This window comes from Lepidochelys kempii, chromosome 10, assembly GCF_965140265.1.
Source record: "Lepidochelys kempii isolate rLepKem1 chromosome 10, rLepKem1.hap2, whole genome shotgun sequence".
Lineage (NCBI taxonomy): Eukaryota > Metazoa > Chordata > Testudines > Cheloniidae > Lepidochelys > Lepidochelys kempii.
This window is the reverse complement of record NC_133265.1, coordinates 30,063,780-30,311,830: the sequence shown is the minus strand read 5'-3', so window position 1 is coordinate 30,311,830 and position 248,051 is coordinate 30,063,780. Positions and strand designations below refer to the sequence as shown.

At 46.7% G+C, this 248,051-nt stretch overlaps 3 protein-coding genes across 13 annotated transcripts; 2 read left to right on the top strand and 1 right to left on the bottom strand.

Moving 5' to 3' along the window:
• Positions 1-28,460: 28,460 nt before the first annotated feature.
• Positions 28,461-151,856, top strand: LOC140918363 (syntaxin-binding protein 4-like). 7 transcript variants are annotated; one of them, XM_073362556.1, is made up of 23 exons: positions 28,869-28,954; positions 34,144-34,292; positions 69,481-69,554; positions 89,405-89,500; positions 90,149-90,218; positions 91,742-91,816; positions 105,876-105,961; positions 106,669-106,795; positions 111,014-111,155; positions 111,381-111,487; positions 111,974-112,127; positions 114,117-114,189; positions 118,958-119,055; positions 124,377-124,473; positions 125,296-125,423; positions 126,242-126,334; positions 127,047-127,112; positions 131,186-131,374; positions 132,343-132,459; positions 142,661-142,710; positions 146,115-146,251; positions 146,895-146,952; positions 148,299-151,856. In XM_073362556.1, exons 3-23 carry the CDS (start codon positions 69,488-69,490, stop codon positions 148,402-148,404), a joined length of 2,136 nt encoding a protein of 711 aa, XP_073218657.1. In that variant the 5' UTR covers positions 28,869-28,954; positions 34,144-34,292; positions 69,481-69,487; the 3' UTR covers positions 148,405-151,856. The 7 variants fall into 7 exon arrangements, with proteins under 7 accessions (XP_073218660.1, XP_073218654.1, XP_073218659.1 ...); XM_073362555.1 differs by lacking the exon at positions 34,144-34,292 and adding an exon at positions 29,735-29,900 and having other exon boundaries at positions 28,884-28,954; XM_073362553.1 differs by lacking the exon at positions 34,144-34,292 and having other exon boundaries at positions 28,466-28,954.
• A 3,903-nt stretch (positions 151,857-155,759) lies between these two features.
• On the top strand, positions 155,760-214,543 carry SEC14L5 (SEC14 like lipid binding 5). Of its 3 annotated transcripts, XM_073362546.1 has the most exons (17): positions 155,760-155,851; positions 165,092-165,168; positions 184,036-184,185; positions 184,321-184,452; positions 187,055-187,183; positions 188,342-188,561; positions 191,456-191,568; positions 193,979-194,008; positions 199,023-199,212; positions 199,930-200,018; positions 201,339-201,409; positions 202,159-202,330; positions 203,091-203,225; positions 204,546-204,683; positions 206,519-206,764; positions 208,158-208,336; positions 209,651-214,543. In XM_073362546.1, exons 2-17 carry the CDS (start codon positions 165,106-165,108, stop codon positions 209,754-209,756), a joined length of 2,163 nt encoding a protein of 720 aa, XP_073218647.1. In that variant the 5' UTR covers positions 155,760-155,851; positions 165,092-165,105; the 3' UTR covers positions 209,757-214,543. The 3 variants fall into 3 exon arrangements, with proteins under 3 accessions (XP_073218647.1, XP_073218648.1, XP_073218649.1); XM_073362547.1 differs by lacking the exon at positions 193,979-194,008; XM_073362548.1 differs by lacking the exons at positions 155,760-155,851; positions 165,092-165,168 and adding an exon at positions 165,751-165,789.
• On the bottom strand, positions 204,450-235,244 carry NAGPA (N-acetylglucosamine-1-phosphodiester alpha-N-acetylglucosaminidase). 3 transcript variants are annotated; one of them, XM_073362549.1, is made up of 11 exons: positions 235,083-235,244; positions 230,919-231,404; positions 228,381-228,520; positions 227,003-227,111; positions 223,742-223,870; positions 222,022-222,230; positions 221,080-221,127; positions 219,509-219,637; positions 218,442-218,573; positions 218,134-218,197; positions 204,450-216,540 (listed from the first exon to the last, which is right to left on the bottom strand). In XM_073362549.1, exons 1-11 carry the CDS (start codon positions 235,226-235,228, stop codon positions 216,306-216,308), a joined length of 1,827 nt encoding a protein of 608 aa, XP_073218650.1. In that variant the 5' UTR covers positions 235,229-235,244; the 3' UTR covers positions 204,450-216,305. The 3 variants fall into 3 exon arrangements, with proteins under 3 accessions (XP_073218650.1, XP_073218651.1, XP_073218652.1); XM_073362550.1 differs by lacking the exon at positions 218,134-218,197 and having other exon boundaries at positions 216,405-216,540; XM_073362551.1 differs by lacking the exons at positions 204,450-216,540; positions 218,134-218,197 and having other exon boundaries at positions 219,487-219,637.
• Between the last annotated feature and the right edge of the window lie 12,807 nt (positions 235,245-248,051).

The following is a 248,051-nucleotide window of genomic DNA, read 5'->3' as shown; positions in this document are numbered from 1 at the left end:
AAGGCTGCTGCATCTTCTTCTCCACAAAGAGGCCTACGGACAGCCAGTATGGCACTGTGCTGGGGTGGCTGCCCCACTCCTATGAGAGATAGGGCTAGAGTAGGCCAGAGTGGCTGCGCAGAAGAGGAACCAATCAGGAAAAGGCCTACTGGGAGCCAATCAGGGCCAGTATTACAGCCAGCCAATCAGGGCTAGGCTAGGCCCTATATAAAGGCTGCCCAGGAAGCAAGCAGGTGGTCTGCCCCAGATCTTCATTGGGGAAGGTCTGTCTCCTGAGTAGGAGACAGACACCTTGGACAGAGCAGAGCAGAGCAGAGCAGGGCAGGGCAGGGCAGGGCAGGGCAGGGCAGGCTCACAGGAGCATAGAAGGGCTCTGGCCCAATACATTCCAGACTGCAGGCCCTGATAGAAAGGGCCTAGAGGGTGTGAAGGGGAAGTGGCTCAGGGACAGTTAGACACAGGGAGAGAAGGAGGGCAGGGAGGCTGCCACCAGAGTAGTGGGTGGGCCTGGGTCCCCTCCTCTCCCCCCCCCCCTGTACAGCACCTGGCTGTGGAATGGTGTCCGTGACACCCTGCAACTGGCCCTTGAACAGAGGGGCTAGACTTGAGGGGTTGTGGTTGGCCACTGCGGCAGAAGCAAACTGGGAAGACTGCTGTTAACCCCCCATGCCCCCTGGAAGGTGCGAGTGTGGACCTGGGGGCACTGCTGAAGGACAGTGTCTTGAAGAGAACACTGGGAGCAACACAGGTCGAGACACCAATCGAGGGTGAGAGATGGGTGGGACACCACCAGCAGAGGGCGCTCCACATGAACTGAGCTAATTCCCAGAGTGATCCGCAGGAGGCACTGCGGTGGTGAGTCCCAACCCTGGTCACAGGCACCAAGAGCATGTGGCACTGGTCGAGGACAGTGACCAATAGCGGGCAGACTCAGTGCTTCCTCACAGCAGAGCTGCTGGCAGAACATAAAGCTCTCTAATCCCAACGGGATCGCTGAGGAAGGGCAGCGGAGCGCGAACCTCCAGCCCCAGACTCTCTCTCGCAGAGCAGGGTCCCCTTCTCTCTCTTACGACCCCCTGGTGAGCAGCGGCCCTTCCTGGCCTGGGAATCTGCATCTCCCTGGCTCAGCAAGCGTGAATCTGAGCCTTTAAGTGTGTTGGCACAAAAGGATCAAGAGTTAATCCTGTGTGTGTTGGGAATGCACGCGTAGGCACAGTGCCCTGTGCAAGCACAGAGATAATGAACACATGCGCTGGGACTGGAATTGGTTGAAATTTTGCCTTCAAAATACGTTTGATGAAAAATGGCCCTTTTTTTTTTTTTTCCAAAATGGAAACTTTGTTGGGAAATGCCAAAATTTGGATTGGGGGGAGGGGTGGCGGGATCCCAACAACTGAAAAATGTTGGCTGAAAACCAAAAAATGTTCAGCTTCCCCCCACCCCCAATGAAAACTCTTTATGGGAACCAAAACCATTTCCCATCCCACTCTAGTAGGACCAACAAAATGGGCCAGGACCTTACTGAAGCCAAACACCCCTTGAGTTATGACCTTAGGAATGATTTGTGCATTTGGCCCCAGGGTTAGTACAAAAGGAATCCTAGGGAAAAATCTGTACTGCCCTAGCATCATGCAAAAGGTGAGGAAATAAGGCCTGAAAACAATCAACCTGTGTGTTGGGGGTGGGGGTCTGGCTGGCCAACTGGCCCCTTTTAGGGAAGTCGGGCTACCATAAAACTTCTTTAAGGGTAGACAGCTCATTTTGGCTCACCTGGAAGGAACTAACTGCCCAGGTGGCTAATTGGCTAACTAGCATCTGGACCTGATAAAAGGCCATGGGCCTCACAGTGAGAAGGCAGCTCCTGAGGAGAATGTTCCTAGGGAAAGGTCTCCTGGATAGCTGTAGCCAAGCCTCCAAGGAGCATATGCCTGAGGGGATTCTGCATCAGGCCTAGATTGGTAGGAAGTGGAATCAGGAGCCAGATCCTCTGGGGAGAAGGTACTGGGAGGAGCTCCTCTGCCAAGGGAGCCTGGAGGCAGATGAAGGTAGGTGGTGGCTCAGGAGACCAGTAGTGAGTCTGAAGACCCAGACCTTCTCTGCTTAACAGAGGGTCCCTGCTCTGGAACCTAGAGTAGAGGGTGACCCTGGGTTCCCTAGCTGACCCCAAAGAAAGGAGATGTAGTTCTCTGCTGGGGCAAGAATTATAGAGCCTGGGCTGGAGCCGAAGACCTGGCATAAGGCCATTGGCCTGTTTGTTCTTTGGATTCTTTATTATCCTGCAAGGGATAGGGCTATAAGTGGCCTGGCCAGAGTGCTGAGGGGGGGCCTTGATGGGGTGCTAGCATCAGAGAAACTGTTGTATTATGCCTGGCCATGAGGGGGTGTGCTGAGTGACACCTCTCCTCCCTACAGAGACTCTTGCTTGAGAAGAGAAACATGACCCAACCCTGATTTACAGAAGAACTTCTGCACAAGTCTGTCCTATGATCAAATGTATGATAGGACATTAACAGCTGGTGGTGAATTGGCTTCCAGGGGGAATGAGAATTTATCTCCTGTAATAATAATTAGTTAGCTGTTAGTGCTTCTCTTCCAAGGATCTCAAAGCACTTTACAAGGGAAGGTTAAAATCCTCATTCCATTTACTGCCTTTTGTGAAGAGCCTTGAGAGCTACAGACAGCAGGTCAGTGGCAAAAGCCATCCTAGACCTCAGCTGCCTTACCTGCCATTCCAGTGTCCTGGCCTCTGGTTATACTGCTGCCCATCATACCTAGCTTGAGATCACCAGCTGTGTGGAGTGGTCGTCTGGTTCTGTAGTGTGCTTTGGTGGCTCTCTGGTGTCGGTTCCCATCTGACTATATGCCGTATAGGAATGTTTCCATCTAATGTGATATCCTGTGTCTGCTAGTGCCAGATGCTTCCGGAGGAGCACTAAAGCCTTGGAATAGATGATTGGGCAATAACATGCCCATAAGGGAAACGTCTGCCTTGCCTCTGGCAGCTAGCACTTTGTACCCCCAAAGTAAGGGGAGCTTATACCCATAATCTGTCCAATGTAACACTGCCCATTTATTCACTGTAAAATGCAGAGTCCTCTTTTAAAATCCTACTGCTATCTTATGGCAATGAGCTCCACAGACTGGCTTCTGCATTGTGTGACAAGGTATTTCCTTTATCAGTCTTAAATCTGTTGCCGTTTAACTTTGTCAGGTGTCCCTTTGTTCTTAAATGATCAGAAAGGCTTGGTAAGAATAACACAGTGATCACCTCTACCATGTGCCTGTAGGTTTTGTTTTCCTTTACTTCCTTCTGTTTCTGTTCCACTCATGGATTGCCTGACCTCTATCTAATCTTTAGAGTGTCTCCCTCCATGGCAATCACTTAACCCCTTCTGTTTCTGCCATGGTGTGTTCTTAGTTTTTTTTGGCACCTGAGTTTTTGATAAGTTGCTTGTGACTGTTGGAATTTCTAACTGCTTGAAATTTATCTGAGGGAAGGAGTGTTTATATAACCTGCCCAGGTATTTTGCATTGTGCTTGCCTTGGATCAAACATGCTGTATAAATAAAATTTAGTGCTCCTTGTAAGAATTTTTAATCCCATCCTGACTCTTTAGAATCTGTAACTCATGCTCACGTTGGTCTTAGCTGGGGCACTTGCAGTTGGTCACATCTGAACTTGTGACTGCTTCAGTCTCCTGAGAGGTGAGGGATGTGTGCTCTGTTGTCCAGGTTGATTCATCCTCCAGGGATAGATAAAGGACTATGGTGCTTGTGCTGTGAAAGGAGCCAGACTAAGGGCTTGTTAACGTGGCACGTTACTATGTGGCAATGGCAAGACAGGTGGATGTATAGCAGACCAGCTTGCTGCATAGTAACATCCCATGTGGACGTGGCTACAGTGCACTGAAACTCCCAGAGTGCAGATTGGCTTATGCTGCAGGATTTTCCATGCATTACAGCAGTGTCCACATGGGCTGCTACTGCACAGCAAGCTGGTCAGCTGTAGTTGCATACTCTGGCTGTCTATGCAGCAACTTACCATGTAGACAAGCCCTTATTTACGTACACTGTTGCATGGATTCAGGTAGCTTGTGGGTGAGCCAGGTGAACTTGCAGGTGCTTATACAAACTGGACCTCTCAATGTTTTAAAGTTTGCTAATCATTAGAACACCATGCTCTTTGTTCAGGGGACGCTCTGGGTGAACTGATGCCCCACGTGAAGAATTTTTATTGGTGCTACTCCTTCCCCATCTCCGCTTCTTAAATATCAACAAAATATGGCAGGTCCCTCACCCGACTTTGCCTACCTATTCTTTGGGTCACCTTTCTTCCTAGCCTCCTCATTTCTTGCCATCTCCCCTGGGTGACTTGTTTCTGATGAGCTCCTTTGACTTGCACTTTGGGACTAGCTGTTGAAACGCAGGTGTCTTCTGGCCAGATGGCTTCTTCCTGCAGGGGAACATCCCTTTCTTCCCCATGCAATATGGTTCTGTAGGCAGCCATCCCTCCATGCTGTCTAGGGCCACCCCTTTGTTTGTGTTTCAGGGAGAGTTATGTTCTGATGCTCTGACTACTGCTTCTTGATGGGCTGGATTTAAAAACTCCTCAAGTTACTATACAAGTGAATATTTTGATGGTGACAGCGATGTTGATCTAACCTGGGTAAGGAGCACTTGTGCCATTGCTGTTGAAGGGAAGGAGCAGGGAGGGAACGGACATTTTATGCAATGAAATTGTTTTCTTGGCAACTTCTCTATGTATCCCACACCCTGCATAGCCTGTCTGCTCCACCCTGAATTCTATCCTTTCAGAGTGGTCTGTAAATACCATCTCTGCTGGCCACTTCTCAATGCGTGAGATGGAATTCTTTGCTGAGAATTGGCACTGGGCATGTTTGAGACCCCATGCCAAGAGACATTCCAACACGCAGTGATTTCATATCACACATACCAGTTGCCTCTAAAGACACTTTTCAGAGTAGCAGCCGTGTTAGTCTGTATTTGCAAAAAGAAAAGACATTGTTTCCTTTTTCTTAGCACTACATCACATACCCCATCCCCAGTAAAACTGAGGCTGTGGATTCACAGCAGAGTCCTGGCTTGCAGTGATTGATGTGAGCTGGCTAGTTTGGGAAGCAGTACCAAATTTGGTTTTTTCACCTGTTTTTTCCAGCATTTATCTAGGGAGGCGACAAGCAAATTGTTTAAATATAGATAGATTACTCTGGAGTTGAGAGGATCCTAGTTTTCTCTTTCCTCCAGGCTGAGTATTCAAGAAACCTGTGTATAAATCTTATTAGCGATGCACCCATTGGTTCAAAGCCTGCCTGCCTTCCCTACACACATACACAAACTTTTAGGGGCCATTCAGAGTCAGAGCAGAACTTTGTGCTTCAAGCCTCTCAAAGGAGCTGAACTGGAACACCAAATCCAAATCAACGTGAGCACTGGAGGCATTTGAATTTGTATTGCCATCTAGATTCAAACTTCTCAGCTTAGGCCCATCTGACTAGTAGATCTAAATTAAGGGCCAGATTCTAATGCCTTTGAATTGTTGAGCAGGTTGTCCTTTAGTAGTCCCACTGTGTTCACTGAGAATACTCAGTGTGGCAGAGTACAGTACTATTCAATGTAAAAGTAAGGATCTCAATCTAGCCCCATACAGTGAATGATCTGGAGAGATATTCCAAATGTAGAGCACTGGGGTAGAGGTTTGGAAAAAATGGTTTGGTATCATTTTGGTTTTTTCCCCCCCTTCATGGGAAATATTTGACTCTCTGGGGGGCGGTTGTCAAAAGATTTTGATCAAAACCTGAAATATTTTGAATTGGAAATGCTGCTGTGGTGCTTTAAGGGAGTTGTCGGTCAGGTGCCTCATATTCCCATTCTCTTCTATAAGCTTGGCCATACTACATCTCCCATGACGCATCCCAGTCTCCCTCTTCATGAGGTAGTTGAATCACGCATCTTAGGCTGTGGTGCATCATGGGAGATGTGGCCTGGCCGGGAAATCCGACACACGGAGGAGAATGGCACCATGAGGCAACCAAACTGCACTTCTCAGGAGGCAATGCAGTGGCATATCCCAAATGAGACACTTCAGTTTTTGGCTGAAATTCTTCGGGCTTTTTAGGTGGAAAACCACTTCTTCAGGTTTTGGGCACTTTGTCTTTCAATAAAATTGAAACTTTCTGCAGAAAGCAGATGCTTCTTATTGCCATTTTTGTTTAGTCAAACTAATCTTCCAGCAGAACTGGTTTGGCAGAATACTGTCAACCCACCCTCCTAACGGGGCTTTAGCTGAGCAGTCAGTCTGCAGTCATGGGTCATTCAAGCTGGAGTCTGTCTGTTTTTTGAATCTTATGTTTTGCAGGAAGATCCAATTCCTGGTCAGCAGCATCTGAACATAGTATATGAAAACAGGAGCCCTGAAATGCCTCTGGGGCTGCATCCTCCACTTTAGTTTCCCAAACTTGCAGGAACGTGGCCATTCTTGTTCCAAACCAGTTCTTCATGTGGAAGCCGAGTTCTATTCAAGGCTTTTTCTCAGGGGCGGGGGTGGGGAAATAGCTGGCTGACCATCAAGGGAATGTAGGCAAACATGTCAATGGAGAAAGCAAAGTTGTGCAGTACAGGGACCAAACACCTTCATGGGGGACCTGGGGCCTGATCCCACAACCTTTGCATGAGTAAGAACTAGTCTCATGAGTAAATGAAATCTCCATGAATGGACCGGGTGGGCTGGATCAGACTCCAGCAGCACTTAATCTGTGCCATGGCTGAGCCCTGGCACCTCTAGGTTTGGCAGTTCATGGCCCCAGCACCCCTGGGCTTCCTGCATCAGTTATGAATGTAAAAAGTTGCTTGAGCCTCAGCACCTCTTTCGTTACAAATGAAACACTGGGCTCCAGGATTTCTCGGGGCTCCTGCATAAACACAATTCCTTCAGTTTAGCTGAGATAAATAAGTGGCAGCTATTTTTACCGTCAGATTGTACACGTTAATGACAACTGTCCATACATCCGTAAATGGGTGACACTACCATTCCCCTTCCAGCAATGGGGCTAAATATTAAACACTAATCAAAAGCAAATGCTCATTCGAGCAAAACAAACCAAAGCTGGTTTGCCTGAGTCAGTGAGGCCAGCGGTGTGAGTCATTTGGCATGAGAGCGCATCGTGGAATACATGATCTTCTCTCCTCTGTCCACAGCCAAGGTGCTTTACACAGGAAAGGAAATCTGACCTATTGTTATAGTTGGCACTTGGAGAGCAGTGCATGTCAGTGTCTTTAGTCATCTGCTTCCCCCATGAGGGATTAGGAAGTGTGTGTGTGGGGGGGGAGCCAAAGGAGGAGATGTGGGCCTGGCCAATGGGGGAAGAGCAGCATGCAAGCTGGAAATGTGGCCTCTGTTTATACACAACTGAGGGAGGATTGTCTAGTCCTTGCACAAGTTGTTACATGGGTGGGTGTCGGTCTGCCCATCCTCACCACTGCCTCAGCACCACTTGTGCTGCAATCCTCAACCCTGCCTTTGTTTGTTTCCCCTTGACTATGGTCTCCCCTGGCTTGCAGCCTCCAGCACTCAGACTGTTGCTGCTCCTCGGTGCATTTCATTATCAGAGGGCAACCAAAAGCCTGTCCTCGGACCACTCCACTGAGCTCCTGGCTGTTTCTGAAACCAGTTCCAGATACCCTTCTCCCTCACACACCATGGACTTGGTTCAGCTAACCTCATCAGTCTAGTCTCTTTCCCCCACCTTGATATTACTCCTGGTCATCTAGTCCCTTGGTCTCCTCTGTCCATTCACACACCATCATCTCTGTTTGGTGCAACAGTCCTCTCTGCAGCTCCTGCTGTCTGCTGCAGACCACCTTTGTCCCCGTCCCTTGTACAGTCCCTCAATCTTAATGTGCTTTGAAATCTCAACTCTTCTCCCTCTGCTACTAGTTATCATCTGGGGGCCAGAGTCTGATTTCAGTTGCACTAGTGTAAATTCAGAATAAATCTATTGGCTCCCATGTAACTAGCGTAGCAGTAACTATCTTGTGTCACTTTGCAAAGCATTTTGGAATTGTGTGCGTGGAAGATGCTATGCAAAATAAACTTTTCTCTGCGTATGGCCTGAAGGCTGCCCTCAGGATGGAAATAGCTTGCATGCTGACGGGGCCTGTGGTGATGGGAAGCAATCAATAAATCATGTGCCATTTCTGGTTACACTGCAAGTCATTTTGTTACATATCAGGGTTCAGTCTGATTTCCCACCCCAATTCCTTTCCACCTGTTCAAAATCAAGTTGGCAATCATTGTTCTCAGCTGTGAAAGAATCAAATGTCAGCTTTTTCCCCCGAAGGAAAGAAATGGAATGAGAGGGTCAGCACAAAACTCCTCTTGCCACTACCTCCTATGTCAGGTTTCAGAGTAACAGCCGTCTTAGTCTGTATTCGCAAAAAGAAAAGGAGTACTTGTGGCACCTTAGAGACTAACCAATTTATTTGAGCATAAGCTTTCGTGAGCTCTGTAGCCACTTGATTACTAGCTGACTGAAGTGAAAGTCTTAGACATCTTTTACGTGTTCTGAACATAACGGCCACACTGGGTCAGATCTAGCCCAGTACCCTGTCTTCTGACAGTGGTCAGTGCCAGGTGTTTCAGAAGGAATGAACAGAACAGGATAACTATCAAGTGATCATCCCCTGTTGTGTAGTCCCAGATTTTGGCAGTCAGAGGTTTAAGGACACCTGGAGCATGGGTTTGTACCCTGACCATCTTGGCTAATAGCCATCGATGGCCTATCCTCCATTAACGTCTCTCTGTGGGTGGGTTGGTGTGTGTTTTTTTTTTTTTTTTTTTTTTTTAAACCACTGTTAGTCTTGGCCTTCGCAACATTCCCTGGCAAGGAGTTCCACAGGTTGACTGTGTGAACTACTTTTTGTTTTTTAAACCTGCTGCCTATAAATTTCATTGGGTGCCCCTGGCTCTTCTGTTATGTAAGGAGGTAAATAACATTCCTCTAGTCGCTGTCTCCAAACCATTCATAATTTTATACACCTCTAACCTATTTTCCCCCCCCCCCCCTTAGAAAAGTGATGACTAAGATGATCAGCCCCAGTTTTTTAATCGCTTCTTGCGTGGAAGCTGTTCCATACCCCTAATCGCTTCTGTTGCCCTTCCCTTCTCTGTAATCTTTCCAATTCTAATATCTTTCTTGAGGTGCTTGCATACCATTTCTGTAGACAAAATATAAATGCCACTATCCCTTTCCTAATGGTTCCTAACATTCTGTTAACCACTTTGAGCAGGAGTTTTCAGAGATCTATCCACAATGACACAAAGATCTTTCTTGAGTGGTAACAGCTAATTTAGACCCCATCATTTTATAGGTATAGCTGAGATTGTTTTCCAGTGTGCTCTACTTTGCATTTATCAACACTGAATATAATCAACATTGAGTTGGTGTCAGGCATGTCCAGGCCCTTTTTTAAAAGAACAGATTTCCCATTCCTCTGATTTTTATTATGAGGATTAGGCAGACATGGCCTAACTTATAAAGAAAGCAGTAGGTGAGAAGGTTCTTGAGCCCTTCTGAGAAGGAGGTGTTGCCCCTCAAAGCTTCACTTCAGGTGCAGAGAGGCAAAATTGCTCTTGCAACACCAGTATTTCTAAACCGACTTAGATGCTAGGCTGCCCATTCCAACAAGGGATGGGGTTGTATCCTACGACTATTTGAGACAATAGGCCAAAAATCCCCTTCAAGTCCATGGCAAAAGTCTTGCTGAGGGTATGTCTGCACAGCAATGAGTCTTGGTGCCTGGGTTGACAGCTGTGGGCTCACACTATGGCATGAAACATAACTGTGTTTAGACATGGGGCCTCTGATGCCTCTGGAGAGAGGATGGGCTTCACAGCCTGAGCTCCAGCCTGAGCCACAACAGTTACTTTTACAGCCATAGCACAAGCCAGAGTCTGTCATCCCAGGCACGGATACTCCTTGCTGGGAGCTGTCACTCACTGCGTGGACATACACAGAATTTCAGAAGAGCAGCATCGGGCCTCTATTATACACTACTGCAGTTGTGGAAAATAAGATTCCTCCACTAGTTGGAAGAAATCCAGCAGGGCTATCCAGCTATCGCAAAGGCTGTTGGCTTGTTTTGCCCTTCTAGTGGGTGACTTTTTTTCTGTTTATCTCCCATCACTGCTCTGAGTCGAACTCCATCAGTGCGTGAGAATTGGCCGTGAGAACGCTACCGGGAGCAAATGCTCCTCTCCATTATGCCCATGCATCCCTATAGGCCTGAGGAGGAGTTGCATCGATGTGTGTGAAAAGAGACTTTGGCCTCTAGGGCTTGAACCAAAGCCGACTGGGGTTAGGAAGGACTGTCTGGACATGTGTTGAATTATTTCTTTGCAAAATGGTTGAGGGGTGCTGCCATATCAAAATTCCATTTCCCCCCCAGTTGATCTCCTGCCCCTTTGGAGCCTTGGCCCCTCTCTGAAGGAAGCTAAGCCCTCTCTGAAGCTCGCAGGCTTCCATCCCTCTCCCACGTAAACTCTCAAGCTGAACGCTTTTAACTTGATTTTTGGGATCAAGTTAAAAGCATTGCCAGAAGAAAAATCCATGATAAGACGACTCCTTCCTCCCAGCACACCCTCCCCAGGGAGAGGGGCTTGGGGGCAGCCCCTTGTGAGAACACTGACTGCTCCTCCCAGCATGGCTGGCACTCATTCCTGCCCAGCCTGATGTGGAGGTAAGTTGTTTGCCCAGCAGGCTGCAGCTTGCTGTGACCATTGGTAGGCTGCTGTTTGCAGTAGGTATTTGGTGCACCTGTTTGCAGGTGGAGTGGGGAGTGAAGGATTTGCTGCCTGTTTGCAATCTACCTGTTTGTCAGGTGCAGCCTGGGCCCCCGGCATTGATTCCCACAATGCAGTAGTGGGAATGGGGTGACGTGCTGCCTTGAGGGAACCACATTCGTCCTGGGGCTCTCAGGGGCGTGGGGGGGAATCGCCCTGGGGAGGGTGCAATATGTGCTGGAGTACTTGGGCATGGCACAGCCAGCAGGATTTGCTCCTCTGAAGGAGAAACCGGCTGAACGTGCTCCTGTGACACACAGTCACGTTCCCCCTTGACGCTGACAATCTCAATAGCCTTGGATGCAAATGGAAAGCTTGTGCCCACATAACTGTGGTGCCTGAAGCCTGACTCATTCCACAGGGCTGTCAATCAAGTGGTGGGTGAAGAGGAATGCACACACCTGTCCCTAAAACAAGCAGCACCCTCCGGGTAAGGGGACACACCCTGCCCTGCTAGGCGACTGGCCTTGCATCCAGCCCCTGCACAACATAACATGTGACAAGAGGGGTCCTCTCCAGTAACTGTAAGAGCCAAGAGGAGAGCTAGGCAAATTCCTCATTGGAGAAATATGTTCTTAATCAACTTGTCATGGAATTTCAGAGGGAGTTGCCTTCCTTCAGCCAGTACTAGCTCTCACGAAGGAATTTCACTAGGCCTGGCTGTATCTTTGCTCGAGCAGATTTTGGCTTAATGATTATACACCTGAGGGGGTGTGTGTAACCCAAGGTGAAATCTCCCCACATTAGCAAGGGCTCAGCTCTAGGTCTTGTCTGAATAGAGTAAATAAAAGATTCATAGATACTAAGGTCAGAAGGGACCATTATGATCATCTAGTCTGACCTCCTGCACAACGCAGGCCACAGAATCTCACCCACCCCCTCCAGCTCAAGATGCTCCGGCTCAATGCTGATACTCAGAAAATGCAATGTTCATTTTCCAGTTGGCATGAACATTCCTTGAAGACCTGGACTTCCCAGATGATGTCACTCTCCTATCACATACCCAACACCATATCAAGAAAAAAACAACTCAATGCATTCAGCCAGCAAATTGGACTGAAAATCAACCGCAATAAGACAGATATCGTGACCTTTAATATTGCCTCACCAGTACAGATTGAGGATTATGTTCTCACCAATGTAGAAACGTTCATATACTTGGGCAGCACCATCAGCTAGGAGGGTGGAACAAGCCAGGACATCCGGAACAAAATCAGTAAAGCCGGGAACACCTTCAGGAGCTTAAATACAGTCTGGAAATCCTCAAAATACACCACCAAAACCAAACTCAAGATTTATCAGAGCTGCGTACTTTCAACACTACTTTATAGTGCAGAATGCTGGGGGATGAGAAAGTAGGACATGTCCAAACTGTCTTCATTCCATACAGCCTGCCTCAGAAAAATCCTCTGTATCTTTTGGCCCAGAACAATCTCAAACCAAGACCTATTGACACAGTGCAGCCAAGAGGATCTGAGCACCATCATTGCCAGGAGGCATTGGAGATGGATCAGTCATGTACTTTGGATGGAAACTGATTCCATCACCAGAGTAGCAAGAAGATGGACACCTGAAGGCAAGCGAAAACTACATGAAGAGCTGTGGAAGCCAAGCTGAAAAACCTGGGGCACAGCTGGAGAACCATTGCAAGACCTGCCAGAAACAGACAGGAATGGAGGAACTTTGTCACTGTCTAAACACTAAAGGCGTAATAGGAATGTGATGATGAGCAATGAGGTGCTTAACACTACAGACCCTAAGGCCAGAAGGGGACCAGTGGGATCCTCTAGTCCTGACCTCCTGCCTAACACAGGCCAGAGAATTCTACCCCGTGATTCCTGCCAGGGTGAGAATTGTTCTTCCCCATTGTGTAAATGATGTTATTGAGCCCAATAACTTGTTGAATTAGAGACAGACTCCTGATTTACAGCAGCTGGATCGCCATTGGAATCCATGGAGCTATGCTGATTTACATCAGCTGAGGATGGGACCCAAAGACTCCAAGCAACATTGAAATTCCTATGCCTGCAGCAATCATGAAATCTCAGTCTCTGCAGCTACCCCTACAAATCCACACACGGCATCCAACCTAGAAAACTAATATAGATGTGTTGCTTCTTGTCCTTCTGCAGCAATGTATTGCAGGGAACCATCTGCTGCTGCATTTTTAAGTGTAAAATAGAGCCACGAGCTCTTGCCTTATTAAAACAAAGAGTTTCCCCGCATTTTGAAGATGAGGAAACTGAGGCACAAGGGTGAAAGAGTCAACAAGGTCACCCAGGCCTCCTGAGTCCCTGGTCAGTGCCCTATTCACTTCACTACACAGTGTCCCACCTTCAGTTTCATGCATTGTGACATCCTGATGCTGCACCACAATGCTAGGCTGCCAGTCCTACCATATCCTGCTCATTGGGTGGTGTCTCCTCCCCCTCTCCCAGAGAACATAGTTTGAACATTGGCACCCTGGACACCCAGCATGGGCGCACACCCCATTGTGCTGCTACGTATGCTAGCCTTTTTTAAAGTCTGAGCTTAAAATTTGTATTCATGCTATCCATAAATATGAAATATCCTTGTGTCCGATACTGATGGGCATAGAGGCCAGATCCTCAGCTGATCTAAACAGATGTAGTCCAGTGAGAAGCTGATGGCGTTACACCTCTTGGGGATCTAGGTTAGACAGTTACATTACTGAACTGTAGCTTAAAAACAAATGAACACCGTTGCATGGGGGGGACAACAAAGTGGCCTGTTTCTTCACTAACTCTCTCCAGTCTAAATTTGAGAGCAGGTCAGAAAGTGTTGCCAACGTTTCCCATTAAATGAAATTCTAAAAAAACATGGATTTGGAACTAATGAAACATTCTGTTCTGATGTCAGAGTTCCTTTTGATAAGTTATAAATGTCAAAACACTCTTGTGACTCTAATGTAGGTGTATAAATATAGTATTAAAATCCTGTTAGTACAATATGTCAAAATAAAATGAATTGCAATTAAAAAGTTGAAAGACTTTTACCTCTATTGAAATGTTTTGACAACACTGAACTGAGTCAATGAATCATGTAAGGAAAAGGGGAATCAAGCCCAGTGTATTTGATAGGTGTTCTTAGCTGAAAACCAGTTTGTATCAAATACTTCCATTACATTTGGCACTAATTGGGCCCCTTAGCTGGCAATATCAGGAAAAGAGATGACTAAGAGGGGAATATGATATAGGTCTAGTAAAATCATGACTAGTGTGGAGAACTTAAGTGTGCGTTACCCCTTCTCATAATTGCATTGTGTGACCCCTAGTTCTTGTGTTAATAGGCAGCAGATTTAAAACAAAAGGAAATATTTTTTTCACACAACACACAGTCAACCTGTGGAACTCCTTCCCAGAGGATGATGTGAAGGCCAAGACTATAACAGGGTCCAAAAAAGAACTAGATAAGTTAATGGAGGATAGGTCCATCAATGGCTATTAGCCAGGATGGACAGGGATGGTGTCCCTAGCCTCTGTTAGCCAGAAGCTGGGAATGGATGACAAGGAATGGATCACTTGATGATTACCTGTTCTGTTCATTCCCTCTGGGGCACCTGGCATGGGCCACGGTCGGAAGACAGGATACTGGACTAGGTGAACGTTTGGTCTGACCCAGTATGGTGGTTCTTACGAATCCAAGACCTGAATGGGCTCTGGAGACTGGGCTGGGCTTTCCAAGTCAGTGTTGAAATACTTTGCAGGGGAAGCCTACCCAGCTACTGCACATATTGTAGTTGTTTTGGGGTATACGGGTAACCAGCCCTGGAGATTGAAGTGATCAGGGACCTTTCACCAGTACTAAATCCCCATGGAGTAGGGGAAATGAGATGTGATCCATGGGCATGCAGGGATTCATCCATGTAGTCAGCTGCAGGATCAGGGCCCTATGTAAGACTAGCAGAATCCGGCTCCCTCTAGCTCTGTTACTGCAGTACATGAATTTTCAGCTTCCTTACTTTTGTAACTGGGGAATATGAACACAGTGAGAGTGATGAAAAGGTCTGTCTGATGGAAACCTTTGAAAGCAAATCTCAGCCTTCCTTGCTTGTATTTCTACTTACTGGCTGTGTGTGAAGAATCATTTGCTTAAAGAATTAGAGGGGAAAAACTCCAATAGGAAGGAGCAGAGTTGATAGGAGTTAACTTCTTGCTTGCTAACAGCACCCTGTGTGCGAAGCTGAGCTGCAAGGCTGCACATGAAACTGCCCTCCGCTGCAGTGGGTGAGTGCTCAGACATCAGATTTCTCATCCTTGGCTCTTGTCAGGGCCACTCCCCTGATGAACAATATGCTGGTTTCCAGGAACCAGTTCTGCCTGCTTTCTGTTGTCAAACCTCCCTCATTCCACCTCTATAAGGAAAGCAAAAGGTTACACCCTCTGCAGGGGCAGATTTTGCTGCCAGCACCCATCCTGGAAATGAGGCTCTAACTGGTGCAGGCCAAAGCAGGGGGCTGGGCCTTACTTACAAAGATGTATGCACACACCTCTGCATATAGAAAAAGGCACAGTCCCTTCCACAGAGAACCCTGATCCTGAACTCCCTCACACTGGGGTAAGAGCACTGAAGCCAGTGCCTGATTGCGATCTCACTAAGCAACTGGTATTTGCAGCCAGGAGAGATGGGAACGTAACTAAGTGAATGTGTACAGAGAAATGGGCCATGTCCTGCCGCTGCTGTGAAAGGACAGAACGTAGACAGCATGTCCTAGGCAGAGCCTGCTCCCTAGTTTAGCTGACTCCAGTGGCAGCTAAGGGCATTGAGCACCTGCAGGAGAGGCGCTGTAACTAGCAATGAAGTGAGAGCGGCAGAAATGTTCTAGCTGGCTTTGTAATTTTCCATTCTCCCTCAGGTGCCCCTCACCTCCCTGTTTACTTTAAGCTTGTGGATCTAAAACAAAGGACAAAGTTGGGACAGATTTTGTTCCTGCCTATGCAATTAATGACTAAATAGTTAATGACCTAGAAAGCGAACTGCACGGCTGAAAAACTCCACAAACTGGGAGAAAAGTGGGAGAGCCTTTAGTTTTTACTGCAGCAGTAGCTGCCTCACCCAACCCTCAGCAGCCTGCAGGACCAGCAAAGAGCCAGACAGCCCTTTCTGCAGAGAGTCATTGTGGGCTAGGGCTTGAGCAGTTTCGGCAAACCCTGGTTCCTTTAACCCTTCCTCTGCTGACCGTGAAAACCAGCTTGTACTGACCACACCCCAGAACCCTGCCTGGTAACATTTTTGCAACACAGCAGCAAGAGAGGGAAAGAACTTCCTACAGCCGCTCACAGTATGTAGTGTGACATAATGGCCCATCCCAGACCTGCACAAAGAGGGGTGTGGGCTGGGCCAGAGAGAGAGACCGAAGGGAACAGCTCTGCGTGTGGGGGCTATGACTCAAGGCACCTTTCTGTCTAGCGACTATGCCCTTCCCTTTTTGCCTCCTACCAGTTGCACTCTGAGTGTGACTCTAGGATGGCAGGTGCCAAGGAGATCAAGTGATCCAAATGTCTCACTCCTTCCCTCGGACAAGACACCATGTCTTTATTGTAACACACTATGTCCCAAATTATGGCACAGCTCCACGGGAGTTGACTGAACTGAGCTAGCTTACACTAGCAGAGGGGCTGGGCCTTTTTTTTGCACATGCAATGGGACATCAGGTGTTTCAAGGCCTGTCAAAATAGGTGGTGGCATTGGGTATTCCAGGCCATAGGGAAGTGTGTGATGGGAGAAGGATCCTTCTGCCTCAGTGGGAGGAGGGACTCTAGAGTCCCAAGCTGCTTTTAGTAACAAATTATCTTCCTCACGCATAATTGGATGCCAGTGGAACAATCATCCCACATAAGAGTGTCAGCCTCTGACACCATGCATGATGGTCCCCTACTTGGGAAGAAGGGATCTGAGATCTTGGGGTGTGAGTGTGCCAGTCATTAGGAGGGACTATATTGCACTCACCAATGAGCCCATGAGGTGAGAAACCCAGTTGTTCCACTGCAAAGCCTTTCAGCACACTGCCTGCCTACACACACTGTCTCCAGGTCCCTAAGTGAACCCTGAGGGCTAGGGCTTGTCTAGGTAGGGAAACTGACCACAATAGCAATCGTTGAATAAACTCTTCTGGACTCACTATTCTGGCATGACTCCCCATTTTGGTTCTCTTATTCTGGAATAGCGACAGTGCTTTGAATTCACACCCCACCTCATTCCAAAGGAACTTCCCTGCATGGCCAAGCACCTACCCAGTAACATCCCTGTCTGCCCAGGGTGGGGGCAGTTCCTCCCTCGCTCTGGGTGCGGGAAGGAGTTCTTTCCTGCCTGGGACTGGGAACCTGGCCAGCATCTATGGCTGTTGCATAGGTGGAGTGGAGCTGGGGCTCCAGCTTCGGGGAGGGATAGCTCAGTGGTTTGAGCATTGGCCTGCTAAACCCAGGGTTGTGAGTTCAATCCTTGAGGGGGCCATTTAGGGGTCTGGGGCAAAAATTGGGGACTGGTTCTGCTTTGAGCAGGGGGTTGGACTAGATGACCTCCTGAGGTCCCTTCCAACTCTGATATTCTATGTTCCCTACCCACTTTGCCTGCTTGCTGGCAGTGAGGCATCTCGGCTGAGCAGGACTCTAGATCGTTAAACTACACCATCCAGGTGACTGTCTCATGGCAATGGCTCTCCCTTGAGATAACCCTGCTTCTGAGTGCTTCGTGCTTCTCCCTCCCTCTGTTTGTTTACAATGGGGGGAGGGGCAGTGGGAGGAAAGATGGGATAAACACCTGCTGGTGTCAGGAGGCGGTGCAAGCATTCAGGCTCTGGCCCAAGGATATTCGCATGACAAGATCTCATTACTGATTTAACCAGAGGTGTAGACAAAGAGGATCTCTGTTCCTTATGCGCTTGTTTGCTGCCTAGGCCTGACCACCACAAATGATGAGGCCAGATCCCAGTTGATGTAAATCAGCACAGCTCCACTGCCTTCTGACCCATAATCCCCTGTGATGATTAAACTGTTTGGGGTGGAGACGGTTGGCGTCACAAACAGGATTATGCCTGAGCATGACCAATATGTAACGGCAGCAGGTGCCCCTATGCAGCAAAGACCTGGTTCCTTTGCATAAAGGAAGCTGAGAAATGATCTACTGCAGAAAGATGAATCCATCAGCCTTCAGTGAGTGCTACCAGTTAGGGGAGGAAAGATGATGGTGTTTTTTTTTTTTTTTTTTATCTGATCAAGCCAGTGGAATAACTCCCTAATTCACTGCGTTTTTTCCATGCAGCCTTCACTTCGTAATTGGCCCAGAAATCTGTTCCCCACAGTGTCCCAGCACTTCCCTTGTAAATTAAATCTGCAGTGTCCTGCTCTTCTCTGTTCCTTGATTTACATCATGCTCTTGGGGTAAACCCCGTCTGTCTGTCTTGCATGCTCAAGAGTCAAGTTTATTTTCCTCCCACCTGTTGTTCTTCCCGCTTTCCACAAGGGGGCGCATAGGTCACATTTGCTGGAGTGTCTCAGCTTGTCTAGTCTGTACAGGAAGGAGGTTGAGTTAAAGCAGCAGTTGCAGGTAAGCAGGGCCCAAAGCATTTCTGTAGCCGCTAAAATACTATTGCCTGGGGTGAGTTGTTCTTTTCTTACACTTCAGTGGCAGGAACTGTAATAATACATGAGACAGGGCTTGTGCGAGGCAAGGAGCTGTAGAGGTTGGAGGAGAAGCTCTCCTGAATTCTAATCCTGCCTTTGACGCTAATTTGTGTGGCTTCAGGCAAAGCTCACCTCTGACCCACCTGAAATGTAGACAGTCCTACATGCCCGTGTGCCTGTGCAGTACATACGGCGATGTTACTATTTACCCCTTTGCTGATCCATCAAGTCACTTCCCTCTCTTCCTCGAAGCCTTGTCCAAATGCCACCTCTTTCTACCAGAGTGCTTTTCAGCAGTAGATCACAATCTCTTAACACCCCTGAGGTAGGGAAGCATTAATTTATTATCCTCATTTGCCAACAGGGAACTGAGGCACAGAGACTAACTGATTTGCCCAAGGTGTGGGTCACAGGAAGTCCATGGTGGAGAAGGGAATGGAACCCAGGTCTCCCACAGCCTAAGGCTGTGCTCTAACCACTGGACAATCCTTTCCCATCAGTGATGGGACTCTTGCCACAGTAGCAGAAACATCCGAGTCACCTGGGTTAAAAAAACTTGACAGGCAAATCTAAAATCCTCCAGCATTTTCCTGCATGCAGTTTGGCCTGTGTGAGCAGGGGAGACAGAAAATGAATCCCTTTAACCCATCTCGTCACAATGCTGCTCCCATCCACCGTTGCTCTGGGGCTTGCTCTGAATTTTGCACAACTAGAAGCTTTCAAATCTTAAAAAAATAAAAATAAATAAAGTGTCAACCTGAAGGCAACTTCTACTTTTATGGACACCAACAGCAATGCTGGGCTTACCTTTGTCCAAAATTCAGGCTCCTAAAACCTGGCTTTCAGATGAAGGTTGGCTTCCGTGGTGCACAATTCAGTTTGCTAATTCATCTCCATCTACACTCAACAGTTTGCCCACCTTAGCAGCCAGCTCTGTGTCATCACGTGTTAGGAGTGGGTTTGGAATGAACACCCTTGGTGGCTCCAGTTTCTCAAGGACTTAGAAATGTCAGTGCTTAGTGCAGACATCTGTCTGCCACGCCTCAGAGCCTTTGCTGCAGCCAGGCATATTCTCTGCTTTGTGTCTCTCCAAGCTGGCCTTTGTGGTTGGGAAGTAGTGTGGTGGTTCTTTCCAAATTAAGCTATGGACAAACCTAGCTGATCTCTGAATGAATTCACCATGGGTTGGATCTTCAGTGGAACTACAACAGTTGACACCAGCTGAGAATGCTTTGGCCTAGTGGGTGGGTCTCTTTTCTCCCCTCGCCTTCTCCGTAGCTCCTGATTGAGTTACTTGCGCTTCTTAGTGGGGTTTGTTGGTGTAGTGTAAAAATTGGGTAATATCCTTTGAATGTTCAGAAGCCGTCTCATAGGCCTCCTTGTCATCTCTTGCAGAAGCCATCAGAACCCTGCTGCAGCAGCAGTGTCCATAGGTAGCTGAGTCTGGTATAGTTAATAAACGTGGTTATTTGGAATCCATCTTTGGCAGTGTGGCTTCCCCGTATTCTTAATGCTGGGTAGACAGCAGCCACACAACAGTTGGGAATGAAGAATCAAGCAGACAGCACAGCATGTCTTCCAAGCTTTGACTACAAGAACATTGATCTTAACTAAAAGATGGCGGTGTGGGGGGGAAACCTTTGCTCAGTTGGCTCACTTGAGCCATCTGCTGCAAGGTGCTCCTCAAGCAGGCTTGGCCACAGGCTGTGCTGACAGCGCCTGACTCAAGTGGAGTTAGAGTTCCTTCCTCTAAGCCCAGGACACATGCCATATTGATCACCCTTCCACAAGGCGCTCGTCCGTGCTGAGCCATGAAGCTTTGGATTGACTCACAGCCAGTGCTCCATCTGCTGCAGGAACCAGCCCCATGGTCACTGCTTTCTGGTTAACAGCCTGCTGCCTGAATTCAGAAACAGCCTCCCCTCTTCAGTGCCCATTTCTCTGTCATCCTCCCCCGCCCCTGCCTTTGAATGTTTCCTGTTTCTTCTTTAAGCCAAATCACTTATGTCCTGACTCCATCTCTGCTTCTTTCCCAAGTGCTTGCTTCCTCTTGCCTGCTTCCCTTTATGGTGGCGAAAAGTTACAGTTTCATTGTGCAGCTCTCCTCTTCGCAAGGAAGGAGGCTCTGCGAGGTAGGAAGCCTGGTCTAATAGACTGGTCACGCTACTGAGACCTGCATTCAGCTCCTGGCTTGGTTTCAGACCTGCTGTGTGACCTTGTCCAAGTCACTTAATCTACCATGTCTCCATTCCCTGTCAGGAGCATGAGGGTTATACTGACTGTGACAGTTCTCAGGGTACTCAGGACTGGGAGTTACCTCATTATCCCTGGCCTCAGCATGAGGGAGTCTTGCTTGTGCTAAGTGGGGAGTTGGCTCCCTAACATCTCCAGAGTGTTAGTCACTTGAACACTATCCTCTGGGCTATACCAGCAACCTTTGCCTTGCAGGATAGCAGTTGGTGCTCCAGTCTGAATCCCTTTTGAGAAATTCCCCAGTCCCTATCCAGCTCCAACCTTGGCTACTCATGGCACTGCCAGGCCTGCTGGTCCCAAAGCAACAGAACACATTAGCTTGTAAGATTCTGCTCAGGATCAGCACTCTTGCTTAAAACACAGCGCTTAACTATATCCAGAGTGGAAACAAGAATAAGTTGATCAAGTGATAGTAAGAATACTGGAAACAGCTGGTTACATGTAAAACAAGATCATAACTACCTTCTAGAGGCTAAACTTAGCTCTCAGGTTAATTTTCCTGTCTAAAGAAACTTCTCACCTGGAGTTCTCTACAGCATTCTTAACCAAGGTTAGCTGAGATCCCAGTTTCACAAATGGGGACATGCTGTCTGTTTTGCTTCCTAGGTGCAGGATGAAGGGATGCTGTCTTTGCCTTCTAGAAACAGCCCCTAAATTCATGGGCTTTACTCAGACAGGATAAGTTGCCTCCAAGCTTCTGTCCTGTGCTCCTTTCCTGTTGATTTTGTGTCTCTTGGTTGATATTTGACTTCATATGTAAATGGACATCCACTGTGCTAGCTTCCATCCGAACAGATATACAGTTTTTTACCTCCTGCCTGGAGGAGAACCTGTTCTTTCACCTATGCTGGTGACTAATACCTTGATACATACATTAAGAAAATTGTGTGTGTACACACACACTTCTTGCGTAGTAGCTGTGCACATACTGGTCGTCAGTGTCATTGTGAGATGTGACACCATCTTTCATTTAAGACCTTTTTGGGAAACTAGAATGTACACACCAGATTCATGAGCTTTCTGTAATCTCACTCTTCCCTCCTTGTCAGCTGACAGTAAGATTCTTGAGTGACACTGACCTACTTTGCAGGGGTGTAGTGAGAATTCAAATCCATTGATGATGGAGTGCCATACAATACTCAGCTACAGTTCAATTATCCTTTCTGGTCTCCTCACCCCCAATCAGGCAGCTCCTGCACCCTCCTTTCCACCTTCAGAAAAAGAGAGGTGATCAAAGGACCAGGGAAGGACAGAGGCTGGGAGATCTTCAATCTGGAGGGTTTTCCCCAGATCCAGCAGCATCAGTGGCAGAGGAATCTCTCTGCTGCACCACCACTCTCTGTTGCCAGCGTGTGTCATGAGAGGCACTGTGCGGCTAGTGCCAGTGGCTGTTGGAGGGGAAAGAAGGATCTGGTGAGCTACCTTACACTGCAGCTCCCCATCCCCTGGTAGATCTCTGTGCTGGAAGCCCCTGTGCTAGGACACCCTTCCTGTTCAGGTATACATGCCATTAAAGAGGGCGGAGCTTTTCTGGAGCTTTATACAACTAATACCACTGGAGCTTGCCATGGACTCCAGCAAGAGGAGCTTGCCAAAGGGTAACACCTCCCTGCTTACCCGCCTACACTGACACCGATTATCCACATAGACCTACACTCTCTGGCAATGACACCAGTCATCCATGATCTGCCACCCACTTGCAGTGCCTCTGGAGCCTTGTAAATATTCCCAGGTATCCAGGCGAGCACTGGAGTCCACAGCCATCCTAAAACACAGCTGGGAGCTGCTTCGCCACCTGCAGAAGTGCACTCTTAGGTCCCCTGTTCCATTAAAGCAGGTTGTCAAATTGCATAGTCATTGAGCGTGTATATACCACTGTTGGACATGGACACTGACATGAGCTGCTTTGTGGTTGGTGCCTCCCTTCTGGGTTAAACTCTGCAGTAATGCTGGTATGCTGTGGAAGTCAGCAGTGTTTTCTCCAGGAATTGAAATGGGGGTGTGTGTCTGAATTTACGGGGGGGAGAGGTCAGGGCTGATGAGGAGTGAGACAGTGAGGGCGAAGACGGGCTTTATGGCACCATAGTAAAAACCTGAGAAATGTTTCATGACCATTTTATTAGATTTAACTCCTGTTTTAAAATCATACAAATTAATGTTGGCTACCCAAGCCGTCTGTGAAACACTACATCTACATTCTTCTTGGTTTCTTGTTATAATTTTGAACAACTCTGTTAATGAACTTCTTCAATGCAGTGCGTTCATCTTCAGTGGCATCTTGTGTGTCCAGTACTTCCATTCCTTCAATTGATAAGCTCATTAGTTCATTCACGTGATCAGGCAGAAGGCGACTTCTTTCAGAATACAAAATTGTATTCAATGACTAAAAAGAAAGCTCAGCTGTAGCTGTTGTAACTGGGACTAGAAAGATGAATTCCTACTACTTTCACCCCAGGAAACATAGCACAAAGATCGGGTTGAGCCAGTAGTGATGATAAAAAAGAAGTTGAAGTCAAATATTCATTCATTCATTCATTCATTCATTCATTCATTCATTCATTCATTCATTCATCGTATGATATTCCACTCTGTGTTCAAATGCTCTATTCTGTCCTGATCACATGGTAGCCCCATTGCAGGTAGTGCCTCATTCCACTCAACTGTCGGCGTTTTTTAAGACCGGGATCTGTAAAAGCTATGTAGAGGTTGAGTAGAATCCAGAAGTCACTGTTGTAGAGATGTAAGAATCAAGTCTGTGTACTTTTTCAGCTGGCTTAACAAATACTTCTTGTCCCCTTCACTTAAGGAGTCAATATAAGTATCTAAGGTGCCACAAGTACTCCTTTTCTTTTTGCGAATATAAGTACCTTCACTAGTCAACTTCTGGACTGAAGTCTTTGCTTCTTCCAGTACTTTTTCAATGGATATCTCTCTGATCCAAATGTAGCTTCTCTTGCTGGACAGAGATCTACTACTGTTGTAGCAGATGCCTGGATGACATTATTAAATGACCCAAGTGGTTTCAACAGTTGACTTACGAGAGAGCATGGCGATGAGTCTTCTCTGAACTTAGTAATAAAAGTAGTCCATCTCAGCAGATACTTTCCAAAGCCAGTAATAATGGTTGTAGTAATTTTAAGACAACAGCCAAGGATCGCTCGTGATAAAGCCAGCAGGTTTTCCCAGGTTGGACTAATTTGAACTTCAGTCCCAGTGTATCTTTTATTTTTTCCCAAGATGTTCAGACTTTCTGGACTCTTGTTGAAAAAAGAATATAATGAAGATATTACATGTATGGCTTTTTAATGCCTTTCTGAAGATTCTGCAGTTTGTACTAGTGCTAGTTGGAGTAGATGGCCTCTGCAGTGTGTACAGGAGAGATTAGGGTTACACTTTTCTCTGAGCAAAGCTTGTGCTCCACCATGTCTTCCAGAGAAGTTTGCAACTCCATCAAATGCACAAGCAGCCATCTGTTTGGGGTTCAATTTACAAGCATTTAACCCTTCTAAGAAGTGGGTTGTCACAGATGTAACCATTGTGTCTTCTATAACCTGAACATCTAGAAATTCATCTACTGGCCTACAAGTGACATCAAGATAATGTATGCAGTGACGTAATACTTGATGCCCATTTGCATCGGTGCATTCATCAGCCATGTATGCACATTTTCTGAATGTGGTGAGAGAGTTCGTCACTTTCTCAGCTGCTGAGTCTTTCACTGTTGCACTGCATGCTTCTAGCCAGTCAGTTGAGTTTCCTGCACAAAGATAGTGAGCATTTGTTGGTCTTGGTCAGAACAAGAGTCCAACTTCAGGATTAACAAATGATGCACTTAATATTGGCCTACTGTTTGTAGTGTGTGATATCTCTTGCTTAAAGAGAAAGTATGACGTGACAGCCATGTATGTTTGAATAAACTGTGTCTCCAGCATTTTTAATAGTCTTGTTAAGTACTTCTAAAATTGGCTTTGACCGTGACTGGCTTATAAGGCTTTCTGCATGTCGATGCAGTCTAGAGCAGTGCTTCTCAAGCTATCTGGTGTGGGGGACTGGCAATTTTATTTTCCAACGTGCACACAGACCGGCAGCTGATGGCATGCGGACCGGCACCGGTCCGCGGACCACCACTTTGAGTAGCACTGGTCTAGAGGATTGGTGTTTTGCAGCCTTTTCACATTGGCTTTGCTGATCGGTCTGGCAAACCAAGCTCCTCCACTTTTATTATATAAATCCATGGTATGATCACATCTTGAATACTGCCTGCAGTTCTGGTCCTGGATACCTAGCTAGAGTAGGTGAGCTCATGTAAATACAGTCTGGTCCTGAAGCCTTCCCCCCCCCTCCCCTGGCTCATTACTAGCTGTCTCGGGAGAGCTCATTCAGACCTTGCTTACAAATCATAATTTGTATGATTTGTAAGGGGGAGGGGTGTTTGAGGAAATTGGGGGGGGAAATTGGGGTCCACTGCGGGGCGGGGGGTTGTTTGTGAGGATATCCCCGGTACTCAGTCCCATTTTATAGACCTGTTCAGAGCTGTTTTTAGAAATGTAGTGGAAATGTACAAACATCCCTATCCGTACAGGACACCAGGAGCACTCACTTTGCATGGTCCTTGCACGTGCAACCTCCTTTAAGAGGTGCTACTATTGCCTTTCTGGTGCATTTCTTAGATTGGATATGTATCCATATGCTCTGTCGTGCGCAGCACTCATGGTCTCGAAACACACACAAGCTCATTCTTGCACGATTTGGGCCTGATGTGACAGTCCTTAATTGGACTAAAATGCCACTGAAGTCCAGGGTGATTCTAGCCTGTGCAAGGGCTGGGGAGGTCAACTACAGCTTGGCAGTGGTTTCTGTTCAGGGCTGCACAACTCCATGGGAAGCCGCAGATGCAGGATTTCTTCCAGAGCACCCAAGTGCATAAGGGGACATATTTCTCCTTGTGAGATTCTCCCAGTTTGCAGACCAGTGCTGAGGGGTGTGCTGTAGAGCTATGGGTCAGGGCACCTTCAGGAACACAGGAAGTCCCTCTCTTTCCCCAAGTGTGGGCATTGCGTTTGGAGCCAGCCCTTGTGTCTTCCCCCCTGCACCCCCACCTGCCTAAAGGTCAACCAGGATCTGGCTGGGTAAGACCTGCAGGTTGGGCCCTTGCTAATTTTCCTTCAGAAGATTCATTTCACTTTAATTTCCTCCCCACTAGATCATAGACCCTCAGGCTAGGGATTGACTTTCATTTACTTGCAAAGCACCAAAAATGTTTAGGGCTCTGGATAAACAGCAAAGTAAGTGTGTGTGTGTGAGAGAGAAAAAACTCTCCAAGGATGTGCCTAGTTAGTTCACCAGCAGTGAGAAAATGGCTAACTAAACACATAGTTGCCAACTTACCAAATATTGTGAGACTTGTGAGTGTGTGGGTTCCCCCTCCGCCCCATAGTCTTCATGTAATTGAAGAGCATCTCAGTGCCAGAGGGCAAGGGGCTCCTTGATATCTGATGGAAAATTTTCAGGTGGTCTGGTCAGTTCAGTGTATCTGATATGTATCATGTAAGGTGTTTACTGGACAACTAAGAACACACAGATCACGAACATTCTTGTGGGGCTGGCATGTGTAGTAAATGCCCAAGGGACCAACCCTAGGTGAGGGAAATGTGGCACTAAAATGTGTTTACCAGGCTGTGGAGAAGGTAAATATGTTTCTCCCAGACAAAGGACTGATGACCTACGCTTGCAAGTCAATTCTGACACCTGGTAGGAGACAAGTGCTCCCTTCTTTTGCATCGAAGGGGCAGAAACAGATCAATTTGTGTAACAGAAAACACCAGTGGAGGAAGAAACTAGTACAAACCTTTCACCACCAGACTCCATGTCGCCTTTCTCACAGGTTCAGTGAACGCTACTTTGGGGTAAGCCAACATTCTGAAAAATCCCTTTCAATATTCACTGGACTACAAAAGTGGGGCAAAGAACCCTCCCCCCTGTTACCTTTTCACCTAACAGGACAAAGAAACGGAGCACTTTGTCTTTGGAGAGAGATCCTGACCAGAGAGGTGGTCTGCCATCTTGCTGGAAGAAGTGTCTGCCAAGTTTTACCTGATACCTAGACCATAGTTTGTTAAAGTCTTACAAGTGAAAAATGCTTTCTAATGCTATTTGTTCATAACCATTTCAACCTTTACTGCATATATGGGGTCTTAAAACCTTTGTAATCTTGTTTTAATCTGAACCATCCAATGAACAGTCCCTTCAATTCAGTGATAAGCTGTGCCTTTCCTCTTTTTTTTAGAGGAGCAAACATCTTTGTGGAAAGGGCTGGATACTAGAGCACGTGGTTTTGGGGACAGTCCAGGACGGGACGGTGTGGAGGTCATCTTGCCACTACTAATGCTGGTGGAAACTAGGGAGTGACTGTGTTGCTGCAGGAGGCAAACTGCTGTCCCATTATGGGATGAGGGTCGCACAGCATACAAACAGAGTGCATCCCTGTTGCTGACTGAGCAGCCCCAGGCAGGGAGCTGCAGAACCAGAGGACTTGGGCTTACATGGCAAGTAATGAAATAACCCCTCACTGGTCTGGATGGCACCCAGCTCCCAAAATCCTAAAATTAACTGGGAATCTCAGATTGACTTTACAAAATTAAAAGTAAGTTTCTCGCCTCTGGGCTTGTGGAGAAAAGCTTGAAAAGTGACCGAACTGTGACCAGAATGCAAATAAAATCAACCCAAACCATCTTTCTATGATGGTATCGCTACATAAATCTCATAACTTTTGAAGACTTGGGGTTGGCAGTATCATAAACAAGTTCCCCTTTTCTGAGGCTTTAGGCCAGGAGCAGTGAGCACAGTTACTGTATAGATTGTATGTTTGTTTTTCTGACTCTCGGTTAAGATGTCAGCTGCTCATCTCACTAAAGCAGTGTTGTGTCTAAAGCAGGGGCTCTCAAAGTGGGGGTCACGAGCTGTCAGCCCCTATCTCAAAACCTGCTTTGCCCTCAGCATTTATAATGCTCTGTGAAAGGGGTCACCAATACAAAAGTTTGAGAAACCCTGGTCCAAAGGACTGAATGGCCATCAAATGGTACTGGCCCCTCTAATACTCAGTCACTGTGCTTTTTATTCCTAGATTACCGCTTTTAATGCCACTAGCCCAATTACACCCTCCATAATAATAAATCCTGCTCTTTCTCCAGCTGCTGTAGAGCCAGCCAGCCTGGTCCATGTTAATGACTATTGCCCTGTAGTGCTTGCTACAGGGCGGAGCCATCTCCACTCCTGTGTACATGGGATTTCCCTTCTGAGGCCTCTGTGAAGCAGCCCCAGATTATTCGAAGCAGCAGCAGCCTGGGTCATACACACCCGCCCCATTCGTGCAATGAGCTGGGTCGGGCTCTGGGCAGCCAGTGATTTCCAACCAATGACTAAATTGGCACCACTGTAACTAGTTGACCATGGGGGGGAGGGGTGTTGAGGAAATTCAGGGGGTGGGATTACATCCCCACTGGGGGGTGGAGGGGGGCGTTGTAAGGATATCCCTGGTACTCAGCCCCCTTTTCTAGACCTGTTCAGAGCTGTTTTTAGAGCTGCAGTGGAAATGTACAAACACCCCTCTCCGTACAGGACCCCAGGAGCACTCCCTTTGCATGGACCTCGCACGTGCGACCCCCTTGAAGAGGTGCTACCATTGCCTTTCTGGCGCATCCAGGGAGAGGCGGCGCGAGGCAGCGCCCAGCTGGCCCCTGCTTGCCCGGCGCCGGCGCTCCAGCCTTGGCAGCCCTCGAGCCGGAGCCTGCCCTTGCCGGCGGCTCTGCCATTCAGGATTAAGCCGCGAGCCGCGCCAGCTGTCGCTAGCCCTGCCAGCGGCGGGGATCGCTGGAGCCCCGCCGCGCCTGCGGGGCCGGAGCCCGTCACATGGCCCGGCCGGCTGGGATTAGGCGCGTCGCGCTGCAGTGAAAAGCCGCGGTGGCCATCCGGGGGCGGCGGCGGCAGCAGCAGGACGCGGAGAGGCAGAGCGAGCGCGGCCGGAGGGAGCCCCTCGCTGCAGCCACATGGCCGCGGGGCGCTGCAGCGGGCGCCGCGCCCCGGGCCGGGCGCTGGCCGGGAGCTGTGCCCAGGCCGAGTGACTGCGGGCCGCGGAGAATGTCCTATCTGCGGCCTCCGGGCAGGGACCTGGAGCGCTTCGACGGGCTCTCTCTCATCTACTGGTAAGCGGGCTGCTGGCCCGGCCGGGAGGGGGCGCCGCGGAGCGGAGCGCTGGCCCAGGGGAAAGGGCCGGGTGTTTCTGCCGCCTGCGGCGGCGCACAGCCCAGCGGGAATGGACCCATCGCGGGGGGGTCCCGAGGAGATCGCGTTGACTTGTGATCGGGGAAGGGCGCTGCTTGGAGTCGCTTTGCAGGTCCCCTGAAAGGAGAGCAGGTGCATTCCTCTAACTTCCTTCTTCCAGCCACCCTTTACAAGGCTCGACTATTTAAGGCCACTAGGCTTCAGCCCCCTTCCTCTGTGAGATGGGTCACTGGGGTTGTCTTTCTGGTTGGGGGAACTGAAGTAGAGCGAGGTGAAAAGCTTTGCCAAGGGTCCCACAGGGGTGGGAATATCTCCCCAAAGCTCTTGGCTCCCAGCCCCTCGTTTTGTGACCTCTCTCTAAGCCAGTAGCGTTTGTTTGGGATCGTAAGTGTGCACAAAACATTTCGAAAGGGACATTGCAGCCTTTTCCCCAGCGGCGCCAATCAAGTTGCACCAGTAGAAAAGGCAGCAGAATTGAATTGGTTCCCTGCTCCGAGACTCTTACACTAGAAGAGACTGAGTTTAAAAGATACATTTGCCAGCCAGCTTCCAGGTGTGATACCCTAGAAATGCTAAACTGGCACCTGGGGTATGCTAACCCCCTAGCTTGGGATCATAGAAACAAGAGCTCCTAGGACTAGGACAACTCCATGAGATTCTAGGAACCTGCACCAAGACTCTCGCCAATTACTTCCTCTCAGGTTGATAACTGGAGAACCACCCCATGGAAGGACAAATGCAACTAAAAATGACTTAAAATAAACCAGTAGCCTGTGGCAAGGAAAGGAAGAGGGTTTGATAGACTTTGGAGCTGAGCTGCTACTTTTTGAACAGTCCTTGTTCCAGGACACTAACAAGCAGAAATGGGTAAGGCTCCGAGGGTCTCTTCAGCTTGCAGAGTCATTTGTCCTTCTGCTCCCATTCAGATCTGGTAGCATTTCCCATCCATTTTGTCTAGGTTTAAATAGTGGAATGTGGCCTAGACAAAGGGGATCAGGCCCCTGGAGCCTGCTGCACAAGTCCAGTCTGAGACCGCAAATGAAATGAGTGGTGGTATCTGGTCAAAGGCAGATGCACACCCCACATCCATACGCAACTAGCAGTGCCTTGCTATGGGTCTGATCTGAGGCCTAATGAAGTGAATGGAAGGCTGTTTTGGATTGGGCACTAGGAGGAGGACCAGGTAGCTTGGATGCTCAATTCTCTCTAAATTCCACTTGAGGTTGAGTAAACTAGTTAATTTCCCAAATGGGGCAGTTGGAAGGAAGCCTGCCTGGTACAGTGTATGACTCCTGCATTCCATATGCAAATACTGTCGCCATCATAAATGGGGAATGTGCTGGAAAATTAGTGCTTAACATCGTCTGTCCAGCTGGTGTCATTCCAAGTAGGTCCATTGTCCTCAAAGAAGTTATGCCAATTTACCACCAGCTTAAATCTGCACCAATATCTAATTTAATTCTCCCAGGCTGGTAAGTAGTAGTAACCCAACTGCAGAGGAGCAGATAGGTTAAGGGACCTGGCCACAGCCCCAGAATCAGTGTCAGAACCAGATTTGGACCCAGGAATTCTTGATTAGCACCCTGATGCTCATACCATGCACAAAATGACACATGCAGTTTTGGTTCTGACAGGACATTTGATACTGTAAGTGCTTGCTTGGTTAGAAGAGTAATTATCTGATTAAACTGGCAGTAAATATACAACTGTGTTTAAAACCTCAGAAAGGGAGAGCATGGTGTTACTGAAACCAATCAGAAATAAATGACAAGGGCCTGATTCATCCCTCAACTGTTGTGTGAATTGAGCATCCAAGCTACCTGGTCCCCCTCCCAGTGCCCAATCCAAAACAGCTTTCCATTCACTTCCTTGGGCTTCATCTGACTTTCTAAGGTACATGCTTCCATGAAGCAGAAAATCTGGGCAGAGGAAAGACGGCTAATATCTAATTGTAAATATGGTACATAGACTTATATGTGGGACCCGCTCCAGTGTACATTGAAGCCAATGGGAGTGTTCCCATTGACTCGAATGGACCCAAGCTGGGCCCATAGTGCGACTGACTTCATTGGCTGATGAATTATGGATTCAGTGGGCTAGGACCTCAGCTGGTGTGACCTACTGTAGATCTGTTAACTTCAGTGGCCCTACGCTGGTTTTCCTCCAGTTGAGGATCTGGTCCTGTATTTCTAGTGACATGTGAGACACGTTCAGGGGGTTTTGCCTTTAAAAGCAATCCTGAGCTTTCTGAAAAGGGCTTTCTCTTGCCTTTGCTAGAAATAATTCACTTCTTATGTCCCCATAATCCCATAAAGGTTTCATTATGCCTTATAAGGAAGAACCTAGTAAGGGGAGACTAAGCTCTTTAAATTTGTTTTCTTTGATGGTTTAACACTTGAATGTTGAACTAAACGTAACAGAGATTTGTGTAGCTTCCACTGGAATTCATTAGCAAATTCCTTCCAGGAGGGATGGAGAATGTTATAAGCAAAGAATATTTTTGGATTGCTCAGTTGCTTTTTCAGCTGCAGGAAAAATTTTTACTCCTCTAACAACTTAAAACCCGAGAGATGCTTCCACAAGGAGGGTGAAGTCTGGACTTAAATCCAGATCTCCAGTTTCCAGCACGTCACCGCCTGTATTGAACACATGCAAAAGGTGCATCTCAGCCCTGTAGGATGCGCTATAATAATAAGCAATCAATTGTTTTCAGGCACACAGAAATGTGTGAGGTGCCTCCAGGAATAAGCAGAGACATTGTGCTTTCCCAAAGACGTTAGACGTTCCTTTTTAAAGCATGTGCAGTGTCATCATCTGCTCCTGAATTTGGCTCCCTCATGATTCCACCCGAACCACCTAATACTCTTAGTGACACTTGAGTGTATTCAGTGTTGACTGTGCTGACTTTAGGGCTGGAACTCTGAGTTTACACCTGTGTGGTGGAGAGCGGGATTTGGCCCAGCGTCTCCAACTTGGTGGAAGTGGAAATACTTGTGAGCATAGGGAGGTCTCTAGATTACCGCGTGGTAGGTAAAAAGGTGTGGGGGATGACTTCCAGTCCCTACATCCTCCTCTTAGGCCTTGTCTACAAGAGCAAGCTTTTGTAGCAGCAATTGGCCATAAGCAGAACTTTGGAACAATGGTGGAAGCAAGAGGCGCCCCAGCCTCCAGATTTGCGCTTGGCTTGTATTGAGCATGCTCAGTAATATCTGCTGAAGCCACTGCCCTCACTCTGCCCCTCCCCCCCCACTATTGGCAGGTATGAGTTGTCTCTGGTGGAAGCTGCAGTGCAAACAGGACTCAAGTGTTTTTTATCAGCATGTTCTCATGGAAGAAAGGATGACCTAGTGGATGGGACGCTAAGCTGGGCCCCAGGAGACCTAGGTTCAGTTCCTGGCTTAGTTGCAGATTCCCTGTGTGAACTTGGGCAAAGCCTGTAATTTATCAGTGCCTTTGTTCCCTGTGTGCAAAATGGGGGCTTACACTTTCCTGCCTCATATGGGTATAGTGAAGGTACAATCCACTCACAATTTTGAGGCGCTCAGCCTCTATGACAGTTAAAGAAGAAGGATGGTCCAGTGGTTAGGGTGCTAGCTGGAGAGGTGGGTTCAACTTCCTGCTCTGCCACAGCCTTCCTGTGGGACCCTGGGCAAGTCACGTAGCCTCTCTGGGCCTCAATTCTCCAGCTGTAAAATGGGCATAATGGCACCCCCCCCCCAGGGTGTTGTGAGGATGAATCATAGAATATTAGGGTTGGAAGAGACCTCAGGAGGTCATCTAGCCAATCTCCTGCTCAGGACCAATACCAACTAAATCATCCCAGCCAGGGCTTTGGCAGGCTGGGCCTTAAAAACCTCAAAGAATGGAGATTCCACCACCTCTCTAGGTAACCCATTCTAGTGCTTCACCACCCTCCTAGTGAAATAGTATTTTCTAATATCCAACCTAGACCTCCCCCACTGCAGCTTGAGACCATTGCTTCCTGTTCTGTCATCTGCCAACCCTGAGAACAGCCTAGCTCCATCCTCTTCGGAACCCCCCTTCACGTAGTTGAATGCTGCTATCAAATCCCCCTTCACTCTTCTCTTCTGCAGACTAAATAACCCCAGTTCCCTTCGCCTCTCCTTGTAAGTCATGTGCCCCAGACCCCTGATAATTTTCGTTGCCCTCCGCTGGACTCTCTCCATTTTGTCCACATCCCTTCTATAGTGGGAGGACCAAAATTGGACGCAGTACTCCAGGTGTGGCCTCACCAGTGCCGAATGGAGAGGAATAATCACATCCCTCGATCTGCTGGCAATGCTCCTACTAATATAGCCCAATATACCGTTGGCTTTTTGGCAACAAGGGCACACTGCTGACTCATAGCCAGCTTCTCGTCCACTGAAATCCCCAGGTCCTTTTCTGCAGAACTACTGCTTAGCCTGTAGCAGTGCCATATGGGATTCTTCCATCCTAAGTGGAGGACTCTGCACTTGTCCTTGTTGAACTTCATCAGATTTCCTTTGGTACAATCCTCCAATTTGCCTCGGTCACTCTGGACCCTATCCCTACACTCCAGCATATCTACCTCTTCCCCCAGCTTAGTGTTGTGACGTTGCACCCCATAATGCTTTATAGAAATATGCTTATGAGTAAATATGACATAACTGGAATATGTTTTATGCTAGATATGCCATGTAACATATCTTTGCAAAGGTTATGTTCTACTGAATGTATTCATCCTATTTGTATGCATGTATCATTTTTATATCTGAAGTTAGGAATGTTGGCTCTATGCTTGTATTTAAAGTATTTGCTGTAGAAAGCACTTACTGCAGATTTGATCAACATGGTGTGAAGGGGTTATTCAAGTAAATGGAAATACTTGGCTAACAATGGACCTTGATAGACACCAATCCACATCTGAGCTTTCTTGGGAACGTTCGGGCTAACATGTGGGCAATGGCTTGGCCTGTAGAGAACTGAGTCATGCATGGACATGTGACTTGCCCATGTGACTTCAAAAGTCCATCTTGTAGCTGTGATTCTACACAGGGAGGAAGAGGGGTTTCCACCCACAAGAGAGAGACTATATAAGCCCCTGGAAATCCCTCCATTCTGTCTTCAGATGGCTCAAGAGATAGCCTTTCCACCCCAAAGAGATGCCTGAAAGAAACTGGAACAAAGGACAGTAACTACAGGGGTGTGAGCGATTGCTGGACCCAGACTAGGAGGAAGTCCAGTCTGTAAAAGAAGCTTATTGGAACATCTCTGAGGGTGAGATTTACCAGCATTTAGGTTGTTACTGTATTAGGCTTAGACGTGCGTGTTTTATTTTATTTTGCTTGGTAATTCACTTTGTTCTGTCTGTTGTTACTTGGAACCACTTAAATTCTACATTTTATATTTAATAAAATCACTTTTTTACTTATTAATTAACCCAGAGCAAGTACTAATTCCTGGGGGAGCAAACAGCTGTGCATAGCTCTCTATCAGTGTTATAGAGGGCGAACAATTTATGAGTTTACCCTGTATAAGCTTTATACAGAGTAAAGCGGATTTATTCGGGGTTTGGATCCCATTGGGAACTGGGTATCTGAGGCTGGAAACAGGAGCACTTCTTAAGCTGTTTTCAGTTAAGATTGCAGCTTTTGGGGGATGTAGTTCAGACCTGGGTCTGTATCTGTAGCAGGCTAGCGTGTCTGGCACAACCAGGCAAGGTACTGAAGTCCCAAGCTGCCAGGGAAAACGGGCTCAGATGTAGTCCCAGCACATCAGGTGGTAGTTCCCAAGGGGGTTTCTGTGACCCAACCTGTCACAAGTGTCATCTGCAAATTTGCTGAGGGTGCAATTAATCCCATCATCCAGATCATTAATAAACACATTAAGGATTGTGAGATGCTCAGGTACTATGGTCATGGGGGCCATCTGAGCACCTAAGGTAAACAGAGGGTGTCATAAATATAAAGGGAAGGGTAACCACCTTTCTGTATACAGTGCTGTAAAATCCCTCCTGGCCAGAGGCAACATCCTGTTACCTGTAAAGGGTTAAGAAGCTCAGCTAACCTGGCTGGCACCTGACCCAAAGGACCAAGAAGGGGGAAGGCTTTTGTTTGTGCTCTTTGTTTCATGGTGGTTCTCTCTTGGGACTGAGAGAGGCCCGGCAGAAATCCATCTTCTCCAATCCATCCTAATCCAAGTCTCCAATCTTGCAACCAGTATAGGTAAGCCAGGCAAGGCGGATTAGTTTATCTTTTGATTTATGTGAATTTTCCCTGTGTTAAGAAGGAGGTTTATTCCTGTTTTTTGTAATTTAAGGTTTTGCCTAGAGGGATTCTCTGTGTTTTGAATCTGATTACCCTGTAAGGTATTTACCATCCTGATTTTACAGAGGTGATTCTTTTACCTTTTCTTTAATTAAAATTCTTCTTTTAAGAACCTGATTGCTTTTTCATTGTTCTTAAGATCCAAGGGGTTGGGTCTGTGTTCACTTATACAAATTGGTGAGGATTATTACCAAGCCTTCCCCAGGAAAGGGGGTGTAGGACTTGGGGGATATTTTGGGGGGAAGACATCTCCAAGTGGTCTCTTTCCCTGTTCTTTGTTTAAAATGCTTGGTGGTGGCAGCATACTGTTCAAGGGCAAGGCAAAGTTTGTGCCTTGGGGAAGATTTTAACCTAAGCTGGTAAGAATAAGCTTGGAGGGTCTTTCATGCAAGTACCCACATCTGTACCCTAGAGTTCAGAATGTGGAAGGAACCTTAACATGGTGGCAGAGCAGTGGGATCATTTTGAACCAGAGATCATTTTGAACCAAAAGCTCAGACCTGAAGAGCTTTTTTTTTAAAGGTGAGAGCAGCTAGAGGGTTTTCTGTCTATTTGCCTGGAGACAGAGGTGTTAGAAAAATCCCTTTGTAAAAAAACTTTTTTGAGCTGGAGTTTTTTTCTACCTAAAGGCAGGGTAGTTAACCTCCTGCAGGGAAATTCACAAGTCTCCCCCCCCACCCACCCCCCGCTCCCCTCTCGGGTATACCTAGAGTTAAGCACAAGAAAGCAGGAAAATGACTACCAGTGAAGCAGCTAATAAACTAGAGTTGGCCAGATTTGAAGCTGAAGAGAAACAAAAAGAGCATGATAGACAGATGGCCTTAAGGCACTTGGAGGTGGAGGCAGAAAAAGCCAGGGTGGAGGCAGAGGAAGCTGCGCAGAAGAGAGCTATGGAGGAGGAGAAGGAAAAAGAGAGGAAGCTTGCACTGGAGATGGAGAAGGCAAGGGCTCAGCAGAATATACCAACCAACCCTAGCAATCCTTCTCCAGGTACCGCTTCCCATCCCAGAAAGTTCCCCACCTACAAGGCAGGCGATGATACCGAGGCCTTCTTAGAAAACTTCGAAAGGGCCTGCCTTGGGTACAGCATCTCTACAGACCAGTACATGGTAGAGCTGAGGCCGCAGCTCAGTGGACCCTTAGCAGAGGTGGTGGCTGAAATGCCTAAGGAACACATGAACAGTTATGAACTTTTTAAAACCCAGGCGAGAGTCAGAATGGGGCTAACACCTGAGCATTCCCGTCGGCGTTTCAGAGCCCTAAGGTGGAAACCAGACGTGTCATTTACCCGACATGCCAACCACATTGCGAAACATTGGGATGCCTGGATATCAGGAGCAAGTGTTAAATCTCCAGAAGAGTTGCCCTTCCTAATGCAAATAGAGCAGTTCTTAGAGGGTGTTCCTGAGGAAATAGAAAGGTACATCCTAAATGGGAAGCCCCAAACTGTAATTGAGGTGGGAGAGATTGGAGCCAAATGGGTGGAGGTGGCAGAAAAGAAAAAACTAGTAGCAGTTGGAGCGAATATCAGAAGGGGCAACCCGAAATAAAACCCTATCACCGGGGGCAACCCAAGGCCCCCCCTACATCCCACGGAAAACCCCAGACACCTTATCGTCCCACCACACCATTCTCTAGCAACTCACCTTGCCCCAGTGACCAGTCAACTGGGCGATGTTTTAAATGTAATGAGCTGGGGCATGTGAAGGCCAACTGCCCCAAGAACCCAAACAGATTACAGTTCATTGCACCGGGGTCACACCAAAGGTCCTCAGGCCCAGATGCCCCCCAGATACCCTTAGAGCGAAGGGAAACTGTGAGTGTGGGTGGGAAGAAGTTTACAGCGTGGAGGGACACTGGAGCGCAGGTGTCAGCTATCCACCAATCCTTAGTGGACCCCAACTTAATCAACCCAGAGGCCCAAGTGACAATTCAACCCTTCAAGTCCAACTCTTTCGATTTGCCTATGGCCAAGTTGCCTGTCCAGTACAAGGGCTGGTCAGGACTGTGGACTTTTGCAATCTATGATGATTATCTCATTCCCATGCTGTTGGGGGAAGACTTGGCCAACCAGGTAAAGCTGGCCAAGAGGGTGGGAATGGTCACCCGCAGCCAGACTAAGCAAGCTTCCACACCTATTCCTGTTTCTGAGCCTTCCACCAGGGCCCCGTCTGGGTTACCAGAGACCCAGATGGAGGTGGTGGAACCGGATCCTCTGCCAACGACTGCAACGGCCGTAGTGGATCCAGTCCCAGAGACCCAGCCAAAGCCAGTCCCTGAACCGAAACTGCCGAAGCAACCAGCACCAGAACCACTGCCAGCACTGAGTCCAGCGCTTGCAACTCCGTCTACAGCTCCAACACCAGAGGGTACCACGAGCCTGCACTGGCAGCAGCAGCAGATGACCCTACACAAGAGGCTCAGCCGGAGTCTGAAATACCCCATAGTGCACCAGCGGAGAGCGGTTCATCGTTAATGGAAACAGCCCCGTCACCTGCATCACTTCCAGAGGGACCAAGCCTAGGTCCACAATCCAAATGAGGAACTGATGTCTCCAGCATCAAGGGAACAGTTCCAGGCCGAACAGGAAGCAGATGAAAGCCTCCAGAGAGCTTGGATGGAGGCACGGAGCAACCCACCGCCTCTCAACTCTTCAAATCGATCCTGGTTTGTTGTAGAAAGAGGACTTTTATACAAGGAAACTCTTTCTAGTAGGCACCAGGAAAACTGGCATCCTCAGAGACAGTTGGTAGTTCCAACTAAGTACCGGGGAAAGCTCTTGAGCTTAGCCCACAATCATCCTAGTGGCAATGCTGGGGTGAACAGGACCAAAGACTATTTGGGGAGGTCATTCCATTGGGAGGGAATGTGTAAGGATGTTTCTGCCTATGTCCGATCTTGTGAGGTATGCCAAAGAATGGGAAAACCCCAAGACCAGGTCAAAGCCCCTCTCAAGCCACTCTCCATCATTGAGGTTCCATATCAGCGAGTAGCTGTGGATATTCTGGGTCCTTTTCTGAAAAAGACACCCAGAGGAAAGCAGTACATACTGACTTTCGTGGATTTTGCCACCCGATGGCCGGAAGCAGTAGTTCTATGCAACACCAGGGCTAAAAGTGTGTGCCAGGCACTAATAGACATTTTTGCCAGGGTAGATTGGCCCTCCGACATCCTTACAGATGCAGGAACTAATTTCCTGGCAGGAACTATGGAAAGCCTTTGGGAAGGTCCTGGGGTAAATCACTTGGTTGCCACGCCTTACCACCATCAAACAAATGGCATGGTGGAGAAGTTTAATGAAACTTTGGGGGCCATGATACGTAAATTCATAAATGAGCACTCCAGTGATTGGGACCTAGTTTTGCAACAGTTGCTCTTTGCCTACAGAGCTGTACCACATCCCAGTTTAGGGTTTTCATCATTTGAACTTGTGTATGGCCGTGAGGTTAAGGGGCCGTTACAGTTGGTGAAGCAGCAATGGGAGGAGTTTACACCTTCTCCTGGAACTAACATTCTGGACTTTGTAACCAACCTACAAACCACCCTTTGAACCTCTTTAGCTCTTGCTAAAGAAAACCTAAAAGATGCTCAAAAAGAGCAAAAAGCCTGGTATGATAAACATGCCAGAGAGCGTTCCTTCAAAGTAGGGGACCACGTCATGGTCTTAAAGGTGCTCCAGGCACATAAAATGGAAGTGTCGTGGGAAGGGCCATTCATGGTCCAAGAGTGCCTGGGAGCTGTTAATTATCTCATAGCATTCCTAACCTCAAACCGAAAGCCTAAGGTGTACCATATTAATTCTCTAAAGCCCTTTTATTTCAGAGAATTCAAGGTTTGCCAGTTTACAGCCCAGTGAGGAGATAAAGGTGAGTAGCCTGAAGGTGTCTACTACGAAGGGAAAAGTGATGGTGGCGTGGAAGAGGTGAACCTCTCCATGACCCTTGGGCATATGTAACGACAGCAGATCAAGCAGCTGTGCACTAGTTACGCTCCAACATTCTCAGCCACCCCAGAACTGACTGAACGGGCATACCATTCCATTGACACAGGTAATGCTCACCCAATTAGAGCCCAACCTTACCGGGTGTCTCCTCAAGCTAAAACTGCTATAGAACGGGAGATCCAGGATATGCTACAGATGGGTGTAATCCGCCCCTCTGGCACTGCATGGGCATCTCCAGTGGTTCTAGTTCCCAAACCAGTTGAGGAGATACGTTTTTACATGGACTGCTGTAAGCTAAATGCAGTAACTCGCCCAGACAACTATCCAATGCCACGCACAGATGAACTATTGGAGAAACTGGGATGGGCCCAATTCATCTCTACCTTGGACTTAACTGAGGGGTACTGGCAGGTGCCGCAAGATGAATCTGCCAAGGAAAAGTCACCCTTCATCACACATGTCGGGCTGTGTGAATTTAATGTGCTCCCTTTCGGACTGTGGTATGCACCCACCACCTTCCAAAGACTTGTAGATGGTCTCCTAGCGGGATTGGGAGAATATGCAGTCACCTACGTTGACGATGTGGCCATATTTTCGGATTCCTGGGCAGAACACCTGGAACATCTATAAAAAGTCTTTGAGCGCATAAGGGAGGCAGGACTAACTGTTAAGGCTAAGAAGTGTCAAATAGGCCTAAACAGTGTGACTTACCTTGGAAGGTGGGTCAAGGAACTATCAACCCCCTACAGGCCAAAGTGGGTGCTGTCCAAAAGTGGCCTGTCCCAAATTCAAAGAAACAGGTCCAATCCTTCTTAGGCTTGGCTGGTTATTACAGATGATTTGTACTGCAATACAGCCAAATTGCCGCCCCACTAAAAGACGTAACCAAAAAGAAACAGCCAAATGCCGTTCAGTGGACCGAAGAGTGTCAGAAGGCCTTTAACCAGCTTAAAGCGACACTCATGTCTGACCCTGTACTAAGGGCCCCAGACTTTGACAAACTGTTCTTAGTAACGACAGATGCGTCCGAGTGTGGTGTGGGAGCAGTCTTAATGCAGGAAGGACCGAATCAAGAGTTCCATCCTGTCATGTTTCTCAGCAAGAAGCTATCTGAGAGGGAAAGCCACTGGTCAATCAGTGAAAAGAAATGTTACGCCATTGCCTACGCTTTGGAAAAGCTACGCCCATATGTTTGGGGATGGCGTTTCCATCTGCAAACCGACCATGTTGCGCTACAGTGGCTTCATGCCGCCAAGGGAAATAACAAAAAACTTATTTGGTGGACTTTAGCTCTCCAAGATTTTGATTTCGACATACAACACATTTCAGGAGTTTCTAACAAAGTGGCTGATGCACTTTCCTGTGAAAGTTTCCTGGAATCAACTGGTCCAAATCGTCCTTAAGATGTGGAAAATATTGTTAGTCTTTATACAGTTAGTAGTATATTTAGAGATCCATGTGTCTTATTAACTCTGTTTTTTCCTAAAGCTCCAGGAAGAAATCATAGCCAGTGTTTTCACCCTATCTGTGATTTGGGGGGCGTGCCATAAATATAAAGGGAAGGGTAACCACCTTTCTGTATACAGTGCTGTAAAATCCCTCCTGGCCAGAAGCAACATCCTGTTACCTGTAAAGGGTTAAGAAGCTCATCTAACCTGGCTGGCACCTGACCCAAAGGACCAAGAAGGGGGAAGGCTTTTGTTTGTGCTCTTTGTTTCATGGTGGTTCTCTCTTGGGACTGAGAGAGGCCCGGCAGAAATCCATCTTCTCCAATCCATCCTAATCCAAGTCTCCAATCTTGCAACCAGTATAGGTAAGCCAGGCAAGGCGGATTAGTTTATCTTTTGATTTATGTGAATTTTCCCTGTGTTAAGAAGGAGGTTTATTCCTGTTTTTTGTAATTTAAGGTTTTGCCTAGAGGGATTCTCTGTGTTTTGAATCTGATTACCCTGTAAGGTATTTACCATCCTGATTTTACAGAGGTGATTCTTTTACCTTTTCTTTAATTAAAATTCTTCTTTTAAGAACCTGATTGCTTTTTCATTGTTCTTAAGATCCAAGGGGTTGGGTCTGTGTTCACTTATACAAATTGGTGAGGATTATTACCAAGCCTTCCCCAGGAAAGGGGGTGTAGGACTTGGGGGATATTTTGGGGGGAAGACATCTCCAAGTGGTCTCTTTCCCTGTTCTTTGTTTAAAACGCTTGGTGGTGGTAGCGTACTGTTCAAGGAGAAGGCAACGTTTGTACCTTGGGGAAGTTTTTAACCTAAGCTGGTAAGAATAAGCTTAGGGGGTCTTTCATGCAGGTTCCCCCCATCTGTACCCTAGAGTTCAGAGTGGGGAAGGAACCTTGACAGAGGGCTATACAAGTTCCTATACAGACACACTGTTAAACAACGACAATCTGCCTAAATGCTTTAAAAAACACCCTCAGCAAAACCCAACCCGTTAGTGTATCTTCACAATTTGTGGGCATGGCGCCAAAGTCCCTCAGACCTCACCTGACTTCATTTTCATGGGATTGCAAATCAGGTGGGTGAAAAGCTTCCTCTCCCCAAAAGTTTGCTCTCCTCTCCAGTACACAATTTCAGACCCAACCCTGTATCCGGAGAAAAGCTCTGCTGGATTTAGCTGCCTGAAGAGTTTGTGCAGCAATCTGCCTAGCAGAAGCTGCTCCGTTTCTGCTACAGTATGTGTCTGATTAGTCCTGTTGATTGTCGGCTTAGGGGAAAGCCAAGCTCCCTCCAGGATCCCCAGTGTGTGAAAAGTGCCAGATGGGCTGGGTGGTGTTCTGCTGGCCTTATACTTTGCTTAGTATTTTGTCCAGAAAGCGAGCTCTTCAGGGCAGCAAACAGATGGCAAGTGAGATAACGCTGCCCCATCACTTTGATAAATGTGGCCCAACTCTGCTACTGATTAAAAGATTAATTTGTTATAGTGTCTGGAATGAATGAATGAACAGATTAACTAAACTGACCCATACCCTGGTACTTTTTGTGCAGTCACACCTGCTGGGAAGTTACACTTGGGCAACCTTTCCCCTGCACAGATGAGTGAACAGAGCAAGTTCTAAAATCTGTGTCCTAGGCAGTGATTAGTGGCCGGGGACTGGAAGCCAGTGCCCTTAGGTTCAGTTTCTGGCTATGTTGCTGTGATCTTGGGCATTTAATTTTGTGTCTCCATGACTCAGTTTTCCCATCCGTAAAATGGGCGCAATACTGCTGGCCTACCTGCGGGCACTGGGCCTGATTGAAAGCCTACTGAAGTCAGTTGATGGGATTTGGATCAGGCTCAACTATGAGGCTTAATTCATTAATGCTTATAAAGCACTTTGAGATCCTCCAGTGGAAGTGAAGTCAGCTTTGCAAAATTGTCATGAAATGTACAGCTTAGATACAAATATCATCCTCTCCAACAGTGAGGATAAAACAAATGAGAAATTATCTGCCCATCAAAAGTGATGACTTGCCTTGGCTGGATAGATTTTTTTGCAAGTCTGTGCCTTGCCATGTTATTTGTATTGGTGCTAGCATTGTGCTGGGTGCTGTACTAACATGGAACAGAAACACAGTTCCTGCCCCAGTAGCTCACAATCTAAGTATAAGACAAGATTCAGTATAAGGTGGATTCAGACAGATGTGGGGTGCACAAAGAAACAATGAAATGATACTGCTCAGCATGACCAGGCAGTGATCTCAGCACACCAGCTGTCTGACCACTGTGGAGTTTGTCCCAGCAAAGGAGGGATTTGAAGGGGGCCAGTGAAGCTGCTTTATAGATGTAGATCTCCCTCGCTGAAATACAGCCAGGAGCACAATGAGCAGTAAGATGGTGCAACTGGGCTGGAGAAAGGAATCAAAGAAGCCGAAGGAGTCGAGCCGTGCTGCTGACATAGGCAGGGGTGGGGAAAGGGCTGTGACAGGTGAGAACAAGACTTACTAAAAAGAGAAAGGAGAGGAGAAACGGGACGAAGGAAAGAGGAGGGAAAGAGCACTTCTAATGCAGGGGAGATTGAGAAAAATCAGATTACTGTTCAGTAGCAACTGGAATGTTACTGAGATCCTTGCCAGGAGTGGGGTTGTGAGGAGGGAGAGATGAAACCCGCTCAGCCACTGTGGGGTGGGGCAGCTCCTAGACAGGTCATGAGAGCTATTGTATTATTTACGCTGCAAGCTCTGTTGGGTAGAGACTGATCACCGCTCTGTGATGGCCCACAGAAATGTGACTGAGTGATAATGGATGAAGGGATCTGGTATGGCGTTTTCCTTCTCCGGCCAATGAAGGAAGTGTTGGAATAACCCATTGGCTTCGGTGGCAGAAGGTGGCGTCAGCAGCCGACAGGCTATCTTTCAAAAGCAGACACCGGGAGGGAGGAGGCCTTGGTGGGCATAAGGAGAAATGGGGCAGCTTCCGTGTGGGCTCGTAAAGGAAAACACACATGGTGCTGCCTGGGACTGGCTCCTGCTGTCAGGTGTGCCTAGGTAGCTCCATTGACTTGAGTGGAATTATTACTGATTTGGCCCCAATCCTACAAGTTACAATGCTTGGACAAGCCCCTTCATGCTTCTTCCCATGGTACCCGAGGCCTCACAGGCCCTTTGGTTTCCTCAGGGCTTAGCATAGAGGCCCACCCATTGCCGAATCAGGGCCTTATGCCAGTCTGTCAGGCAGATTCGATCCCTTTCAGCCTGAGAACATGAGGCCTCTTTCTCAGAAGGCATTGGGTGTTATGCTGTTTGGTCTCCACGGGGGCAGGGTTCCATCAACCGCTAGAACAAGCGCTGGTCTCAGTTTTCCTGATTTTTGTTTTTTGATTCCTACTTTGATCAAAAGGCCTATTTTGACCAAAAAGAAAAGGGAGAGAACTTTCCCACTTACCTCTTTTTTCCAAGCAGCTCAAGGGCTATTAGAAGTTTTTCTTACGTCAAAAGTTCAACAGAAAAGGTTGGTGAAACGTGCAATTTTTTGCCACGGGGGAACCCAAGAAACTATTTCCACAAAATGTTCTTCATGATTTTTCTTTTCATATTTCCACTCTGCAGTTAGATCTCATTGGAGCCAGAGGGTAAGATCCTTGTCCTAAGGAAATCTATGGGGTTTGTCCAACTAAATCAAATGGGACTAGGATTTGGCCCTGAGGACTTTATTTTAACATCCCTGTTCCTTTCCTTAGGCAGCTGCTTCTCTTCCCCTGCTGCTTTTCTTCCATGTACAGTGAATTTTTCAGTGGGCTTTGGAATCATTGGGACTTATCTCCCTTTGGTTTCCTGCTGTCGGCCTCTTATTTTCCCCAATTAATTTGCTGCCCATCAGGGGACCCAGACAGCTTAACCCAGAGGGCAGAAAGTATTTGCAGGCTGGCAGATGGAGTCTAGACTGGATGCCTGGGGAGAGAAGGGATCTTAGCTTTCAGTTCTTCCAGTCTGGAAGGAACAACCTGCTTTTGTTAATAAGTTTATAACCAGTGAAATCCTGCAGCTGAGGGGATTCGGAAACCTAGGGGACTTAGTAATCCTGTTAACCCTTAATACATCTGATTTGCTGACTGACTAAGAGCTGATTGATTTTAGCTGGAGTATTTTATTTTTCTTAATATTGTTTGTTTGTGTGCGTGCGTATCAACTTGTTTACTTGAATGAATACAATATTTTTTAGATACAGCTGAGTTTCTACTGCATTTAAAATAGGTTTCCTTATAATTCAGGGCAAGAAAGAACGTGTGTGTGTGTATGTAAATCTCTGTGTTTGTGTACACACACACACACACACACACACACACACACACACACACACACACGTCCACTGGATTGGAGTCAAAATTAGATCTATAGTTCTTGATTCTCTACTCTCTCACTTCAGTGGGGTTACACCAGTGTAACTCCAGAGTTGTAACAATGAATTGGGCACGTTGTGTTTATTTCACTCTTTGCACAATATGTGTTCTAGGGAACTCAGTGCGACAAGACTGAGACAAATGGCTTAATAACAGTAAAAGAAAAGATTTATGAAGAGTAATAATAGAAGAAACCTTGCAAAGGCTATTAGTCCTCACACTTCAATGTATAAACTAATCATGAACTAGTGTCATGAAAATTTCCCAACCTATTGGTATGTTATTGTGCTGTTAGATGCGCTATAGGGATTTTACTGTCCTTTGATGCATTTGGCTTTGGCCTTTGTCAGACAGGACAGTAGGCTAGATGGACCCTTGGTGTAATTTAGATTGGCAGTTTGTACCCCTCTGTGCAATCCTAGCAAAAATGCTACATTAATGTCTTGGCAGAACTGTGGTGCAGGAGATCCAAGTGGAGCTGTCTGCTCACTGAAGGTCAGATAAATAGTAGCATGAATTCTGAGGTCCACCCGTACTCCGTTGGAGTACTCCCTTACTCCCCGAGTAGTCTCACTGGGGGCCGTGGGAGCATTTGTGGATGTGTTACTATGCAGCCATGACTGGGTGTATGAGACTCTTGCCCAATGGCAGTGATGGGTTTTAGAGGAAGGTGAGAGAAGAAGAGAAAATGCTAAATGTGGGGGACGCTCTGCATCATGTCTGCAGTGACCTCTGATCATGGCTGGGATGTGGTATGGGTGAAACCTTGGAAGGGGGACTTCAAAGGGCAGCAGTGCATGTTTCCCTCTTTGGAAAAGCATGAGATAAATTGACGTTACTGTCCCCCAGACCTTGAAGGGCAATAGGGGTGCTGGGAAGGGCAAGCTGTAAGGAGCTCTCGAGAGCTGAGGGCAGATTTGGGCGAGTAGGATGGAGGAAGCATGGCTGTAAAATTAAACCATCAAATCAACCTCAGAAACTGTTCCAGGAAGGAAGCTAGAGCCTTTTGTTTGTCCACAATAGCCACTTAAACTAAGCAGATCTGTTTCTAAACGGCTGAGAGATTAGACTTCAGTTGTAGAAAGACAGAGTTTCTGACTCTTCCCCAAATTACAGCAAGCTAGAAAAGCAGATTAACCTTTTGCTTTGTGAGAGAAGGTTGGGAGCAGAAGAGCAAGGATTGCAAATGCGGGGGCAATCCCAGTCAAACTGAACTTGCAGGGGGGCGCTATCGAGGAACATGCCGCAATAACTTGAGTGGTTTTGAAAGAAAAAAGAGCTTGTTAAAGCTTCCAAAAATGAGATATTTACATTCCGTTAATCTTGATCTCAAGTCAACACATCTGGCGATTTGGACTGAAACAGATGTTGGTACATACGGTACTTATAGAATGTTTGTCTCACTTGGATACATAGGTACTACACAAACAACCTCATCACAGAGCCGCTGATAGCTTGTTTACCCTCTCTTCAAACTTTGTAAGAGAAATGCTTGTCTTCCTGAAATTTCTTATTTCACTTTGCCTGTTGCCAAGGGATGTTGTGAAGCGCAAGAGTGTAACTGGGTTAAAAAAAGAATTAGATAAGTTGATTGAGGAGAGGTCCATCGATGACTATGAGCCACGATGTCCAGGCTCTGACTACCAGATGTTGGTACTAGACAACAGAGGATGGATCACTGGATAATTGCTCGGTTCTGTTTATTCCCTCTGGAGTACCTGGCATTGGCCACTGTCGGAGGACAGGGTACTGGGCTAGATGAGCCATTGGTCTGACCTGGTATGGCCGTTCCTATATTCTTAGATGATATTTGGGGTGAGGAGAGAGGGAAGGGAAATTAACCAGATGAGGTATTTTTTGTACGTGGAAATATTGAACTTTGAAGGGGCATGTGAAGCTGTGTATTTTACTTAAGGGGAAAGTCTAACCATTTTGAAAACCATCTCTCAAATCTGCTTTGGTCTATAAACCCACATTTGTTTGAGGTTCTTCAGTCCTCAAAAAGAAGGATTGCACAGAATTTTCTTTATGAAGTTGGGCTGACTACTTTTGATTTCCTCCTTCTGAAAACTACACATACTATCTTAATAGTCAGTGACATTTGAAAACTGTGTTGGGATAATGGCTGCATGAGAGAGTGTGACTTTTTTTTTAACTTCTTCAAATAATCTACACAATCTAAATATAGACAAAAATATTATTGAGGAGCCAGATCCTGAAATTTTTGCTCATTCAATCACTTGTTGGGTTTAGTGGGATGTTGTCTGAGTTGTGACTGAATAAAAACAGAACAAAAACTGAGTTAAGATGGGTAGACTTGGGGGTCAAGGTAGATAATCAGCTGAACATGAGGAGCTCCCAGTGCAGTGATGTGGCCAAATGGGCTAATTGGATCCTTGGATGTATAAAGAGGGAATATCAAGTGGGAATAGAGAGAATATATCGCCTCTGTGTTTGGTATTGGTGTGACCACTACTGGAACACTGTGAACAGGTTTGACATCAACAATTCAAGAAGAATGTTGAAAAAATCGGAGAGGGTTCAAAGACGATGCACAAGAATGATTAAAGGGTTGGGAGACCTGTCTGACAGTGGAAGACTCCAGGAGCTCAATCTATTTATCTTTCCAAGAGACAGTTAAGAAGTGACTTGATCACGTTCTATAAGTACCTAAATGAGGAAGAGGAATTTGAAGAGCCCTTTCTTGTCAATCTAGCAGAAAAAGGGTTTAACAAGTTCCAAGGCTGGAAGTTGAAACCAGATCGATTCAGGTTAGAAGTAAGGTGCAGACTTTTCACAGGGAAGGTAATTAAGTTTACCAAGGGCTGTGGTGGATTCTCCACCACTGGAAACTTTAAAATCGAGACTGGATTTTTCTTTTTAAAAACCATTCTCTAGTTGAAGCAGGAAGTCTTCTGGCCCGTGTCAGGCAGGATGTCAGACTGCAAGACCAGAAGGGACCATGATGATCACTTAATCTCTGAACCTATGAATTTATTTTTAGGATAGTGTTTTGTGTGCAGCACAGTGTGTCGTAGTTCTGATTGAGCTGCAGCAGTTATAAGCCTAGTTTTTTCACAAGTTCCCCCCACATCCCTGTAGAGGCAGGGGTGGGAAGCAAGCATCCTTGGGGCCACTTCCAAGAGAACTACTGTAAATGAACAACCACACCAGAGGAAATGGTCAGGGGCACAGGCAGCAGCTAGGCTAAAGCTAACGTCACACCTGCTGCAACCATTTGGTGTTCATTGCTCGTTCCCACATCGCTCCTGGCCTGGTGGGACTGCCGTCTCATAGGTGACGGTTGCCATCTTGGCCAGCACAGCGGGGATTGATGTGGGAACCCCCAGAGCTAAAAGCATGAGCTGCTACAGCCCCTGGAGCACTTAAACTGGAACTATAACAGACTCCTGTCTTCTGTGAAGCAGGCACAGGGAGACCTAGTTTTAGCAGGCGTTAAGCTGTCTGAGGGGGAACCTAGGATATACGTCAAGCAGCTAACTTGCATTAAGACAATGGCCCTGTCTTCTCTAGGATTTGACTGTGTTAATATTCACCCTTTCCCCAAGGTTAGGCATGGCCCTCCTTTCACCAGCATTCACCTTCACCCCTTAAGGAAAAGGGGACAAAGTGAAAGGCCCCTTGAGATCAGTGATGAGGGGAGGATGCCTCAGGGTGGGAGGAAAAGAGGCTCCATGGGTGTATGATGCTCATGGGAGAGGGATGCAGAATTCTAAGGCGGGGGAATCTCTGTGCATGCCCATTTCCTGATGCTCACTGTAACAAAATGGTACATTCCCACAAGCAGGAAACCAGCAGGAGTCTGCTACTTGCTGCTTTACTACATGGTACTGTGTGCATCTGGGCTAGGTTAGGGCTGCTTTGCTGCTGGCTCCTCTGTGTATATTGGGAATGCTGGGGGTCAGCTAACTTCGTGGTCCTACGTGTACCGTCTTGGGCAATGCTGCGGGCTGGTTCACTGTCTGCCCCGAATGGCGTGTTCTAAATGTTCCCTCCTCATAGTCCTAAGTAGGGCAAGAGAGAGATCGATTATTTATTTATTTATCTTTGAGTCCCAAGTGACCAGGGGAAATGTGTGAGAAGGCAAAGTACTGTATATATCCTAAAGGCTGGTTTCAGAGTAGCAGCCGTGTTAGTCTGTATTCGCAAAAAGAAAAGGAGTACTTGTGGCACCTTAGAGACTAACCAATTTATTTGAGCATGAGCTTTCGTGAGCTACAGCTCACTTCATCGGATGCATGCCGTGGAAACTGCAGCAGACTTTATATATACACAGAGAATATGAAACAATACCTCCTCCCACCCCACTGTCCAGCTGGTAATAGCTTATCTAAAGTGATCATCAGGCTGTGAATCCAGAATTCAAAACCATGCTGGGTTAGTTTTGTCCTTAGAAAGTTTTGCAAGAACCCACCCACAGCCGACTTGCCCTGTCAGTAACTGAAAACCGCACTTCGAATACATTCCTTTCATTGCTGATATGCAGGGACCCACCTGGGACAGAGAGATGTGTTTCCAGATTGGCTGAGTCTGGCTTCCGTAGAGCCGCTCTCCAAATAGCTGTGAATGTTTCCCCTCTGGGGCTTTATCCTGCAGTCCTGCCTGTCGACAGGAGCCCTGCCTGTGTTAAGGACTGGACGATCAGGCCCTGAGCTGGCCCTCTGTTGAAGCAGAAGTTGGCTTTGGCAGTCATGTCACTGACAAAGCTGTAATATGACAATACTTCAGCTGTTCTCCGTCTGGTTGTGCTGCTGGCCATCAGGAGAGGGAGGATGCAGGAATGTTGCTAGAGAAATCAGGGCAGGCCAATCAAAGTCATGATTTCTGGTCTCTCTAGAGAATGTAGGGTTATTTATCCTCTGTAGCCTATAAATCCTGGATTTCCCTGCACAGCTTCGCCAGGGAACTGCAGTTGCCTGGCTAGGTCCTGGTAAAAAGCCATTGAGAGTGCTGCTACTCCCAACCTGAGTGAGACTGCTAGACTGTTCTCAGTGACACAAACTATTAGTTATAGTACTTGGATTTCTCGTACAGTCACTCCTCACTTAATGTTGTAGTTATGTTCCTGAAAAATGCTACTTTAAGCGAAACAATGTTAAGTGAATCCAATTTCCCCATAAGAATTAATGTAAATAGAGGGGTTAGGTTCCGGGGAAATTTTTTTTGCCAGACAAAAGACATTATATACATATACAGTATAAGTTTTAAATAATTTTAAACAAACAATTTCATACTGTACCCCCCAATGATGATTGTGAAGCTTGGTTGAGTTAGGGGCGTAGCGGGGTCGGGGTGCAGGGGCTTGCCCCGCTCTACCCACCCGGCATTCCAGCGGGGGAGTGGGGTCGGGGTGTGGGGGCTTGCCCCATTCCACCCGCCCGGCACTTCAGCTGGGGAGCGGGGTCTGGGGCTTGCCCGCTCCCCGGCTGGAATGCTGGGTGAGCCAAACAACCTTATAATGGAACATAGCGTGACTTTAAACGAGTACGTTCTCGAATAGATCAGCAACCTAATAACAAAACAACTTTGAGGAGTTAATATACATACACATGCCACCTGGTCCTTGGAGTTAATTTGACACTTTGTATATAGGCCTGATTCGCATTTACACTAAGGCCTTTTTACACCACTTGGGCAGTGTAAAGGGGCCTTAAAGATTACATGTACCTTAGGGTAAATGAGAATCAAACCCCTGGGGAACATACTCCTCCTCGCCTTTGTGAGCAGCTTCAGCAGCAAGGTTAAGATGGTGTGAGGATCTGAGGCATTTCTGTTGTCTCTAGCACTCCTGGTGAGCGCTGGAGGGGAGAGCCGAGGAACAGGGGGAAGGGGAAGCGGGCACTGCTGTGAAGTATTTGTATAAACCCATGTCAGATCTCCAGCCGTATGGGTGCTTCCTTATGACCGGCAGTTTTAAGCCATGAGTAATCGAATTAACCCCTTCGCTACCACTGCAGGAAATGGCGCGTGCCTTGCAGCAGTTTCCTTGGGAGATGAACCAATGAACCAAATGTTGCCGGTTACAGGTGTGCTGGGCAGCACGGTGTTTTTCAGACGTATCTGCCTTCTCAGTCCGCACTGGAAGGGTTAACATGTAAACCGCTGGTCAGCACACATATATGCGCGCCCCCCAACCCACTGTCCTGCTGCATTGAAACATGATTGTCAAGGTTCCTCCCCCACTCTGAACTCTAGGGTACAGATGTGGGGACCTGCATGAAAAACCTCCTAAGCTTATCTTTACCAGCTTAGGTCAAAACTTCCCCAAGGTACAAAATACTACACCCTTTGTTCTTGGATTGGCCGCTACCACCACCAAACTAATACTGGTTACTGGGGAAGAGCTGTTTGGACACGTCTTTCCCCCCAAAATACTTCCCAAAACCTTGCACCCCACTTCCTGGACAAGGTTTGGTAAAAAGCCTCACCAATTTGCCTAGGTGACTACAGACCCAGACCCTTGGATCTTAAGAACAATGAACAATCCTCCCAACACTTGCACCCCCCCTTTCCTGGGAAATGTTGGATAAAAAGCCTCACCAATTTGCATAGGTGACCACAGACCCAAACCCTTGGATCTGAGAACAATGAAAAAGCATTCAGTTTTCTTACAAGAAGACTTTTAATAAAAATAGAAGTAAATAGAAATAAAGAAATCCCCCCTGTAAAATCAGGATGGTAGATATCTTACAGGGTAATTAGATTCAAAACGTAGAGAACCCCTCTAGGCAAAACCTTAAGTTACAAAAAAGATACATAGACAGAAATAGTTATTCTATTCAGCACAGTTCTTTTCTCAGCCATTTAAAGAAATCATAATCTAACACGGTACCTAGCTAGATTACTTACTAAAAGTTCTAAGACTCCATTCCTGGTCTATCCCTGGCAAAGACAGAATATAGACAGGTTTCAGAGTAACAGCCGTGTTAGTCTGTATTCGCAAAAAGAAAAGGAGTACTTGTGGCACCTTAGAGACTAACCAATTTATTTGAGCATAAGCTTTCGTGAGCTACAGCTCACTTCATCAGATGCATATTGTGGAAACTGCAGCAGACTTTATATATACACAGAGAATATGAAACAATACCTCCTCCCACCCCACTGTCCTGCTGGTAATAGCTTATCTTGGTAATATAAGCTAGAATATAGACAGACACACAGACCCTTTGTTTCTCTCCCTCCTCCCAGCTTTTGAAAGTATCTTGTCTCCTCATTGGTCATTTTGGTCAGGTGCCAGCGAGGTTACCTTTAGCTTCTTAACCCTTTACAGGTGAGAGGAGCTTTCCCCTGGCCAGGAGGGATTTCAAAGGGGTTTACCCTTCCCTTTATATTTATGACAATGATGTTTCTGAAAGCATCTGAATGCAAGGCTGAGTTCCTCCATGCTGTAACTCCCTTGACTTCAGTGGATTTACACCACAGAGGAATTTGGCCCATGCTAGACACAGCCTTCCCACTAAATAAGCTTGGTCTTTGTCTCACGGTTTTGAACAGAGTAACCGGGACTAACTTCAGTGGTGTCTCTCCTTATTTACACCGCTAAGGAGAATTTGCCCCACAGCCTCTCTCCTGGGTGAGAAGGGGGAGGCAGGAGCCAATCCTAATAGAAGATTAAAGCTGCAAACATGCAAACTGCGGCAGAGAATAGCTGAGATGAATAAAATGCTGCCTCTGCAAAGGTCGTGTGAGTTTCCTTCCAGTGGTTAATGTGGGAATGCTGGGGCCCTGACCCACCATGCCATCCTGTACTGCTGACTGTGCCACCTAATCTGATAACAGATTGGGTGATTAGCGAGCTGGATGATGCAAATAGCCGTAGTTATGGCAACAGGGAGAGAGGCCACAGCCCTTATGGGAGGCATGTTTATGGCAGCAGCCCTGCTGGAGCTTTAGGATTGAGATCTCTGGATAACAGGTGTTCTGTAGATGCATGAAATTAATAACTGGCAATAATAATTAGTCATTATTTTATTCCATTAGAATACGTTGCTGCTCTCCAGCCTGCTGTGTTGCAGTATTCCTAGCACTGCAGCCTCCTGTCACACATGCTGATGCTTTATTGAGAAGTTGCTGTTTTAATTCTGATCAGCTAAATTCTTCAGCTGTTCTTCGTTAATAGCACATTTCCAGGTGGCTTTGCAAGTTAAAAGAAGGACTCTGTTACTTTGTAATGAGCTGATGTTTGTCTTTCTGTCTCTTGGAATTGCTCAGCTGGCTGTCAGAAGCCCTATACTGCTGTCAGTTACTGGAGATTCTCCATTGGCTAAAGTTGTAGGGACCTATTCTTTTGGCATTTTAACTCTGCTGTCCCTGTGAAGTTTCTAATGACCCTGCTGTGTTAGTGACACTAGAGAAATCATGGGTAGCTAAAGGTTGTTACCCTGATTAAAATGTGAGTTTCACTTTGAACAATTTAATCAATATAATTAGCTCATTTTTTATTAATTTATCTGAAATTGTTCAGTGAATAATATTTATGAAAATATTTCAGCCGATGGATAGCTTGCAATATCTTTTCACCCACTGACCAGTGGAGAGTGTGTGTAGGTGTAATTTGTTACTGAAACTTTGACTGATCACCTGCGTCAGATGGGTTATTTTTTGTTTCTTGCTTGACTGCATAATCTTTGTTCAGACTACTTTTGCTTCAGCCCTAATTTAATTCTGTTTTATCACAAAACAAATTTAGGACCTGCATTAAAAGAAACCTGTGTAAATTCATAAAATCTCTTAACCAATGTTAATGGGACAAGGTAGAAAAGAGAGAAAAAACAAACGAACCTGAATGAGTTTAAACAAGAAGGCCTCCTGATACAACTCAAGGACTGTGTGAAGATCATGCCCGGTGAACAAGAACAGTGTGTAACCAAAAATCAGTAAACCAAAACAGGTGTGTCAAAAACTAAGCCTAGTTGGTGGACAAAATCATGAGGGAATGGGCTGTTCTCTCCAATAGGCTGTTCCATCCATTGCTCCCTTTGAGTCCTTAAAGAAACACTTTGGGGAGAAAAATAACTACTGGAGGGAGCTTCTCCATCATGCCTGCCACCCCCACCATCTCCTGCGACTTTTTCATCCTGATCCTGAGAGATGCCCTGACCAGACCAGAGAGGGACTCAGATGATCCTGTGCTCCAGCTGAATCTCCGACACCATCTAGGATGAAATGGGATTGGACTTTACTGACAAGAACAGCTCCAGCTCATCTCAACTAACTTCCCCAAAACTAATGTCCCCAAAAAGACATTTACCACCATCTAAGGAACTGAGAAACAAAGTGATTTCTCCTGCCCCCGCTTCTTAAAAATTCTCTCCAGCTCAAGGGAAAGGGAGCAAGGAACATTGTTAAAATGAAAGCCTTATTAAAACTTTACATTTCAAATGCTTTAACTGTTTCTCCTTTTCTTTATCTTTAATAAAAGGTTAAAGGATTTTTGATAGTGTTTGACATGGCACTAAGCAAACTAAAGCTTCTGTAGGCCAACCCTGGTTTAACATTAAACAGTGACTGGGTTATGTTAACATCTTTTGGTCCATTTATTCCATCTAGATTAATACAACATTTCTGACACCCAGTGGGGGGCCTGGAGGGTTAATACATACTTAGAAGCTAACACCTTGGCAAACAAACAATTGTTTTCAAAGTTAGTGTTAAACCAAAAAAATTGTTTTTAAACCCTTAAAGAGGCTGGGCTTGTTTGAAAAAAGCATGCAAAGCAAACTGTTTTATTGTTTTTGCTTGTTTAACCATTGTTTTAAAGCTAACTTTAACGTTTTCAAATGATAAAGTATTTTTAAGAAAAAGCAATAGTAGTAAAAATTAAGTTGCTAAATCAGACTTTTAAAGTTGGCTTGGCTCTCTTGTTAACAAAATGCTAGCTTATACCAGGGCTGCTGCTGCATTAACTGTAAATTAAACTTCAAACCACCAAAAGGAAGAGTTGTTGCAACACCAAACATTTTGTAATCGTTTTGTTTTTAAAATGTTGCGCAATGTTTTTGTTTGCATTTTTTTTGCAATGTTTTTTTCCTGTTTTGTTGTTTGTTTTGTGCCTGTGAGACAGAAGAATGTTAGTGGGGCAGGTTAGCTTTCCTGTAAGGGGCTAAGTTGCCATGATGGCCATTTGTCCTCTCAAATGTTGGTGGTAAAGCTGGTGGGCAAGGTCTGTTAGACCAAAAATGCCTGCAAATCTTGACTGCCTTTGCGTGTTGCAAATGGCTCATAAATGCAAGTGTAGTTCCAAAAGAACTTTCTTTAAAAAAAACAAAAAAACCAAAGCACCACACTTAAAGAAAAATGCCATCCGGGCTAAAATGTTTCTCCAACAAATTAAGATTGCTTACTTGGTGCATACAATTTTCATGGTTTGTGTAACTTGTACAGCTTTAACTGTGTAAGCAGCAAAAAAGGGGAAAATTTCTCCCCCACCCCCATCTTGAGTGTACAGCAAAAGACATAAGATCTAGGTTGTACTTAAACATGTTGCAAACATATAACAGCAGCAGGTTTAAGTTTTGTTTTAGCTACAAATATAGTGAAATGTAAGTTTACACTTTTTAGATGTTAATGAAACTTACCTATAAATTTTCTAATACTTAATCAAGTAAAACTTATAAACCCAATTTTAAAATATATGTACAACCCTTAAAATATAACCAAGTACCTTTTACCTTTCCTCTAAATGACTAATTTTTTTTTCTTTGTAACTGTAATTTTATGAAAAAATGACCAATCCTAGGTGGAATTGGCTAATGGGAGCAATTATGTTGTAATAATTTGGCCTATAAATTTTCTTTAATTGTAAATGCAACCATAAAAACTGATTGTAGCTTCATAAAATGTCTCAATAACCCAAAACGACAAATGTTAAAGGTTAAGGATACAAAAGGGAGACCAAAAAACCCCTGAATTCATTCAAGCAAAAAGGCTTGCTAATCTAACTCAAGGAATGTGTTAAAATCATGTTAAGAAACAAAGAATAAAGTATAAACAAAATAGTATATCAAAAACTAAGCCTAAATAGTAAGCAAAATAGTAAATGGATGGGCTTGTAGCAGATCGCTGCCTCACCAGCATGGCGCCTCCTGCTGGCTGTTCTGGGAATTAGCTCTCTCTGCCCTGGAGTGCCCTCTATAGGCTGGTGCCTCACTCTGTTACCTACTCCTCTGCAGTCCCTTTATCTCCACCACACATAGGCCCCACGTCCCTCCCAGACCCCGGTGCCCCTGACCTTGGGGTGCTACCCCTCACCCAGGGAACCCCAATCCCCTGAGCCCACCTCGCCTCAGTGACCCACTGCCAGTCTTCAACTAGTCCCAGCCCTCAGGGGCAAACTGCAGTCTGAAGTGGCCACTTGTCATTGGCTAGGGTGTTGGACCTACTGCCTTTCCCTGCAGCCCCAGTACCTCCTTACGCCTTCCTGTCAGGCCTCAGCCTGGGAGGTTGCCAGGCCTGAGCTGCCCAGCTTAGCCTACCCCTACCACTTCTCCAGTCCTGCTCTGTTTAAGGTACCCTGTGCTCCCAGGCAGCCAGATCCTTCCCACCCCAAGGCTGGAGTGAGATTCCCTGTCACCTAGCTCATAGCCCTTTTTATACCAGCCCAGATTGGCTGCTACCTGCCTTCTCCTGATTGGCTCCTTGGGGCAGAGCTGGTTTTAACCCCTTTCTCTCCGGAGCGGGGTGCTCACCCCGCTGCAGGGGTATTCCCCCTCCCTTCTCTTTGTAAGTCATTATTATTATTATTATTATTTAAGTCTTTAACTACTAAAACAAGCTTCACCCTCATGGCTGCCACCCATACTGTCTGCTAAAACCCCGGGCCTTCGTCATCCTGATCCTAAAAATGTCCTAACCAAACTGGGCCAAAGAAGAAAGACCCAGATGATATTTCTAGCTCCAGCTACATTCCATACGCCATCTAAAATAAAATCCTACTTAAACAATAGTGGCATCAGCTCATCTCAACTAACTTCTTTTCTTCCCCTCCCCCAAAAGACAGTAATTGCCAATCTTTAATATCAGCTAAAAATGGTCAGTTAAGAATATTTTTCCTTCTTAAAAACTCTCTTCAGCTCCAAAAAAGGGCAAATTGTTTTTGCCCCCAAAGCCTTATTTTATACTTTACATTGCAAACGCGTTAATTAATTTTCCTTTATCTTTATTTAAATTGTTGTAATTTATTATTGACATTAGCCATAATATTAAACCTATATCTAAAACCTCTATATGCCAAACCTTGTTTAATATTAATCTGTATCTAAATTTATATTAACACCTTTAGCTTATTTATTCCAGCTATACTAATAGAACAAGCCCCATGGCACATGCTGTTAAAGTATATTACAGAGCACGGTGACAGATCTGGAGGATCAGAGGAGGGAGGGGGCAGGTCAGCCAGTGAACTGGCTGCACAGTGCAGCAGACCAGGCTACGAGGTCATGCAATGAGTGAGCAAGCAAGATGTCTGGCTCTGAAGCAACTGTCTGCTGGGTGGGAGGTGGGGCCAGTCAAGTCTGAACCTCAGACTAAGTAAAAAGAAAAGGAGTACTTGTGGCACCTTAGAGACTAACCAATTTATTTGAGCATAAGCTTTCGTGAGCTACAGCTCACTTCATCGGATGCATATTGTGGAAAATACAGAAGATGTTTTTATACACACAGACCATGAAAAAATGGGTGTTTATCACTGCAAAAGGTTTCAGGAGAGTGGGGTGGGAGGAGAGAAAACCTTTTGCAGTGATAAACATCCATTTTTTCATGGTCTGTGTATATAAAAGCATCTTCTGTATTTTCCACAATATGCATCCGATGAAGTGAGCTGTAGCTCACGAAAGCTTATGCTCAAATAAATTGGTTAGTCTCTAAGGTGCCACAAGTACTCCTTTTCTTTTTGCGAATACAGACTAACAGGGCTGGTACTCTGAAACCTGTCAGACTAAGTAGTCACCTCAGGGCAAGGCATGTCAGGCCACTGACTGGCTGAAGCCCTCTGTTGGTTGCTGGCAGGGTTTCTCCAGCATTGGCTTCTCTTTATCACTTCCCTTCTCCCTAGGTCTGACTGTCATACGTATCCTGTGTCGTTTCCTTGGGCAGGTCTCTCTCCTTGTGCCCTTCTTGTGCTCATCTCTGCCCCTGTTCTTGTTGCTGTGTTTGAGTGTTTTCTTCTGTTCCCCTCTGAGTCTGTCACATGCTCCCACATCCTGCAACCAGTCAGCACTGAGAGCAGGATGTAGTCACTTGCCAGGGAACAAGGAGACCAAATGCACCCATTCCGAAGCTAGGTAAGTATAACCAAGCAATTCAGCCTTTTTTTGCCGCCCCATGCTGTGGGCCCTGAGCCAGTGCCCCGCTTGATGTGCCTTTTTCCTCTTCCTGCTGCTCACTCCTTAGAAGCAGGGAAGAAAGGAAGAGGGAAGTGCAGAAGAGAGTCTCACTCACCCCCAGCCTCAAGACTGTGGGGCATGCAGAAGCTTCCTTTGAGACATGGCAGTATCCTCCTTTCTTCAATTCTTTTTGTGTTCTCTTGCACGCCATCAGTGTACAAGCACCCAAAGAGGGACCACTGACCTGGCTCCCGAGCTCCTGGAAGAGGCTATTTTATTATCATGAAGGAGGTGGGAGTAGCACGTACAGGTGAGGTTCTGATTTTAACAGGGCACCCTCCCCTTTTATGAGAAGTGGTGTGCCCCAGTGACTAGGGCATTGGACTGGGACACCAGAGGACTTGGGGTCTAGTCCCAGCTCTGTTACTAGTCTGCTGTGTGACTGTGGGCATTTGTGTGCCTCAGTTTCTCCATCTAAAATCCATGGATAATGATACTTTCCTCCTTTGTAAAGTCCATGGAGAGCTGAAGATGAAAAGAGTTGTTGATTGTTATGGTAAAGCCATAACTTCTGTGCACAAGGTAAGCTTTTGGGTACCCTAGAGCTTTCTTTTCTGATTGGACTTCCAGGATGCCCACTTACTGCATATGGGGGAGTCCTTCTATCTGTGCATTTTCCTTAGAGAAAGGTACTGCAATTTCTAGGTTCTTCCCTTAGGATTAACTCCAGGATCTAGACCAGGGGTCTCAAACTCAAATGACCACAAGGGCCACATGAGGACTAGTACATTGGCCCAAGGGCCGCATCACTAACCACCCCCCGCCCTGACCCCATCCCCACTCCACCCCTTCCATGAAGCCCCACCCCTGCCCCACCTCTTCCCACCCCTTACCTGCCCCCATTCTAACCCCTTTCCTAAATCAGGGCCTTAATTTAGTAAACTTGAGTCATCCATCCTATTTGTTTAACTTTTTAAAAACATTCTGACTTCATTTACCTACACCAAAGAAAAAATCAGGTGTGTGTAAAAGAAATCAACCCCCCTTAGTTACCAAAAAGAAAAAGTTACAGTTGCAAAGTGATGACAGTGTGGTTCTGTATAGTGTTGTTTACAGAAGTCAAGCACTTAAAAGCAAGGAAATGACTGCTGACACAGTAAACCATGTTATTCTTAGCAGGTGTAAAGAAGCACATGTTTCATCAGACCACAAGGAACTTAATTAACTATGATGTCAGATGTTTCAGCTGGTTATCTGATAACTGAAACTTCTTGGGGGAGGGGAAGAAGGTATTAAACATCCAAATTATATATGTATACCTCAATGCCACATAGCAATCAGCTGAAACACCAATCCACTTGCATAATTATTTGTGAATTAATGTATTTCGAGTGGATAGAGCACTGGACAGGAACTCATGAGACCTGGGTTCTTGTTCCAGCTCTTGCCAGTGGTCTGCTGGGTGACCGCTCTGTGCCTCAGTTTCCCCACTGCAAAATGAGGATTATGATACTGACTTCCTTTGTAAAGCATTTGTGATCTACTGATGAAAAGTGCTAGAAAAGAGATAGGAATTATGATAATTATTGTTACACTTTTCCCTATTTTAAACTATACACGTTATTCTCAAGGAACAGCAATTACTTTACCAATAAATATTACCGTCAATGACTACATATATTTTCTGTCATCGATAACGCTTACCACTCATAGGGCTTTTCACCAATTGATCTCAAAGCACTTTACAAATGTGGGTAAGCGTGATCATTCTCCCTTTAGTCTCACATGCGGAGTCAGTGCACAGCTGAGACTAGAACCCTGGACTACTGACTCCTAGCTTGCTCACCGGATCATGGGGCATGTTTAACAGTATCTACCTTTTAAAAAAACTAGAAACTGAAATAAGGATAAAAAGACTAATAGAAAAATAATTGAAAAAAAAAATCCCTAGGTTAGATTTCAGGTTGATGGTGTGTGATGAAATAGGCCTTTCTTTAGATGCGAATATTTTGCTTGTATGTTAAGCCGGTTAAGGATGTCCTTTACTTCTCATTTCATTGGTCTTTTAAATGTTTTCGGGAGGAGGGGCTGGAAGTGGTGTGATAACATTATCATTACTTAGTGACTTTGACTTTCATTTTTTTAACCAAGTTTTTTTGTGTTAGGATTTGGATTTCTTTTTCACTGCTTCTGGCAGCTCTACTGGGGATGAAATATTAGGAGATCCGCTCTCATGGTGTTACAGTAAATGAACAGTGGAAGTATTTTAAGACAACCAGATCTGGAACTGGCATGCTGAGATGCCCCCCACTTCCCCCAAACAATTTGGTGAGAGAAAAATTTGGTTTCAAAGGCTCCTGGACTTTTGGTACCTCAATCAAGCTAGGTAGGAATTTTGGGGTTTGGATCCATCTCTTTAAAAGAACAAAACAAAAAAACCTCAACCACATCTCATAAAATCATAGGCCTGGAAGGGACCTCAAGAGGTCATCTAGTCTAGTCCCGTGCACTGATGGCAGGGCTAAGTATTATCTAGACCATCTCTGACAGGTGTTTGTCCAACCTGCTCTTAGAATCTCTCCCGCCTCCAACCCAAATACCATGCTGTGTATGGGTTTCAATGGAAGCTGAAAGCATTCCTTCTCTGCAGTGCTAAGGCATGTTAACCATGCAAAGGATAGAACAGAAATTCTGCTTTAACTGTATTTATTTTCAGGCATTCTTTTAGGGCCTGATTCTGGAAAGCATTTAAGCATTTAAGTCCCCTTCTTCAACAGAAATGCTAGCTAAGAGCAGGGCCTTAGACCTGAATAAATACAATAGTACCATTTTGTAACTCTCCAAAATGTTACATTTGGGTTATAAAGTGTTGATGAATTTGATACCTTCCTCAAAATATTTGAAAAAAAAAATTGTTGAAAGCTATTTTGATGTAATTTGGAGCCTGATTCTTCTCTGGCTTGCACAGTTGTAAATCTGGAGTAACTCTATCCAATTCATTTATCTGGGAGGAGAATCAGAATGCCGTCTGATAAATTACTACACCAGGTCCACTCAGTAGATGACTGCAGTTTGTATTGTTTTTATTAACTCCTTCAGCCTCTAGAAGGCAAATCAGAATATTTTGCTGTGTGGCATGTGCCCTCTGAATTTTAGCCCATTGGAAATGGGAGTGCTATTTTGAATTCAATCAGTACTAGAGATAGACAAAGAAAAATTTCCAACTAAACAGTTTTCTGTTGGAAAATGCCCTTTCTGTAAAATGGACATTTTTGTGTGTGAAACTGTGTTGATTTTGAGACTTTCCCATGGGGGATCAAAATTGAAACTAAAATTTTAATTTTGGATTTTTTTAAAAAAAAATTCAAATTTCATTTCAAATTTATTTTATTTTGTTTCACTTTGACTCATTGGCATTACTTCACCACATGTTAATAGCAGTACACATGTCACATTATGTGCTACGACTCCTGACATGTTGTCATAGATACTAATTAGAGGAGCAGCTGTTTTCAGTATGCTACAAAAATGATTCCAGGTTATCCCAAGGCTAGTGAAAACTGCTGCTGCTTTAATTGGTACATAGAGTGCTTGTCTTATTGTGTTGAAAATGTTACATTACAGTATAATCAGGAGACATTTTCAACAAGACAATAAGATAAGGATGTTTCAATCTGTACTAAGTAGCAGCTGCCCTTAATTTTAAAAATAAAATAGAATAAAAAATAAAAAAATATTTTGACTGCTATAGTGAGATGTCAGTTATAGGACATACTATGACTTATCATGAGATTTTGACATGGTTGGACAGGTTTTGATGTCATAGTTTGCCCTGCTACTGATATGTTACAACGTTTAAAAAATAATATAAAAAAACCTAAAATAAAATTAATTTTGAAACAACAATTTTTGTTTGGAAACACTGGTTTTCTAAATGTAATTTTCTTTTTCTATATGAAATTTTGGGGAATTTATATTTCAGGGGAAAATGTGAAAAATATTTGTTTTTGTTCCAATCAGAACAAAAACAGATATACAAAGTTCCTGGGAAATGGAAATTGAGACAGTTTCAGTCACCCTAGCAACCCGAACTTCAACCGTGCTAGCAACTCCAGGGCTGGTGGGACCATGCTCAGGTTACTCTTTGGCAGGCTTATCACTGTGGGCTGGATCCTGTGATGTGCTTGGCACTGAGACCCTGGTCCACGTAAAGCACTTAAACATATGCTTACCTTAAACATGCGGGTAGTTCCATTGACTTCCGTGACTCTCATGTTTAGGTTAAGCACATGCTTAAGTACTTTGCTGCATCAGGGCTAGAATGCTCAGTTTCTTACAGGATCAAGACCATAGTGAATTGCATGTGTATACATTTTTGTTTGTTTTCGTGTGTATGGTGTCTGGTTTTACCTGGGCTAAACACTCTGGGCCAGGTTGGCATAATTCCATTGCCTCCAAAAGTAGTACATACCCACTGACTTCAACAGAACTTTGCCAAAATATTCCAGCTGAGAGTCTGGCCTATGAACCACAAAAGGTTAATTTTGTGACTCATTTTATTAGCAATGTTTCAGAGGGTTGCCTGGCCTTGTATAAAACACGTCATTTAATGAGTCTTAGAGGCAGGATAGAAATACTCTATTATTGTGGTTTTGGAAGATTATTCATGCATTAGTGGATTTGGAATATGATTGTTACAATAACCAATAGGAGCATAAAAGGTTTGAGGCTGTTTAAAATATCCATTTACAAATGAGTTGTTGCAGGAGGCCTGCCTGAACTAGCCTCCACTATCCACGTGTTTTGCTGTCTGGTGGGGGAGAGCATTTTTGGAAGAGTTGGACAAGAACTGCAGAAAAACAGAGGTCCAGCGGTTAGGATGCTTGTCCAGTACTTTGGGGATCGGGGTTCAAATCTCTGCTCTGCCACAAAACCTCCTGTATCACTTAGTCTCTCTGTGTTTGTTCCACATCTATAAAATGGGGACAATAGCACGGCCTTACCTCCCAGAGGTGTTGTGATGATAAATATACTGATGATTGGGAAGTGCTCATCCTTTAATAATGGGGACCATGTAAATACCTAGGACATTTAGATAGCTAGAAACATTATTCAAATAACCATCCCTCACTCCCAGATTCACTTTAACCACTCAAGCAAATCTGTATTCACTACAGCCAGTCAACATTTTGAATTTTCATCTTTTTGACAAAAAATTTTATACATTTATTTTAATGAATAAATTCACATTTTTGGAGGATGGTTTCAACCAGCTAAAGAGCTGGTTGGAGCTTTTAATTTTAAAATATTCATCACATTAAAAAAACTTTTTTTTCTTTTGAAATTGCAGTAAAATTTGTTGAAAAAATCCACATTTGTTACTTTTTTTTTTTTTTGACCCGGGGTAGTATTCACACCAGAAGTGTTTACTGGCCCTCTTGAAACCTCTTTGTGGATATAGGAATCATCCTGTCAACGAGAAGTAATAGCATCATGTGACTTTGGGTGACGAATCACCAGCTCAGGTAATGAACACTGAATAGAATGTACTCCAAGCAATACTTATGATGAGATGAGTACATATAAACCATTTGTTGAACAATTCCCAATTTGCTCTTGGCTATCAGAGCAAAGTTCTGGAGAACCAGAACCAGGAAAAGAAGGTACCTGACAAATGAACCCTTAAATACACATTTGTCTCTCTAGGAGTTAATACCCACTTCAAACACTGCCCAGCAGCAATTCATTCCTGCACCGAGATCCATTTTCCCATTGAGTTTAAAGCAAAATTCCCATTGATTTTAACACAAGCCAAGTCAGATCCTGCGGGTGGTATAGTGGAAAGGAATGTGGTCTAATGGTTAAAACAAAGCATTTGGCATCAGTTCAACTATTTCAGGCTCTGCTACTAACTCATTATATGACCTTGAGCTAGTCACCACAACCTTTGTGCCTCAGTTTCCTCATCTGTAAATTGGGGATCATAATGCCCTAACTTTGCAGACTGCTTTGAGAGCCTTAGATGAAAGAGACTATTTAAAGGCAAATTATTCCTGTAAACTCTCAGCAGATATTAGCACAGCCAAAGTTGATTTACTTGGTATTAACTGGGCAATGCTACAGCCCAAATAAGATATTAAAGAGGGAAAAACTGTAAACAGTGCAGAATGTTATTACTTTCAAAGCTTTGCTGCAGATTTAAAGCCTTCAGGGACATTAGCGACATGTCCTGGCTTCAGCGCTGAAGGGCAATGTTCATGTGTTGGTTATTTAGGGGATATTCCAAAAGGTAAACAATAAAAGACATCAAATAAATACACCACTGCTCTAATTATGTATGAGCAGCACTGCTTTGAGGAGGGGGTGGGGAGAGGCTGAGTGCGTATATATAGATGTCTTTGTTGTTTGTTCAGGAAGGCACTTGCAATAGGCCATACTGGTTTTGTTTGGATTGCATAAGCTTTAATCTAAAGTTAGAGATGTTTTTAGTTGATCTGTGTTAATGTTGGGTGGGAATTAACATGCATAAGAGAAGGTCATGTGACCTCTCCCCCTTTTCCATTGCTTTATCGGATTCCTGCCAAAGCAGAGTGGCTAGAGGCTGGCTGGGCTGGGCTGGAATCACACAACCCAGCGAGATGCCAGCGATCTCAGTCCTTTACAGAGGTGCCGTCATTATTAGCAGGTAGTATCTCTGAGCAGCGAAACTGATGAAAAATGTGTGGCCAGTCAGGAGAAGGAAAGGAGATTGCGTGGTTGGGCTGGGGTGTTTAAGAGCCTCCTTGGGGAAATACAAAATTCCTGTCTGTGCTACAGATATTTAATGTCTAATCTCATCTCAACTGGGCAAGAGGAAGGGAGAATTCCTTTGGTTTCCACAGAAAAGTGATTTAGTAAGGGAGGGAGGGGGGATTGTGTGTCTGCTTCAGAAAGGGCTGAGGCAGTGATGCAGGCTGAGAAAATCAGAAGTGCCTCCCTTAGGATAAGGGGGAAGACTTGCCTTGTCCTATCCTGGAATATCTCCTGGCCCTTGGTACCTTTCCAGGACTTTGGTTCTTTCTCTCCGAGCTAAACGAGGGGAGGGAGCACAAGTGACTGTGTGATCAGGATGGAGTAAGGTATAATGGGGTGATAAGTGGAAGGGCTAAGGGTTATTAAATTGGAATGAGTGTAAAAACCTTCAGTGAAATGATGTTCTGAATAATGAGCTCTTTTGTTTGACTGCCTGCTCTCATGGGGAAGGTTTCCTTCCTATTCCTGAAGTCCCAGCATTGCATAGGAAGTGATTAAGAACAGAGGACTTTTTGGAAGTCCTACACACCTAGTATGACACTGCCTTGTGCTCAGGGTAATTTGCTCCGAAATCAGCCCTCTCTGCTCCTTTGCGATGCATTTTGTATGATCAGAAAACTTGTTCCTGCTAACGTTAATGCTGTGTGAGTTTGGGTTTTTGTTAATTTATTCCATTGTTTGGGGGGATCATATTTAGGAAACATTTTTGGAGTAATCAGCTAGTCACCTGTTTTATGAAACCCCTATCCTGACATTATGTTTGAGTTGGGTTAAAACTCAGTTTCCTGTTTGTTAATAACACGTTTTCTTCAGGCATGTATCCAAGTAACTCTGCATTGTAACTTCAATATGCTTAATTAGGGCCACATAGTCTGCTAAAGTAAATTGGTGTAGTTCTATTGAAGTCAGTGGAGCTATTCTGATTTACACTAGCTGAGAAACTGGCCCTAGATGTTCATCTAATGCCTCGAATATGTAAAATACTATATAAATATTAAGTATGATTAATATGAAACTGAAGTAGGAGGGATGAAGATTTTTTGATTGGAAAGTAAAATTTGATCAGAGACTTAGTCTTGGATATTATGGTCTCTGAGGGGTAGTTTTGAGCTGCGTGAAGGTACTTAGTTAGGATTTAAATCTTGATGTCCCTACAGGCTCTTCTGGAAAAATGAAGGGTTACTCCTCCCATCACCTGTTGGGTTTAGATCTGGTTAACAGGCTCTGCTGTATCCACTTCCATGTTATTGCTGAGACCAACCCATGTCAAATCTCATGCTGAATCACGAAACACGCATTTTTCCTCCAAGGTGAACTATGGGAACAGGAGAGTATGTGGCAAGAGGCTGAATTAGAGAGGACTCGGTACTGGGTTGTTGTCTAGAATATTTGGGCACTTTTGGCTTGTTAGGTTAAAGTCCTATGTAACACAGCTGTCATGAAAGTATCTCAGGGCCAGGAGAAGAAAAAGGACTATACCTGAATTCTAAACAGGGCTTTAGTGATCCAAATAAAATAAAAACCTGTATTTCTGAGGCAAGTTGAGTCTAATACTGAGGCACTCTGCAGCCTTGAGTCATTTTTAAATAAATAATTAAAGGGCAGAAATTTAAAGGTCTTCAGCATTGGCCTAACTCTGTTCCCATTGAAGTCTGTCCTGCCTCAAATGTCTCTCAAAAGCCTTCATGGTGGGAACTTGAGCTAGGTGGTGCCTCAGGATGGGAATTTGTCTATCCTAATCTCTTGTAGTGCAATATATTGGTGTAGCACTGTCGATGTCAGGGGTCTGGATGATAGTGTGTTAATGTGACCTTATTTATATCTGTGCTGAAATGTCAGAAAGGCTGGATCTCTACCTATGTGCCTGGGAGGAAGTCAGAGTTACTAGGGAACATACACAGCCTCTTGATTCTTCCCAAGTGTTTTGAAGTTACCTTGTTAATATGTTTTCTGTTTTTACTTAATATTGGGACTCATGTATTTGCTTGGGTGTCAGAGAGTGGGAGTCCCAGATTCTGGAGGTCTAGAGCATCTGTTTTTTGACTAGAAAGGTCGGAACGTTTTCGCTAAAATGAAATGTCAGCAAAACATGCCATTTCATCCGAGCCAAAACATTTTGCTGAGAGATATTGGTTTCCATGAAATCATAGAATCATAGAACTGGAAGGGACCTCTAGAGGTCATCTAGTCTAGTCCCTTGCACTCAAAGCAGGACTAAGTATTATCTAGACCATCCCTGACAGGTGTTTATCCAACTTGCTCTTAAAAATCCTCAACGATGGAGATTCCACAACCTCCCTAGGCAATTTATTCCAGTGCTTAACCACTCTGACATTTAGGAAGTTTTTCCTAATAATGTCCAACCTAAACCGCCTTTGCTGCAATTTAAGCCCATTGCTTCTTGTCCTATCCTCAGAGGTTAAGAAGAACAATTTTTCTCCCTCCTCCTTGTAACAACCTTTTATGTACTTAAAACTGTTATCATGTTCCCTCTCAGTCTTCTCTTCTCCAGACTAAACAAACCCAATTTTTTCAATCTTCTCTCATAGGTCATATTTTTCTAGACCTTTAATCATTTTTGTTGCTCTTCTCTGGACTTTCTTCAATTTGTCCACATCCTTCCTGAAATGTGGCACCCAGAACTGGACACAGTACTCCAGTTGAGGCCTAATCGGTGCAGAGTAGAGTGGAAAAATTACTTCTCGTGTCTTGCCTACAATACTCCTGCTAATACATTGCAGAATGATGTTTGCTTTTTTTGCAACAGCATTACACTGTTGACTCATATTCAGCTTGTGATCCATTATGACCCCCAGATCCCTTTCTGCAGTACTTCATCCTAGGCAGACATTTCCCATTTTGTATCTGTGCAACTGATTGTTCCTTCCTAAGTGGAGTACTTTGTATTTGTCCTTATTGAATTTCATCCTATTTACTTCAAACCATTTCTCCAGTTTGTCCAGATCATTTTGAATTTTAATCCTATCCTCCAAAGCATTTGCAACCTCTCCCAGCTTGGTATTGTCCACAACTTTATAAGTGTATTCTCTATGCCATTATCTAAATCGTGGATGAAGATATTGAACAGAACCAGACCCAGAACCGATCCCTGCAGGACCCCTAGCGTTCAGAGTGGGGAAGGAACCTTGACACTGTGAACCACTGATAACTACTCTCTGGGAATGATTTTCCAACCAGTTATATACCTACCTTATAGTAGTTCCATCTAGGTTATACTTCCCTAGTTTGTTTACAAGAAGGACATGCGAGACAGTATCAAAAGCCTTATTAAAGTCAAGATATAGATAATGTTTGGGAAGGTTTGGGGGTGAGAGAAAGGCTCATAGACTTTACGGTCAGAAGGGACCATCATGATCATCTAGTCTGACCTCCTGCACACTGAGGTAGTGAACTTCCTCACTTTGACTGGAGGAGGGGGGAAACACATGAGACACTCTAGCTCGGTGGGTAGGGCACTGGCCTGGGATGTGAGAGACTAGGTTCAATTCCTTACTCTGCCTGATTTGGGGTGCTATGGGATGAAAGTCTTGCTCTAGAACAGGAAGCTGAGTTTGGATCTCTCAAGCCAGGGCCCTACCCACCTCACTATAGAGTGTGACGTGATGCAAAAGCATTTGAACAAAAACATTGAAAGTTGCCACAAAATGGAGTTGTCCTCCAGTCAGCTCCAATTTGGTCAGTGCTCCTCTGTGTTAATCAGGTGTGTGCTTTAAAACCTTGGAGCTGAAATCTCCTCCGCCTCTCACCAAATTCCTTCATTACAGAATGAGTTGGTTTAAACTGTTTTTGACAGTAGACTTGTTGGACTATTGGTCCAAATTCAGATCTAATTTGTGTACCAATGTATATCTGGAATAAATCCATGAGCCAGAGTGGTGGTGTTCCACATGGATGCTGGTCTTATTGAGAACACAAACACATATATTTTGTGTGTATGTGTGTGCCTGTCTTTTCCATCCATGTGTGGGTATGTATACATTTGCTTATGTCTGTGTAACTTTGCGAGGTTTTATTTTTGCCCTCTACCAGCATGCACCAGTTTGTGTCTTTTGAAACGGTGGGTTTTTTTGGTATGGTTTTATGGGCAGAGATTGTCGGGGTGGGGTGGGGGTTTCTCTGTGTGTGTGTGTGTGTGTGTGTGTGTGTGTGTGTGTGTGTGAGAGTCACTATTTTCGCCTCTTCAAACTGTATCTGGTCTCTTTTCCAGGACACTCATGGGACCATATGGAATGGATCGAACAGTGCACTGCATTGATTTCTATGACTGTGCAAATGGGCTGGGTGAGTACTTAGTTGATGTGCAAGTATCACCTTGGGGTATTGGAGAAAATGCACCATCAAATTGAGCTTCCAACATCTTGAGTGGCAACCTCCTCATGCAGGTACAAGGCTGTGTCTTCTTTTAAATAGCTTCTGGAGTATGTAAGGGAGCTATACCCTTAAGAAAGTGCTGGTCTTCTGGTTAATACACAAGAGTGGGTGATGAGACCTGGATTCTATTCCCAGTTCTGCCACAACCTTCCCAGGTCACCTTGGACAAATCACTGAGGCCCAGATTTTCCAGAATGTCCAGTGATTGTTTTGTGTACCTCCATTTTTGAGTGGCCAGCTGGAGACACCTTGATTGGGGCACCCAAACTAATATTTGTTAAATGTCAGTCCTTGTCTCTCTGAGTCTCAGTTTCTCCACTTGTATAATGGGGACATACATATTTCTCCACTGTTGTAAAATATGCTGAGATCTCTGGGAGAAAATAATTGTGTAGGTGTATTATTTTTATTATATTGTAATGTTCAATGACGGGAAATTGAAGCTGACTCCAGCATCCTCCTCACATGCCCCCAGCCCCCTGCCCTGACTCCTGCACCCCCACACATACCCAGCCCCCTCACATCCCATGCCCTGACTCTTGCACCCCCCACATTCCCACCCCCACCCTGAGCACCAAACGGGAGGTCCTGCATCCCCGACACATTCCCACCTGCACCTCTCGCTCCAGATGGGAGCTGCCGAGGTAAGCACTCCACACCCAAACCTCCTGCCCCAACCCTGAGCCCCCTCCCTCATTCTAGCTCCTGGCCAGACCCTACACCCCACCCCAGCCTGCTCCTTCACCCCCAGCCCTGTGCTCAGTGCACTCCCACCCTCAGCTCAGTGCAGAGAGAGAGGAAGAGAATGGGCTAGAACCAGGGAGAAGGTAGATACCCACTCTGCGTGGGCAGAGCCGGGATCCCAGACCAGCAGCATGCTGAGCGGGGCTGGCAGCTGGGACCCTGGCTGGCAGGAGCCAGCGGATGGAATCCCAGACTAGCAGCGGGCTGAGTGGCAATGGGCTGAGCCGCTCAGCCCACTCCTGTTCTGGGGTCCCAGCTGCCGGCCCCGCTCAGCCTGCTGCCGGTCTGGGGTTCTGGCTGCCTGCCCCTTGCCAGCCGGGGTCCCGGCTGCAGGCCCTGCTCAGCCTGCTGCTGGCCTAGGTGAACAGAACTTCAGGCTGGCAGCAGGCTGAGAGGGCTGGTGGCATAAGGTCAGCATTTTAATTTAATTTTAAATGAAGCTTCTGAAACATTTTGAAAACTTGTTTCCTTTTCATACGACAATAGTTTAGTTATAGAAGATACAGACTTACAGAGGGAGACCTTTAAAAAAACATTAAAATGTATTACTGGCACACAAAATGTTAAATTAAAGTGAATAAATGAAGACTCGGCTCACCACTTCTGAAAGGTTGCCGACCCCTGGATTAGATGGTCATAATGGTCTCTTCTAGACTTGACATCTCTGGATATTCACTTTCTGAAAACAGCCAGGATTTGGCATTGGGTGAATCAAAACGTGGGTTTGAGACCTTCCTAAGAATGACTGTGTTTCACAGAGGCAGTGAGGAGCAAATGAGCCTCTTCTTCCCCGCAAGCCCTTTAAGACCAATGAAAACACAAAGCAGTCCTGAAAACACAACCGTTGCTCAGACAGATGCTTGTCTTGACTTCAGTGGGAGCAGGGAGGCCAGCACTGAGCGCTTTTGAAAACCTCACTCTCTCTGAACACCTGTCTGGCAATGGGGCTGTCACCATGCTATAGCCCACCCAGACATGCCCCGTCTTTGGCAGCTAGCTGGCCCCCCTTTTCCACTCGGTGATGTCTGCAGCTAGACTATGGCTGCCTACTGCTTGTGCTGGCAGGAAGTACGTGCCATGCATGCTCTGCTCCTTGGGCACCCATGCAGTGCCAGCCACAACTTGACGTGTTCTCCCTGTTCGTTAGATTGAACTCCGCCCTTCATGAGGTGTGGATTGGAGGGTCTGTTTCTGGTGCCTGGCCAGCTGCAGATTGTCCATCTCCCAGTGAGAGCTGCCATGAGATAGGTAGTTAAAGTAACCTCATGCTTCCCTCTCTTGCCATAAGCGGAGTCTGCAGTGCTGCACAGGAGTAGAGAACCACTGCTCTAGCACTCTGCGCAGACGTTACCTTAGCAGCATACATTTCATGACTTGGAAGTGCTTTGTAATACCTACACTTTGAAAGGTAGGACAGAAACCCAAATTCTATTCTAGTCTGCTCATTATTTCCTGAGATTGAAGGAATAGTTCACCTGCATCCTGGAATGCTACCTTCAATTTAGGAGAATCACCTCAATTGTTACAAGTGGGGTGTGTATGTGTATAATGTATGCAGCATAAAAGCTTAATATCATATAGACAGATCCTCAGCTGGTGTGAAGTAGCAGAGCTTGGAGCTAGCTGTAAAATCTTTTTTCTGCCCCCCCCTCCAAATTATTAAATGATTTTTGGGGGGTCACATGTCCATGGAAAATTTTGCAGTTTTTTGGCCAAGAAAAAAAAATCAGCCATAAAGTGAAATATTTTGATTCTGAAATGGTGCTGTGGTGAATCATGGAAGTTGTAGTTCTGGTGCTTCATGCTCCCATTCTTCTCAGTGGGCTGCGCTTCATGGTCAAACCATGTCTCCCATGATGCACCATGCACCTCTTGGTGAGAGGAGGCAGTGCATTGTGGCCGTGGTACAACCTGACAGATGAAATCTGGCTGAGGAGCCTGGCCTGTGGAAAGAGAATGGGAGCATGAGTCACTGGAACTGTAATTCCCATCAGGCACCACTATGGCATTTCAGAATCAAAATATTTTGGCTTTTGGCCAGTTTTCAGTTCTGTGTTTCAACAACTAAAAAATCCCCCAAAATAGAAATTGGCTCTTTTTAATGAAAATTTTTAGTCAAAAATCCAATTTCCTGTTGCAAAACAGCTCCTATGGAAAACTTTCAGCCAGCCCTTTGAGTCAATTTATGGTAGTTTGCACCAGCTGAGGATCTGACCCATATTTTAGTTTTTAAAAGCATGAAGTTTTTGGCTAGGTTTGTGTGCAGTGTTACCAGCACAGCACAGAAGATGCGGCCGAAGGAGTCGGGTGGAGGCCAAAGTTGGCCACTAACATAAAGTAGAACTACTTTACAGCCCAGAGCAGCTGCAAATCCTTATCATGGAAGGTGAGAGCCAGAGTAACACATTATGTTCCGTAGAGTGCATACTTAAAAAAAAAAAAAAAAAAAAAAGAAATGACAAATCCATCTGAATTCATGATGGGGAGCAATCAGCGAGACTCTTCAACAATCATAGCCAAAGAGAAAGAGGTGCTAAGAATTTCAGCTCTGCAGATGAACTAGTAAGTGGAATTTCAGCTCTCCTGAGAAACTAGTGCACGGTTGTTTGGTAGCTGTCTATTTTCAGCCGTCGGAATGAGTTGGTTGACAGTTGTGATGTCATGTCCACTGAAGGAATAGCTCTGCCTCTATGGAGCTTCCACTCTGGTGATGGGCTAACCTGTGCAATGACTGGGAGCTCAAAGCGTTTCCATTATCCAGTGGCTCGGAAATTTCAGCTCCATAGATGAACAAACTTGGTTCAGTTGCTGGGATTGCAGCTCTGGGAATGCACTAGCTAGGTCAGTGTCTAGAAGCTCAGTAGATTGTCTAGCATGCATTAGCCTTTCACATGTCCTTAAATGGTATACTCCATCCATATGTTGCTATATCAGGTTCTAAAACTGTATCTCTCCACCAGACTCTACCCAAGAAGGGGCGAGAGGCCTTTGTAAAGTGTTGCAATATGATGCAGCTGGTGGTACTGAAGTCTGGTGATTGTTTCCAGTGCAGTCCTTCAGCTTTTCTTCCTGTTCTGTTGTGGGATGAGCAGCATTTCTCAGAAAAGCTGAGGTCCAGTCATCCTCACCTCATCATCTTAGAACTGAGCTGAGTGTGGTTCACCTGCCACCTGTCCCTGACCCCAGACTGAAAAGAAGCCAGAAACTGCAAGTGTAACAGAGGGAGTAAGAGAAACATAACTGAATGTTGTCAGCTTAGGCGTGGAACAGGAGTCTGCTCCACGGTGTCTAAGAACAGGGATAAAGGTCACAAATCCTGAGGTTTGGTACCTGGGATGGAAAGCCAAGGAATGCATGAACAGGTGGAAAGCACTCAACTTTGAGCAGCAGATCACAACCTGGGCAATAATAATAGTTAGCCCTTACATAGTACAGTTCATCTACAAAGCTGGGTACCCGTGACCACCTCTGTTTTACAAACTGGGGAACTGGAGCACAATGACTGACTTTGCCCAAGGTCACATAGCAAATGTGGCAAGGCAGGGGCTTGAAAGCAAGTCTGTTGTTTGTTTTGTGCCTGATCCAATAGACCTGAGTGTCTATTTGGCACCTAGTTGTTGAGCGTCACTGAAAGCCACCAGGGATCATGACCGCTAGACTAAACGAACAGCTTATCCAGGGACCCCTTGACCTGTAGTGGAGATGGAGATCCAGGGGCACTATGAGATTACAGGCCTGAGGATTTTCTCAAATGGCACAGGAGGGAGCAGGGTTTGGTGCAAAAGAGCAACCCCAGGGTCTGAATTTTGAAATATACCCTAAAGAACCTCACACAAACGCTGTCTGGGTCATTCTAAGCTCTACCCTGACCTGGCATTTCCGCCATAAACCTTTACTCTGTGAAAGAGAAACCATTGATGATACCCGTACCAAGTCCAGGACCTTTGCCAGAAAAGAAAGATTAAAGAGATCCAAAATAGGCTAGATTATCAGGCCCTAAGAATGACTTAATAAGCACTATACTGGGACACTGATGCCATCACAATTAAAGGGGCACTGTCAATTTAATTTTGGTCCCAAATATGAGTTGGGTTAAAATAAGTCAGCTCAGACAAGGGCTTAAGCTAGTGGACGGCCCCTTGTTCAGCAGAGAGGAAGTCTTGGAAGCTGGGGTGGGACAGAGGAGAGATGAGAAGGGACTTAGTCTCCGTCTCTGTTTAGAGCCTTTGGGATGAGTACTCCCTCCTTAGGGTTCAGGGTAATGTGTAGTCTCCTCCCCACCCACTTCTCTGTAGCCTGGCCTTGTCCCCCTCCTCATGTCTATCTGGGTTATGTCCTGCTCCCATTTCTGGTCGTTGGGGCCTGCTCCCTCTGAAATCAGTGGCACTCTCTTGCTGTTCCTCAGCTGATTTCTGTGGCAAAGCCCTTTGTTCCCGTCTTTGCCATTGTAATAATAATAATAATAAATAGGAGTTTTGCCAGTGATTTCAGTGGGGCAAGTTCAGGACCACAGTCCTTCATCTTTGTGGCTATCTTCCCCTCGCTGCATATATAACTATCCAGCTCAGCCAATCACCCAAGACATTTCCCTCTTCTCCAGAAGCTCCTCCATACTACTTCTTACTATCCTCAGCAACTCAGATGGTTTCTTGCTTGTCCATCTTTGGTGTCAGGTTTCCCACCTGCCTGTTTTGTCCTTGGCCACATTCAGCCCCATAATTTCCATTCCATTATGCGTGCCACATCCTTTGCTCCTGCTCCCACAAATAGGGCACTAGTGCAGAAGAGCAGTTGAACAGCCTGAATATTAAGCCACACAAATGCAAAAGGATCCTATGGTTGTAAAATGCTTATCCAAAAATAGAAATAGGGCTTGAGCTGTGTCACAATTTAGCCCTTTAGGTTGGTTTCTGTATGTAACAGGAGACTCTTCCCCAGGGGTGTTCTGAGTCTGCAGCTGATGCAATTTCTGCTGCATTAGAAGTAGCTGCATATCGCTGTGGAAAAATCTGAAGTCTCTTAGTACCCAAATTAGGGGCAGCGTGCAGGGACTAGACCTTTCAAGTGTGAGAAACAGACACGGCCCTTTGCACTGCTTTGGTTCTGATTCTTAAGTGTATGTGTGTGGAGGGGGAACGCACGTGGGAGTGGGTGGCTTTGGGGGAAGTCAGGGGAGGAGGCTGTTTTGTTTGCCAATATTGGAGTTAAAGTCAGTGTTTTCCCCTATCAAAGTTTCAATGTGTCTGAGACTAATACTGTGAGTAATCACTGACTTTAATAAATAGATCGGATTTTCTGATGACATTTTTGGGGATAAAGGAGGATTTGTAGATACTCTGGCTATATTAAACCATTATTACAATTGATTCATGGACACTAAGGAGAAATGAGTGATTACAGGTTTTTTCTTTCAGTACCTAAACAGAGGAACAGCTAGACTCTGCAGTCTTCAAAATACACCTGTGTGTGTTACACTAGAGTTGTAATTCTCAGCAAATATATAATTTTACATTATTTCTGTCCCATATTTTGTATAATTTCTCCCTGTTTTTTTTCTAGCTGATACAGTGTAGAAAGATGCATGGGTGATTGTTGGAGTCCTCATCAGTAAAAGTCTAAGTGCACACAATGAGACCTTAAAGCTCTAGATACTCAGAGGAGACAGAATGGTCCTGTCAGAGCCTATTAATCACAGCACTTGGTCTTGGTAGAAAATAAATTGTGTCTCCTTAGATGTTCAGGAGAAACATCTGCAAATCCTGGAGAAGGCTACCTGAGGCTGTCAACATAATATAACCGTTTTTCTGCTAGGCAAGAGGGGGAATGCAACAGCAGAATACAGGTGTATGTATGGGGGGACTTGGCAGTTTGTAGCCCCTATACACAGAAGAGGTGGGCTATGCGCACATACCAGCATAGAAGAGGGTTTTGGGACAGAGCGGTGGCATGTGGCGTCAAGTGGTGACCAAGTGCCTTGTAGAGGGTCTATAATGGGTAGGGGCACTATTCTAGCCACCTGGCTACTCCGACAGCCAGAGAGGGACTCTGGAACTGTATCCCATCTACCACAGAGTTTGCTGCAGTAAGCCCACTCACTCAGGCTTTGTGCAGTGTGGGGAGGAAGTGAATTTCAGGCTGAGGTTTATCTGGTGTTCTGTGTGGTGTATTGCCAACCCCAAGTGTTGAACAATCCCGAGCCATGCCCACAATCATGCTACTGACTTAAAAATAATGAGATTATCAAAAATAATTTTTATTCACTTTTTTTTTTGTTTTTGAACCTTTTGGGTTCATCTTTTAAGCTTTTCTACACAAATTGAGAAGGCTAGAAACTTTTGTTTAAAAGCTGAGGTTCTCAGGTAATAATTTGACTCTGGAAGATGGGCTCTTATGAAAAACTGCTATTATGGAGAGGGACACAATACAATGGCTAGTTAACAATACTGCTGTTGTAGACAGTTAAAATTGGTGTACTTTTAAAGAGCAAATGTTCCCAGATTATTAAAATGGAAAGAATTTCCAATATTCAATTCATATTTCTTGCTGCTTGTTTTTAGTTTTTGCACTTTGCTCACTTTGGATAGCTTGAACACACTAGTCAATTTCACCTCAGTTTCTAGTCAATTTCACTTTCAGGCTCCCCTGCATTAGCCCAGGTGCAATGCTGCAATGTTGAGGTTACAAAAAAAATCCACTGGCATTTTTAAAATAATAGAAATATTTGCACTGGTCTTCGGTTTTGTAAGAATAGGCTTTACAAAAAACATACCGTTGGACCAAATGACCAGACAGTGTCCCTTTAACAGGTACACTATATGTGACCAGACTGTGGTTAGGGTTAAGACAGGTGCCAGGCTGAGCTCTTTAATGGAGGCTGTGAAATGCAAATAAGAAAAAGGAATTTGAAGCTTTTCTCTCTGTTGTGCCTTCTTCCGTGCTACTCTTTATGCCTAAAAGCCCTTCCTATCCCAGTGCTAATGCACTATTAATTCAGATGTCTTCTGGAAACTCCTGTCTTCTATGAATCCTGCTGATACCAACCCAGACCAGAGGGAAAAAACACATATTAAAAAAATGTCCCTGGCACTCTCCCATTGCTGTGTCTCCCATAGTGCTCAACATGCTGTTAATGCTTAACAAAAAATAATCAAAGGAATTGAGGTCTTCCAGTTTTCTTACTAATTAGAAACAGAAAGAGACCAGCACCCCCTTTCCTCAGCAAAGAGGTTTGTCAGCATTTCTAACCATGCTCTCTAAGTGCCCCTGACTGTGAGAAATGTGTGCAAGGACAAGAGGATCACATCCTTCATAGACATTTAATGAGAAATTGAAGTGGGGCGCACACACACACACACACACACCTGTGTACTTTTGCCCTCAGGTGGCTTCATTATGCGTGGGCAGTGCTCAGAGGCCCGAATACTGCTTGGGATGCATGTCTGTGGCCCCTGTGGGAGTCAGTGTGAAGTGCGGGTCGACCTAAGGGCAAAATGACCCAGCAGAGTGAAGGGTCTCTTGATCTCCTCCCCTTCTACAGGGTGCATGTTGTGCAGACCTGCATTCCATTCATCTTCCATTAGATCCCCATTGCTAGTGTGGGAGAGGAATTAATTCACTGCATTTATTTAATCCTGAGCTTCCTAAACGCTGCTCTATCCTCGAGGTCCCTGCCCTGAAGGTGCTTCCTTCCTCTGAATCCAGTCTTGGGCTGTCTTCAGCCCTGACCCATGTGAGTTTCTGCAGGCACAACCCAATCTGTGGGCCCCCTGGCAGTGCAAAGTCCACCAAGTGGTGGAGTGAGTGCTTAATTTGTGTCAGGGCTGAGCCCCGGCATCTCTAGCCTTGCCAGTTCATAGCCCTGGCAAGGCTTGCTGCGTCAGTTATGAAAGTAAAAAAATTGCTTGAGCCCCGGCACCTCTTTCATTACAAATGAAGCACTGGGTGAAGCCAGTACTGTAGGGCACCCTCCGCATCACAGGGGGCCCACAGCTGGCAATTGTCTCTCCAAGAGTAGGCAGCGGTGGCCTCTGAGGAGGAGATGTGCGGACTCAGCACATTTTTAGGCATCTTCCAATGGTAGGACTCCTCTGGAGCCCCATCTGCTCTCTCTTGGCTGGGCGTCTTGGGGATGATGGTGGACCAGTCGCCTCCTGCCATCCCTCAGGGCATAGGTGCTGACTCCATGGGTGCTCCAGGGCTCCATGGGTGCTCCAGGGAAAAATTAGTGGGTTTCTGCACCCACTGGCAGCCAAGCTCCCCTCCCCCTCCTCTGTGTGCGCCGCGTCCCCGCTCCTCCGCCTACCTCCCAGCGCTTCCCGCCCGGCCGCTGCCAAACAGCTGTTTGGCAGCGTTAGCACGCTCCGGGAAGTGGGGGAGGAGTGGGAACTTGGCACGCTCAGGGGAGGAGGCGGGGAAGAGGTGGGGCCAGGGTGGGGATTTGGGGAAGGAGTTGGAATAGGGGCAGGGAGGGGGTGGAGTTGGGGCAGAGACTTTGGGGAAGGGGTTGTAATGGGGGTGGGAAGAGGCAGGGTGGGAGTGGGGCCTCATGGAAGGGGTGCAGTGGGGGTGGAGCCAGGGGTAGAGGCGGGGGTCGAGCACCCAGGGGAAAGAGGGGAAGTCGGCATCTATGCCTCAGGGCACGTTTCCCCCGGAGCACAGCTGTACCCAGCTGCGCACAAGGGTGTGTGCTCACTGCACCCAGTGGGCCAGTGCAGGGAGTCAAGCCCATGGTATTCATCCAGCCCTGGCGCTCCCCACTTTGCTGCCATGGTTCTGTCTCCACAGCGATACGGCTCAGGCTGATGCACACATCCTTCATGGTAGCTTTCTAAATCTAGTGATTTTTTCTTGGAACTTTGAAAATACTCTTGGCCATCTCACCAGGCAAAGCAAAGGAGATAAGCGATTTAAAATAATCTCTGGGTTAGGGCAGATAATCTCCAATTAATTAATTAGAAGTGTTATTTACAAGTGCCTACTTCAGAAAGACGCTAAGGCAGCTAGGTCATAATTTACGCTGTTTTTGTTTTGCTGATGGTTCAAGATAGCTCTGCTATCACCAGTCTAAAACCATGATGATTCTTTTCCAGATGGGCCAGATATGTAACATTATATCTCTGCCACTGGACTGGAGATTAGATTGGTTTATGGTGCTCTAGTGTGCTAGGGCTTGTGATATACACAAAGATGCAATCCCTGCCTTAAGGAAGTTTACAAACTGTCAGACGTGATGTAAGGAACAAAGGGTAATAGGATGCTAGGGATGAGCGCACTGGAGGAAAGACAGGGTAATGGTAGAGTTGGGTTGAAATTTTTAGATTGTCAATTAAATTTTCACCATTTTTTTTCTTGTTTTTATGAGAACTGGTCAGTATTTTAAACTTCCACATTTAAAAAGTGGGGGGCAATTAAAGCATTTCAAGAAAGTTTTTTCTCTTGTTCTGGTGTCTCTAAGTAACATCAATAGAATGACAACGTCACTCAGTGGGGCCACTGGGTAGCGTGATGAAGCATGGAGTTCATTGGTTAGCTATAAAGAAATGTTTTAGCTGGCTAACTTCATGTAGCTGGCATGGCAGGAAGTGGGTGGTCCAGGAAGGTGGTTGCCTTGCATCTCTGGAGAGAAGGATGATCCATGCACAAACAGCTGATAAAATGGGACCTGAATCTGGACCATCCTTGCTGCTGAGTTTGGTTTTGTAAAATTGAACCGTAACTGATGAGTTTTTACAAAACCCAGATCCATCTCTCTTGGCCCATCAGAAAACAGGGAAGTCTAACAGGATGTCAGGCATCTTCCTGCTGTTGTGGGAACCCTGGCGTATTGTATATATCAATGTACTGGGGCAAATGAAATCCATGGAACGATGACAATTTACACCTGCCGAGGATCTGTCCCTTAGAGCCTTTCCTTGGCTTCTTTTGTGCACAAGGGGAGTTTCAGGGGAGGGAGGAGGAATAGGACAAAGAGGCACTTACACACACTCAGGGAGCAGCCAGCATCTCACAATTTAATGGTTTCTGAGTTCAGCGGGGGAGAACCGGAGGTCCACAAGCAGCACTACACAACCCTAAGGGATCAGACCAAGGGCATGATCCCGGAATGACTCACCATGCCCTATGCTCTCTGTTTGTAAAATGGGTCATGAATCCCTCCCGCCCTTCATAAAGCACTGATAACAGTCAGCCTGCAGGCATATATTATTATCATCTTCCCATCTGCACTGGCTGGCAGCGCACACTGCACACTTCTGGAGTGTGTAGTAGTTGCTGCTCCTGTGTGTGGTCCCTCAGCCCCCAGCTCCAGTCCCTCTCCCCAAAACACGCATGCAGCTGCAGCGGCCATCAATAGTTCCCGTGGCCGCTTTGGAATCAACCGGCTTTGTTCATTTCTGGCTGAGTGTTCTCAGAAGGTGTTGGGCAATGGCTCCCCATCCCTCAGGGCCCTCCCTTGGGGCATGCGTCCAGTGGGTTTCATTTTGCCACTGCTCTTGTTTGTGAGGCCATTTGGAGGCTGGGGAGGGAACCTGGGCTGCGGTGTCTTCAATACACTGCTGTCTCAGTTCTAGGTCTCCAGTTCCTCCACCCCAGCCAAGGTGACCAGTGCCATTGCTCAGAGTCGGGGTGAGATGGATTAAGGTCTGAGGTTCTGTGACTCTAAGAACCTCTCGGTGCCAACTGGCCAAGGGGTCACTGCTTTGTAACATAACTCCTAACAGGCCTGAAAAACTCTCTACACCTAGCACCCCACTTTCATGGTATCTATCCATAAATGATGTCATGGAAGATTTTCAGTGAAAGCCAGGATCATGCTGATCATTAATATTGTTGTGTCTAGTCAGATACTATGTAAAAAGTTATATATGTACAGTGAAAATACATTCCTAAAGCCTGGCTCAAGGCAGGTTTGGCAAACTGGTTTCGGCCAGACAAAGGATGTGTATTCCCTTGTCCACCTCGGTTCACATGAAGCCTTGTGAGCCAACCCAGTGGAAGCCCTGTTAGCATATTAAGTCAACATGAGGATGTGAAGTCAGCCCACCAGGGAATTAACTTTAGGTGTCATCCTGATGCTGGGGACCAATTGTGAGTTTTGGGGGATATAAGGAGAAGGCAAAAGGACACCTCTTCATCCTGCACCTGAGGAAGTGACTGGGCAGAGAGATTACATTCGTGAAAATGGGATCCCCAGCTGCACTGGGTGGAAGTACTGTAAAGGGCATGTAGGTGAGATAAGATAGCTTTTAGACTGATGTTTAGTGTGATGGGTGCCACCTGGAACCGGGGTACTACTGAGCCCCCTGACACACCAGCCTGGGCTCCCTCTCACACTGTACTGCTGTGACAAGCTGCAAAGCCCCCCAGCCGGCACTTTCACCAGCATTCACACAGGTAGGGACACACCCAGCTGCAGTTACACGCAGGCTTTCTAACCACCAGCTGCCCAGCCTGGGACCCCAGAGCAGTACTGTCCTTCGCTGTGTATGGGTTTAATACCCAGTCTGCCTCTCCCTCAATGTGGGGAGAACAATGCACACTTGTGGTAACCAAGCAGAGATTTTCCCCAAGCACTCCAGTCAAAACTCACTGATTTTGACTAAAACAAAAACAAAATCTGTCTTTTGTAGTTAATAAATTTAAGTGATTATAAGGGCCAGTAAACAGATCAAAGCAGATTACCTAGCAAATAAACAAAAAACACAAACTAAGCTTAACATACTAGATAGATAGTTAGGATAGAATTAGGAGAGTCTCACCCTGAGAAATGATACAAGCAGGTTGCAGATTCTTAAGGGACAAGCTGCACTTGCTTTACAGCTTGGACTCTCCAGGTGTTTCATACACAGACTAGAAATCCCTTTAGCCTGGGTCCAGCACTTCCCCCAGTTCAGTCTTTGTTCCTCAGGTCTTCTTGTGTGGGGAGTGAAGAACCACAGATGATGTCACTCCCCACCTTATATAGCTTTTGCATAGTGTGGGAACCCTTTGTTCCAAAGCTTGATTCCCAGACCAGTCTGTGGAAAAATACTGACATCCCAAGATGGAGGCCAGCATCATGTGGCCTTGTCACATGTCCTTATAGAGTCATAGCAGCCATCACTCACAGGCTGCGTGTAGTGTTCTCAGGAAGGCTCACCAGGTGGGAGATAAGCTTCTCCTATTGTTCTCCCTAATGGCTCATTGACCTGAATAGGCCCTTCACAACCAGCTGTCTAGACTGAAAGCATTTTGTCTAGTGGGCATTACCCAGGTGTAACTACAATTGAAATACAGATACATAGTCAATATTCATAACTTTAGATACAAAAATGATACATGCATACAAATAGGATAATCATATTCAGCAAATCATGACTTTTCCAATGACCTCTCACATGACTTATCTTGCATAAAATGCATCATAATTATGCTATAACCATATCATACTCATATCACTATGAAGAATATGGGGTGCAGTGTCACAGTTAGCATGTTGAAGTTGTTTGTCTCTAGAAACCATGTATGGATTTTGTTTTGTGCCAGGAGCTGGATATCACAGGGGAACACTTCAAAGGGGCGCTGGGACTGGGGTGCACTTATTGATAAACTACAAAGTCAAGTGAGGGCTGAGGAGATTGTTTGGGTGGGTAGCAGGCTGCTGTTGTCAGGGAGCTGGCACCCAGGTAAGCACCAGCAAGGTCTGTCTTGCTGGAGGTAGGGGGGTAGCCAGGTGACTCTCAATCCTGGGTAACCTGAGAAAGCATCACAAGTTCCATTGAAACTAGACCCACCAATGGAGGCGGGGTTTGCTCAGGTTCCCAATGCAGGGGGCTGGTTGGACTGCCTAGAAGATCAGGGAGAGGTCAGCTGCCTAAGTTTTACATATGGCCAGAGGGCTGTGACCATTTTCTGTGCATAAGGATCTTGTGACACATCCATGCCTTTGTTGTCTCAAGACTGCAATGCGCTCTGTGAGGAGTTGCACCTTGAAAGACATTCAGAACCGGAAAAGGCAGCCTGCTTGTTGACCAGGTATCTCACTGTGGGCACGTCACCTGGCGTCCCAGGAGTCCTGCTGCCTGCCGGTGGGTTTCTGGATGAAGTGTAAGGCGCTGGTTGGAAAATGCAAGTTATTTTCCATGGGAGACTTTTAGAAAAAAATCATTTCAAAAGAAATGACGGTGAATGTGCTTCATTTTCTTGATGGGAAGAATTGACCGCAGGGAAAAGGGTTGGTTTCCAAAAATTTTCCAGTTAAAAGAAAATGTTGATTTTTGAGAACTTAAATAGGTTCCTAAAAGGTTTCTGGTTTTTTGAGGAAAACTTCAACCAAAATGGACATTTTTGCAAAGATTTTTGTTCTGGTCAAACAAATATAGCAATATGGAAAAAATTCTCACTGGCTCTAGTTCTAAACTATGAAGCCAGAGTTTTAAACTGTGATCACCTGCCTGCTTCGGAAGCCACAGCCAAGACCAGCGGAGGAGCTCAGACTGTAAACAAGAAGAAACTATTAGCAGGGCCTTCTCTGTGAGAACCCCTTGACTTTGGAACTCCCTCTGCCCTAGGTCCAGAATGGCCCCCATCCAGTGGCCATCAGTTCATCTCATCACGTGATCATCTGGAAAAGGGTGAGAATCCTAAGGGTGATTAATGGATGGAGGAGGAGAATTGTTTCTACATTTAGTGTGCCTGGCTTGCTGGCTGCAGGTCTCCTGGGATGGGTGGAATGGCTGCAGTTTAGCTCTAGTGAGGGGAATTTGATGTCAAGGGCATCCGGAATGAATGGGCAGGTGTGCTCAGAAATCTAAACAAGGTCACGGTATGTTGAGATATTCATTGCTGACCAGGGAATTCAGCTGCACGACTCCCATTAATTGTAATGAAAGGAAGTTGTGTTGCTAAATCCCTTAGTTGGCTTTGCAAACCTCCATCTAGATCCCTTAGCATGGCATTAAGGTCACAGATCTCCCCCAGAGGCTGCTCAGTAAAAATAGCTATTGATTTCTAAAAGCTGTCCTGTTGATTAGGATTTTTCAGAGCTGTTCGACGAGGAAGCCACTGGGCATAAAGGACCTGGGTTGGTTGCTTTTCCAGTGGTGCTACAGCGTCCCATGTTGGGGGTGTGGGACTGAGCATTCTTTGGCATGTATTCTGCCTTCTGAAGAGCCCCATTCCTGCCTTGGATTCAGTGCAGTCAAATGTCTGATCAGCAGTGGATCTCTGGGAAGATTTGTTAATTAAAGCCAGCACTCTTAATCCCACTGTCCACAGTCCAGAGCCCTAGAATTGGGATTTAATGAGCCCATGACAAATCAGTCTCTTCTGCCTTTTCCTGCCAAGCAGCTTATGTAGTTCGGCATTGCCATGTGTAAGCACCATAAAAACCCCTGCATTAAAATAACATCAGCTATGCCGCATTCAGAGGCAGAAATGGGTTGTGGTACTCCCTTAGCAAAGAAGCCTCAAAGCAGGGGATGCTCTTACTCTGCTCTTCATACACAGAAATCTCTTGAATGCTATGTAGGAATATTTGGTCCCAATTCTGGACTATGGTCTTGCTCCTGTGTACGACTCCAGAGGAATAAAGGGGCTGGAAGCCAAGTGGATCCCTTCCCCACCAAGAAATTCCCATAGTGGTCTGGAGGAACTTACTGAGGAAGTTCATGCCACTGAAAGCTCAGCTGGCACCAAGAGGGCATGACTTGCTTTCAGTCATGTGATCTTAGCTGGCATACACAGGTTGGTGCAATGAGAAAAGAAACGTGCTGGATGGAATTATTAGGGTGCTGCTGTATGGAACCCCCCTGCCTTGGAGTTCTCCATGGCACTGCCAGGACACCAGCTTTAATCAGTTAATATTGCTAGAGTCCTAAATGCGAGGTGGCCATCTTTTCAAAATGAAAATCTAGGATTCTTCTGTGGCACTGTTGTTCAGGGTGGTGAAATGCTCATGGGCTAAGCATGCGCTATCTCTGATCTGCTCTGCCCAAGTCACAAAGGCTTCCTCTAAAAGCTGGAGCCTCTACTGCTTCTGCCAAAAGGTTTTATCTCTGGAGGCAGTGGTAGCTTCCTAACCCTCTGTGACTCAGCCATTAGAGGGTACCATGCAACATGTGCCGAACAGCGTATATTAGCAGTGACATTTCTGTTCCCTGTGTTAAGTCTAGTGCTTGATTGGACACTTAAGTTGTGGGAAGAGCTGAAGATCTCTCTCTCTCTCAGGGGCTGGAGATGCGGCTGTTCACAATAATGGTCCCATGATGCAGCCCTCGTAGTCTGGTCAGACATTGGAGCTGGGTGTTAGGGATTTATCCATCAGCAGAATTTGATTTGGTTGAATTTGTCTCGTTGAAATGATTTGGTGGGGAGGTCTCTGGAGTCATTCTTGAGCGACAGGTCCCTTGGATACTCTACTCCGTGGCGACTGATTTGCGTGTGTACTATTTATTGGTTGTGGTTCGTGCTGTGCCATTGGGCACCCAGGTCACATACTATTGTTTCTGCTCCCCACTGCATGACTCCCAAACCCAGTCACTTTACAAGATGGGCCCACCAACCTTTCAGCTGTGCAGGCGACATGGCTGCAAGGCATTCTTTGTAACATCCCTTAATGTATTTAAAGACTGTTATCAGGTCCCCACTCAGCCCGTCCTTTCTCAAGACTAAACATGCCCAGTTTTTTTAACCTTTCCTCTGAGGGCAGGTTTTCTAAACCTGTTATCATTATTTTTTGCTCTCCTCTGGACTCTCTCCAATTTATCCACATCTTTCCTAATGTCTAGCACCCAGAATTGGACACAGTACTGCAGCTGAGGCCTCATCAGTGCCTAACTGGAGTGGGACAGCTACCTCTTCTATCTTGCATTCGACACTCCTGTTAATACAACTCAGAATGATCTCAGCTTCTTTTTGCAACTGCACTACATTGTCAACTCATATTCAATTTGTGATCCACTGTAACCCCCAGATCCTCTTCAGCAGTACTACCACCTAGGCAGTTCTTCCCCATGTTGTAGTTGTGTGTTTCCTTATTGAACTTCATCTTGTTGATTTCAGACCAATTCTTTAATGTGTCAAGGTTGCTTTGAATGTTAATTCTGCCCTCCAAAATGCTTGCAACCCCTTCCAGCTTGATGTCATTACTCTCCACTCCATTATCCAAGTCATCAATGAAAATTTTGAAGAGTAGCAGACCCAGGACAGATCCCTGGGGGACCCATTTGATACACCCTCCCAGTTTGACAGTAAAGCATGGATAACTACTTCTTGAGTTTCACAGTACCAGCCGTGTTAGTCTGTATTCGCAAAAAGAAAAGGAGTACTTGTGGCACCTTAGAGACTAACAAATTTATTTGAGCATAAGTTTTCGTGAGCTACAGCTGAATGCATCTGATGAAGTGAGCTGTAGCTCACGAAAGCTTATGCTCAAGTAAATTTGTTAGTCTCTAAGGTGCCACAAGTACTCCTTTTCTTTTTACTTTTTGAGTATGGTCTTTCAACCAGTTGTGCACCCACCTTATAGTAACTTCAGCTAGACCACATTTCCCTCGTTTGCTTATGAGAATGTCATGTGGGACTGTGTCAAAAGCCTTACTTACATCAACATAAATCGCATCTACTGCAACCCCCCATCCACTAGGCCGATAACCCGGTTAAAGAAGGAAATTAAGTTGGTTTGGCATGATTTGTTCTTGATAAATCTGTGCTGGCTATTCCTTATACCTCTATTATCCTCTAGGTGCTTACAAACTGATTGTTTAATAATCTGTTACAGAATCTTTCCAGGTGTCAAGGCTAGGCTGACTGGTCTATAATTCCGCAGGCCTCTTTGTTTCCCCTTTTAGAGATAGGTGTTATGTTTGCCCTTCCCCAGTTCTCTGGGACCTCATCCATTCTCTGAGTTCTTGAGGATAATTGCTAGTTCATCAGGCTCTGCTGTCTTGAATACATCTAACTTATCTCATATTCTTTAACCTGTTCTTTCCCTAGTTTGGCTTGCATTCCTTTTCCCGTGTTAAGATTCATTCTGTTGAGTATCTGGTCACCATTAAAATAGGCATTAAACTCTCAGCCTCCTTGACACCATCAGTTATTAGCTCTCTTTCCCCAGTAAGAAGAAGACCTATGCTTCCCTTTGTCTTTCTCTTGCTCCTAATGAATTTAAAGAACCTCTTCTTATTGCCTTTTATGTTCCTTGCTAGGTGTAAGTCATTTTGTGCCTTGGCCTTTCTGGTTTTGTCCCTATATGCTTGCGCTATTCTTTTGTACTCTTCCTTAGCAATTTTTCTACGTTTCCACTTTTTGTAGGATTCCTTTTTGATTTTCAAGTGACAGCCATATTGGCCTATTACTATTCTTCTTAACTTTCCTTCACATCTGGATAGTTTGTAGGTTTGTCTTTAATAATGCCTTATTGAGAAACTGCGAGCTCTCCTGAACTCCTTTGTCCCATAGAATTTCTTCCCATGGGACCTTACCTACCAGTTCTCTGAGTCTCTTAAAGTCTGCTTTTTTGAAGTCCATTTTCCTTATTCTGCTACTCTGGTGTCTTCCCATCCTAAAAATCATGACATTTATCATTTCATGGTCACTTTCACCCAAATTGCATCCCAGCGTCAGATTTGTAACCAATTCCTAACTGTTGGCCAGAATCAAGTCTAAAATGGCTGTCCCTCTAGTTACTTCCTCCACTTTGTAAAACAAGTAGTTATTCCCAATAAGAACTGACTGGAATTTTGTGTTTTGCCATATTACTTCTCCAACGGATGTCGGGGTAGCTAAAGTCCCCCATTATTACCAGATCTTGTTTTGGATATTTCTGTGTTTGTTCTGGAAGTCCTTCATCCATCTCCTCTTTCTGATTTGGTGATCTATAGTAGACGACTACCATGAAGTGGTCTACCTCTATTTTTGTCCCTTTTATCTTTACCCAAAGACTTTTAACTGGTCTGCCTCTCACCTTCTGGTCCTCAGAACAAGTGTGTGTGTATATATATATATACTTATTCTAATGCAACATTTCCTTCCTTTTCCCCCCACCTGTCCTTCCTGAACAAGCTATACACCTCTATTCCAATATTATTTCAGTTATGAAATTTATCCTGCCAAGTCTCTGTGATACCAATTAAGTAATAATTTAGTTTATATACTAATACTTCTAGTTCTTCCTGTTTGTTCGGTGTACTCTTTGCATTTGTGTATAGACATCTAAGCAGATTCCTCCATTGATTCCCCTCTTGTTGCTCCTATGACTTTATTGTAATTTTCCATTTCTTCCCCCCACCATCCCTCCCAACATTTAGCCCTCTGTTAAAGTTGCCATTTTTTATGCTTACCTGTGGGTAGCTCTTCCCCTTCTTGGTCAGGAGACCAAGGACCCTATCTCTTCCCCCCTCTTAGTGGCCTTGAGCTTCCCAGCCTTGGGAACAAGTATTTCCTCCTCCTCAGCCACTGAGGTCCGCTCCTCATCTTCTGTTGCCAGTTCAGCACACTGGTTCTTGACCACCTTGGACAGGGGACCTGCGAGGGGGAGCACTGTCTACAGCCCAAGATGGCCAACAGCCACTCTCCTCCCTGCAGAGCAGCCAGTTCCTCCTCCTCCTCTGGTGTTGCCATAGTAATCTGTAGTTGGCTTGCATCCTCCACCCCAGATATTTCCACATGTATCCTGTTGATGAAGCCATCTAAGTGAATTTGCTGTTTATACTTGAGCGAATGTTTGCTGTATTTGTGCAGTATTTTCCCTACATTGACCGGTGTTATTCAAACCCTGGGGAAGTAACATCATCCCAAGTATTAGTTCCTCTTATGTGGGTTTGTGTTGGATTTGCCTTGTGTATAAATCAGTCTTCATCCCCCTGGTGAAATCTGTGGAATCAAGCTGGGGGTGAAGGGGAGATTGTATTCATGACATGGGGTGATGTTGGTTGGCTGTGTTTGGAGCTGTCACTCTCCATGACCCCTATGGTAGTGCTCTCCTGTGGAAGTTATGCCTGGTGCTAGCTGCTGTGTAATTGAGTGACTTTTCTTCCTAGGAATTAAGGTAATCGGTGGCATCAAAGAGTTGACAAGAGAAGAATATGGAGTTTATGTAAAGAGGATCCTACCAGGGGGTGTTGCTTATGCTGATGGTGAGTTAGAAGCCATGGGAAATTGAGTAGTGATATTATATTGGCTCACATCAAGTACTTATACTGATCCTGTTTCTGATGCTTCTTCCTAAACCTGCTTCTAGATCTTCTGGCAAACTATTTTCATGTCTAAGGTCAAACCTGCTCTCTTGTTTCTAAGGTGTTTAGGTGATCACTCCACCCCCTGCACGGAAACATATCCATGCTACACAGCAGATTCTCTCCATTTTAGGATTCTGTTTTTAAAATCAGATCTCATTAGTTGTGTCTTGCCTCCAGTCCACAAAGACCTCCTGAGACACTTGCTCGATTTTGCTCACTCTTCGCTCAGGCAAACCTCCAGTGAGTTTCTCCTGAGTAAGGAGGTAGTGGGAACTGGCCAGAATTCTCAAGATTTGGCCCCTTTGAACCCAAACCATCATTGTTTTTTCCAAACAGAATTGTGTCTCTTGATCAGTTAACCAATGGTCTAACAATCCAAACTAATCTAAGACATATAATCATTAGCATCTCCAGATACAGGAACAATTCTAGACATCCCCAAAACCTTCTGCATTTTGTGATTTGCCTTTATGCCTTCCAGGGAATTAAAGCATAGTACAGGATGGATTAACCATCCATTCAATGTCTCCCGGTTTCTTTGTTTAGGACGCCTGCAGCCAGGAGACCAGATCTTGGAGGTCAATGGAGATTCTTTGATTGGAGTCACGAGTGAGAGGTACCATATCCAAATGCATTCATTTCAGTTCCATGAAGTCCTGTAACGTGTGTTGGGGAACAGTTGGCGTGAAGAACGTTGCAGTGTTGCTGCTGTCCATGTTCTGTACATAAACAATGGGCTTCTGGTTCCAGTGCTATCCATCCAACGCTCCTTTCCTAGGCAAGCCTCCCTATAAAGTTCTTCTTCTATAAAGAAAAGCTTCCTTGTAATAGCGCAAAGAATCCCAAACTGTATTGGAAGTATCCAGAATGAAAACTCAACCTGAACCCACCCACCCTCTGAGGTCAGAGGAAGTGGAGATAACTTCATTGCCCCAGTATTTGTTACTTTGACGCTCTGTGCAATAACAGTGCACCCGACACTATGCAAACACAACAAAAGACGAAAGTCTGATTCTGGGCTGCACCTCTTATGTAGAAAGGTAAAGGCTCTTTATACCAGCTTTGAGCTTCCAGGTTCTGAGCTGTTCCAGGAGTCATAGTGGCCCGGGGCATAAGTCAGCGTAGCCCAGAGGGCTGCTTTACCGTATGGTAGCCTTACACGCCTCTCTATGAGCATCCCAGAATTGTTATAGTGCTGAGTGCCCTGGAAATCCCCCCTCCTGCCTATGATAGGCCCCTACCCTCAAACCCCATTTCCCAGCATGGTCCTCTGCTGGCAGCCGGGCAGGAGAACAGCCAAAGTAGCACTGTGTTCATGGGCCCAATACAGTTCCTGCACTGGGGGAATCCCCTGGAGGGCCGCATTCTGACCCATGTCTCTGCGCTCCAAGGAGGTTGCAGTGTAAACCAAGACACCAACAATGCATGAATGAGAAAATTCAAATGTCTAAGAGGAAAGATTGACGATTTAAACTTTGAGGTGCCGGTTGTTCTTTCAATAGTGTAGCAAATGTGTGGCTTCCTCAGAGTTTTTCATCGTCACTATGCTGCCCAAAACAGCCACATGGAGACTTGGAAAATAGCAGGCATAGGACCCTAATCTTCCTGCTCCAAAAGCACTGGTCCCTTTTGCTTTAGGTGACAGAAAATCCCCATTAGATTTTAGTAGCATAGGGCCTACGGCACACAGATAAGTCTCTCTTTATGTCCTACCAGTAGAGAGCAGACACACTCTGTTGGCTTGATTCATGGCTGTGCTAGGGCTCTGTACGTGTGGTGCTCTGAATCTGGCTGTGCATAAGGGAAGGAAGGCTTGCAATGTAGACGGTAGTGAGGAAATACTTGCTAATGGGTTAGCCTTATTATCTGAGGGTCTCCAGCTAGTGCAGCAGTGAGGAAACTCAGGCGGTGATTTACCTTCCCTCCAGTTCTGCTGGCAGACAAGGTAATTGGGGGCCAAGGAGATGTTCTGTCTGCCAATGGCCCTTGCCAAAAAGAAGTTGTTAAAGTTTTCCCAATACATGGCTCGCTGTTGAGTTTGACATGCTGATGTGTGAGCCCCACTGACACATAACTGTGGCCCAGTATTGCTCTCTTGTCCTCTTTTTGCACCTGACAGTCATTCTTGTCTTCCCACAGAGCTGTGGATATTCTCAGGACAGCCTCCGCCACCAACCACATGCGCCTTCTAATAGCTCGAGATGATGATGCCAGGTAAAGTTTCATTGTATTCCACCAGGGGTAGGGGCCAGGGGAATTTGTTTGCACTATATATATATATATATAAATAAAAAAATGTGATCTTTGTGTGTGATATAAAATAAATAGGAAAGTGGTCAGGGTTGTTGGGTTCTTGGTAGTTGTACTTGTACTGCAGCTCTAAAAGACCCTTTGTTAGTCTCTCAGCGGTGCTGCCTGCATAGTGAGGGTCTAAGGAGAACAACTGTTGGTCTTTTTTTTTCTTCTCCCAGTTAAAACTTGGCGCAGGAACAATCAGCTTTACACTACACAACAATAAAATCGAAAGTCCTAAGGAAAATGGCCAAAGTCATGTTAACCCTAAAAGTGCTTTGTTTTAAAGCTGTAACTGAAAGGGAAGCAAAGCCACCTTCTCTCAGGTCCAAATCCTGTCCCCAGCCCCGGGGAAATGGGATGTGCGCTAGGTCTGTGGAGGAAGCGCTGCTCCACCCCTTGTGCCATTGGGCTCTTCCTCAGTCACTACTATCACTGCAGTAGCTTTCATGGCCATTACCTGGTCTTGGCCTCTCCCCGGGGAGAGTAGGCTGTGGAACTGTGTGGTAGCAAACTCGCTTCTAAGTCCTCCCCCTTTAGTATGGCGTATGGGAAGCCCCTCCAGATCTGTGTTGCATGGTGTACTGATGCCTAAATGGATTCCTCAAATCCTTCCCCGTCTGAGCTGTGGAACAGCTCTGGTTCTGTCACATCATAGGCCCTCTGAGCCCATGGAGAGGACAGCAGGATTCGCCCTTCAACTTCGAAATGCATGTGCAGAACTGATGTAGGCGTCCGCAGTCCAACTGCGGCGGGAGGGTCTGAGAATCAGTCAGCTAGGGGGGAGGTTAGCTTCTTCCCAGATCCCCTCTGCCAGATGCTTCCCCTGAAGATCTTGCTTTTTGTGGGCGTGGCGGGAGGGATGGTTAGGAGTTGGCCCATTTAGATTGAGGCTGATGGTGAAACATCCAAAATGAGGTGTGAGGAGAAACAGGCTGAGAGGTGGGTTGTATTTAAGGAGACAAGTCAGGAGTGGACAGGTTGATTTGTGAGTGATTGGCTTAAAGATGGTAGCTAAAGCCACAGGGGTGGCTACAGTCACCTAGAGAGAACATGCAGAGGGCAAAGAGGAGTGGGCCAAGGACAGAGCCCTTCAGAATAGTTCATATTTCTCATCTATATTTTCCTGTCCTCTGAGATTTTAATTTTCTCCTCTGGGTCTTGGCCACTTGTTGATAAGCTCTAAGACTATTTGTTTTGTCCCAAATGATCGCTTCTGAAAGCCTCTCAAGTCCCAAATCTCATCAGACCAAGAGGGAAACAGCGCTACTAAGTGTCCTGGAGAGGTGCTGGAGCTGCCATACGTAGGGAGCCAGGAGATATATATAAAACATAGTCATTTATACATACGGCTGCCAGGTGGACAGGGCAGCCCAAGTAAACTGGAATATCTCAATTGCATGTGCTTGTTGCAAACAGGAGACACGGCTGGCTGCATAAGAGCTTTGGACTGTTGCTTTGAATGGGATGTTCACCTGAACACTGGCAATAAGCCATCGGGACACATCTCTAATACCCTTCAGGGATGGCTGAAGCCTGTCTGGTTGTACTTTAATGAGTGTGACAGCTATGCTATCTCTTTTTTTAGAGAAGCAAAACAACAACAACAACAAAAAGTAGTACTTTGTCACCCGGCCAGGAGCCAAAAACCGGGATGACTGCATATCTGCTTAGTTGCTGATACTATAATCTCTTATTGGATCTTAATAAATGAAATCTGTACAAATAGGCATGCTGTGTAAATGTTGGTTTTGAGAAATGAAGCAGGCCTGTGTATTCTGAGCCCTGGTTTTGGTTTGTTGCTGTTTCCAAGCCAGAGCTGCACATCTTGGTTAATTTCAGCATCGCGCCAAGGTGCTTAGGCCACGGAAGAAAGCTTGACTGTGTTGTTCCCAAGGAATTAATGTGCACCGGGGCTGTAAACAGAAAGTCTGTCGTGAAAGTGTAAGAAAGGCCTGATCCTGCACTACGGAGATCAGTGGGGCTTTGTCCTAGGGTGAAATCCTGACCCCACCAATTGACTTTTATGGATGCATGATCTGATCCTAAATGAGGTTGGAAGGTGAGAAGATGATAGGTGCTTGAGACTAAGCCTTCATCTTGGGAACATCAGGAACTGGAGAGGAGTGGTAGGGAGCTGATACAAGTCTGAAAACTCAGTCAGCAGCTAATACAAAGTTGAGAACGTCCCTGAGGGAAGCACCAGGCATGGACCTGAGCCATGATGTTCAAAACCTGATAAAAGCTTTCCAGTTAGAGGTGTTTGCAACCGGGTTTTCTGCTTGGGCCTGTATCTACTTTGGCTCGGTCTTCATGAGAGAGATAATGCTGCATTATGATGCAAGACAACCTCTGCTCAAATGAAAAGACTTCTCAAATTGTTTTGAACATACATCCGTCACTGAAGAGGAGAATTCGTGTCTCTGATAAGGCCTCCCTGCTGTAGTGGAGAAGGGGTCCCAGAAAGGCCCCACCAAAATGTGGGAAAATGATCTGACAGTAACGGCTGGGGAGTTAGTCATCTGGATCCTTTGGCTTTATTTGGTCACTACCCTTGGATTCAAGGCTACAAAAAAAGGTTAAGCCACAAAATCCTAGACCGATAAACATCATATAATTTTACCAGTGCCATGCTGCTCAAGGAGCCTGACTGCAAGCCCATGGAGGTCAAGGAGAGTCTTTCCACTGATTGGACCAGGTCTTCATTTTGTAAAGTGAGTTAGTGTTTAAAACTGTCATTTCATTAATTAGGGTATGTCAACATTACGAAATTAGGTCGAATTTATAGAAGTCGGTTTTGTAGAAAGCGTTTTTATTCAGTTGATTGTGTGTGTCCCCACACAAATACTCTAACTGTATGTAGTCGGCGCAGTGTGTCCACAGTACCGAGGCAACCATCGACTTCCGGAGCGTTGCACTGTGGGTGGCTATCCCACAGTTCCCACAGTCTCCGTCGCCCATTTGAATTCTGGGTAGAAATCCCAGTGCCTGATGGGGCTAAAACACTGTCGCGGGTGGTTCTGGGTACATATCGTCAGGCCCCTGTTCCCTCCCTCCCTCCATGAAAACAAGGGCAGACAATCATTTTGCGCCTTTTTTCTTGAGTTACCTGTGCAGATGCCATACCACGGCAAGTAATTAGGAGCACATTAAGCACCACACGCATTATCCAGCAGTATATGCAGCACCAGAACCTGGCAAAGCGATACTGGGCGAGTAGGCGATGTCAGCGTGGTGACGCGAGTGATGAGGACATGGACACAGACTTCTCTCAAAGCACGGGCCCTGGCAATGTGGGCATCATGGTGCTAATGGGGCAGGTTCATGCGGTGGAACGCCGACTCTGGGCTCGGGAAACAAGCACAGACTGGTGGGACCGCATAGTGTTGCAGGTCTAGGATGATTCCCAGTGGCTGCGAAACTTTCGCATGCGTAAGGGCACTTTCATGGAACTTTGTGACTTGCTTTTCCCTGCCCTGAGGCGCAAGAATACCAAGATGAGAGCAGCCCTCACAGTTGAGAAGCGAGTGGCAATAGCCCTGTGGAAGCTTGCAACGCCAGACAGCTACCGGTCAGTAGGGAATCAATTTGGAGTGGGCAAATCTACTGTGGGGACTGCTGTGATGCAAGTAGCCAACGCAATCAAAGATCTGCTGATATCAAGGGTAGTGACCCTGGGAAATGTGCAGGTCTTAGTGGATGGCTTTGCTGCAATGGGATTCCCTAACTGTGGTGGGGCCATCGATGGAACCCATATCCCTATCTTGGCACGGGAGCACCAAGCCACCGAGTACATAAACCGCAAGGGGTACTTTTCAATAGTGCTGCAAGCCCTGGTGGATCACAAGGGACGTTTCACCAACATCAACGTGGGATGGCCGGGAAAGGTACATGACGCTCGCATCTTCAGGAACTCTGGTCTGTTTCAAAAGCTGCAGGAAGGGACTTTATTCCCAGACCAGAAAATAACCTTTGGGGATGTTGAAATGCCTATAGTTATCCTTGGGGACCCAGCCTACCCCTTAATGCCATGGCTCATGAAGCCGTACACAGGCAGCCTGGACAGTAGTCAGGAGCTGTTCAACTATAGGCTGAGCAAGTGCAGAATGGTGGTAGAATGTGCATTTGGATGTGTAAAAGCGCGCTGGCGCAGTTTACCGACTCGGTTAGACCTCAGCGAAACCAATATTCCCACTGTTATTACTGCTTGCTGTGCGCTCCACAATATCTGTGAGAGTAAGGGGGAGACGTTTATGGCGGGGTGGGAGGCTGAGGCAAATCGCCTAGCTGCTGGTTACGCGCAGCCAGACACCAGGTCGGTTAGAAGAGCACAGGAGGGTGCGGTGCACATCAGAGAAGCTTTGAAAACCAGTTTCATGACTGACCAGGCTACGGTGTGAAAGTTCTGTTTGTTTCTCCTTGATGAAACCCCTCGCCCCTTGGTTCACTCTACTTCCCTGTAAGCTAACCACCCTCCCCACCTCCCTTCAATCACCGCTTGCACAGGCAGTAAAGTCATTGTTGCTTCACATTCATGCATTCTTTATTCATTCATCACACAAATAGGGGGATAACTGCCAAGGTAGCCCAGGAGGGGTGGTGGAGGAGAGAAGCACCGGGAGGGGTGGTGGAGGAGGGAAGGACAAGGCTACACAGCACTTTAAAAGTTTAAAACTTTAAAACTTATTGAATGCCAGCCTTCTGTTGCTTGGACAATCCTCTGGGGTGGAGTGGCTGGGTGGCCGGAGGCCCCCCCACCACGTTCTTGGGCGTCTGGGTGAGGAGGCTATGGAACTTGGGGAGGAGGGCGGTTGGTTACACAGGGGCTGTAGCGGCGGTCTGTGCTCCAGCTGCCTTTGCTGCAGCTCAACCATACGCTGGAGCATATTGGTTTGATCCTCCTGCAGCCTCAGCATTGAATCCTGCCTCCTCTCATTATGCTGCTGCCACCTTTCAGCTTCAGCCCTCTCTTCAGCCCGCCACCTCTCCTCCTGGTCATTTTGTGCTTTCCTGCACTCTGACATTGTCTGCCTCCACGCATTCCTATGTGCTCTGTCAGTGTGGGAGGACAGCATGAGCTCAGAGAACATTTCATCACAAGTGCATTTTTTTCGCCTTCTAATCTTGGCTAGCCTCTGGAAGGAGAAGATCCTGTGATCCTTGAAACACATGCAGCTGGTGGAGAAAAAAAAGGGACAGTGGTATTTAAAAAGACATATTTTATAGAACAATGGGTACACTCTTTCACGGTAAGCCTTGCTGTTAATATTACATACATAGCACATGTGCTTTCGTTACAAGGTCGCATTTTGCCTCCCCCCACCGCGTGGCTAGCCCCTCCACCCACCCCCCTTCCCGTGGCTAACAGCGGGGAACATTTCTGTTCAGCCACAGGCAAACAGCCCAGCAGGAACGGGCATCTCTGAGTGTCCCCTTAAGAAAAGCACCCTATTTCAACCAGGTGACCATGAATAATATCACTCTCCTGAGGATAACACAGAAAGATAAAGAATGGATGTTGTTTGAACACCAGCAAACATACACTGCAATGCTTTGTTCTACAATGATTCCCAAGTACGTGCTACTGGCCTGGAGTGGTAAAGTGTCCTACCATGGTGGATGGAATAAGGCTGCCCTCCCCAGAAACCTTTTGCAAAGGCTTTGGGAGTACATCCAGGAGAGCCGCAAATGCCAGGGCAAATTAATCATTAAACATGCTTGCTTTTAAACCATGTGTACTATTTTAAAAGGTACACTCACCAGAGGTTCCTTCTCTGCCTGGCGGGTCTGGGAGGCAGCCTTGGGTGGGTTCAGGGGGTACTGGCTCCAGGTCCAGGGTGAGAAACGGTTCCTGGCTGTCGGGAAAAATGGTTTCTCTGCTTGCTTGCTGTGAGCTATCTACAACCTCCTCCTCATCATCTTCCTCGTCCCCAAAACCTGCTTCCATGTTATCTCCATCTCCATTGAAGGAGTCAAACAACACGGCTGGGGTAGTGGTGGTTGAACCCCCTAAAATGGCATGCAGCTCATCATAGAAGCGGCATTTTTGGGGCTCAGACCCGGAGCGGCTGTTCGCCTCTCTGGTTTTCTGGTAGGCTTGCCTCAGCTCCTTAAGTTTCACATGGCACTGCTTCAGGTCCCTGTTATGGCCTCTGTCCTTCATGCCCTGGGAGATTTTGACAAATGTTTTGGCATTTCGAAAACTGGAACAGGGTTCTGATAGCATGGATTCCTCTCCCCATACAGTGATCAGATCCTGTACCCCCCGTTCGGTCCATGCTGGAGCTCTTTTGCGATTCTGGGACTCCATCATGGTCACCTCTGCTGATGAGCTCTGCATGGTCACCTGCAGCTTGCCACGCTGGCCAAACAGGAAATTGAAATTCAAAAGTTCGGGGGCCTTTTCCTGTCTACCTGGCCAGTGCATCTGAGTTGAGAGTCCTGTCCAGAGCAGTCACAATGGAGCACTCTGGGTTAGCTCCCAGAGGCCAATACCGCCCACAGTGTCCCAAATTTGACCCAGCAAGGCTGATTTCAGCGCTAATCCCCTTGTCGAGGGGTGGAGTAAGGAAATCGATTTTAAGAGCCCTTTAAGTCGAAAAAAAGGGCTTCGTCATGTGGACAGGTGCAGGGTTAAATCGATTTAACACTGCTAAATTTGACCTCAACTCCTAGTGTAGACCAGGGCTTAACCATAAATTGATTTTGGGATTTTGGGTAGATTAGGCCCAGAGAACCCCTACTGGAGGCCTCAGGGTTCTGCCACACCCTGTCCCAGAGAGGAGCAGAAGAGAAGCCTTCCAGGCAGCCTGGAGTAATTGTGAGGAAGCAGCTAATCAGGGTCCAGCAGAATCACATAAAAGGAGCTGCAGGGCTAGAGACACTCAGTTGCTGCCTGCTGCTGGAGGAGAAAAGACTGTTCCTGGCTGGGGAAAAGAGGAGCTGGACCATGGACAGTGCAGTACTGGGAGGGACCAGGGGAGCAAGGGAAGCTCCTGGCTAGCTGCTGGGACTGCCTAAGAACTGAGCCCAGAGAAAACACCCACAGCTTAGTGGAATTGACAAAGAAATTCAGCAGCAGTGTGTGCAGATGATGTTCATCTTCCAGAAATGTTTCCCTCTTTGCCACTAGTGAAGCAGCAGGGGAAAGTTGGCTTGGTTTTGGATTGCCAAGGAGGCGGCCTTGCCAAAGTATTTTATTTCTGGATTGCCGCATCTGTCATTGTTTTAATGGAGGTGGCTCTGGGAGACTTGGACTAAGCGTCTTTTTTTCCCAAGTTCGTATCCTGGCTGAGGCTGGACACCTGTACATGTCCCTTATGCAGAGACAAAGTCAGAAGCTAGCTCTAGACAATTAGCCATACTTGGGAACTGGCAAAAAAGAGAACATCTACATTGCATAGTGGAAACACCTGGACAGGCCCCAGTGGGCTTCTCACACTGTGTGCTCTATGTAATGAAAACCATAGCCAGACACAGCAGGGGATAACCCGGCTGGGCTCCTCTGGGCAAGTTAGAAGAAGGTGTTCGTCATAGTTATTGTGACAATCAGTTTGTTTCTAAGCCAATGCCCCTGGGGGCAAGTAATCTGCCATTACCCTTGTTCGTCTGCTTCAAGCTGCTCAGGCATGTTACTAATATCTTAAATTGCAGCAGATGTTTCTAAATATATACATACATGTGAGTGTGGGCATGGCTTTGTCTGAGGCTACGGCTCCTTCGTGCATCTGTCAACAGTGCCTCCAACCACCCCAAGAAATAGATTGCTGTAAACTGATAGGACGCAGATGTCCTTGGCAACCAAACTTGAAGCAATTTATTTGGTCTTCATTTGCTCTTGGTTATCTGCTAAATCTGCCAAAGGTTATCCAGAGAGAGAGTTGGGCAGTAATCAGTTTAATTTTTTTTTAAAGATTTGCAGAGATTTTGCTTACATAATCGCCTCACAAAATGTTTAATACATGAATACATATCTCCAAGATTAAAAGGGATGCAGGAGGGTGAAGGCTTTTTATGTGTGCTTATTTATTTATTTATTTTATCCCACATTATCTTTTAGCGATGTCTTTGAGTTCTGAGGAGTAATCATCCTTCTATCCACTTTGCTGTCAGGAGCGGTCACTGACACAGATTCAGCCACGGCCGGTGACCCGCTCGGCCCTTTTCACATCAGCTGTTGGGCTCGAAGAATGACTCAGCCAATCTCTGGGGAACACAGGGAGCCTGATTCTGGTGTCCACGAGGGCTCCCTTCCGCCGCTCTGGAAGAGTACAGGGGCATTAGAGAAAATGAGAATCAAGCCCAGAGTTCGTATAACATTAATACAACATTATTATTAATAGCATCATCTAGGTTACATGCTATTGTTTCTGCTACCTGACTGGATGACTGAAGCATTTTAAAACTGGTGAATAATGAATGTGAGGATTAGCTAGAAACTCACTTTTTCAAAAATGAAATTCTTGTGATTCCAGGAGCTGGTGCTCTAAGAATAACACTGAATATCATAGGACTCACAGTAAAATCACAACAGTTGGCGACGTGGGGTAGCTGAAAATCAGCGTATGTGCCAATTGCTGCTTTAAGCATGCATTGGGCTTTCAGTGCTCTGAATGTCTATTTCCTGGTGTCTCATAGGCTGTATTTATAGAGACAAGCTATTAATTCTAGGGTTTTATTTAGAGTCCCAATCTCTTTTTTCCCATCTGTGGAGCAGAGGGTGAAGTTTCTAGCCATTGTGCTCTCACGTAACCTTTGACGTAGGACTCACCCTTTGTTCTCCCCAGAACACAAGGGCATCACAAAAAAGGTATTATGGGATAAAACAACAATATTCTGCAGAAAGATTGGCCTCCTGCTGCTTAATCTGTAGCAAAGTCGGCCTGCAGCTGGCTGCTGCTGTGCATCCCCTCTGATCTGACTCCACTCCAGGGGTCTGTACAAGTTTCAGGGCTCTGTAACAAGGACACTTCTGTTATCCTAGATTTCAGTATCCTTAGTAAAAAAAAAAAAAGGGTGGAGGGGGAGGAGTTGGGCTGGGAGTGTCTTATTAAAGGGAAAGTCCCCCAATTTCAGCCCTCTGTTAGTTAAATTAGGCTGGACATTTAACTTCCACAAGGACCTGATAAGATTAAGTATTTTCCTACTACAGCTGGTCAAACAGTAAATAAAACTAAAAAAAGATTTATATATGTATTTTAAACTATTTGTGCCTGAAGGCACTGAGCAAGGTTGGCTTGGATTCGTGGAGTCAGATTATTCCTTAGTCAGTATGCGGACAATATCTGTGCACTTGCAGATCTCCCAAGCTTCATGAAGTTTAGCACAAAATGATCTGTCTGGAGAGTCATACCAGAAAATGCATTACTTGCTGTTCATTATTTACCTCAATGGGATTTTAAGCATGTATTTAAATGCTTTGCTGAATTGAGGCCTGCAATATCTGGTCTCTGAGCAAGGAGCCCAAACAATACCATGTGACTAAGGTGTTCGGTCATATCACGCCAATAATAACAGGTTGGAGTGGATGGTTTGCAAACAGTTTACAGGCTGAAAATTATTCATCCAAACTATTGGGCACATAATGGCTTATCTTCACAGAGCTCGGGATTTGTTAATTGGAAAAAGGGCTAAAATCAAAAATAGGATTATATGTCACGAATAGTTTGCCAGCTCTGTATTCAGCACGTAAACTTGTTTGTGGGCTAGGGCTAAAATAACGAGATCTGCTCATGTGGTTGGATTCCACTGATTGAACTACTGTGGAAATGGTATTATTTTTTCCAATAAATGGATTCCTGAGGCTCTAAATACAGTTGAGGGGAATATGTAAATACAGATGAGCCCAATGAACCAGCTTCTTATAGCTAAATAATCACTGGAAATTAACTTGCATTACAACACTGATCAAAATTCAGCGCACTGGATCCTACACCCATGATTGGTAACTCCGAAAGTAAGGGAGGCTGAGGTGGTGGTGCTCACTAGATCTCACCCGGCAGCCTGAAAAAACCAGCTCAGTTCTGCAAATAGTCACGCGTGTGAGTAAATGTAATTGAAAACGAGAGCTACTACACTGAGGAAGTTACTCATGCATAGTTTTTTGCAGAATCCAGTCCTGTACCTGCAGATGTCCAGTGAATCATGATCCATTCAGTCAATAACTCCAGTATTAGAGACTTCCGAGCAAATGGCTTGTTGAGTTGGTTGCTAGAACTATGACCAGTCCTCCTCGGTTGTGAGAATTAGGGTGGTGCAAAACTGACTTAAATATTTTGGGGGGTGCGGACGGGGGAAGAATCTGTCATTGTTTCATTTTGAGAGATTTTAGAGGCTTTGCAGCATTTCCTGCATGGGATTTTTGCACTGCAACAAATACAATTTTGAGAGCTCACATGTTTCACTTTCTCTTCTTCTCTCTTGAACTCTTCTTCATCGGAATAATATTTTGCATTTTGAAGTTTCAAAGCTGGAAACTTAAAAAAAAACAAAAAACAAAACCCCAAACAAAAAAAAATAGCTCATTTGCCACTTTTCACTGAAAGATGGTCTCTTTTTAATTAAAATTCACGTGATTTCAGGGATTTTTTGTAAAGTTCCAACCATTTGTTCGCAGTTGCAGTGATTTCCCCAAATCTAATGGGGAATTGCATTGAGCCAGCCTTAGCGTCAATGCTCCTGACTTGGCGAATTCCAAATGGGTAACTATGTTCATGTACAAGGCCACTGTGACCTGGCAGGATGTCTCCCCAGCTTCACAAGCACTCACTGCCATCCTCAGTGGACAAAAGGTTTATTTGTTCAAACATAAGCAGCTAATAGACAAAATCTGCTCCTTAGCTCACCCTTTGTCCAAGGGTTTCCCAGCCTCCTCTTCCAGGGGTCTCTGGTAATCCTGCTTCTTGCAGCTTCCCCATTCCTGCCGGCTCTGCTCCCCTTCTGGGACCCCAGCCTGAGGGCTATCTCCCCGAGCAGCTGGCCCCTTGTTCCAGGGACCCACTTTGCATTAGCTCCACTCCTCTGTGGTTCCTCTCCCAAGACATGGTCTACCCTCTGACAAGCCTTTTTAGCCCTACCTCTTTTAATTGGCTTGGTTGGGCCTACCTGCTCTGATACAGGGGAGCTGGGCCTGGTCTACTCACTGGACCAGCTCCCCTGTGACAGCCATGTTACTGCTGAGGTTGAGAGAGTTCAGAATGGGAGTGTTTTAAATGCAACAACCCAAAATCACAGGAAACCTGTGGCTCTAGGTGCACTAGGCTGTGGAGTTAGGCATGGGATGGGAGAGATGACGGGTACATCTACACAGCAAACCAAGGTCTGGCTGTAGCTTGGGAGGCATACCCACGCTAGCTTTAACCTGACCAGCGTGGGGACAAGAGCAGTGAAGACGCAGTAATATGGGCTTCAGCATAAGCTAGCTGCCTGTGTACAAGCCTGTTGGGGACCTGGGTATGTCCTGGGGCTGCTAGTCCATGCAGTAAAGGAGCGAGCTAAAGGAGGAGTGAAGAGTCCCGCCCAGGAAAAGGAGGAGATAGCGAATGGAAGGCTCACAGGGTCAGCTGCAGCCTGGCTTTCGTCGCAGCATAACTCAGCAGTGATACGGGATTATGAGCGAGCCACGGGAAGATGAAGGGTTTTACTGGAAATGATACGAAAGTGAGATTTGCATCAACAGAGTTGATGGAAATTGTTGCTCACTCTGATAGCTGCTGTGTTGTAAGGAGCCGCCACCTGAGAAAACACTGTTCTCTCGTCAGCTGCCATGTATCTTTCCCATTAACCTGCCTTGGTGTGTGCGCGTGTCACCTCACTGGGGTTGGCCCCATGGCCTCATGGAGACCTCTGCTCTCCTTGGCTTGGTATCTCAGTTCCCAGGCCAGTACTTACCAGGAGTATAGCCTGAGCTTCCAATTGCTCCGTAACGACTGCTCTAGACAATGACAGGTGCCATGGATGGACTCAAAAGGGACTAGCCTCTGGTCCTCCTTGGGCAGCATCCTGGTGCCTCTAATATGAAAGTGGGGAGTGGAATGCCACCATACTTGATGGCAAGTATCGGTGCTGTCACACCTCAGCAGCAACATAAGTACCAGATGCTCACCAACAGACTCCTGTCTGAGCTGTGTAGGCCAAAGGGACACCATTGGTGGAGAAAGGGGCAAGGAGAGGAAAGGAGAATAACGGGCCCGCTCCCTTTTTTCCACCACTGTCTGGATTTATTTTCTTTAGAAGTGGTACAAACCACAAGGTGGGATCCAGATCTGAGCTAGAACTACCCTAAAGTCGAGATATTTGGGTCCAGGTCACCTCTGATTTTCTTCACCTTTCTCCTTCTGTTGTGTCTCACTTCACCTCCTCCCCTGGTCTCTGATCCTCTCATTTTAAAAAAAACTATGTCAGTCTTAGTGCCATTTGTGGAATAGGTTCTGGTTTCCCCCTATTGCATTGGCCTTTCTGGCTAGTGATCAAAAAGAGGAGCTTTGGGCAGCAAAATAGGGTGAGGTAGCAGACCAACTGCACTAGGAGAATTTTAAAAATAATGAATATTTTTCTGATGCTTGATGAGCAATGCAGCATTTTGAAGACTGTGTTGGACTTGTAAGCGTTCCTTTTAAGGCGGGGAGGGGTATTCCTGGTCCTGCTTTTAGGCCGTGAGGCGCTGTCGGGAAACAGTCAGTCTAGAATAAGGTGAGGTGAGTTGGGCCTCTCTGTTTCAGGGAGCAGCCTGCTTTGTCTCTCTCTGCTTTTGGGTTATCGTTCTGAATTCTAAAAAATAAAGTAGTTAAACTGCAACCTTCTGTCAAGAGTATCTTATGTTGTTTATTTCACTTCTTTGTTTGTATGCCATGAGCATAGCAAATATGATTCACTACATTTATTACCATAGGCAGGTAAACAACTGGGGGCCCGAAGCTGAATGGAAGAGTCCCACCCCATAGCATTTTGGCCCCCACATTCTAATGCCCTGTCTGTAATCCCTAACTGTTACCCACCATCTGTATCATGCTCACAACTTGTTCTTTTAAGTTAAATTGTTGGCTTTAAGCTTCCTTCTCTCCATATATGAATTATAGCAGCGTAGTCAAGGGTGGTGGTTTGAAAACATGTAATATACCCACAATTCCAAGGATGATAATTTCACAACATGAGCTGGTACGTTTGACAGTTATTTGCATTTCCTTCACTATTATGAAAAGACCCACAAATGGCCAATGTGTATTAATTTTTTTTTTTTTTTGCTTAGTTACAACTCCCCTTAATAGTCTGTGTTCAACTTTTATGTCACATTAGGCTCATGGCTGGAGATGAAATTATCCTGGACTAATCCACAAGAGGCATTCTGACCCAGTGGTTAAAGCCCAGGGCTGGGTGCCAGGACTCCTGGGTTCTATCCTCATCCCTCACAATGGACAAATTACGCAACTACTTTGCGCTTCAATTTAGCAGTCTGTGTTACTGCGTGAGTAATATCTGAGAAGGATGTCAGGAAGTTTAATTAATGTTCATGAAGTGCTTGAAGCCTGTGGGATGAAAAGGGGCATAGAAGTGTGGCACAAAGGGGCCATAATTCAGCTGCAAATGCCAAGCAGAGAATTCCCCCTGTGTAGGGAATTTGCTGCTGATGCATCTGCACTGCAGCCAGCCTCTGCCTCCAACCCCACAACACACAGGATGGCGCATGCAAAAGTTATGCTTTAGCACAAGAATCTTCTACTGGTGTGAGGTTGATTATGGACTCTAAATCAGCGGCACAAGCTTGAGTTGCTTGGAAACAGCTCTGATTTACATTGGGACAACTTGTGAGCTGTATCTGGTTCCCTAATGCCTCATCCTGCACCAAACTGAGCTCCAGCACACGAGGGAATTAAGCCCACAAACTGGTTAGTATGGAATAAACATTATAGGCTTTGTTTGCATTGTAAATCCATGCAGAAGTGTACTGAGAGACTAAGTGAATCTGCTGGGCCTTGTCTTTTAGGAGAGAGTTCTCAGAGCTGCTGGAAAAGTTTGGATCTCATAGCAACACAGAATCGGCACGGAGTTCTCCTGTTCACCAAGGCGGCAGTGAGTATTGACCCTCTGGGTGCTGAATACTTAACTGCATCTTGGCTGCTTGAGGGGCACAGTGCAGAAAATGTCAGCCCAATCGTGGATACTAAAAGGGAGAGGGAGACAACTTTCTTGTGGTGAAACAAGAGAGGATTAGTTGGTATCTAACACTTGTCCAGCTCCTTTAACTCCACCTTCAATCTACAACAACTCAGGAAAATATTGTGCTAGTAACTTATAATAATGTCTAGTTCTTGTAAAGCAATTTTCAACAGTGGACCTCAGAGAGTTTTAGAAAGAGGGTGAGTACCACTATCCCCATTTTACATCTGGTGAAACTGAGGCAAGAGCAGTGAACTGGCTTCTTCAATCCAATGACCAACACAACGAGTTGGTGGCAGAGGTAGGACTAGAACCCAAATCTCCTGGCTATTAGTTCTGTGTCTGCTTGCTGCTTTTTGGGAAGAAGTATGTGACACTGTAACACAGTGGTATTTGTTATTTACCACAATCACAGATTGGAATTTGTGGTGAGAAGGTAAAAGTCTGTTAATTAGTTTAGAAATGTACTGGTATCATTAACATCAATGGTAGGTATTTCTGCCTCCAGGTAAAGAACCATGAAAGCTGTTTTAATTCTTGACTGTGTAGCAGGGACAGCTGGAAAGGAGTAAGGGGGGAAAATGCTTTCATTATCTGGACTGTCTTATTTTGTCCTTTAGGTAGATATTTGGAAAGTACGTCCTCGGGGTCTTCATCACGTTCCCAGAGTCCCCTGCTGCTGAGCCCTGCAAATTCTCATGGCCCACTCATTGGAAACTCGGCACATTCTCCACACTCAAGCTCGCAGTACGTACCATATTACTCACACTAGAGCTCCTTAGGAATTTTTCAATGACATTTTTTTCATTGAAAAATGCTGATTTGTTGACAGCAAAACCAATATATCTCCCAGTTCGGAAAACCATGCGGGGACACTCTGAAATTGTCAAAATGTTTTGTCTGGCCACTTTCTAAATGAAAAATTCTGGTTCCTGGTTCAAAATGACTTTTCATTGTGAAATGTAAGCAATTTAGATTTTAAAAGTTTTTTAAAAAGAAAAAAGGTAGAAATCAAATGGAAGAATTTTGAAATTACATGTTTCAGTTGACCCAAACCAAAACCTTTTGATTCATGACATCTTTTGAAATTTTGACTTTTTGTCCCAATTTTGAATGGTAAGAAATTTAAAACTCTCAAAAATATTAATGGGACAGGGAAACCAGCTCTAAGTTACACAGGCATCAACTCATAAAGTCTGCAGGCTTGTCTGTCTGTTTCTAGAACATTATTTGTATTGCCGTAGTGCTTATAAACCCTTAAAAGCCCCCATTGCCAAAAAAGTGTCAAAGATGTCTATGCAGTGTCGTTGTAGCCATGTTGGTCCCAGGATATTAGAGAGACAAGGTGGGTGAGGTAATAGCTTTTATTGGACCAAGTTCTGTTGATGAGCGAGACAAGCTTTTGAGCTACACAGACCTGAAGAAGAGCTCTGTGGGGCTCGAAAGCTTCTCTCTCTTACCAACAGAAGTTGGCCCAATAAAAGATATGGCCTCACCCACCTGGTCTCTCAAAAGTGTCTAGTGATTTGGGGGGCACAACCTGAGACACCTGAAAGGGCCTGATTTTCAGAAAGTGCTGAGCTCCTGCCGTCTGAAAATCAGGCTTTTTAAAGAGGTCTCAACTTGAGCTCCTCAAAATTGAAGAACCCCAGATCGATAGTCGCTTTCTCTCTCTCCCTCTTTCTCATTAAAACTATCCTCTAATATCCAGGGCTTGTCTACGCTTAGAACGCTCCAGCAGCACAGCTGCCCACTGCGGCGTTTCAGCGTAGATGCGACCTACCGGGATGGGAGGGTTCTCCATTGGCGTAGGTAATTCACCTCCCCCAGAGGCAGTAGCTGGGTTGACAGAAGAATTCTTCTGTTGACCTAGTGTTGTGTACATGGGGACTTAGGACAATTTAAGTACACTGCTCAGGGGCATGGATTTTTCACACCGCTGACCAACATAGTTAAGCCGACTTAATTTTCTAGTGCAGATCAGACCCCAGTGTTTGTCTTCGGATACATTGACTGTATCTGCTCCTGTACTGGAGGATGGATAAGCAGTTGCTCAGTGTCTTTCATACTGTTGCACTCTGTGTTGTTTTTAATATTCTTATTTATCACTTGTATTATGGTAGCACCTAGGAACCCCAGTCATGGACCAGGACCCCATTGTACAATCACAGAGCACAGCCACCGCCCCAGAGAACTTAGCCTACTGTGCTATAGGCCATCAGGATCTACAGAATGCACGTACACCATTTCCATCCCTTGAAAGGTGAGGGAGAGCCCAAGGCTCACAGATGTCTGAGGGGCCAGCATGGTACGTCTTTTACAAACATGTCCTTGATGGAGAGGTCCTGCAAGGCTGTTTTCAAACTGCAGATCATGGCCTCGTGATCCATTGCCCCACCCTCGGGCAGTCATTTCCACCAGTGCAAAGTCAATGGCAGTGCTACCCTTCTGATCTGGCAGCATTTCACACCTGCTCTGTGCCGTGAGAAAATGACGGCACAAGGGGCTAGGGAATGGAGAACCAGGCTTTTTATTTCTGTGAAGAGTGGCACCTTCGTGTTGTGTCTATATGTTTTAATTCCAAGCTTCCTATTTTGTAAAGTACAAAAGCCAGACTCTGCTATGTGCAGGGAGGGCTCTGCTGCCGGCTTCACCTACAGGAGTGCCTGGCACTGTTAAGGTTTGCATTAACATTGGTACTTAGAGCGTGGCATCTCAGATTAGGGCCTGCTGCTTTTCTTCCTTGCACTAGTGTAAATCCGGGGTAATTCCCAGGAAGTCAATGGAGTGGCCACCCACCCCCATGAGAGGAAAACCAGCCCCTTCGTTCAGACACAGAAATTCCACGTGGAAGGTGAACTCCACAATGTGTCCAATATCAGCTCTTTATTAGGGATTTGCAGAGGATAAATATTTGGCACAAAAGGCTTTAAGCCACTTGGATCAATGGACTCATGCCTGGAGACATCCATACAGAGGAGAGAACTGCTCATCTATCTGGCAGCCTTCTAGACCGCCTGGCTTCACAATTAACCCTGTTTACTGCATAGCATAGGCAGGAGGTGACCTGGCTTGGCACTCACGTATGTGCGTGATGGAGGTGGCTGGTAAAACAGTGTTCAGCTACCAATAAAGCAAAAGTTCTGCTAGTCTCCACCCTAGGGTGACCAGATGTCCTAATTTTATGGGGACAGTCCCCATATATGCAGCTTTGTCTTATATAGACGCCTATTATCCCCCGTCCCGATTTTTCACACTTGCTATCTGGTCACCCCATCTCCACCTGGGGGATGTAGAAGAGGGTAGGCAGGCATGAAATAGCCACCTTCTAGAAGAAACACCAGCATTCAAACCACTTGAAATTTCAGATCTTGGAGACTATGAGCCTGTGTGCAACTATGGTATAATCTAGACTCTTACAAAGTAGTGACTCCTTCTATTCTGTACAGGCTCTTATGCTGCACTCATCACCCCAGCAGCTGGACATCTTCCACTAAGCAAGAGGACTAACATCTGCAACGTATGGTTTATTCTCTTCCTCACCTCTTCCCAGATAGTGCAACAGATGTGCTTTTTTTTTTAACCACTATGTTCGATGGCATCTTATTTCCTAAAAAGATTTCTTTAAGAAGTTTCCTTTGCAGGGCCGGCTCCAGGCACTAACTTTCCAAGCCAGTGCTTGGGGCAGCATTCAGAACGGGGTGGCAGTAGTCCGTGTCCCGCAGTGGCCATTCGGCGGCACCCCTGCCGCTTTGGCGGCGGTGGCAATTCAGCGGCGACTGCTTGGGGCGGCAAAATTGGTGGAGCCGCCCCTGTTCCTTTGTTGTAAAAATATGACGCCCACGCTCTTCGCAATATTCTTTGTTCCCCAGGTTGTATGACAGCCACGAGTTTAAAGGGATGGGACTGTTTAGAAGTATGGAGAAGTTATCTCTTGTGGTGATTGCATAGTTCAACAGATCACATAGCTCAAAATACAACACGATGACTATCAGGAAATGAAAAGATAATTCAAGTGACAGGTTGCGTACAGGTGCAGATTATTACATGGATGTGGTTAGAAGACTTTATCTTAGAAGAGAGAGAACCAGTTAGTTACCGCCTTTATTTACTAAGGATGAGTGGCCTTATCAAGTGGTTGAGGCCCACTCTTGCTCTTCCAGTAATGGCAGCCTTGCCCGCTGCTCCAGCACCACCACGCTTTGTCCCATACTGCTCCCCACGCAGGGAGAAAACTCCCTAGCAATATTTATCAACCCACCCACAGTATCCACTTCTAAATCCCTCCCTAAAACTTGCCGCTGTTGTGGTGCCTACAAATCATTCCCACCTGGCATTGATTAGGAAAATAACTGGCTATGACTTCGGCTTTTCTGCTGAACTCTGTTTTATTGTTACCCCCCTCCCATCTCACTGCCACCCCACTGATCTGTTTGGTCCACCCGTTGTGCGCTGTCTACCATGAAGATTGTAAGCTGTTTGGGATAGGTAATCTCTTCTTCATTACTTGTCCAGGCAGTGCTGACACAATGGGCCCTGGTCCTCAGTTAGGATTCTTAAGAACTCCATAATACAAATAAACAACAATAACGGTAATAACATTTATCCCCATAAAGGTAGTGGATTTCCCCCCCCACACACACACCTATAAGCACCTGAAGCTTTGCCCGTTTCTAGTCCTAAACTCAAATCAAAAATATTCTTGAAGTTCAGAATGGTTTTGATACGTGTTTTCTTCACTCCCATTTTTAGGAGGAGTGGGGGGAGAAAGGAGGCAGAGGGAGAAGAGGTTGAGAAGGATAGGGAGATTGCAGACTCAGGAACAAAACCAAATGCAGAACTTTTCATTCAGCAGTGGTGGTGACTTGCTAGAACACTACTGTGTAATTACAGATGTACTCGATGGCTCTATAGAATAAAACAGACCACTGTTGTGTCTTCTGCTAACTCTTCTGTTCCTTGCAGCTACTCCCTTGAATCAGGGATTCAGTGCATCTCCATAGCAAAATCCTCTGGGTTGGGGTTGACGATCAGTGGCGGATCTAACAGGCCAGAGGGTCCCATGATTTATGTTCAAGAGCTTATGCCAGAAGGGGACTGTTACAGAGTAAGTCAACAGCATGGAGGGCTTCTGTGACCTGTGAAACAGGAGTTTTTCCTGAAAGCTTCTGCTGTTTGGAAGGAGCTCTCACTGGGATGGGTGAATAATCTATGGCGTGGGAGAATAAGGATGTGTATTGCAGGAGAATACTTTGAGCAGTGTCACTCTTTTTTGGATGCACTAATCCTTGTGGCTAAAGCTTGATGCTACACAGATGTCTCCCTCGTTTAGGATGGGCGGCTCCGGCCTGGTGATCAGTTAATTGCCATCAATAAAGACTCTTTGGTGGGCAGCACATATGAAGAGGCCAGAAAAATACTTGCAAAAACCAAATGCAGGTAGGCGTGCACCAGCAGCCCAGGCGAATAAGTTCCTTGGGTACAAAAAGCATTTCCTATTATTGCCAATAAAGGCCATATCTTGAGATAGCTGCTGAGTGTTAGGTAGGAGACCTGCACATTGTTCTAAGCTTAAGTGCAAGAAGAACGTCCTATATTGGAGACCTTCATACCTCAGGAGGTCTTGAGTACATGGAGCTTCTCACATCATAATCAGGAATGGCAGGATACCTTCCCAACCTGTCAGTCTTTGTATGGCTTTGCAATGAGCATGTTCCATCACACAGACCTTCCCAAAGTTCTGCAACAGAATGTGGGCTCTCATAAGAATCCTGTCTGATGAAGACAGCTCTAATATTGTTGCGTGTTACACAGGCAATTAACAAGCTTAGCTCAGAGGAAAGACCACAGAGCTATTCCCGTGAAAGTTCTGAAACCTTAAGCATGTGTAGTTTTTAAGCACTAACAAAACTTGGTTATTTTCAGACATGAGGGAAACACAGAAGTGGCCTTTATTCCTGGAAGGGGAAGGTTACATCCCGGACTCTCGGTTCATAATAGCATCCAGTCGCCGCCTCCTAAGGCCATGGGGAATGGTGTTAGCTCTTGCAGGTTGAAAGTCCACGTGAGGTCACCTGAGGTACGTTGAAGTTCAGTATAAGACCACAAAGACCCCATGATTTCCATCTCCAATCGGATTACTGTTTTTAGGGACTCTGTGATAATCCTTCCAGATTAGCTGTTTGGAAAGTCAGCAGTGTGGACCCGTATGGCTCTGTTTGCTCCCGTACGGAGTTGGGTATTTTACATCTGAGATTTGTTTCTTCTGGTTTGGGGTGAAAGAGGATCAGTCAATTGAAGTGATGTGTTTGAAAGTCGCTGAGACATGTTTTCATGTCCAGAGTCCTGGTTCAAACCTATTTTCAGAAGTCACAAGTGAAAAAAGCAACTGATGACAGTAACTCAGTGAGTACCTGCCCACATTCAACAGCCATCAAATTCAGAACTGTCAGCACTCTTTCCTCATGAGGCGCAGCACTATACGGTATTTCCTGAAGCTAGAGGTGACTAGGAGATTTGGCCATGCAGCTCCCATCCAAATCAATGAGTCATGTGGCTAAGAATGTAGTGTGGCAGGTTATAGTGAGGGGTAGCTCTAGTGTTATAGAAGGAGCTTGTAAACTGTCATCACTGTGCATTACACCTGTTGTGCATGGGGCACAGATTCATTGCCAGTATCTGGGCTGTAACCTCCTAGCTTTGGTTGTGTTGTATTTCAGCAGTTCTCACCCTTTTCCATACCATAGACCAGAGGTGGGCAAACTATGGCCCGTAGGCCACATCCGGCCCGTGGGACCATCCTACCTGGCCCTTGAGCTCCTGGCCGAGGAGGCTAGCCCCTGGCCCCTCCCCTGCTGTCCTCTCTCCCCCGTAGTGACGCTGCCGTGCGGGCTGCTAGCTTCGGCCGCGTGGCGGGGCTGCGAGCTCCTGCTGCTCGGAGTGGCATGGTAAGGGGGCGGGGTTGGATAAGGGGCAGGGAGTTCTGGGGGGGCAGTTAGGGGACAGGGAGCAGGGGGCTGTTGGATAGGGGGCGGTGTCCTGGGGGTCGGTTAGGGGCGGGGGATCCTGGGAGGGGGCGGTTAGGGGTCAAGGAGAAGGGGGGGTTGGATGGGTCAGGAGTTCTGAAGGGGGCAGTCAGGGGGCAGGAAGTGGGAGGGGGTAGATAGGGGGTGGGGCCAGACTGTTTGGGGAGGCACAGCCTTCCCTACCTGGCCCTCCATACAGTTTTGCACCCCGATGTGGCCCTTGGGCCAAAAAATTGCCCACCCTGCCATAGACCCAACTGGAGCCCCTCTCCCATTTAGTATTATGATTGTAGCTCTCTGATCTCAGACTGAGAGTCCCCGCTGCATATGATTCCAGCATGTCCTTGTAGATACACCTCTACCCCGATATAATGCGACCCGATATAACACGGTAAAGCAGCGCTTCCGGGGGGCAGGGCTGTGCGCTCTGGTGGATCAAAGCAAGTTCGATATAACGCGGTTTCACCTATAATGTGGTAAGATTTTTTGGCTCCCGAGGACAGTGTTATATCGGGGTAGAGGTGTAGCTCTGCTTTCTGTCCATTGGGTAATACTAGAGGTGCCCTTGAGATGATCCAAACTCCCTAAGAATTCATGGGTGTCTTGGATATGTAGGGTTTTAAACAAACCCTGGTGGCTACAACACACTGGGTCATCCATGGTGTGATTCCACTGCTCTCAGTAAAGTTACTTCAGTTTAGCCCCTGTGTATGCAATCATCCAGGAGATTCTTAGCTTCCACAGTAATGAACATGGGAGTGAGGCGCACAAACCTTTTGAGGATCTGGGCCTCTGGGACTATTACTGAGACAACCCCTTTTACTCCAAACCCAGGACTCTTGTTTGGTTCATCATCATTGTTCACACTCTCTCTCTCTAGCACAGTAGGTTCATATGGTGCTTCACACAAGAGATGGTTCAGTCTGATTCCTTAGGGAGCAGCTGGGACCTATTGAGCTCTTCCCCCTACCTTTGCTTTTCACTTACACTGGCAAACTGGGTTTAGCATTTTGTCCTCTGTGCTATTTTGTTTTGTTTTTTAGACCAGACAAGAAAATCTCTTTCCTGTGCCTTCTCCATCACCAGACATTTGCCCCCCAGAGCTCACGATATCTGGTAAGAGGCATGCTTTCTTGCGATCTCCTCTGTTTGTGCAGGGGGCGAAGGTATCTAGTCCACAACTCCTCAGTATCAGAAGTAATGAAATGAAGCTTTAAATACCTACAGCAGTGTAGGTGGAGTTTAATAATGTAATGACAGAGTCCAGTCCATTAGGACTGATTAAATGCAATGGTGCAATTAATGTAGGGCTCTATTCAGTAGGCATTAGATACACCCATGTCAGCTTGTCTATAGGAGCAGAGGTCTTTGCAGGGGTGACTGAGTGTCTCAAGGGATTAGCAATGGGATACAGAGCCTTTCATCTCTAGGTCACTGTTTCTGTATCGGGTTGGTAGTGATGGAGTGTCACTGCTATTATCTAAAGACCGTGTGAAATGTGGTTTTGGGATCAGTCCAGTGGCCAGATATCCTTACTGCAGTCAGCACTAATTGGCAGCCTTGCTGGTGGGACTGAATGGCCCTTGGAAGCTGAATTGCTGTTAAAAAATAGATAAATCAGTGTTGCTTCCAAAGCACAGCATGGCCCCAAACAGGAACATGATTCCACGATCATTGAGCCAAATCAGTTGACTCCAATTATCCATGAAGAGGTAGTTGTAAAGCGTGGGATAGAACAACCATTTAGGGGGCTTTGTCTCAGCATCCGAGGCTCACATGTAAGAAGATATTTGTCTTTCAAATGTTGTTTTCCTCTGTGCTCACAGACCACTACATACCTCTTGCTTTCACATGGTTTTTTTTTTTTTTTTTTTTTTTTGCTTTGGTTTGAACAGAAGACTCCCTCCTTGCAGGTTTCTCTTCTGGCTGATGCTTGAGACTTACCATTTAAGATAAGAGTTGGTTAGAAACATTTCCAATTTTGAAAAATTTCAGTGGACAATTTTTTTCCATACACACATCAAACACATTTTTCAAGCACGAACATGAACACACATTTCTTCCACTTAAGATCCCACTTTGTATAGTTCTGAATCCTAAAGTGGCTTGATCTGTTTGCACATTAAACACTTGAGGGCAATTTTCAAGCAAGCGCAAAAATCAGCAAGCCCAGCTTAAGCACACTAATAATCCAAGGCACGTATGAAGGTTGCAGTTTGCAAATGGGCATGTGCCAGCCCCAGGCAGTGTGATATCTGCGTGCTTGTTTCAGGTACGTGTATGCTAAAATGTACATGCTCTGTTTTCTCCAGCCGAGATTGTGCATTAGTTGAAGATGTAGAACGTTTTGAGGAAAAAGAAACTGAGCCCTCTGACTGATCCTGAGGCATTTGTGGCTTAAATAACACATTCCCAGCTCAATAAACTTTTTCTCCTTCAGGCATTTTGAGCCCTTCCACTATACTCTCAGAGATGTTTGTGTTTGATTAATAAGAAAAAGAAAATGAATAATATCTACAGAAGCCCATCTGATCTGTTGGGCTCATGGTTCTGCTCCCCCAAGGAGTAAATGCTTTATCTGCCATGCTGCCTGTCCTTGTCCATTTCTACGTCAGCACAGTAGAGCTAATGCTGTCAGACTGCTTTGCAATACACAAAGGTATTTTGAGACAGACATTCATATGGAGTAATGTTCCTTGGGAACTGAGCTCCTAATTACCATGATACTTTGAATTGATGATATAGCGAAATAGTTTTAATGAGTGTAAACGTCTCTCTTCTCCTGCCATTTGGGCAGTTCATAAAAAGAATTACTGCACTCAGTGATGGCAGGTAAAGTCGCACTGGGATGAATTCTGGACTCACATAAGTCTTCACTATTCTTATTGGAGCCCTTGGAAATTACAGTTTAGTGACCCAATAGATAATCTTCAGCATGATGCCGTAAAAGTTATTCTGACACTGTGGGTGCACCCCACCGGGGATAAAGGTGTGGAGTTTACCCCATGCTAGCTAACACATGGTAACTAATATGTGGTAAAACATCCTAGTGTGGGCAAGGCAGTATGCACATGTGATCAGGTATAGGGTGAACCTACAGGTTACCTCAACCAACTACTGTGTGAAAGCTACACCTGCCTTAGCCACACTAGGTTTCGCTATGTGATTGTCACCACCCTTTAGCTACCACCTGGTGAAACCCCACCTTTTGCCTAGTGCAGACAAGGCTAACGACAGACTGTCTTCTACCCCCCAAAGCATTTTGCATTGGCGTTTGAGAAGAGATCCCTTGGTTGAAACAAGAGAGAGCTGCAGGCAGGGAGCTCTCTGTTAAGGACCCTCCACTCTGAAATATGCTTCCCCACACTGGTAAGGCCCCCAGGCCTGCTTTGTTAACCACAGGACATGCTGTCAAGAACATATTTCCTCTGGAAGGTGGGGGTCTGAAGGGATGGTCCAAGGCCAGCCAATGGGGGGCAGTTGTTTGTTAGTCTATCTACATTGCAGACCTGTGAAGCAGTGTAGTCTGGTGGACAGGGCCCTAGGCTGTGAGTCAAGCAACCCCTGGGTTCTATTCCCAGCTTTGCTATGTGACCCTTGGCAAGTCACTTCTCCCTTGTGTCCCTCTCCCATCTTTTAGGCTGTAAATTCTTTGGGACAGGAACTATCTCCTGCTCTTTTTCTGTACAACGCCTCGCACACTGGGACACTGATCTCAGTCAGGCTGCTAGTCATGCAAATAGTATAATCTAGGCTGAGAATCATCTCAGGCAGTCTATTACAGATGTCTGCTTTTAATAGCTGGTGTTATGAGTGCTGTGAAGGGCACAGAGTTGTGAACAGGCCCCATTATACATTGGAATAAACAAATAGTCTTGGGGTGAACAGGAGCTTAGTCTGAAATCTGAACGAGTCACTGGGGCCTGTTGGCTGATCACCAGTGCCTGGTGGCCTTCAGGATTGCCTAGGATGTTTGTGTTAAGAGTTTATGAGCAAAGCCGCATGGAGCTAATCCCGATTAGCAAGGAGTTGAAGGGGAATGATCAGCCCTTGAACCTACACAGCACGGGGCTGGGTGACCAATCCAGTGAACCCGTTTATTACCTCAGGCCCTGCTTCCCAGATGCTGGCATTAGCGGGACAGATAAATATCAGGATTAGGAGGATTATGCTTGTGACAGCACCTCTGCTGCTTTTCCCCTGTGTTTCCATAAAATCTTCTCTTCATTTGAGAGTCACAGTGAATGGCATTTTTTCAAAAGTGCCTCAGTGAGTTAGGAGCATGTGTCCCACAAATTTTTTTCAACAGGACTTGTGCTCCTAAATCCCTTGTTCTTTGGAAAATCCCACCCACTGATTTAAAACAGCTGGAGGTCTTTAAGGTGATCTGGGTATCAGTTTCTTTGTTAACCTGTGCCCCAGTTCCCAGGCAGTGCAAAGATGAAAGAAAATGGCTCTCCGACGCTCTTCTATGTTACATGATCCTGTATCACTGAAGTCCATGGGAATTTTGTCACTGACTCTGGTGTGAACAGGGTCAGGTTTTATAAGCCCCTTTTGTTATCAGATTCAAAGAGCATCATTAGCAGGGTCTTAAAAGCAGCGGTGGCATTACCCATTTTTAGAGTCTATCTGGGCCTCCCCCTAAATGAGCAGCAGTTTCTGCAGCCCTTTTCTGAATAGGTCTGTTGGGGGCTGCAGGAATAAACTGAATTGTGGGATTTTCCTATGCACAGGTCCCACTGAAGTCAATGGGACTTGTGTTCCTGAGTCATTTGGGCACTTTTGAAAATGCGCCCTGGAATGAAGAGCAGGCTGTCAGTGGCTGGGTCTCTCTCCCAATGCCTCAGTCGTCCTCTCTGACGGAGACACTCTACTGTTTCCCTTTTTGCAACACAATTTCTATTGTTGTGGACACAAGCGCTCTCCAGCCTCACCTTAACCGTACACCCTGCACATACTATGTAGCCTGCTCAGCCTGAGTGAAAGGGAGCTGGTGCTCTTCATAACAGTAACGCAGGGAGAAATCCGGCAACACGTTTTCTTAGGGTGACCAGGTGTCCCGATTTTATCGGAACAGTCCCGATATTTGCGGCTTTTTCTTATATAGATGCCTATTACCCCCCACCCTTTGTCCTGATTTTTCACACTTTCTGTCTGGTCACCCTATGTTTTTTGGTGGTGTTTTTAACCTGTGAATTCTCTCTTTAATGAGAGTTCAGAACACTTCTCTGAGACCACACTCAGTCCAGCACTTACATAAACGTTACTTTGAATCTGGGTTAAAACTCTTGGGCTAAGGGGCCAGTGGTGGATTTTTATAAAACCTCACTGATTGGGTTTTGGTTCTGTAAAACTGAAGCATAAATTGGGGTGGTCGGAATCCAGGTTGAATTTTATTCAAATCACCAAAGTTCAGAGTCCCAGGCCTCATATATAAACTTCAGGCCAAGGTTTTCAGAAGTGACTTGTAATTTTTGGTTGCCTTCATTTGTGATGCCCAAGTGGAGACTTTAAAGATTCCTGCTTTTCAGAGAGTGCTGAGCACCCATCCTCTGAAAATTCTGGCCTCTGATGTTAGCTCATCTGTACTTGCAACATATTTCATGCAATGCCAAAGCCTAGTTTGGGATGTTCCTTGTCAACATATCTCTTCCCCCCACTATAGAATCTCAGGGTTGGAAGGGAGCCTCAGGATGTCATCTAGTCTAACCCCCTGCTCAAAGCAGGACCAATCCCCAGTTTTTGCTCCAGATCCCTAAATGGCCCCCTCAAGGATTGAACTCACAACCCTGGGTTTAGCAGGTCAGTGCTCAAACCACTGAGCTATCCCTCCCCCGCCCTTTCCATGCTCTTCTACTAATGATTGCTTAATGTTATTTAGCACCTGCTTCACCTTCTGGTCAGAGGGCAGCTTCAGGCAGCAAACCAAAAGTAGCGCTGGATCCCCATATTCGACTCAAGGATGGGAAACTCGAACTGGTAAGTTGAAAGGCTTCCTGCCTTGAAATTGAGATTTTGTGCTCAGTAGGGGGCTCCCAGACTGCATCTGATTACATGGTGCCGGCTCCTCCTCCTCCTTTCCAGCTGCTGAATCGCATTAAAAGAAGCTAAAACTACATAAACATTTCCCTCATATTGCTTTTCCATGAAGAAAATTGCTGTGGTGGCAAATGAGAGCAGAGGTGGGGCCAGATGGTGGTAGACGGGAGGGGAAGTCAGGTTGGATATTAAGATGTGATCCATGCCATGAAAGTCTGAGAACCCCACTATGTTAAGTTACCCTGGCAGTCCCAGGTCAAGCAAGATCAGGAATTGAAACAGGTCCTTCTTGCTCAGAAAGGGCTTTACTCATGGGTCTCTGCCTCAGAGATCATTTTGTGGGCCTCTGTCCAATTCAGCATTCCGTGTTAATAGAGCAGTATCAATGTCCTGCTTGGAGACAGCTGCTTCACTGGAGGGATAGGTGAGGTGCCTTTGGAGATAATGGGCCAAAAAATGTTGAAGGCCAGAGGAAAACATAAACACAAAATAGAACAGCAAAAGAAAGAACACTTTCTGCATCTTCAGATCTTATGAGCAGCAAACCAGGGTGCAGGGGCAGACTCAGTCTTGGTCTGAAGGCTAGAGATGGTTGAAATTTTTCAAAGAGAAAGTTTGTCATTCAAAAATAGCCCTTTTTGGATGTTTTTAGAAATATTTCAGTTTTTCATCAAAATCAGAAATGAAAAAAAATGATCATATTTGGTTTTCTCTTGCTTGCTTGCTAACATAAATGGCTGAAATCCTGTTTTGTTTTCCTATCATTTAAAAAAAAATGGAAATCAGGATAAAAAAAACCCGCAAAAAAAATTACAAATGAAAAATTGGTCAAGTTTGAACCCAAAATGGAAAAATATTCTGATGAGTTTATTTTTTTTTGCAAACCTGTTTTTTCCTCTTTTCTTCTGGCTTCAATAAGGAGGACAATTGTATTGTATTGTCTTAGTGGGAGTGTCATCCTGGTATGCCACATCTCAGCTGGGGCTATTGTCTTTACCATAATATTGCTGGGTTAAGATTACCTTCCAGATAAATGACTGGTTAAAATGATGCTGATCATTTTATTGCACGCAAGATGCTAGTAAGTTCTCTTGCTGTACGTTTTTATAGCAAGGAGCAAGGTCATTATTTGCAACTCCACAGCCTCCTGACCTTTGCCTTGGTGATCCCCACTGTGGGGGTGTCTCCCCTGTTTGCTGGATCACCAGATGTGAGTGGGTACCTCTTGAAGATGGGATGGGGGATTTTGGCTCCCTCACCTATGGGAGTGCTGCGTTTAGAAGTGGAGGTTGCGGTTCACGGAACAGATTGAACAGATTATCATGAGTGGGTGCTGTGGCAGGTAGTGTGAGCACATCTAGGTGCTGGGTGAGCAGCTGACTGACTCAGCGAAAGAAGTCTATGCTCTTACAGACTTCCAGAGCCTTTGCTGCGGGGAATGAAGGGAGATACTGCACTGGTAAATATGGAGTCCAGAACCAGGGAAATGGAACACATAGGTGCAAATGGGAGGAGCATAACCCAGCTGCTACACGGGTCACATTAACATGAGCTTACTTTCATCTTCACGTTGTCTTGATATGTCTTGTTCATGGAATCAAGAGCACGCTGCTGTTTGGTGCATGAGTGTCCATCTCAGCCTGGCCCATAGGGGCTGCCGTACCTACAGTTTCCACTTGGGACTTACTCCTGTAGCTCAAGCTGAGGAGGCTCATGTTTTTAGCTCTGGAGGGCACACAGTAAATCCATGATTGATGGTCACTACACAAGCACTCTTGGCAGCTGCAGGGCAGATGAAGGATCAGGACTGAGAGTGCCAGGTGAGAGGATCTTGATCTTGAAGAATGATGGAAATGTTGGAGAATGATTGATTGCAATAAGGCTTTGTCCAAACCTGGGCATTGCCTTACTTACTTAGTTTTGTAATTTTCTGTCTTTGCTCAAGCCATCTAGAGGTATTTGGTGGAAAAAATGGGTTTTTTTAGGCTGTTAATCTTTGGCAATATGCCATTTATTTTAAATGTGGTCGTATATTCTCAAATCAGTGCACAGACTATACCTTGGTGTCTATGCACTGAAAGCCCATGGAAGCACATGTGGTGCTACGGGTATATCTAGGTTTCTCAGCTTGAATCTTTCCCAGTTCTGTTGCACAAACATTATGTTCGGGCTCATGCTGACGGTGTCAATGAAAGGCATTGGAGTTAGTATGTTGCTTGCTTTCAGGAGAGATTAAAATACCACAAACCTAGTCTGAGAGAATCTGGTGCCTTTCTGTTTGCATAGAATAAATCTATAGCACTGGGTCACGTGACCTAATCTGCACCTACATCATCTAGTGCTGGATTCAGTCTGCTCCACCTGATTTCCCTTTATTCTAATCCAGAGCCTGACCTGGGTGTATAGGACTATTAGTATACATGTGAGTCATAGTTCAGGTAACGTGAGATACAGACACAGTGCTCAAAACATTGATTACATTATTTAGGATCACAGAGCTCATCCAGTACAATTAGGTTCAAGTCCTAATTTGATTAATGAGATAGGGGGATAATAGGCTTCTACCAAAGTATCAGAACAGGACTCATGAAAAAAATGACACTGTTGCACCATATCTGAGTTCAGTTTGCGGGTCAAGAAGGATGTGCACCATTCCTCCAAAATTCGGAGATGTAGAGGTTGCCAGACCTGAAACGGGGAAGACACAGCGTGGCGGCATCACGTGGATTAGAACCTATGGGCATTTGAATTCTCCTGGCTTGGCTTTGTGTCCAGAGAGCCCCTAAAATCTGCCATGTCTTCCTATAGTAAGGTTATTGTTGGCGTTAGTGTTATACATCTATAGAGAGCTTTTGATTCAGAAGGACCCCCCTTCTGCTATCTATGGGTCCAGTCCTGCTCTCATTGAAGTCAAGCACTTTTTGCCATGATGGCCTAAATTCTTATTACACTAACCTACACCCATTTCACGGCCCCTTCATACTGCTAGAACCATGTAAGTGGGCATTAGTGTAAAGCAGGGATCTCAAACTCAAATCACCAGGAGGGTCACATGAGGACTAGTACAGTGGCCCGAGGGCCGCATCACTGACATCCCCCCCCCCCCGGCCCTCTGCCCCTGGCCCTGCCCCCACTCCACCCCTTCCATGTGGCCCCGCCCCTTCTCAGCCTCTTTCCACCCCCATTCCAACCCCTTCCCCAAAGTCCCCACCCCAACTCCACCCCCTCCTTACCCCTATTCCAACCCCTTCCCCAAATCCCTCCCCCAGCCCCGCCTCTTCTCCGCCACCTCCCCTGAGCGCCTGGCTCCCCACTCCTCCCCGCTCTTTCCTGGAAAGCGCTAAACGCCGCCAAACAACTGTTTGGCAGCAGAAAGCGCCTGGAGGTAGGCAGAAAAGCAGACACGGCGCGCTGGGGGGAGAGGAGGAGGGAGGGGAGCTTGGCAGCCCTCAGGAAATAACTCCGGGGGGGAGGGGCAGGGCCTGGCGGTCCGCAGGAAATAACCCCGCAGGCTGCATGTTTGAGACCCCTGGTGTAAAGGCACATCTACACTGAAACCGCTACAGCTGCAGCTGTGCTTCTGTAACCCTACAGCGTAGACACTACCTAAGCTGATGGGAGGGGGTTCACCTGTTAGGGTAAGTAATCTACCTTACTACAAAGAGGCAGGAGCTAAATTTACGGAAGAATTCTTCCATCATCCTAGTGTTGTCTGTACCAGGGGTTGAATCGGCACACCTACGTCTCTCAGGGGTATGAATGTAGATGTAGCTATGCCAGTGTAAGTTCCCAGTGTAGACCAGCCCTAAGCAAGAATCAGGCCCAATATCACAATGTATCAAGTTGTGCTTGAAGTGCTGAGGATCTAAAGGATGTTGTGGGTTTTTTCCTAGTTAAAGTGTTTTGATAAACAAAACATTCCAATCCTCTTCAAAGGACGGGGACTGGAACTTACTGGTGACTAAATGGTGAGGCCTAATTAACTTGAGAGTGTCCCTTGGGTTCTTTATTCTCAACCATTTTATATCAAATATGAGCACCCTGCCCACCCATACTGTATTTTCTTGTAATGTGATGGATACAGTCTAGAAATATACCACTCATCCCAAGGTTATCTCCCCACACAGGCTTTTGGATAGGTATAGCGACTGTCATGAGTATCTGGTTCTATTGTTCCTGTTGGAGCTGATACAGCTTGCTAGGCAAGACACAACTGTTCCAGGCATAGAGGCTAGAGTTTGCTGCCACCTCATGGTGGACGAAGCAGTTGCCTTTTCAGGTTGGAATCCCAGGAAAATGAGGAATGTAGCATGTGGGCACAAAGTTTCCCGCTAGAAATGCACGATGCTTCTCCATTAGAATTCAGGATTGAATTTTCTCATTGGTCTCTACTTATTCTGGCTTTAACACAAAGTTGCTTCATGTATAAAGAGCATAGCACACTTTACCTTGCACTTTAAAAGCTGTATTTCTGAATGCCATTTTATTTCCCACAAAAGGGATTCTCCAAGCTTGAGAAAATCCGGGATTTCCCATGTGTCTAGCCGTTAGAGAAGGGGACAATACATGGCTACAAATCTAGGCTCTGTCACTGACTCGATGCAGAATGGGACCGTGCATTAGTCACCTAGTCTCTGTGTCCCTCAGTCTTGTCATGTGTAAAATAGAAATAACATGGGTATATTTGTCTGTGTTGCTGCAGTGAGGTTTGATTAATTAATGTTTGTGTCTGCTACACAAACTAAAGAAACAATAAATAATAACAACGTAGCTCTTTAGCTGGAAGGCCCTATGGAAGTGTAAAATATTATGACAATGCCTTCTGCTGAAAAAAGCAGTGAGACTTGTCTTGTTTGCACGCTCTAACCACACCGAAGACTCATTCTGGGGAATGAGAGAGCGAGCATAAATGGGAACCTGAAAGGAAGTTGAACTTTTAGCAGCACAGCCTCAGCTGGTGGAAATTGTCCATTGGTTTCACTGGAGCGATGACAGTTTGTATTAGCTGAGGATCTTCCTATACTCTATAGGACGTGCTCATGGGAAGAGATCAGAAGAGATGCAACATGGTTCCAGATCTAGGTGAGGAGGTGACTTGGAGACCTAGGCCAGACCTGCTCCATGAAAAGTCATGTTTATGGCGTGAATGATGATGAACTTGATGATAAATCCAGCTCAAACTGCCCCCGCCCCCCAACTCCTTCCAGAAAACTTGCATTCCTGTGGGGATTATTCTGTGGACTTGTTGCTCCTGTTTAAAGGTGCTGCAATATCTGGGTCTGGATGTGACCGAGGAGAAGAGGAAGCAATTACAGCAGAGTCTGATCACAGATTCGCAGGGAACAGTGGCCTATGGAGGTGAGCAGGGTGCTGCGATGTGCAATATGAGACCGAGGGTGCATTTCATCCCTGGTATAATGCCATTGACTGCTCTGGGACATGAGACATGCCACCTGTGAGGTGACAGCTAGAATAAAGACACAGACCCATCAAATCCTGTATCTTGGCAGGGAGTTAGACTAGATGACCCTTGCGGTCCCTTCTAACCCTATGGTTCGGTGCCCAGACAGGTTTTAGTTCAGATGCAATTTATTCAGTAACTAATCACACAAGGAAAAAGCCTCTAACTGGTCCACATGTAAAATGGGAGTAACAGAGAGGGAGTGCACAGGCCCCTTCTCCTCAAACCTTCAGCCTGCTCACCAGCAATGGCAAAAGGAAGCTGCAAAAACAGAATGACAAACCTGCTTTCTGTGGGCTGGCAGGAAATTGCTGCCCCCTAAGGTTTGGTCACGTAACTACTTTGTCTCTGCACTGAAGTTCAGCATTGCTTCCAAGAAGTTTCTCTGATGAAAATGCTAGGTGGTTGAGTTTCGTTTGTTTGTTTTTAATCCTAAGCAATGCTTTCTAGAAAATTGGCACAGAGGTCTCTAAACCATGGCTAGCAAAAGCATACTGCATATTGACCCTGCATTCAACGTACAGAGATTTGGGATGGGATAGAGAGAACCTTCTCTCTGCTGGAGGTGGTTGGGTTTGCTATAATGTTTGTAGTGATGGAAATGAAATGTATTACCTTCTTCTGGATAATCTGTGGCTTCTGTGAAAGTTGGCTGTGTAAACTCAGTTCCAGGTTCTCTCTTCATACTGTGACTACTCTCGCTCTTCCCCCCCCCATAGATTTTCTTCAAGCTCTCAGGGATCTGCTGCAAGATGAGCGGGAGGAGGCTGGCCTTGACGCCAGTTCTGTGCTCTTCACTCAGCATGAAGTGGCCAGTTTATTGGATACATCTGCTTTTCACTCTCTGGTCAGCCTTAGCCAAATACTGTTTCTTGCTTCTCTTCCTAGCCTACTGCACCCTGCCTTGGTTCCAAAGCTCCTTTCACATCAAAGACCTTCTGGGTCTTACTGTGAGCTGGTGTAAGAGAAAGGGATATACTATAATATGATTTGGGACCAAGTAGCTGTGTCCTGGATTCTTGGTCTGGATGATAGCTGTAAACTGTGGAAAAAAATAGCGACAGTGCTATCTTTCTCCAAAAGGCAGAGCAGGCAAAGACTAACGGGCTATCTTTCACTTATACTTTAGTTATAGAAAAGAGAGGCTAGAATTTCATCCCTTAATCATAAAGCTTAAAGGAAATCCCATAAAAGACCTGACTTCACATGCTTGATGACTAAAAAAAAAAAACCTATATAATGGTTTGAAGGAAGCTGCTGATGTCAATTTTCTAGCCATACAAAAGAAAAAAATTACCATAATAAAGCCATTCAAGCTATTTCATTGCCTAAAGGTGCTATCTTATGTCACTTTGATGGTGATACAGAAGGAAAATTAGCCATGGTGAATCCATTCCAGCTATTGTCACTTCAGTAACACAGTGAGAATTAACCACTGGTCCAGCTGTCTCATGGCGTGGAGCCTGAATTCCTATGGAATACAAAACCACAATTAGATTATTTATTGTGACACTTGTGTCGTTTTGTAAAAACACAAACTGTCTTTGAAAATTATTTGGAATAATCATTGGTAGGGGTATGTCAAAAGTATGCATGCGTTGTAACCACATGCTCGTGGTGGAAGAAAAGCCGAACTCACTCACCGTGTGCACCAATGTCTTCCAGACTTTTGACTCCGTCAGCTGTACCGATGGCGAGGAACTGGAACAGCTTCAACTGGAAATGACAGATCTGCGGCAGGAAGTCCAAAGGCTGAAGGTGAGGGTTATCTTTCAAGCATGTTTTTCTGTCCTGGGCGTTTTGTACTCAGTGTTTCAATATTCAAATATAGTGGATGTAACAGTGTGACAATTGGGCAGGTCTTCTATGTGTATCACACCTTTACATTTCTAGGCATTTGTTGGAGGCAGCCATCATTCTGCATTCAGTTCAATGTGGGTTGTTACAGAGAAGACATGTGTACGGTGCTTCCTCTCATCGAGACTTCATTTTTGTTCTTTCTTTGTTTTTTTCCTTAAAACAAAAGTTTAATGTGCCAAAAGGGTATGGTTACTCCTTTTTTACTGGAAAACCATAGAAGAAAATAAATATTTTTAAAATATCCAAAACATAACACAAATAATTCACATCTCATATTAAACCTAAATACACCCCCCACCCTCCCGATCTAACCTAATATTGGCAGCTCCGCTGTTAAAAGCATGATGGTGAGAAGGTGCATTTTTCAGATACATACAAGGTGTAGCCAATGAAAGGCAGTTGCAGAGTAAGAGTGCATCTAAAAATATGGCTGTTATAGAGGAGAGCTGCAAGTCCGTAGTTGCTTCTAGTGAATTAATTCAAGAAAGTCCTATTTCCTGCATTATTCAGGAGATAGCCTAGGTGATCACAGTGGTCCCTTGTTGCCTTTTCATCTGCGTGAATGTGCTGTCAAACATGATGCCTGACCAACTGAAAATCTTCCTCCTAGTCTCTTCTGAAGGAGGTGGAAAGCAGCAAGAAGTCAATGGAATATGAACTTCAGAGACTGAACCAGGTTAGTTTAGAGGTTTCTTGTGAATTGTCCAGTGGCGGTATTAGCCGGGCTCCATGGATGCAATTGCACCCACAGAAATCAGGCCCAGATGTGCCCTTCTACAGGCAGGGTTGCTTGGGGTAGAGGGTGAGGGTAGGGGCAAAATCACACTTCTCAAGTGTGCTGCACCTGTTGTTTCCATTACTTTAGCCAAAGTGCAAAAGGCAGGCTCTGTTTTAATGTTCTCTGGGGTATGTCTACGCTGCAGTAAAGAACCCATGACACCGAGTCTCAGAGCCTGGGTCAATTGACAGGCTCTTGGGGCTCGGGCTGAAGGCCTGAAAATTCACAGTGTAGACATTTGGGCTGGAGCCTGGGCTCTGAGAACCATCCCCCTCGCAGGGTTTCAGAGCCAGGCTCCTGCCCGAATCTGAACATACAAAAGAACGGCCATTCAGGGTCAGACCAAAGGTCCATCTAGATCAGTATCCTGTCTTCTAACAGTGGCCAATGCCAGGTGCTTCAGAAGGAATGAACAGAACAGGTAATCATCAAGTGATCCACTCCTGTCCTCCATTCCCAGCTTCTGGCAAACAGAGGCTAGGGACACCATCCCTGCCCATCCTGGCTAATATCCATTGATGGACCTATCCTCCATGAACTTATCTAGTTCTTTTTTGAACCCTGTTATAGCCTTGGCCTTCACAACATCCTCTGGCAAGGAGTTCCACAGGTTGACTGTGCGTTGTATGAAAAAAATACTTCCTTTTGTTTGTTTTAAACCTGCTACCTAGTAATTTCATTTGATGATCCCTAGTTATTGTGTTATGAGAAGGAGTAAATAACAATTCCTTATTTACTTTCTCCACACCAGTCATGATTTCTGTAGACCTGTGTTATCCCCCCTTAGTCGTCTCTTTTCCAAGCTGAAAAGTCCCAGTTTTATTAATCTGTCCTCATATGGCAGCCGTTCCATACACCGAATCACTTTTGTTGTCCTTTTCTGAACCTTTTCCAATTCCAATATATCTTTTTGAGATGCCCACATCTGCACGCAGTAGTCAAGATGTGGGCATACCATGGATTTATATAGAGGCAATATGATATTTTCTGTCTTCTTATCTGTCCCTTTCTTAATGATTCCCAACATTCTGTTAGCTTTTTTGACTGCCGCTGCACATTGAGTGGATGTTTTCAGAGAACTATCCACAATGACGCCAAGATTTCTTTCTTGAGTGGTAACAGCTAATTTAGACCCCATAATTTTATATGTATAGTTGGGATTATGTTTTCCAATGTGCATTACTTTGCATTTATTAACATAGAATTTCATTTGCCATTTTGTTGCCCAGTTACCCAGTTTTGAGAGATCCTTTTGTAGCACTTCACAGTCTGCTTGGGAGTTAACTATCTTGAGTAGTTTTGTATCATCTGCAAATTTTGCCACCTCACTATTTATCCCTTTTTCCACATCATTTATGAATAAGTTAAATAGGACTAGTCTCAGTACAGACCCCTGGGGGACACCACTATTTACCCCTCTCCATTCTGAAAACTGACCATTTAATCCTACATTTTGTTTCCTATCTTTTAACCAGTTATCAATCCATGAGAGGACCTTCCCTCTTATCCCATGACAGCTTACTTTGCTTAAGAGCCTTTGGTGAGGGATTTTGTAAAAGGATTTTGAAAATCTAAGTACACTGTATCCACTGGATCCCCCTTGTCCATATGCTTGTTGACCCCCTCAAAGAATTCTAGTAGATTGGTGGGGCGTGATTTCCCTTTACAAAAACCATCTTTGACTTTTCCCCACAAATTATGTTTATCTGTGTGACTGACAATTTTATTCTTTGCTGTAGTTTCAACTATTTTGCCCAGTACTGAAGTCAGGCTTACTGGCCTGTAATTGCCGGGATCACCTCTGGAGCCCCTTTTAAAAATTGGCATCACATTAGCTATCCTCCAGTTATTTGGTACAGAAGCTGATTTAAATGATAGGTTACAAACCACAGTTAGTAGTTCTGCAGTTTCACATTTGAGTTCCTTCAGAACTCTTGGGTGAATACCATATGGTCCTGGTGACTTACTACTGTTTAGTTTATCAGTTTGTTCCAAAACCTCCTCTAATGACACCTCAATCTGGGACAGTTCCTCAGATTTGTCACCTAAAAAGAATGGCTTGGGTTTGGGAACCTCCCTCACATCCTCAGCCATGAAGACTGATGCAAGGAATTAATTTAGTTTCTCCACAGTGGCCTTATTGTCCTTGAGTTCTCCTTTAGCATCTCGATCATCCAGTGGCCCCCTGGTTGTTTAGCAGGCTTCCTGCTTCTGATGTATTTAAACCAAAATTTTGCTATTATTTTTTGAGTCTTTGGCTAGTTGTTCTTCAAATTCTTTTTTGACCTTTCTAATTATATTTTTACACTTCATTTGCCAGAGTTTATGCTCCTTTCTATTTTCCTCACTAGGATTTAACTTCCACTTTTTAAAGGATGCCTTTTTGTCTCTCACCTTTTCTTTTACTTTGTTTAGCCACAGTGGCACTTTTTTGGTTCTCTTACTATGTTTTTTTTTAAACTTTGGGGTATACATTTAAGTTGAGCCTCTATTTTGGTGTCTTTAAAAAGTTTCCATGCATCTTGCAGGGATTTCACTTTTGGCACTGTACCTTTTAATTTCTGTTTCACTAACTTCCTCATTTTTGTGTAGTTCACCTTTTTGAAATTAAATGCTACAGTGTTGGGGCACTGTGGTGTTTTCCCCGCCACAGGGATGTTAAATTTAATTATATTATGGTCACTATTACCAAGTGGTCCAGCTATATTCACCTCTTGGACCAGATCCTGTGCTCCACTTAGGACTAAATCAAGAATTCCCCCTCCTCTTGTGGATTCTAGGACTAGCTGCCCCAAGAAGCAGTCATTTAAGGTATCAAGAAACTTGATCTCTGCATCCTGTCCTGAGATGACATGTACCCAGTCAATAGGGGGATAGTTGAAATCCCCCATTATTATTGAATTTTTAATTTTTATAACCTCTCTAATCTCCCTGAGCATTTCACAGTCACTATCACCATCCTGGTCAGGTGGTCGGTAATCTATCCCTACTGCTGTGTTCTTATTATTATAGCATGGAATTACTGTCCATAGAGATTCTGTGGTACAGTTTGGTTCATTTAAGATTTTTACTTCATTTGATTCTATGCTTTCTTTCACATATAGTGCCACTCCCCATCTTACCCATCTTATTATTTAGACTTCTAGCATTTGTGTATAAGCACTTTAAAAACTTGTCATTTTTTAGCTGTCTGCTATTATATGATGTAATTGAATGGGACTCTTTTTCATTTGACATTTTCTCATCAGATCCTACCCATATTTTATCATTTTCCATTCTCTCCTCCTTACTAGTACATAGAGAATCTCCATTAATAGATCCTCCCCTAAGGGATGTCTCTCTCCGAACCACATTCTCCTCCACGCCTGTCGGCTTTCCCCCAGCCCTTAGTTTAAAAACTGCTCTACGACCTTTTTAATATTCAGTGCCAGCAATCTGGTTCCATTTTGGTTTAGGTGGAGCCCATCCTTCCTGTATAGGCTCCCCCTTTCCCAAAAGATTCCCCAGTTCCTAATATATCGAAACCCCTCCTCCCTACACCATCGTCTCATCCACGCATTGAGACCCTACAATCTGCCTACCTTGTGGAACTGGAAGCATTTCAGAGAATGCTACCAGGGAGGTCCTGGACTTTTTTGACTCAACATCTACATTGCAATTTTAAGCCCTGCAGTCCAAGCCCCAGAGACTGATCTGGGTGACCTGGGCCAGCTGCAGTCATGCTGCAACTCTTTTATTGCACTGTAGACATACCCTGGAAGGTGCATACATGTGTGGGTTCCAGCCCTTTGCCAAATGACATGGAAGTTGCAAAGAAAAAATATTTATAATAGATGAAGGTTTTTTGCATGGTACCATGGGAAGAACAGCAGCAGCTTTATTGTGAGCAGCTCCAGGAACGCTGATGAGTTGATATGATATCGGTGGCTGGTGGGGATGCTGTGTTAACAAACTCTCCCTGCCGATTCCAGAAGGCGCTGGACTTCCTGTCCGAGAACCGCACCCTGCACAGCAAGCTTCAGGTGGCTGAGGTGGTTCAGCAGCAAGCCCACAGTGCAGAGCAGGACTATGAGGAAGTGATTCACCTGCTCGAGGCTGAAATCACTGAGCTGAAAACTCAGCTGGTAGGGAAGAAAACAAAGCATGTCTCTGAAGCAGAGGTAATGTACCCCGAGGGCTCAGGAGGGGATGGCTGGGGACTCAATGGACCAGTCGGAAAAGCCTCTGGCTCTTGCTTTTGTAATAACATTTTATTGATAGATGGATCGTAATTTGTAAAACAGAGGCTAGCAGATTTCCAAGGCTCATGCTGATATTTAATATGATTTCCAGTGACCAGATCCAAAGAAAAGGCATCCTCCACAACAATTAACACCCAGGCTAGCTCCTCTGCTAATCACCATTGCTCCACGGACGCTGCATGTGCACTAGCTGAGAATCTCACCCCACCCTCCATTCCTAAGCTCCAAACTCAGGCAAAAACCTCAGAAGAGAGATGTGTCTTGTACCAGGCCCTGAAGGTCAATGACTGGGTTAGTGGGCTAGCATGGGGAGCAGATTCCAGAATGGGGGGCCTTTCATTAAGAGTGCCCAGCCCCCAGGTGGTTCAATCTAGGGACTGCTACCCAACTGATCATAACTATCATGAGTAACGGAGAGAGCCACATGGGAGCCAGGTCTCAGACTGAGACCACACTAAGGCAGATTAAGGTACAGACCGGTAGACATGAGATGTGTCTTTGCCAGCTGCTCCTAATTAGGAAGGGCAGTCCCATATTTTAGCTCAGTACTTTATTTCTACCTGCTCTGCCCCTGCAGAAAGTCTCTCTTCTGGTTCAATGGAATTTAAAGTTACATCATCCCTGTCTGTCCTGTAATTGGGCCCATTTGTCGCAGCTGTGGGAGCCCATGGTCTGTTCATGCCCCTGTCTTTTTTCCAAGCAGCCTGAGAACAGTGCTGGTATGAATGTAGCCCCACTGCCACTCTGTGGGAAGTTCTGTCATCACTGAGGACTTTGCTGTCCGTGTGCTTCTGTTTTCAAGCCTGTCATTAAATTGGTGCCTCCAAGAGCCTAAAGTGGGCTGACGCTATCTCCCTTCTCTTCCCACCTCCTTCTTTCCACCTCAGGGAGGCATTCTGGAGCTGAAAAGACGGCTGTCCCTGGCAGATGGCCAGTTGCGGAAATCTGAAGTCATGCGGAAGCGCTTGGAAATCTGCAACAGGAAGCTGCTCCTGTTTGTGCAGGTGAAGTATTGAAATGTGGCCACTGTCTATAGGAGCTGCCCTTAGCTGGTTTACTCTGCCTTCTGTTACCATGACAGTCAAAATCACTTCCTGTTCTAGATGTTAGATCGTTTATTCTTCCATTGGATCCTGGAAAGATGCCCTCTGTTAGTGTCAGGAGAACCTATTGAGTACAAACCTCCCTAGAACTTACACATGTGGGAGCTCTGTATACCCAAGGGACTAAAATCTTCCCTCTTTTACTCGTATGCAACCCCCAAGAAGCCCAAGGACTAGGCCCAGAATTCTGATGGTCCCTATTGTATTCCACTGAGGGGTTAGCATGTGTACCATGTGCCCCGAGTTGGAGAATTTGAAGGTAGTGTCTATTGGTCTGGGCATGCGCCCAGGCTCGCCTCGTGGTTTCATCCGAGGTGATAAAGGGTGGGGACCACATCTCCAGTTCCTTCTCACCACTGCTGAAAGTTCTGTGTCTTCATCTCTTATGCACCTTTAAATACATTGTTGTATTATCCTAGTTTTAGTGAGCAACGTAGACAGATTAGGGGTTTGTTTCTCTACCCCCTCCTCCCCATCCTGTGTTCCCATGAGCAGGTACTGGACTATGCCGAGAACAATGGGCTTCAAATTCTGTGTCTCCTGCCCGTGTTCCCTCTTGGTTAACAAACACCGACGCCACCTCTACTGCTTGGGGGAAGCTCACGCTGCATCCAGGTGTAGTATCTGCCAGTCCTTCCCCAGCCGTACCCGAGAAGGCTGGGCTTCCCGCCTCTGGAAATACCTCATGGAAGTCACCATGAGGCCTCACTCGGACCTAGGCCAGGAGACTGACTTTCCGCCCCGCCCCCCGGACATTGGCCTGAAACCTCAGGGAGTGTGCCTCCTGCTACCAAGTCCAAATCTGGCACCCGCAGTACCACCACCATGGAGCCCATGCTGGGGCCCAGTCGGGAGGTAACGAAGCCATATCTATAAGCATTGGAATAAGTCTTCCTCAAAAACGAAGGAAGTGGATGGTCCTTCGATGAGTTCAAGCCAGGGAGACAGAGGGCGCTCTAAACCACATAGACACGACAAGAAGTCCCACAAGCAAGGTGATCCAGCAGTCCTGGGCACTGGACCACAGGGACTGTCAACATCAGTACTCCCAAAGATGCAGGATCTGCCTGCTCCGGGGAAATCTGCAGCGCCACAACCAGTTCCGAATAAAGAAAGGGTACCTCTAACACCAGGGAGATCAAGAACAGTGTTTGAGCCCAGGGTCTTCGCACTACTTTTAAGGAGACTGTTTCCCCCCCTCATGCTATGCCACAACTGCGAGACCCCTTACCTCCCGCTCCGACAGTCTACATAGTTTCACCGGCTCTGACTGTATCGCCAATGGAACTGGAGTCCACCTTCTCATCCTGTGATAAGTTAGACGCTGGAGAGGGACCATCGATGTTGTACCAACCGTACATGTACTCGGGAAGGCTATCCCAATCTTGGCAACACCCTCCGCTCCAACCCAAGGGGACCGCCTCAACACCCTCTGGATCCAGCCTTCTGGCCTTATTGGGGCCCTGGCCCCAAAACCCCCACTCAGAACCTTCCCAATCCACAATGGAGCAATCACCTGCCTCCCCATTGAAGGCCCCTTCTAGCAGGCGCTTGGATCTGTTCCTGGAGGAGGAACCCCTCAGCCTGGCTCTGTGGGTGCTGCCATAAACAGCGAGATTCCCTTCCTCTTCCCCAGAGAAGGCAATGACTACAGTGTCCCCTTCACCTCCACACGACTTTAGGCAGTTGCTAGAGCTACAGTGCAGAGTCATGGGGGAACTCCACATTCCCCTAGAGGAAATTCAGGATACCCAGCACCAACTAGAGTCACATTGCCTATTAATGATGCCATACTTGAACTGGCCAGGACAGTATGGCACACACCAGCCACGTGCCCGCCTACCCCCAAAGGGGCAGAAAAAGCCTACTATGTTCTGGCTAAGGAGTCTGAGTTTCTTTTCTCACATCCAACCGTCCTCCCCCCACCCCCCGAACTCCCTGGTGGTCCAAGCAATGACTGAATGAACCAGACAACCCCACCCATGCTCCACACCATCCGACAAGGAAGGCAAGTGTTTGGACCTTTTTGAGCATAAGGTCTTTTCCTCAACCAGACTCCAGTTCAGGATTTTGAACTATCAGGCATTACTAGCCAAATACGACTTCCTGAATTACAGCAACCTGGAGGAATTTGCTGATGGACTCCCACAACAGGACCGGACTTGTTTCCAGGCAATCTGAGGAAGGGAAGCTGGTGGCCAGAACAGCGCTCCAATCGGTGGTGGATGCGGCAGATATTTCTTCAAGGGCAGTGGCTACGTACAAAGATATGTGTAAGGAATCTTGGTTCCACTCTTCCGGTTTTCCTCAGGAGGTGCAAAACACTGTTGCAGACCTCCCCTTCGATGAATCCCATCTTCTTAATTAAAAGATGGATGATTCCGTACATACTCTCAAGGACTCCAGGACCACCCTTTGCTCGCTGGGCATTTACTCGCCTCCCCCAAAGTGTAAGTTCCACTGCCCGCCACCCACACATCGCTACAGATCCCACCGGTTTTACTATCAGAGATCTTATGAGCCACCAAGGAAGCGACAGAAACCCCAGAGATCCCACCCTCTGGGACCCACATCACAGGCTTCTACCTCACAGCTTCCACCCCTAGGCTAAAAGGTATTTCTGAGTCAACCTTCAGAGCTGTCAACCACTTTTCCTACCACCTTATGATCACCCTACCCTCTTTGAGGGTCATGTAGCTCTCATCTTCCAAGCTCAGAGTGCAATAACAATGGACAAATGGGTGATGAATGTCTTTCACCATGGCTGTATGATCGAATTCGTCATGCTACCTCCTCTAAACCCCCTCTCTTGATGTTTCCTCAGGGACCACTCTCACAACAGCATCCTCACCCAAGAGGTGAACTCCTTACTACAATGGGGAGCAGTAGAATGCATTCCCCCAGAATCTCAAGGGATGGGATGCTAGTCAACTTACTTCCTGATACCCAAGAAGAAAGGTGGATGGAGACCAATCCTGGACCTCCAACATCTCAACTGCTTGATTCACAAGCCCATTTCAAATGGTCTTGCTGGCAGCGATCATCCCATCCCTAGAAAGAGGCAGGTGTTATATGACTCTCGATATGCAAGACGCTTATTTTAACATCAATATCCATCCAGCTCATGGGTGCTTCCTGAGATTGACACTTGGCAACCACCATTTCCAATATAGGGTGCTCCCCTTCAGAATAACTTCCACCATTCCCAGAGTCTTTCACCAAGGTTTTTTCTGTCATAGCAGCCTATATCAGATGATTCTGGGTCTTGGTATTTCCATATCTCAACGACTGGCTCTTAGCCACATAGTCCAGGCACGAAGCCCAAGTTTCAACTTCAACGTTGCTTGGCCTTCTTTTGTCCCTCGAGTCAGTATCAACATCGAGAAATTGATCTTTGGCCCCATACAATCTCTGGACTTTATAGGGACCACCATCAGCTCAGTCACAGCACAGGCCTAGCTACCAAGAGACAGGTTCCAGACGCTGTGAGAACTCGGAACTCTCATTGTCAACAATGAGGACTTGCCTGACACTCCTTGGCCACATGGCTTTGTGCACATACGTCACGGCCTTTGCTTGTCTTCATTCAGTGCCTCCAGTTTACTCTCCCAACTGTCATGCCATGGACCTCATGCTGGCAGTTCCCCACAGGGTACTCTCACCTTTCCAGTGGTGGACAGACCCACGTCATGTCTGCGTAGGGGTTCCCTTCCTCCCCAGACTAGATGATTATCACTGACATATCCCTCATAGGCTGGGGAGCGCACATGGATGATCACATGACACAGGGAATGTGGACTCCTTGGGAATCCAGGATGCACATCAACATCCTGGAACTCCGAGCTGTAAAGAAAGCATGTTAAGCCTTTCTCCTATTCGTCCATTCCTATCAGGTTCTTATCATGTCAGACAACACCATCACTTTTTTCTACATCAACAAACGAGGGCATCAGATCAACCATTTTATGCACAGAAGCAGTCCATCTCTGGAGTTGGTGCATCACCCACCAGATCCTCTTTTCCGCAGCCTGTCTCCCAGGGACACCGAAAGTGATTGCGAACTTGCTCAGCATGCATTTTTCAATTGACCACAAGTGGGAACTCCATGGCTCAGTAGTTCACATCTTCAGCAGCTGATGGGGCGTGCCAACCAGAGACCTTTTCACCTCCCACATAAACAGCAAATGCAACAAGTACTGCTCCAGGGGATGTCTCAGCCACCACTCTTGGGTGATGCTCTCATACTCTCTGGGTCAGACCAAATTAACTACAGTATGCCTTCCCTCCTCTACTGCTCCTACCTTGAGTACTCCACAAGATCAGGCGAGACAGAGCAACTGTCATTCTGATCGCCCCCTACTGGCCCAGACAATTCTGGTTTCCCAACCTCCTTCGTCTGTCAACCCGTCCACCAATTCCCATCCCCACCTTCTCCAGTCTGCTGACACAGTACAACAGTGAGATCAGACATCCCAATTCACAGGTGCTCCACCTCATAGCTTGGTATTTGGATGGGCATCTGCTCTAGAACTGACTTCTTCCTCAGCTGTGCAAGACATCCTCTCCAGCAGCAGGAAAGAATTCGGTATTTATTGTTACTGAGCCAAGTGGAAACTCTTTGCCTCCTGGGACCAATAAAAGGGAATTTCACCAGTATCAGCGGGGATCCCCCTCCTCCTGGACTACCTCCTGTCTTTGAGGGCATCATGTCTTACCCTCAACTCTGAAAGTCCACCTAGTGGCGATTTAGTTCATTCCACCATCCCCCCGAGAAAGGGCACTCTATCTTTACTTACCTACTAGCTGTGAGGTTTTGGAATGGTCTCATCAGAACCTTCCCACCTGTCCAACCCATTGCTCCCCAATGGGACCTGAACCTAGTTCTATCTGTACTAATGAAAGTACCCTTTGAAGCATTGGCATCATGCTCCATGTCAAGAGTGGACAAACTACAGCCTGCGGGCCGCATCCGGCCTGTCAGATGTTTTAATCCAGCCCTCGAGCTACCACCAGTGAGCGGTGTCGGGGGCTTGCCCCACTCCACGCATACCATGACTCCGCACGGCTCCTAGAAGCAGCGACATGTCCCCCCTCCGGCTCCTACGCATAGGGGCAGCCAGGGGCTCTGCACACGCCCCCCACCCCAAGCATTGCCTTGGCAGCTCCCATTGGCCAGGAACCACGTCCAGTGGGAGCTGCAGGGGCAGCGTCTGCGGACGGGACATCACACAGAGCTGCCTGGCCATGCCTCCGCATAGGAGCCGGAGCAGGGACATGACGGTGCTTCCAGGAGCTGCAGGGGTGGCGCCTGTGGATGGGGCAGTGCGCAGAGCTCCCTGGCTGCACCTCTGCTGGAGGAAGGACATGTTACTGCTTCCGAGAACTGCTTGAGGTAAGTGCTGCCCGGAGCCTGCACCCATGACCTCTTCCTGCATCCCAACCCCCTGCTCCAGCCCTGATCCCCCTTTGAACCCCTCAGTCCTAGAGCACCCTCCTGCACCCCAGACCCCTCATCCCCAGCCCCACCCCAGAGTCTGCACCCCCAGCTGGAGCCCTCACCCCCTTCCACACCCCAACCCCCAATTAAGTGAGCATTCGTGGCCCGCCATACAATTTCCATCCCCAGATGTGGCCCTCAGACCAAAAAGTTTGCACACCCCTGCTCTATGTTCCTCTCCATGATAGTTGCCTTCCTTGATGCCATCACTTCTGCGAGAAGGGTTGGTGAACTCGGAGCCATGATGGCAGACCCCCTTTCCCAATTTTCCATAAAGATAGAGTGTCCCTATGCCTGCATCCGAAATTCTTGCCAGAGGTAATCTCCCACTTTCACATCAATCCATTTACTTAGGCTTTGTCTACACTACAGACCTTACAGCAGCACAGCTGTACCACTGCATCTGTGCTGCTGTAAGGTCTCCCATGTAGCCGCTCTGTGTCTGCTCTCCCGCTGGCATAATTAAACCACCCCCAATTGAGTGGCAGTAGCTATGTCAGCAGGAGAGCGTCTCCCACCGACATAGCGCTGTCCCCATTGCTGCTTTTGTCAGTGAAACTTATGTTTGTCGGGGGATGTTTTTTCACACCCCTTTGACCGACAAAAGTTTTATTGACAAGAGTACTAATGTAGACAAAGCTTTACCTTATTTCTTCCTGAAGCCCCACCCATCTATAGAGGAATGACGACTCCACTCCCTAGACATCCAACGGGCCTTAGCCTTCTACCTGCAGAGGACAAGACCCATCAGGAAGCTCCCCAGACTGTTTGTTCCAGTAGCAGAAAGCAGGCAGTCTCTACCCAGAGAATCTCCAAGTGAATTTATGTTGCATTACACTTTGCTACCAACTCTCTGATCTACCTCCCCACACTGGGGTGTGGGCTTATTCCACAAGAGCCCAGGCTTCAATCCTGGCCTCCCTCCAGGACAGGCCGCTCTGGGACCTATGTAGAGTAGCCACATGGAGTTCTGTGCACACCTGCAACGCACTATGCCTTAGTACAGGACTCGGCAGTAGATGCCTCCTTCGGCGCAGCAGTCCTTCACATGACCATTCCATCTTCATCCTTACACCCTCCTCTGGCTTAGGTACTGCTTGTTAATCATCCTCGGTGGAATACAGTAGGGACCATCACTCCAAGAAGAAGAAGAGGAGGTGCTTACCTGTAACTGGAGGTTCTTTAATATGTGTGGTCCATAGCTGTATTCCACTTCCCGCCCTCCTTCCCCTCTGTTATGGATCTGTTTGGTTTGCTGTGGAGAAGGAACTGGAGATGCAGTGAAACCATGAGGTGAGCCAGGGCGCATGCGCAGACTAGTGGACACTACTTTCAAATTCTCTGACTCCGGGCGCATGGTGCTCATGTGCAAACCCTCCGTGGAATACAGCTAGGGACCACACATTCCGAAGAACCTCCAGTTACAGGAAAGTAACCTCCTCTTATCTGACTAAAAGAAAAGGAGTACTTGTGGCACCTTAGAGACTAACCAATTTATTTGAGCATGAGCTTTCGTGAGCTACAGCTCACTTCATCAGATGTTTACCGTGGAAACTGCAGCAGACTTTATATACACACAGAAATCATGAAACAATACCTCCTCCCACCCCACTGTCCTGCTGGTAATAGCTTATCTAAAGTGATCAACAGGTGGGCCATTTCCAGCACAAATCCAGGTTTTCTCACCCTCCACCCCCCCACACAAATTCACTCTCCTGCTGGTGCTAGCCCATCCAAAGTGACAACTCTTTACATAATCAAGTCGGGCTATTTCCTGCATAGATCAAGGTTTTCTCACATCCCCCCCACCCCCATACACACACAAACTCACTCTCCTGCTGGTAATAGCTCATCTAAACTGACCATTCTCCAGGTTTAAATCCAAGTTAAACCAGAACATCTGGGGGGGGGGGGTAGGAAAAAACAAGAGGAAACAGGCTACCTTGCATAATGACTTAGCCACTCCCAGTCTCTATTTAAGCCTAAATTAATAGTATCCAATTTGCAAATGAATTCCAATTCAGCAGTTTCTCGCTGGAGTCTGGATTTGAATATGTAGCTCACGAAAGCTCATGCTCAAATAAATTGGTTAGTCTCTAAGGTGCCACAAGTACTCCTTTTCTTTTTGCGAATACAGACTAACACGGCTGTTCCTCTGAATCTTATCTGACTGTAGCACCCAAAGGCTTCAATCAGGGCCCATCGTACTATGTGCTGTAAAAACACATGCCGGCTACATTGTGCAGACCCAAGTCCTAGAATAACTAGGTGTGACTCAATCCAGAAGACCCTCATATAGTGGACACTAGAGGCCAAATCATCCCTCCCTTCCTGCAGTAGTGAACGCTGACCCTGTGGAACCAGTGCAGTTCTGCTGTGGAAAGGGGGACAGGATCTGGGGAATCCACACAGGAAATCCACACTCTGAGCACCATGGAGTTTCCTTCTTGCAGGCTCTCTGCATCCACCACAGTGGAATGCTGGGATGCCATGGGTGGGGAAGAACCGGGCTGGTGGATCTACCCACTGCTGTCCCCCATGGAGGAGAAACAAGGGAGTTGTGAAGGACCCTGCAGCACTGACTGTAGCTGTATCTTTGTGCTGTTCCACACGCCAGTCAGAGGGAATTCTTACCTCTCCACCTCCTGTGGTTTTCCACAAGATGCAGCCCAGATACTCGGGCTGTGACCTGGTTCTGGAATTTTGCCATTTGACTGTGACTTACAATCTAGTCCATCGTGTTAGGAATTATTTTAACCTTACCTTTTGATAACTGACTAGTCATTTTTCTCATCACATGTCATATATCAACTGGAAAACCAATTTTGTTCCCGCAACACTTTTCCGTAGGTCTGCTCTAGACTCGTGCCTAAAATGTTTTTCTCCGTTTCATTTGCTCTTCCTCCCCTGTCATGGCATGTAGTAATCTGACATTCTAAATGTACATTGAAATGGCAATGTGATACAATGGTACACTGGCCAGCCCTCGGGGAGCTGTCTTTGACTCAGCATACCTGCTACGGGGCTGACCAAAGTCCATTGAAGTCAATGGAAATCATTCCATTTGAGGAAACAGTAAAATGAAAGGAAGAGCAGATTCTATATCCGTTGTGCTGGAGAGAGTGGAAATTAGACTTCTATAGGGCGACAGAACTACAGAGCTATAGCAGTAGATAGTGGCTTATATAGACATTGATGCTGGATATTGGAGTATATAAGTACTGATTTGACTCTGCCTCCTCCTTCCTGCTTGCTATTTGGACTGGCTTATCCCTCTTCTTAAATGGGTTGGGCCCTGGCTTCTTTTTTGTGATGCCTGGTGCCTTCAGCCAAGGTGACTCTTTGCAGTGCCTGAGGCATGAGGGGTGCTGTCCCTGGGGAAAACTGAATAATGTTACCACTGCTGGCAAGGAGCATAAAACCTAGTACGCAAGACACAAAGTACATCAGCACGAAGCCCAGCAAAGAAATGATGCTCCCAACAATAATAGCATAACAAAGGGGGACTTTATTGGGAGCAGGAATATAGGATCTGGAAAGCAAAGGCTTAGGGTTAACTAATAAGTACTAACACGTCAACAAATTGTCCAGTGTCCTCTCTGGCACCTTCCCAGGTATATGAGATGCCGGGGATGAGTCTGGAGACAGGTGCAGCAGTGCTGTGAACGCTGGCTGGCTTAAACAAAACAAAGGATTCTCTTACAATGTCTTTGCCCCTCTCCTGGCTCCCTGGTCTGGAGTCCTGCGGAGTTCCTGGCCGGCTCTCGTGAGTCAGGCTCCCTGAGCTGTTCTGCTTCTTGCTCAGCTCCCAAAGCTCAAAACTGAAACTAAACTAGTTTCTTTGTCTCTCACTGACTCAGGCTGTCCCCTGACGCTGAGGGGCTGAGCAGCACCGACGTGTCACTGGCCCAGCAAAATGCTTGTCCAGATCACACCATGCAAAAGCCTCCCTTCAGGCATCAGCAGGAGTTTCTAGTCCATTCCGTCCCCACCCGTGACTCCAAGCATGTTTGAAATGGAATCAAAGGGCTCTGGACGCCATGACTTTTACAGTCCCTAGGGTAATTAGTACCCCCTAGAGGCTGCGTCCAGAGTTCCAGGAGCTGGTGAACTCCAAGTGGGTGGGTTACACAAACATCGCTGAACTTGGAGGGACATACCAGCAGCCCAGAATGCCTTCCTCATATATATTACTTACTGCTGTTTGGGAATTCTCTTTCTGTGCACATTGCCGGCTCCGTCCATGGGTGGGCATGCCTTCAAGAGCAGGACCAAGGCACAGAGTGTGAATAATGGGGAAGCAGACACTCTGAAGTACAGCCTGAAAAATTATTCTTTAAGAGTGAGTTTTTTAACCTTGCATCTGATACATTTTAGTGTCTGGATTAATTTACATAATGTCTGTATATTTGCATAGGATACACGTTTTGCTTCTGTTGCAAAAGGCCTTGAGATATTAGCTTCAAGGGCAGTGAATAAACAGAAGCTGATTACTGTCATACTAAATCTGAGCCCCAGCAAAAACGCACGGGGTTTGTTCTCTGGAATTTGTCAGTCCTGTAAGTTTGAGATCTTCTCTCCCCACTCTCTTTTTCTCCCGCACAGAATGTTCACAGGGTCCTGAGCACACCCAGCCAGTTACCAGATGAGACAAGGTGGGGAAAGGCTTCTGAGAATTGTGAATGTGTGCATCAAATGATCTTGTTTTGACCTTTGTCTGGCTGATGTGTTTACAGGGTGTCAGTTGCTGCTGTTGCTTCTCATCTAGGTAACAAAGGTCTTGAGTAAATACAGTCACTTTGTGAATGAAACAGATGGTATAGGATGGTCTTGTGGCTAAACTACCAGGCTGGGACTCAGGAGATCTGGGTTCTGTTCCAAACTCTTTCTGAGTGACCTTGGTTAAGTTATGTAGGCCAAAGCTTGGTTGCCCAGGCTTAGGTACCTAAATAAGTGGCCTAATTTTCAGAGGTCTTGAGCAGATTAAGTCTGAGTTGCAGATCTTACCTCTGCAAAATTTGCCTAAGATTAGCCTGTGTTTGGTTTTGGGCCCATCTCCATTTTTATCATCTGTAACTGAAATTGGGAGTTATGCTGGCTCTTATTCATCTTTGTCGATGGGAGTCTGGCAAACGAACTGAGGTGTATCGCTAACACTGAAAAGGTTACAGGGACATTGTTAAGGTTTGTAGCCCTACCCTACAAACTGAACGTATCTTTTTTTAATATCTGTTGGAAAAACCCGTATCATTCTTTGATGCATTGATTTGGTGCATTGATTTCCAAAACAAATGAATCAGAAATTTGCTTTTTTTATTGTTTAAAAAAAATCAGCATTCCCATGCTAATGAGCAACCTCATAATAATACACCAGTATTTATGCATGACAGGGGGATGGTAGAGTTCAATTTCAGATAAATCCAAGCCATCTATACATACAAAATGATGGGCTCTAAATTACCTGTTACCACTCAGGGAAGAGATCGTGGAGTCATTCTGGCTAGTTCTCTGAAAACATTTGCTCAATGTGCAGCAGTTGTCAAAAGGTACATCTACACGGCAGTTAAAAACTCGCAGCTGGCCCATGCCAGCTGACTTGGGCTCCCGGGGCTCAGTCTAAGGGTCTGTTCAATTGAGGTGTAAATATCTCGGCTTGGGCTGGAGCCAGGCTCTAGGACGGGGTGGGCAAACTTTTTAGCCCTAGGGCCACATCAGGGTGAGAAACTGCATGGAGGGCTGGGTAGGGAAGGCTGTGCCTCCCCAAACAGCCTAGCCCCCGCCTAACTCAGCTGGCACAGGCCAGACGCAGATGTCTAATTATAGTGTAGACATACCCAAAAAGGCTAATAGAATGTTAGGAACCATTGGGAAAGGGATAGATAATAAAACCGAGAATATCATAATGCCATTTTATAAATCCATGGCACAGCCACACCTTTAATCCAGAGGGAATTCTGCCCCCCAAAATTTAAAATTTTGCACACAATATTTTAAAATTCTCCAAAATTCTGCAAATTTTATTTGTCAGTAAATAAATGTGGCTCCAGCATGGCAGTGGGGAGCACAGGTCACTGGCTGCATTGAGGTGGGAGATCACCCTGAAGCCCCCACATCCCCTGATACAGGGACTTGGCAGTGAGGCTGCACCTGACCCTGACAAAGTGCAAGAGCTGGGCCTGCCCCAGAAACACCCCAGGGCCCTGCCCCTCTGCACCAGGGGCACCAGGTGTCGGTGAGCAGGCTCAGCTCAGCAGGATCCAAGTGTGGAGGGGCTTAGTGTGGGAGGATTCAGGTGGGGGGTGAGAGGTTTCTGTGTGGGGCAATCTGGATGCAGGTGGCTCAGTGGGAGATCTGGATGCATAGAGACTTGTTGGGGGGTTCTGGGTGCAGGGGCAATGGGACTCTGCAGGGGATCCGAGTAAAGGTGGTTGGGGTACGGGGTGGGGGGTTTGTGGGAGAAGATGGGGCTCGATGGGCAGGGCTGGGTGTGTGGGGTTCAGTGGGGGATCTGGGTGCTGGGGGAGTGGTGCTTGATGGGGTTGCGGCCCAGGTGCAGCTGGTTGGGGAACAGTGGGGCAGGGTTTGGGTGTGGGGTGCTCATCGGAGGGGTCCAGGTGTAGGGGGGTGGGGCTTGTCAGGGTGAGGGTTTGATGGACCTGCTTAATGGGGGAGCCCCAGCTGCAGCCAAGGGGACGCCGACATCCCCTTTCCCCCCATGATTCCCCTATCCCCTTTTCTTCTCCATCCCCCTCCCCTCACTCCCACATTCTCCTCCCCCTGCCCTATTCCACCTCTCCTTCTTTCCCTACTGCCTCTTCCCTCATTTCCCCACCCCCACCACGAGCACTCACTGTTGCACAGAATAAAAAATAGGAAAGCTCCCAGCACACAGAAGGGGAGCACGATTGGCACTAGGACCCAGGAGGCGGCATCAGCAGAGCCGAGACAGCCTCCTTCAGCTGGGCAGCTCTGCTCTTGCAGAATGAGGGGGAGGCAGTGGCATGTAACCCCATGTGTCCCAGGTCACCCCCACCTCCATTCTCTCCCCCCTCCCATGTGGTTTCCCTTTCCTTCCCTGCCGTTTTCTGCAGGGAAACATAGGAAATTTGCGGGGGGGTTCTGCGGGTGCATGCAGAATCCCCTCAGGAGCAACAGCTTGAATACTGCGTGAAGTTCTGGTCGTCCGATCTCAAAAAAAGATCTATTAGAATTGGAAAAGGTGCTGAGAAGGGCAACAAAATGATGGGGTATGGACCAGTTTCCATGTGAGGAGAAATTAAAATGACTGGCACTGTTCAGCTTGAAATAGAGATGGAGAGGGGATATGATACAAGCCTATAAAATCATGGATGGCACAGAGAAAGTGAACAGGGAAGTGTTATTTAGCTCTTCACATAACTCGAGAACAGGGGGTCACCCAAAGAAATTAATAGGCAGCAAGCTTAAAACAAGCAGAAAGAAGTACTTCTTCACACAATGCACAGTCAGCCTGTGGAACTCATTGCCAGGGGATGTTGTGAAGGACAAAAGTGTAACGAGGTTCAAAAAAGAAATGAATAAGTTCATGGAGGATAGGTAGCATCAACGACAACTAGCCAAGATGGTTAGGTATGCAACTCCATGCTCTGGATGGCCCTAAACCTCTCACTTCCAGAAGCTAGGACTGGATGACAGGGGTGGAACTCTCGCTAATTGCCTCTTTCAGTTCATTTCCTCTGAAGCATCTGGCACTGGCCACTGTTGGAAGCCAGAACACTGAGCTAGATGGACCATTCATCTGACCCAGTATGGCTGTTTTTATGTTTCCAAGGTGGTGGTTTCTAATACTCTGAGAATATTGTTTAAAACTCTTTGACAGTGTCCTTGCATTAATGAATTACATCACCACAACACCAGTATGTCTAAAAGAGAGAAACTCTTGTGTTGCTGGCAGAATGAGATGAAACACACAGTACGTTGTAATTTGCAGCGGGGGAGGGGGGTTCTCTCATGAGTTGCTAGTCAGACCTTTTGCTGTGCTGCTCATTTTATTCTGGCAAGATTGACTTTTGTTTTTAAGAGTCAACAGTCGGACAGAGGAGGATAAAACAGAAGCAAACTTGGATGCGTCTCTTCCATCTCCAGATCTCCTGGACCTATTGATATCCGAAGCTAAAGAATTGTTGGAGCCCATTCTCGCTAACACCACAAAGGATGGTAAGTTTTGTATAACCCTTCTCAGTGATGAGGCAGCTTTAGAGGCCCAAATTCAGAGGAGAGTCTGAAGCTAAGAAAGTCTAGACGCAGTGTACTTCTTGTTGGGATAACTTACACTTTCACCCCATACTTGTTAAACCAGTTTAGATTCCCTTAAGCTTATTTAGATTCACACCTGCTTACTGATGCATAATTAATTTATACCCCACTCTCCGTATGGATCATCTCTGAATTTGACCTACAGTGTTGGAGGGGAGGGAGTCTAGGACACGTCAGATTGATGTAACTCCTACCGAGGGACCAGGAAAAAGGAGTTTAGCAGGAAAAGTAGCTAACAGAAAGGGTGAAAGGCGTCCTTGGCATGAAGTTCTATCAGCTTAGACCCCCCCCCGCTTCTGGATAAGTGGGTGTAAATCAAGCTAAGGGATTCTAACTCAGTGTGTGGGAGTCGAAGTCAGCTGTCTTACCTGCAATTCTGAATGTAGCCAATGGGCCCTAAACATTTCCAGTGAGAAGGGGAGGTATATCCTTTATGCAGGTACTATGCTCCCGGTGCTGGTTGCATTGTACATTGCTGTTAAGGAACAAATAATGGTGTTTTCTGACCCTTTGTTAATTGGTGGCTGTGTTCCTGTGTCTGCAGTATTGCCATACAACTGGGACGAGTGCCTGACTGGGGAGGGAAGCCTCAACTACAAGGAGTAAGTGTCAGGTCTGCCTGGGCCTCTTAGTTCTGCCGGAAGTATTTGCAAACATCTCAGCCTTCTGAAGATCACTGTCCACCTACAGTTGTGGTAGATTTTAACTGGAAAGATCTCAACAAAGATTAAAAAGCTTCTTTTGAAAACATGGCTAAAATTGAACACTGCTCATTTTGTATCCCTTTATCGTTTTCATCCAGACAAGTGGCAACACCTCGTACGCCTTCCTGAAATACAACGTAACAGGCTCACTCGCTCACGCTCTGAAACGTAGATCTGCTTCATCCAAATCTCATCTCCTGATCTCGTTCAGTCTGAAACACTAGATCAGCTTAATTATAATCCGTTACAGTCTGTGCAGTAGTCAGCCTCCTGGATTTTATATCATATGTCTTCAGTATATTCCATATAAAAGTTAAGTTCTAGGGAGCCAGTGGGCAGCATAGCAATGCCAAGTCACTAGGCAAGGGTGCTCATCTAGGACTGGCTGTTGAAAGTACGAGCAGAGAACCCATGCACTAGAACAGGAATAGGTAGACATCAGGGGGTTCCATGGACTGGCACAGATGTGGCAATAAAGAAAACACAGAGACATCAGAGGTGAGAGGGGACATATTCCTTCTTCCGTACTATAGAGACCCAGCCTTCAGAAAATGCTGATGTCAGGGAAATGAGTTCCTTCCGAGGCAAGCCATTCGTCCTGCAAGGGAGTTCCAGCAGGGAGCAGGGCAAATTCTCTTGCCAGTTTCTGTTGTGTTTTTTATAGCCTGCCTTTGTTCGGGCCAAGTAGGGTTTTCTGGCTCCAGGACTTGTCTGATCGACATTTTCCTCGGTGACTGTATGGTTCTTCAGTATGAATAGAGCCCTGCTGAGGGTCTGAATATTACTTGCTCCAAGCACTACATATATAAACACACACATTTAATTCTGATGCACTCCAGCTATCACTCAGCAGAGTACAATCAGCATGGGTTGTATTTAGGTACCGATTCTACACCCTTCAGTGGGAATACTCTCATGCTTTAAAGTTAAACATATGCTTATGTGCTTTGCTGAATTAGGGCCTTATTTTTGAGACCTTAATAATGTATACTTCATTGTCTCAGGCTAAACCTTTAGCTGGCCATCTCAACTGCACCCTAAAAATCTCCAAGCACCTCTGTTTCGTGTGTGCAAAACAGATGCACTGGCAAATTTTACAGGGCAATTAAGTAGTCCTACAGAACGTGTGACCTTTATATTTTTCATAAACCATCCCTTCCTTTAACACAGAATCCTGTTTTTATACTAAGTTGCCATGGGCGTTCTTCTCCCACACCTTTGTAAAATTTGATTTCTGTTTCCAGCCATCTTCATCAGGAAACCACATGGCCCCCTCCTCCGACCCATAGCAAGAGTGATGAGCCGCAGCTCTCGAGCTCAACCAAGGAACTGCCTGAGAAGACCACATAAATCTCCTGAGATGCACTCCTATGCATAACCGTGTATATTCATAACACAGATGCTCTGCTGGGAGACAGGATGCAGAATGGATGGTTCAGTTTCCAGGCAGAGCAGAAGATCCATGAGTTTTCTGCTGAGACACTGATTCTTCTGAGTAGCCACCTAAGACTTAAGCAGCAAACCCACCCGCATGGCTACCTCTGAATTATTATACAAGGCTGTTCTCTCTTGGTTCTGTCTTTATAGACAGCCGGAAACTTATCACTGAGGGGATGTGAATGCATGGACCCCACAGGCAGGCAGCCTTTAGAGCTGGCATTCTATAAAGTAAGAGGAGCATGGACTAACCAGAGAAGGACACGTGTCCTGAAAGGATTCCTTTTGGGATTTCATATGGGAAAAACCAAAGTAAACTTAGTGGACTGTAGTGAAACCAACCTACTCTGTAGTGTCTATAGCTGTCTTGGGATACAGATCATGTGTTTTTTGTAAAGCTTATCCCAGCTGCAATGCTTGAAGTGGAAAGAAGAAGCCCGGAGGTAGCCGACAGTGTTAATAATGTGGTACCTGTGAGCTCTGCTGAGCACAGAAAGGACACCATGGAACTATAGGGGTGTGGGGTAACACTTGGAAACTAGACCCATGTGGTTCGAGGTTTTATGTGGTTAGCAATGAACATGGTAGAGATCTGATATGAAAGCACAGCCTGGCAAATAAAATGAAAACACTGCTTAGAGGGTGTTTGATTTCTGAGCTGGTGAGGTTTGGAATTGGTTGGTTTGAGTCTCTGGGATGCGTTTAACCTACTTGGGCCAGCTACTTCTTAGCCTCAGTTTTTCCCTTATGTATGACAGATGTTGGCAACTAGTAGCAAGTTGAACTGAGATATCACATTATAAATGGGCATGTTCTAGCTTTTTACCCAGGAACTTTTAAGCATAGCTTCAAATTTCCTCTTTGGGACTTAAAACCACACAGGTCCCACACAATTGTCAAAGGAAGGCATGTGCATAATAATAATACCCTGTTGTGACGGGTACAGTCACAGAGACCCCCCTTGGGACTCTCACCTGATGTGCTGAAACTACCTCTGAGCCCGTTTTCCCTGCCAACTTGGGACTCCAGAACCCTGCCTTGTTGAGCCAGACACACTACTCCGCTCCAACACAGACCCAGGGTCTGAACTACGTCCCCAAAGCTGCAGGCTTTAACTGAAAACCACTCAGCAGGTACTCCTATCTCCAGCACCCAGACACCCAGTTCTCAATGGGATCCAAACCCCAAATAAGTCCATTTTACTCTGTATAAAGCTTATAAAGGGTAAACTCACAAATCGCCCGCCCTCTATATCACTGATATGCACAACTGTTTGCTCCCCCAGGTATTAATCACTTACTTTGGGTTTATTAATAAACAAAAGTCATTTTATTAAGTATAAAAGTAGGATTTAAGTGGTTTCAAGTAATAACAGACAGAATAAAGTAAGTTACCAAGCAAAATAAAACAAAACACGCAAGTCTAAGCCTAATACATTTAAGAAACTGAATTCAGGAAATCTGACCCTCGGAAATGTTCCAATAAGCTTCTTTCACAGACTAGACTCCTTCCTAGTCTGGGCCCAATGCTTTCCCCTGTTACAGTCCTTGTTCCAGCTCAGGTGATAACTAGGGGATTTCTCATGACTGGCAACCTTTGTTCTGCTCCACCCCCTTTTATAGCTTTGGCCCAAGGCAGGAATCCTTTGTCTCTCTGGGTTCCCACCCCTCCTTCTAAATGGAAAAGCACCAGGTTTAAGATGGATTCCAGTATCAGGTGACATGGTCACATGTTACTGTAAGACCTCATTCTTCATTACCCACAAGCTGGCCCCCATGTCCACAAGAAGGCTTGCAGGTAAATAAACCATCTACACCCAGTTGTCCTAGTCAATGGGTGCCATCAAGATTCTAAACCACCATTAATGGCCCACACTTTGCATAATTACAATAGGACCTCAAAGTTATATTTCATATTCCTAGTTTCAGATACAAGAATGGTACATTCATACAAATAGGATGACCACACTCAGTAGATTATAAGCTTTGTAACCTTTTGCATAAAGCATATTCCAGTTACATCATATCCACATTTCTAAACATATTTTTATAAAAATATGGAGTGCAACGTCATACCTGTATTCACTTATTTATATGTGACTTTTTGTCCCAAAAGATCTTAAAGCACTTTACAAACAATATACATACAAAAATCTCTTCACCACTAACATGCAGCCAGCTCTGGGATGGAGGAGAGCAGCTAAGTAAACAACTAGCATGGTGTAAGAGATGGGGGACTTTCGGCTAAATGACCTACTAGGTCCCTTCAATCTCTAATACTCCCCATGGTAAGGTGACTTTCATTTTAACGAGAATGAAAGAAGATAACAATTATACAAATATATTACACTGCATCATGATCTGGGCAAAGAAAACATGGCAAAGCAAAGTGTTGCATGGAAAGCATTGTATGACCTAACCAAATAAGTGGAGAGGGAAGGAAACAGACACTAACCCAGTACAATTCATTTCCTCTACCCAATATCCATGAAAATGTAAGACTATAGCTACAGCCCTCTGCCAACCCACTTTCTACAAGGAGAAGAGCCTTTCAGATTTTAGCCTCTGAAGACCAGAGGATTCTGTACTCTCAGCAATCCATTTGGGAATCCCCGGGTTCCTGTACCCAGACAGTCAGGACCCTTTCGGGAAGACTTTTACATGGTTTTCAAAAGAGTCCATTTTTTAGCCTGACCCTATTGTTTTCTGACAGTATCTCATCGCACAAGTCATGTCCCCTTTGAGATTGCTTCAAGCACAGTCTCCTATTAATAGCCTTGTTACTAGCCACTACCCTTTCAGAGAAACATTGAAAGCTAAGCTCTGAGGAGGAGAACGCTGCCAGAATTGATGTAGATTTTTGTGATGATAAAATTGCTGTCGTGCCTTACTGTTACGCATATGGTATTAGGTCGGAGGCAGAAAGCAGAGCAGGAACACTGACCTCTTCCCACAGTAACTCGGAGACAAAACGGGAAAGGCAAAAAGAAACAAATAGCATGTGCATAAAAGTCAGTTGAGAAGGCACCTAACTGAAATGCATCTTATTTATATAGGGCCTGTTCTAGCTCTCCCATAAAGCGCTTAATTCCGCCTTCAGTTGCAATTGGTATGACACTATTGTAGAATTCTCTGTAAAACTTATCACTGTAATATCTAAAAGATCTCTTGGTGTCAGTGGCTGTTATGACCATGTATCTGGGGTCCAAAATGTTCTAATGGAAATGAGGAGAAGCATTTACAATAAAGATCAGGAAGTCCTATAATGCATTAGTCTACAACCTGCAGTTAAAACGAGTGAAAAATAACAAGGGTTATCCACTAGAGGGGAGCCCATACTGTCCCATTAAAGTAATTAAACCGTAATCCTAGACTGCATTCAGTGCACTGCAACCACATAAACTTGCAATCACGCATCAAAGCAAAATGAAAATGGCTGGAGTTTGGCCTGGAAGGCTGTGGGGTTTGAATCTCACTGGTTTGGTGTTTCTTACTCACTATATCTGTGCATTTTTGCTTAAGCATGACAGAAGATTCAGTTCTTACTGCTTATTTGTTTTTGTTTTGTTTTTCCTAATGAACAAAACATAAAAGAGATGAGCAAAAATATTTAACAGCTACAAAAGAGGAGGCTGCACAGCCAGGTACCAATGGTAAAATCTTGAAGGATCAATAGTGATGCAGATATGTGCAGTAAAGAACCACTGATACAATATTTTGTGATGGGATAGGTAAGGCTGTTGTATGAGGGATCATTTGGGTGAGTAGTTGGTGGGGACTCGAGATCTGGATTCTCTTCCCAGCTGTGGTGCTGACTCAGTCTTTTAACTCGGATAACTCAGTTCATCCCTTTGTGCCTCAGTTTCTACATCTGTAAAATGGGGATAATTATACTGACCTACCTTGCTGGGGTGTTGTGAAGCTACATCAGTGTTTGTAAAGCACAGTAAGTGGGTTTGAGAGTCTCGTACGAGAACCTCTCTAGAAAGGGGCATCATAATAATAATTATTTTATTTTATTTCTCTCTGTAGAAATCTCCCCAGAACGAATCATGTCAAGCACATTCCTAGTTGGGAAAACTTTTGCTTACCCCTAAGCCCGGTGAAACTGATTGCTGCCTTTTTGTTAAATGAAGCTAGATTAAAAATTAGAAAGTTTATTGGCTGAGAACCATTTCTCATCCCCAAGCTAAATGTCCCTTAAACATGCTTTGGAGTGAGCAGGCATTTCTGAGTCTCATGATGCTGGTGGATGTACTGAAAAGTGGCCCGCCATTGAGTGACACCGGCTGCATGGAAGCCCAATACTGGAGAATGGATACTCGCTTCCAACCTGCTTTAAATACAGCTTTAACAACCAGGTGAACTTTGCAGTTTAATATTTAAAGAGGCTCTTTAATGTTTAAACAAGACTGATTTTCTCTGGATCATCAGTAAGCACACGTGAAAGGAGGATGGAAAATGGCTTAGTGCAACAATACGGAGGGGGTTGTCCACAGAGTGCTACTTTTCTATGGGGACCTTCCTTCTACACTGGATTCTGAAATACAAAACCTAACCAAAAATTTCCACAGATTCTAGAATTTCCCTGCTGCTGCTGCTTTCTGGATACACCCTTGATGCTCCCTGGTTCTCCGGGTATTCCAAGAGGAGTTTGTTGTGGAAAGGCCCCATGGTGCCACAGTCTGAAAGGGCGGACACCGAGCAATGCGTCTACACTCAGAGTTCAGGAATCCTGGGCAGAGTTCCAATCCAGCAGTGAGTCTTGGGTGCTCCTGGTTGTGGTCGCCGCCTCCAGTCATCTTTCCTCAACAACCTTCTCTGGTGTCTTCTTCTGCGACAATCTCCCACTATAGCCTCCCTCCTTATTCCCAATGCAAGGTCGCAAGCTCCAGTACTCACAGCTCCATGCAGCTCTGGGCAACAGTGATACTGGGTCCAGCTCCACTTTGTCTTTCTCGGGTGATTCCTCCCTGGCACAGTGCTCCTCCTGTCCTGGGGCGGTGCTGGTCGGCTGCTCTGTACCTCCTAGGCTCGGGCTGGTTCTCAGCTGCTTCCCTTTGTGAGGGCCTGCTTGCTGTAGGTCCTTATGCCTGGAGCTCGAGACACACCCACCCTGTGGTGCTCCCTCTCTACTCCCTTGGTACAATGTGCACTTCCTTATCCTAGAGCAATCGGCACTCCCACTGCCTCAGGACAATGTTTTAATGGGGCTGTGCTCTCTAAATCCCAAACGGGTTACATTTATTTCTCAAAGAATACAGTATATAAATTGTAATAAGAACTAGGCCTGTGTATGTGGTCATACATGTTAGTTACAGTACATACACTTCTCAGCCTTACTAGCAGGTGCAGCATAGCCTGGAGGATGGTGTGGACTGCACCCTCAGCAAGTTTGCAGATGACACTAAACTGGGGGGAGAGGTAGATACGCTGGAGGGTAGGGATAGGATACAGAGGGACCTAGACAAATTAGAGGATTGGGCCAAAAAAATCTGATGAGGTTCAACAAGGACAAGTGCAGGGTCCTGCACTTAGGACGGAAGAATCCAATGCACCGCTACAGACTAGGGACCGAATGGCTAGGCAGCAGTTCTGCAGAAAAGGACCTGGGGTTACAATGGACGAGAAACTAGATATGAGTCAACAGTGTGCCCTTGTTGCCAAGAAGGCTAACGGCATTTTGGGCTGTATAAGTAGGGGCATTGCCAGCAGATCAGGGGACGTGATCGTTCCCCTCTATCCGACATTGGTGAGGCCTCATCTCGAGTACTGTGTCCAGTTTTGGGCCCCACACTACAAGAAGGATGTGAAAAAATTGGAAAACGTCCAGTGGAGGGCAACAAAAATGATTAGGGGACTGGAACACATGACTTATGAGGAGAGGCTGAGGGAACTGGGATTATTTGGTCTGCGGAAGAGAAGAATGAGGGGGGATTTGATAGCTGCTTTCAGCTACCTGAAAGGGGGTTCCAAAGAGGATGGCTCTAGACTGTTCTCAGTGGTAGCAGATGACAGAACAAGGATTAATGGTCTCAAGTTGCAGTGGGAGAGGTTTAGGTTGGATATTAGGAAAAACTTTTTCACTAGGAGGGTGGTGAAGAACTTGAATGCGTTACCTAGGGAGGTGGCGGAATCTCCTTCCTTTGAGGTTTTTAAGGTCAGGCTTGACAAAGCCCTGGCTGAGATGATTTAATTGGGGATTGGTCCTGCTTTGAGCAAGGGGTTGGACTAGATGACCTTCTGAGGTCCCTTCCAACCCTGATATTCTATGATTCATTGGGCCACAGTAGCCCAAACATAATACTGGAGGGAGTGGAGCTGCTAGGCGGGGCTTTAGGTTGCAGCAGGACTTCAGGTGCGGTGGGGGGCAGCTTTTTGGTAGCGCTTGAGGTAGGGTCGGGGGCTGTGTGGTGCAAAGGGGGTTAGGGTAGCTGGTGGGGCTCTAGGTGATACCATGGCTAGGGCTGCAGGTTAGTTACGGGGGACAAAAGTCACAGTGTGATTTTTCTATTGGCTTTGATGCTTTGTCCTGACTGATTTTCTCAAATAGTGGTTGGTGGGTGTCAGCCCCATGCAGAGGGGTGGGAGATGGGGGGGAAGCTGAAGAGCAAGCCTGCCCCCCAGCTCCGGGAGAAGGGCAGCTCCTGGGGGTGGAAGTTGGAGAGCAAGCCTGTGCCGTAGTTACCCTGCAGTGCAGCTCCTCTCCAGGGGCCTGGGCCTAGCATCCTGGTCCTGGCATGATGATCAGGTGTGGAGGGTTGCAGTACCGCACTGCTCCTCAGGGTGGCCTTCCCCCTACTCTACCCTCCTGACCAGAACTGCAGGAGCCCCTGCTGCTTGATGTGGATGCAAAATGAGCTTGCTCTCCAGCCCCTACTCACCCTGCCAGCCTCACCAGGCAGGAATAGGGTTGTGGGGCTGCCATGGAGGATGCTCTTGGGGGGCAGAAGCGGGCAGTGCCCCTCTGCAGGGCCAGCAGGAGGACATTTTTTAATAAAAAAGCAGGGAGCAGTCGTGGTACACGTAGTACCCCGATTTCTACTGCACTCGGGGTCATTCTGCCTTACTTTTGGTGAAAAGGGCTGTAATAAATCTGCAGTCTTAACTGGGCCGGAGCTGGGGGGGGCAGTGGGCGTGGCTCTGTCGTGGGCGGGGCATTGCGGCACAGAGGGCGGGGCTATGAAATAGAAGGGTTGGGCATGGGCGGGGCTGTGCGGCCCAGTGGGCGGGGCGCTGGCGGCGCGGCGATTGAAGGGCTGCTGTATGCCGCTGACCCGGGGAACAGCCGCGGCAGCAGGAGGCCGGGACGCTGCCTGCGCCATGGATCCGGTCCGGCTGTTCCGCGGCGCGGTGTGAGGGTGAGTGCCGGAGAGTGGGGCCGGCTCCCAGCCCCTGCGGTACCCCGCAGCCGGGGCAGCATCCCCAGCTCCGTGCCGCTGCCTGGCTCGGCTTCCCCCCGGCTCCCCGCCCTGCCCCCGCCCCCGGCTCGGCTCCCGCTGCCGGCCGGCTCCCCCGCAGCTCCGTGCCGCTGTCTGGCTCGACTTCCCCTCGGCTCCCGCTGCCGGCCGGCTCCCCCGCAGCTCCGTGCCGCTGTCTGGCTCGGCTTCCCCCCGGCTCCCCGCCCTGCCCCCCCTCGGCTCCGCTCCCCCGCAGCTCCCTGCCGCTTCTCGGCCCGGCTCCCGCCCCCGGCCCGGCTCCGTGTCGCTGCCCGGCTCGGCCCGGCTCCCCCGCAGCTCCGTGCTGCCAGCCCCCGGCCAGGTGCCTCCTCCGAGTTGGCGCCCCTCCCCCTTCTTCTGCGGGCGGCTCCCTGCCTCCGTCCCCGCCCTTTCTGCTTTGCTGTCCCGGGCCGGTCCCGGCTCTGGTGCATCCCGGGGGCTCGGAGCTCCGGTTGCCTCCGTACGGGGCTAGTTCCGCCCTGGCAGGTGGCGCACCCCAGCCGTCCGCTACGGCGCCCGGGGCTCTGCGGGCAGGGCCTGGGGACGGTGCCGTGAGCTGCCCGCCCCGGAGAGCGGGGTAGACCCTGGGGAGTCTCCCCACAGCTGAGGTCGCAACCCAGCTCCCCATTCCCGCTCCGGGGCGAGGAGCTGTGCTGGGGTCCAGACTGGGGCTGGCCCTAGACCCTGCTTGCTGTTGCTCACCGCCTCACCCAGCTGGGAAGAACCATTTCGCCGCATCCCCTGTCGTGCGGATCGTGTCCGCTCCAGCCCCCTCTTCCTGGGTGAGGGGCAGGGCGCAGGGAATCTCTTCCTCTGTGTAACTCCAGTGCCAGCCCTCCTTGCTGCTCTGAGCAGCAGGGAATTGATTTGACCCTGGACAATTTCGCTGCTGCCCCCGGGGCTCTAAACAGCCCCTGTAAAACTGGAGAGACAAGGTGGGTGAGGTAATAACTTTTATTGGATCAACTTCTGTTGGTGAGAGAGACAAGCTTTTGAGCTACATAGAGCTCTTCAGGTCAGTTACCCAGCTAGGTAAAGTTAGGTGCTGAGCAGCAGCTCTGGAACTGGAGCTGCCAGCCTGCAGCCTCAGGAAAATGGCACTTCTGTGGGTCCCATCCAGCAGCTTTTCTTTGCAACCATAAAGTCTGGAAACATACTCCCTGCCCCGCCGCTCCAGTCTTGGGCTCTCACACAGCTCTGCTGATGCTTTTCAACCTGACTTGCAGCCCTCTGTATTAATCCTGTCTTGGGCTCCCACATAACACCGCTAATGTCTCTGAATGCTGACCTATATCACCCTTTCTCCTCAACTGCTCCAATGTGGGACTCCATGAAGCCTTCCCAATGCACTTAAGTCCTGAACTGTGCTGATGCCTGCTGATCCAGTGTGTCCCGCACCCTTTGGTAGTTCCAAACTTGTAACAATGGTTAGGGGCAAACTGCTGTGTGATGTGGAAGAAGTTAATGGTCTATCCTCACTTGAACCAACCAGGGATTTGATTTCTGCCCATTAGATGCTCAAGACTTCACAGTGATAGTAAGGCTACTCTAGAGTAGCTTAGAAGAAAATTCCCACCGCATCAGCTGCAAGTTGGCAGCCCTAAGGCAAGATCTGTCAGTGGTGCTGGACGGGAGTGTCTGGTTCTCTCTGACAGAACGCCAGAGGCTTGCGTGTACTAGGGCTCCACTGGTACAACTGAACAAGCACTAGCATGGGTGGGATTTTTTTCCTCTAAAGTTGCCTGGTGCAGGCACTATCTCTGTGGGTAGGAGAGTGGGCTGAGGAGTACAGGGAAGGGAGGGGACGAGTGGGTGGAATGAAGGAGACGTGAAAAAAAATCAGTCTTGCTGATTGGAGAAGATCGTAGTTAAGAGCCTCAGGGGAGCAGAGAGAGGAGTAAAGCTGTTGGAGTGGTGATGAATAACTGACAAGCCTGAAAACACTTATCTTGCAGTAAATCACTTTACACTCTAAAATTCATTTAGAAAAAAACAGACTAAGTTCTTGTTGCCTTCTATTTCTGGTTCCCATATTTAACTTCTTGCCTTCTGGTTGTTTTAAAAGCATGAAAATAACTCTTTTTCCCTTAGCAGTCTTAACCTTTCAAAGTTTCTTCCCTTCTGCCTGGGCTTGAAATGAACACAGAGCTAACATTGGCATGTCTGCCCCAGCCTCATCATGGATATCATTAAGCTCTTTTTTCTATATATGTTCTTATTCTGTGCTCATCACCATGGTATCAGAGTAATAATCTTCCAGTAGTGTATTAAGCAACATGATAAATGACTTTCATGTGTTTGTTCTCCCCTCCTCTCTCCAGGTGCAAATTGTGTTTGTTCAGAGGTGTGCTTTGATAGTTTCTTTGATGGTGTTAGGGGTTTTTTGTTTTGTTTTTATGTACGTGACACTGTGTTTTTTAGATCAGAGATGGTGATACTGGAGAAGTGTGCCTTGCATTTAAATGTAATATGGAATTCAGTGGATGGAATGCTAAGCTCTGGTTTTGTCTTGCTAACTGACCTTTTAAATAATATTTTTAAACAAAGGACTTTCAGAAGGGCTGGTTGTGCACAACTCCATTTGATGCCACTGAGAACTGTGGGTTGCTGAAAATGAGGCCCCAAATATTTCTAACTTCAAAGGCTGGCCCCCCAAGTTAATATAAAAGTATTGATATGTTTGGCTCCGCTCCTGTGTGCACCTTGACTGGCTTTAGTGCAGGGTTAAAGCAGGCCCAGCTGTTCTCTGGGTCGGCATACTGGTAGTTTGGGTTTTCTTGGCACACTAGTAACACACATTGCATCCATGACTTGTGCAGCAATAGGAACATCTGAATATATCATGAAACCGTTTGAAGATGATACAATGGTGAGCCTTGCTCAAAGGTCCAATTCAGTCCCTTCTCCACCGGTGCTGTGCCTTTTGTGAACAGGGCGTGCCTGCATAACAGTCCCGGTAGTGTGGTAGATCTTCTTAGTCAGGGGTGGGCAAACTTTTTGGCCTGAGGGCCGCATCGGGTTTCTGAAATTGTATGGAGGGCCGGTTAGGAGAGGCTGTGCCTCCCCAAACAGCCAGGCATGGCCTGGCCCCTGCCTCCTATCTGACCCCCTGCCCCATCCGTCCATCCACCCTCCCTCCCCCGCCCCCCTCCACTCTGTCCCCTGACTGCCCCCAGACTTCCTGCCCCATCCAACCCCCCCTTCCTTCCTGACTGCCCCCACCCCAAGACCCCTGCCCTATCCACTCCCCCACTCCCTGCCCCTGACTGCCCCCTGCTACCTCATCCAACCCCTCTTCTCCTTCCTGACTGCCCCACCCCAGGACCCCTGCTCCCACTCAACCCTCCTGTTCCCTGACCACTCCTGGCCCCAACCATCCCCCGAACTCCCCTGCCCTCTATCCAACCCCCCCACACACACACACTCCCTGCCCCCTTACCGACTGCCTGGAGCACTGGTGGCTGGCGGCGCGGCTGTACCAGGACAGGCACCAGGACAGAGCATTGTGCTGGCGGGGTAGTGAGCTGAGGCTGCGGGGGAGGGGGAACAGCAGGGGAAGGGCCGGGGGCAAGCCTCCTGGGCCAGGAGCTCAGGTGCTGGGCAGGATGGTCCTGCGGGCCGGATGTAGCCTGCGGGCCGTAGTTTGCCTACCTCTGTTCTTAGTGCATCAGTCGCTGTCTAGAAAGCCTGTCAGTTCCACTCTGTGAACTCCACTACACCAGGGACAAGTTTGTTTGAAGACACTTAGCTGTACAAATAGCACCGCACACACCATGGGGCTCAGTTGTATACTGTTTAGCCAGTGATCAACTTCATCTTGGTTCATCTGCTAGCATGTCTAGCGTTTTTTTTTCCTGGAAGTCTGCTGAGGCTGACATGCAGATGCTGGTAGCCATCTGGGGAGATGAGCTCCGGGAGAGGCTGAACTCTGTAAGGAGCACTGTGCTGTGTAACTGGGGCTCCAGGCAACTAGCAGAGATGTTCTTTAATCAGAGCACCAAGTGGTGCTGTGAAAAGATTAAATATTGGAACCAGAGTTCCTTCCAATAAAGCTCAGGATAGGAAAAGTAGGTCCAGCTCTGCATGTAAAATGTATCTGTTCTCTAAGCTGGACTGAGTCATTGGACCTTCCATGCAACCTCCTGTGCTACTGACTAGCATGGAGACTACTTGCAGTGCAGTAGTGTGAATGCCACCTTTTGAACCGGGTGCCCAAGAGGGATGAGGAGCTGGCATGCGAGATGCCAGACTGAGCGATTCCCAACATGTTTCCAGGATCTCTCTGGGAAATCCCAGGACCCAGCCACACTGTGGCAAAAAGAAAAGGAGGACTTGTGGCACCTTAGAGACTAACAAATTTATTTGAGCATAAGCTTTTGCTCACGGCATTCAAGCCAGTTTGGCAGGAGGAGAAACCTGGGAATGAGGAGCCTTCTATGCCAAGTATGCAGCTTTGCATTGTATTAGGTATCAACGGGGGCTTATCTCGAGACCATATGGAAATTTTTTTTTCCTCTGGGTTGTCATTAACAATGCCACTCATTTACTGATAAGAAGACTGTTAAACCTTCACAGGTAGCTGGAAGTGTTTGCTTCTTCCTTGTTCTGCGAGTCTCCATGATTCCTCCTTCCTTTCCACCACTCCACTTTTGTATCCTAATTTTATTGCATCCCTTGGTATTCCAATGAATGGATGAGATATTGCTAGGTAAATAACCCTGCCACTTATTTTTCATTGTAGTGGCTCTGTTGCTCCATAGGCATAGAGGCAGGTGGACAGAATCCAGAGGGTGGAATGGTTGGTGGATCTCAGATCCAGGAAAAAAGAAGCTGGAAAGTCCTATTGCTTCTCATCAAGAGAGATGGAAAAGGGATTTTGATCAAATGCTTTGGTATGAGGATGAGGCTCACTTCTGGAGGACACAACAGTTTTCGGCAGGAGATTCTAGAATCTCCAGAGATTTCCAGAAGGCGAGGAAAGAGTGACATGAGAACAGATGGTTCCAATGAGAGAACTTAAAAGGTCAAGAAAACATGACGTAACAGTTGATCCAGCAACTGGCTCCTGCCAATACAAATGTGGTAACCAGGACAGCAACTACTGTTGATCTTCCCCCTACTCTCCTGTAGTTTCTCAGGTATTCCCCACTTTCACATGAATGGGGCAAGGAAAATGAGAGCCCCAAACATGCACTTCTTTCTGTAAAATACTATTGCTTTAGTTACTGTAGATGCTAGTCTGGTTTGATACTGCAGCTGGTCATTGTGTGTGTAATATAGTAGATTCCAGGAAAAGTCAGACAAGTAGGACTCTTTTTAATATCGATTGCTCAACAGTTTTGTCCTCCACAATGGCCCTCCAACTCTAAGCCAAATTGCTGCTAAACAATGAGAAATAACTGCAGGAAACCATTCAAAGTGTCCCATACTCCCCAAAGCACTCTTGAAATCCCAGCTAGAAGTAAGTGCTGCAGTGAAGTGTGTAAGTGATTTGGGAGCACAAGTCCCATTGATATATATTTATTTATTTGTTGCACTTGTGCTCTTATGTTGTTGTGGTTCCTGTGAAATTCCCACCCTCTGTTTCCATACATCTGGCTACACGTCATAAAATCTTTTTGCCTGTACAAAGATAAAAGGAAAAGCCCTCATGGGAATAATAAAAATGGTAAACTAGATGTTAGCTTGAATGTCTGATTCTAAATAAAATATTCTTTCCCCAGTTCTCCCATCTGTATAGCAAAGGGTACAGAATAGTTCTAATTTGAACAAAAAGAAAAGGAGTACTCGTGGCACCTTAGAGAATAACAAATTTATTTGACTCCTTTTCTTTTTGTGAATACAGACTAACATGGCTGCTACTCTGAAACCTCTAATTTGAACAGCATGCTGGGCTAATCAGTAACAACAGCCCCAGGTGCAATAGTTTGCCTTTCCGTGCACAGGTTGCTGCTTGCCCTGCTGCTTACTCACTTCCCTACTCATTAAGGACCCCCTTTTTTCTTTTTCTTGTTCAAATTGCAGCAGGTAGATATTATTGCTATATTAGTTACTAAACTGTTGTGGGTTAGGAAATCTCCAGCATCACTCCTCCACCATGTTTTCCACCCTTCCCTCCCCCCCCACCCCAGAATCTGTAGCTGATTCACCACTATCTAAGGTTTGTGTAACCTGGGAACAACTTCATGAGCCACAGCAAAAGTGGGTAGACAGGCTCACCTAGAATCACAATCGAGATGGAGGCTTTGTTAATGTTCCTCAGTGGGAATATAGTCCCTTTCCCTCAAAGTCTCGAATTTCTGGAAAATAATTGGCCGTGGGCATGTCACTGGGCCATTCTCGGCACAGCTGGGCCCTTCCCAGGTGATCCATGTAAGGCTTGCACCACTACCGAATAGTATCCATTGGTTAATGTATTGCTGGAGACTGGCCAAGAGTGGGCACATGGGTTCCATCAATCGCTCCTGCACAGTTTGGGAAATCCACTGCTGAAAAATTCCTCCATGATCTCTGCTATACTGGCTGTTTCAGTGACATGCCCCTGCAATGCATTTTATGTAGTGTTTCTGCATACCTACCTTCATGGTGACCTCTGCCACCATGGATTTCTGAGCCCTAAACTGGTCCAACTGACCAGTAACTAGGCAGGTCAGGTTTCTATAGGAGGATCTCATGGTGTTTTCCATGGGGAGCAGTGCTGTCATCTGGGTAGTTAAGGGGCTGGAGTGTCTGTGCTGTCTGGCCACAGAAGGATGGACAAATCTTCTTCTATCTGAAGTTCTGCAGCCATTTCTGCTTGTCCCAGGTCTGAAGAACAACTCTAGCCCATTAGAGAGTGAGCGCAGACCATGGCCACAAACTAAGCTTTATCCAGTTAACATAGTGCTAAGTACTGTCCAGAGGGGGGAGTTTTATGTATGATGTAGCACGAAATTCCTCAACTGCTAGTCTCTATCTCAGGTACTCAGCAGGTACATTCCAGGGCTACCTTCAATGTCTCATGAGTGCTGTTTAGAAGCTTCGGCAGAAGCCATTCTGGCTGTGTGAAAGAGGGGCATTTATCCTGAATTCCTAAAGCTTTTCTGAAAATGGAAATTGTGCCAGCACCTTTTCCCTGGGAATGATGGGGAATTTTCTGGGGCATTTTGAGTTTGATATTTTCTCCCACAGCCCCTCTTGACTCCTAAACCTTTCAAACTCTTTCTCAAGCCACTGTTACAGGGAATTTGGCTGGGAAGTGTGGAATAGGCACCCAGCGGGGCGGTAACTCTGTAACAGTGTGGTGCAGCGCAAGTACGGGCGAAACAAAACTGTTCCTAAACCAGCATGGCGACTGTTTTGCTGCCTCGTTGGACCTTATGCTGCTGCCATTCTGCAGGTTCAGTTAGCAGTGGCTCATTTCTCTAGTGTGGACACAGATTAAGACTGACTGCTGTTTTCTAGGTTGCTGCTTTCTCTGTGCAGGACTCGTTGCCCCCCTGTAGAGAGAGGGCATGGATTTCATATATGGGAGCCAGGTCAGCGAGTGCTAACCAGATCACGGCTGAATACCTTTGGCTGTTAGGGTTCTTCCACTATGTTAGCGCTTACCCAGAAGGTCCCTGCACAGGCCAGGTACCACAGCTACATAATCAAATTACAGCCTTACGGCACAAGGTGCCCAGTGCTCCTCTTGGCTCGGGTACCTGTTACATGATACCAGCCTGGCTTTCTGAGTGCTTATTTGCTCTCACCCTGTTTGCTTTTTGCTGGTGTCGGGTGCCCTGGTGATGGTGTCTCTCCACACTGTTGGGCCTGCCGCTATTCAATTTCAGTGCTGATGCGGTTTCTCTAAGATCCATTGAGCCCTGAACCTGTCTTATGGATCGAAAGAGTTAAGTGTGTCTCTGGCTGAACGTGAGACTCTTCTACTACGAGCTATCCCCAAACTTCTGAACTGTGATAGGCTGTTCTCTTTGCAAATCCCCCCCCCCACCCCCTCCTAATATTGAGGTGCTTAGACCTTTCCCTGTGAGAGGGTAAAGTGGCTTTCTTGTTGAAATCTTCCTGAAGCTGGTGGGTGTATTGCTGCTTAGAACCTTTTAGCTCTGTTTCACCTCTAATCCTCAGCTTAAAGCAGGGGTTAGTTCTGTGTCGTAGCTGTTGAGTTCCGTGCTGAGTGACAGTACTTTCAGTGTCTGCTCGGCACTGGAATTTGAGTGGGGTAGGAGCTGCGTGGATTCTCAGACCCAGAGCCTGTCTTCTGTGTTCCTAGCATTCTCAGACACTTGGTATTCATGGGACACACATGCAGAAAGCCACGTAACACGCTTTTTCTAAGGGTGTACATATTCTCTCAGGATACTTGTTACTGGCATGTGTTTGAGGGTTAAAACCCCAGCGAAGGAGGCAGCGGAGGAATTCTGATGGGTGGCTTGGATAAAGGAAGTGCTGAGGTCTGTACTGCTTGTAACCAAGGGAGGCAGTTGTTTTCCTTCATTCCACTGTGAGCAGTTGGCGTTGTCACTTGTCAGTGGGGTGCGATTCTTGGTTAAGTGGTGGGCAGGTTTTGTGAGCACTCTGCCTCCTTTGGCTCTCTTAATCAGGTGGGTTAAGAGATGTTTTAAATCCCATGTGCCAGACAAGGAGATGCAGGTGTAACTGTTCCAGCACTGTGGATTTGTGTGGTGGTATGAGACAGCGGGTAGAAGACACAATTTGGAATTCAGGCTTGGTGAGCCGCCCAAGGGTCTCAGTCTCCCAGGTATGGTCAAGCAGCTCTTTGACCTAGCAATCTGTTTCATGCTCTGAACATCTGTTGCTGTTGTAAGTTGCATTTAAGCTCTAAGTGGGATTCACAGCAATGGTGTTGGGACACAGAAACGTGCACTGCTTATATGCAAGACAGTGTAGCCTAGTGGGTACAGCATTACACTGGGACGAGGGAGACCTGGGTGCTATTCCTGACAGTGCTGCTGGCCTGCTGGGTGACCCTTAGGCAAATTACTTCACCCCTCCGTGGCTCAGTTTCCCTATCTGTAAAATGGGGATAATGATACTGACCTCCTTTTGCACAGCACTTTAAGGTCTAGTGATAAAAAGTGCAAAATATATGTTGATGCTTATTAGAGTTTTTGTGTTCAGGGTAAAAATCTAAAAGCCACTATTCCCTTCCCATTGCAGATGTGCGGTTAAAAATGGTGCAGAAGTACCAGTCCCCTGTTCGAGTCTACAAATACCCTTTTGAGCTCGTCATGGCGGTGAGTGATGTTGCACTTCTACCTCTTCTCCTACAGCTGAACTCTCGACAGCAACGTCTGGCATCGTCAGGTGTTAGGGCTCTGGTGTGAGATCATGAGTTATTTAGAGCAGGGTCCACGGGCCGTACATAGCCCACCAGAGCGTTTCATAAGGCATGCGGCCTGCTTCAACACAATATACTAATGGTCAATTCATTAGCGTTTTGTAATGTTTACATCATTTTAGCTTACACAAGTGCCTAAATAGACAATACTGTAGATAGGTTGTTTCTATATAAATACATAAAATATAAATCAATACGGGTAACATTCTGTCTTATTAAAATATGGAGAATCGGTTTGGCCCACACAAAGGTGTGCTTAGGTTTATGGCGCCTTCCTGTGCAATAAGGTTGGGCACCATCGATTTGTAGAGGAACTTTCTTTAGGATGAGTTCGGGGCACAGATTTCTTCCTTCCATTTCAATCTGCTACGTTCACTGCCATACTTCAGAAATAATCAAAATCTGCTTCAATCTAAGTATTCTTTTAATCTAGTAAAATTAGTTCATTAGTTTATTTCTTGCCCATAGGCATGAGAACAGTGTCAGAAGGACAGGAAAAATCATGCCATTTGTGCTGGTTAGTATTTTTTTTTTTTTTTTACCCTGTTTGCTTCTCTGACGCATGGGTCCCTGAGCAGCCATCTGTAAGATAGAGCTGCATCCTTCGCAGCTGATTCTTAAAGCTAGTGGGACTGTTGTTGGTAAAGGCTATCCATGCCTGTGAAAGTGCGGGCAAGCAGCCAGCTGCGCTTGGTTAGGGCCTGGTTTAAGGAACCATCTTTGGATATTCCCAGACTCCCAAAATACCATTTTGCTTAGAAACTCCCAAGGTGAGGGAATATTATTAATAAAGTGGCAATGAGGTGATTCTATAGGTTTCAATGATCCTTCTCAATCTGGCGTGAGACGTGTGCATGGGACAGAGACTATGTAGGTAAGTGTGATTAGAGCTGGTTAAAAAGTAGGGGGAGGGGAATCTCTTCAAAAACAAATTTCCCCTTTTTTCCATTGAAATTTTGGCCTTTTTTGAACTACAAAATTTATCAATCAGCCTTATGTGATGCTATCCCCATCGTGGTGGATAAAGGTAAGGGCTCTGGTTCTATAACTGGGCGATTTTTGCTGCTACTCCTAATGTGATATTTCTGACTCAGCTACAGATCTCTAAGGAGTGAGCTGAATAGCCCTTGGGTGGGCTTGCACCTTGCTCTGGCAGACTTCAGAGGGAAGCACCGGGCAGCTGGTCATTCAGCCCAGAGGCCCCCATATGAGTTCATCTTTGTCGCATCTTGTTCAGTAGCTGTGTAGCTGCTTGGGGAGACTGAGCCTTTTTGGGTTGGAACATCCCCAGTGTGTTCCATGAGCCCTTTCTACTGAACTAGGACTCTAGCTTTTCCTAGTGGCTGATACAGATGGTGAGTAAAGGGGGAAACATTTAGATGAATGGTTTGGAGTGTGTCCATGGATGGAGGATGTATGCACCATTCCCTAGAATGGTTTTCAGCCTTGGATTCTGTTGGCCCCATTGCTACTTCTAGATTACTGCATGACAGCAGTGGCCCTTGGTGCCTTTCCTAATGTACAGCTGGTATATTACTATACAACTGGTCTGGGACCTGGTTATCCGAAACAGCCTCTCAACTGCTTTGACAAGAGGTGGAATAAGACTGGCTGGCAGGCTCTTGCAATTGGCTCCCAAATTTTGAATGCGCCATTATGGTGGTGCTTTCTAAACTGAGAGGAATCCAGTCCCCTTGAGGCTCCTTCACAACCAGTCTAGTGTGAAAGGCAAAGCGTAAGGCCCTCTTTTGTTCAGTGTTGGACTGATTCTTTTCATTGGCTTTCTGTCCTTGCGAACTTGTGAACCGAACGCCAGGGCCGTGTGTGCTATGGAAATTTGTAAAACATATCCCAGGCTAACAAAGCATGTTGCAGAAAGCTCCTACCAGAGCAAGCATCTTCCCCGCCATGCTGACTCTGTGCAGCCCCTGTTAAAACAATACAGCAATGGTCATTACAAAGAGATGTGCAAATAGCACTAACATGCCAGATGTACATCTGCTTCTCAGCACCATCACAGTCTAACTTAGCAGGATTGCCCTGATGCCAGATGCTAGTCAATAGGTTGCCTGCTAATACAGGACATTTGCCTCTAGACAAATCCATTGTAAGCTTGTTAGCAGAACTCCTGCAGGCTAGGGTTTGATGGCAGGGCTTTAGAGCTGTGCTCCGGCTCTGCTCCAGGCAAAAACCTGCAGCTCCACTGCTCCGGAGCTGCTCCACTCTCCAGCTCCGGGCTCCGCTCCAAAGCCCTGCTTGATGGGGTCTGTTTGCTCTGGTTTCAGGATGCTTTCTACTTGACACAACTGCTAGCTCCCTGGGGTTTGAAGACTTTGGGAATGAAAAGTGACATTTAGTCCTTTATATGCCTAATTAACTAAAACCTTGTGTCACCTCTGTAAAGGTATTAGGTACATTTTACAGATGGGGAAAATTTGAGGCACAGAGATGAAGTTACTTGTCCAAGGTCACGCAGCCCATGTGAGGCCCTTACTCTGTGTGGCCTTGTCTACCACAGGGAGTCTGTGGCAGAGCCAGGAGTGCAACTCAGATCTCCTGAGGCCCAGCGTCCTCACTCCGCCAGGCATAACGTGCTGTTACTGTGAAGGCTGAAGTCACAAAGATTCTAGAGACGCTGATGTTTGAATCTAGTGACAGTGGATCAGTCACGGTGCAGTATCCATTATCTTATTAGACGGATTTAAATGGAATGTTCCACTAGCGTGGGAGGCAGTGAGCATTTCACACAGATGCAGAGTGCTTAACTGTCACTGGGTGGCAGTTACGCATGGAGAGTGGGAGTAAAATGAAACAAGCTCACTCTTCAGCAAACGACTTTGCCATCACTTATGCTCATACTTACGCGTCCCCATAAGCCAAGCATTTTCATCCTCTTCGGTATTGGGATGCCCCAAAATGCTATGGGCATGTTTTCTGGAGTGCAATGATTCAGTACAGCGCTTCATGGTGGGTGAAGGATGATCTTGTGCTTGAGGCATTCGATTTGGAAGCAGGGGACCTGAGTTCAACTCCTAGTTCTATGACAGATCCCCTATGTGACCTTGGACTTCACATCTCTCTGCCTCAGTTCCCCATCTGTAAAATGGGGATGATAGTACTACCTGTCTATTCAGGCTGTGAGTGTTGTGGGGTAGGGAGTGTATGGACCGCACTTAGCACAATAGGGCCCCAATCCCAGCAGTGCCTAAAGGACTCAACCAGAGTAAATAACAATAATGATAATGGGATGTGTCTGGCTTTGATTTGTAACTCCTCGGTGCCCATGTGTATTCTGTTGTGGAGCGTAGATTTTTAAATAGCTTCGTATGTGCTTCAGGTCCTATTTAAGGGAGGTACATATTGGGGTGTAAACAGATTGACTGACTGTTTCTTTAAACTCTTCTGTATTATGCCTTCCCTGATCGCCGCCGCGGTTGTTGAAAGGTACATACAGTCCTCTGTCTGACCCGACAGCTCATTTGTCTTGTGCCAGGTGCTGTAGAGATGCATAGTAAGACAGTCTTAAGAGCTTACAATCTAACTCAATAAGATAAAGGGTGAGAGAAAGGGGTATAACATGCAAGCGTGGTGGTGACTAGGGAATGTCATGTTAGTTTAATGGGTTGGTTTGCAATAGAATGACAGGTTCAGTGCATCCATCCATAGGATCCATGGATCCCTCAATCCACCCCATATGGATACAACAATGGCTTATATTGTCTATATGACAAGACATGCAGACAGGAAGGGTATCTAGGTCAACTGCAGTCCAGTGTTTTATAAAGTTTACAATATTGATGCATCCTAGTATAAAGTTTGAGGAGTCCCTAACAGGTTAAAAGTGCAAGTCTAGATTATATCCCAGACCGGCAGAATCAGAATTGTAACAAAAAGGTATGTTACACACGCTTCTGCAGCCTCCATTTTCACGCTTGGATCCTGTTAGCAGGAGAGTATTCCCCCTGAGCAAGGAGAGCAATCTCTGTCTGAGCAGCTGGAATGCTGCAGCAGATGGGAGAGAGCTTTGCAGAGCAGCCGAAGAGATTGGATGGAGCTCTGAGTACAGCATCTCTGTAACTGAAGAAGTGCTGGAGAGGCACTGGCCTGCAGGTGCATGTTACCCACTCTGCCCTTGAATGTTTTGCGACTGACGCACAATGGCACTTGGCAGCGAGCAGACTGCGTGCCCACTGCTCCGAGGCTCCTTAGGAGCTGCCGTGACCTAGAGAGTGACGCAGTTTTCAGAGTGTGACTGACATGGCATTTCTGGCTGACGCTAGCCCAGAGTATCTGTGAGATGAGCAAGAGGCGGAAAAAGGGTTTCAAAATAACTGTCCCTGTACACTGACGGGAGCTGAGCAACACATACATGGCCCATGAAATTGCCTAGTATAGATCAGTGCAGTACTTACAAAATGGATATTACTATGGGAAACCAAGTCTTACTTTAATGGAATAATTAAAACTATAGAAATTGGTCTGCACTCAGAAGGCAATGGTCTTTTTACTTGGATACCTGTGTCCAGCAATGGTCCATATCAGATATTTTTATAGGAAGATGTCTCCTCTTCCACTTTCCAGCCTGCCCTGTTAGTTCCTGGATTATCCTTAATGTGACTGGCAGAAGCGAACAGGTCTCGAGATACTTTTCAGAGCCCACAAAAGTCCTGCTGTTTTACGACCTGCTTCAGTGTGACCTGATGGTTTGAGGCCACAGTACCATGTTGTGCTGATGCAGTACGAACAGCATGACATCCTAATGCCCAGGTTACTGTCATTGGACAGATACCAAAAATGTCAGCCCTGGTTAGACACGCTGTCTTAGCTGCCTTCGCTTGTCCAGTTTCTGTACCCCCTCCATTATTACACAGAGTGGGAGTGAGCAGCATCAGCCTGAGCAGACCGCCTCTGATGCATTCCTCTCTAGCTGGTGGTGTGGGATGGTTCTCATGTACTGAATATGAAGTGTTGGATAAATGCTCTTTGCTGCTGAGAGCAAATGAGAGCAGCTATTTGATTCATCCAAGGCTCTGAAACAGTTGCTGGTTGCATTTGTTTACTCTGGACTTTAATATGTGTATTTTTGGGAACATCAAAAAATTCTTTCCCTTAACTGCCTTCTGTTGTTGATGCTCAGTATGTGGTACTGAGGCAGTGTTGGGGCTGAGACCCCTGTTGGCTTAGAATTATTTCACTTGAATAGTTGGGAGGGACTGACCCCAGAACTACATTCCTTTTGGGTGGCTCTGCCCTAGAATTCATGTAAGTTTCCTTTCACTGAAGGAGTCCATACAGTGTGTTTCAGGCCCTAGACTCTTCCTTCAGTCATATCCTCTCTCTTCTTGCTTGCAGACACATCACCATGTACTGTAATGATGTGATCTCAAGCTGAGCAGGGTCATTGTAGGTCAGGACCTGGATGGGAAAGCTCTAAGGGTCACCAGAGCGGGGTGTCAGTTTTTCAGTGGACTTGTACTTTTATCAGTACTGAATCAATGCCTGGCATGGTGTTAGGGGGCACTGTGCTGTTGGAGATGTCCTTATTATTTGTATTCCAGTAGTGCCTAAAAACCTGCTTGGGCCCCACTATACTAGATACATTGTATATAAAGAGAAGATGGTCCCTGCCATGAAGATCTCAATTGACAAAGTAAAGTTGAGGACCCTGGGCACTTGTGGGTGTTACATATTTCAGGCAGAGCACTTTCGGTAAGAGTGTAAGTCTGTTAACCAGAGTGTCCTGGCCAAATTCCAATCTGGGTTATGTCCTGCCTACTTGAATTCCCACTGCAGCTTCTGGAAATGACTGGTTGAAACTGTCCTGTCTTGCAGGGAAGTGCACGTGCATCACACCCTTGTGCATTTTATTTGTAATAACTTGGATCAAACTTTTCATGGGTCTGTATGTGTCCAGTGGTACATCTGGCCTGCTCAGCTCCTATCCCCAAGAGCCCTGCTGCCCCTGGATGCTTTGCTTCACTACCTTCCTTCTCCAGGGTACCAGACTTTCCACAAAGTGGGACAAGGGAAATGTGTCCAACTAGCGATCGTTCCTGAGTGGAGCGTGGCTTCTGGCCCCACTGCTGAAGGGTTGTTTGCAGAGTCCAACATATCCTGGTGGTTGATCATGTCTGGATCTGTGTGGTGCTTCCTGGGGGTACCCAGGGTTAGGGAGGCACCTCACTACTGCCCACCCTTAGTGCGAGGAAGCCTTGTCTGTGCCTGGCATTCAGCTCCCCCACTCCACCAGCCAGGTGCAACACACACACTCCCCTCTAGGTTAGTAATGGGCACATTCAAGCCCTGTGAGCTCCTCCCTGGGCACTCGTGGTATTCACAGATTTGCTGCTCCCAAAGGACCAGTACATCCCAGCTTACCAGGTCCACTTCAGATCACTGCTCTCCTTAACTCGCATCTGTCTATAGTGAAATCCAGTATTAGTTTAACAAAGCTCAGAGATTCAAGTAGCAGCAAATAGAAGTGTTGGAAACAAATGGCTACATACAAAATAAAATCATAACCTGCATTTTAGAGCCTAGAGTTAATTAACAAGACACTCTCCTGTCTAACCCGGTATTGCTTGCCCAGAATCTTTGCAGTGCTTTACAGCCAGCTGACTGTGACCCTTCTCTTATGAAACATCCCCTGTATGCTGTCAGTTTACCTCCTTGGTGAAGGATTCTGTGTATCTCTGTGCACTTCAGGATATACCAGCCCAGCTCTTTGTCTTTATTCATACACAGGATACCCCCTGCGGTTTTTTACCCTGTTGATTTTTGCAGTCTGTCCTTGTGTACCTGTATTCAGTATGCAAATAGACATATCATGCACAAATGGCCAGACGGAGAGATGGGTTTCAGCTACCTCCTGCCTGAAGGGAACATCTCCAAGCTATGTCACCTGCTGGGGTCCTGCCTTAATGCCAAGACCTTAAGAGCATCATTTTTCTCCTCTAAACTCCTTAAATATTATCTGTACATATATTTCACAATGGTTATGATGAGCAGTGGGCTACTGGCTCTTGATGGAGACCTCTCATGCTGCTCTTTAGTGAACTGTTATGCAGATATCTGACCATGGGTGTCCCTGTACAACCTTAGGTGCTGCACCCCCTGTGTCCTCTGCCTGTTGGCATCAAGACGACCTTCAGTAGGTTTGTATTTAGGTAACAAATGAAGGCGAATACTGTAGCAGAATAGCCTGACTGGAATGGTGTTTCCTGTCGGGTGGGAGATGGAGCAGGTCCGTGATTTCCAGGATAAGTGGCATCCAGCTACAGTGCATGTCATGGTCCTGGAAGGTCTGCTGTGTTGCCCAGTTGTGGATGCATTGTAATAACCAGCTGGAGCTAACTGAATCGTTCCTTTCACCGAGTCTGCAGGAATGAGGCAGATCATTGGCTCCTGTCCAGAAGGCACTAACACTAGATCAGTGTTTATAGCTCTGGAGTCCAGTGGATCTCTTACTGGCAGTCTCTGGGCTGGAGTGGAAGTAATTTGCTCAGTCGCAGAAGGCTCTCACCTGTCTCCATAACTGCTTTGCATGTTTTTGGAGGGGCTTTTCCCTTGGTGGAGTCCTGACTCCTCCATACCTTCCCTCCACCCCCAACCCCACCCACGTTATCTCTTGTGTTACCCTTGGGTAGATAAGAGACAGAGTTCTCTTATGATGAATATCATGAAGATTCTTTATTCTGTCTGCTGGACACACATGGCCCTTGGTTAGCCTAGGAGACCAACCCTAGAGCCTGAGCTGCCATGTATCACCGCACAGGGTCTCCCTAAGTGCTGGCCTGGCTTAACCAGACACAGAAAGGACTGCTGGCTACAGTCCACTCTCTTTGAGCCTTGGATGGTGATTGACACAACATCTGAACCATAGGGTTAGAAGGGACCATACGGGTCATCTTGTTTAATGGCCTGCCAAGATGCAGGATTTGTTGTGGCTGAACCATCCAAGAGAAGTGACTGTCCAGCCTCCTTTTGAAAACCTCCAGTGAAGGAGCTTCCACCACCTCCCTAGGCAGTTTGTTCCATGAGGGAGGGTCACAGCTCTTTCTAGAGTCAGTCAAAATGTCTCTTCCCCCACCCTGCCTCCCCGCACCAGCTAGAAGTGGCTACTAAAGAGCAATGCAACACCCCTCCTCTCCTCTGGGGGGGGGGGAGATGCTGCTTTGGAGCTTTTCAGCCCCAAACTTGACAACATACCTTCTCTCCCCTCTTTCCCTCCCCCACCCCCTCCCCCCCCAGGTTCCTCTGCAGTGGAGGATTGCATTGAGCTAGAACACAACCTTGAGGAGTCATGGTAATTTGCACAATGGTAAATGTGACTCCACGTAGGAAGGGATACGTTGTGTTTTGATGTGGTGTCAGCTGGTCTCGGTTGGCTCTAAGGTGAACCCTACTGTTCACAGCCCATTCGCATGACACAGCGGTCTCTGTCTACGCTGAGTGCTTCACATCATGTTAGCTAGTGGGGCCCCTATAGGTTATGTTGTAATGCGAGGTAATTTTTCCAATGTGGATGAGCCTTCATGCGCTTGCTAGACCCCTAACTGGGTTTTACGTGCAGTGATTTGTCCTCCATTTTCTCCCATCTCGATCTGTGCACTTGGGCCTGTTGTTCTTTCACGCCACTGTCTGCAGACTGCCCCACTGTGGGAGCCACGTGACCACAGAACCACTCTGGAGCAGCATTTGTAAGATGTAGGCAAGCGCGATTCCTCTGAGCCCAACTGCCAGCTCTCCTTCACAAATAGCTGCCTGGGTAGGCAGGGGACTCCTTCAGCATGGTGCTGGAGGCAATGCAGGCAGAGAACAAGCAAGAAGGTTGGTGCCTCACCTCGTTTTACCCAGCCTGCTGAAGGAGCTTTCTCCTAACATGCAAGGTCCAAACCAGTCACTTCAGCGGTAATGTGTACTAGCGGGGAATTTGTGAAGCCTCTCTCTAGCCTTAGAGAAGTGACTGGCATGGGGAGAAAGCCAGAGCTGTTCTGGGAATCGTTATGTAACACTGTGCTGACTTACTGTATAATCCCCTTCAGTTTCCTTTCATGAGCCGAGAGGATAATGTTCCCCTCAAGGATATTCTGGTATGAGGCTGGATAACCTAATTCTGAGCGCTGCCTCTCCAGAGCACGCAGGAAGTACTCAGGACTCGGCAGGTTCTGGGCTGAAACGTCTGCACATGTACAGCAGAATTATGCTGGTGAGGTGTTTTATTGCTTGCTCTGCTTTGGTGCTTGGCCGTCTGTGCTGTTAGAGGCAGAAATATCCCAGTCCAGACTCCTGAGGCACATCTGTTGTGTAATCTGTTTCTAGGTCACTTGCCTGACGGGTTATGGAAACCCACAGAGGAGAAGCAGGAGGAGTTGTGTAAAGATCAGATGCCCTGGGCATGTGCTCACATTCTCTGGGGCATGGTGGATGGCAGAGGGTAGGCAGGAATGCATCGTCTACTCCCTTATCCTGTGGAGAGGGGATAGGTGAGAGGGGCACCCCAGATGTGGGGAATTGTACTGAGTCACCTGCACCTTCTCTCTAGACCTTTATCCTTTGAAAGGGTTTGGGGGAGGATATGGAGGCTGGAAGGTGAGGGATAGGAACAGAGTAGCTTGGGTGGTGTAAGGGAGGGGAATGCCCCCTCTTTTCAGAAGGATTGTGACTTTTTTTTTTTTAGAGTGTCATTTCCTTTACTGGAGAGAGATCTCTCTCGTGTGGCACTTTCTCACTCGGGGTCCCCCAAGGTTCTCCCAGCACTATAACTTGACCCGAGTTTGTAACCTGTCATGGTATGGCTGGCTGGAAACATGGCTACTCCTCTGGGAGCTAACCCTGTGTCTAGGTCTGGGACTGTAACCAGTTGATAACACTGTTTGGTGGCCCCCTTAACCATGCTTATGGAACCAGGCTGGCCACTCTCTTCCTCTGGCTGTGTGCACGTTGCTCCACGTGCTGGTGGTGGTGGTCTGTGTGTGGTGCATGCTGAGCTGGTCTGGGCTAGCAGAAGGGATCGTGCTGTCGTGCACGGAGACGCGCTTGGCAGTGCGGACTTTCAGCCATGGCTGACCCATGACTGGTGTGAGGCAAAATGCTGCTGTGCGCGTAACTCGGCCATATTGGTTGTATCCAGTCAGATGGGTGTCCCAATTTGGTTCCAAAAACACGGTAGTACTTAGGCCCGGTGTGCATGTTAGGGTTTGTGCTGCTATTTCCCACTGTGGCTGCAGCTCCGCTGTTGGTAGCGCTAGACAGGACTCCAGTCAGCCACAAGTGTGCTAAGCCCAGAGTTACCTACCCCTGCTCAGAGCAGGTCTACGCTGCTGGGAACACCGGTGGCCACTGATGGGGTGTCTGCACCGGTTCTGTCGCAGCTGCCACCACCAGTGAAGCTGCATTGATAGTATAGCCGTGCAAAAGCTGGTGCTATAATCTCTGAGGTAGACAAGGCCATAGAACAGGATAGGCCTGAAGTGACAACCATTGTAGACCCTCCTTTCAAGGGGAAGGGGTCTGTGTGCAGCCTAAGGAAAAGTCCTTTTGCTAACTGTTATGGTGAGATTGGCACTTGGCTAATTGGGTGTATTCAGGGGTTGGAGTTGCCCAGGCAGCTGCTGCAGCTGTTCAGATCAGGTGCTCGGGGATTTTCTCCTGATCTGGTAATAAGTCAGCCCTGGAGAGTGATTGTAGCAGGAAGAGGCAGTTCCACAGTCTGTGGCCTGGATTCTGGTGTGGAGCCTTGGCAGATTCAGGCTGTAGGATTTGCAGGAAGTGAAAGCTGGAGGTGAGCAATGCTTTGCTCAATGAGTGTTTGTCCCAAGTGGGTCACTCTGAAAGGAGGGGGATGGGATGACTGAATCGCTCATTGCTGTACGCACTTGAATCATGTTGGATTGCCTACAGACTCAAAAGGAACTTAGCTCTTGACTAGTCCAGTGCCTGCAGAGTCATGACTCCAAGGGGCTTCTTCCTTGGAAGAACTCAGGGAAGAGTTACTGCAGCAAGGAGCTGGAAGGGCAAATGCAAGCAGGTTAGCTTGTTCTAATACTATGGCTGGGAACCTGAACGGGACTTAATGTTATGTTTGGCTGTGCTGTTTTTCTGTTTTGCATCTTAAACTCCATGGAGTGATTGGGGGGGCGGGGAGTGGCAACTGCTGGTTAATGTCAAAACTCTTCCTCCTTTCCCCTTTTAGGGTTGTGATTACTGCCTGTTGGAGGAGAAATGTGCTGGTGGGTCTAGCTGCTGAGGGTGAAAGCTCAGCCTCACACTTGGCTTCTGCTTAGCAGCGCACCCCTGTATCTCTGCGGTGATGAAAGGGATACCAGAGTGGACAATAGTGCTTTATGGGGTTTACCAGAGCACTGTGGTGCAGCTCTCCAATGTCTCCTCCACGTGACCCACAGGCAGCTGCCACAACCTACTGTAGTTTGAGTTGCTGTTTGTGTAGAGAAGATTAGCAGAGAGCTTAAGGTTGACATGTAGAAGAGGAATCCTTCTTCAAACCAGGAGATAAAGCTTATTTAAGATGTGTGTTTGGGCTGTTATCTTAGTTATTCCATAGGGGCTGTGTGCCTACTTCTAACAGGAAGGAGTGACTCATTAGCAGTGAGTCATTAGTTAGTGGCTGCTGTTTCTAAGCTTGTTGTTACTGGGGTAACCTATTCCATTGTGGGGAAGGCAGAGCAGTAGTGGTCTTTACTCTAGGTTGCAGAGTGGACTCCTGGTACCAGATCTGTGCTTGAATTCAAGAAGCAATGTGTCTCCTTTGCTTTAAGATGTTTCATGTTTTTAGATTTCATAGCGATTAAACCAACCTTTTTCTTACTAAAGAGGCCGTATTTAGGCCAAATTTGACTATCTTTAGGCTTTGTGAAAATGAGCTTTTTACCAAACCTCTGGCCCAAGCAAAATGGCTTTGACCTTCCCAAGGAAACAGCTGGGCAGAGAACGGCTGCCCTGCAGCATTGCATAATGTACTTGGGCAGTACACTAGTGCTGAAGCAACACTGCCTAGAAATTTGGCCTATAAAGAAAATGAAATTGACTAGTCTTACTTCATTATTTTAGAACTTGACCGAGCAGCAATATGCGTAGCTGCCCTGTATGCCTCCTGCCCTGAAGGAGGCCCATGCTAGGGGAAGTACCAAAAATAAACAGCATCAGGAGTGAAAAGTAAACTGAATATCTTAAGATCCGTTCCAACAATCTGTATTGGTAACGTAGTTAGTGACAGGTTGATTTATACAGGGACCTAAATTGATAGTGTCCCTTTGTGTGAACTAGTGCTTCATCCCAATAGATGTGCTGGAAAGGTGTCTGTCGTCTTGATACCTGAAAGAAAACACATGTTCAGGGGCCTTTCCTAGAAAGAAACTGGCACTGGGCAATGTTTTGCAGTCTTTTGCCGCCTCCTGTTACTGTGTGACTTGTGTTCTCTGGGCTCTTTGCTGGAAGCAGTGGTTTAGTTCCTACTCCATCTCACCTCCTAGGAGGTAGTAGGGTAACCTAGCCTGGAGAGTCAGGATTGAGGACACCAGGACTGACTTCCAGGAGGAGATGTAAAACTGAGGAAATAAAGGAAAACGAAGGGCTGCTCCAATCTCTCAATTTAGGCAAATGCTGTGCATTACTGTACGCTTTCCCTGGCAATGCAGGTTGTTTTCTTGACTTAGACTTCTTTTGGACAGTGAAGCTAGACTATCAGTTTCACTTTCTCCCCAGCACCCAGTCCTGCACTAGCCCAGTGCAGCAGATTGCATTACCGACACTACAGAGGAAAGTTTTTTTTTTTAAAATTGTGGAAGTTCTAATTTTTTTTTAAACTTATGGCAACTTTTCTATTCCTATTCAGTTCTGTGAAGCACTTGAAGATCCTCTGCTGAAAGGCATTAAGTGAAGAGAATGGAGTAATACACCATGAAAAACCCATTCCCCCTCCCCACCCTCAAATTTAGCTCCATTACAAACCTCTAACCATGTCAAGTTTTACTACATGAATGCTTCACATGCCATCACCTCCAGACCTTGCCTCCTATGCATGGAACACCCCTACCCCAAGCTTATCTGCAAGGCCTCCCCTGAATTTTGTCCGTGTTTGAGTACCTCCTAATAACCCACTGCCATGCTGCTTATTGTGAATCAAGCTGATATGCATTCAAGTTGCTCTACTTGTCTGTCTGTCCTACAAGCTCCTTGGAGAGGAGGTTTTATGGAAAGTGCCTAGTATGGTGGTGGGTGCAACTGTAAATAAATGAACAAACAGGATCATGTACTGTACAAGGAGCTTATGACTCCTGCTGAAGTCCCTAGGGCAGACAAACTGAGGAAGATGGTGTGACGGGTTGGATCACAGAAACTGCCTTGGGAAGTGCCAGCTGATGTGCCAAGACTACTTCTGCCCCTGCTTTCCCCTGGCAGCTTGGGACTTCAGTGCCCTGCCTGGTTTGAGCCAGACCCACTAGCCTGCTGCAAACCCAGACCCAGGTCTGAACCACGTCCACTAACAGCTGTAGGCTTAATTGAAAGCAGCTTAAGAAGTGTTCCTGTCTTTAACACTCAGATGCCCAACTCCCAATAGGGTCCAAACCACAAACAAATCTGTTTTACCCTGTATAAAGCTTATAAATTGTTCGCCCTCTAAAACACAGAGAGAGATGCACAGCTGGTCGTCCCCCCCCGCCAGGTATTAATACATACTCTGAGTTAATAAGTAAAAAGTGATTTTATTAAATACAGAAAGTAGGGCTTAAGTGGTTCCAAGTAGTAACAGACAGAACGAAGTGAATTACCAACCAAAATAAAATAGAACACTCAAGTCTATATCTAATACAGTAAGAAAAATGAATACAGATAGAACCTCACCCTCAGAGGAGTTCAGTAAGCTTCCTTTTACAGACTAGTCTCCTTCTAGTCTGGGTCCAGCAATCACTCACACTCCTGTGGTTACTCTCCTTTGTTCCAATTTCTTTCAGGTATCCTTAGCCTCTCTACCCCATCTCTTGAGCCAGCTGAAGACAAAATGGAGGGGTTTCCTAGGGGTTTAAATAGACGGTCTCTTGTGAGTGGATACTTCTCCCTTCCCCTGTGTAGAATTCCAGCTACAGGATGGATTTTTGGAGTCGCATGTCCATGCATGACTCAGAACTTACAGGTAGCAGTCATGGTTCACATCCTCATGTCTTTGACGTCCTTGAACGTCCTCATGTAGGCTTCTTATGTGGATTGGAGCCTTCCAAGATCTGTTGTCCGTTAAGTGGTCAATCAAGATGCACTTAACTTGCAACTTCCTTTCTAAAGAAGCTGATCAAAAGCCTTACTAAAGCTGTTTAAAATCAAACAAGTACACAGCCAATATTCATAACTTCAAATACAAAAATGATACATGCATACAAATAGGATGAATAGACTCAGTAGATCATAACCTTTACTGAGATATGTTACATGGCATATGTAGCATAAAACATATTCCAGTTATGTCATATATACATAAGCTTATTTCTATAAAGCCTTATAGGGTGCACCGTCACAGGTGGAAAGGGTTCTTCCTGCACCAGTCTCATGGATCCCTTCGGACTTCTTTGCTGTTGGTGCAAATGGAGGCTGGACTCAGCTATACGTGGGCTACTGGGTTAAGTTGCCAGAAACTCCCAGTCAATAGAGAGCAAATATGATGGACTTGGAAGACTCTCTTGTGTCACACACAAGAGCAAGTTCCTTCAGCCAACCAACCACAGAAGGGAGATCAGCTCAGATGTCATTATGTGCACAGTGCAGCCTGCCTGGGGGCTGTCAATTACCAAAGCAGTGTGTACACCCGCAGCATCTGGGAGGCTGATTTCCCACTGCCCATGCTTGTGTGGCCTGCTGCTAGGAATAGCACCCGCCCTTAAAATAGCACAGGCTTCTGAGGACACATTCCAGCTCCCCTGCTCTTAGATCTCTGAATGGAATGGTATAAATTTCAGGCGGTCAGCAAGCTCAAATATCCAGAGTAGGAAGAGAGACTATCCTGCGTGGAATTCTGGCCTTCAGAGCTCGCATCCTTAACTCACCCTCTGTCTGTTAGCATGTTCATCAAGTCGTGTCCCCACATCCTGTGTTCGTCTCTGCAGATCTCCCCAGGTCTGTAAGGCCTTCCATTAAGGCCATTCTCTTTTGATGAAAGGATGTTTTAAAGCAAATTTAAAAGCTTCCCAGAGCGATTGGCTAATCACCAGTAGTCTAATCTCACCAACACGATAAACTGTCTTATTGGCCAAAGGCGTCTTATTGTTCAAGCCGCTTGATTTGCTACAGGTTTTCAAGCCTCACTGGAATATTCACAATGCCAGACAGTGCCAAAGGATGCTCCTAGATATCCGGTTTCCATGCTGCACTTTGTTCTAGGGTCACAGAGCTAGGCATGCATCCCTAATTACCTGTTTTCTGAAACCTGCCATTGTTAGCGTACCAATCTCTCTTACAGAAGAGGAGGATGGGGTTAACATTCCCTGCTTCCCCCACCCTTCTCCAAATTCATGACCTTCACTGTCCCAAGACCACTGGTTTCACCCTCTTGTCCCCTGGAGGAAAAAACCAACCTCCTCCTCCTCCTCCTCTCCCCCACCCCCAAATTTTTCCTGGAGCATTTAGGCAAGGGTTACTTCAGGCAGTTCAGCCCAGGCATTCCTTGGCATGAGATTCTCAACACTGGGCCAATGAAAGCTTCAAGCTACCCCTTGGGCCACCAGGGTGTGGTATTACTTGGCACCTGCCTTCATCATTTCTGACTTGTATAATATATTACATATGCTGTTAACACTCCTGCAAAGATACCAAAAACCCTATTATGACTTCACACCTCTGCAGACTAAGAGCATGGCCATAGGAGGTAGAAACTGGTACAGTAGCTAGAAAGTGACCAAAGTGCCGGCAAGGACACATGCTGCGCTGTCAGTCTGGCACTGGCATGGTTCAAAAGCCTAGCTGCAAATTACAAATATTGTCTGTTTGAGTATCACCAGGCCCCTCACACACACACACACACACACACCCCACCTACCTCTGAATTGCCCTACAACTCTTCAGCAGCTAGCTTGACAGAGAAGTCAAAAGTTCAGCCTTGCCTCAGCGAAGGCTTCAGACAGCCAAGCCTACAGGCTAAAGGCAGATGAACATGAACTGACCTGCTCTAGCAGTCAGCTGCAGTTCAGGTGTCCTTTGTGCCGCACAGTCACATGGCAAGTTTAAACCCCTGCAAACTCCTATAGAATTGGCGGATCCCTTGGGTTTTGCTGAAGGCTTTTGTCTTAAGATAAAGATGGACCAAGGAAGAACAGCAGCTAGTTCTTGACACCTGCTCCACTCTTTGCTCCTGGCACCTGCCCCTAGCTCGGGAGAACCTTTCTGATAAACTAGCATTAAAAATATTTACCGAGCAAGATGAAATTCAATAAATACAAGTGCAAAGTACTACGCTCAGGAAGGAAAAATCCAAAGCATACATAGAAACGGCAAATAACTGGGTAGGTGGGAGTACTGCTGAAGAGAACCTGGGATCACAAATTGAATGAGAGTCAACAATGTGATGCGGTTGCCCCCCCAAAAAAAGTACAAGGAAAAAAAGGTAATAGCATCCTGGGGTGTCATATAAGACACGGGAGGCACTTGTCCCGCTCTGCTCGGCCCTGGTGTGGCCTGAGCTGGAGTTCTGTTTCTAGTTCTAGGTGCCGCACTTTCAGAAGCATCTGGACAAGTTGGAGAGAGTCCGGCAAATGGCAACAAAAATAAAAGGTTTCAAAAACCTGACCTGTGAGGAAAGGTTAAAAAAACTGGGCAGGTTTAGTCTTGAGAAAAGACGACTCATGGGTGACCTCATAACAGTCTTCAAATTTGTTAAAGGCTGTTATACTGAGGAGGGTGATCAATTCTTCTCCATGTCCACTGAAGGCAGGCTAAGTAGTAATTTGGTTTAATCTGCAGCAAGGGCAATTTAGATTGGATATTAGGGAAAAAAATTCTAACTATAAAGTAGTTGTCCCCAAATGGTGGGGCATGTCCCCTTAGGGGGGCCTGGCATGGCATGGCAAGGCCTGGGCCAGCCCCCATGGGCGGGAGGGAAGAGCCACCCAGCTCCACTCTGTCCCCAGACAGAGCCCTGGCTCCAATCCCCTCCCGCCCCTAGCCTCAGCCATGGCCCCTGGCTGCGGCTCTGCTCCCGGTCCCAGCCCCACCTCCAGCCGTGGCTGCAGTCCTGCTCCCACCCCCCAGACCTGCCCACAGCTGTGGCTTACCCTTGGGATAAGGGTTGTGTGTGTGATGTGAAAAGTTTGGGGCTCACTGCTATGAAAGGTTAATTGAACTGTGTACTAGGCTTCCAAGGGAGGTTGTAGAATCCCCATCGGTGGAGGTTTTTAAGAACATGTTGGGCAAACAGTTGTCAGGGATGGCCACGGTTTACTTGGTCCTACCTCAGCTTGGGGGTGGACTAGATGACCTCTTGAGGTCCTTTCCAGCCTTGCATTTCTAGGGCACTTTACTCAGAGAGGCCCAAAGGGAGTGAATTTAATTCTTCTGAATTTACCTGTCTCCAGCCAGTGCTAATGTAGTGCAAGTATCACACAAACACTTCATTCTTTATCCCCTGTTATTGTGTTGCTGGGGCCATGCACAGCTATGCTAAGGCACTTCAATTCTAACTTGCAGCTGTTCTGGTTCTGGCCTCTTCAGAATGCTGTTCGGTCAGGCAATACTTTTGGGACATGCCCAAAATTGGGAAGAGGGAGGAAGGAGGATTGGAAGAGGATGGAAATTAATGTAATTGTCTTACTTCTGACCTTATAGGGTTGCACCTCTGGTCTCCAGAGGTGGAACGCCATTCCACCAACCCACAATAATCCCCTGGCTCTCAGATACCTCACATTACCACATAACATGGAGGGGCCCCGTTAGCTAACATAATGTTCCCGTTGCACTTTCCACCTCCCCCTTACCAATAATGGAAACTGTCCACTCCGCGCCCTTCCCCTCCATTACTACACAGCCAAAGCTTCCTCGGCAGAAGAGCTTTGGCTGACGGCAGAGCAGCTGGGGCTAGAGATGGAGAGGGAATGAGGACAGAGCTGTGGCTTGGGGCAGAGTAATGGGAGCTGGGGCCAGGGCTGGGGCCAGAGCTGGCCCGGGGATGGAGCAAAGGGTGGCACTGGGGGAAGAGTGGGACTGGCCATAGCTCTCTCCCCACCCTTGGGACCTGCTGCACGCCCCCTCCCCCCCCGAATGTTCCTCCGTGCCCCTCTAGAGGGTTGTGCCCCACAGTTTCGGGACCACTGATCTAGACTGTCCCTGACAGGTGTTTGTCATCCTGTTCTCAAACCTCCCACGACACAGATTCTACAACCTTCCTAGGGATTAGCTAATCCCTGCTTTAGTAAAGATTGGTGTGCAGTTGTGCAGCACGCTATACTTAACCCTCTGCATTAGCTCCTCTTTTCTGAGATGAAAGGGATTTTGTAGCTCTGTGGCCTGACAGCAGAGGTCTTTATGAATGGCCTGGTGGCTGAGGCTCAGGGCTGGTCTACACAACAAAGTTAGGTATCACTCCCCTGAGAGATGTAGTTTAGCTCATCTAAGGCCTGGTGTAGACTCGGTTGACTTAGCTAGCACATCTTGGAGAGGTGGACTTACGACAGCAACAGAAGAGCCCCTTCTGTCACTGTAGTAAGTATCTACACAGCTGCAGCACTTCCAGTGTAGGCATAGCCTTATTCTTCATTGCGTCTCCTAGGCTTACGAGAAGCGCTTTCCCACGTGCCCAGAGATCCCTGTCTTCCTGGGCAGCGAGATCCTTCAGGAATCCAAGAGCGATGATGGAGCTGTTCATATCGTCGAACGGAGCTGCAAACTGAATGTGGACGCTCCACGGCTGCTGAAGAAGGTGAGAGCCTAATGTACACAGCGTCTCCAGGCTTCCTTGTGTCTGCTGCTTTGGGCAGTAGAGTCTTGAGCCGTGGTGACTGCTCTGCTCCCACATCTAACGTCCTGTATGGCTTTGTTCTTCCTTCCTTCTCAGATCGCTGGGGTAGAGTACGTCTTTTTCATACAGAAAAACACCGTGAACTGGAAGGAGCGAACGCTTCTCATTGAGGCTCACAACGAGACTTTTGCAAATCGTGTTGTCGTCCTTGAGACGTGTAGCTACTCGGTAAGTGCCTCTCTTCCCAAGCAGCCTTCCTCTTCCTCTTGACCATGCGGTGAGCCAGAGCAGCTGAGCGACCGTAGCAGAAGCTTTCTGCCTTGGGATAACAGCCAGGTGAGGGCGCTCGGAGGAGTGTGGATGCTGGGCCATAATCCAATGTGACTTGGAAGCCCGTTGACCTGGATTGGGGGCTCCATTTTGATGGGCACCTGAAGGCACTCCCAGAGGTGGGACTGCTCAGCAGCTAGCTCATCTGGGGGGAAGGAGTTGCCTTGCCTTGGCTGGAGCATTAGGTTCTGGGGTGAGATCAGAGAGCAAGGTGGGGCTCTAGATTTGATGTAAAGTGTTCCCCTAGTTCTCCGGGCTTAGAACTAGAGTTAAGACGGATGTCTGGCCAGTGTTGGGGTTTGGCCTTGGCATGATTCTAGCAGTTTAGGGAGGAGGCCCGAGTACTTATTGTGATGGGAAGTTGAGGTGATGGGTAGGGGAGGTAGTCGGGGCAGCTGAATTCTCATACTGCTCCCAAATGAGCGCAGTTCCTGGCTTCCCTGTCATGCTCTTTCTGTCCCCGGGACTTCCAGATTGCTCCTGTGTCGATCATTTAGATAAAGTTCTTATGCTGCTTATCTGTGGCCTGAGAAGATGTCACCCAGCGTGTTCCACTTGTCGAGTGTTTGTACCATATCGGTGCATCTGGGCCACAGGGGTTCAATTACCATTAAAAATAGCTTCATCTATTTCTGGAAGCAATCTGATACCTCACCATGTTTCCTAAACAAAAGTCCAGATCATGTTACTTACCTGCCCTGTCAGCACTTGTACGTTAGTGCAGCTTCTTGAAATCAAAGACGCTCGCAATGGCTGTTGCTCCTAGTGAAGCAAATAACTTAACCCCCTGCCCAAAAACATCTGTGTGGTGTGGTGCTCATGGAAATGATAATGGATCAAGTTTTTCCATTGCTGTCACCGTGGGTCTGTCTCAGCTGCTGACTGTGAGATGCTGCTCGGTGAACCCAGCAGTGATGCTGTGTATATGCATGTCTTTGCCAGTGCCAGATTTCACGCTACTGGGATTTCTCTGACTGCAGTGTGTTGAAAACCTTCCTTCCAGAGTGGAACTGCTGGGTTTCCGAGATGTCTGCTTTCCAGAAGGGAGGAACTAGTTGTCTGCATCCTTGAGATGCTCCTGCTGTCTACTTTTGCCCATTTCCTCTTAATTGTGGGAGTGTACAGGAAACAAGTTTTTCTCATGTTTCAACCCCAGCTGTGTCTTGAGAAATAAGATCTTTCTCTGGCTGCTGCCTATAATCCCTATAGGGACATTGTGTTCTTGACTGATCTCTCTGTGCGCTTGAGGTCAGTTTTTTTTGTACTCTGTTGCGGGGCTAAAACAGTCACACATAAGGGGAAAGGCAGACCCCTCTATTCCTTGTCAAGGAAAGAGCTATGTGGGTGTTTTCCTTGAGGAAGAGAATGTAGGGAGACTGCCTAGAGAGGAAGGATGTTCTGTGGTTAAGGCAGTGGCTGAGACTCAGGAGACCTGGATTTAGTTCCTCGCTCTGCCACTGACTTCCTGGGCAACTTGGGGTGAGTCATTTAATTTCTGGGTACCTGTTTCCCATCTGTTCAACAGGGGAGGATAATTTCCCCCCCCCCCTTCCTTCACTCTGTCTTATCTATTTAGCTTGTGAACTCTTTGGGGCAGTGGCAATGACTGTCAGGTGCTTCCTCCTGGTTATCAGGCCTAGCAGTTGGAACAGAGGTCAAAGCTGGATGTAGGGTCAGGGCTGGGCTGAGGGTAGCGCTAGAACAGAGATCAGAGTCCAGGGACAAGCCAAGTCAGTACCGTAGCTGGAGTCCAGGTGTGGGCCAAAGTTTGAAGCTGGGTAGTCAGAGTCCAAGGGTCAGGAGGCAAGGGCTGAAGCGAGGTCGGAGTAGCACAAGGACAAGACCTGGAACTGGGCTCAGGCAAGGCTGGGGCAGGAACAGGCTCAAGAGCAGGCTGGAGAGTCCGTTACTCTGCAAGGCAGCAGGAGGGTTCCTGGCCAGGCAGTACTGTTGCACAGATTGATCAGCAGCTCTGGCATGCTTGGGGAAATAGATGACCCCAGGCTCAAATGACACAGTCTCTGCTCAGGGACAAGCTGCTGCCGCACGCCTGAAGGCTGAGTCACGGCAGGCTCTGATGGAGGGCAGCTGAGTGAGCAGCCCTGGTTTGACTGCGAGTTTGCTTCACAGTGACCATCTCTTGCTATTTGCACGTACTGCATCTAGCACCATGGCACTATTGTAATGCTCTTTCTACTCCTGCCATTACCATTTGGAGAGCCAAGCAGCAGAAGTGGGTTTAGTCTTGATTTCCTTGGGTGGGGAGAATCCCATCCTAACAGTGGTTGTGCTCCGGATGTGTCCTAACGTGTCTGTCAGACTGAGCATCGCAGTCCTGATTAATCAGATCACTAAGTGCTGACAGACCTACATCCTGTAGGGAGCCCCCTGGTCTGCAGCCTGGGAGAGTGAACAGCCCCGTTACTGCCTGGCGTGAAGCCTGGCAGCCTTGGTCTGCTCTGCGCTGTGTGACCCTGGGCCTGTCTCTGTCTGAGTTTAGGTTCACCCTGAGAATGAAGAGTGGACGTGCTTTGAACAGTCTGCGTCTCTTGACATCAAGTCGTTCTTTGGCTTTGAAAGCACAGTGGAGAAAATTGCCATGAAGCAGTACACCTCCAACATCAAGCGGGTGAGAGCTGGCTTTCCCCTAGCTCCGAGAAGTGCAGCTCAGGTGTCCACAGCCCATTAGAAGTGGGGAAGTAAAATGGCTGCTCGGGTCCAAGGTTGCCATGGCAGTGAGCGTGAAGGGTCATGAGATGCAATCATAGAAGGTTAGGGTTGGAAGGGACCTCAGGAGGTCATCTAGTCCAACCCCCTGCTCAAAGCAGGACCAATCCCCAATTTTTGTCCCAGATCCCTAAATGGCCCCCTCAAGGATTGATCTCACAACCCTGGGTTTAGAAGGCCAATGCTCAAACCACTGAGCTATCCCTCCCCCCTTATGTTCTCTAATGGGTAGATCAAGGGAGTGGGAATTGGCAGGAGACCTAGGTTCTGTGACCAACTCTCCCCTGTGCCGTTGCCATGAATAAGTCCCTTAGCCTCACTGTTGCCTGAGTTTCGTCCTCAGTAAAAAGAGAGAACGCAACTCTAAGGAGCAGCTGGGCCCTGCCATGGGTTTCAGTCTCTGTAGTAGAGAGTGGAGGTTAAGCCACTATCCAACAAGCAAAACAACTTGTTTGTTTGGATATCTCCATGAGAGGTTGGACGGGAATTATTCTGGGTGAGAGCTGCATTCCATGCGCAGTCCAGGCTCCCTGGAGTCACTCCCTGACCAGTGTCCCACACAGGAAGCCTTCTTCCTGAATATGCACACAGGAAGGACAAGCCCTGGGTACCTGTTGATTTCATGCCACTGAAGACTCCACTCTGATGGGATCTGGGCAGTGCAATGGTGTTAGTTTGACGGCCTTTTCCCTGGGTTTAGGGTCGCAGGGGAGCAGTGCAGCAAACAGGTGAGATGTGTAGGGCTGACTGACCCTGTTTTCTCCCCTCCCCTGAACCCAAACCTGTTCTTACCCCAGGCATTTTCCTGAGTAACAGCACGTTTTCTCTTCTCTAGAGAGAGCCTTTCACACTCCAAGTAAAATTCCCCACACGGGCCGTTCCGCTCCCTTCTGCCTTGCTCAAAAGCTGCTGCATGAGGACATTAAACACGGGAATGTGCTCCTTCTTCCCTGGGCTAGGGAAACTCCCCCTTCCTGCTTATGGCTGGGATGCTAATCTCTCGGAGTACTAGAAATCCTTTCACTTGGCGTTGCTCTCTAATGCAAGCCTTCACTTCCAGGGCAAGGAGGTGATCGAGCATTACCTGAAGGAGCTGATCTCCCAGGGCATCACCTTCATCCCCCGATGGACACCTCCACCAGTGAGCAGGCAGAAGGAAAAGAGGGCCCTGGCTGTGGGACACAACCCTGGTATTGTGCCAGCGGAGTCCTGTGTGCATGGAACTAATAAAGAGCATCCAGGCAGCTCCTGCCCTGCTGCAGAGACGGCTAGCCCTGACGGTATGCTATCCCCAGGCAGTGGTGGAGGTTGGCAGTGTAGACGTTCTGGTTCTCACATTGGGACATTTCTGCCACTTAACTCTTGAAGCTCCTGCAGCCTGATGTACGAAAAGGCTCCAGCCCAATGTGAAAGTGTCTGCCTGAGCAGAAGGAAGTGAGAGGTCATTGTATCATTGCAGTGATACCTGCAACATTGGGAGCTTTAACCCAAGATTCCTGGCCCTTGTGATTGGGGTATGTCTCTAGGAGCTTCGAGAACAGCTGCTAAAGCAAGAAACTGAGATCTGGGGCTCCTGGGTTCTGTTCCTGCCTGGCCTTGGTCATGTAGCTTCTCTATACCTTAGTTTACCAATCTGTAAAATGGTTTGAATACTTACCCACTGGCTAAGGAAGCTGCAAGGCACAATTAATATTGGTAAAGTGTCTTGAGATGAAAGGTGCTCTAGAAGTGGAGAACTCCACTTAGCAGCCAGGTGAGGAGTGGGGGGTGGGGGGAAGATTATTGGCTTCCCTTTCTTCACGTATCTCTGCTCTTGAACTGCCAGCTCTATACGACTCTCCCAGCTGCCCTCTTTCCATTCCGTTGTGGGTCTGCTGCCCAGCTTGGCTGGATCTGTGGCATAGGTGCTGACTTTTAGTTTTCTCCAGGGGTGCTCAACACTCACTCTGCCCCTTCCCCGAGCCCCCGATCAGCTGTTTGGCAGGGGCGCCCCCGATCAGCTGTTTGGCAGGGGCGCCCCCGATCAGCTGTTTGGCAGGGGCGCCCCCGATCAGCTGTTTGGCAGGGGCGCCCCCGATCAGCTGTTTGGCAGGGGCGCCCCCGATCAGCTGTTTGGCAGGGGCGCCCCCGATCAGCTGTTTGGCAGGGGCGCCCCCGATCAGCTGTTTGGCAGGGGCGCCCCCGATCAGCTGTAGCTGGTGGTGCTGAGCACCCACTATTTTTTTCCATGGGTGCTCCAGCCTATAATCTGCAGTGAGGGTGAATTTAGGGAGGCTAATTTGTCCGGTGGGACTGAGGGGCAGCAGCGTGTTCTCTAGGCACATGATCCCCGTTGTGTGATACTGTAGCCCATTGTATCCAGGGTCAGAAATATTCTGCCTGATGTGGAGCTGGCCCCGAAGGGTCCCCTCTGCTCTCCTGTCCCTTCTGTCTCCACATGCTTCCAGCACAGCTGCTGGCCTGTGCCACGACTCTTTTGGTACCACGTTCCCTGTACACACGCGCCTCCAGCTGCACATCTGCCTGGAACTCCACACGCTGGCAGATGTGATCCCCTTGTCCTTTGTCTCGATGTCCTGGAGGGACCCTGCGCTGCAGTAGCCACAAAGGACAATCCTGATGGCGAAGAGGAGCTACTAAAGTTATTCAGGTTTCAGAGTAGCAGCCGTGTTAGTCTGTATTTGCAAAAAGAAAAGGAGTACTCGTGGCACCTTAGAGACTAACAAATTTATTTGAGCATAAGCTTTCGCAAGTGAGGTGTAAAAAAAAAAAAAAAGGCGAATACTCACCAGCAACCACATACCACACAACAGAACCACTAACCCAGGAACCTATCCTTGCAACAAAGCCCGTTGCCAACTGTGCCCACATCTATTCGGGGGACACCATCACAGGGCCTAATCACATCAGCCACACTATCAGAGGCTCGTTCACCTGGACATCCACCAATGTGATATATGCCATCATGTGCAAGCAATGCCCCTCTGCCATTTACATTGGTCAAACTGGACAGTCTGTACGCAAAAGAATAAATGGACACAAATCAGATGTCAAGAATTATAACATTCATAAACCAGTCGGAGAAAACTTCAATCTCTCTGGTCACGCAATTACAGACCTAAAAGTTGCAATTCTTCAACAAAAAAACTTCAAAAACAGACTCCAACGAGAGACTGCTGAATTGGAATTAATTTGCAAATTTGATACAATTAATTTAGGCTTGAATAGAGACTGGGAGTGGCTAAGTCATTATGCAAGGTAACCTATTTCCCCTTGTTTTCCTAACATCCCCCCCCCCCCCCCCCGACGTTCTTGTTAAACCCTGGATTTGTGTTGGAAATGGCCCACCTTGATCATCATACACATTGTAAGGAGAGTGATCACTTTATATAAGCTATTACCAGCAGGAGAGTGGGGTGGGGGGGAGAGAAAACCTTTTGTTGTGATAAACACCCATTTTTTCATGATTTGTGTGTATAAAAACAAACATCTTCTATATTTTCCACAGTATGCATCCGATGAAGTGAGCTGTGGCTCACGAAAGCTTATGCTCAAATCAATTGGTTAGTCTCTAAGGTGCCACAAGTACTCCTTTTCTTTTTGCGAATACAGACTAACACGGCTCTTACTCTGAAACCTTTTTTTAAAGTTATTCACTCTTTCCCCCTGGTGGCTGTCCGTGGAATAGCATTTCAGCAGCTTCCAGACTGGCTGCCGTCCCCTCTTGCTGTAGGAATATAGTGGAGTGGGATTTTCCAAAGAGCCCAAGTTAGGTAGGTGTCCAAGGAGGTGGGTGCCTAACTCCCTGAATTTCCTTTGAAAACCCAAGTCAGAGTCCAGGGCATCTTTGGGATGGAGGCAGGAATTAGAGGGCATATTGGCACCATTGAGTGGCTGACCCTGCTGTGATGCCGTACACATCCAGAATTACTGACTCAATCCCCATGCCCTAATTGTAATCAACATGTCTCCAGTGGACCCCTTGGGATGCTTTCCAGCCCTTCCCAGACAAAAGCCAGGCAGACTGTTGATGAAGGAGGCTAAGAGTGTTTGACAATTCCCAGTGGAAATTGTGTGTGTGTGTGTGTGTGTGTGGAAATAACTGTACAATTCCCCAGATCCTCCACTCCTACCAGGACTTCTCCCCTGAGCTGCTGTTTTCTTCCCTCTCCAGCTGACAAACTGGACGCTGATTACATTGAGCGGTACCTGGGGCAGCTGACTCCAATGCAGGAAAGCTGCCTGATCCGACTCCGTCAGTGGCTGCAGGAAATGCACAAAGGCAAGGTAGGCAGCTAGAGGCAGAACTCCCTGCCTGGAGACAAGAGGGGAGCTCTCCAAAGAACTGATAGCCTCTCGGAGGCAGCTTTGCTTAGCAGCTTGATCATGTAACTGGGATCCAGGAACCTCTGGGTTCTAACCCCAGTTCTGCTGCTGATTGGCAGTGTGGTCTAGGGCAAATGACTGCTCTGTGCCTCGGTTTCCCCATATAAAAATGGGATTGTGAATAACTCACATGTGCTGAGGCTTGCTTGATAGTGGAGTGCTATGTTAAGACAGCTGTTTCCTGATAAGCTTTAGGTGAGTCATATCACTGCTGCCAGTGGCAGTACAGAATACCATGCCCTCCTTTCTTCTCCGCTGCTACTGCTGGTGGCACTGCCTTCAGAGCTGGGTGCCCGGGCAGCAGCTGCTGCTCTCCCACCTCCCAGTTGCATGCACTGCCATCATCAGCAGCAGTGGAGAAGTAAGGGTGAGAATACTGTGACCTCCTAATAGGCTTCTGACCCTCTTAAGAACATAAGAACCGCCATACTGGGTCAGACCAAAGGTCTGTCTAGCCCAGGATCCTGTATTCCAACAGTGGCCAATGCCAGGAGTCCCAGGTGAGTGTTTTGGGTCAGGGCCCCCAGTTTGAGAAAGACGGTGGAGAAAATTTTTTGTGGGTGGTCACGGCATAAATAGCAAATTTCATGGATGTGTAACATAGCTATGAAATTTGCTATTTATGCCATGACCAACCCATGAAAAATGTGTGATTTCTCTGCAGTTTAAGTCAACCCCTTGTAGTGGTTATCAAGTGGTCTTGCTTCCCTTCAAAGTCTAGCTCGCTGCACCTGTGGGGTAGGGTGAGAGAACCTGCTAGTCACGCTGTGTAGATCAGTTGAAAACCTACACACATCCCAAGGCTTTTGGCAGACATTGCTCACTAGAGTGGTGGGTGATCATGCCTAGCTTTTATCTAGTCCTTTTCCAGGTGGGCTTCATAAGCTAACTTGCTTAGGGGCTGCCTTAATTTTGGGAAGAATTTTGTTTAAATCTATTTTTTATGAAAACTCTGTATTTCAAACTTGATGCAGAAACTTCCATATTGAGGAGCAGGGTGTGTCTGTCTGAACTCATGCAAATAGTTACTCTTTGGTTTGAGTGCCATCTACTTGAACTGTCCAGAGACTCCAGTGTGGGGATCAGAGTAGAATGATTTGCAAGTGCAGCCAGAGTTGATCACAGCAGTTGGGTGCTGATCCCAGGTTGCGTTTGGCTCCCACAGGCCATACTGGAGATTGTGAGACAAACGTGTCCCTGCCACTCCTCCATTGATTAGAGCACTGTTACACTGGGGAAGAATTCAGCCTCATGTTTAGTGGGACGCTACCAATGGTTGTGGGTTGCAAGGCTGGGGAGGGTGCACGGTTTGTTTTCTCCCTTTCCAGACATGCCCTGATGAGCGAAGCTTGGCTTTTCTGGATGGAGATGCCCAGCCAGGGCTGGGCTGGGCTGTGCTGTGCAGTGTCAAACGCTTGTGTGGAGGAATTGTGCCTGACTGCTTGACGTTAGCAGTGCTAAGTCCCTGGTCGGGTCTAACGCACAAACACAAAAAACCTTGTGCCAGCAGAACCAGTGTCCAGGCTCAGCGCTGTGAAATGCAAGCGTGGGAGGGACACGTTCAAATCTTATTACTCCGGTTCTGGGTCCCTCCCCTCCATCCTTACTGGGCATTTAGGGGGCTAGAAAATAGTGTGCTGTGTTCCTGGGGAGCAGGGAGGCAGGGGAGCTTCGTTACTAATTGCAGCCCTTGATCTGGCTCCTTAGGAGTAGGACTGCGCTGTGAACAGAGCTGCCCGTTCTGTCCCGCCTCGCCCACAGCCAATAGTCCCATCAGGCCTACAGGATAGGTTATGAGAGTGGGTGGGGATAGGCTCCAACCCGCTCTCCCTCTCATTCTCTTACCCTGATTAACTAACACTCTCAGTTCATGACCAGAGCAGGGGAGAGGGGGAGCATGCAGTAGTAAGAAGAGCTGTGGTGGTTAGGTGGGATTGAACGAGGCATCTGAGACAATGACTTCCCACTCCATTGGTAAGCACTTCTGAGAGGCAGGGAGACTTGGCAAAGAGATTTCTCCTGACCTTCCAAAAGAAAACTGAGTTCACATGCAGTGCTACAGTTGGCTTCTGCGCATGCCGCTTTCCAGCTGGGAGCGGGGCTGGATAACTGCTTTGGCTTGACAAGCCTTCTGCAGTCCATCCAGCAAAACCACATGGACTCCTGTATCTTATGTGCCAGCTGTCAGGCATCCTGCCCGAGCCACCCTTAGCTGAGAGTGTGACGGGGAGCCACATGTGTGATGGGTCAGGACCCAGGTTTTGAGCTGGAAAGCACAGTGTAAATGCCTGTTTGTGTTTTTTTCTTGTAGTCAGAGGCTGGGGAATGGAAGCCGGAAAAGGTAAAATCTGGAGCATGTGAGCAATGTGAAAGAGTTGCCCCTGGGGGTGTGGGGGGGGGGTGTGTGTGCGCACACGCACGTGTGCTCTTCTTGGCAGCTGTTTGTTGTGCTGGATCCACTAATAGGGTGAAATTGACTCTGCCTTAGTGACAGCTGTAGGTAGCGTTATGCACTTCTGGTAGGTTTTGTGTATTCTCCATGCCCTTTGTAAGCAGAATGGATGGTACTGGCAATTCAGACCTCATCCCAAACCCCATTTATTCCTTCCTTGTCTGCTTTGTAGAAGCATAAACAGCTTATCAGGCGGGTACTGAGTCAAACGCTTGTCTCAGACCATTTGAACTCAGCTTCAAGGGGGCTGATCTCTTACTGTGACTTTTTTTTTTAATTTTTTTTAGTTCCAGGGTAAATGTCCCTGTCACCTCTCCAGAGGCCCATTGCAGATCTCCGTTCCTGGGAGCTTGCCCCGTTGGATGTTTGTTTTTAAATGAAACACTCCCATTGTCCCGTTGCAGTGTCCATTCTCTGTTCCTTCCACAGCAGTAGTCAAGTGCTTTGCTGAATAAAGTCTTCCATAGCTGGAAGGCCAGCCAGAGAGAACTGGAGACTGTAAATGATGTAAAAACTGCAGATTCCTACACAGAGCTGTAAGCAATGGTCTGTGTGCTGCTGTTAAAGCAGCCAGGTATTGGTACACCAATAATGAGAACTACAGGAGCATCTTCATTTGCCTGCCTATGGAAATTACTGTCTCTGGAATTGTCTCAGCCAAATGCCATCCCTCGTGTCAGAAATCCATTCCGCTAACTTAGCCTTTGAACTTGATTCTCTGTATAACAATACCACTTCATCCTCTCAAAGCTCTGCCTCTGACCCAAATGTAAGTGCTCACTTGTCCCTGTGCATTGCTGTATTCAGAACTGTACCGCTGCCCTTACCTAGGCTTTCTGGTTATTGCTATGACAGACTTTCCTCTGGCGTAGTAAGTAAGCTCTTGCTTTAACTATGTAGTAAGTAGGCACTTGATTTATCTATGTAATCAGCCATGAAGAGTTCGTTGTAACCTGGGGTCAACATGACACTTGAAAATGGCAAAACTTTATGTAATAGCCACAATGTTGGATTCTCTTGACAGGGACTCAGCGGGCTCTCCTGGATGTTATGTTTGGTTATTTCTGTAAGGATTTGAACTAGCGTTGTCAATTAATCACAGTTAACTCACATGATTAACTAAAAAAAGTCATCATGATTAATCACAGTTTTAATCACACTGCTAAGCAATAGAATACCAATTGAAATGTATTAAATATTTTTGGATGTTTTTCTATATTTTCAAATACATTGATTTGAATTACAACACAGTATACAAAGTGTACAGTGCTCACTTTATATTATTTTTATTACAAATATTTGCACTGTAAAAATGATAAATAAAAGAAATAGTATTTTTCAATTCACCTCATACAAGTACTGTAATGCAATCTCCTTATCCTGAAAGTGCAACTTACAAATGTAGATTTTTTTCTTACATAACTGCACTCAAAAACAAAACAATCTAAAACTTTAGAGCCTACAAGTCCACTCAGTCCTACTTCTTTTCCAGCCAATCGTTCAGACAAACAAGTTTGTTTACATTTATGGGAGATAATATTGCCTGCTGCTTATTTACAATGTCATCATAAAGTGAGAACAGGTGTTCGCATGGAACTTTTGTAACTGGCATTGCAAGGTATTTATGTGCCAGATATGCTAAACATTCATACGTCCCTTCATGCTTCGGCCTCCATTCCAGAGGACATGCTTCCATGCTAATGATGCTTATTTCAAAAAATGAGTTATTTAAATTTGTGATTGAACTCCTTGGGGGAGAACTGTATGTCTCCGGCTCTGTGTTACCCATAGTCTGCCATATATTTCATATTACAGTAGACTCGGCTGGTGACTCAGCAAGTATAGTTCATTTTAAGAACACTTTTGCTGTAGATTTGACAAAACGCAAAGAAGGTACCAATGTGAGATTTCTACAGATAGCTACATCACTCTACCCAAGGTTATAGACTCTGAAGTACCTTTCAAAATCTGACCGGGACAAGGTGTGGAGCATGCTTTCAGAAGTCTTTAAAAGAGCAACACTCTGATGCAGAAACTACAGAACCCGAACCACCAAAAAACAAAATCAACCTTCTGCTGGTGGCATCTAACTCAAATGATGAAAACTAACATGCGTCGGTCCGCACTGCTTTGGATCATTATCGAGCAGAACCCATCATCAGCCTGGATGCATATCCTCTGGAATGGTGGTTGAAACATGAAGGGACATGAATCTTTAGTGCATCTGGCATGTAAATACCTTGCAACGCCGACTACAACAGTGCCATGCGAGCTCCTGTTCTCACTTTCAGGTGACATTGTAAACAAGAAGTGGGCAGCATTAGTGCCTACAAAAGTAAGCAAACTTGTTTGTCTGAGTGACTGGCTGAACAAGAAATAGGACTGAGTGGACTTGTAGGTGCTAAAGTTTAACATTTTTATTTTTGAATGCGGGTATTTTTTGTACATAATTATACATTTGTAAGTTCAACTTTCATGATCAAGAGATTGCACTACAGTACTTGTATTAGGTGAATTGAAAAATACTATTTTGTTTTTTGCAGTGCAAATATTTGTAATAATATAAAGTGAGCACTGTACACTTTGTATTCTGTGTTGTAATTAAAATAAATATATTTGGAAATGTAGAAAACATCCAAAATATTTAAATAAATGGTATTCTATTATTGTTTAATGGTGCTATTAATAGTGATTAACTTTTTAAAATCACTTGACAGCCCTAGTTTGAACCAACCTAAGTAGCCCTGTGGATAGCGTCTTCCTCTCAGCACTGAAGACGTGTGTTCAAACCCTGCTATAAAAAAATCAGCTGTTTCTATCTGAGTGTGATGCGGACAAGTTATTGCAAGAGTTTATTAAATACATTTTGAGCTCTGACATGGAAACATGTCCACCCTCCCCACCCCCACCCCCGCCAACATGTACAAATGTGAGGTTCACAAAGGGTTCGTTAGAAACAATTAACCCCAGGTGTGCATCTAAGCTATCTCTGAACTTATCTGCTCTCAACCCCTTTCTCTCCACTGAATCTGTTCTTAGGGCTTGTCTACATGGTGCAGTAGTCCACAGTAGAGGGGTATAAATTCTAATTTGCACCAGCATGTTGCACGCTAACTGGCCCCCATGGACTCTGTTAAAAGTTCCCTAGTGCGCGTTGTGTAGGACTGTTTGAAACGGGACTGCACTCGGGAACTTTTAGAGCAGGGGTTCTCAAACTGGGGGTCAGGAGGTTATTACGTTGGGGGGGGGAGTCGCGAGCTGTCAACCTCCATCCCAACCCCGCTTTGCCTTCAGCATTTATAATGGTGTTAAATATGTAAAAAAGTGTGTTTAATTTATAAGGAGAGGGTTGCACTCAAAGGCTTGCTATGTGAAAGGGGTCACCAGTAAAAAAGTTTGAGAACCACTGTTGTAGAGCATGCCAGCAGGGTCCACACAGGCCAGCTAGTGCACAGCTTATGAGTGCACGTTAGAATTGACACCTTTTGTAGTGCAGACTAATGCACTATGTAGACAAGCCCTAAGTGTGTCTATTGCAGCTTCATATCAGTACGTGTAACTGAGATTGCTTCAGGCCTGAAATTCCTGGCTGCTTTGCTTCCAGCCCTTCTTTCTATTTTCATCCACGTCAGTAAGCTGATAAAGGAGCTTTTCGCCCTGAATACACGTATTATTTGTGTTACAGCCATGTGCAGGTGGCCCATCTGGGACCATGGCCCTATTTCGCTAAACCCCATAGCAATGCATAGGAAGAGACTGTCCCCGCTTTGAAGAGTTTGCAGTCTGAATTAAGATGAAATGCAACACACAAGCTTAACCTGAGGCAATGGGGCGCAGAGGAGATTGGAAGACGTAGTGGCAGATTAGCTGTATGCGCAACTTGCAATTTCAAGTCAAATTTAGCTTTGTTTGGGATTTATTAATGATTTCTGCAGGCCAACTGCCTACCCGTGAGTAGCTGGCAATTTTATCTTGGGCTTCAAGGTAGAAGTGGATCTCCAGGGATTTGAAGGAAGTCAGAAAGTACTCGTTATCCTGGAGTATGCCCCAGGCAGAAGGGGCAGCGAGAGCCAAAGCACAGAAGTGTTGGTGGGAGAAGTGGACGAACATTTGAGGCCAGTGTGATTAGCTGAAAGCTTGTGGGGGGCCATGAGATCAGATTTGAGAGGAGATAATTGGGGGGGCTACATTGTAATGTCATGAAGGGTAGCTGTCATGGAGAAAGGAGAGGGACTGACATACTTGGACAAGGCCAGTGTGGAGGTTCAGCAGACGGGCCGGATGATAAGAGCCTGCACAAGAGCGTGAGTTGTAGTGTTCCAGCTGAAGGGAGCCTTTGGAGGGTGTCTGGTCTATTTACAGAGAGCCCAGCTGTGACCAGTCTCCACAGGGCTAGCACAGGAGCCTTCCTGTAGGCTAGTGTGTTGAACAAAGATGCTTTTCATCCTTTGCATGGTGCTGTGTGGCTTTCCTGTCTCTCTGGGGAAGGAACATTGCAACTTTGTTACTTTCAGGCAGGATTTGTGGGTGGCTTGTCTCGGCTGGTGGGGGAATGTTTTGGGAGACTCTGGCTAGCAGAGTTCACTGCAATTCCCAGCTGTCTATTCCATTCACTGGCTGGCAGTGTTTCTAGAGTGAATATGCATGGCATATATAGGCCCAGGTAGGTGGGAGGGCCCTATGTCTGGAGGGGGGCTGGGTTTGTCATTTCCCTACAGTCCTGGATTAGCTGGAGCAGACCAAATGGACATAGCAGGAGGAAAGAAAATTAAACTTCAATCCTTCTCCATGTCTGGGAGGAGCTAGAAGCTCCTTTGCATCTTGTTGGTGTTTGTGGGAGGGGAGCGCTGGCAGCAGTGCAGTCCAAGCTCTTTGGAACGAGTGTGTCTCCTCTGTCTCCCAGATCCCCAAAGATGAGCATATCCTTCGATTCCTGAGGGCTCGTGACTTCAACATCGACAAGGCTCACGAGATGCTTTGCCAGTCGCTGACCTGGCGCAAGCAGTACCAGGTGGATTACATCCTGCAGACCTGGAGACCCCCATCCCTGCTGGAGGAGTACTACACCGGAGGGTGGCATTATCAGGATAAAGGTAGGATGGTGTGTCTGCACCACCAGTGCAGTCACCTGTGGCTCTGTGGAGCCAGCTGTGCCGGCAGGTTACACCATAGCATGGGTACATTTCCTAATACATATGAATGTCCCGATTGTGTCAAAGCAATCTCTTTGTATGTGCAGATGAGGCTGAATCTGGCTGGCCTAAAGCTCCCCTTGATAGGAATATGCTTTGGGCACCATTTTTTTTCTTTGAATTTTTAAGAAAATGTCCTGCTTATAGGTAAGGAACTCTGTTTACAGTGGAAGCTTCTCCTACCTAAGTGCCCCATCCCTTCCCGGAAGGGTCTGTCCCCTAAGGAGATAAGTAGGTCAGACTCCAATCGATTCAACTGACAGCCTCTCTGAGCTGCTGGCAAGGCTGTTGTGATATCATCACCTTCCCACTGAAGACTGGAATAAGACCACAATGTTTTTCACACAGCCCACTAGTCAGCATTGGCCTAAGATGGTTAGCTGTCCTGTGGCATGGATAAGAGAGAGTCTATAGCTCAAACCCCCCAATACGCCCTCTCTGGGCTATTCCATCTCCCAGGCACCTGGCCTATTTATCACTGACAGGAAGCTGAGGTTAGATTGGCCATCTGAATGCTACTTTTTCTTCAGCAGAGTTTCCAGGTTCTTTACAGGATCTCACATTTGGGGGCTTAGAACCAGTGTTTTCCCTGTAACATCTTTGTTCTTTGCTTTGAAGATGGCCGCCCCCTCTACATCCTTCGCCTCGGTCAGATGGACACAAAAGGTTTGGTGAAGGCCCTGGGAGAAGAGTCGCTCCTGCGACACGTAAGGGATGCTTTTATTACCTATATAACTTCTGCTGCTACAATTTCTCTGAGAGGTGTAGATGAAATGCAGATCACGGCAGCAGGCCCGTGTGGGAAGAAGGGATCCACTTGACTAGCAGATGAAGGAATTGGTTCTAATACCACATATCAGTTGGCCTTGTGTATCTCTCTCCCATCAACTGTTGATGGCGATAGGGTTCAGCATGCAGCATATGGGCACTATATGGCCTGCTGATTGGCTGCATCTCACCAGATACAAATTTGGAGGCAAATTCTTCATTGTCTTCAACAGTTTGGCCATCACAGAACATGGTTGATACAGTGGCTATTAGGGCTTATCTAAATGAGTACTAAGGTGCATCTGCAGTGGATTCCCAGCTGATGTAGATGTATCTGTCCAGCTCCGCTGAAGCCAGCTTGCCAGAAATAGCAATGTAGCCAGGATAGCAAGGGCCATGGCTTGGATTAGCTGCTTTAATACATACCGGGGCTCCAGGCAGGTACAGACTAGGGTAGCTAGCTTGAGCCACTGCCCATGCTATCCTGGCTACACTGCTGTTTTCAGCACGCCAGCTCAAGCACAGAGCCCAACCTTGAGGCCTACTGGCACAGTTCCTACCACAGCACTTGCTTACTTTGCCATCACCTTGAACAAAACTTAGAGCAGCTAGTCTCCTCTCCAGCATCCGAGCCCCTCTCAGTTCAGGAGAGAGAGGGGAGCATGGGAGGGGAATCAGTTCTGATTCCCTGTTTTGGAACGCCTCCTCAGCCCCCATGCTACCAGGCAGCTCTATACTACTCCTCTTGTGTAGAGTCCTTAGTGGCATGCATAGCAGTGTAGCTCCTCCCAACCCCCAACATACTCACCAGCCCAGAGTGAGGCAAGACCCAGCCGTGGCGCAAATGTACGAGGAGGAAGTTCTCTGATGCCAGGGCAGTTCTCTGCAGGTGATTTGCAGCTGGATTGTGGTCCTTACATCACCCGAATGATGCAAAGGGCCCATAGCTGGGCTTGAGAATCTGGTCCACAGGGTCTTGGGGCCTTCAACACACAGGCCTTGTAAACTCAGTAGAACTGATTTTTCAGCAGAGAGAACTTTTCCAAAAATCTCGTTTCTTGTTCCGTATACACGTAACATGGCTGGTTTGTCCCTTTTATCATAATAGGCTGTTCTGGCTCTAGCTCCCTGTTCATGTGATTTCCTCAGTGTTCCCCCATGGTGGAGTAGGCGATGTGGGCTCTTCTTTGGGTGTGTTGCCAAAGTAACCTCCAGTCTGTGCGCACTCTCTCTCTCTCTCCCCCTCTCTCTCATTTCAGGTTTTGTCAATTAACGAGGAGGGACAAAAGAGGTGTGAGGAAAACACCAACCTGTTTGGCCGTCCCATCACGTTAGTATGCGTTTAACTGTCTTAAGGCCCTGGCATGGTGGAAGTAACATTTCAGTGAAAGTTTTTAAGATATCATGGATTTTACTGAAATAAGTAACTGGAATTCTTAGGCCCAAGCCACAGACAGGAGTATTTTGTTTGTATCAATCCCTACTCCAGCCAAGGCAGGGGTGTCTGTGTATTGGGCATAGCCTAGATGAACTGTACAACTCGATATGAAGGAAAACAAGGCTATTTGTCCCCAATCACATTGTCCAGCTTTTCTGCCACATTCCAGGTGGATCTTCTACCTGATGCCTTGGTGATCCCAATCCAGCTGCTTGAAGCCTGTAGTTCTGGCTCCGTTTGCACAGCATCAAGTTTTTAACTAATGCAAAATAACTCTTTAGTGCCATGACAGTAGTGCCCAGATTGTGTCTTGGTGGATTCAAAAGGGCCTAAGCTCCCTTAACCACCTTGAAATGGACAACCTGTGTCGTCCTCCCTGGGAGGAGGAATCCATTCCGGGCCTACAGAGCCAGTGTACTGAAAATACTTTTGGACTCTGGCCACCTGCTGCTTGTTTGTCGTTGCTCCACTGGTACTGCCAGTCCCTGGGTTTAATAGACTCCCCTGGGTTTAATAGAAAGTGTACGATAAACAAGTTTTGTGCAACTCTTATTTGTGCTGGCTGGGCAGGTGCTGTGTTGGTGAGAAATGGGGATACTGCAGCACAGTGGTGACCTCTCCCATTCTTCTGTGCATTTCAGATCCTGGACATGTCTGGTGGATTTGGAAGGGTTGAACATGCGTCACCTGTGGCGGCCTGGAGTTAAGGCTCTCCTTCGGATAATCGAGGTTGTGGAGGACAATTACCCTGAGACACTAGGGAGGTTACTGATCGTGCGAGCACCACGGGTTTTCCCTGTGCTGTGGACTCTGGTAAGTGAAATCCTTACTGTACAGACAGTGAGAACTGGGCCAGTGCCACAAGTGGCTAAAATCTCCAGTGCTGTAGATGTTGGAGGGTTATGGAGGAAAAAGCTCTTGGGCAACCTGTCGTTGGACTGAGGAGAGCTCGACACTGCTCATTGGTGGAGCTCTGGAATTTAGCCATAGTGCTGCCACGGAGCAATCTATGTCGTCTTCACATCACTTTTAGCTTCTGTCATCCTGCCAGCGTTGATTAGAGTTTGGGATCTACACTCTGAGCTCTCATATGGCACTGTGCTGCATTACCACCGACCGACAGCCTAGCTCTTGGGACTCTCTCTCATACCGATGTGCAAGAGTCATGCCAATAAAAAGCTCCAGTTGGCACAGGTTTGAATGGCAAAGATAAACAGCTTTTAAATCCCACTTGAAAGCGCACTGGAGAATAAAGTAATGAATGTGACCCTGGCTAGGGCCTGCTGGATGTATAGGCCACAGAACAGAACTGACAAAGCCCAATGCAGTTCTGGAATAGTGTTGAGGATGGGGACGTGACTTCTAGTTTTATCTAATGTGAGGGATGGCGGGGGGAACTCTGTGAGAGAATGGAAATATTTCCAATGTATAACCTATTCTGGTTCAGGGCCATCAACTTCCCTGTGGACTCCAGTCCACAGTGCTAGGAGTGTTTCTGGAATGTGGTGCAACATTCTCTTCAAATTACGGTCCATGCCATAAGAACATCATCTTCTGTCCACCTGTATTTCAGGTTAGTCCTTTCATCAATGAAAACACCAGGCAGAAGTTCCTCATCTACAGCGGCAATAACTACCAGGGTCCTGGAGGGCTTGTAGACTATCTGGACAAAGACGTGATTCCAGATTTCCTTGGAGGAGAATGTGTGGTGAGTTTGCTGTAAGGTGAATCTGAGATATGCTGTCTTCCTGGGGGCCTAGTCCTTCCACTCCTTCCCTTGGAATAGTTACCTTTCTAGACTGGTAGTGCCCAAAGGCCCACACTGGACTGGGGACCCATCGTGCTGGGTGCTGAGATCATCCTTCCCTCAGAGCTCACCTTCGGAGAGGTGGCGTTTTGCTGAGGAAGCCTTTATGAGGGAGATGCGTTTAGATGTTCTTGAACCCTTCTGCTCTTATGACTGCCTTGACCTTGAATGTTGTGGAAAAACGGAACTTGGTCCTTGGACTTTGAGAGTTCTTCCTCGAGTCAGTGTGGTTTTCCTTGGGTTATTCATGTCTGTCTTCATCTTGCTTAAAAATACCTGAAATGATGGGTTGAGCCACAAGCTAGAGATTGGTGATCATGTCCCAGTCCCATGACATAGCACCAAAAATATGACTCCACTGCTTCAGTTGTCAAATGGCATCCAGATTAGCACAGGTCTAAAAATATCTGGTCTGGCTCCTTTAGTGCCTATTGGATTAGGGAGATTATTAAAGGGACACAACCAGACTGAAAAAAATAAACGAACACATCGTGCATATAAGGCTCTTGATTTGATTTTTTGGGGGGTTTATGCATAAATCACACATTATAGGTAATGTGCCTTTAGTCTGAGCTTTAAAAAATTAGAACTGTTTTCATATTTTTGATATCTGCCATTGCAGCCACTTTCTTTGAATCTTGTTAACATCATGTAATATTGTGGAGGCACTTGTGTTCTTATTGTAGGTTGCCCAGAAATGTCTCAATAAATTATATTAAATTGAAATAATGAAAAAGACCTTAAATTTACTTTTTCATCATTTATGCTGCTCACCATGTCACACCCCATTCAGACAGTGAAAATACAACGATGAGATTTACTTATTTCTCATCAATTTTGCTTTCAGGCTGTCTGGTGCTAGCACCATGGTGCAATGGCTGGATTCCAGATTCTGTCTGGAGCATTTAAAATTAAGCTAGGGCTCTTCACTGACACATCATGGTAAAATTTCAAATAATGTTGTAGAACTGTCTTTTAAAGAAAAGAACACTCTAAATCGGGGTCCCAACCTAACTGATGGGATGTGTCCCTCACAAAGAGCAGGGGCCAGATCCTACTTGTGTAAAGCCAATGGAGCTATGGCATTTTACTCCAGCTGAGGATCTGATGTTTCATAATAGGTAACTGGGTATATTGGGGGTGTCTAGATATGACCATAAATGTTAGTTTAGAAGTCCCAGTACAGATGTGTGTCTCTCTCTCTCTCTCTGGTTCTTGCAGTGCAATGTCCCTGAGGGTGGACTCGTCCCCAAGTCACTTTATCAAACAGATGAAGAACCGGAGAACTCTGATCACATCCGACTATGGACAGAAACCATCTACCACTCTGCAAATGTTCTTAAAGGGGCTCCTCACGAGGTACAGACCAACCATGTGCTGTTCTGGGGAAGGCAGGGAGGTCATTCCAAGGGGCTGTGCTGTAGATTTGTTCTTCTGAAGGCTAGGATAGCGCTGTGAAGGGATTCCAGCATGTAAGTGCTGGAGGTGTTCTGGCAGCACAGTGCTCTGCAGGGGATGGCTGAGATAAAACTGCCAGCATTTCAGAGGTGTGTGGAAGTTAAGAACAGTAATTTGGGGTTCAGGAAGCAGTTTCTCTAGTCTCTGGTGTAACTTGTCCCTGTACACACACTGTAGCACCTTCCTCCTTTTTCTGGAGAAATAAAGCGTCCATCGGCTTCCCCCCAATATCCTTGTGTCCATTATTTATCGTGCCTCTGATCTTGTGAGAGAAGAGTACATGAGCTGGGAATATTCAAGTGTAATCAAAAAGGACAAAGTTGGGGAGAGAAATCCTTTGATCTGAGAGTGATGCACCCATTTCTAACCATGGATGATAGCTCGTTCTGACTCAGCCTGTTCGATTTCCCCGTGCAACAGCCAGTTGGAACCTCACAATTAGCCGTTCTAAAGCAGTCCACAGCTGAGCCCCAGAAACCTTTGCTTTGGTGCCAGTTGTGCTCAATGGAGGTACCATGGGAACGGGCACGAAACAGGAACTCCTCACTTAACGTTGTAGTTATGTTCCTGAAAAATGTGACTTTTTAAGCAAATCCAATTTCCCCATAAGAATTAATGTAAATGTGGGGGGTAGGTTCCAGGGAATTTTTTTTCACCAGACAAATATACTCTGTGTGTGTGTGTGTGTGTGTATGTATATAAAGTTTTAAACAAACAATTTAATACTGTACATAGCAATGATGATTGTGAAGCTTGGTTCAGGTGGTCAAGTCAGAGGGTGGGATATTTCCCAGGGAATGCCTTACTGCTAAATGATGAACTAGCACTTGGCTGTACCCTCAAGGGTTAACACATTTGTTGTTAATGTAGCCTCCCACTGTACAAGGCAGCACAAATGGAGGGAGGGGAGACAGCATGGCAGACGGAGATACACACCCTGTGTGTGGGAGAGAGAGGTGCATTGTCCCTTTAAGTACGCTGACACCACACTCTAAGTACATTGCCTTTAAAAGGATCAGGAAGTTGAGACAGCAGCTGCGGCCAGCTCTCCCCCCAGCTCTCTCCATCCTGAGCCCTGTTGTGTCTCCCCACTGCTCTATATGGAGAAGGGGTAAGCGAGGAACAGGAGTAGAGGGGAGGGGGACACCTTGACATTAGTCCCCCTCTTCTCCCCCTCCCCTGCACAGCAAGCTGGAGGCTTCCAGGAGCAGCTCCAAGGAAGAGGGGAGGAGCAGCACATAGCTGAACTGCAGGCAATTGGTAGCCTGCTGGGCAGCTGCTGCACAGGGAACTTAGGGGAGCGGGGAGCTGACAGGGTGAGGGCTGCCGGTCCACCCTGGTTCCAAGCCCCCACCAGCTAGCTCCAACAGACTGCTCTTCCTGCAAGCAGTGGACAGAGCATTGCGCAACTTTAAACTAGCACGTTCCCTAATTGATCAGCAGCAAAACATTGTTAACCGGGATGACTTTAAGTGAGGAGTTACTGTACTTTGTAAGGCACTGCCGATGCAGGAGAAGGTTGTGGTGAAAGTGGCCAAGCAGATCCACGGCAGTGAAATCTGCAGGCAGGAACTGGGATCAGCTCATGAGCCCCTGGGGAGCTGAGAACTGCAGCAGTAATGGATCTTAAGACTGCAGGAGCTGGGCAGATTTGTGTGTGAGGGGAAGGTGGGAGGATGTTGGCTCTCACCTGAAGACCAAGCCCATAAAACCTGCTTGTGTTGCTGCTTGTTTAGATCGTTGTGGAAATCCTGGAGGGTGAGTCTGTGATCACGTGGGACTTTGACATCCTGAAGGGAGACGTGGTGTTCTGTCTCTTTCACTCCAAGCGAGCGCCCGAGACCAGTCGCAAAGAGGCCCCTTTATCAAGTGCTTCGACTGCTGGGGACAACATGCAGCTAATCGATAAGAGCTGGGTTCTGGGGGTGGATTACAGCCGCATGGAGTCTCCGCTGGTGTGCCGGGAAGGAGAGAGCATTCAGGTTGGACATCCTGCACCTCTTGACCGCTAAACAGCCATGGTGAACCAGTAATGTTCAGAACCTGGTAGTGGAGGGTAGATGTGACTGTTGAATAGGTTGCACAGGGAGTGGCAGTTTTCATTGATGTTTTTCGGCGAAACTTAAACAAATTCCAGAATCCCATGGTTAAAAATACCCCAAACAATGGGGACTGGAAATCCTCCATTGCAAGGGAAGAGAGGCTCTTTTCATAGCTCTCTGCATAAGAACTAGATTCCCAGTCCCCCTGAGGAAGTGCATAGCATGGCAGTACCTGAGTTAGACTTGTTTCCTTCAGCGCATTCTGAAATGCTCTATGCTGTGTGTCATGCTATCTGGAGTGGCTCAGGACCGGGAGTGCCAACCTCAGGGCAGACTGTCAAGGAGCAGGGCAAAAACCCCAAACTGGTTGTATGCTCTATAATTAGATTTCACCAACAAGTGTGAATGCCTAAATCACTATACTAATCTTACCATAGAGTCACAGACAGTCTCCTTGGGTACTCCTGTCTATCTTGTGATAGATCTGTATTCGGGTTACTCCCAGTCCCAAAGGACCACTCACTTACCTCAGGTCAACTGTTCTTCAGATCTCACACCAAAGAAAACTCTTGTAGCCAATCCTGTAATAAACTAACTAAAAGCTTATTAACTAGGAAAAATAAATGAGTTATTTACAAGGGTAAAACAGGTAAAGATACACACACAAATGAGGTACAGTCTTAGGTTCCAAAAAATTATAGTCGCTATTATATGCATGCTTTGTAAGTCCCTTCCTGCTAACCTAAGCTCAACAGCTGGGGACTCCTTGCGTGTGTTTAGAAATTCTTGCCTCTCAGAGTTCAAGCAGCATAGGAATAACAATTTCTCTTTAACTGGCATTTTTATTCCCTTCCCCCAGCGTTCAAGCTGTGATGGAATAGGGCTTGAGCAGGAACCCTCTTCAGGGATGTGGGGGAAGCAATCAATGAAGTCTTTTGTCCACAGTGGCTTGTTTGATGTCTAGACTTTCTTTTGTTAGGGAGAAGATAACCCCTCTTGTGGTGAACCGATATTTCACACTTGGTAATGCTTCTCCCCTGACTGTGGGGGATTTACTGTTTTAGCAAACACATTTATAGTTCTAGAGTTAACTTTTAAATATTACCATATAACATGGGACGCAGTTGTTATAAGTAGGATTAATACATGCACACGGGGAGGCCAGACTGGTTTCCAGCTATGCATTTGTCAGTGTTTAGTGAGGCCTGGGGCCTTAGCATGAGCTTGCATTTGGAAATACAAACCCCCTTTTTTTTTTTTTTTAAAGGGGGTGATTATTTTTTTTCAAACACTTGGCAGTCGCTTGATGGTGCTCTTTGTCCATCTCTTACAGGGATCTCATGTGACTCGTTGGCCTGGCTTTTATGTTCTGCAGTGGAAAATGCACAGCTCTTTGCCCTGCTCTGGCACCAGCCTCCCTCGAGTAGATGATGTCCTGGCCTCTTTGCAAGTTTCCAGTCACAAGTGTAAACTCATGTACTACTTTGAGGTGCTTGCATCCAAGGATTTCAGGTAGGAGCCACGCTAGGAGTTAGGCTAATGTGTGACTTGCAGTAGAGGAGCAGTCCAGCAAAGCAGGCTGTGACTCTGGAATTCCAGTCATATCTAACCTTTAAAATGTCTGTGGCACACCATATGGAAAATGGATACAAGTAGATTGGTCTTCTTCCTTAGAGAGACTTCCCTTTGTTAGCACCAGATGGAGCCCTGATGCATCCTTGTTCTTGGCAGGAAGTGAAGTTCTCCCTTTGTAAGGGCTATGACACGACTATACGTCCTCTGGAGGAGTTACTCATTGAATGTGTTGCCTTACCCCAAACGTCTTTAATAGTTGCTACAGCTTCTTGAATGGGCGTGGAGCACCGTTACTTGGAAGACCAGTGCTTAGGAGTAACTTTGTAGCACGTGCTTTCCAGACCATTGGGCAAAGTAACCAAGTGATATGTCAGGGGTTCGAAGGAGGATATTGGTCACATGACAACAGACTTGTCTGCTGAATAAGTCTGACATAGAGGAAACCTGCAGAGTATCTGTACACCCTGATGTGTTATTTTTTTCCTATTAAACCGTTTCTATGGTGCCTCCCAGCAGAGAAGCTCTCAATGCTTTACAGACAACTAACCCTCAGAGCAGGATACTGGAAGAAAAAGTGTGTGCGTGGGGGTGGGGGAGAAAAGGGTGGTTGTTTTTTTAAGTTGAAGGCACCAATAGGACACAACTTGCTGAGTCAGTGGCAGAGAATAGCAAAAACCCAGAATTCCTAACTCTAACCATTCAGACTTACTTACCAGTGCTGTGGTTGTGGGGAGAAATGTGGAAGTGGCTACAACAGTAATAAATAGAACCTCAGACTGCCTCAGTGTGGGGAAATCTGGGTACCACTGCCAGACGTGTTCAGTGAGGGAGAAACTATGATCTGATGCTGGCAGCCCACGGCAAACAGACCCGTCTCAATTCAGCTTTTTTGATAGCTCTTTTGATAGCATCCAGTGTGCCATTAACTGCTCGCTTAACTGTTTCTCTGCCCACACACTGTATATAGAGCCCCAGAGAGCTTACTATGCCCTACCCCCATGGTAACTATTATAAATGAGTCATCACCTTTGTAGAAGGGTGCTAGTATCCCTGGCTGTGACAAATTAATTCCTCTTTGTGGCACCTAGGTACCTTGAAAGTCTTTACATCTGGCGAGACCACAGTGAGGATAGAGTGAAAAATCCCACTTTGCACATCACTCTGGAAATAAACTAATGGAATCTCAGACCAACTTGAGTACCAGTAAGAAGCTGTATGTGTAACAAACGTATCCATTTTCTTTCATCCCAGGGGGTCCATGTCAAGCCTGGAATCCTGCAACAGTGGCTTTTCCCAGCTCAGTGCAGCCACGACATCTTCCAACCAATCCCAGAGCAGCTCCCTCATTTCTAGATAGCGTGGTGTAGGCCTCTACTGACCTCTGAAATGTTACATCCGTGCTCTGAGGCCTCCTTCCAGGGCAGCTCTGTGGACCAACCCAAAGAGGCTGCAGTGTGGCTCAGCATCAAGGCTTTGGGGGCAGTCATTCACAAGACCACGAATAGCAGCAGTCTGGGGAACTCTTTGAAATCTATTTTCAGTAAGAGATGTGTGACTTTTCAATCTGCAAACTGGATTCCGTTGAGAGGCCTACTTACCAGTTGTGTTTTAACAGACCTGTGTTTTAGGGTGAATATCACTTTGCATGAATCTGTGTATTACTAAGGTTAAAGGGCTCTTTCCAATCAGTCCTATTTCTACATAAGATAGAGGAGACGGATGTGGCCTTATCTGTAATGACCCGTAGAACTAGATTTATTCACGTGTAGCAAAATTAGTCTAGTTCTTCTGGGCGCCTGCAATACCAATGACACTCAAGGTACAGTGGGTGTTTCAGCAGCAGGGACTTGAAGCAAATTGTAAATAAATACCTTAATACAGGTCAGTACGTTTTGAGGGGGGCGGGGGGAAAGGGGAGAAACTTCCAAGGTAACCCAAACCTGAAACCTCTCCCAATCCGATCGGATGTTGCTTGGAAATACTTTCAGTTTTTTTAGTTAAAAAACACAGTATTTCCTACAGTGCATAGGCAGAAAGCCTACCTCCAGCAAGCAAGTCCTTTCTTAAAGACACCCACTTGTCTTTATTTCCTCCTCAGGTTTATGAGCAATAAATGAGTGTCTCTCTGACCCACCCCATCATACTGGGTGGGAATCGAATCACATTATAAAGGGCTAAAAAAAGCAATATGTTCTTTCCTTAAAGGCACAAGGTTTTATGGCAGCATTATAGGAGCTGCTCCTTTAAAAACGGGCTAACATGGAGAGGAGAGAACACTCTCTTTTTTTCTAAAGTACGTGTGCATGAGTATTTAAACACTTAATGAAACATATTTATTCAAATTGTATCATAGCTTATTTTAAATTATTGTTTAATGTATTGATCATTTCAATAACTATTTATTTATTGAACCAGATCATCTTTTTTTAACCAACTGAACTGTTTTGTTTTAAAAGGGAACGCCGGATCATCTTGAATCCCACAGACCTTTAGATTTCATTTCTAGTCTCTGTGGCAGCTGGGCATCTTAGCGTTCAGGGCTGTAGCACTCAGGGCAGTGTGTCATCTCTTTTCCCAAAGCTCATGGGAGTGGCCCCACTGACTTCAACGTTACTCGCGTGAGTAAGGGTTTGCAAGAGCAGGGACCAAGCTTGTGGATGTTATTGGCGGGGAGGGAGAGGCGATGCATTAAGAGCTGTTGAAGATATGTTCATGTACAATCTCTGCTGATTACGTCAGTGATGGACATATTGCAAAAGGAGTAAGAACCCATTTAAAAGAGTTTACATGGCAGAAAAGAGGTAGCTGGTATTCTTTCCTCAAGTACCAGGAAGTTAAAAAACAGGTGGTCAATACTGAGCTGCTTCTCGGCAGTATTTATAACTAACAGACACCCAAGAGGTATTCCTCAATAAGGAGTTTATTTTCTCTGCCCTACCCATCCTTAACCGTTCTCACTACCTTCATTTGCTTGTTTCTAAGTACAGGGCATTGCCAGAACTGGGGGGAACTAATCGATAACTGGAGCAATGTACATACGGAAGATAGTGTATAAATATGTAGGCTGGATTTTCAAAGGAACCTAAGGGAGTTGGGTATCTAGCTCACATTGACTTTTAGTGGCAGTTTCGGAAGACAACAAATAGAGGCCCCTTTGAAAATCGCAGCTATCACTCGTAGCATGGAAAAGGAAAGCTCCAGTGCTCAATGCGAACACCTACGTAGTAAAACCCTTACTAAATAAGAATGAACATCAGGGACTCTTCCAAGCATTTGTTAGTGCTTCGTTATTTCCATCAAGTGAACGAGGCTTTTGCCTTTCTCAGATAGGGGCTGCCATTTTAATGATACCTCTCAACCAAACCTTTGCAATCCCAGTTTAATGCAAAGAGGGAGTGGGAAATGGGCTTCACCATGAGAGAGCCCTGGAAATCAAGTGGGTGAGAATGAGTGTATGTGTACCCACACACACAAAGTTGCTTTAACCACAACTGACACATTTTCTAAAAACAATTACTCAATTTACTGTAACTTTTAAACTGTTTTTTGATTTCCAGCACTTTTCACCAGCAAAGCCCAAGTCCTATTCCAAGATGGCTGCTTGTTCTTAGTCTGACAGTCATGTTTTTTCACATTTACTCTGTCCCTGTGAGAATAGTTCTCCTTCATCCAGTAAAAAGCACTGAAGGTGGAATTCTCAGCTTAGAATTTGTTACGCGCGTGCACATTGTGAACTGAGATGGGGAACAAGAGCCTTAAGTGAAAGGGGTATGGGCCAGGGGGAGGGCTCGCTCCTGCTCTCTTTCTAGGACTTCTTACAAGGGCCAGTGTTCTTTCCCAAACATCAGTCTCCCATGCACTGCGTACCATGTGTGAGACTGCACTGTAATTCCAGCTGTGGGACAAAGTAAAACTCCTCTGAAATTTGACTTTTTTTCTAAGCTACACTAGCTCATTTCAGAAAATAAGGCATAATGCTCATTTCTTCAAAGCATGCTCTAGTGACTGGAGCATAAGGTGACTGGTGTCCTGGGTTCTATTCACAGCTCCTTGTGATCCAGAGCAAATTCTTTAGGGTAGAACAGACTGAACTCCCGAGCGGCAAGTGGCTCTTTAACATGGCTCCTGTGGCTCTTTGCAGCACAGATACTAAAATACCATGTGATTTAATTATGAACCAGTCAGGAGGCTTTTACTATGTTAACCAATTGTAGTAGATAAAATAATACTTGGGTCAGTCATTTGGGGGGGTTATAAATACATACACTAAAATTTCCCCTGCCATACTGTTTAAAGATGAATATATAGCACTCTAGTAAATGAAACAACGAATTCACACTGTGGTGGCTCTCTTGGGTAATGCTGATCATTAATTTGGCTCCTGAACCACTGAGGTCTGAGGATCACTGGGCGAGGACTTTCAAAAGTCTGATAGACCCACGTAATTTTTAGAAGTGCTGAGCACCTGTCACTCCAGTTGAAGTCAATGGAGCTCTGGCTGTGCCAAACCGCTGGAAAATCCAGCCCAGCTGTCTAAGTGGGCACCTAGAATTAAATCACTTCTGTAAATTGGGGCTTTAATCTCTTTGTTTGTTACTCCATCTGTAAAATGCACAGGCTCATTGCAAGGTTGACATTTGTAAAGGATTCTGAGAGGAAAGACAAAAAGTATTATGTGACCATCTCTATAGTTTAAAAATCACATGGCCCTATTTACACCTTGACTTGTGTATGTGTGTCTGCAAATATACCCCAACTTGCTGTGTACCAGATTGCATATATGGGGGCAAAACAACAGATGTAGAAAATGTGATTTCCATTGAACTCTGGATGCCAGACTAGATTTCTATTGTCATGCAGGGCAAAAGCCAGAATGTTCCAGTTGAGTTCAGGGCTTGTGGCTAAATATTTAAATGGTGTTTATTTTAAAAGGGCTTTTTTTAAAAAATTGTCCTGCATGGACTACACCCTTAGCCTTACAGAAGTGCTGAGAGGGAGTCCAAGTGGCCTTGACCTGACTGAAGCGGCAAGGCTAGATTTCTTCCCAGCAGCTCCTGTACTAAGAGAACCAAAATGAGTTTTCTGGAGCACAAAAATCATACTAATAAAGCACTGTTATATTTTTTCTCTGTTAGGGATAGCCCATAAATTCCCTTTGATAGGGATCCCTTTCTCTATATTGTTTTCCTATTGTGGAAAGCGTGTGGAAACAATCTTCTATGGGATGATTTAGCTAGTGAAATTCTGATTCAGTGTCAGAGGATTAGGATACTATTTCATACACTGTTTCAATAGTCTGTTTTGCATTTACAATCCCAGAGCCCAGGGTTGGACTTCAGTTGCTGCTTAAAAGGTGGCAGTTGCACTCCCCTTGCCTACAGCCTTGCAAACAAGTAAGAAGCTGATGCCCTACTCCAAAGGTCATTTTAATGGGTCAATTTAAAAACTGGTGGGTGGGAAATGGGTCAATTTGCAGATCCTACCTACTGAACTTGGGTGCTAAGCTGTCATGTGTTTAACGTATCTTGTAAGGCCAGTTGCATCAGCAAAGCCAGTAACCTTCTTTTGAAATGCATTTCACTTCCTCACCCTCCTCCACAATTGTACTATGAGCTATTAACGCAAAAAAAGATGAGACCCTTCTTTCCAGGTTCAGGCTGAAAGACTAGTTGAAGGACATTTGTCAGAGCCTCCTGCCTGGTGTTGGCTTCCTATTCTCCCAGCACAGACTTGAGAAAATTCTTCTAACAATCCATAAAGGATGTGCATTGTCAGCATTGACCATGAATCAGTTTTAATGGCACTGTAACACTTCCACGCTATCTGTATATAAAGACGAAATGGGCATTATTTTTTTAGGTAAATATACTATTTTCCCCACTCAACCTGCTCCTGTCTTAACTTTTTTACAAGGGTCTTGTCAGCAAAAAAACCCAACTTGTTTTGAGAATTCAGAGCATGCTACCGGACTACACAGGGTGCTTTGTGACATGTTACTGAGCAACAAATGTGAAGCTAAAGGTGCAGTTACTTATGGCAATTGGAAGTTGAAGTTACCAGCTGTAATTTTCTGCTCCCCATATTTCTGTAACTTAAGAATAAAATGAATGAACCAATAAATGTTTTTTGAGATGACTGACTAAATATTGCAGTTGTGGTATCTGTCAGGTAATCTAAGGTATTTATAGTGTATCTATTGCTCCAGTTATCTAAATGTCCCAAGGAGTAAAGATGAACCTTACCTTATTTCACAAACCTGTCTCATCTGCTGTGTTAGCAGTTCAGTTAAAACTATTTTTTTTCTGTAGTGCCAGAGGATGATACAAGATCCCACAGCAGCACTTCCAGTTCCACAAAGATTCTCAGGGGGTAAAATTGGAAGGAGCCCCAGTGGAAAAACCTGTCTGTTACAGACCATTTTCCCTCAGGGTGAGAGAGAATACTGGTTTATTAAGAGTTCAAACAGTCACTTACTAATTGAGTTTATTCAAGTGTTAAATCACCAAAAGCAAAATCAATTCTTAAATGTACAGACCGATCTGACTCTTCAAATATAGCATAAAAACTCCACGGACTCTGCTTAGGTGGAGAGTCACAGTAAAAATGATCAAAGTGCATATTCAAGATGCTTGCAGCAGCCAGTGGCACATTGGAAGCTAGTTACTTTCCTCAAGAAGAGGAAGCAAACAAACATGTTTCTGAAAAGCCCTTTTAGTCTACAAAGACTCATTGACCTAGTAAAATCACCAACCTCCACCTGAGACGTTTACTGGCTTTGACAACTTCAAAATCTACAGAACCTCAGTCCTCTCTGTTAAGCAAGTTTCTGCACTCGGAGGGCAAATGCAATTTTTACAGCAGTGAGTGAAGCCTACAGCACCTACCATGTTGGAACATAGTTGAGAACAAAGGAGTTAGATGCTGCCCCTGGCCCAATTAGCATACGATTTAACTCCTGTGTTCCACCTCTATGTAGCCTGTGTGCGCTGTTGCCTTGAAGCTTTTCCGTCTAGGTGAGTTATTCTTTGTGTCCTGGGGGCAGCACAGGACCAGGGCCAGAGAGTGAGTCCCCAGCTAAACTCACCTTTACTAAAAGGGGGAGCAGGGTCACTTCTAATTCCCAGAGCAGCGTGTCTGCTCTAGCCCCAGTGCAACAACCTGCACCCTTGACAGGGAAGAGTGGGAGTTACATGCCCTTCAGGAGGGAGACTTTTGGGGACTGACCCCAAAGGCTTTTCACATAACCTTGTTGATGACCCTATCATAAACTTAATACGTCCCTCACTGCGGCGAGGAAAGAAAAGCCTTCCAGCCCAACTGCACGAAACACAGGTTGAGTGAAACAAGCCAGACGTGCCTGAGTTCTAACCATGCCGCTCAACCATCGAATGTGCTCTGGCCTGAGAACTGGCCCAAAGCTAGAAAAGCCATGGGCTAGTGCATGTTGCACTTCCACTGATTTTTCTTAAGTTTTCTTCTCATTGTCACTAATTAATCAAGCTCAATTTACTGCGCAGGGAATTCCTCATCCACAAACTAATGCAGTGAATACTGACCAACCCCCTGTAACCTCCACAGTTATTACAGGCCCCTGTTCTCCATAGTAGAGCAGCAGTTGCTGCTATTGCACAGGGATTCCCATGTCCCCTCTCTCGCTCCTGAGCACCAGGCCCATGAAGGGAACTGAGAGATTTCTGACTGAGGAATGGCAAGAAGGGAGGCAGCTGCTGGGCTGAGCCCTTAGTCACATGTTCTGTGAATACCACCTTGTGCCCCTTCTTGCTGCTGTTCTGCGCCAGTTACTAGCTTCTCATTTCAGGACAAAGCAGCCCTTGGTTGGTCCTCTGTGCTGAGAGCCAGTACCACAGCTGGGGAGAATCTCTCAAGTCTTTCCTCACCTGTCCAGTTAAATGAGTGCTTCAGTCTCTGGCTGGCTTTGATCTTGTGTGTCTTCTGCCTGGTACTGCTCCAAAGGGCATGTATGACTGGCTTCTCCATTCATTTCCTTCAGCGGATGGTACATGTAGTCACCACTTCCACAGCGCTCCGCTGCCCAGCTCCTGAGAGCGAGCCTCACATTTCCTACCATGCTGATCAAAAGCAACAGTCCCAAAACTGAGGTGAAGCAGATCCAGGTTCTCCTGTGAGAGAGGAAGGAATAACCCAGCCTCAGAAACGCAGCACCACATGTTTCAGGACATCTGCAACTATGCAGCAGATTTCAGGTATGTGGCTCCTGGCTGACTGACTGCACCACTGCTGCAGCCTAAGGTCTTGCTTCTCTCAGTGGCTTAAATGGGTGCTTTTAGCCTCTCAGACTGGCTGCTTCTATGGTGTTTGGCCTCTTCCTTTAACGCTGACCTTTGGTCTCCCTCTTCCGCCAATAGAGCTGACTGTGGCAGACAGACAGGCTGGGATTAGTGAAAAGCATGTTCCTCTGTGTGAAATGACTGGGGCACAGAAGGAAGATGAACGAATGGCTGCTGGACCCCACTGTCTCCAGCAAAGAAAGGCAGGCTCCATTTGTTTCATAACTAAGGCTATGAGTTGGTCACAGAGATCAGGGAGGTCATGGATTCTGTGATTTTAGGTGACCTCTGTGACTTCAGCCCTGAAAAGGGTGGGGCTTGGGCAGCCAGCCCTATGTTTGTGTGATTTATTGTGTATTGCCTGTGGCTTTTACTAAAAATACCTGTGACAAAATCTTAACCTTATTCATAACAAAAGCAGAACAGAGTGTACTTGAAGCGGTTCTCTCATTTCACTAACAGGAGCCACAATGTAGGGTTAGTAAAAGTAAGTGAACGGCTTTAAATGTGGAGGCCCATCATTAGCAGTGCAGCTGGTCTAGTCTCTCCTCATCAGTAATACAAGCACCATACGATGGTGCTGCACCTGGATGGCCTGCAATCAAAATTAACTTGCCCAGAAGCTGGAAATCAAGTGCAACCCAGGGCAAAAACTAGGCTTAGGGAGTTTAATTCACCGGTTTGGTTCCTTTGGATGCTGTGTGCATGGGGCTCTGCTTCCCTACAGGAGTTATTTGCAGTTCAGAGCTAGTAGGGCTGGAGGACTCAGTTTAATTCACATATGCTGGTGCAATATTGTGAGACCTTTCGCCACCATCCCCTATGGTGCGAACCCTGCTGCAGCTAGGCCAGTGGGGAACAAAGCCCTTGTCTTACAATTACAGAGGCAATTAACAATCTACCCCCAAGAGCTTAGCCAAAGTGAAGATGAAGCATGATTCATCTCCCTCTCCAAACGCAGGGGCCTCCCTGAGTATTATTTACAGACTGCCTGTTGGCCGAACAGGATGTAAGAGGAGGGAGGATAGGGCACACGCTGGCTACTGAGTCTCTCCCATGGGGCCCTCCCATGACAGCTGTTGGGCATTGGTTGCCCTTACCTTTCCCTCTAGTCTTGTGCCAGAGTAGCAACAGCAGGGCCCTAGCTCTTGCTTGTAGACCCACAACTTGAGGCTGGCTTTCAAAGCCAGCTTAGACACACTCTGCAGCCTAGGGGCAGCTCCCTCCTAAGAATTTTATGCTCACCCAGAAGCCTGATGAGCTGAGCATAGAGCTTCAGGAGCAATCACGTGTACTATACACAATGAAGCAGGAGATTTTCACACTCCCTGGCCATCCTCCCCACCTCACCACAAAAGGCCAACTGGCGGCAGGCACATGCTGCTCTATCATTTGTTCATATATAATCAAACATCGCACACTTACTCTGTGAGAAGGGATTTCTCATCACTCCCTGCCAGAACCATGTGGAAAGCCAGACAGTGCCCAGCTGGAAGACAAGATGACGACTGGTGAAGGAAACAGGCGTGGGCGGGATGGAACTACCTCACGCCGAACGAGCCCAACCGAAGAGCAGGGAAAAGCATTAGCTAGCCAAGGTGGCGGCTGCTTGGATCATAGCTCCGTGGAGCTAATGACAAGTGAGACAAGCTTTGGTCCCTATGGTCACATCAGTGTCACATGGTAAAGCTGCTGCACCATGTAGCCGAAGAGAACCAAGCAAAGCGGCATACCTCTGGATAACTTGTCCTGCAGGCTGTCCTCATAGGTGATATTACAGCTGCCTGTCTCCTGGTCACAAGGACAGCCGTGCTCGCAGTCACAGAGCTGCTGGCAGTTTGGCCCATACCAGCCTATGGGGCACTCTGAGGAATTAAGGTCAATTGATTACAAAGAAAGCAGGCTATATTCCCTGCAGGCGGGGATTTCCACATCAGCACAAGCATATTACCTCAGCCATGCATGTCCCACTAAAGCCACTGCATGTAGAGTAATTGTTCAGAAACACTTAAAGCTTCATTTCCCCAGTGTATTTTCGCATACTACCTGTCTATCTCAGGCACTTATCTAGTCCCCCTCCCCATAGCATCTAAGCACCTAGGAAATGATGTAGAGGCTATGATTTAGTTTGGAAGAACAAGCGTTTTATGAGAATAAGGTGACAAAAACTAAAATTAAAAGAGCACAGTGTAATTAATCTGTGCAACTCCCTGCAGCAGGATCTTGAGGCAGAAAGTAAGATTCACACCAGCATTAGATGTTTTAATAAGAGCAGGTGCAGTTACGCAAACTAAGAAACAAGAGCTACAGGCAAATCAGCCATTAAAGGGAGAGTGCAAAACCCAGACTTTCAACATCTTCGACTCAGACTAGGTACATGCTAGAGGTTTTAGTGTGGAGCGACACCCAGAATTAAGAGGTCATGGTCAGCTGCCTTTGGCTTTGTCAGATTTACAGCTTTCTGGCTGAAACTTGGCCCATGTGTCAGGCCAGGTGTAAATTAGGTGGGAGTTCAGCTGGTTTTGAAAGCACACAGGGAAAGAGCCAGTCTCTTCCAGTTACAAAAGAAAGTGTCACATTTTTAAACAGCATTTTGTACATAAAAGGCAGCCACCTAGCATAGCTGTAAGCCTGACTTGTCTGCATTACCATGACCCAACTGGAGAGTCTATGCCTGGGCTTGCTTGACTGAGTCCTGTGGGGCAGAGCTCATGTCTTCCTTAGTCTGAACGCAGGGTTGCTCCATACAGGGCATTTAAAGCCTTTGTACACACACACCGCTCTTGTGAAGAGATGTCACCTTGCTGACAGATGGCTCCTTGGTAACCAGCAGGGCAGGTGCAGGATCCATGCACAGAGTCACACGTTCCACCATGCTGACAGAGGCATTTCTGGGTGCAGCCATCCCCATAGGAGCCACTAGCACACACTGCAGGCAAGCACAAACTCATCAGGGCTCTCTTACTGGCCACGCCAAGAGCAAATGGAATTCTCTGTATCAACATGCCAGCACCCCTTCCCCAGCGCTCTCCCCATTCACTGAGTATTCATTACAAAGGGACAGGACACCACAGCACCTCCTACCAGCCAATCAGCTGCTAAGCAAAGCGAATTAAAACCAGGCACGTGCCCTGTGACAGCGTGGAGCGAACCTGCCTCAGCTGGGAGCAGGGCATGCCCGGAGAAGGAAGAGATCAGTTTGCAGGGGGCTCCCGTTAAGGGTAAGGGGGGGGGACAACTCTGCTCTTTATGCCTCTGATTAAGTGTCCAGAAAAGGGAGCTCCCACCAGAACAGGTAAAGAGGTTGGACAGGACTCCTATGTTGCTGTAGCTGTTTCCCGCCTCCCCTTTAATGGGCAACTGATCCCAGTGAGGAATCCCCAGCTGGTGCTGGACAAGCCCCCTCCACCCCTTTGCTCACCACAGGCTGGCTCTGTCAGAGGATAACAGCTGAGAACCTCATGGATAGGGGAGGGGCCTTCAGGAAAGCTGAGAAGCCCTGCAGCTCAGGGACTATCCCCAGGCCTGGGCAGGGGCAAAGACTTCCCAAGGGCTCTAGAAAGCACTTGCTACATGGGGAGAGTTAACTAGTGCCTGATGAAGTCACAGATCTCCTCAGCTCCCATTGATGATTTGAGCACCTGCAGCTCCAAAGCCTGTGATGGATGTGTTGCTCACGGCGAGGCCACAGAGATGCTGCTAGCTGGGTGATAATGCTGGGTTGGGCTGTTTAATAAAAGGCCTTTTAAAAACAAAAAAACCCTCCTGCACCTTTGATCATGTGTCCATCCCAGACCCGTCAGCTTTCACCCAGGCTCCCTTCCCCATTGCTACTCTATTGCTGTACCCCAGGAAACTCTCTGGAGGGCTGGAGAGCCAGGAGGGTGGTGACATCACCGTTATTAAGGAGGTGAAACCTCAGAGGGAAAGTAATTTATTCACACTACTTAAAACTTATTTAACTACGACAGTTGAGGAGAACTTATCCTGGTTTAGAGGCTGAATTCACACTCCACACCCTGCAGTTAAAAAGGCAGGAAGCTCGCAATCTACAGTTCTCAGACCTATCTGACTGGGAACCACAGCTTGGAAATCCTGGTTTTGCCTAACGGGGGAAAAATGCAGTAAACCCCTTGCAGGCCATTATGTATCCTAAAGGCGCAACAGAAAAAGGACAACACAGCTTGTTGTCTTTCTTTTGCAGCTCACCCTTACAAAGCTCTTACAGAACAGTGTGGATGTTAGATACGGTCAATAGAATCACATTTCCCCACTGCTGCAGGCATCAGGTAGACAGCGCCCTATAACGACGGATCACGCGGTCCCCTCCATAGTCATAAAGAAGAAGATTATGATACAAATTGGAGTTACCTTCACTGCAGTTGCTGCCTATCCAGCCAGCATCACAGAGGCATCCAGCTGCACAAGGAGGAAACACAAATCAGGCATTGCAGCTGAGACAGGCAGCGAGACTACAGATTGCTTGAGACACCAATGCCCCTACTTAGAACATGCACCCGGAAATCAAGATAAGGGTTAACACACACTCCCCTCCAGGAGAGTCAGGGAGTGGACCAGCTGCGCTCATTTGCAGCTGCTGCTATAAAAGGCTTGGCTCTCAACAGAGCCTGGAGTAAGAGCAGCTCTCCTAAGGAAGAAGACTTCAGTTCTCAGCAGAACACAGGTGCTAGATACTGGAGGTATTTTCTGTATGCAGAGCATGAGTGATTGGGGTGGGCTGGAGCAAGCCATGTTCTTGAGAGGGCTGCAGTCAGTCACAAGGTACTTTTTCTGCAGGGATTCCTAAGAGTAAGGGGCAATGGGTTGTGCTGGGAACTTGTGGGAGGAATCACTCAGGCTCATTAGAATGAAAGTCAATGGTGACTCTTAACTAGAAAGGCTCCAGTGTGGTATTTCAGCAAGGCAGGAGTGGTCCAAGGAGGTGACTGCCCTGCTGTTTTGTCATGTAACAAGCTCTGCAGTTCCTACAGGGATACAAGGATGTGGAGGGGCCCTGGGAGGGGAAATGTTCACAAGAGGCTCTCTCTTCAGTGGTCTAAAACCTCTTCCAGACAGCTAAGAGCATAGCCTTGTTACTGTGTGGAGCTAGGCGGGAGGGGTTCCCCTACTCTGATTAGGTGGCAGATGTGAACTATGAACCATAACCTGGCCAATCTCTATAAACCCAATAGCTGCACCTCCCTCCCCACCCACTGCCCCCCAGCTGGTAATGATGACATATAGCATGTGACACTAGTAACACACCCACCCCTCTGTTGCAATGGGCTTGCTCTGTAAATAGGGGTGGCTTACACTCAGTGCAGATGCCATGCTGGCTGCAGTTGGAAGGCCCGCAGTCCAGGACACTGCAATCTGGTCCTCTCCAGAAGTCCCCAGTGCATTGGCATTCTCCCAGCACGCAGTGCCCATGCCCGCTGCAATCTGGAGCCTCGCAAGCAGGCTCGTGGATACACATGACTGTCGAGACGCTCCGAGGGCAGCGCCACATGGCGTCGGACTTGCTGAGGACAAAAGGCAGTTCCCATGAGCAAAGGCTGGGGTGCGAAAGATTCCCTGCTCCTACAGCCCTGTGGCATGAGGGGTGAGCTGTGCAGATACTGGCAAAAACTGAAAGCCAGAATCGCTGAGTCCTCCAACAGGGAAACACGCCCAGGCCTCTACTGGTTCTTGGATCAGCTGGCACGTTAGTAAGGCTCATGTAGATCAGCTGCCAGACACTTCATATTTGATCCCCATTTCAGTCACAGCCCCATTTGATAGCTTGGCTAGCAGCCTGATGATGGCGAGGGTTGTGTAATACCAGAGCACTTGGGAAAATTAGGTAATCACTCCAAATCCCATTAGTCCAGGGGTGGCCAACCTGTGGTTCCAGAGCCATATGCGGCTCCTTGTACAGGCACCGACTCTGGGGCTGGAGCTACAGGTGCCAACTTTCCAATGTGCCGGGGGGTGCTCACTGCTCAACCCCTGGCTCTGCCCCAGGCCCTGCCCCCACTCCACCCTGCCCTGCCCCCTCCCCTGAGCCTGCAGTGCCCTCGCTCCCTCCTCCCCTGCCAGAGCCTCCTGCATGTCACAAAACAGCTGATCGGGAGGGAGGGGGAGGTGTTGATCGGTGGGCAGGAGGCACTGGGAGCAGGGTGGGGGAGCTTATGGGGGCCTGCTGACATATTACTGTGGCTCTTTGGCAATGTACATTGGTAAATTCTGGCTTCCTTCTCAGGCTCAGGTTGGCCATCCCTACATTAGTCACTCACTCAAAGGAAAACTGTCACGCTTTTCCTGTGCAAACTCCTAATGCTTCAAACGCTGATTATTCCCTCTTGGGTACAAGGTGAGAAGTACAGAGCTCGAATATGATAATTTAAAACAATAATAATTATATTTACACAGCACACTTCTGCCTGAAAAAGCCCAAGGCATTTCCCAAACAGAGAGCCACCATCAAAATACAGCCACCTCTGGGGTGGATGACAGCTGCTAGGTAGCCAGCTGGCACACTGTGCAAAAGGGGATGGAGAACTTTAGTCTAGGCCCACCACCTACTCTTCCAAGGACTAATGGAACCCTTTATAGCTGGGCAGAGCAGATAAGGTCTCTGAAAAATATTGTCTCTGGCCTCCTGCCTCGGAAAGAGAGGAAGAGGGTGGAACCTGCTGGGATTCATAACTCTTACTAGTCTAGCTATCTCATTCATGCCTGATGTCTAGACTGGTACTTTGCACCAAGACGTCAAGTTATTTCTGTGACGTTCTAGGCAGGTCAGAGAGCAATACAGTCCCCTCATCCTTCCATACACACAGACCAGAATGAAGGACCAGATCTGTTCCCGAAAGAAGCAGGTGCATTTCACAGGAAAGTCAGTGGGAGTCCAACCCACTCTCGCCAGGCCTGAGTTTAGCCCTGTGACTCTGGAGTGGTTCCCACAGAGATCTTGTCTATGTAGAGGAGAGCTCCTCAGGCAATGAACTGGGAAGCTGAGGTGTCCCCATGGTTTTCACCATCCAGCGCCTACCAGTGATCCGATGGGTAACTCGCAAGGGTTCCATTTAAAACCAGAGTGGCTGACCCTCCACCATCCAGATTGATAGCATTCACGACACCCTGCTGCTTTAGGAAGTTGGCCATTTCCCAGAGATTGAGGCTGCAAAACAAAAAACAGTTATTGCAGTTTAGCACCAGGGGATGCAAGAGCCATCTCCGGGACAAAGTAGCAGCCTCTCTGACAATCTGGAGGGACTCTGAATTCTTGAACTGGGTTTGTTCAGCACCATTTCCTGAAGCTTCTCATCGGGTCTAAAATCTGTTTAGATTTAGGATAGTCTTCTTATAGAGGAAGCAAACATTTCTGCTGGTGGCCAGTGGATATAACTGATATTTAGGATTGGCAGAATTTGATTTTTTTTAATATAATTTGGATGGATAATATCTACGTTTATTTTTAAGCATTTTTTTAATCTATTTATATTTTCACAGTTGTGGGAAACTATGGGGGAGAAGGGTCAGGCAACAATGATTAATGACAGCAGATGTTAGGCTTCAAAAAGTTAAAGCTTTATAACTATTAAAACACAAACTGTCAACGTCACATGTCAAAATATACAGAGTAAAGATCCTTAAATCCAACTCTCATAACTTCTCAAGCAGCATTTTCCTACTTTGCCTATCTGGAAACTTTGATTGTCAACAGACACATTTTTGTCAGTTTGTGTCTACGGTGGAATTGATGTTTACTGACATTTACCAAAAAAACTGAATCCTGCCAAGCCTGCTCACAGCTATGGCCCTGGAAACATAGGAGTGAAATGGCTGCCCTTGGATTTTTGCACTATGGTAACTATGACAGTGGAAAACCTCAGCCTGGGAGGACTACACCAATGGAAAGAGTTCAAAACTGAGCTCAGACCCCCAGTGCATGTCAATTGTACACATTGGGGGATGCTAGCAGTTCTCACTTGATGCAGCTCTACTAATGCAGATGAGCACTCAGACAGAAGAACCAGCTTCCTTGCTGCATATCAGAAGAACCTGAAAAGGGACAGAGTCCACATAAATCATGCCTCTGTCAGAAAGATGTTATCCCTCCTAGTGGTAAATCTAAGAGGACTATCCCTGAAAGAGCTGAGAAAACAAGAGAAGTTTCCCCCTCCAGTTCTACTTCATGAATGTGACAACACTGTGGGGAGAGTCAAATTCACTGTTTCGTCCGGTCTAGTTGGCCATTTCCCAATGGGTCCGTCACAGGGAAAAGACACTGTTCACTATAGGAAAAGGTGACCTTAAACTCTCAAAACCAGCTGGGAAAGCTGGCCGCAGGTGCAGGGCCTGAAATTCAGAGTCCAAAGCCAGGTGGCACCTCTGTGATCATCTAATCTAGTGGTTCTCAAACTTATTGATCACGCCGACTTGTCTGTGTCCGTAGTCATATATGTGCCCGCCACACAAGTATATATGCGGTGGCGGTGCTTCCCTTGAATCAGTTTTGGCTTCTGTTTTCTCACTTGAGTTGTTTGGTTTTTTTCCTGTTGCATGAATGAGCAAACTCTCCAAGGTAATATGAGCAAAAGCAAAACTGCGACTGTGGTCCATGCTTACAATTAAATGTGCACACTGCATTGTAGCAATCAGATGGCCACGACTTTGTATAATGGTAGGCAAGTTTAACAGAAATCCGTCAAAATGCACGGCGCCACCTGAGGACCTGATATGTCTGGAGGAATCAGCTTTGCTAGTTATTCATTGCTGTAGGTACAATGTCTGCAGTAAGTGTCTACCCTCACCCCCCCAGAATACATTCCATGTCCCCCAGTTTGAGAACCTCTGATCTCATGTATACCACAGGCCAGAGAACTTCCCCTTAGAATAACATCCAATCTTGATTTAAAAATAGTCAGTGATGGAGAATCCACCACAACCTGGTAAAGTGTTCCAATGGTTCATTACTCTCTCAGTTAAAAAATTATGCCTTTATTTCTAGTTTCAATTTGTCTAGCTTCAACTTCCATCCATTGGATTGTGTTCTACCTTTCTGCGCCTAGACTGAAGAGCCCATTATTAAATATTTGTTCCCTATGTAGATACTTAGAGACTGTGATCAAGTCATCCCTTAACCTTCTCTTTGTGTCTGTCAGTATAAGGCATGTTTTCTAATCCTTTAATCATTCTCGTGGCTCTTCTGAACCCTCTCCAATTTGTCGACATCCTTCTTGAACTGTGGACACCAGAACTGGGCGCAGTATTCCAGCAGCAGTTGCACAAGTGCCAAATACAGAGGTAAAATAACCTCTCTATTCCTACTCAAGAGTCCCCTGTTTATATGTCACAGGAATCAATTAGCTCTTTTGGCTGTAGAGTCACATTGGGAGCTCATGTTCAGCTGATTATCCACCACGACCCCCAAATCTTTTTCAGATTAAGCCCTTTAGTCTTTCAGATTAAGCCCATTAGTCTTAAACTCCATTTCAAGTTTGCAGCATCCGTTTATTGTTCCAAAATATACAGGATGGGCCTAAGTTAGCCCGGTGTAGTTCTCTTTAAGCCAGAGAGTTACACCGTGGTTGATCGGCTCCAATACCTTTAAATTCTCTTGGTTTTTTTTCAGGAGTGCAGGAGGGAGAAGGAAGTTATAGACTAGGACACACATCATACATCTGGCTTCCAGGACAGAGTAAGCTTCCATTTTAAAAAGTTACACTTCTAACCCTTTTAACTGACATGTGGGGGAATCATGCAAATGCAGCACTGTCTGGATAGCTCTGCAGACAAGTGAAAACAATAGGTCCAACCTGTTCCCATTGAAATGAACAGCAAAACTATCATGAATGTCAACAACAGCAGTATCTGGCTCAACACTGCTGAGAGGAGAAAATTATCCTTGTACATCACAATGAAATCTCCACTCTGAAGCCTAGTGATGGCAACATCAGTGCCAACACGCAATTTCACTTGAGATCATTTTAGCAGAAAGATCCAGCATCAGTTCTTCTGTCTGCAGTCGTGGATTTAGAAGGGAGAGTGGGGTATCAAGAGCCCAATTGGTTCAACAGGGCATGGCTAGCAGTAATGGAGCCCTGCAGGGTTGTTCTCTCATTAACTCGAAGTGCCTGGCTCTGCCTCTTTATCACTGCAAACTTTTAAACGGTGCCTTAAACTTACATCTGGCTTTACTGAACATGGGAGCAGATGTTGTTCTCAGTACTGGCAGTGATGCCGGATCAGTCCCTTTGATACTTTGCCTGCCCCGTGAGTTTACTAAAGAACGAATCCTCAGCCTTACCCCCTCACATCAGTCTGTCCATCCACATGAACCAAAATCAGTCGCCCGAGCCTGTCATGTCCCACTGCTGTCCTGGCAGATATCACATTGATGAACTTGTCAAAGGTCCCTGCATGGGGAAAAAGGACAATTCACAGGCAGGTGAAAGAGCTGACTTTACAGATACCTCCATCTGGAAAAGACTGAGCACTAGTTGCTAACTTAACTCCAGCCTTCCCCATCTAACCTCGCATAGGAACTAGGGATAAGAATTTCCATAACCGCTCTTGTTACAAGAGACTGGCTCGTTCGGGGAGATTGGGAATGGAATATGGAGCCCTTCACCTCTAGGTCAGGGTTCAGCTGCAGCCCAGGTTGATGGTGACTGCTCTTGTGAAATGAGTTTCTGGCTTCAATCTAGTTCTCCATGGATAAGCATTCACACTAAAATAGAGTCCCTTGCTAGTACCTTCAGGCCAAGGACTAACGGGATATTATTATTTCTAGCACCCAAAGCCTCTAATCAGGATCAGGGCCCTACGGATGTGGATCTAGAAGACAGTCTCTCCTCCAGAGTTCACAGTCTAGGAAATGAGTTGAGAATCCACGCTGGCCTGGGTCAGATGGGTTTTGCAAGGCATTGAATCAGTCCCAGGACTCCTGAGGCTGTGTGGACAGACCCTGCATTGCATTATGGGAAGGAGCCTGCTCCCCGCTCTCTCCAACTTCCAGGGGAGAGCTCCAACTGTTGTATCTTGTTACAGCAGCGACTGAGGTGGGGGATAGGAAAAGACAGTGTCAAGATACTGGCTGAACATCAGCTTATTGAGTGACCTGTTAACTCTCCCACTCCCCATATTACTAGATTGGCATGGGCACCGGGGTGCTTTGCTTCACAACCCAGACAAAATAAGACTCTCTCTCTCTCTCTCTCCTTATCCAAGCAAGGCTTATTTTCAGCTCCCCCACCAACAGCACTGGTGGCAATGCTAGTGCAGCCCGGCACCAACAACCACGGGCACTTTAACCATTACACTGTCTAGACCTATTCTGAGCAGGGTTAGGTGACTTGGTGTCTAAAATGGCGGCAGGTATCCCACCGCTATCACCAGCTGTGCAGGCAGTAGCAACAGGGAGACATGTTAATGCTTCGGGTTCCGTTACAATGTGGCACATGCTATACCCATCATCTGATCCTCCCCAAGCAGTATGGGAAACAGTTTAGCTCTGTCTACACTTGCAGATGCACAACTGTTTGCAGATGCAGCCATGGCCGACAATGGGGGTGGCACGTACCAGTGCAGACAAAATCTATAGCTATGAAACCAAGATGCCCATTTACAACCTCCTCACAAGGCAGTTCGTCAGCAGATTGGAGGCAGTAGCTTAGGATCTTTACCTGTGGCTTGAGTCTTGTCACACTCCGCTGTCTTACTCTGATCGACATACACCTCTCCATCTCTCAGCAGCCAGACTACGCCGCTCACCAGCTGCACAAATGGGTTCACTTGATCCAAAACATCTTCCTCCGACAGGTAACTGGGGGAGAGACCAGAGGAGTGATCAGAGGTGGATCATCAAAGTGCCCCAAAACCTTTAGTGATGCCAGACTATTGCCTCGTCTACATTAGGAAATCCATTTATTCCTGACAACAGGCAGCTCAACCAGTTCTGGAAAAATATGTGACCATATGCGTAGATCAAGCCATGTTCTGCACTGTTTCAGAAGCAATGGACTGAACCTGGCAGGCAGCAAATCTATACAACACCCCGGGTAATACCCAAGTGACCATCAGCCCCTTTTGTATACTAAAGCTCCTGCATTGGTACCACCAGGAGAGCTGAACCAGAGGAGCAGTGGTAGGGAGATAGGGAGATTACGGCAAAACACCTTACTCTAGACAGAACCATCCCCGCAGCCAGAAACACATCAATTTTCAAGCACAGGCAGAGCCTTGGGCTCTGTCTCCACTAGCAATGTGTTAAACCTTCTACAACAGCAGCTCCATCTTAACAGGTTTAAAAGAGCCTAAGTGGGCTCAGTTTAATCTGGCAGTGAAAATGAGTTGAGAATCCACACTGGCCTGGGTCAGATGGGTTTTGCAAGGCATTGACTCAGTCCCAGGACTCCTGAGGCTGTGTGGACAGACCCTGCATTGCATTATGGGAAGGAGCCTTCATAAAAAAAAAAACCAAAAACCCCAAACCAGCATTCTTGGAAGCAGAGCAAATGCTGAAAAAGGCATTCATGACTAGAACCTCCAGGCCAGCTAGTAGGCATGACCATCCACATGAGTTCTTATTCACACAAACGTTCATTGAAAAAACAAAGCATCACGAATACAAGCGTGATTAGTGGTGAGCGTATTTAGCATTTGAATGGCTCTCATGGCATTGTGAGAAAACCCTTCACAATTCATGTCAAATGCATCCCATTTGGTCCAGGAAATACAGAAAGCTTCTTAAGTGTATTTTGGAAGACTATTTTACTACCCTTTACTATCTGTGCTGGATATAATGCACCATGTACTTGAAAATCTGCAACTTTCAACATATTTATGAAGAGGGAAAGTCTAATCTGTAAGTTTAATATCTGATATTTACGAACACTGATTCTCACCACTCTCCTGGGAGGTGAGCATTATCCCCTTTTGATTGGTGAGAAACTGAGGCAGTGGCAAGCTAAGGGCCTCATTTCCTGAGGTACCAAGCACTCACAAGCATAGAGGAAATCAACAAACTGGGGGTATTCAGCGCCACTGCAAATTCAGCACCTAAGGGACTTGCCCAAGGTCAGAAAGGGGAGTCTGGAGCAGAGCCATGTGTAGAAATTATGAGTGACTGGCTCCAAGACTAGTGATTCATAAATTCAGATTCCAAGGCCAGAAGGATCCATTGTGATTGTCTAGCCTGACCTATTGTAGATTGCAGGCCAGAGAACCTTTCCAAAATGATTTCTAGAGCAGATCTTTTGGAAAAATGTCCAACTGAACTACAAAGCCCTGAATTAAAAAGATAAATCTCACTCTTCAATAGACCACAGGGTATCAAGGTTAAATGAACCAGTGCAAGATCGGGAAAGCCTTCATAGTGCCTAGGCACGTATCACTTTTTTTAATAGATGGGCTCTGTTTTCCCTACAATTAATTGTATGTAAAAGTGATAGTCACACAACTTCTGTGTACACAGGTGCACATTACAGACTACTGTGTACATTACAGACAGAGGAGAAAATGACAGGTTTCAGAGTAACAGCCGTGTTAGTCTGTATGCGCAAAAAGAAAAGGAGTACTTGTGGCACCTTAGAGACTAACCAATTTATTTGAGCATGAGCTTTCGTGATGAAAGTGATGAAGTGAGCTGTAGCTCATGAAAGCTCATGCTCAAATAAATTGGTTAGTCTCTAAGAGGAGAAAATGGTTCTCTTGGTGTATGCCTAATCAGTTGCCTATGCAATGCATAATACAGAAATTGCACACGCAAAAATGACGGTTGTTTGGAACAGTCTGTAAATATGATCCTTTATCTGCACGGTATTCCAGGGAAACAGAACTATTTCTGCAAAGCTTTAATATCCCTTTTGTCCATCCAACAATGTAAAACAGTAATTAAAAAAAAAAAATGAAGCTGCTGGGTGACTACATGAAGCCCTAGTATTTATCTTGATAGGCTACATTCAGCCCTGGAAAAATATCAGGGTCTTTCTACCAAGCTGCTCTGATAGATCACACTGCCAGTGCTTCCTTTCAATAAGGAGACGTAATGTCTGAGATCAGGCCAAGAGGGCCATTCTATAATGTACGGGATTAAAAATCCCCATTGTTATAGTAGGGGAAGGTCCAGAAGCCAGTTCCTAAGGGGGGCACTTTCTGCCTTAATGTTTATACTGAGCCTTTTGAGACAAGAAAATGGCACAGAAAAGCGCCCAGATCCTTACCCAAACACCATGGTGCCGTCCTTCCTGATGCCAAACTGCGCATTCTGCACACCCCTGGCATTTCTCACCAGCCTTCCATCGCTCACAACGTTCCCAAGGCATTCTCCGGTGACCATGTCAAAGTAGCCACCATTTTGGGCCACCAGGCACTTGCCACGTCTTGCAGTTTCTATCACAGTGGACCGAAGGCTTGAATTGCAACCTCCCAAGCTGCCAGGCTCTAACACAGAGAAGGTTCTCAGGGGGTTGCTCACAAAAGTAAAGTGGCCATAGACTTCCCTTTGCATCACGCCCTCTGGCGGGAAGTAAGACACGAATCCTCTTGTCGTAGTCATGGGGAGTTCGATGCTAGTGTTGCTGGGCCAAGTTTCATGTGTTACGTTGCCACGCACAACAGCTTGACAATCTCTGATGTACCTGTGATGGTGACGAGGACCATGGTAGGAAGGAGGATATGGCAATAACAAGTCGTCATTTAATGAACTCCTGAAATGAAGCGATGGGTGACATTGTGAAATCTAGTTCTCATTCAATCAGCTGGTCTGTTTTCCGCCTGTCTGTCTAAGCTACTTACAGGACCCTCTGAGCACCTCACAGTCTTTTCAATGGGTTTAGCCTCACGATATCCCTGCAAGGGGAGTGCTCCTATCCTCATCTTACAGATAGAACCGAGGCACAGCCCGTGGCAGCAAACCTCCCAGCCCGGGTTGACAGACTTGGGCTTGCAGGGCTCTCACTGGCGCTCTAAAAACAAGCGTGTAGCCAGCAGCTTGAACTTACAATTCAGACTCTGAAGCCTAAGGAGGGAGCGGGCTTCAAGCCCGAGCTCCAGCCTGAGTCACAACTTCAAAGCGCTGTCTACACAGCTATTCTTACAGCACCAATGCAAACCCAGGTCTATTGGCCTGAGCTGGGACACTCACTCCTGCAGCCTATGTAGACATACCCAGAGACACTAAGGTCTTGTCTACACTTAAAACTTTTGCCACTTTTAACTTTGCTGGCATAGTTAAAGTGGCGACCCCGTCCTCTCCCCACCTCCAATCCATGCAACTATGGTGGTATATTGGTACAGCTTATTCCAATTCGGCTAAGTGAACTAAGCTATACTGCTATAAAGCATCTTGTACTGGCATAACTACATCTACGCTAGGGCTTTGCTGGCATAACTGTGCTGATTAGGAGTGTGATTTTTTTCCTCTCTTTTAAACCAACATAGTTATGATAGTAAAACTTCTGAAGTATAGAGCAGATTAAGTGTCTTGCCCAAGGTCACACAGAAAGTACATGGCAGAGCAGTGAACGGAACCCATGTCTCAAGTCCCTAAGCTCTTATCTACTAAGGAAACCAGCACCATTTTGCTGTCACTATTGCAGTACCAGCAGTGGGAGTGCTGGCATAGGCAGGGGACAGGTATTTTTAAACTATGCATCATTTAAATGATCAGAGCAGGCCTAGATGTCACAGTGGCAAACATACCTGCACCCTGTATATACTAGGGCTTCTATTGCAGCTGTTCGTGCAACAATGAGAGTTTTCCTAAAGAGCTTAAATCAGAGCTGGGCAAACTGCGGCCCGCGGGACCGTCCTGCCCAGCCCCTGAACTCTCAGCCGGGGAGGCTAGCCCCCAGCCCCCGCTGTCTCCCCTTCCCCGCAGCCAAGCCGCCACAAGGGCAGCACGGCTTGCACCCGCTCATCTCCCAGGCTTTCCAATAAGCCAGTCCTGCTGCTCTGAGCAGCATGGTAAGGGATCAGAGAGCTGGCGGAAGTTCGGGGGGGGGCGGGTTGGATGAGGGGCAGGAGGACCCAAGGAGCTGTTGGATGGGGCGGAAGTTCGGGGGGCGGTCAGGAGATGGGGCAGTTGGATAGGCGTGGGAGTCCCGGGGGGCCTGTCGGGAGGCAGGGCTGTGGATAGGGGGTGGGGCAGTCAGGGGACGGGGGTTGGATAGGGGACGGGGTCCTGTGGGGGCGGTTGGGGGCGGTTAGGGGCAGGGGGTCCCAGGAGGGGGTGATCAGGTGACAAGGAGCAGGGGGGCGGGGTCAGATGGGTCGGGGATTCTTAGGGAGGCAGTCAGGGGGCGGGAAGTGGGAGGGGGTGGATAGGGGGCGGGGGCTCAGCCTTCCCTACCAGGCCCTCCATACAGTTTCGCAACCCCAAATTGGTCCTTGGGCCAAAAAGTTTGCCCATCCTGGCTTAGATAAAGCACTGTTGACAAGATGAGTGGGGCGGGGCGGGGTGGAACAGGTGATGTGGGAGACGCCCAGGATAAAAGGATTTGCTGAACTCAGAAGGGGGCTGTGATGTAACTTTTTTTTTTTTTTTTTTTTTAAACAGTCTCTTGTGTTCCACATGCTTTGATAGATGGACACCACTAAAACTGGGTTCCAAATTCTTTACTCGTTAGTAAATAGGTTGTTACTTTGTGTTGCCTTTAGCATGAGGCAAAAGGAATAATGTCTGCCACAAACGCACCTTATATTTTTCTGAGGTTACCACATATGAATATCAGTCACTAACTATATTAAAAAAGACATTACCAGGAGAGCTGCACAGAGGAAATTAACTCTGACCTATTAGTTAACTGATACAAGGAAATCCTGTCTTGAATACCCAAGACAGTTAGGTCTTGTTTACATTATAGACCTTTATTAGCAGAATCAGGGGTGTGTAAAATCCACATCTCAGACAACTTGGTTATACCGCCCTAAGCCCGTGTAGACAGCACTTATGACACCGGGAGACCTTTTCCCGCCAACATAGCTACTGCCTCTTGGGGAGGTAGAGTAACTACACTGATGGGATTGCAGCTGCACTGATGCAGGGTTTTAAGTGTAGACACGCCCCTAGAAAAAACATAATATAAAGGAATTATACATTGAGACATACAAAGCTCACTGTTTCTTCAGACTCCCAAAACCCTGGTCTATGCTTATAGAATAGTTGTGCTAGCTGTCATAGGTGTTTGATTGTTGCCCTAGTCCAGGTTTGTCACCAATGTATATGGGGCATAATTGAGTGGAAATAATTTCTGAAAGGAGGCTAGGTAGTAATCAACTATTGGCATGACTATAAAAGCTAAAACACTCAAATGTTTCTTTCCTGGCATGTTCTCTCTTTCCTAGTGTAGACAAACAACAAAGTACAGTACTTAGCTTCTAGACCATAATAGTCATAGTCTCATTTCCAGGAATCTTTCTTTTCAATGGCTTTTCTGTCTCTCTTGCTTGCTTTGTTTATGCTGTGGCTCCACAAGCAGGGGATGTGTTATGTTTTTGCTCCTACACACTAAGGTAAGGTTAAACCAGTTTAGAGCAGTTTGGACATGGGGAGATCTGCTAAAAGTTCATTTTCCCTCTAAGTGCATGTTGCATCGGAGACAGGACTTCCCACAAGTAGTAAGTACCGCAAAGTTTGTTCCCTAGACCCTGTGAAAGGTGCAGGCCGGCCGAGACACCCCCCGCCGCACCATTTAGGGCAGGGATTCTCAAACTGGGGGTCAGGACACCTCAGAGGGTCGTGAGATTATTACATGGGAGGGTCGTGAGCACTGTTCCCTCAAAGCTGTGCGCGCACACACAGATCCTAAAGCCTAAGCACACAGTGAAACACTGTGCGCACAAAAATTTGCACAGAAGAAATTTTTTGCGCACTCGGCCTGTCAAAAATTAGAGGGAACGCTGGTTGTGAGCTGTCAGCCTCCCACCCAAACCCTGCTTTGCATCCAGCATTTATAATGGTGTTAAATATATAAAAGAAGTGTTTTTAATTTATAGGGGGGGGGGTCGCACTCAGAGGCTTGCTCTGTGAAAGGGGTCACCAGTACAAAAGTTTGAGAACCACTGATTTAGGGGAACAAACTAGACACGGGGTGGGGGGGGGGAATGCAGGGACAGCACGTGCCATGAACAGAAAATGCTGTTAAGATGGCCCCCATGAGAGCACTACAGGGGGAGGGGTAGATGGTTTGGGGGAAAGGGGGAACTGGGCTGAGTTTATTAGTGGGGGAGGGAAAAGGGGTGGCGAGGGGAACTGGCCGGGGTCCCTGGTTGGCGGGGATGGGGACACTGGACCGGGGTTACCAGCGGGCCGGGTGTGCTCCCTCCCCAGCCTCGACACCTGGGCTGGTCGGACCAGCTGCCCAGCCGGGAGGCCAGAGACTCACCCCCCGTCGCTGCCGCCGTGCGCTGTGCGGAGCCAGCTGAGCAGCGCCAAGGAGGCGGCGAGAACAGCCACAGGCCGCGGCCGCCACCGCCGCCGGCTCCCGCAACTCCGGGCCGCGCACCCCGTCGCCAGCGTGGAGCCCGCCATTTTGAGCGGGTCGGAAGATCACATGAGAATGGGTCATGTCACGTGACGAGAGAGCGAGAGCGAGAGAGAGGAACTAGCTGAGGGTTGTGCGCCACCTAGTGTCAGCCCGGCCCTATCGCGGCCGCCAGCGCCCGCTGAGGCCAGGCAGGAGCCTGGCGGCCGGGCGGGGGGCTTTGCTCAGCCGCAAATTGACCATAGGGGGCAACGTGTGACAGCGAGAGGCTTCTTCATACCCCAAACCCTGCCCCCATTAAACCCCTCATAATGCCCCCTCCCAGCTGCCCCCAGGAGACTAGCCTAGAATAGTTTCTATAACCCCCCCAAAGAACCCCATGAAACCCATAGTACTCCACAGAAACCTACCCCCAAAACCTGAGCCCCTTCAATTGACACCCTGCCCAGCCGCCTCAGAATCTGGTCTCTTGTGATCCCACCCCAAACTTACTCCCTCTGTTGTGACCCTCGCCTCTCCAAACCTGCCCCTATGTCGGGACCCCCACATTGGTTCCACACCCAACAGGAGCTTTGCGGGCTCTCACAAATTTAGCTGCACTCCTGATATTTGGAAGGTTGGTTTGTTTTTTCCCCCGCCCTAAAGCCCCTGGAACTCCTTGGTGCCAAATGGGCAGGGGACATGGGGCACATAGGGTTTTACAGGATCCCCCATCCCTGGGTCAGCTATCTGCATAATAGTTCTCCAAAAGGTGGCATGAGAAGTCTCTACCAAGAGCTAGTAGCCCACTGTTCGTCATAACCATTGGGGTATTCATGTACAGATAATATTGAAGGAGTTATGTAGCTTTACAAAAAATTATATTCTTAAGATCTTGGAGTTAAGGCACGTCACCAGGAGGTGACAACCTCAGAGCTGTTCCTTTCAGGCAGGACATAACAGACATCCATCTCCCTGTCTGGTAATTTGTGTTTTGTGCATTTTCTGCCTGTTTGCATACTGAGCCATAGACAAAAGAACAGATTGTGAAATCTATAGAAACCAACAAGCAGCAGGATGGGTGTCCTGCTTATGAATAAAGACAAAGGATAGTTGTATATCGTGAGGTGCAAGGAAACACATGGGGTCCATCGGCTAGAAGACAAATGGATAGTATGTCTATCCTATCCTATCCTACTAGTATGGATAGTATGTTTGCCACATGAAAGGAGGGTCACAGCCAAGCCTGGGTGTAAAACCTTGCAAGGACTTTGAGACACAAGAGAACCTGGTTAATTAACGCTAGGCTATAGAAAGTGTTATGTAAGCATTTGTTTCCAATACTTCTACTTACGACTACTTGAATCTCTGAGCATTGTTAAATAAACTAATACTTGATTTTACTGTAAACATATCTAAGTGCTGTGAGGTAAGTGAAGCAGTGATCTGAGGAGGAACTGGCAAGCTAGGGTGTACTGTTCCTCTGGAAGCAGTGAACCTGTGAATAGTGTGAGTATCCAGTGAACCAGGGCCTGGACGCTCCAGGGAGATGGTCAGAGGGCCCAGGGGTTAGTGTGCCTGTTGCTTACCTGTAGAGAGACAGCAGAGCCTTTACAAGTCTAGAGCAAGGGGTCTCAGACTTCATTACACTGTGAGCCCCTTCTGACAACAAATTACTTCATGACCCCAGGATGGGGGATCAAAGCCTGAGCCCAATCAAGTCCCACTGCCCTGAAGTCTCATTCTTTGGTGTCGGCCCTGGGTAGCGGGGCTCAGGCTTCATCCCCAGGTCCCAGCAAGTATAAGCCAGCCCTGGTGACCCCATTCAAAGTTGGTGGTGACCCACTTTGGGATCCCGACCCACAGTTTGAGAACCGCTGGTCTAGAGGGGAGTGCTTGTGTTGCCTGTGGCCAGTGGCATTGGGGAGCTGAACCCTGGCAGGCACAGACAAGGCTTCTTCATGCTAAGGGCAGGTGCTACTGAGGTGCCTCACAAACCTGGGTACCACCAGGAAGTGTCACATCTCGCTCCTGTAGTCAGGTGATTATGGGAGAATCTGGGCTTCCATTCTAAATGAGAAAAGGGTGGAGCCCTCCTGGCTGTGGAGATAAGCTTGAAAAATGTGACTCAAGCAGGGCCGGCTCTAGGATTGTTGCTGCCCCAAGCAAAACAATCCCCCCCCCCCCCCCGGCTGTTTTTTTTCATGCCCCCCCTCCCCCAGCTCCACCCCAACTGCACCCCTTTCCAACCCCTTCCCCAAATCCCCGGCTCCGCCTCCTCCCCAGGATGTGCGTATTTCCCCCCCACTGCATTGCTTCCTGTGGCTCCCCCCCGCTCACCCTAGCTCACCTCTGCTCCGCCTGCTCCCCTGAACACGCTGCCGCTCCACTTCTCCCTCCTCCCTCTCAGGCGAGGGAGAGGCAGCGCGTTCAGGGGAGCAGGCGGAGTGGAGGTGAGCTGGGGTGGGGGAGCGCAGGAAGTAACCGGGGGGGTAGAGGAACTGCTCCCCGCCCCAGCTCGCCTCCGCTCCACCACCGCCGCCTCCCCCCAACCGCGCCGCCGCTCGGCTTCTCCTCCCTCCTTCCCAGGAGATTATGAGATTCTTTCAGCCCCAGCCATTTTGACAGGAGTTGCATGGTGGAACTCTAAGCCAGGAAAGAGCTAGCTGTACATCAGAGGAGTCCTTTTTGTGTAGAAGTTTTATCATGTTTAGATTTCAGGAACTGTCTTGTGATCTGTACAGTATGGGGTTGGATATTTGCTCATCCTGTAACTACTCTAAAAAGGCACTTTTCAAGCTGAGGTGTGGACCAGTGATTATATGGACCACTTACTGGTGGGCCACAGACAGCTGTGAAGTCACATGATGCTGGCTCCACCTCTTTGGTTCCCGGTGCTTCTTACAGGCATCCTGGCTCTTCTGCTCACTTTCTCCTACAGCTTATGCTAGAGATCCCAGTGAAAGCTGCATGTTAGCAGTTGCTGTATTTGCTAGGGGGGCACTGTGCAATAGCAAATGAGTCCTTGAGTGGGTGGGGACATGGTCTGCACTCAGATGACAGGGCGGGGCACTGTTCATGAGATGATCTCTAATAGGATGTTACTATGCAGAACATTGAATACCACTACTCTAAAAGTTTACGCCAGAGAGTATCCCCACATCAAATGTGGAGAGTTCCCTTTTTGATCCAGCTCTGTTTGATTTTTATTTTTTCCTAAACAAAATGGAATTGATTCCAGGGGGTAACACAGGCTTGGTGTTTGTTTGTTTTTTTTTAAACTAATCTACCTCTCCAAATTAAACATCACCCCAATAATCACTTGCTTAACCTTCAGTTGCTATCCCATACATAGTCAAAGATAGATAATATTTAAAGTCAATCCCTTTTCTACTTAGCTTGGATTGTGTGTCGCCATAGTGAAGGTATTTACTCTCTCTGTGCCTCAGTTTTCCCATCTGTAAAATAAAGATGATGCTTCCCTAGCTCACAGTATTGATGTGAGGATAAATACATTAACATAAATAAGGCACTTGGGGCCAGATCCTTAAAGGTGCTGAGTTTCTAGCTTCTACTGATCTCCCAGACCTGTGCCTTAACGTACAAGTCCAGTTTCCTCAGCAATACATAGTTTGTCTTTAACTGTATGCATTTTTAATGTTATTTTTTTCTTATTTGAATAAGAAAAATCTTGAAGTCTTCCTTGATGAATTGCCCTGATTTACAAATGGAAGTTAGGAGTCTTGGTGCGTGTGGGCCGAGGACAGTGTGCAAGAACCTTGATATCTATAGATAGAGTCTGCACTTGTTCAGGGCAAAGAGAGTTTGGCCATTTACTTCAATGGAGCAGGAGCAGGCCATTAAATGATAAAATCTACAGAAAGTTATAACTGCAAACACACACATCAGCAGTCATGAATCAGCCGCAAATCTTGCTCATACATTTCCTGTGAACAGGCTCATATCTGCTTCATGTTTAACATCAGTACATATGTGGCAAAGTCACTTATGCACCAAAGCACCACTCTGTTAGATTTAAATTTTATCCTCTTTCTAGCAATTACGTCAGTTGTTTAGCGATTATAATTCACTGGCTTCATTTATATCTGGTACAGTACATAAATCCCAGAGTGATTAAGTTCTGGGCCCAAAAGCTGAGATCCAAGGCAGCTCGAGGGAGGATCAAGAGGAATAACAATACTATTTTGCGCTTACATAGCACCTTACCTCCAAGGATCTCCAAACATGGGGATATTTCATTATCCCTGTTTCACAGCTGAAGAAACAGACACTCAGAGCAGTTTGTGGCCTGTTAGTCAGAAATGCTCTGTGATTTTTTTTTTTTTCAGCGTGGTACAGTAAGCCATTGGGCAGAGCAAGGAACAGTGTGGAAGAGTTCTGGATCCCAGGTAGTGCTTCCCATGGGCTCTGCCAATGTACAGCCATTTTGCTGCTCTCAGACTCACTCCCTGCCAATGTCTCATGTTCGTTGTGAGGCATGTTTTCCATTGACTGTTTTCCCCAGAGCTGCCTTTCACCTCCTGATTCCATAGGCTGTACGTGATGGGGTTTAGCCAGGGCTGGCTCTAGGCACCAGCAAAACAAGCAGGTGCTTGGGCGGCACATTTCTAGGGGTGGCATTCTGGCGGCAGCCATGCTGCCCCTGGCTAGAAATGTGCCCCCTGCTGCCCCAGCTCACCTCCACTCCGCCTCCACCTGCTCCCCTGAGCCTGCCGCTGCCGCTCTGCTTCTCCCCCCTCTCTCCCAGGCTTGCCGCGCGCCAACAAGCCTGAGAGGGAGCGGTGAGAAGCAGAGCGGTGGCGTGTTCAGGGGAGCAGGCGGAGCGCAGGTGAGCTAGGGCGGGGGGTCGTGAGGAGGGGAGCCGCAGGAAGCAATGGGAGGAGAAGGCGGGGCCGGGGATTTGGGGAAGGGGCGGAGTTGGGGCCGGGCCGGGGCCACAAATTTTTTTTGCTTGGGGCAGCAAAAATCCTAGAGCCGGTCCTGGGTTTAGCATGGCCATTAAAATGCAATACAGAGCAGAGACCAGGATGTCTATACCCAGCGAGTAGCCCAAGCGGGACTGGTTATAATTAAACAGAGCCATGCTGTAATACACAACAAGGATGGTAAGGTGGGAGGTACAGGTGGAGAAGGCCTTGTGTCTGCCCTCAGTGGAGTAGATTTGGAGGATGGCTTGGATGATGCAGATGTAGGAAACCACAGTGAAGAAGCAGGGTCTGATGCCAATGAATACAATGGCTGCATGCAGAACAGCTTTGTTCAGGGCAGTACCAGTGCAGGACAGCTCCAAAAGAGGGCGCACGTCGCACATGAAATGGCTAATACCATCTAGCCGACAAAATGACAGAGCAGACATCAGAAGAGAGTGGAAGGGCGAATTTAGAAAGCCACATGCCCAGGATCCAGCAGCCAGCTGTAGACAGACTCTCCTGTTCATAGTGACTGTGTAAAGCAAGGGGGGGGCATATAGCAATGTATCTATCATAAGCCATGGTGGTGAAGAAGACCCGTTCTGAACCAGATGATGTAATGAGAAAAAAGATTTGTGCCATACACCCAGCACAGGAAATGGTCTTTGTCTCGTGGAGGAAATTCACCAACATTTTAGGGATAGTAGTGGATGTATAGAAGAGGTCTATGAGGGACATGTTACAAAGAAGAAAGTACATAAGGGTGTGAAGACCAGAGTCACCTGTGATTATCATAATGATCATAATGTTCCCCACAAGGATAATGGTGTAAATAAGCAAAAATACCTGAAAGAATAATGTCAGCAGTGCAGGATGTTTTGAGAATTCCAGAAATATGTATTCTGTCACCCGTTTGGTTTTCCATTTACCCCTCTGGGAAAAAAGAATAAGAATTAATCAATAAGCCAAACACCTCTAACTCAGAAAATACCATTCCTGCATCTGAATATGCTAGACACAGATTGTTTTAAAGTGCGTAACTTCAGTTTGGCACCAGCTTCCAGTTCCTTCATTCTCTGAGTTTCTGCCTTCCTCCCCTCAGTTGTTTTACTTCTATACAAACTATTTAAAGAGTTGATCATGTGTTCTGATTTTATCACTGGCTCTTTGTTTGATGACACCCCTTGGATAGGTTGCTTCAAGGGGTAAGCTACCTACTGTGCCAGCAATCTGTCCTGAGATATTCACCATGCTTCAGATACTAGTTTCATCTGATTTCCAGCTATTTGCTTCTCATTTCTAGCTTTCTACTCTGGGCTGATTAAACGGCGTGTCTGACTGAGATTGCTTGGGAACCTTGGAGCACTCAGACTCTGTTCACTGAGACAACAGATGATAAAAACAGGAGTCATTCTGCTTTCTTAATTAAACCTAAACAGCAGTGATAAGTGCAGTATAAATTAGCAGGAGGATGGGAGTAGATGGAATGGTCTAACCTGCTGTTTTCTGTAAAATATTGTATCCTCACTGATTCCCAAGGTTTGGTCAGGGGGGTTGTTTCCGCAGCAGTGTTTAAAGAGAGGTGGAAACATTTTCACCTAGGGGATTTATTCACAGAAACATCTCAAAATTAACAAGAATCAATTTGTGCTGTGGGGTTCTGCAATCACACATTATCAAGTGGATTATTATGGGTTAGGGTGTCTGCCTCTTAGGTCTCTTGTAATCCCCAACTTTAAATGCTGCAATTATTCAAATGTTGCCATTTGATTCAAATTAACACTTGCTAGATGGTCTGTGCTGTTTCATGCTAGTTTTCCAACATTAGGTTAAATCCTGAAGTCCTCATTCAAACAAAACTCCCAAATGAAGTCAACACTAATAAGGTGACAGGATCTATGCCAGCTCTTCTGAGGTGTGCTCAGCTCTCATTTAAAGGGTTTAGCAGCTGAGTTCAGGTAAGCATTGTCTACTTAACCACACTCTTTAATCAGCAGATTAAACTGGAAATATGGGACCAGATTTATCTCATTAGGGTCCTGATCCTAAGGAAGGCAGGTCCAGTTGTTAGGGAGTAGCCTAGTCCTTGAGAGACCTGGGTTCAAGCCCGTACTCTGCCACAGACTTCTTGTGTGACATTGGGCAAGTCATTTAGGCCCAGATCCTCAAAACTATTTAGGCACCATTGATTTCAAGGGGAAATAGGTGCCTACCTACCGCTGAGCATCTGGGCTTTAATCTCCCTGGGCCTCAATTCCCCATCTATGCAATGGGGAAAATAGCATGGCCCTGCCTCACAATGGTATGTGAGGATAAATACATTAAAAATTGAGAGGCGCTTAGATATGAAGGGAATGGGGACCAGAGAAATACCTAAGAGAGACTGATCCTGATCCAGTTCAAGACAATGAGAGCTTTACTATTGTCTTTGATGGGAGCAGGTTTGGGCCCCACCAGCACTTGCTGGTTTTGGTTGGCTCACAAATAGCTTTTCTCCTAGTAGTTCCAGCCCTTGAAAAAACCAGGAAGGGATGGCTCCAGACATATATATGATCCAAACATTTCTGAAACTCATAAGAGCTTTGGGCTTAAACTTTGCATGAAGATTCAGATGTGTTTTTCATTTTATCCGAACTGATTCACTCACTCTAGGATATAAACATCCTAGAAGCACCATCTCTGGTATGGGCTCCAGAAACACCCAGGATGATATCCTGTTCCCACTGAAGTCAATGGGAGCTTTACCACTGCCTTAAATGGGGAGACGATCTCCCTCCTAGTCTTCCCCCATCTCAAAGTGATTGGCATCTACTCTAGTCAGTGACAGACTCATTCAGTGAAATTTTCATTCATTGGGGTGCTTGACTGGTGAGAAGTGGGGGAAAGTCCATTAAGGAATAACTTGGACTGTTTCATTATCTGGAATAGGTTCATATTACTCACTCGGCATATGCTTTTTGAGCCTTACGCTGCTTTTGATGCACACCCAGGAGGAGCTGCATCTAGAGGTATAGTACCCTTATCAATATAACACACATCTACCAATGTGATATATGCCATCGTGTGCCAGCAGTGCCCCTCTGCCATGTACACTGGCCAAACCGGACAGTCTCTCCATAAAAGAATCACTGGACACAAATCAGACATCAAGAATTATAACATTCAAAAACCAGTCGGAGAACACTTCAACCTCCTTGGTCACTCAATTACAGACCTAAAAGTGGCAATATTACAACAACAAAACTTCAAAAACAGACTCCAACGAGAGACTGCTGAATTGGAATTAATTTGCAAACTGGACACCATTAAATTAGGCTTGAATAAAGACTGGGAGTGGATGGGTCATTACACAAAGTACCACGGCAAGTACCACGGCAAGCATGGAGCCCGCTCAGGTAACCGTCACCGTATGTCTCCTGGGTGCTGGCAGACGCGGTACGGCATTGCTACACAGTAGCAGCAACCCATTGCCTTCTGGCAGCAGATGGTGCAATATGACTGGTAGCCGTCATCGTCGTGTCCAAGGTGCTCCTGGCCACGTTGGCTGGGAGCACCTGGGCAGACATGGGCGCAGGGACTAAATTTGGAGTGACTTGACCAGGTCATTCTCTTTAGTCCTGCAGTCAGTCCTATTGAACCGTCTTATGGTGAGCAGGCAGGCAATATGGATTGCTAGCAGTCATACTGTACCATCTTCTGCCGGGCAGGCAAGAGATGAGGATGGCTAGCAGTCGTACTGTACCATCTTCTGCCGAGCAGCCATGAGATGTGGATGGCATGCAGTCCTTCTGCACCGTCTGCTGCCAGCCAAAGATGTAAAAGATAGATGGAGTGGATCAAAACAAGAAATAGACAGGAGGGCGCAGTACGCATCAGAGAAGCTTTGAAAACCAGTTTCATGACTGGCCAGGCTACAGTGTGAAAGTTCTGTTTGTTTCTCCTTGATGAAACCCCCCGCCCCTTGGTTCACTCTACCTCCCTGTAAGCTAACCACCCTCCCCTCCTCCCTTCGATCACCTCTTGCAGAGGCAATAAAGTCATTGTTGCTTCACATTCATGCATTCTTTATTCATTCATCACACAAATAGGGGGATGACTACCAAGGTAGCGCAGGAGGGGTGGTGGAGGAGGGAAGGAAAATGCCACACAGCATATAAAAGTTTACAACTTTAAAATTTATTGAATGCCAGCCTTCTTTTTTTTGGGCAATCCTCTGTGGCGGAGTGGCTGGTTGGCCAGTGGCCCCCCCACCGAGTTCTTGGGCGTCTGGGTGTGGAGGCTATAGAACTTGAGGAGGAGGGCAGTTGGTTACACAGGGGCTGTAGCGGCGGTCTGTGCTCCAGCTGCCTTTGCTGCAGCTCAACCATACACTGGAGCATACTGGTTTGGTCCTCCAGCATCCTCAGCATTGAATCCTACCTCCTCTCATTGTGCTGCCGCCACATGTGAGCTTCAGCCCTGTCTTCAGTCCGCCACCTCTCCTCCCGGTCATTTTGTGCTTTCCTGCACTCTGACATTATTTGCCTCCACGCAGTTGTCTGTGCTCTGTCAGTGCGGGAGGACAGCATGAGCTCGGAGAACATTTCATCTCAGGGCGTTTTTTCTTTCTTTCTAATCTTCACTAGCGTCTGGGAAGGAGAAGATCCTGTGATCATTGAAACACATGCAGCTGGTGGAGAAAAAAAAAGGGACAGCGGTATTTAAAAAGACACATTTTATAAAACAGTGGCTACACTCTTTCAGGGTAAACCTTGCTGTTAACATTACATACATAGCACATGTGCTTTCCTTACAAGGTTGCATTTTGCCTCCTCCCACCGCGTGACTACCCCCTCAACCTTCCCCCCTCCCTGTGGCTAACAGCGGGGAACATTTCTGTTTAGCCACAAGTAAACAGCCCAGCAGGAATGGACTCCTCTGAGTGTCCCCTGAAGAAAAGCACTCTATTTCAACCAGGTGACCATGAATGATATCTCACTCTCCTGAGGATAACACAGAGAGATAAAGAACGGATGTTGTTTGAACGCCAGCAAACATACACTGCAATGCTTTGTTGTACAATGATTCCCGAGTACGTGTTACTGGCCTGGAGTGGTAACGTGTCCTACCATGAAGGACGCAATAAGGCTGCCCTCCCCAGAAACCTTTTGCAAAGGCTTTGGGAGTACATCCAGGAGAGCCGCGAATGCCAGGGCAAAGTAATCCTTTCACATGCTTGCTTTTAAACCATGTATAGTATTTTAAAAGGTACACTCACCGGAGGTCCCTTCTCCGCCTGCTGGGTCCAGGAAGCAGCCTTGGGTGGGTTCAGAGGGTACTGGCTCCAGGTCCAGGGTGAGAAACAGTTCCTGGCTGTCGGAAAAACCGGTTTCTCCGCTTGCTTGCTGTGAGCTACCTACAACCTCATCATCATCATCATCTTCGTCCCCAAAACCTGCTTCCGTGTTGCCTCCATCTCCATTGAAGGAGACAAACAACACAGCTGGGGTAGTGGTGGCTGAACCCCCTAAAATGGCATGCAGCTCATCATAAAAGCGGCATGTTTGGGGCTCTGACCTGGAGCGGCCGTTCGCCTCTCTGGTAGGCTTGCCTCAGCTCCTTAAGTTTCATGCGGCACTGCTTCGGGTCCCTGTTATGGCCTCTGTCCTTCATGCCCTGGGAGATTTTGACAAAGGTTTTGGCATTTCGAAAACTGGAACAGAGTTCTGATAGCACGGATTCCTCTCCCCATACAGCGATCAGATCCCGTACCTCCCGTTCGGTCCATGCTGGAGCTCTTTTGCAATTCTGGGACTCCATCATGGTCACCTCTGCTGATGAGCTCTGCATGGTCACCTGCAGCTTGCCACGCTGGCCAAACAGGAAATGAGATTCAAAAGTTCGCGGTTCTTTTCCTGTCTACCTGGCCAGTGCATCTGAGTTGAGAGTGCTGTCCAGAGCAGTCACAATGGAGCGCTCTGGGATAGCTCCTGGAGGCCAATACCGTCAAATTGTGTCCACAGTACCCCAAATTCGAGCCAGCAAGGCCGATTTAAGCGCTAATCCACTTGTCAGGGGTGGAGTAAGGAAATCGATTTTAAGAGCCCTTTAAGTCGAAATAAAGGGCTTCATTGTGTGGATGGGTGCAGGTTTACATCGATTTAACGCTGCTAAATTCGACCTAAAGTCCTAGTGTAGGTCTCTAAGGTGCCACAACTACTCCTCATTCTTTTTACTGATACAGACTAACACGGCTGCTACTCTGATACTTGGCATTGAAACAGTGATTTATATTCTCTCAGCACTGTACTAACCCTAATGAGTTAATTAGGGAAGTTGTCAAGGTTCCTCCCCCCACTCTGAACTCTAGGGTACAGATGTGGGGACCTGCATGAAAAAACCTCCTAAGTTTATCTTTACCAGCTTAGGTCAAAACTTCCCCAAGGTACAAAATATTCCCCCCGTTGTCCTTGGACTGGCCGCTACCACCACCAAACTAATACTGGTTACTGGGGAAGAGCTGTTTGGACGCGTCTTTCCCCCCAAAATACTTCCCAAAACCCTGCACCCCACTTCCTGGACAAGGTTTGGTAAAAAGCCTCACCAATTTGCCTAGGTGACTACAGACCCAGACCCTTGGATCTTAAGAACAATGAACAATCCTCCCAACACTTGCACCCCCCCTTTCCTGGGAAATGTTGGATAAAAAGTCTCACCAATTTGCATAGGTGACCACAGACCCAAACCCTTGGATCTGAGAACAATGAAAAAGCATTCAGTTTTTTACAAGAAGACTTTTAATAAAAAATAGAAGTAAATAGAAATAAAGAAATCCCCCCTGTAAAATCAGGATGGTAGATATCTTACAGGGTAATTAGATTAAAAAAAATAGAGAACCCCTCTAGGCAAAACCTTAAGTTACAAAAAAGATACACAGACAGAAATAGTTATTCTATTCAGCACAGTTCTTTTCTCAGCCATTTAAAGAAATCATAATCTAACACATACCTAGCTAGATTACTTACTAAAAGTTCTAAGACTCCATTCCTGGTCTATCCCCGGCAAAGACCCAGCATACAGACAGACACAGACCCTTTGTTTCTCTCCCTCCTCCCAGCTTTTGAAAGTATCTTGTCTCCTCATTGGTCATTTTGGTCAGGTGCCAGTGAGGTTACCTTTAGCTTCTTAACCCTTTACAGGTGAGAGGAGCTTTCCCCTGGCCAGGAGGGATTTCAAAGGGGTTTACCCTTCCCTTTATATTTATGACAGAAGTGCATGGTCCTTTGAATGGGGGGGGCAGAAATATCTGGGGCTGGGTGTGTAGTTCGGATTCTGGTCCATATATTCGGGGAAGAGTCTGAAGGCATAGGCCGACTCGTGGGCTTGGGCTGGGAGCTCATTAGCTCTCCAACTAAACAAGGCTGAGCCTCGGAAAGGAGCTCTCCAAGGGAGCCGCAGGAAGTGGTGCTGGCAATTCAATCCAAGGCGCTCTCAGCAGAACTGAAAGCGTGGTGCTCGTAGGAATTGTGCTGCTGAAGGTACTATTGTCTGGCTAAGGCCTTTAACCAAGGTTCCCCTCCCTATAGTCTCATCGGACACAGTCGGGTTCTTCACATCCACTGTGCTATTTTGTGGCTGTGTGCTGTTCCCTACACACAGATAGTTGAAAATGCTGTGAAATGCCATGAAGGCCTGTACGTAACAATGACTGACATAGATTACGACTGGCTTTTGTTATTTCAGTTCTAACCGCCTATAGCCTGATCCATGCCTTCCACTGGAGGAAAGCTCTGACAGTCAGGCCTTATGGATACTTGGATGTGAAATTGATTTTTCTGAGTACATTTTGCTCCCAGATCCACATGACAGAACTCAAATCCAAACCTCTGCTGTCCCTCCAGGCATGCGTCTGCCACAGATGTCAGAGGAGCTCTGTGACTGTGGAGAGAGGAGATATTCTTGTGCCAGTCTGACAGCACAA

Bases quoted from the DNA above. Each gene is read 5' to 3' on its own strand.
- LOC140918363 (XM_073362553.1), top strand. From the start codon at position 28,890: ATGTCCTATCTGCGGCCTCCGGGCAGGGACCTGGAGCGCTTCGACGGG. The intron at 90,219-91,741 runs GTACCATATCCA...GTCTTCCCACAG, and splicing joins ATTGGAGTCACGAGTGAGAG to AGCTGTGGATATTCTCAGGA. The intron at 106,796-111,013 runs GTACGTACCATA...TGTTCCTTGCAG, and splicing joins TCTCCACACTCAAGCTCGCA to CTACTCCCTTGAATCAGGGA.
- SEC14L5 (XM_073362546.1), top strand. From the start codon at position 165,106: ATGGTGCAGAAGTACCAGTCCCCTGTTCGAGTCTACAAATACCCTTTT. The intron at 188,562-191,455 runs GTATGCTATCCC...TTCCCTCTCCAG, and splicing joins AGAGACGGCTAGCCCTGACG to CTGACAAACTGGACGCTGAT. The intron at 194,009-199,022 runs GTAAAATCTGGA...TCTGTCTCCCAG, and splicing joins GGGAATGGAAGCCGGAAAAG to ATCCCCAAAGATGAGCATAT.
- NAGPA (XM_073362549.1), bottom strand. From the start codon at position 235,228: ATGGCGGGCTCCACGCTGGCGACGGGGTGCGCGGCCCGGAGTTGCGGG. The intron at 222,231-223,741 runs GTAGGCGCTGGA...TTTTGTCCTCAG, and splicing joins AGTTACCCATCGGATCACTG to CAAGTCCGACGCCATGTGGC. The intron at 221,128-222,021 runs GTAAGCCACCCC...CTCCTTGTGCAG, and splicing joins GCATGGCATCTGCACTGAGT to CTGGATGCCTCTGTGATGCT.